General features: G+C 46.2%; 5 protein-coding genes and 1 pseudogene across 20 annotated transcripts; 2 read left to right on the plus strand and 4 right to left on the minus strand.

Moving 5' to 3' along the window:
• Positions 1 to 2,926: 2,926 nt before the first annotated feature.
• On the minus strand, positions 2,927 to 5,421 carry LOC101789355 (B-cell CLL/lymphoma 7 protein family member C-like; annotated as a pseudogene).
• Positions 5,422 to 6,094: 673 nt separating this feature from the next.
• On the plus strand, positions 6,095 to 13,492 carry Prelid3a (PRELI domain containing 3A). Of its 4 annotated transcripts, XM_005001222.4 has the most exons (7): positions 6,095 to 6,227; positions 8,846 to 9,014; positions 9,693 to 9,782; positions 10,123 to 10,193; positions 10,270 to 10,372; positions 11,081 to 11,175; positions 11,819 to 13,492. In XM_005001222.4, exons 1-6 carry the CDS (start codon positions 6,196 to 6,198, stop codon positions 11,132 to 11,134), a joined length of 519 nt encoding a protein of 172 aa, XP_005001279.1. In that variant the 5' UTR covers positions 6,095 to 6,195; the 3' UTR covers positions 11,135 to 11,175; positions 11,819 to 13,492. The 4 variants fall into 4 exon arrangements, with proteins under 4 accessions (XP_005001279.1, XP_063088078.1, XP_013002121.1 ...); XM_063232008.1 differs by having other exon boundaries at positions 11,081 to 13,492; XM_013146667.3 differs by lacking the exon at positions 11,081 to 11,175.
• Positions 13,493 to 17,138: 3,646 nt separating this feature from the next.
• Positions 17,139 to 109,487, minus strand: Spire1 (spire type actin nucleation factor 1). Of its 7 annotated transcripts, XM_005001219.4 has the most exons (18): positions 109,057 to 109,485; positions 91,690 to 91,724; positions 58,290 to 58,523; positions 56,098 to 56,223; positions 49,395 to 49,472; positions 46,550 to 46,714; positions 44,535 to 44,621; positions 43,744 to 43,873; positions 36,462 to 36,503; positions 31,291 to 31,469; positions 27,600 to 27,693; positions 25,805 to 25,947; positions 23,881 to 24,054; positions 20,739 to 20,876; positions 20,369 to 20,439; positions 19,977 to 20,004; positions 19,765 to 19,898; positions 17,139 to 18,419 (listed from the first exon to the last, which is right to left on the minus strand). In XM_005001219.4, exons 1-18 carry the CDS (start codon positions 109,292 to 109,294, stop codon positions 18,161 to 18,163), a joined length of 2,355 nt encoding a protein of 784 aa, XP_005001276.2. In that variant the 5' UTR covers positions 109,295 to 109,485; the 3' UTR covers positions 17,139 to 18,160. The 7 variants fall into 7 exon arrangements, with proteins under 7 accessions (XP_005001276.2, XP_063088075.1, XP_013002118.2 ...); XM_063232005.1 differs by lacking the exon at positions 19,977 to 20,004 and having other exon boundaries at positions 109,057 to 109,487; XM_013146664.2 differs by lacking the exon at positions 36,462 to 36,503 and having other exon boundaries at positions 109,057 to 109,484.
• Positions 109,488 to 118,687: 9,200 nt separating this feature from the next.
• Positions 118,688 to 140,134, minus strand: Cep76 (centrosomal protein 76). 2 transcript variants are annotated; one of them, XM_063232010.1, is made up of 12 exons: positions 139,906 to 140,134; positions 139,273 to 139,425; positions 137,986 to 138,061; positions 137,161 to 137,385; positions 135,724 to 135,909; positions 134,239 to 134,336; positions 131,964 to 132,092; positions 128,217 to 128,405; positions 124,267 to 124,433; positions 122,647 to 122,980; positions 120,942 to 121,159; positions 118,688 to 120,567 (listed from the first exon to the last, which is right to left on the minus strand). In XM_063232010.1, the coding sequence occupies exons 1-12, from the start codon at positions 139,966 to 139,968 to the stop codon at positions 120,429 to 120,431; spliced, it is 1,977 nt and encodes a 658-aa protein (XP_063088080.1). In that variant the 5' UTR covers positions 139,969 to 140,134; the 3' UTR covers positions 118,688 to 120,428. The 2 variants fall into 2 exon arrangements, with proteins under 2 accessions (XP_063088080.1, XP_063088081.1); XM_063232011.1 differs by lacking the exons at positions 139,273 to 139,425; positions 139,906 to 140,134 and having other exon boundaries at positions 137,161 to 137,347.
• A 115-nt stretch (positions 140,135 to 140,249) lies between these two features.
• Positions 140,250 to 152,485, plus strand: Psmg2 (proteasome assembly chaperone 2). 4 transcript variants are annotated; one of them, XR_010041561.1, is made up of 8 exons: positions 140,250 to 140,449; positions 142,610 to 142,781; positions 145,360 to 145,418; positions 148,139 to 148,257; positions 149,354 to 149,527; positions 151,026 to 151,135; positions 151,426 to 151,546; positions 152,206 to 152,242. XR_010041561.1 is itself a non-coding variant. In XM_063232015.1 (8 exons), exons 1-8 carry the CDS (start codon positions 140,393 to 140,395, stop codon positions 152,296 to 152,298), a joined length of 984 nt encoding a protein of 327 aa, XP_063088085.1. In that variant the 5' UTR covers positions 140,250 to 140,392; the 3' UTR covers positions 152,299 to 152,485. The 4 variants fall into 4 exon arrangements, 3 of the variants coding, with proteins under 3 accessions (XP_063088085.1, XP_013002116.1, XP_003464472.1); XM_063232015.1 differs by having other exon boundaries at positions 151,347 to 151,546; positions 152,206 to 152,485; XM_003464424.4 differs by lacking the exon at positions 151,026 to 151,135 and having other exon boundaries at positions 140,251 to 140,449; positions 152,206 to 152,485.
• Positions 152,486 to 157,033: 4,548 nt separating this feature from the next.
• Positions 157,034 to 235,759, minus strand: Ptpn2 (protein tyrosine phosphatase non-receptor type 2). 3 transcript variants are annotated; one of them, XM_063232013.1, is made up of 11 exons: positions 235,593 to 235,759; positions 207,284 to 207,374; positions 194,759 to 194,859; positions 189,702 to 189,800; positions 183,275 to 183,409; positions 176,587 to 176,796; positions 174,747 to 174,899; positions 165,470 to 165,651; positions 162,732 to 162,833; positions 161,776 to 161,933; positions 157,034 to 157,386 (listed from the first exon to the last, which is right to left on the minus strand). In XM_063232013.1, the coding sequence occupies exons 1-11, from the start codon at positions 235,659 to 235,661 to the stop codon at positions 157,376 to 157,378; spliced, it is 1,311 nt and encodes a 436-aa protein (XP_063088083.1). In that variant the 5' UTR covers positions 235,662 to 235,759; the 3' UTR covers positions 157,034 to 157,375. The 3 variants fall into 3 exon arrangements, with proteins under 3 accessions (XP_063088083.1, XP_063088084.1, XP_063088082.1); XM_063232014.1 differs by lacking the exon at positions 161,776 to 161,933 and having other exon boundaries at positions 235,593 to 235,758; XM_063232012.1 differs by lacking the exon at positions 157,034 to 157,386 and having other exon boundaries at positions 161,644 to 161,933.
• Between the last annotated feature and the right edge of the window lie 52,599 nt (positions 235,760 to 288,358).

Here is a 288,358-nt window from a genome sequence, read left to right on the forward strand (position 1 = left end):
AAAGCTGAAACAGACCCACACCCTAGCATAAGAAGTAGAACTATGAAACTTTGAAGAATAAAGAAATGTAAATCAGGGCTGGGGATTCAGTTCAGCGGCATAAGCACCTGCCTTGCAAGCAGGCGGTCGTGAGTTCGATCCCTGGTACCGATAAAAATGAAAAAGACCAAAAAAAAAAAAGAAATGTAAATCATGACTTTGGATTTTGCAGTGGGTTCTTAGGTATAAATAAAAAAAACACAAAATAGATAAAGCATACTTTACCACAATTTAGAACTTCTGCATATCAAAAATATTTTCAAGAAAGTGAAAAGACAATCTATACACTGGGAGAAAATATTTGCAAATTGTGCATCTGATAAAGGTTTCCTATTCAAAATAAATAAGGAATTCCTGTAACTCAGTAACAGAAGGACAATTTAATTCTTAAAGCAGGTAAAAGGCTAATAAGCATGTCTCTCGAGGGGGTGCACAAACGCCAATTAGCTGGGGCAGATGTGCAGCATCATTGGTGCCTGGGGTACTACGGTGAGATGTGACGTCACACTAACTGGAATGGCTGTCATAACTAAAAGCCAAAAAACATCAGGTAATAATGTTGTGAGGGTGTGGATAAATCGGAACCTGGATTTCTGATAGTGGAAATGTAAATGGTGCAGCTGCTTTGGCAGTTTTTTAAAAGCCGAATGCTGCGTTACCATGTGACAATATGGCACCAGTGGTTCCTCGCCTAGATGTATGTCCAAAAGAATAGGGCTTCAAACACACCTGTAGACCACCATCCATAGCAGCATTATTCATGACAGAGAGGAAGCAACCCATGCACCCTGTGATGGACAAGGAAGCACAATGTGAGACCTATAATAAAATACTACTCAGCCATAAAGAGGAGACTCCAATACACACAACAGCACAGATGAGCCTTGAAAACCTGCTGAATGAAATAAGCCAGACACAAAAAGGACCTGAGGGATGAGGCTCTGTGTTTTGGGAGCTTTGGTATACGTTACTGCGCAGCTGCATGTGTGAACTATTGATTTACATCTTCTAAATGATGAAAACCAAAGGCAATCTGATTATCCTCTTACAGCTGTATGTAAAAATGGGCAGAAGGGCTCACAGACAGGCGGCCAGGGATGGGGGTCCTGTTGCCTAAATAAGTGCAAGAAGAGATGCCAGACGCCCTTAGCCACCAGCGAAGGCAAAGCAAAAGCACAGGGATTCTATTTCACACTCCCAGTGGCTCTAATAAAAAAACATAGATAATATATACTATTGTTAGGAGTGAGAGGAAACTAGAATTCTCCTATGCAGGATAATAAAATGCTTTGGAAACCCACCCAGCAGGTTTTTGAGGAAAAAGGTTACACCTGGCTGGGCGTGGTGACTCACACCTGTAATCCCAGCACTCAGGAGGCTGAGGCAAGAGTATTGTTGTTAGTTCAAGATCAGCCTGGGCTACAAAGTGAGCTCAAGGCCAGCCTGAACTGCATAGCCAGACCCTGTTCCAAAAAGACAAAACAAACAAGTTACACCTAGATTCCCAGAGGACTGGCTTGTGGCCCAGCCTTTTCCGGCGGAGCAAGAGACTCACAGCTCGCAGCATTCCGCACAGCAATGTTTGTGATGGCCCCAGTGTGGACAGAAACAGCGTCCACCAGCTAAGGAGAGGGTGGATGATCGCTGCTGTGTCTTCACAGTGATCATCATCCCACTACAGCAGGAAAGGACTGACATACAGGCCGGCTACAAAGGCCTGTGTGACTCCACCTGCTCCACAGAGTTCACAGACAGTAGCCAGGAGCCAGAATAGCAGAGAACTGCAGGACACCAATGTCACTGCAGAGACCACAGCACACATCCCCGGGTGGCTCAGCCTGTGCCCCTGATGTTTACTTTTTAAGACCCCGTGAACACATTTCCTATTCACATGAAATTCAATAAAAACTAAAACTAGTAAAAGATGCTACTTTTCTTAGTACTGAGATTTTCACTGATGTTCACAACAAATCTGGTGCCTGTGACACACACATTTTCTAATTATCCTATAATATGTAATAGTTTTATAATTAACAAGACTCCTAAATGTTTTGTTACAGAAGAGGTTTTACAATGGAAACAGTCTCTAAGTGTCTTTCTTACTGTGTTGTGTTTACACAGTTAATGTACATTTACAAACATAGGAAATGTGTTTACCCACCTTGAACTTTCATGTAATATGTATCTCTGTGTGCTAATAATATAGTTCCCTCATTTTTTTTTGTCTTTTTCATTTTTTATCGGTACCAGGGATCGAACTCACAACTGCTTGCTTGCAAGGCAGGCGCTTATGCCACTGAGCTAAATCCCCAGCCCCTGTTCCCTCATTCTTTAATCAGCTGTGTGTTCTACTGGAAACCTCATTCAGACAGCATCCATTTATTTCCATTTCAGATGCTGCAGTGAACAGTATTCTTGTGCGTGTACATGCACGTGCCTGTATCCACTCAGAGGATTTCCTGCAGAACAGCGATTATTTACTAATCACTTTTTAGAAATAAATTTCCAAGTTTTAGGGCAAGAACTTTGTTGTTGCTTGGGTGCACTGTGGTGCACACAGACTTTCACTAGATGGCAGAAGAGGGTCATGAATGAGTGTCGTAACTTCTCTGGCTGTTTCTTTGATCAAATGATTTTGCTGTAGTTCAGAGTTCTCTAACAACCCTAACCCCTCTGTGCCTATGAGGAAAGCGATGCAGCATTTTCCAGTGGTACTCATGACCCTGCTGCCATGGCCTGCGGAAAGGCAGCTAACAAGACTCACGTGCAGCTAATGCTGTCCAGGTGATGAATCTTGATAGGGATGCCAGGTGTTAAGGTGCAGGGAACATGAACGACAGCACAGAACACTGAGAATATTTCTTGTCATCACTTTGTGAGCACTTACTTATTTTTTTTTACAAAAGGGACTTTATTTGTAAAAATCCAAAGGGGCCCCTGGAAAAACAGGACAGGCAGGCCGGCTTCTCATGGGTCAGGGGCATTTGGGCAGATGCACTTGAGTGGGGGGGGGCGCCCTCCAAGTCCTCTGTGTTACCCTGGCCGCCTCAGGGACAGGTGGCACTGGCTCAAAGACAGGGTAAGCTTCAGGAGCCTCAGCTTCTAGCAATTCTGGATGGGTTCCTCCTTGGTCAGCATTGGGGGTTCATCAGTCCCCCCTGCAGGTATGGCCGCGGGTTCTCTCTCTTGGCCCAGCAGTGGGGGCTGAGCCTCCTCAGTGACCCCTTCTGGTAGTCTAGCAGGTGACACAGGGCGGCTGTGCTGGGGGGTGCCCCCAGGACTGGGCTCAGTGCCCTTTTGCAGGGAGCCTTCGGAATGGAAACTCTGGCTGCTATTCTCATCATTGAGATCCAGCAGGATGAGAGGGCCACCTGTTCGGGGACTGGTGCCCCTGCCACGCCTCTCTTGGCCATGGGATCTTTCAGCCCTAGCACCTGCCTGCCGTGGCTCCTCCTCCTGGGAGTCCACCATGGGACTTGAAGATACGAAGATACGAAGGGAAGTGTCACTCACTGTCACCCAGCACTTCTCCCATCGCTGGACCTTCTTGATGGTTGCCATCGCCATCACCTTCTTGACGTCATCTTTGGCCTGGCTCCAGGTCTCAGCCTGCACAGTCCTGCCGGCCATGGTAGCAGCGCTGGGGCCCTGGCCGAGTCTGTGGCAGGACTGCCTCCCGTCCGTCCGCGGGATTCACATCAGACCCCGGCGCCGCTCTTGCAGCCTGATATCCCTCGAGCAAACATTTAGACCACATTGGCCACGATAGTGGACTACAGTGACCAGCGGGGTGACAGCTGCCTGTGGACAGCCCAGGGCCTGAGCCCCTTGCCTTGCATGCAACTTAACAGTTCCTTCACCTTCCCCGACTGAGTCTCCTGCCAAGGAAGGGGTGCTTGCTCTGCGTGTCAGCCTCCGTCCTCAGGTCCTCAGAGCTCAGGCCCCCGCAGGGATGAGTTTCGAGCCAGAAAGGAAGTGATTTACCAGGCATGTGCTGAAAAGCTGTGTCAGCTCTGCCCACAAGCAGACTGCAAAGCAAAAGATGTGCTTTGAAAAACCTGACTTCAGGAATTTGAGATAGGGTTTGGCAAGAGGAAATATGTGACACAATAAAAGGTCACACCAGTACCTTGTTTTTAGTGCTGTGCTAGGATATTAGAGGCTCAAGGGAGATCTCAAAATGACCTTGGATTTCAGTTTTTGCTTTTTTTTTTTTCCCAGTGCTGGGATTCAACCGCTGACGCCCCTCCCCCACGCGCTCAGTAGGGTGACATCAAACCTCAGACCAGTGGCAGGAACTCTGGTCTGCTCTGCACTATCACTGGTTGATGGCGAGGTAAATAAAGTATTTTCTCTCCCTGCCCCGGCTGATCAGTGCCTGGCTCTGCGACAGTCCCTGGGTAAGCAAGACCTGAATAGGTGAGAAGCAGCTCCCCAGCTTCCTCATACCTCAGCTTCCTCACACCTCCTCCCTGGCTGGAAGTCAATTCTCTCCCTGTTCTGTAAACACTGTTCTGCTACTACAACAATTTTAAACTCATTTTATTTTTAACAGCAGTGTCTTTTGTAAGGAATGGAATTGTGATATTTAATATAGAGACTGAACAAAATGCATTTGGGTGTAGCTCAGCACTTACCTGGCGTGTGCAAGGACTTGGGTAGGCTCCATGGCTACCGCGCGTGTGTGAACACACACATACACACACACATAGATGGAAGGCAGGAGCTCTCTGTGATCAGTAGGATCACACGGTTTCCCAGCTGGCGATTTCAGGAGTTGTGGAGTTTCTGTCACCCAGGGAAGGTGCCCTGGCCCCTGCCAGCCTCCAAACTTCCTAGGTGCCATCCTGACTTGCTGAAAGGGCAGTGTGCAAACACCTCTAGCCTCAGGACTGGCCGGAGCCTAGGGTACAGTGGAGACCACCCTCAGTGCCTGACATCGTGGACCTGAGTCTGAGTGCTGCTCTCCCAAATTGAAGGCGGTCGTGATAGCCTGGGCTTCTCGCTCCCCAGTGCAGCCGAGAACCACCCTGCACAGGTTAAAGCGGAGCCCAGAAACGGGCTTCTCAGGAAGCAGGAGTCTGGTGGGAGCAACAGGGACAGAGTCAGGGACACGCGTGGCAACAGGGGCTGCAGGCGCCACCCTGGACAGTCATAACTCTCTGGTGGGGGCCACCCTCCTGTCACCAGAAGTGGGCTCCAGGCAGGTGGGGCAGGGATGAAACTCGGCTGGGCAAGCTCTTACCTATCAGCGCTAAAGAACCTTCATCTGATCTCTTCCTTCGTGCGAGTGCCCGAGGGTGGCTCCCCCAGCATTCGGTTTGCTGGATGGCGACGCTGGCGTCTGGAGAGAGAGGACCAGCGAGTCCAGGCTTGCTCCAGACCGACACCAGGGGCAAGTGCGTCCCCAAGGACCAGAGGACAGGGGTGCTGTGGGAGCCGGCAGGAGTAGGGGTGACCCCTGCCTCGTGCATGAGAGCTTGGCGCCACTCCAGGAGGACCGCGACTCACGGAGAGGAATCTGCCTGGGAGGAAAAGGCGCGGACCCACAGTGGTGAAGCTCACCGCGGTGGACCGGGAGCAAGGCCGTTCCAGGTCTCCTGACCCAGCTGGCACCTGGCTTCCGGGCACAAAGCGGGGGCAAGCGCCTCCGCACCCCCCGAGCTGGTCGCGGTCGCGGAGTGCCAGCAGTCCCTCGGCGGGCGTCTTCCCCGCGGTATGGGGCGGTGGCATCGAGAGGGTCCCTGCTTATTCAACGGCCAGCCGCTTTCGCCCTGGCCACGTAGTGGTGCAGTCTCTGTGGGCTGGCCTGGCTCTGCGTGGCACCCCCTGGCGGCAGATGTGAAAGGGGACCTGCGAAAGATAAGCCAGTCCCGGCGTACCTGTACCCGCGTCCCTAGTCCCAGCCGGGTCCACTGCCTCGCACTTGCTGGCTCCAGCCACGTGACTGGGGCGGTAGCAGGCCCCCTGAGGTCACGTGACATGACGGTGTCCAATCGCAGCTGGTCTACGAGATGAGGGGCGGATCCTAGCTTTGTGCCCCGCCCCCGCGCCGGCGCCGCAATTTGGGGAGGGGGAGAGGAGGGGCCGCCGGGGGCGCGCACCGCGGGCTGCAGCGCCGCCGCCCGCAGCCGGACCTGCTCACCCGCGGCGGCGATGAGGATCTGGAACTCCGAGCACGTGTTCGGGTGAGCAGGCAGCGGGCGGGCGGTGCGCGCGACGTCGGTGGGGTCTCGGCCGCGGTGCGGGCGGTAGGGGTCAGGGAAGGACCGATCTCCTCACCTTCCGTCCCTCCTTTTCCCTTCTCTTCCATCCCCCTTTCCTTTCCCTTCCTCCCTTCTCTCGCTGCTACCCCTCCCTCTCCTCTCTTCTCCCTACCACCCTTACCTTCATCTGTCTTTATCGTGCGAGCGTGTCGCGAGTGGGAATCCAGCCAGGGCGTTCCCTGGGCCGCCTGGGTGACAGGCCTGCGCATGGGATCTGGGACCTGGCTCCTGGGCCCAGCGTCCAGAGTGCAGTCTCGCAGGGCCTTTTGAGGAGCTCAGATTTTCAGATTCTGGAGCCCAGCAGAGGAGGCTTGCGTCGGGAGGCTGGGGTGGGTGGGGGCTGGGAGGGATGACCTGCGTAAGATGGAGCTGGCATCCTTTGGCCTTAAAAAATCCAGAACGCTAGTCAAAGCGCATGGGCCAGCGTGGACTCTTTGGGCGCGTCCTCTGCGGGCTCCAGGCCTGTGCCCTGGCCCGGTGTCCCAAGATGTTCAGGAGAGGCCGGCTGAGGAGCGCTGCTCACCCTCTTGTCTCTGCCTTCAGTTTGTTTTTAAAGTTTTATTGAGAGTCACCGTTCATGGGACTCAACTCCCGTCCTGTAAGCACCCATTTTAAAGTGTCCATCCCAGCCCAGTGCAGGGCATTCTGGGAGGCTGAGGCTGGAAGACTAAAACTGTGCAACTTAGTCAATTAGGAGACTCTGTCTGTGAATGTTTGGGACATTGCTGGATGTGACAACCCTGGGTCGGTCCTCAGTACTGGTGCAGGTGTGGCCATAGCCCGGTTTTAGGACTTTTCCATCTCCGAGACCCTCATGCACATCTGCAGCCTCCTCCACGTTCCCCAGGCCACCATTCATGTGCCCTGGGCATAACCTGCACCTCGAAGGTGCTGGGCATCAGAAGTGTATGGCCAGCAGTGTCCCTGGGGTTCCCCAGGGCTCAGGAAGCTGGCAGGAGCAGTGAGAGGACTGGAACCAGTGGGAGGAGCTGGGTGCCCGCTCTCCCCACCCCTTTCTCCTCCTGGGGGCAGCCGAGGAGGCTGGGGATTTGCCGACCTCCTTCCCCAGGCCTGGGTGTGCAGGGCTGCTGACTGCTGCCTCTGTGCGAAGGTCCTGCACTGCTGTTGTTTCCTGGCACACGCAGCAGTGGCAGCATTGTGGACAGCCCGCCGGGCTGCTGTTCCTCCTTCTCAGTCGTACAGTTGTGGTCCAGCCCTTCTGAGATAAGTTGGTCTCAGTGCAGGTGTGGGAGGGTTGGGGACACTGCAGTGTCCCGCCTGTGCATATGCTGCAGCTGATCCTTCCTGGGACTCGGGGGACGTAAGGGTCCCTGGACACAGCACCCCCAGCAGCCAGCCCTGGTGTCTGTGGTCCACTCAGCCAAGGGCCTGTGTGGCCAGCAGCTCTCAGGCTGTTGAGGGCACTTTCCTCCCTGGGAGGATATCTGTCCTGGACTGGTTTTATCAGTGTGGGTTCTATCAGTGCCTGTGGGGTTACACATCACTGTCTCCTGTGGTTTGGCTCTTTGGTCCCCAAACCTCACACAGAGTAAGGCTTGTGGAAGGTGACTGGATCTTGAGGCACTGTGTTTGTCAGTGGAGTAACACAGATAGTAGTCCGCATTCTGGTCCTCCCATCTCTGACCAGTGCCTCCTGTCAACCTCAGCTTACAACTTTCTCAGGTTTCTGTAGCTGGTACCTCCAAACCTTTTAAAACTCATTCCCAAGAAACAGGTCAAAGGCTCCTAAACCACAAAGTCAGGTAATCATAGCAATTCCCCCACTCCTGGTACCACTGTTTGTAGTTGGTGACAATCAGAATAAATTATCGTAAGGGCCTGGTTAAACATGTTCACCCACAGGATGACCTGCTGTACCGCCATTTAGAATTATGGTTTTGAAAATACCTGCACAATGTAGGTGAGTGGCCCATCAGCTATAAAAGATGTTCAGTGAGCCCATATATTGAATATAACCTCAGTATTTTTTGCAGTGTGTGTAACGTGTTCCGTACGTGTGTTTTGTGCGCATGTGTGTACTGTGTGTGTGTATATCAGGCCTTGGGTCTAGGTGTGTTTACACGTGCTATTCATCATTGTCTGGGAGCTGTGGAGAAAGGCTGCCTTTGTGGGGAGACCTTTTTGCACAGGGGGCTCACAGGTATCCCCCAGGAACCTGCTGAGGTCCCGTGTGCCCCTGCTCATGGCCTTGCCGCCATCTGTCCTGAGGAAGTCAGGCAGGTGTTGTGAATGTGAGGGTTGTGCATGCCAAATTGTTGACAGGGCGATGTGGGAAGTGGTCTTAAGTCTTTTAAATGTTTTCTTGTATCATTATTTTTCAAAACTTGAACACTTCTTGTGATCTAAAGATGTGGCAGTTTCTAGTCACACACGTGCAGAGGTGGGAACCAAATCCAAGGTCACTCGCTCCAACAGGTCCTGTCCTGTGCCCCGCACAGGAGAAGAAGGGCAGGGGCCCAGCCTGGGTGGCGGGAAGGTGGCCACTCTTCCTCTGGCTGGTGCTGACTCACTTTCTGCAGCCACCCATGGGACACAGTGATCAAGGCGGCCATGAGGAAGTACCCGAACCCCATGAACCCCAGCGTGGTGGGCGTGGACGTCTTGGAGCGCAGCGTGGATGGCTGGGGGCGGCTGCACAGCCTGCGCCTGCTGAGCACCGAGTGGGGGCTGCCTAGCCTGGTCACTGCGGTGAGGCACTGTCCCAATGCTCTCCCTCCTGCAGGGTTTGTCCCCTGGCTCCTGCCTTGGCTGCCCTAGCAGCCCTGCCCGCTGGGCCTCTGGCTCCGTCCTCCTGGTGAGGGACCCCTTCCTCTGGGCAGAGGTGCTCTGCGAGGCTGGTTCCTGTCCCTGAGTGGCTGTGGCCTCAGCTCCAGGACACCCTCCCTGGTGACTTCCCTGGTAGGATTCAGGTCACTGGGTTACCATCTCACTTCTGTCACCTCTGGGAAGGCCAGAGTCCAGTTGGTCACATTTGCAGGCGCTTGGTGGAGGTGTTCACACAGGCGTTTGTGGGACATAGGTCCCCTGTAACAGCCTCTTCCTCAGGCTGCTGGTGAAGGACAGTGTTCCATGCCTAGTGCCCTGACCTGTATCCATCACAGGGCCCCTTGTCCTGGACCTGTGTCTTTGTGGCCAGCACTATCCAGAGTCCGGCTAGTATCTGCTGCTGCTCTACCCCACAGCCATGTGGTTTCGGTCAGAGCGTGAACTGTCACACTCAGCTCTGGACTCTGCATCTGTCACCTTCACGGGTGTCAGAAGCACCTGTTTCAGGGTTATGTCCCTGGATGTGCCAATCGTTGGGTAAGTGAATTGGGAGATGGAACTTGGAGCATGTCATTGTGCCAGTTTTGTCTATGTTTCTAGATTTTGGGAACCAGTAGGACCTTAACGTACATCAGAGAGTGCTCTGTGGTGGACCCTGCGGAGAAGAAAATGGAGCTTTGCTCCACCAATGTAAGCGGCGGCCAGGGCAGAGGGACACTGGTTCTTCTCTGGCTGCCCGGGTGTGTGTGGCTGGGGCTCTGTGGGCAGACTGAAGCCGCTTCGCAGTGTTCTGTTTACTCTAGTGCAGGAAATGCATAGGAAAATGCAAGACTCCAGCCAAAAGGAGAACCGAGTCCCATGTGCCAGTCACCTGGGGCTGCATGGATGGCTGGGTCCCCAGGGTGTCTCATGGCCTCCCCTGCCTAACACTCAGCCTTCAGCCCAGCTGAGCACTGATTTGGGGTGCAGACTCCAGGCAGGACCAGGGAGGAGGGCAGGAGGCACAGAACCTGACAATGTCTCTCTGCAGATCACTCTGCGGAACCTGGTGTCGGTGAACGAGAGACTGGTATACACCCCACACCCGGAGCACCCCGAGAAGTGAGTCCCAGCCTGGGGGTGCGCAGAGTGGCCTGGGGGCCTCGGAGTGGCCAGCCTAACTCCTGTACTCCTGTAGGACGGTGCTCACGCAAGAGGCCATCATCTCCGTGGAGGGTACAGGCCTCGGCCGCTACCTGGAGAGCTTGATGGCCAGTACCATCTCTTCCAATGCCAAGAAGGTGAGCCTGGGCCCTGCTTCCTGCTATGGTGACCGTGGCAGTGATACCATCATGGCCCCTGCGGTGCCTCCTCGGCCAGGTCTGGGGTGAGCCCATGCAATGGAGGAGGAGCAAAGGTGTCACTGTGCCTGGACGCTGGGGAGCAGAGGTGGCCAAGAGCCTGGCCTTGGTGACACTCGCTTTCGGGCTTTTCCTTGGGCCACACATCTTTGCTCTGTGCCCCCTATCTTCATGGCTCCATCTCCACCTGAGCTCCACTGGGGCTGTGCTTCCCACCCTGTTGAAGCCACTGACCAAAGTCCAGTCGGATGGCAGAGCCAGGCCATGGGTCTGAGGAAAAGCCTACAAGGAGCAGTACATGTCCCGGCTGGGTCCCCTCCTCCCATGCCTCTCAACTTGGCCAGGTGGAGCTGCAGGTTTGCTGAGAGAGCACCCTGGGAGGAAAGGAGACGAGGCTGTCACCAGTGAGGCTTCTCAAGAGGAAACCAGGGTGCCCCCGAGCTGTGGCCAGGGTGACACACTTGCCATTATCCCCGGTGATGGTGCTGGGGAGGGACAAGGATGGTAGTGTCCTGGCCTTGCTGCGTGGGCATGGCAGCTCTGGCACAGGCTTTGACACCTCAGGGTCGCACTGCGGGTCTGTGTTGGTGATGGGAAGGCCGCACGTTGGGTGCAGGGCCCAATCAGTATTGTCCTGTGTTCCTGTAGGGCTGGGCGGCTATCGAGTGGATCATTGAGCACTCTGAGAGCGCCGTGAGCTAAGGGCCACGTCTGTAACCGCTGGTACAGCCTCGGCGGGACCGGTGGGTGTGCGCTCCACTGTATTGCAGGGATGTGGCCTGCTCCATCACCTGTGTTCCCCTGCCCTGCTGCAGATGCCTAGGGCCGGGCTGCCAGATCTCCACACACTTGTGTCCAGCTTGGGAAAGACAGAGGCCCCCCCCCCCCCCCCGCAGGACAGTCTGGTCTGAGGCTGGCCCAAGGGCAGCTGTGGGTAGAATTTGCAAATTTTTACTTGGTGCTGGATGGGACCAGGACCCCAGGCGCGCTGGGCAGTGCCATCACTGACCTGTCCCCAGCCCCGCATGCACACACATCCTTGGGGAAAGTTCGTGGTTTTCAGCTGCTGGCATCACCTTCTGTGTCCCCAGCTTCTGCAGCCTGTGCTGGGCTGAGCATGTTGGCTACCCTCCCTCTGTCTATTGGTCTCTCTGGCCCTGCCCCTGTGCTACCTTGGTCTCCGTGGTCAGCTGCCTGTGGAGCTCAGGCGAGGGATGCAGCTGCTCATGTTGCCCAGCTGCTGAAGCAGTGGTTTCCAGACTCTGCCTCTACCTTGATCCCAGGCCTGCTTGGGGCTGTGCACCCATGGGGAGCTCATAGGGCTAGGGCTTGTGTGCCTGCTGTGTGCCCCTGTGAGCTGTGGGCTCTGAGCTTTTGTGTCCCCAGGAACCAGCACTAAGCTGCCTCTATCTGTAACCGGATCCTCCCTGATGGAGTCGAAAAAGGTGGGCGTGGAGAGGATGACAGCAGGCAAGGCCATGGTGCTGCCATTTGGGAGAGGAGAAGCCTGCGGACCCCAGAGACCTTGGCTTTGAGCCCCGCCCAGGCCTACGGAGCCCAGACCACCACCCTGGGTGAGGACATTGCCTTGCACCCACCCTGAGGCCTGGTGCCAGAGTCTCCTGCCAGCCCCAAGTGCCTGTCCTGCAGGACTCCACTCTCCCCTCTCCTCTGGCAGGGCACTGGGCACAGGGTGGTGGGAATACATGCACTGGGTGGTGCCAACAGCATGCCAGGCAGGTGACACCGGAAGCCCAGCACCCTCCTCTAAGGCTGTGTCAGCCCCTGGCTATTTCTTCCGTGGGGAAAACTGCGGCTCCCAGCAGTCTTTGGGGGACCTGGCCACGTGCTTGGCTTGGGGCTGGCATCACTCACAGCGTCTTGCTTGAGCTGGGGCCTTTGCAGGATTTAAAAGTGGGTGACTTTGCCTCACATGTCTGCCTCACCTTGGACAGGCACAAGCTCAGAGGGGCCTTGCTGCTGGGGTCCCCACAGAACCCCCCAAAATCACCGCTTCTGGCCTGAGCCAGTGTTCAGTTCCCAGCACAGGTAGCTGGGGGTAGGGGGAGATTGCCTTTACAGAGAGGGTGCCCTTTGCCCTTCCCAGGGCCTAGGGCACCCTTGGCTGCATAGAGCAAAGCAGATCTTTCCACAACAGCTTCCTTGCCCTTTTCTGTCAGTGCTGCCCAATTCCCAGATGCAACCTGCATCCCTGAGACCTGTCCCTATACTGGTCCCCACAATCTGGTGTCAGCCAGCGGCTTGGCCTGGTTCTATTCCCCTTAACCCCGTGCAGTGTGGGTGCTGGGCTCCCAGGGCTGGCCTTTTGTGGGCTGTGTGGTGGTACTGGGTTGACTTGGGGACGGGGTCCCACGGGATAAGAGCCTTGCTGCCCCCGTTGGGGACACTTGGCCTCAGAATGGTCCGTGGGGCCTGCAGCTGGGCATGAGGCTGCCTGCAGCCCCTCCCCAGTGTCTGCCGAGGGCTGTTGCCCACCTCCAAGCCTGGTGAACCTCCCACCTACACCTCTGTGCTGTCGCCTGCTGTGGGGCAGTGTCCCCCATTCGGAGGCCTGGGCCCCCTCCTGGCCCCTGGACATCTCCCCACAGAGTGTCCATCACTGCTTCTTTCCCTGAGATGGGTATTGTCAGGGCAACCCTCCCTCCTGTCCCCACATCGCTGTGGGGTCTCTGAGCCCAGGTGTTTGCACCTTGTCATAGACAGCCACCCAGTGGGACAGAGGCAACTGCTGAGGGTGCCCAGCTTGGCCACCGGCACTGGAAGGGCTGGGCTGCAGCTTTGCAGAGAGCCTGGCTCAGCGTGCAGCGCCCGCGGACTTAAATATGGGACATGCTCAGAGAAGGGGACCAGGCCAGGGCAGCACAACTGTGTCCTTGTAGTCCCAGCTATTCAAGAGGCTGAGGCAGGAGAATTACTTGAGCCCAGGGATTCAAAACCAGCCTGGACAGCATAGCATGAACCATGTCAAAGAAAAAAAAACTTTAAAAATTGTGTATTAATAAAAATACAGTTAGCGCAGACTGTGCAATACCATAAAAAGTTTAATTTCATGATTTTCTTACTGATTGTTGGCCAATTATCTTAATGTGGCAAATTTCAGACGGTTTTGAATTTACTGCAGTTAAAGTGCTGTGTGAGAGGCTCTGCACATGAACCCGGCTGTGCTGGCTCTTCACAGCCTTGGTGTCCAGCTACCGAGGCCTATGTGGTATGGCGCCGGCCCGGCTGGCTGAGCCACAGCGGCCCATGTCCAAGTCTTGCTCTTTGCTTTCGTTGCTGCTGTGGGGAGGAGTGGCGTCCACCTGCCTGGGAGCAGCCAGACACGGCTGGCATCCTGAGGGCTTGTCCTCATTCCGTTGGGAACCTGCTCTGGCATGGGCATCCACATGCTGTCCCTGTTCCAGTGAGTGCGGGGCTCACTGAGGGGAGGGTGTGGAGATGATGCCGGGAGGGAGCTGGACATGCCAGGCTGCTCAGCAGGTGGTGCCCCTGTTGGCTATTGGGTGCTGGTGACTGGATGTCCCCAGTCTGTCCAGCTCAGGGTCAGGCTGCTGAGGGCTGGGTGAGAAGGCAGGGTTGTGCTACATAGTGGGAGATGTCGCTTGTGAGCCAGACTCCCGAGAGCCACTTTTGTTCCCAAAAAGCGGCTCCCCTTGTCTGGCAGGTTGAGGAGCTGCCATGGCAGCCACCTGCCTCCTTCCCTCGCAGGTCAGGGAGTGCGCTCAGGACCCCGTAGGTGGACACCAGGCCCAACGGCTCTGACAGCGCGTGGCCACCCACCTTTTTTTTTTTTTTTCCTGAATATCCTTGAACTGAAAACCCACCTTTCTGAAGTTGCTGCCCTAACAGCAGCTTAGAGCTTGGTTTTCCCGCCTCGAGTTTCACGTGAGCACAGCACATGCTGTCCTTCGCTTCCCTCCACATTACGCTGTTCAGTTCGCAGTCCGCTTTGCCCCACCCGAGGACACAGTGAGGACTCAGGGTCACTCACACCCCCTCCCCATCAAGTGGCCTAGGTGTTGCCCTCACCGGGGTTGACCAGTTGCCACCAAGCATGAGCTGTGCAGTCATAGCAGCTTGAGGGTCAGGGCTGATCCTGGTGCCTGGCCAGTTGCACAGCTGTGCTTAGAGTGAAGGGGGCAGAGCTGCGTATGTGTGGGACTCGAGGGCCATTGGGCCAGGCCCTGTTCAACCCATCACTTACCAGAGCCAGGCACTGCCAGGAGGGGGGCTACACAGTGCGGTTCTGCCCCATTGGTTTCCATTCATAGGCTGAGGGCTTCCTGGGTCCCCAGGAGGTGAACACAGCCATGTCCTCCAGCCTCTGTCATACCTGGTCGTATACAGCAGGTGATGCCAAGCCACAAGTTGCCCAGCGCTTTTGATGCCCATTCTCCAGAGCAGCCAGTGGCCCCAAGTCCACCTCTAGTTGGGCTCTTGGTGGGGGATGGGCTGAGCTTCACTGGAAGGTGTCCCCTTTTCAGTGTACAGGGGTCTGCCCCCTCAACGCATCCTGGGGTACACCTTATTGTGCTGACCCTGACTCCAGGGTGGAGTCTAGTCCTCTCTGGAGTGGCTGCTGCCTCTTGGCAGGTGGCAGCCCAGGGAGACTGGTGGCTCCGCACCCTCCCTGAGGGCCCACCTGGGGTTTCTCAGCCTCTCCGCCCTTTTCCCTGAACCGGCTCCACCTCAGACTCCAGCTTATGATTCACTGCACAGTATTCTAATGAGGCAGCCGTGGATGACGCCACCCCGTAGTTGCTTGCAAATCAGGACTAGGCCTCGTGCGCCCAATTTGGCAGCAGCATCGACACTGTGCCTGTGCCACCCAGGGCCAGTGGGCACATGTGCTACAGATAGGCCAGACCTGGTGCCTGGCCTGAGACTTCTCTGTGGAGCTGCTCACTAGGGCAGTTACCACTGTGAAGCTCTTCTTCTGGGGGAGCCATGCACATGTGTGGACATGTGGGATGAGTGGACACACATGCACACACATTGATTGTGAGGCAGACACACAGGGTTGAGGGGTGGACACTCATACAGATGTTGCTAGCCACATCTCCCAGAGCATCAGTACAAGGTGCTCCTAAAGAATGTCAAGAAACAGCTGTGTAAACAATATCAAACTCAGTATCATGTAATGTTTGCGATACAGTCAATGATGGCATTCTACTTAACATAAAAACGTAAGTTCCTACACTCACGTGTATCCTTTGAGGAATGTGCTTTAAAAAGTATACTGAAAGCTGGCCATGGTGGGCTGTAGGAAGCAGAGGCAGGAGGGTCTCTGAACTCAGAAGTTTGGACCCAGCCTGGAGAAAGAGTTGGACTCCATCTCAATAAAACAAACAAAAAGAAAAGCTCATCACGTTGCATATAATAAGAGCGCAGTGCCGGGCATGGGGGTACAAGGGAGGATGAGGCAGCAGGACTGCTGCGAGCTTAAGGCCAGCCTAAGATACACAGTGAAACTCAAAAAGACAAAAAAATAAAAACAGCACAGGCTGTTCTGTCTCTCCTCTCTACCATAGCTTGAGCATTACCTAACCACTAGCGGGGTCAGAGTAGCGCTGCTCAGCGGCACCAGTCTTCGTGGCAGGCCCGCTGCCACCAAGATGGCCCTTTTGGCCGGTCACCAAGAACAGCACCAGCATGGCAGGTGCACATGCAGGAGAATGGAGACACCAATGTGTCCCTGTGCACACTGGGAAATAAAACATCTTCTCAGAGAACACAGCGACTTCACCCTGAGACCCACACCTCTACTTCCATACTTGAAGACCCCGTACCACAGCCTCGACCTCCTGCCCTTCCCAGGGCACTGCAGGAAGTCCTCATATGTATTAAGGTAGTTAGGAAAGTGAGCGCCTTAAAAACATCACCGACAATTCCCACTGCTAATCAGTGTCCTCAAAGGTAGGGGACCACCTTCTGGCTCACCAGGAAAGATGGGGTGGGAGCTCTGCACTGGTGCTTGCCCTGGGTCTCAAATGTCCTCTGCCTGCATCCTCAACACGTGATGCTGACCCTAGGTAACTCATGCAGGGGGCAGTGTCTGGCCTCCGATCTGCAGGGAGGGGGTGGGGTACAGCTAGGGCTGCGGGAACAGCCAGCAGGGGACCCCTCCGCTCAGTGGGGATGCTGCCTTCTCTTACTTGGCCTCGAGGATTTGAGGCCCAGCCCTGGTAAGAAAAGAGGCCATCGAAAGCCTGGCCCTGGCTGTGAAGGGAGCAGGCACACATGCACTGGTCGCTGCTGAGGGAGCAGAGGGGGTGCTTACTTGGCGAGGGCGGTGTCTCACACTGGAACACAGGCAGCAAATAGTCACTTCTGAAAGCACATTATCCTAGGCTTGTTTATCTTTATGGTGGTCGTTTTGTTTTTGCAAGGCTGGGGATCAAACGTAGGGCCTGACACATGTTCTACAAGTGCTCGGCATGGAGCTGCGTCCCCAGCCCTTGAGTTTTGATTTGGAGGCAGGGGCTCACTAAGCTTCCCAGCAAACCACAGGGAGGGTGTGGCAGTGTCCGCACCAGCACCCTGTATGAGGCTCACTTCAGCTCAAGCTGGGCCGGGTAGTCTCTTGCCAATACAGTTTTTAAAGCTCCAAGAGTCTTTACAATGACTGCAGCTCAGCCAGTGGGGCTCTGAATACTTCCCACACAACACAGAGGAACCACCAGCGTGCATTAGTCAAGTCATAAGGTTTATTTCATAAGTTTACGTGGTTTAAAACCATTCACCAAACTGTGAATTTCCACCCATTAAAAACAACCACTGAAGCGGCTCTGAGGTATCACTGTGCCCAGTCGGAGGGGCTTGTCTAGGGGGACAGGCAGGTCCAGTGAGGCCACAGGTGTGTCCTGCGCAACGGGAAGTGCGGTTTACAGAAGCAACACGATTCTCCCTTCAGCCCCAAGCACGCCTGGTAACAAGGCTGGCCAGGGCCTGCCCCCGTGTGCTGCTTTCACAGGATGCCCCGTCACCCGCCACGTCGCCCTCCAGGTAAAGCACAGCGTGTCTCAACATCTTGCTAGGTGCAGGGGAATTTCCTTGTACTTTTCAAAGAGCTAGGTTTTTTTTTTTTCTCTTAAAATCATTTACAAAAATAAACTTCAGGTTGAGACCTTAGGTACTAAATTGTGGCTTAGTTTAGTTGAGAAAGCTGCACTATAAAGTTATGAAAAAACCCGGCTCTTCCCTGCACCCTGGGCAGCTGTGGCGGCCTCCATCACCAGATGCTCCACCACCCATGGACCTGGCGTGTTGTCCCGAGACCGCAGAGCCTCACCTGCAGCTCAGGAAACTGTTAGTAGCGGCAATACATTCAAGGCAGGGCGCAGCCCGCACCTGTTAGGCACAGGGCTGCACAGGCATCCCTGCAAGGACCCGGAGCCAGGGACCATGTGTGGGAGAAACACTGCTGGGGCGGTGCCAATGTGACTTAACGGCCACGGTGCACTGACAGCGACACCCACAGGCTGACTTCTCACCCGAGAAGCTTTGCACCGTAGTCAGGGACACACAGGGACCACAGGGAGCCACACAGAACATCCAGCCTCCACACCTCCACGTGCCAGTCTTACCCCACTGCCCCCTCCCCCCTGCATCCCTGGAGATGACGCACGTGTGAGGTGGGGCTCAACGCAGGCTCAAGCCTCTGAACGGGGTGGCTCGCAGGTGCGGGACAGTGGCGGAAGGCACGGCTCAGATCTCACTGATGGGCCGCTCTGAGGGACAGTACTCTGCGGTGGACGGTGAGGACACATAGAAAGACTGCGTCTTGCGCTTCAAGCGCGCCCGCTTGTTGGCCAGCACCAGGCTGCGCCGACTGGAGCTGATGATCTCAGAGATGAACTTCTTGCAGTCCACGCACACCTCCATGGCGCTCCAGTCCTCTGTGAGCTCCTTGGGGAACTGCAGCTCCTCGTCCGCCTTGTCTGCAGACCTGGACCTCGTGGAGAATCTGGAAGAGAGCCCCAGAGCCCAGGTCCTCTCAGTGCTCCGCTGTGCTGCTGAGGTGTGTAAAAACAATTTGCAAGCCGGGTGTGGTGGCTCATGCCTGTAATCCCAGCACTCGGGAGGCTGAGGTGGGAGGATTGTTGCGAGTTCGAGACCAGCCTGGGCTACAAGGGCTACAAAGTGAGCTCAAGGCCATCCTGAACTGCATAGCGAGACCCCGTCTCAAAAAAGACCGAAAAAAAGAAAGAAAGAAAACAATTTGCTGCCCCAGCACTGTGGGACTAATGTGATCTAATCCCCTCAGGGAGACAAGGCTCAAAGTGACTTTTGAAAAGACACTAGGAAACACTTTTCATTAAGAAACAATCCTCTAGTGTTTTGGAAAAGAGCCTCATGTGACTGCCACACACTATGACACTGTGCAAGCATCGCTGAGAACCTACAGATGACTCAGAAGCAGCTGGGCTGTGTCCTGACAGGGGCGTGAGTCACCATGGACAGCACACTGCACTGCAGGGAGCTGAATTAAGTGAGTCACACGTCACATCCTGACATTTGCTTGTCACCTGTGTATGTATCAAGTGTGCCTCCCCGCCAGCAGTTAGTTCTGTTTGGGCCCCGGGCTGGAGGTCGAGAGTATTTTGGGATCCACTACTGGCTGACTCTCTAACCAACCCAAGCAGGAATCAAGGTGTGGATCCAGGTAAGAGGTGGCACAGGGAACAGCACAGCTGTCACTTACCACCCCAGAGCTGCAGCCCCCAGTGGTTGCCATGGCAATGGTGTCTCAGCCCCCAGAGGACAGATGACTGCGCTCTGGTCATGGGCTGGCTCACAACCAGCTCATCTCCAGTTCCCGACACCTCTACCCCACTGCGTAGGCCCGAGCTGCCTGCCGCCTCCTCCTCCGGCTACTAACCTCACCGGCACTCTATGCCTGGGGATGGACACTTGGGCAGCGTGTCCTCCCTCGAACTGCAGCTCCTGGTGGTGGCCTTAGTGCCTACCTTGCCATCATAGCATGAGTCTCAGCTGCTACGGGCTTTTGTTAATCCAGGACAAGAGAGATGGGAAGCAGGATTAGATGCTATGTGCAAATTTTCAATTCCATAGCAAACAGCTCAGTCTTAAAGGTAACTTTAGAAGCACACAGTTAGGCATCATTTCAAAACTAGAAAAAAATATAAACTGCACGTTCAAGGCACCCTCTCAGCCAGCAGCCACTGCCCTGAGAGGTCACCGCTGGATGGCTGAAGCCAGGCTGGGCCAGTGTGCCAATCTCCTCTGACCCAAAGGCTGCCTCCTGCTCCAGCCAGGATCCCAGGGGCTCTTGACCCAGCCCCACCCACCTGGCGATGCTCCGCAGTGGCCGATGGTGGCTGGCAGAGGGCTCTTCTGCCTGGGCACTGTCTCCTCTCTGCAAGGCAGATGGTCCCAAGGAGAAGATGGGGAGGGTGGAATATGGCTTGGAGGGCAGCCGCATCTGTTCACCAGAGAAGGCGGAGTATAAGCAGGCGGGGACGGCACCGGGCAGTGCCTCTACCCGCTGAACTCAGCTTACCTTCTTGCAGCACTGCGAGCACACGGGCCTGTGCAATAATCAGAAGCAGAAGTGTTAGAGGTGTGGCTGAGGGTGCACCCTGGAGACCTCAGCACAGCACTGCCAGGGCCTCCCTGCCACAGCAGGGGCACGCTGAGGGACCACACAGAGGACTGTGGCCGCCCAGGGCAGAGTCAGCTTTGCCTGGAGTGTCCCTGCTTGCCTAGCCCAGCCAAAGTGACCTTTGTGTTTCCTTTTCTGTTTGAACCTGACTCCTTGTTAGAGTCCTCTGTTCCCCTACGAGTGACACTTCAAGGTAACAGCAGCAACAGGCAGATTGGCGAAGGAACGAATGCTCCCCAGGCCAGGGACACGATGCTCCAAGCACTGACCCACCACAGACAGGGCCTCACCTCTTGCAGAACTGACAGGTGTAGGACCAGGCAAAGAAGGAGAACCTCCGGGTGCGGCAGCAGAAACAGAGCTGGAAACAGAGTTCAGAAGTAAACGGGGGAGGGGGAGGAGGGCAGCAGCCATGGCCCCTCCACCCCCACCCCGTATCACTGGCAGGAGAAGAACAGCAATGGGGTCTGCCCCCCGTGCCCCTGCTGTGGCAGGGAGGCCCCCCCCCACGCCTCTCACAACCTGACAACGGCAGGCCATGCCGCTTTCCCAGCTGTTGTGGATTCTGCATTATGGTTTCTGCTCCAAGGGCAGACAAGGTGTGTTGCGGAGGTCACCAGAGTGTGACCCCTCACCTCCAGACCCGCAGGACGGCCCTACCTTTCCCTTCTTCAGGGCGGTGTAGACGTCCTTGTACTGCTGGTACTTCTCCAGCTCTGCTTTGACCAGCACCTGCCGGATGTGCATCACTTCCTCCACGGTGAGCGCCAGGCACTCCACCGGGTAGCAGAACTCCTCCTGCAAGGCAAGGGCTGAGTCGCACGCCACCCAGCCGGCTGCAGCCTCCCGCGAACATGTGGTTAGTAGCTCAGAGAGAGAAGACAGGAGTGCGTCTGTGATCTGAGACAGAGGCGGCGCCATGGGGACCACACCACTCCGGTGACAGCAGGACGTGGGACCATGGGGCGCTGCAGCCACCTCGATGTGCAGGCCATGAAGGCGCTATGCAGGGTCAGGCTTTGCGCCTCCTGTGGTTCTACTCGATTATCAGCGTGTCCTGTGTTTGGAATTTCCAAAATAATTTTGTTGTCTTAAGCCAATTTTTGATGATTTTTTTCTACAATTTTGCAGACTGAGTGCTGGCACAAGCCTCCAACTGCACGTCTGTGACACCGGCACTGCTGCGGTGCCTGGAGCAGGGTGGTTAGTGCTAGGTTCTGACAAGCATCACAAGGGGTCAGTGACATCAGCGCGCTTCGGGAGGCCCTGGCCGGCTCCGTGGGCTGTGACTGGAGCCCTGGTGGCTTCTTCCCAGAGGCTGCTGACCCAGCTTTCAACAACACTGGGTGTGCAGTCAGCGTGGAGCGAGGTACCTGGGGATTCATGATAAATATTGGTGCCAGCTGCCACCTGTGCCCAGGCCTACAGCCAGCCGAAGGCAAAGGTGTCACTGATCCCTCAGAACAGGACCCTCGCCTGCTGCACTCCATCTGGCCAACTGGAGATTGAGGATCTAAGAGAAAGACAGAACAGTCTCGGCCTTCTGGCTGCCGGGCTTCAGGGCCCCTTGTGGGGCAGTGACTCGAGCTGAAGGTCCCAATAGACATGTTAGGATTCTCCCACACAGCACCGCCCCCTGGAAGTCGCTGCCAAGAGGCACACAGCTGTGCATGGTGCAGTGCTTATATGGTTCTGTCTTTCAATCAGAGAAAATGAAAATCCACATTGTAAACTTGACAAACATTAGCATTTACTATACCAAAAGCAGCATGAAGACCTGCTGCTTCTCACGAAGTGACAGGAAATCGGCTCTGTCCATGCTACCCACGGGGAAGTCAGATGTGCTTACAACACTTCGCAGAAAGCCCTGTGACTGGCTGCTGTCTCGAGGGGGATGGACGCTGGAGTTAGCCGACAGGCCTTGTTCACAAAGGCTGTGTCTCTCACTGCACCGTGGCATCTCCTCTGTCCTCTCTTAGAGTGACAGGATGAGAGGGCTGCCCCCCTGGAGGACAGAGGCCTTGCATAGGCACATTGCATGCCTGGGGGCAGCCCGGAGATGTTTACCTCACCGGGAATGCTTAGGAGGATGTTTCTCTGCAATGTCTTTTCTCCACACTCTACCCTAGGGCAGAGCTGCTGAGTAGGATGCAGTTAGGCCTGGGTCTTGACATCTAGTGAGGGACCAGGCAGCCAGAGGTGCCTGTGCCTCAGGGAGGGCCGAGCAGGGAGGCCCTGCACACTGGCTCTCTCCTGTGGGGAAGCTGCAGACCTCAGCTGCGTCCTCCTCAGGGGCGAGTCACACAGGCCACTTAGCAGGCCTCAAGACTTCCTGCTTGGAGACCCACTCCCCTCAGGCCAGATGCTAATGTTTTAATTCTGGAGCTCTCCTAAGGACAACCAGACTTGAATGCAACATCAAACAAAGCAGTAAGTAGTTATTGGGATAGTTTCAGTCATTTTTCAAGTGGGCAAAAAGGTCCATTCAGCATCCCTGAAACCAAAACAGATGCTCCCCAGGTTTGGGGTAGCCCAGCCCTGCCCACAGCAGCCCTGGCGCAGACCCCGTGGCTGCCACCTGGACATGCCAGGCCAGGGCTCTGCTTGCTTCTCTGTGTTTCCATGAGACTCAAATTTAGGACAGGAAGCTACATCTGAGTTTCAGGAAGTGTGCCACAGCGACTGGTATGCCCTTAGAAGGTGCCTGCATGCGTGGGTCACCAAGATGGCTGGGCATTACTTTGACCATTCGGGACGTACTCTGCATACTAGTGTTTTCCAGGTCAGCGCAAGGCAGAGAGAGCAGACTCAAGGTCCAATCACTGCACCCCAGAGGGAAACGGGGGCTGGTATCTCTTAGACAATGATCTTGGTTAGGAAATCTCCCTTGCAGAATAGGCAGACCCAAGAGTTATGTAAAACAATCCCTGCTTCTCAAGGTTCTAATAAACTCAAGGAAGGCAAATTCAAATAATAATACCAGCTGCTAAGTTGAGTTACTTTCAGCACTTCGGCTCAGAGGAACCCTCACTGGCCCAGACCAGCCTGGGGGCCATGGTGCCTGCGGCTGGGGGGCTGTATACCAAAGGCCACCCCGAACCTGGCCCTGCATTCCAGGAGACAAACAGGTGATTGTGGGACAAGCCCAGTGCTTCCCTTCTTCCTGTGGAGCCTCCTCTCTAGGCTAAGATGAACAGCAAACCCTAAGAAGAAAGCAGCTTCCAGATCCACTGGTGAGGACATACTTAGTGACACTGGCCAAAGACCTGGGCTTTGCAGTGTCCAGCACATGCAGCAGAGTGGGGCAGAACATTACCGTGTGCGGAAAAGCTCCACAAAGGTAATCAAATAACGAAATTACATAAAGAAGGAAACATTAGAGTTTCTCTTGACAGAGAAGCAAACACAGGACTATCCCAGAGCTATGTAGAGGCCAGGTCCTGAGCCTAGCAGCCGCAGATCCCACTGAGCTGTCTGTGAGGACGGTAGGGCGGGTGGACGTGGCAAAGCTGCCCCTAGACAGCAGCTCACAGAGGACAGTGTGACCCCAGGAGGGTGCCAGCCATGCGGAGACGAGTCCTCCAGGCAGGGATACCCACAGCTGCCTGTCTGATGCTGCATTCTGAGTCTATTGTCCTTTCAGTGATTTACTTCCCTCTGCAAAGAGACTGTGGCATGATCTATGCATCCCACACACAACGGGAATCATCGACCGGAAGCAGTTAATTCTCACAGAGTACGGCAGCCGTCACTGTCAGAGAGACAGTGAAAAAGGCCCCAGAGCCAGCGCAAAGAGGCCAACCTGTGCGGATCTCCACCTGCTGGCCAAAGCTCTCTCACACAGATAATACACAGCCCCTGCCACCCCAAACACAGCCGCTTCCAGAGGGTGGGAGCCGAGTAGAGAAGCTGTGTGTATGGTAGAGAAAAGTGGTCGGAAAGGCGTCCTCGGCCATACACCGGTCGTCTTTGGCACCTGAACGACAGGGAGAGAAATGGCAGGGAAAGAAAAGCAGACATTCATGCCGAGCTCAAGTGACCTGCAAACAGCAACCACAGATCATGAATGAAAAAGGCAAACAAAATGCCACCGACGGGGAGGGTCCTGGCCAATGCCAAACCAGCAGCCAAACAGTGGTTATGGCCAAGACCTTGGGGTCACATGGCCTGGGCTGTGGCCCAGGGGCTTCCGCGTGAGCCTCCTGCTGCCGGACAACATGGGCAGACACGGCCCCCATGCCACGTGCCCTGGCCCCACCCACCATCTGACCAAGTGACCAGAAAATTACATTTTGAACATCCTACAGAGCAAAAAATTATCCATGACAAAAACATTCCTGCCATTTTCAGTTGAGGGGTGACAATCACAAAAGATTCCTTGTTTTCTAAAACACAGCTGAATTTAAAACCAATTCTGGGACTTTACAAATAGTGCTGACAGAGCTGGAGGTGCCTCCAGCATAGCAGGACCTTGGGGCCCTCCGGGAAAGCTGCCGTGCAGAGGTACAGCATCCCAAGAAGGGTATGCAGTTGCCCTGCTGCCTGTACCCTCGTGGCAGAGCAGGGCGACCGGGCCAGCTCTCAAGTCTGTGCCAGTACCCGGCTCCTTGCTGTCCTCCCACCCACAAGGTGGCTCAAGCTGACTGAGTGCTCAGCCCCGGAGCAGCACAGAAGGACACAGGTTCCCGCCCATCCTCTACACTCTGTGCTCCACACTGGCGACCAGGTCTGAGTTCAGTAATGAGGACCGGGCAGGGACTGATCCACTGACCCCTGGGGAGGCTGCAGAAGGACACAGCTGTCAGCAGGAGCGCACTCACACACATTTAAGTTGTGACAGGAAACATGTGCTCTGCTTAAGCAACTGCTGACTACCCTTGGCTGAAGCCTTTGGGGTTCTGAGTTTGAGCCTATCTGGCCAGGGTCTGCTTTTCTCTGCAGGTATAGAAACTCCTCCAACAGCATGCTGTGACTGTGCAGGGGCAGGGGCCTCTCGGCAGGAGGGACAACTGACGACTGACCAGCTCCCTGCACCCGCCATGCGCCATGTTCCACCAAGGGAAGATCTGCTGCCACCTCCCTCGAGCCTGCACTGATCTATCCTGCAAATCCCTGACCCCAGGCTGTGGCCACACGAGTGAGACCCTGAAGCAGGGGTGGCTCAGGCACCTCCACCGGACCCCTGCACCCTAAGCAGGGCCTGCCCAACACTGACCAGGATAAGGGGCGCTGCTTACCCCAGCTGAGAACCCCCATCCCAAGCCTGTGTGCCGTCAGACTCCTCTACTGCAGTCGGGCTCTGCTAAGAGTCTTCGGATCTGTTTTTAACAGTTTTTAAGTGGATCAGGACCCATTTAAAGGCAAAAAGCATTTCTTTACCAATTCACTGATGGATCTGGAGAAAAAGGGCCCTAAATGAACAAAAACTGGCTGAGTTTCTGGATTGGCTCAGAGCCTGTTTTCTTTTTGGATAATAACGAGTTATTCCAAGTTTACTGTCATCCTGAGAAATTTTTTCCCCTGATCCTTTTTTCTCATCCTGGGCATTGACACCAGGGCCTCCACACCACGATGCATCCCCAGTTTCATCTTTATTTTTAGATAGAGTCTCCCTGAGTGTCCCACTGTCTCAGCCTTGGAGTACAGGATGACTGCCTGTGGCTCCGCACCTGGCTGGCTGTCTTTGTCCTTCTGAAAGCACATGGTGGCCGCCCACTGGCACTCACCAGAGAGCGGGAGCTCTGCCTGGACGGGGGCAGGAACTGCCGAACATTCGTGGGCGTCTCCTTCTCAATAGAGTGGCGCCTCTGTGGCGGCTGCCGCCTCTCAGGCTGGGGTGTGGATGATATGGGCAGGAATTTTGGAGGCTCTGAAGATTTAAACAAATAAGTGGTCGTGCTTATAAGTACATATCCGCATTCTGACATTACTAATAGAAAAGCCTTTGTCGCTGGTGATGAACACCACGCTCAAAGACAAAGTGTCCACTTCCTTGAAAAGCTGCACATAGCCCTAAGGGGACATCAGGGCCGCCATGGAAGGGCCTGAGGGACAGACTGGGCAGAACAGTGAGAGGCAGCAGTGCTGTGCACATTCCCCTCCTCAGCCAGGTCCACACAGGAAATGCCGTGTGCATATAGCTCAGCTTGGGAATCACTCAGGTCACTTCCTAGGAAACCTGGCAATCCAGGTCTAGGGTGCTACCTTAAAAACATGTAAACATACATCCAGTGTTACCTCGGCTCACAAACTTAATGCACTCCAGGGTTCCAGGGAAGTGGGCCAGTCACGTTCGGCCCTCCAATGTGGAATTCGGAAATGGAAGCAAAGCTTTTTTTGTTTTGTTTCGTTTTTGGTTTTTTTTTTTTTTTTTTTGTGGTACCAGGGATCGAAGTCAGGACCTCGCACTTGTCAGGCAGGTGCTTATGCCACTGAGCTAAATCCCCAGTGCTGAACGCAAAATTTTGCCAAACGCTTGTGCTGGTGAACTGAACTGAAGCATCTATGAAATGAGGTATTGCTGTGTTCTGCATAACCAAGACAACTTCCAGAGCACACCAAAATTCTCAACGGCACCTTTTTACAGTCTCTTTCACAAAGAAGAAACAGGAAAACTCTTCGCTTTGTATGTTTAAGACATGGTGTCCTTCCCTTTAAATTAAGCTGTCCTGGAACTGGAGAAACTTCAGCACTGACAGTGATACTCTACCACTGGTTTCTGCTTTGGGGCAATGTTTGAAAGGAGGGTCTCCAGGCTCTGAAGAATGTGGACTCACCTTTTGAAAGCACAAAAACATCAGAAATAGATGTTGCTGCCCAGCTTTCCTTGTGCTTCTTCCTACTCTACTTGCAGAGCAAGGCAGCATCACAGGGAGAGGAAAGAGCCACCACAGGGTTCGGGGACCTGTGTCCCCCAGGAGAAAACAAAACATCCTTTCCACAGTAAGAGAAGCCACAGCCGTCACCATGGAGTAACCGGGTCCCTGACGCCGAGTGGATCTGGCCAAGCACCAGCTCTCACCCGAGCACTGAAATGCTGTGCAGACGATTGGAACCACTAACCCTCCGGGGTGTGTGTGAAGTCCCGACACTGCTCTAAGAACACCTCAGTGGTTTTCATTCCTCACAATGAATGATTTTACAAGGAAAAAAGGTTACTGAAAGCCTTCAGAGACCCTCGGGTGTCAGGCATTCAGAGCTCACGGCCCACAAGGGTGTCCCCAGGGTTCACAGTCAGCGTCCACAGGTTTGGGGCTGGTATGAGCCAGTGCGCAGGGGTGGGCCCCCCCCCCACACTCATACGTGGCCGCTGGCTTTGACAGTGTCTACACTGGATGTGCTTTTCCTAGACCAAACGTGTAGCCTCAGGTGTGTGCCCAGGGCTGCCAACTGGGGACATCTGAGTCCTGCTCTTGCCTAGTGTGATGGCAGCTCGAGGTCTTCATGCCCACAGCACCACAGGACTTAAGAGTGCTGCACAAGGCGGGCCACCTGCATTCTCCGAGCGCTGTGGGTACTCACTCTTCCTCATGCATGTGGCCTCTGCGACAGAGTCCTCGAGCTGGGAGGGGGATGCACTGCTGCTGCTGCTGCTGGACTTGCGTAGAGCTTCCTCCTGGGGGGCATTAGCAACACAGTTAGCAATACTGCACCCCCAAACAGCAGAGATGCCAAGCAGTGTCTGAAGCTCAGGGCAACTGGAAGGTGCAATCCACAAATTCCAGGGAAGTTTAAATGAGAAAGAATTCATTGCAGTGCAGACACAATGCTGCCGTCATCCCTCTCAGAATCCACCCCACACTTACCATACATTCATCCCAATGTCCCCACCGCTTTCTGCAGCAGCTTTGGAGCCCTCTTTCCTGAGTGTCTTCAGTTGCGCTGTCCCGAATCTATTCAAAGTGCTTCCCTTTCATGGTCATGCTGACTTGGGAAGAGCCGGAAGGCACATGGACCAGATCCACGAGTAAGGTGGCGGGGGACACAGGGTCATGTTTTTGGTAGCCTGCCTTTTCATCAGTGGCACCTGGCAGCAGCATTCATGTATCTTTGATCCCATCTCCTGAGACACTCTGGGAAGAGGGCTCCAGAGCTGATCCTTCCCAGGCCTGTGGGAGGACACTGCCACTAGCACTGCCAGCTGGGGCCCCTTGCTCACTTCCTCTTCCGGGAAGGACACCAGGGAGGTGCAGTCCTGGCGGCTGTGACCTGGCAGCAAGCAGAGCTCACTGTGGGCCACAGGAAGGCACCAAGCCAGACTGCTCTCAGTGTCCAAGGTTCAGAACTGACCACAGTTGGTGCAGAAGTCTAATCAGCTAGGGGTTCTGCTATGAAGGGCCCAACAGGTCTTAGGACTTAGTCTCTGCCTCTGCTATGGCCGGGTTTTCTGACAGTAAAGGCGTTTTTGCCTTGTATTTCAGTGTTCTCACGTAGTGGTGCTGGGAATGCCCATGTCCACACAGCATGCAGCTGTGGAGGCAGACAAGGGCCCAGACTCAGCTGGGTCGCTCACTGACTCTTATACTCCTGCCTCTGCCTCCTCACTGCAGTACACGGTGGAAGGTTTATAGATGTGGAAAGAAATCAGGGTCCTCATTTTAAAAGTTTAAAATGTTTTTCTTCTGCGCTGAGCTGTACTCAGCCACATCCCCAGCCCTTTATGTTTTGAGACAAGGTTTCAGTAGGTTGCTCTGGTTGATCTCAGACTTTCTCCTGCCTCAGTCTCCCAGGTAGCCAACATTACAGCCAAGCCACCACCTGGCAAAAGTACCTTCCTTTACCCGAGGATCACAGTCATCTTCTGGTACCTCCGTGCAGGTGACTTAATTAACATCTAATGTCTAAATCAGAGTTAGCTCTGTAAAGAGCAGCAGCTTCAATCTCCTTCAAGAGACCGGCAATATATACCAAAAGCCATCAAAGTGTTCATCCTCGCACCTAGCGAATGCAGTTAGAGATATTCTAAGACATGACTCAGGCAAAAATATACCAGTATTCTCCACATCACTGTTACTTATGGTGGCAGGAAACTGGGAGTTTAAAAACCAGAGTATGTAACTGAAATACAGAAATCGTATGATGGAGTACTGTGCCGTACCTGCATGGTGTTGGGGAGGCTGGTGGTATTTTGTTAGTTCCAGCACAGTGGTGATGAGAGAACCTTTTCTGTACCCCAAAGAGAGGTGTAAAGGTTGAGGGTTGTGAGGAACAGAAGCGTGAACAACTCTGCATGTCCAGAGCTTCCCCACAGGGTCAGGGCCAAGTGGGCAGGGTCAGTGTAGTGGCGGCGGGCCCGCTGGACAGCCAGACGGGTGCGGCCCCACTGAGCCTGCAGGGTGTGCAGTGAGCCACTGGGAGAGGGAACAGTGTGGTGCTGCAGTCCCAGCCACTGCTTACCAAGGGCCCCATCCAAACCATCAACTTGGGCATTAAAAATTAAACAGCAAGCCAGGGATTTAGCTCAGCAGCATAAGCACATGCCTGGCAAGCTCGAAGTTGTAAGTTTGATCCCTGGTACCAAAAAAAGAAAAAAATTTTAAAAATAAAAATAAATGGCAAGTTGGTGTGTCATACTTCTTAAAGGGATTAAGAGCTCTTTTCTTTCTACATAAAGCACTTGACTTTATAACTGATACATAATTCATTACTATTCTATTTCATATGCATACCTGATCTACAGTAATGTAGGGACTGAGCACAAGGAAATTTAGAAATAAATAGGATTGTTTATTTTTCTTTTCTTTTGGTACCAGGAATCAAACTCAGGACCCTGTGCTTGCCATGCACACACTTATGCTGCTGAGCTATATCCCCAGTCCAATAGGGATTATTCAAACAGCAAACTGTTCTTTGCGGTAACTTGGACCCAAGTTTAAGACTGAAAATTAGCAATGAGTAGTAGGAAATTACTAGACAACAGTGTCACCAAATTACTCTGTATTCTACAGATGAGCACAGGTCTTATCCTGGAATGGAAGAAATTTTCTCTTGAAAGAATATAAAGTCTATGGAAGCCACACCTATAATCCCAGGATTCTGGGAGGCTGAAGCAGGAGGATCCCAAATTTGAACCCAACCTTAACAACTAAGCAACTTAGCAAGACCTTGTCTCAGAATTTAAAAAGGTGTGGAGAGGTAGCTCAGCGTGAAGGCTCTGGGTTCAGTCTCTAGTACTGCAAATATAAGGCAGGCAGGCAGGCAGGCAAGCAGGCAGGCAGCTAGCAAAGGAGATACACCGAGGCAGTGTATGCAGTCCACCATAGCACCTGGTACCAGCAGACAGAGCAGCCTGGCTTCTGGGGATGAGGTCTGCATGTGTTCACGCTGTTCCCCAGCGGTGGAAACCAAGCCCAGCTTCCATGCCCTGTGTCCTCCCTCAGGAGTGGAGCAGTGCTGGGCCAGGCTCCCACTGACCCTGGAACTCACAGCTTGGCTGTGAGGGATGGACAGTCTGGTGCTTGGAGAAAAGTCAGAAGCAGTGCTGAGACATTTAGGGGCAGAACAGGAGTGGCCACTGCCTGCTCTGAGTGGACTTTCCAAAGCCTCAGCAGATGTCTCCTGAGGTGGGAGACACCGAGGCCCACTCGGATCAGCACTGTTCCCACCAGGAAGACACAGGACCATGTCTCCAGTGTGAGCTGGGGAGCAGGGGCTGCACCAGGGCACAGATGGAGCACTGACAGGGAGGTGACCTCGGAGGCAGTGGCACAGGCTAATCTCAGTGCCCTGCGGGGGAGGCCGTGGTCTCATGGGGGCACCGTGCCCCACAGGGCCAGAACGCAGAGAAGCATGGTCTGGAGAAGCAATGTAAATGCACACGGCACGATGCGGGAAGGAGCTGGACCCGAGGGCTGCAGATAACGGGAGGGCAGTGCGGTGTACAGGACATGCTGCGCGGTGTCCAGGACACTCTGCACTTTCCTTTCCTGCAGCCTGCCTGCTGGTGTTCTCACTATGGGAAGAACAACCCTTAGAGGGAACACAGTTGCAGAAAGGCTTTGCTTGACTACTTTTTCCTTCCCAAAGCAAAGGGGGCAGGAACTCCCACCTTGGGAATTGCTGCCTTATTTTAACCCTGCTTATATTTTATGATCCCAGCAGGTCCAATTTGCACATTCACTCTACAAACCATACCCGTGTGTTGCACACCAATAGCAGGAGGCCATACCTGGCCCTCAGTGCCAATCACACTGCTGCCAAGCTGAGGCCTCACCTCAGAGTCAGAGCTGTCCAGTTCGGCCAGCGTTGGGGCCTTGAGCAATCTCTTCTGTGCCATGGGCGCCAACGCAGCAGGGCTCAATCCACTCTTTCCTGGCTGTGCAGTTGACAGCGAGCCCCCATTCGCCTGCAACGTCTCCCCGAGGCTCCAGGAAGATTCTGGTGTGGCCACATCTATGGAGAGAAAGGCAGAAGCTGGTCTCAGCTTAAGCCAGGAAAGGATGGTGTGGGGTGAACATCCCCCTCCCTGAGCGCTGCAGAGGTAGGAGGCAGAAGGTCTAGTGGTACACCCTGAAATCAGCTCCGTCAGACAGGCAGAGTCGGGCAGTGAAGGAACCTAGAATGAGTCACTTGGGCTTTACACCTGTACATCCTGCAGGTAACTGAGGCTGAGTGTGGTTTCCAAATGAGAAAATCGAGGTCCAGAGAAGCTGGCTCTCTGCTCAGCCCCAGAGGTGCAGGGGAAGTGAGCCCCTTGGGCCTTGGGGGCCATAGGACATCTACAGCCACAGGTAGGTCACATGGGGACACAGATGCACACAGAGCACACACAGGACACAGTGTCTGTGAACACAGAACACACACGTGCTCTGACACACTGGAGTCGCATGACCAAAGCGCGAGCCAGGATGGACAAGCGAGGTAGCAAGGGACAGGGAGCAGGGACACAGCTAGCTGTGGGTCACCTGACGGCACAAGCTTCTAACCTGCTCCTCCTCTGTGGGCAAAACGGGTTCAGCTACATGAAACCCTGAGCTCCAGGCAGGCTTTCGCTCCAGCTGGAGGAGCCAGGCGGTCCTGAGGCTGGTGGTCCACACCACAGCAGGGAGGACCTGACCCCAGCTAACAGCTGGCTACAGAATCAGAGCTTTCAAAGGTGAAATAAAGCTGCTCCTTACAGATGGCAGGAGAAACAACTCTAAGGGCCTGCTACTGGGGGCCACAGATACCAGGTGATCACCCTGTGGAGGAGATGGTTCTGCAGCTGAGGGGACTCAGGGTGCAAGACTGCTCTCTCCAGGAGGCTCCGCCAAAGTGAATTCCAAACCCCAGGGGAAAGGTTGAATCCAGGCAGGCAGGCATGAGCTACACTCCTGGGCAGTGCACTCCACAGCCACAGCCGCTGCTCCCTGTGGGACAGCGGCCTAGGGGACAGCCCCTTCCCAACCAGAGGACAGGTGCAAGCGAGGAAGGCAGGAAGACAGGACCCAGAACTGCCTGTCACTTACCTATCTTGTTAGGTGACATTTTTAATACAGAACAAGATAATGTATTTACTACCTTTCCAGAAATGAAGGAGCCAGAATAAAGAAACATTTGGTGTTAGGGAAGGAGTCGAAAGGGAAAAAACAAAAGGTTATATATGAAATGTAAAGGAGAAAATTATCGAAATCTTTCATAAGGGAATGGTGGGAGAAGTATTCTAAATTTTTCAGAAAGTGAAAGGAAATGAATGGGCCCATTCCTATCAAGAAAGGTAGTAGGGGTTAGCCACGATCTTCACAGAGCACCTTATCCGCACTCTGCACACCTGTTGTGGCTGTTGGCATAGGACAGAGCTTCCAGGTGCAAGCACGCGCACGTGACCTGCACATGCTTGCACTTTCCCTAGTGCATGTGTCCACTCTCCCACCACTGCAGCGTGCGGTTGTTTAGGTCGCAGACGACCTAACTTGAGGTCAGACCAAGGATTTTAATGTATCTTACTAAAGACACTTCTGAAAGTCACTGGAGGTAAATTAAGTGTTAACTAGAATGGGCAGCATTTAAGGTGGCAGACGACCAGGAGCTCAGCCTGGGGCATGTGGAGCAGTGGCACTGTGTCCTCCTCCATGCCCAGGAGGAGCCATTCTGCACAGCAAGGTGATAGCTGCTGTTCAGCTCAGGGACTGTACAGCTGCAGAGCCATGAGGAGACAGTGAGAGAATAAGCTCCAGGGCACCTTTCAGGCTGTTAGAATGGCCTCCCTGCATCTGCTTATTGATAAAGGGCTTAGGCTAGTCATAGTTTTAAGACTCACGTTTTCTGTTAAACTTAGTAAATTCTATTACTTCAATGTAATCAAATGAGGAGAATCACATGTGAATTAAACTCTGTGTTTCTTCTATATAAGACGGCATTTTGAAAAACTGGTAGTATTTATGTCTAAATGAAATGTATATGAAATATTTGGATATGGCTTTAAAAACCACATATCTTAGGGTGAGAAGGTAACATGCATATTCATATTAAACACTTCGGTAACTGTTATGGGTTAAAAACTGGTGGTCAACTTAACACCAGCTGAATTAAATCAGTGTGGTACTGAGCGTAGATGGCCACCTGAGGAGCGTTGCCAACATAGACGCAGAGAAGACGAGTGAGGTGCTGTGGGTGACTCTAAGAGGTGCTGTTTTGAGCCACTGGTTCTCCCCTTGTCATGACTACCTTCCCCAGTGTGGACCACTGAGCATGAAAGCAGCTGAGGACTTTGTTGGTGAGAGTGGCTGTGGTTCACTTTGTGGGGCTCTGGTCCTTACACTGAGCATCGCTTCCTGGCTCCGGAGGGCAAGACATGTGCCATTTAATCTCCAGGAGAAACTTGTCACACTGGCTTTCTGGCACGTACTCAACTGTTCTTATTGCGGGAGGAGCTCGGGATCTCCATGTCACTGAGGATGGCTGCGGCACTTTTCAGGGCAACCCTGGTTCTTATTTTGAGCATGACTTCTTGGGTTCAGTGTAGAACCCTCCACCTACCAGCACAGCTCCTTTACTCCCACCCCTGGCACAGAATTTCTAGCTTCCTTTTTAGCCTTCCCAGCAGAGATCCATAAAGCAGACTGGCGTGAGTCCTTGTTATGGGTTCTAGACCTCCAGTTGGACTTGTGGGAGGCACTGTCATGAGCTCTGGGTCTTCATCTGGACTCATGCAGGACATTGCTGTGGGATCCAGGCCCTTGGCTGAATATTCTGGGTCCTTGGTGTTGTGGACAGATTTCCTGCACTTTCTGTGTTTAACTCTGGGTGACCATTATAAAATGTTATAAATTCTGTGTCCTGATTCTAATTGTTCTCCTTATAACCTACAACATGTGGGTTGGAAGAAATGTGACCAGGATGTATCACGGACTTAATATTTGCACAGAAAAAAATGCCAGACTTACCTTTATGTTGACTTGATTGTTATGTTGACTATGATCGTTAGAATTTTCACTAAGAAACAATGCTTGTAAGATGCATTTAAGCAGCAGAATGTGCCTCACCACGTCACGTTCTGTGCTTAGGCTTAGAGTCATCTTCACTGCATGTTTAAAATGCTTACTCCTTGCTTTGCTCATTTTCCAACTCAGAAAATGCACTCCAACCTTCCCACCAGAAGAACGGTTAACCCTCCTCTCTCATAACTGGGGACATCTTCAGTAACATTCACAGTGCAACACAAACACAGAAAGCAGCACAATAAACCGAGAATGAAACACTTGGAAATCACAGAGTATGTCAAGGCACAAAATAAATTACAGCAAATGAGAAGCAGTGAAAACAAAGTGCTTTGGTGCCCTTTTTGTGTCAGGGTGTTAAATGGCCAGAGCCCTCGTCCCACACAGGGCCCAGCGTGTGCTCCAGAAGGCCTCCCCATCCTGGCCACTCCAGGTCACCTGCACCCCCAAGCTGGGCTGCAGGGGTTGCCTGGGGGCCACTCAGGCGCAGAGTCTGAGGACGCAGCTGCCCGCAGCATGAGGAACAGTGTGTGCCCCAGAACACTTTCCAGTTTATGTGCCAGACATTTTTTACAGGGTTTCTCTGCAAAAGGTCCATAAAATAAATAAAAATAGCCAAATATGATAAAGAAAATGGAAAAGGCTCTTCGGTGGTCAGTTAAAAATAGCAAGCAAAGACTAAAATGCCCAAGACCTACACAAATAAACATGGACTTAAAGAGTGGCTGGGAACTAGTTTTATAGTTGCGAAGACAGTAAGTAAATGTTCAATATGCAAAAATAGAACTCTCCGGGGTTTTTTGAGTAGTACTAGGGATTGAACCTAGGGTTATTCTACCACTGAGCTATACCTGCTGCTCTTTATATTTTGACTAAGATTTCACCAACTTGTCTAGGCTGGTCTGCAATTTCTCCTGCCTCAGCCTCCTGAGAAACTGGGATTAAAGATCTACATTACGTGCCAAGCCTGCTTTTGCTCTAAATTTGTATAAGGCCCTGGATGAGTTAGTGCCCAAGAGCATTTGCACAGTTAAAAACTCTGGAAGAAAATGGTACCAACAGCTCCTGTTTTTACATTTAAAGTAGTAGCTTCTGAAATTAAAAATTCTAACTTGCAAAATACTCTCTCAGAATTACATAGGCTTTGGAAGTTTGCAAATGTGGAAGCTGTTACTTTAAAGGGGTCTGGTTTAGCAGATCAAATCTAAGCAGTCACAGGTACTCTCCTCACTGTGGGTGCTGCGTGCTACACAGCAAGTGTAGATCTGGGCACGCAGCCACGCACTGCGGCCTGGCACATGGAGCATGCGACACAGCAGAGGCTGGGCCCTGGTAGAGGGGCACGCCCACGGCTCCATACTGCAAGCCACCAGGGCTTTAAGGTTAGGCCTTCAAGGGACTGCAGTTTTTAGAGGAGGAGGAGAAGGAGAACGAGGAGGAGGAGGAGGAGGAGGAGGGGGAGGGGTAGCGAAGGGAGAGGAGGGGGAGAAGGGGAAAAGGATGGAGAGGAGTGGGAGGAGGAGGAGGCAGAAGAGGTGGTGGTGGTGTCTGGCAATCTTCAGCTCCGCGCCCCACCCTTCTCTCACTGCAAAGGTGCTTGCCAGAGGCAGCCTTGCCACAGCCTGAGCACAGTTCTCGCTACCCTGCGGGAAACCAAGGTGCCTGCCTTCTCATTACTTTAAGCATACTGCATTTAAGCTGGGCCTGGTGGTATATGCCTGTCATTTTGGCACTCTGGAGGCTGAGGCAGGAAGATTGCTATGAGTTCCAGGCCAATCTGAACTATGTAGCAAGACTGTCTCCAAAAAAGCCAAAAAGAAAAAAGAAAAGCATACTGCTTTTGCCTACTGACCATGGTGAGAAGAAAGCCTTTCTATTTTCTTTCTGGCAGTCTGAGCAAGCAGATGCATGAGATGTGTGTTACAAACCACAATCACGTCAGGTGTGAAGGTGCTTTGTTTGTTACCTGACAAGTCAAAACTGTGAGACATGCTAAGTGGCCGCATTGCTGAAAGAAAGAAAACAAACAATAAAAGGAAACAGAGTTCAGCTGCTGGGCTGGCAGAGCCACCTGAGCCATGCCCACCTCTGCTCCCATGACGGCACTGAGACCTGACAGGCAAGGGAAAGGAAGAAACCTTTCTAAAATATATTGAGGTGGAAACATGATGAAGATAGAAACTTTTTTAAAACCACAGAAGAGGTTTTTTTACATAAATACTATAAAATAGGTCAAGAGAAAAATGATCAAGTTTTAAAACAGGATTTCAGGGAGCACATATGATATCTGACATCCAGAGTGCTGAGCCTCAGAGTCAGGCCAGGGTGCAGGCTGGCTCTCAGCACAGGCATGGGCAACGTCACCAGGAGATCACCTCACCCCTATCCTGGAGACCCTGGCGCTGGCCTCGCGGGCCCATCCTGAGGGGTGACTTCCCCCACAGAGGTGCCTGGTTGTGCTCGGCTCAGTACAAGGGCAGCGATAGCAGTTCTCAAGAACAAAATCATTACTTCTTTCCTGTTGAAATAACATGTTTTAAACTTTTATTCCATATAATAAAGCCCACTTAATCACAAACTTTAAATGGGTGGTTTTAGGGTATGTAAATTATATCTCAATAGTGTTTCAAAAGAGGCTGTCATAAGGCTTTGAAGTTTGGGGTTCAGGACAGTGAGCGCTCCCTGCTTTCACACCAGTGTCAAACCCTGCCAGCCTTGAGAGCCATCTTCCTGTCACAGGGACCCTGCTGTCGGGACACCCCATCTGCTGGGCCCAAGCTCCACCTCAGGGTCTCCCACCAGTCCCTCTGCTCTGACACCCTCTTCAGGCAGCCAGGGCCGGGTCATAGAGGCCATCATGAGCACGATGCTCTACCTCCCTTCCACGGAGCCCTCACTTGTGGCTTCTTCTCCATCACTGCAGTCCACCTCATCTTCCTGCCTCTGTGTCTGGGAGGGGTGGCACTGCTAGGTTCTACAGGGAGGCCAGCTGGCCAGAGTCTCGGCCAGGGGGTGCTGGCCACGGGCAGGGTGTGGCTGCCTCAGTTGACACTGTCCACAGAGGAGCACCCCCATCTTTAGCAGGTGATTTTAAGGAGAAATTTATTTTACAGCCAAAAGCTCAGTGCGTATCTCTTAAGAAAGTGACATGTGGGAAAAGGACCAACTTATGACCCTGCGCACTCAGCAGGATGCCAGAACCCTATGGGTCTACAAAGCACACAGGTCAGGGAGTGGTGTGCACTTGGGGGACACCCAGCCACGGCGACATAGAAGCCCACTCAAGCCATATTCCCTGCCTGGTGGCCAGGAAGCAGTGTCCCAGGTGCTTCCATTCCAAGGTGCATGTCTGGATGCAGCTCACCACAGGCACCGACTGGTCTCACTAAGTCTTCGAGCAAGTGGTCGGACAGTGACGGCGAACCTCTCAGAGCCTGTGGTGGCATGCGTGCCATGGGCTGCCACCGCTGGTTAGGATCTTGAAAATGTCAAGGATGAACTTCCATTGTATTAAAGATGCCCTCCACGTGTCTAAGCATGCACAGCAAACAGAACAGCATGTAGCCTCAAAGCACTCTGCAGCCTCCCTCACATCTTACTCTGCTCTCCTCTGGAACAGGAAAGGGAGGCATTGCTGTTAGGTGATGAGGTCCCTATGCTTTCATCCAGAAGGCTGCGCCAGTGTCACAGCAACCAAGAGGCCCAAAAGAGTGATCAGAGATGAACAGAGGTCAGGGTACAATCACAGGGCTTTCTGCCTCCTAGGGGAACAGTGGATGGCCTGCGAAATGGGGAGAAGCAGGCAACTATAACACAAGGCAGCCGCCTCGGGAAACCACGGCTTGCACACCATGCTGAGGTGCCGGCGCCGCACTCGGGCTTCTGACTGTGTGCGCAGCCCTCAGGTGGATGTGTGCGTGTGTGCCTGGATGTAGAAGTAATGGTTATGCACTCCGAACGTCCAGTTCCCCGTCACTGAGTTTCTACTTAAATCGCGCCGAGGGAAAATGTTACCAAAATAGTTAGGGAAATGTTTCTTCCAGATAACTGTTAACCTTCTCCCAGCCAAATTCTCCGGAGCACAATTTTCATAGCAAAAACCAACGTAGATTTTCAAGATTAGTGCACTCCAATTCCTGACTTTCCATTTAAGTTTTAGATCAGCTTGAACTCAGGGTTACAGAATCAAAAGTCCACAAGACAATCGCTTTCCTTAACAGCTCAACCCTGGCTGTTGTCACACATCAACGCTCCAGTTAAAACAAAAGACACATTCAGTATAATGCTGGCATTTATTCTACAGCAGGGCTCCCGTCCCCTCAGCACACACACATCGTGCTGTAAACGTGCAACTGAAAACCCTGAGACGGGGCAGGCTCTGTAATCAAAGGCTCCCGACAAAAGAAGCCTGGGCCACGCAGCGCGCAGAGCAGAGTGTGTGCCACCTCTCAAACTCTTCCCCAGTGCTGAGGACAAAACCAGCATCCCTGCGGAATACAGACGAACAGTCTTCAAGAGAATATAAGCAAACACCATCCTGAGCAGACGGCCATCTGGGAGTCAAGGGTGGCTTGCCATGTGGAAGTCAATTCATGCCAAGAGATTCAAGGACACACAGCATCACTTCACAGATACAAGATCAGCACCTGCCAAAGTTCCATCCTCTTTCATGATAGAACTCTAAACAAACTGGGACCAGGAGGACATTTCCCCAACAGAATAAAGGCCTTGGATGAAACACCTGCACTTACCACTATACCCCACGGTGACAAAGTTTTCTCCTAACACCAGAATAAGGCAGAAATGGCCTTGTCCACATGGGACACAGTCCTGGGTGTCCCAGCAGAAACAAAGAAAAAAAGGAAGGACAGGGAGGGAGAGAGACAGGGAAGATAGAGCACCCATACTAGAAAGGAAGTAAAGTGCCCGCCTGTAGGAAACACCATGTTATATACAGGAAACCCTGAAGATGGCATTAAAAAATTGATAAACTGTTAAGTTCAGTAAAGTGGCAGGATTCAAAATCAACATACAAAATCGATTGCATTCCAGCAAACAAGCTATGAATGGAAACCAGAAAAACAATTCCACTTATGATACTACTAAAAAGAATGGAATACTTATGTATGCCAGACACTACACAATACAAACACATCCTGTGTTTAGATCGGAAGGATTCCTACTTCTAAACTATCTACACTGCCTAAAGCTATATACAGGCTCACTGTAATCTCCATAAAAATCAAATAGTGGTTTTTACGGAAATAGAAAAATCAATCCTAAAATTCATGTGGAAATATAGAAGACCAGCAACCCATCGATCCTGGAAAAGAACCAAGGTTAAAATATTTTAAGAAGTCACAGTTATCACTGGATACAGACAGACACATATAGTTCAAGGTCAGAACAGATAGCCAGAAAGAAACCCAGGTATGCATGATCAGCTGATCTCTGACAAAAATTGCCCAGAACACACAATAGAGAAAGTGTTCAGGTCTCTTCAACAAATGGGGCTGAGAAAACTGAAGAATCACATGCAAAAGGGTGAAACTGGAGGCCTACTTTGACACAGTGGCCAGAGATCAAGTCAAAAAGGACCAAAGACTTAAACCTAAAATCTGAAACTGTAAAACTCCTATAGAAAATGGGAAAGATCTTCAGGAAAGATATGAAGATATTTCATAACTTTCTTCTTTTCTAATAAATGTACTTGGTATTAAAACAAGAAAAGAAAAGAGGAAAGTTCCACATTGGTCTTGGTAGTGACTTCATTGGAAATGACACCAAAAACACAGGCAGCAAAGGAAGCAAAACCAAACAAAAATAAACAAACCGAACTGCAGCAAGAATGAGCACAGTGAGAAAGACCCCACGGAGAGGGTGTGTGCAATCGCTCACTCATTGGGAGTTGCATCTGAAACACACAGCAAACTCCTGCGACTCAATGGTAAGACACCAGAGAAGCTGACTGAAAAGCGAACAGACATTTCTCCGAGAAGGTGCACTCATGGAGCAGGTGCACTCAGTCATCAAGCAACTCTGATCACAGCAAACCCACACAGAGCACTGGGCACAGGCAAGGCAGCTGTTCTGAGGCACAGAGACACCACAGGTCACACAGCGTGCAAACACTACCGTGCAGCTACCGTGGAAATGCCGAGACCCTAAGAGAAAACAACACAGTGATCCTGACTAGCAACCCCACTTCCGAGGAAAGCCCTGAAAAGTTGAAATCAGAAATTCAAAGGGAGATTTGAGCCCCCATGTCCACTGGAGCACTGTTCACATGAGCCAGTCATGGAAACAAGCTGTCCATTTGTAGACAGATGATAAAGAAAATGTGGCATGTATGAGCAACAGAACACCACTCGGCCACCAGGTGTGGGGGCACACACTTGTAATCCCAGCACTAGGGAGGCTGAGACATCAAGACTGCTGGGAGTCTGAGGCCAGCCTGGGTGCACACTGCATGCAGGACCAGCCTGAACTACATAGCAAGACCCAGCCTCATAAAAACCTTAAATAACCAAATATTAATAAACATAAAGAACACTGAGCCTCTGAAACAAGTTGGACAAAACGTGAAATGAGCCCAACAAACCCTGTGTGAATGAGCTTCACAGGGCACTGAGTCACCCACGCCATGGACACAACAAATGCAACGGTGCATGGGAAAGAGCCAGGGAGATTCAGAACCACAGCTTAGGACCAGTCAAGTGAGATGGACGAGCTCGACGCCTTCCCACTTAGACACCTGTCCAGAGGAGCCCTTTGGCAGCACTTATCAGTCAGAGAAACTGTCTGAGCATACCCAGGTGCTCCTCAGGATTCCTGATCCCTCCTTTAGAAGTCACATTTAAAGCTATATGGTATGATCAGAATATATGCTGGATATTTACATTCTATAAATGTGGCACAGGAACAGACTTGCCACGAATCCTCTAACTCTCCCTCTCTCTTCGAGCACCTACCCTAACATTCTTATTAGCACTTTATGTAGCAGCTCCAGAGTCCTCCACGGCTAGACAAGAGGCTTCATGCAGTGCAATCCAACAGAAAGGCAGCTATGTCCCGCCGCCTTCTCCTCCGGATTGGGCACGATGTCCAATGGCTCTTCCCCACAGTCGGACTGACCACACAGCATTTTGAATGGGTTCAGGACACTGGCGGTACTAAGACACTCAGGAAAGAGGATCCAAACCGCTTCAGACAAGGCCAGGACAATGGGACAAGTGTGTCAGAAGTGAGGGGAGGGCTTTGAGCGAGATGAATGACAGTGTGTCTTTCACTGTAATAATTTTTTGAGGGGTATGGGGAATCGAACTCAGGACCTTGTGCTTGCCAGGTGGGCACTCTGCTGATGAGCTATAGCCCTGCCCAACTGGAATAATTCTTGAAGGTGAAGGACCACTGTATCTTCCGATCACACCAGGCACATGAGCTGTATGCTGCAAATGCCCCTGCATGCATCTGTTGCCTAGAAGTTGCTGGAAAAAGACTGATGCACTAAAAGCTTACAAAAAACTGTTGGAAAAATTAAGGGACCAGATGTCCAATACCCACTGGCATCGCCACCCACAGGGCGCTGGTCTTGCTCCTCACATTAGGGTGATGCCCTGACACCTGTCCTGAGCCCAGTCCACTTCCCTTCACACTGCACTCTTGTGCACGGCATGTGAGCTCACAGAAATGCACTCCTCTCCGGGTCTGGCTGAGGTCTCTTCTGTTTCTCGCACTCTTCCTTCTCCAGGTACAGTGCTGGAACCATCATCTTCAATAGCACTTCCCGACTTCTCTGGGGTGGGTCTCACGCATGAGGAAGGCCATGCACTCTGTCGCTGGAAGAACTGCCATGCGCTGTGTATACCTCAGGGGTTCCAGCAGGACTTCAGAAAAGAGCCTGTGAGTCTGGGCTCACACTCAGATCACTGCCATACAGAGCTGGTGCGGGTGGGATGTTGTGGAGAAACTTGTGGCCTAGAGCGCAGAGGGACAGGCAGCTTTGTGACCCCCCCCCCTCCAGATGCTCTTATTGTTTTAATACCTGCAGGACAGCTCTGTCCAGCCAGTGCTGTGCTAGGGGGCAAGGACAAGACCAGCAAGACCCCCCCTAGCCTGGAGGTCCCAGGTCCCAGGAGGGTCAGACACAGGACCTGAGGTGTCCAGAAGGGGGAGTGCCACTGGGGCCACAGTGACAGGAAGGGGTGGCCTGGGCAGGGACAGACCAGGGCCCACCAGGAAGCCAATGCACAGGCCTGGCTGCCAGGTGATGAGAAACACGATGGAGAGAGGGCCAGCAGGGCCTGGGGAACATGCGCTCCACTCTACACACCCCTGGCATGTGTGCAGGTTGGTGCATTCACAAAACTGCTGCAGCTCGAAGCTGCGCCGGGGAGGACACAGTTGCTCAGAAAAGACTGGACAGACTCCTTCTGCTGTCTGCTTCCAGATGATGCTTCTCTGACTTCTTGCAGCATTTTAATCTTAAAAATTGGTAGAGTGGAAAAACAAATGCCTCACAATACAGCCTTGTTATAAATCAAAACTGATGTGTTTACAGCATTCATTATGGTATTAAAAACAGCATAAGGCCAGGTGGGATGGCACACACCTATAATCCCAGCACCTGGGAGGCTGAAGCAGGAAGACTGCTGGGAGTTCAAGGCCAGCTTGGGCTACACAGTGAAACTTTGTCTCAAAAAAAGGCCTAGGTAGCTGGGTATGTAACTCTGTGTGAGGCCTTCGTTCTAATACCACCAAATGGCAGCCTAAAGGAAAGAGCTGTTAGTTCCCATGTGATGCCCACCACTAAGATAACGAGTGAGAGTGGACACTACTTCCACCACCTGCACTTAATTGCAACACCTGACCTCTGCACACGCATCCCAGTGCAGGAAATGTGGCTCCACGACCCTGTCCACTTCTACAGAGTGGAGGTGAGGGGGATTCCTAGCCTCTCCCACTGGGGTGCATAGGCAGATACCGCCTAAGCCTGTCTAGAATCTGTAGAGTTGACTGTGGAGCCACAGCGTGCTCACTTGTCGGCATCAAACAGGAGAGGGTTTCCTGTCCTGGGAACTCAAACACAAGTTTCAAGTACGTGGAAAGTGGGTGTAGGTGTAGGAGACAGCGGGTAGAGGAGGGGAGAGAGGAGGGGGAGGAGGGAGAGGGGCACTCAGTCCTGGGCTGTGCCCTCACGCCCCTCCCCAGAGTGCACCTGCCAAGCACGCAGGTCTCCGTAGACTCACCAAGCCGGCTGCGGCGGATCTCCTCGGGTGAGACAGGCCGCAGCTTCCTTTCTGCCTTGATCTCCTCTAAGATTCTCTCGTGGAGGCTTCGTGGCCGGGGAGGGGTGGGCTTCAGCTTCCTGGCGGAGACCTTGACAGGAGACAGTGGCTGGGATGTGAGCATCTACTCTGAACAGACCACGCTGGGAGTCACTGGCTGTCGCTCCCTAGCTGCTGACCTTAAGGTTTTTGACCGAACAGTGTAGCTTGCCAGTGGGCTCCACAGTGCTTAGAATACCAGGCTCAACGGAAAGGAAGCACTGAACTAAGCTGTGATGCTGAAACATCATGTCAACTTGAGAAGTCCAGAAGCTTCACTAAGTAACTCAGCAGTTTACATCCTGGGGTGCACAGGACTTGCCCTTCCTGCTCTAACAGGACTTGAGAAGTTTAGAGGCTTAACTAGTGACTCAGCAGGGGGCCAGGGCCCTCACTTTGGAAACATCCTCTTCCCATGTAAGAGGAGGGCACCGCGATTATGTGTGCTGCACCCACCCGAGGGTGAGCAGCCCTCTTACAGTACAAAGGAGAAGGCTCGCTCTCCCTACTTTTGCTCTTGTTGCTTTTGCTGTCTTCCACCACCTTGAGCTGGTGCCCCAGTGCCAGGCCACCTTGCCTTGGAGCCAGCTGGTTACAGACTGAAACCTCCACAAACTGAGAGCTAAATAAACCCTCCTTCCTTAACTTTGAGTGTCAGATATTTTGTCCTAGCAATGAGAGAAAAGTAAGACACGTCACATTGCGTGGCATACCGGATTAAGAGGTGGTCGGGACCGGATGAAGTCAAGGATGATCTCGTGGGCGCTCTTCTTCAGCCTCGGAGGAATGTCCCCGTTCACCTAGCAGACAGAAGCACAAGAGTCGTGTAACTGTGGCAGGAAACACAGCTGTGCTTCTTAGCAGCTACCTCGCGAGGGCAGCATCATGGGATCCCCCAAGGAAGTGGTCAAGAACCATGAAAACAGCTGTGGGCCTGAGTTCAGTGTGGTGTCATTTGGGGAATCAGACACGAGACACAGTCTTTCAAATAAAAAATCCTGAAACTAAAAATGGGAATGCACCCTTCACCTCAGAGCAGTAGGGTGAGGTCCACGTGTGTCTATGTGCCTGTCCACCAGGACCAGGTCCAGGTCCCCAGCAGATGTGGGTGTAGGTGCAGGATGGTGTGTGGGGGCCACCAGCCAGCTGGCGAGGTGCTGCATTTCCTGTGTTTACCAAGCGCCGCCCAGTGTAAAAAGCCTTATGTGCTTTTCATCCTTGTGAGCAGAAGGTGCAGGTGACCAGGGGCTGGCAGGACATCGGTGGCCGCAAGGGCAGTGATGCTGCAGCTGCCCCTGCTCTACTTCTACTGATGTCCTCCCCTTTGAAGGCCACATGCTAACGGGTTTTTTTTTAGAAATATAAAAAATGCCTAAATCAAAAAAATTTTTTAAAATCCCTAGAAAGCCACAAAGTCTCTGCCTCCACCCATCGGCTGCCGCCCAACAGGCACAGCTGTGCCGCTGTGACAGATTTGCCTCCCAGTCTGGTCTGAGCAAAACAGAGGCAGAGCTGCCACTGCAGCTGGTTCCCTGCCCTTTGAGAGATGCCACGTCTGAGCCAGCACCTGAGTGACATCTAGGTCTGTCGTGGCCGAGCCAGGATGACTCAGAGCCGAGGTCAAAGATGGCACTGCCCACCTGTGGAGCCCAAGGTGGGAAACTAAAAATCCTCTGTATACAGCATACAGTCAGCCTTCCCTGCCAACCTGTGCAGAATACACCTCTCACCAGCTGCCCACGCATGTGTCTATTCTGACACCCTTCACCTCAGAGCAGTAGGGTGAGGTCCACGTGTGTCTATGTGCCTGTCCACCAGGACCAGGTCCAGGTCCCCAGCAGATGTGGGTGTAGGTGCAGGATGGTGTGTGGGGGCCACCAGCCAGCCAGCAAGGTGCTGTCATCCCAGCCATCGTCCTCCCTCTGCTGGGGTCACAGAAGGCTCCATGTTGCTGCCGAGGTACGAAGATCCACCTTCTAAGATGGTGACACTCGGACATGTGCATCCTCATGTATTTTTGTGAAACCTGTCTTCTTGTATGTGTGTGGGTGTGGGTGTAGTGTGTACACTGGTTGTGTGCATGCACCCGTGTGTATATATACATGATGGGGCCAGGGATGGAATCCAGGCCCTTGTTTGTACTGGGTGAGCACTCATGGAAAGCTGGGCTCTGTAAGGCCTGGACAGCTGCAACAAAAGCAGAGCGGGCAGCCATATGTCACTGTCCAGGAGTTGACATTGGCAGTGGCTGGCTCACTCTGCTGTGCACGCCTGTACAGGAGGAGGTGGCCGGGGATGGCAGGGCTCCATTGGGCTTGGGTGGGAGCCCTGAGAGGCAGGCTCTGCCTCCATGATCTTAATCCCAGGCCTGCACGTGGCTGCACAGACCTGCCGCTGAGGCACAGGTGCAGAGGGAGCTGCCAATGAGTGTGGCAGAGCCATAAGCAAGAAAAGACCCTAACCCTAACCCTTTAAAGCGAGGTTGACTATAGCAGCATGGAAAAAAAAATTCACAATGTGTTCAATACTATGAAGTGGGCTGGAGGAGCCAAGCGGGAGGGAGTGACTGGTTACAAACAGTATTAGCCCATGTTTTATCCAAATTAAACACACAGCATAAACGACTGAGAGTCAGACCCCAGACCCTCACGGACCTCTCTGCAGGGGTGGAGGTGCGTGTCTGTGCCCTGGTCTCTAACCCCAGTGTGTGATCAGTTGGCCCGCTCACCATCACCCTGCGCAGGGTGTAGCGCCGGCCGCGGATATCCTCCATCAGCATCTCGTAGGGTGTGAGCTGGAACTCAATGGGCAGCGGGTCGTATCTCCGCTCCTGTACCTTCTTCAGCTTCACTCCGTTGCGCAAGTCCCTCATCACCTGGACCCAGAAGCGCGCCTGGAGGAGCCAATCGGGAGGGTCGTGACTAACCTGACTGTGGGCCCTATACCCCTGCACTGCCAAGAAGAGGGGCTGGGGTGGGTGTGGTGAGCACTGGAGCCCTAGTTCAAAGTACCAGATCCGTACAAAGGTCAGCAGAGAATGTATGGTCTCTGCAGTGGCAGTGTCCCAGGACACACTGCCTGTGCCCTGCCTGCTCCATTTAGTTCTTACCCTGATTCAGGGTTTGGGCTGCAGCAGCTGTGCCAGGACCACCGGCTTCAAAAGCACAGGCACACGGGTCTGGCTCTGCCCTGAACCCAGGAATGGGGCTGGCCTCACTCAGGGAGTATGGGCCCCGTGGGATGGGGGTGCTGTGCTGGTGCTCTGGGATCCTGCAGTACTGTGGGCGCAACTGCCAGGTGACTGACTAGCTGTGATCTGGCACTAGCTGCTACACCCTATCTGATCCCTTCTCACCAGAAAAGGAAAATGGAACTTTACAACTTGAGAAAATCGGTGATGTAGTGCTCTGCACACAAAAATGCTCAAAAATGATAATTTTTATGGCATCTTTGCATACATTTTAGTATGGGAAAGCACTTCCTGTGCACACTACTGTTCTCTCAGCCTCCGTTCCACTGCCTCCACTTCAGTGAAGTCACCAACACCACGCTCACAGAAGCGCTCCCCACTCAGCTCAGTGCATTTACTATAAACCCAAGAGCCAGAGAAGCATATACTGCACCAAGTGGGCTGGCACTGCGAGGCCTGGGTCTGATCTCAGGATCAGAAAGTAGCTTTTGTACATAAAATACATGGTTAAGTTTCTCAAAAATGTCCTTATGATAATTGAGATTTCAGAAACAGATAATACACCTCTCATTCTCTCTTTCTAGAAGGACGGGAGCTGCTTAGTACTGGGTTCATCCACTGAGCACCTTCTAAAATCCTCACACTTCTAGAGGTCCTTGGGCTCTGCCAGGATGGTATTCCAGGATAAAAACGCAGGACATCCGCACTTTTCTCTTCAGGGTGCCCTTGCCCCAGCTCTCAGTCCTCAAGATCGAGGTCAAACACCATCTTGCCTTTTAGATACACCTCTGCTTTCCTCAGGCTTTAGGAAACCCACACACAAACCCTAACCTCAGCTCCTCACACAGAGTCCAGGCTGCTAGGATGCTGACGCAGAGCCTCATGCATGCTGAGTGTACTCAGCCCTACTACTGCAACCCACAAAAGCATCCAGATGGGACTTTAACCCAGCACTGTCTGTCCAGCACTGTTTGGCAAAGTCTTACCATTTTTCAGAGATTAAGGTCAAGATTATTACATAAAGGGCCACATGGTGCCATCACAGGAGACTTCACCATTTAGCCTTGGTTCCTGAGGAGGCTGGAGTGCCCGGGGCCTAACTGCCCCTTCCTCCTCCTCCCTGTCTCCCCAGGGCTGCTCTGTGCATCCTCACAGAGAGAGGAGGCAGAGGGGATCACCCTCTGGAGCACCCATGCCCTCCTTGGGGAATCAGCACAGTGCAGATGACACAGCAGGGAATTCCACTTTCACTACTTGAGCTGTTCGCTAACTTTTGAACACCTGCATCACTTTTCTGGCTTCAGTGACTAGGAAGAGTGAATGCTATTAGCTAAGATAAATACACCTTGAGCAACATTACTACAGTATTCCATACAAAAGGCAACCAATAATCAACATTACCCTGAGATGACAACACTATCTGCTAATTCAATACAACTTGTTTCTTAATGTTGCTCTTAGGAGCTCCCATTGACATCAACATATCTCAGTAAATACATCAACCAATAAATACTGCACACAGGAAACAAGTGATATCACTATCAATAGAGGGAAGGATGGATAAATTGTATATCCATTTGTGCATGTGTGTGTGTGCTTGTGTACACACCCAGGTATCAAAATTTATCAGATGGCAAATGTGTCTTTTCTCTGTCATACTGGGGGTTGGACCCAAGGGCCTTCTACATCAAACTACATTTTAACACAAATGGCTTCTCACACTTGCACTGGCTCTCAAAGAGATGAGAAAAGAACACGGCAAACAATCAAAGCCTAACGTGGACCAAAGTGACCTGGCTGTACCCTCAAGCCTCTTCCTGCTTCTCTCAGCTCATGACATCATTCCAGATCCTGTACCCTGGGCCCAGGAAGCCAAAATCCTCCCATGTACCTCCCCGATGCCTGGACAACCCCATCTAACACTTCACCACAGCCATTGCCCTGTTCCCAAGGCTCTCATAGAACCAGCTCTGGGCTTTTATGAGGACAGGACCTCTTGGCATCCCTGGGACCTATTTTCACAGAGGAAACAGTGTCACCTGCCCCCACAGCATCTCCTCTGCGACCCTGCAGCCTGCAGTAGATTCTGCACTTCCACCCCAAGCCCCAGTCCTGATACAGCTCTTAGCCCTTGGGCAGATGATCGTACCACACTGGTCTTTACTCATTCAGAAAAATGGCTTCACCTTGAGCAAGGTATGAAAACGATTACACATGCAAATAAGATATCAAAATTCCCAGAGACATCGGATGGGTCTAAAAAAATAAGAAAGTTCTACAAGCGGGGCAGGATATTCTTTGCATCTAAGGCTAAGCACCCAAATTCCTCTGTCTTCTCCTCGGGAACAGCACTTGTGAGGCTGGTAGGACCCTGGCATCTCACCCAGTCCGAGTTCTTCAGTTCCTCCAGGTCGGTGCGGGATTCGTCACCCTGGTCCATTTCCTGGATCTTCTTAAGGTTCTGCCAGGAGAAACGAAACCATGAATGAAAGCAGTTTGACTTGAAATACAAGCTGGAGTGCAAACTCTCAGCAGGTATCTCCAGGTAACATGGAACACATGCAGACACACTGCAACGGCAAGCGGAAACACTGAAACAACACCCAGGATCTGGAGGCAGACTTATTCATGTTGACGGGCACTGGTCAGGATCACTCCCAGAATATCAGACCCCGATCTCTGGTGGTCTAGGGCTTACATGAGAACATGCAGGAAGTACAGAGGCAGAACGGCTTGTCCATTGGGAACTGGTTTATGCAATGTGCATCACAGTGCCCAGCTATGCATTCCAGTGCCCATTTCTAAGACACAGGAGCAACTGGAACTGGAACAGGAACTGTTACCTGGGCAACCAGGAAACTGAAGAATACCAGCGGGGGGGCATGTTGTCACAGTGTCACCGAAGGAGACACTGCTGATTTCTACAGCTGGTTCCTATGGGTATCTTTGGGGATGTCAGCTCCAAACCGCCTCCAGCCCTGTGTCCTGCACAGGGCTTTTCTACCTTCACCCCTCAGGCTGACAGAACTCCCTAGCTCCTGTCCTCCCAGAGTGGGCCTCTCCTTTGGCCTCCTCACCACAGTGGGTTCCTCGATGCCACATCCTCTCCAGGCTCCATCACATCTCCAGGAGCAACCACAGCTTTGCCACTTTTTGGTTTCAAGTTAGTGAACATGTTTTAATTGATAAAACACATTTTTTCCTATTTCCCAAGTTTACTTTTGTTATACAAAATAGGTCATCTTGCAAAACAAAAAGCAGTATGTACTGTAAACATATGTCACATTTTTCTTCCTACTGTTTTAGCTCACCTCCCCTACCAAAAGAGCCCCCCAAAAGTCCTACCACAGCAAGAATGACTGCCTGACTGAAGGACGTGCTAAGAAACAGAAGGGGCTGTCACATGCATGGTCCTCTCCAGGGTGGGGACCACACGAGTGACCCCTGAGCCTGCTGTCCCAGGGGCCTCCTCTGTTCTCCCCAGAGCTGGTGAACAGAGAAGTGGAACTTCTCCAGTCATATTTTTCTTTTTTTGTGTGTGTACCAGGGATTGAACTCACAACCTTGCGCTTAGCAGGCAAGTGCTCAAGCTGCTGAGCTAACCCCGCCCCCTGCCTTTTTTTTTTTTTTTTTTTTTTTTTTTGTATTTTTCTTTAAATAAGCACCACCAAAGCAACAGCCCTGCTTGGACTCGGATGGAATTAATCAGCACTCCATGAAATCTAGCTTGTTTTACGTAAGGATTCGAGTGAACTATTTCTGCCATTTATTTTTAGCTTCTCAACATTTCCTATTAGCTATCTGTACAGTGAGGATAATGCTACCTGCTTTTTTGTTCTTCATAATGTAAAGAAATGCTAATATGAAAAAATGGAATTACTCTGAATACTTGAGAAAACTACAGTCTAAATAATGTACTATTTCTTTTCTTACTGGAGATGCTGTTTTGAAAGAGAAAGTCCAGTCCCCGCTGCGGACAGTGTGCCCGGGTCTGCAGCCTTGTCCGGGGCCGCTGTCCACCATTGGTCAATGATCCCTCTGTATCACTGTGCTGAGAGGCCGAGGGAGAACTCCATGACTTGGACCCTGTCATGTGCGCCCAGTTGGCACACGAGTGGCCCCAGGAGGGTGCAAGGTCGTTGGCAGTCGGCTGTCATCTACACTCAGCACCCTGTGTGGACGGAAGCTGCAGGCCCAGGCCCCCTACCCATCAGAGCCACACTCCAAATGCCCGACTTTGTCCAATCCACTGTTGGCACTGGGCAGCAGTGGCCTTCACTGGGCTAAGCACCACCATTTACCCGTCGGGAGCTGCAGCTCAAAAGGCTGCTCAGCACCACTGGCCTCACTGCAGGTGAGGGGAGCGGGCAGAAGACGAGGACACCTGACTCAGACGGGCAGGGACGGAAGGCACGGGGGACCGATGGGAGGGGCTTGCCTGCCCCAGGCCCTGGTCATTCCTGGAACAGCTGGGCAGTCTACTTCATGCCTCTAAGGGGCTCTCACAGGATCGATGATGGAGCTCATTGTGGACGGGGAATACCAACCCTGGAACCCGAAGTTCTCCACTTTCTACCGGTCAGACCCACACTCAATCTATAATGTTCAAGATGTGGATCAGCTGCCTGTAAACTCTGGGACTTGTAGCTTTCTTCTTCTGTCCACAATCTGCACCAAGTGTCCGAACCAGAGCTGTGTGGGGACTGCGTCCCAGGACAGATACGTTTGTATTCTCCTCTAGGGATGTGACCTACACTCCATCAGAAAGAGCCAGGGCCTGGAGGATCCATTCTATGGAGGGAAGAATCCACTAGTGTTGGGAGACAGGGATTTGAGGAGACCTCAGGTACCACCAAGCTAATGCCAAACATACTTCCACAGAGAGGCCTACCTGACCACACATCACCTTCCACCACCTCACTCACCCTCATGTGCACAGCTGTACCCCAACAGGAGCCCTCTGTGCTCACTTCCCCAGCAGACATCCGGGTGTCTAGGATGGGCCTCCTGGTGACCGCACCTGGTCAGTCAGCAAACAGAGACATGTTTGACCACAAGTGTCTAATGCTTGAGTCCTCTAAGCAGAGCTCTACTAAAAGAAGCACAGGAGAGGAAAAGATTCATTCCGGAGGAAACTGGCACCTTCTCCTCTCTATTCCAAATCCTGTGGCAGCTAGGGAGAGCCTGCTTCTGTGCTGGGTGACATACACTCCAGGCAGGAAAACACCTAGCCCACTCAGCCTTAGGCCACGCACCTGGGGCACAACCGCCCCCAGTGGATGGTACCATTACTACCAATTTGACTAAGAGGGAGATGCAATGCTTTCCCAACACCCCAGGGGAGCAGTGAAGTCACCAGAGAACCGGACAAGTCAACCGGCTGGGCTGCATCATATGCTGTGTGGTAGCCATGGGTGGCCACTGCCAGCTCCCCATGCACCAGGGCCACGTGCCACCTACTCCATACCCATCACCCCACAGCTGCTCTACAGGTTCCAGACCACCAGGAAAGAAGACAGTGACAAGGGCTGGAAATACATCCCTCTTTGTAAGTTTATAATGTTCAGAATAATTCCAATGGCCTCTGGGAGCCCTGTGGACTCGGGGTCAGCCACTCTGGCCTACGAACTGCCCGTATCTGTGACACAGACATGTGTTCTCACAGTAACACACCCCAGGGGCTCAGGTACCTGCCCTGGCTCCCCAGGGTGAGGATGTGGCCAGCTCGACTCCCACCCCCAAGACACAAACTGCAGCAGAGACTTCCAGTGGAGCTATAGGCTGGGGGCTGTCCTCCAGGGGCAGCTGTGCCCTGATGTCCCAGTCATAGGAGCCACCCCCACCCCCCACCCCCGCATTGCCCCTGCCAGGTTTCTCTGAGTGAGATTTCGTCATTTGCAACCCAGAGCTATAGTTTAATTTATCGGCATAAGCTCAGAAATATGTGTTCACACTTCCCCTCGCACGTCTCAGGGTCCTCTGGTGGGGCAGCATGAAAAGCATCACAAAGATTCAATCCAGACTCTCTGGTTTCCAGGCTGGCACCAGGGCCTCTTCTCCACTGGACCACCCAGGTCTGTGTTTACCAAATGATGCCTCTTTCTAGTTTCATCATGAAATCAAATCCTACCTCAGCAACAGATCAGTATAGAATAGTTGACAATCTGTAAATATAAGAACTAAACAAGCTTGGTCAAATACGTGACCAGAAAGCTTAGTGGTTTTTGTTAACAGAAAAAGCAAATGAGTTATTTGAAAGTAAATCACAGATTTCTCTGGTTTTGGAGACAAATTCAATTCTATTTCAGTGTCTGCGTGAAGCTTTTTCTTTGCCTGCATAAATGTCATTACAGATGCCAGCCGGGCCTGCAGCAGGGCAGGAGGTTGGTTCTGCATCCCACAGCCATCCTCCAGCCAGTGCCGAGGTCTGTGCAACACCCGCAGTTCCAGTTCTGCCCTCTTGAGAAACAAATCCAGTCTCCTCCCTCAACTGCACAGCAGATGCTCAGAGAATCGTTAAATTCCCACAAGTGGGCTGTTTTTCTCGGAGTCTCCTTTGTGTTTTAGGAAACTGGTTCCTGTCTGGGAAGAGCCTTTCTACAGCCTTTCTGCAAAACGCTCTTGGGGAACCTGCAACAGGGACTGGGGCAGGAAGGGCAGCAAAAACCTAGGAACAGAGCTGTGTGATTTTGCCCATGAGCAAGCATTCTACATACATACTGCAGTCACAACAAAGACAAAGACCAAACAGAAAAGGCAGGCAGGAGTGAGATTAAGAAAGCTCTGGCTGAGGGATGATCTCATTAGGAGCCCAGACTTCTGGTTCTTTCTGTCACCACTTGGGGGTACAAACCCAACGCAGATCTAAAGCAATTTCCAGGCTCCTTCACGCTACAGTTGGCCTGGGTTCTGCCGTTCACCTTCCTGCTGGAGACTCACACACAGATGAGGAATCAGGGAGCGTGGGTGAGACAGCCCAGGCCAGACGGCTTCCCTCCACCCGTCTCCCAGACAGGGCCGCCCGTGCTCTCCACCTCCCTTGCCCACCGCCTTCAGGGCCCACGGTGGCCGATCCCACTGGCCCGTCTGGACCTGTGCCAGCCCAGTCTCCAGAGCTCCGACGAGACCTTGCAGAAGGTGACTGGCACGGCTCCACCTCCACTGGTGGAGAGGTGGACGGACCCTAACTGACATTGCTGGGAGGTGACGGCAATGCAGGGGCAGGCGCAGTGAGGGGAGAGGAGACACCCAGTCCTGCCCTTCCTCCACTCCTGCTTCCTGGTGGTTTCAGCAGTCCGCACCAGCCCCACACACAGCACCACCTGCCCCAGCATGGGTCCTGGGCACGACGCCCCATCTCCATGCTGCTACCCCCACCCGAGGCCTTCACACGGCTTCCACTAGGTCACGTCTGGTCACAGGGATCCCCTGACTGGGTGAGGTGCCCAGCTGGCCCACAGCACCTGTGGAGGTCCTGATTGCCACCAACCGGCCAGACTCTGCCACTGGCTGCCCTTCGGAGCAGCATGCCACTCAGGGACTGCTGTGAGGAAGACACACAGCATCGAGGTGTACGATGGCCAGAAGAGAGGGCAGTATGACTCATGTGGAGTAGATGGCGGGGCCTGGGTCCAGCATCTTCGTGCCGGGCTGCATTCCCTGCCTTTTCATTTTGAAACAGTGTCTCATGGAGCCACTCAGTTGCCTGGGCTGCCTTTTTTTTTCCTTTTCCTTTTCCCTTTCCTTCCTGTCTCTGTCTCTCTCTCTACCTCTCTCCTTCTCTTTGTCTCCCTGTCCCTACCCCTGCCCCCTCCCTTTCCCTGTCTCTCTGTTACCAGAAGTCAAACTCAGGACCCCTGTGTACCAGGCCAGCCCCACCCCTGAGCTTGGAACAGTTGTCTTCAGCCCAACGCTGTGGCCACTGACCGCAGTGTCACTGTCAGCAGCCGCGTTAGGTCTCCGTATGTGAGCAAACCCATTCTGCCACGGTTCTGCCCTGCTGAGCAGCCTCCTCACGCCCTGCACCCAGCATCCAAAACCCAAGCCTGCATCCCACCATATCCTCCCTGGGGCCTGGCGCTCACTCCAGCTCCTTGTATGTTGCCGACTATCTCAAAAAGTTGGAGAGTGGAGCCTGGCTCCTCCTAGCACACTGATGTTCAGTTTGCTCCAGTTTGCTCTGGTTTTCCTAAAAAACATGGCAGGAGGCAGAGCTAGCCCTGAAGGAGGGGGGCAGCCTGACACTGTCAGGCTCAGAACTCAGCCTCTTGTCTGGCAGGGAGCCTCCCAGAGCACCAGGCCTTGGGCTGACAAGGGGATGCAAGATGGTGCAGAGCCAGGGGCAGGGCAGAAGGCCGGGGGAGCTGGTCTAGGGCAGCTGGGAGCCTCATTCAGCCACCTGGCCCCACACAGCCCAGAGGCTGCCACCAAGGGTCAGACACCAACAGGACGCCCTGCCAACAGTGGCCAGAAGACAGGCAATGGTGCTGGGACAAGAGAGGACGCCTGCAAACAACCGTCAGAGTGTGGCCTCGAAGTGCAGGGGACAAAGTCTGGAAGGGGAAGTTAAGATGTCAGCAATAGCAGGTGCAGTGTGTGCGCTGCTCACCCGTTATATGGGAGGGTGAGGCAGGACGGTGCCTAGTTTAGGACCAGCCCAGGAGACCTAGCAATACTCCATCTCAAAGTAAAACAAGGACGGACGAGGGATGTAGCTCAGCACTTCCCGGGTTCAATCCCCACCACCATAAAGAAAAAATACCTAAATAAAAGGAAGCCACAGCCCACAGGAGGCGTGCAGAGACTGCACCATCAGGAAATCAAAATGACCTGCCAAGCCAGGTGGGAAAGGAAACCTGAATGGCTGAGCGAGCAAGGGCGGGAGGCAGGCACCTCGGCAAACAGCGCCCCCAACTGTGGGTGTCCACGTCCTGTGTGGAATGAAACTTCATGAAAATTCCAGCTTTATAAAGTAGACACAATGTCATTTTCCCTAGGTGGCTTTCCTCAGTGACCCCACACCAGTCAGAACCCACGCTGGCGGAGCCCGATGCCCGACGTGAGCGGCACTGAGCGGCTGCACCCACCTCTTTCGCATTCTTGATCTTGGTCAGGAATGTGTGGAGCTCCATGGTCTCCGCGAACAGGGCACGGCACACGGCCTGATAATGATTCGCCGCCTCTGCCTCCGCGGGAAGGTGAGCAGCGCACATCTGCCAAACAGGAGAATGAAATACAGGAAAAGGTTATTATTTGGAATTTAAGGTGTCTTGATCTGTTCCATGATCTTTGGGTCTGATTTTTTGCCACTACCACTCTGTTTTTATCACAGTAGCTTTACAGGATAATTTCAAGTCAGGGATTGTGATGCCCCATCTTGTCTTTGTTGCTCAGGACTACCTTTGCTGTTCTAGGGCTCTCCTGGTTCCTGATGAATTTTAGGATTGTTTTCTCTAATTCTGTGAGATATATTATTGGAATTTTGATTGGGATTGCATTAAATCTGTGTAATGGTGTTGAAAGTATGGCCGTTTTCACTATACTGGTTCTTCCTACCTAAGAGCACGGATTTCTCTCCATTTCCTAACATTCTCTTCAGTTTCCTTTTTCAGAGTAGTTAGCTTTCAGTGTAGAGGTCTTTTACATCATGTGTTAGGTTGATTCCTAGGTCTTTCATTTATTTGGATAATATTGTGAAGAATGTTGTTTCTCTGATTTCTGAGTTTGTTATTTGTGTGCAAGAAGCCTACTGAATTTTGAGTGTTGACTTTGTATCCAGCTACAAATACTTAAGTTTTCAACCCAGTAACCAAACCACAAGTGTGTATGCATCTCTCTGCCGTGAGTAATGGGTTTACATTTTCTAAAGACCCAGTCTTGCTCTGCAGTTCAGACTGGCTTTGAACTTGGTTATGCACCCCAGGCTGGCCTTGAACTCATGGTGACCCTTCTGCTTCAGCCTCCCAAGTGCTTGGATTATAGGTGTGCGCCATCATGCCCAGTAGCTTTTATGTTTTAAAATTTCAGTGTGATTGTTAAATGTCTCAGTAGTTATCTCCCCTGTCATTTACCTAAAAGGAACATTCAGAACATACTGTCATAGATGTGGGAATTTTATAGGCCAGTTCTGATTAGCATAGGAAGCAAGAAGTAAGAGGTGAGGCTACGATAAATGAGGTCAAATAAAATTGCTAAGAATGGAGTTAAGCTACAGATTTCCTCCACCTGTAAGGTCTGTCTTTGAAGTACCTTGGCACCTTTTTAATGTATTTTCCATATGATGAAACATAACAGCTCAAATATAACAATGACTGAAGCTGTTTGGTCAGACTGTCGCTGGCCCATGGGTTTCCCGGAGGCTGCAGAGTGAGGCTTTGGAGATGCCCATCCAACAGACCTGGGGGCGACAGCGTGCGGAAACCTGGTTCCCTCTGTCACACAGCAGGGTGGTCTGGGTGCCTACACTTTACTTCTGTTTATTCTTTAAAAACTGCCACACCTACTCCTGCTACACACTTACCAGACTGGCACATACACACAGGGTTCGGTTTGTGCTACCCACCTTGGCCCCAGGCCCCCAGGGGCTTCCTGTCCCGGGAGGGAGCAGGTAGGGCTCACCCCGGAGTTGGGCTTACTCCATCTAACACAATGTTCCCCATGTATATTTTTAAAAATTAAAACGTTACATCTGCCTTGCAAGCGCGAGGTCATGAGTTTGATCCCTAGTACCAAAAAAAAAAAAAAAACCCCAAAAACGAAAAAAAAAACTTTACATCAAGAACATGTAACATGAAGAGTCTGAAGTTTCACTCTACGTGTGTGGGACATTTTACTTACGTGAGTTAGTGACTTAATACCAGGACCTAAGACCTAAATTCTCTGACTCAGTACTGGCAGGTCCCAGCACCCTAAATGGTCACCCTAAGAGGAATTCCCAGCCCAGGCCAGGTTTCTCAGCTACACTTGAACTCTGGGGTGGTCAGGAGAGGCCTGTGTGACCCGCAGCCCCCTGCTGCCACCCCACAGGATGGAGGTGAATGCAGGTGGGTGTGCCGGCCCAGGGTACAGCTGCAAAGGCCTAGCAGGCTGCACCAAATGCTGACCTGACATCTCACTTCACTCATTCCTGGGTATTTGTTTTGTTTTTCGGTGCTGGGGACTAAGCTCAGGGCCTGTGCAATGAGCTATGCCCCATTCCTTTTCAGTTCCAGGACTGGACTCTAACTTGCCACCCTCCTGCCTTAGCTTCCCAAGTGCTGTGATTAGACTCCATTTGTACCTTCATGACATCTCGGTAGGTGCAGACAGCCCCAGGTCGCTGCTGGCCCTCTTTCTCATCCTCGGCACCCTCGTCTGCAGCCCCATAGCCCTCGTCATGGCTGCTGTCGGCCTCGGTGGTGTTGGCCATGCGGTCAATGAGCTGCTCCAGCGGCGGGCTTAGCTCGCGCTCCTCGTTCTCCTTCAGGCCATAGTCCAGGGCCTTGTAGATGATGATGCCCAGGGACTCAATCATCTGCCACACAGAGCACCAGTGCTGGATGGCTCAAGGGGCCCGCGTGTCCTGGCACCAAGACCACCTGTGTGCAGGAGGAGTTCCGCAGCCCCCACTCCCTGAAACACCTCCGACAGCACGTTCTGCGGTTTCCTCAAAGTGACACCAGCTCAACCTGCAAGCCCTTTCATATTTTCTTAAATTTATACAAGATGTTAACATCAATCTTCTCTCCGATGGGTGTGGGGTGCACCCTGGCACCCCTCCCATCACGGCAGGAAGCTGCACAGGGAAGCCCAGTCTTGACGACTGAGTGAGACGCTGTCTCTGAAGGTGAGAAGAGCAGGTCAGAGCTGTGTAGGGTGCTGGTTTCACCCTCAGTCCCGGAAGGAAAAGCAGTATTCTCCATTATATGAAACACTAATGAGTCTGATTCCCCAAATTTCCCCAAAATATTCTGAGGCTAGACAGGGCTGAGGAAGGGGCTCAGGGGAGCATGTGGGTCTGCAGGGTACACCAGGGTTCCTTCCTCGCACCTCAAAACAAAACGGATCAATACCGAGTGCCTGTGGGCCATCAAACAGCCGAAACCATTAACACCTGCCCTGCACATCGTGTTCCCTCCCAGGATGGACAGAGGGGTCTTTCTCAGCCCAGCCTGCGGGCATGCAGAGGCCCAAGCCCACCCAGCGGTGAGTGCGGCCGCTTCCTCAGCACCACCCTCCTCTGCTCAGTAGGACCACCACACAGCCGTGCAGCTTTGCTCACAGCCCACGGCTCAGCCCACTTTACCCTGGCCTTTCCTCTTCCCTCGCTTCCTTCCAATGGATGAAACAGGAAACATGAAGACAGAAGAGCACGGTAAGCAGAAACAGAAAGTTCAAGAAAGAGCCTAAAAGACTCGGAAAGGTCAGACACTGTAACCGAAATTTAGGAGCCTCTTGATGGGCCCGCTTGGGAAGGAAGTGGCGGGGGAACACCCGGTGTCTCCTTGGGATGGTCTACAACTGAAAAGCAAACCCAAGAGAGACTGGAGACACAGGGAGAGTCCTGCAAACAGAACAGCACATCCCATCTGAGGTGTGGACGACTCTGCCACCAAAGGAGCAGGCTCGAGGACCTTGGAGCTCTGAAAGGCTGCCAGCCCTGCCACCCCACTACCTGTGTGAGAACAGTGTGCACAGCTCCCCACTTTCAAGCACAACTTGGAGCCCTGCTCCCAAGAACCCTGGAGGCCTGGAGCTCAAGAGCACCAGGTGCAGCACACTGGCTTGGTCACTGGTGCGTAGGCAGCAGAGTTAGGGGGCCACATGGCAGAGTCCCTCACGCAGCCTGCGACAGCCAGGCAGGTGGAGGGGGCGGCCATGAGCAATACTGTCCCAGAGGGCTGAGGGCAAGGCCTGTGTGCCAGGGCCGGCTCAGTGTCCCCAGGCTGGGTTCCGTGCTGCCCTGATGGCTCTCAGTCACTCTGCCCCATCCCTCCCTCCAGTGCTCTGTGCCCTGCCCTTGGGATGGAGTTACAGCTGTGTCTAGATGCCCCTCAAAGCCTCATGTAGTCACAGATGGGGCTTTTTCTGGAAGTTGCTGGATCTGGAGTACTTGATTGATTCATGGTGCAATGCTGGGATTAAGGGTAGGTGATTAAGTCAGTTACTGGTCAGTTTGCCACTGCCCTAATCCTAGGAGTCTGGATACAATGTAAGGGACAGAGAGAGGCTTGTCTTCTCCCTCCCTTGTTTCTTTCACTACTTTGTGAGCACTAGGAATTATTCTCCTCTGCGAAGCCACCCTGCCTTGGAGCCAGCTGAGTATGGACTGAAACCTCTACAAACTGTGAGCCAAGTAAACCTCCTCTTTAACTTTAAAGTGTTGGAAATTTTTCTTGGCAACAAGAAAAGTAATCAAGAAATATGGGCTGTTCCTCAGCCCTGTCTGGCACTGCACCCCAGAAGTGTGTGACCAGGGCCTGGATCTTTACGGGGCTCACAGCTGACTGGCCTCAAGGGCGGGCACCAGGCTGGGGAGCAGAGCATGTGCTTAGCAAGCATGCTGTCACAAGTTTGACCCTAACCACGCCAAAGGTAAAGTGCCTGCAGTTGCGGAGGAGAGTTTGGACTTGTGCTGTTTTTAGGTTTTCTTTTGGTTTTTTGAGATGACTCACTACGTAGTCCAGGATGACCTTGAATTCACTATGAAGTCCACGCTGGCCTTGAACTCATGGTGATCTTCCTTGCTTCAGCCTCCCAGTGCTGGCCTAGAGACTGCATCACTACACTTGGCTGAACTTGGACTCCTGAGCAATGCTGGGACAGTAGGGCTCTAGGGACCTGGAGACAGGATAACGTACTCTGCATTGTGAGACAGCTGCAGGCCTTCAGGGGCTGGAAGTTGGATGCTACTGCATGGACCTTAAATATCCCCAATGGTCCACAACAAGGCTCTGTCCTCAGCCAGGTGCTGCCAGGAGGTGGTAAAATTTTAAGGGCTATGACTTTGGGGCAGTCTACAGAGACCAGGAGTCTGCCATGCCCATAGGGCGAGCAGATCTGTTACAGCCTGCTGCCAAGCTGGGCATCCAATCTTTGCCAGAGGCCCTCCAGGGCTTCCTGACCAGGGACTGGGACCTCGGGGCCAAGGACCCCTTGCATCTGTCTCCTCTCAGTGGGTTCATTACCTCAGGTGTTATGACACCAAGCTGATTAACACACGTTAGCAAAGGAGAAAGATACAAAAATCAACAATCTAAATTTCTACCTTAGGAAGTCAGGAGAGAAAAAGCAAATTAAAACGAAAGTAAGAAGAAGATAAGAAAATAGTAAAGAAAGCAGAGATTAATAAAATTGAAACAAGAAATTAACAGAAAAAAATCAAGGAAATCAAAAGTTGGTTCACTAAAACAATCAATAGTTAGCAAAACTCAGAAAAACCAGAGGCACAGATGACCAGCAACAGAAACAAAGGAAAGGAAGTCACCACTCCAGGCACCTTGGGCACCATGCCCACAACTGGGACCACCGGGGAGACAGGCCCGGCCAGCCCTCGCCCCAGAGGAAACAGACAGGCCTCAAGAGTCAACAACCCTCCGCAGCAGGAGTGGATCCAGAGGAGTCTGGCAATAAAACCCTGAAGACAGCAATTTGCCACTCTGCAACCCTGCTACGAACGGAGAAGCGGAAGGCTGCTTCTAACTCGTTCCGAGGCCAGGAATACACTAAAGCAAGGACACTGAGGGAAACTGAAGTTCTGCCATGAGCATCCACAGGAAACGCTCTACAACAAACCAGCAAATCAAAGCCAGCAGTGTACAACACAAGTCCTGCACCACGACCACATGGGATTTATCCCAGGCAAGCAAGAAATAACAACTGTCCACAAAACTTGACTGTCTACACAGACAATCTAAATCAACAAAAAACCCTTAGAATGGGGAATTACAACAAGGTATAAGACACAAGGTTAAACCCAAAGCAAGGAAAAGGGAACCTGAAAGTACACACACAGTGCTGTTGCATTAGCTCTCCCAACCCTGACATGCTGAGGTAGCAACATAACAAGACATACACCAGGCCTGCACCAGGAGTTCTACAAAACCCGGACAAACAAGGTCAAAGAATGGAGCAGGAGAGTCCCCGGCCACAGACAGGAACACTTACTGCCAGCAAGAGGCCCACATCCCCAGCCTCAACTATGGGGCTAGCGCAGTCCTGCTCAAGATCCAGCCGTCACTTCTCCAGATACCCACAACCCTAATCCTAACCCAGCCGTCACTTCTGCAGATACCCATAACCCGAACCCTAAGCTGCTGTCCAATGGAGAGGCGAAGACTCTGAACAGTCAGCCTGGCCCCACTCTAGTGCTGGGCCCCAATGACAGCTGGTGTCCGGAGACCCCAGCAGCCCCCGCCAGAAGCCTATAGCAGGTGACCCAAGAGTGGGTTCTGGGCCAGGGGATGGGGACTTAGGAGCTGCTGCCTCGGCAGGGATTGGCACTGTCCTTCGGGGCCTAGGGGAGCTTCCCTGAAAGCACTGGCATCCTGCCTAGCACCCAACCACTCCCTCTGCATGTGCCCACGTCTGGGATGCCACCTGCCCACAGGCTCTGGCCATAGTGGGCAGAGACCTGCACCTCACTCTGGGCCCCAGAACTTGGAGTTAAATAAGCTTCCCGGACCCCAGGTATTTTGTTATAGTCATGGGACAGGGAACAACGCAGATCATAAGCAGGAAACACCAAGCACCCCATGGGGAAGCACTGGGTCAGCTGGAACTGTTGGCCGTGCCCCAGGTCCCTTTTTAAAGGAACCCAGCCCCTATATTCTGTGGGCTTGAGGTCGTCAACAGCTCCAGTGTGCGAGCTGATTATGGGGTTGTGACTTTATTTTTGTGATTCACGTTAAGCTTTTGTTTACTTAAGCTACAACGTTTCTGTGTATGCAGATCAAGAAGAAACTGAGCAGGTTTCTTATTCTCCAAGAGTCAGACTACTCCCACCGCTGTTCTCACACCGCTGCTCCTGGGGTACCATGCCACCTTGCCTCTGGCAGCTCAGTGCCACCCTTTGCTGCCCCTGCTGCCCTAAGACCGGTTATTCCTATTGTGGCCAGGTTCACTGTGTCTGGTGTCTGCACCAGAGCCATCATAGGACTTTGAGATGTGGGCTCTGACAAATCTGCTTCCCAAGTCATGGTGACACGTGCCTGCTACACTTCCCAGGCTGACTGGCAAATCCCCGGGTGGAGGACAAGCCTGTGCCACCTCTACCTCCCGTCGTCCCGCACAGCTCCCCCACCACTCCATGCATTCCTCCATCCCAGAGGCTGCTGGGGTGCTCAGCTCCTCTCCATGTGGCCTCTCAGCACAGCACGGCTTCCTCAGCTACACCAGCCCCCAACAACCCTTTCCCAGGGGCTGTGGAGCAACTGAGACTGAACTCTGCACCAAGTCCTGGGCCAAGGACAAGGAGTGACCTCCAGAAAAACTACCAAGGCACTGGAGAATCTGGACAGACCGGCTCTTAGATACTCTCACTAATTTCAGGAGCCCATTCATTGTCCAAAACATGTGGGAAGCATTAAGAAAACTCAAGAGAAACATGGTATCAGATCCAAACTGTTTCTCTGAATTAGCAGTCTTGGGACAGCTGGAAAATCATTGCTGCCATCCCAGGAATGGGTGCCAGGTTCTCCAGGACTCTCCAAAGCCCCTGACATGCATGCCATGAACACAAGCCCTCGTGTCAGGTCTTGGAGCCTCCAGAGCGAGTGTGGTGGTGTGGACATCAGTCTCTGGGCCTGACCAGGTGACAGGTGGAAAAGGAGACACCGACCAGTGCCATTTAGTCCCTGCCCTCCAGCCACCATGCAGTCAGTCACCACAAGGAGCACAATGCCCGACCAGGTCACACTGGGTGACAGCACACCTGCAAGAACATGGCCACACCATGTCTTCCAGATCCTTGGTCACTGCTGCCGTCTGTCCTCCCCACACTGACCACTCCCAGAAGGCCTGCATTCACACTTCTCTCCCAGCTGAAAGGGAAAGTGTTCAGGGCAGGGTCCACCTCACGCCACTAGTGCTCTGCTGCATGTGGAGCAGAGGCACTGAGTCTGCAAAGCACAAGTCGCCGTGACGACCCCACCAGACACAGGCTGCCAACACAGTGCGGCCCGTCACATCCGAGATTGCAGCCATTCCTGCCTCTGCCTGCAAGCCCTCACCAGGCTGAAGGTTCAGCAACAGCAAAAGCAGCCAGCAAGCTTCGGAGGTGTTCCCCTTACGCAGCACAACAGCCCTAGGGGTGGGGAGTCGTCCACACAGGAAGGCAGATGCCAGGCGCAACGCACAAACGGCAAGCTCCGCCACTGTGGAGGCCAAGGCAGGAGCAGCCCCTGAGCCCAACACGAGATCCCACCTGGAAGGAAAGAAGGAAGAAAGGAAGGGAGAGAGAAAGACAGAAAGGAAGAGCACTAAGCTCGAAAGCAAGCCACCAAATCACACACGTTGGGCAGCTAATGTGGGGCTCACATGTACTTCACACAGCTAACCCTAACCCAGAGCTGCACCCCTGATCCGTACTTGGCTGCCCACATTGGTGGCACCAGCAGAACTTCCATTTTAGTTTTCAAGACTACAATGTTTCATGTGTTTACACAGTGATCATGTAGAGGAAAGACTTGAAGACAACAGAACAAGGAGGGTCAGAATTATTGACAGAACAATTATTGCCTGGCTTTAATAAAGTAGATCCCTCAAGGAGGTCAGTGATTTCTTAAAAAAAAAAATCCCTCTAATTTTTTGTCTCTCTCTTTTTTTCTCCTTGTAGTGCTGGCTCCGACCTCAAGCCCCCTGCTTGCAACATGGTGGACATGCTCTGCCATGGACACCATTCACCAAGGACATCTTACATGGGTGCAGCACAGACTCCCGTAGCCGGCGCTGGCTCTGCCGCAGCTTTTGTCCGCCTGGCCCGGGTGCTGCACCCACCCTGCACTTCCCTCTGAGCACTAGGCTTCCACCTGGCCTCTTCTCTGAGCTGTGTCTCAATCCTGCCACCCCCACCACTCCTGCCACCGTGTGACTTAGCTCCCCAGACTTCAGAGCAGCCAAACATCAAGAATCCTGCGTTGCATCCAACACAACCCTCAAAGATTCCAGGCCTGAAATGCGAAGATGTTTGCCAGGATGCAAGGAAATCAGAAATGAGCAAATGTTTTGAAGTAGTGAAGAATCACACAGCTACAGAACCTTGGGCCAGAGACTCAGAGGGAAATTAAAAAATAGTTTGTAACATGTAATGATGTTATTAACAAGAACTATGTAACAGACTTCCGGGAGAACATGGCGGACAGATAACAGCAACTACCGGAGGCTCTCTGAAAAACTAGGCTCAGAAGCCAGATATGGTGCAGACTAAAGAGACATAAGCAGGTGGAGTTATGCTCTGCTGACTCAGGAACGAATTGGGCTGAGAGAAACCAACTTGGAATGCAGTCCTGGTGCTAAAACAGGAACAGAAAAGTCTCGCTGCTGAGGCTGGACCCTGTGCCATTGGAAGCCGCGATTTGGGTTTCCCGCCACGCAGTGGCTGGCTGCCTCTACATCGGCTCGGCAAGGAGAGAGACGCGCGGAAACTCTGAGAACGGGAGTCTGTGAACGGAGTCGAAAACAGGACGGGCAGGGAGGCATGTTCTGACTTGTGGCAAGGTGAGTGAGAGAAACTGACACTCCACCACAGTTTGACTCCAGCGGACTTTCTGGGCCCGAGCAGTCCTGCGGGAGCAGGGCGCAGTGGAGACTCCAGCCACACATTCCCCTCTCGGGCGGGATTGGTGAAAAGTGCCTGGCCTGCGTGACGCTGCCGGCAGACCCAGTAGGCTGGCCCAAACCAGATCCCAGAGCCTGACGGAGGCCGGGAGGGGCAGGCCCCCGCGTAGGCTGCCTGGTGCACAGCGGTGAGTGGGAACACCTAACCGGGGCAATTCGATCAGGCTGTGGCTGACAGGGAGAGAAGCTGGGCCTCTCATATAAGCTTGCATACATAAGGAACAGAGAATATGGGAAGAGGCAGCAACAAGAAAGGCTCCTCGGCCCCCAATTCTGAGAAACAGGCAATAGCAGACACTGCACCATTACACATAAGGCGCCATATAGAGAGCCTCATAGACCAATTCAGGAATGAAGTTATCAACGACCTGAAGCTAGAAGTATGCAAAATAGTTAGAGAAATGCTAAGCCCCACCCAAGAAAAAACAGATGGTGGAATGGAAGAACAGAAAAAGAGGGGAGAATTGTTTGATGGAGAAAACAGGGAAAGCATAGAATACGTGAAGCAGGTTCAAAGGGACTACCAAGAAACTAAGAAGTCTATCGAAGACTGGCATAACAGCTTGAAAGAAACTAATGACAGACTATCTGAACTGGAGGGCAGAATTGTAATATGGGAGAATGAAATGAAAAACTTCTTAAAAATAACAAAGAAACAAACAGCAATAATACAAAGACAAGAAGATGATAAGAGGATCCATAACTTAAGGATTAAGAACATAAAAGAAGAAGTAGGGACACAAACAAGTGAACTACAAAAGCTACTCACAGAAATAATCCAGGAGAATTTTCCTAATTTAGCAAAAGGTAAAGATACTCAGATGTATGAGGCATACAGGACCCCAGCTACCTACAACCCTAACAGAGCAACACCCAGGCATATCATAATAAAAATTCCAGAAATTCAATACAAGAACAGAATATTAAAAGCTGTCAGAGACAAGAAACAGATCACTTACAAGGGAACACCCATCAGAATTACAGCAGATTTCTCTGCACAAACCATCAAATCACGAAGAGCGTGGGGGGAAATAATTCAAGCTTTGAAAGATAATAATCTCCAGCCAAGATTGAGATATCCTGCACAACTGTCCCTGGAAATTGATGGAAAAACAAGGTGCTTCCAGGATAAAGAGGAACTGGGGGAATTTGCAACCACCAGTTCAACTCTACAGAGAGTATTGCAGGATATTTTAAAAAAAGAAAAATACAAAGAATCCAGAAATAGTGGAGGCCACAACTAATGGAGCAGAGAACAAAGTGAAGACAAACTGACAGCTACTGACAGAATAAGAGCTCAACAGAAATGAGGCAGAGAAGATTGGATGATAGGAACAGCTATTTTGGAGAAAATGACATCTTAATAGGTAATACTGATTTAGATCATCTAGTTTTGAAGTCTCATCTAGCTTTTGTCCTTCTGTCTCCAATGGTCTAAATAGGTTGTATCTTACTGGATTTTATTATGTACGATAGTATAAGCAAAAACCTTTTAAAGACAAGGAGATTATACAGAAACCATTATTCATTTTCTGTTAGTCGATTCTAAATACTCTGTAATGCTGTCATTCTCTTAAATGGTTTTACATTGTTTTGATATACTTAATGCTACAGTATACGAAGTTGTACTCAAGGATTTCAAGGAAAGAGACAATATGGTAACTACTTTTAGGTCAGGATTATCTGGTGGTGAAACACTATTCTGCTTAAATGGTTATGTTTTGATCTGTGCTGTTTCGTTGTTATGCCCTCTTTTATCTCAATCTCCACTCCATTATTTACTTTTTTAATACTTTTTTAAAAAATTTTTATCCTTTTAATTAAAGGAAAAAAAATAGCAGGATATATTATAGTAACCCACTTTGACTTTCCATTACCTCGATTTAAAGCCCTGTATTACTCTCACCATCTTGTTTTTGACTGAGGTTCCTCTATTCTGTTTTGCTGGATAGTATCAGGTTCGAAAATTTAGGCATCAGCTGTGAAGATAATGAGATTCATTATAACGCCCATTCTCGTTGACTTTTATCTACTTTTGAAGACCTACAATGTCTCCAACGGTTTGGCTTTGTGGGTTTTGTTCTTTACTGTTTTGTTCAATTGTATTATAACTAATGGTATAGGCAATTCTATTAGAGATAGCGGGAGGCATTATGGTAACCATTGTTGATCACCTTGTATTATGTTTTCACATTATCTATTATGTCCACCCTTTTGACTGGACCGATTCTGTTCTGTTATGTCTCATTTGGTTTTACTCTCTTCCAAAAAAGCAATAAGAACCGTGGGAGCAATGAAACCCAAAATGTGTAATAGTCATTGTACAAAGGAGAGGAAAAGAAAGTGCTCTAAACTATATAACTGCATGTATATTTAAGTGTATAAGATAGAATATGATATCACAGAGTTTTATTGGATCATTGAACAGAACTGTTTGCAGTATCATTGATGGAATGTCCACTTTACAAGCTTTAATTTTGTGACTTGAACAATTATTTCTAAGATGACAATATGTAATCCATTAACTAGTAATTTCCTACTGTTCATTTTTTTCTGCAAATCTGTATAACTTGTACCCTTTCTCTGCTTTTTTTTTCTTTTCTCCTTAAATAAAATTTAAAAAAAAATTTAAAAAAAAGAAAAAAAAAAAAAGAACTATGTAACAATGTATAAAATCCCAGATTCACTAAGAACTCCTTAAGAAATGTTTACACCTTCAGATGAGTGGACAAATTTCCTGAAAAACACAACTTAGCCAAAGCTGGAAGATCCCAGTATTGACAGTGATAAACATCAGCCACAAGTGAAGTGCCACCAGTGCCATCCCATGTGCCACACAGGCACAAAACCCTGCTAAGCCTCAGCTGCCCACAAACAGATCACTTCTCAGCCATGGACACGCAGTGGGTGTGGAGCAGCAAGCCAACCATGGAGGAGTGCAAGCCATGTCAGATGCTCACAGTTTCATCTGACCGCACTGTCTCCTCCTGCTCAGCTGTTCACCATCACCTGCAACATCACGACTCATATCAGTAAATGCCATGTGTTGGGTGTGCAGTCTTGTGGGCCTTGGTGACCAGTAGGTGGTCTGTGATGATACATACTTACTAGACTCATACAAACCGGGAGATAGCATGACAGCAGTTATCTCCCATGAGGACAGACACTGGGATAGACAGATATTTCTTACATAAAACACAGGCTCAAAAGTGAATCACAGGAATCAGAACTCACCAACATTAAAACCTGGGCTTCAGCAGGGCATGGTGGTACACACCTGTAATGCCAGTACTTGGGAGGCTGAGGCAGAAGGATTACTGGGAGTTAGAGGCCAGCCTGGGCTACACAGTGAGTACAAGGCCAGCCTGAGCTGCATAGTGAGACCCTGTCTCAAAGCAACGACAACAACAAACATGTGCTTTAAAACATGTGCTTTAAAAGACAACAATAAAGTGAGAAAGCAAATCACATGCCGGGCATGATGTGTATTTTAAACCTAACAGAACTTCCAGTGAAATATGATTTTTAAAACTTACAACTCAATGAGCTAAATAATCCAATAAAAATAGACAAAACTTAAACACACTTCACAAAAGACACATGCAGTATGTCATCACCTGAGTGCACCCTGTGACCCGTCATCAGGGAAATGCACCACAGTGAAGAGCACTGCATTGGCCCCCTGTTCTGGTGAGAGTGCATCACACCCAGAGCTGTCACTGGCTGGGCTGAATGCAGAAGAATGTGACCATTGTTATCCCTGGCAGGATCTCTTTTTTTAAAAAACAGGGTCTCCGTATGTAGTTCAGGCTGGCCTTGAACTCATTTCTGTGGCTGGTCTCCACCTCACAGTGATCCTTCTGCCTCAGCCTCCTAAGTGTGGGGATTACACACCATGTCCAGTTGACGGTTTCTTTTTTTTTTTTTTTTTGGTCTTTTTCGTTTTTTCGGTACCGGGGATCAAACTCACGACTGCCTGCTTGCAAGGCAGCTGCTTATGCCGCTGAGCTAAATCCCCAGCCCCGAGTTGACAGTTTCTTATGAAGCCAGACATACTTTTGCCTTGTGACCTACAACTATATTCTTACTTACCCCATAAAAATGGACCCTAGGTGTCCATAAAAGGACTCACATAAAAATGTTCTCAGCAGCTTTTCTGCAACAGCCCCGAAACAACCCGCCCATCCAACAGCACACAGATGAGCTACTCGGGACTGACCCAGGAACACAAGCCAGAATCAAAGGGGAGCACGTTACGGTGTACAGGGCAACGTGGGTAAACTGCACAGGAGGGGTGGGCACACACCTGACTACACCATGTGAAGCTGGCAGTGGGCAGGGGCTGATTGCTTTCCGGAACCACAGCACGACGTGTGCATGTGTCAGAACTCAACCCAACTGATACTGGGGTGATGCTGAGGGTTTAACCCAGGGCCTTCACACGTGAGGCAAGCATTCGACACTGTGTGACGTCCCCACCCTTTTTTATTTTTTGAGATGAGGTCTCTCCAAATGGTCCAGGACTTGAATTTGAAATCCTGGTTCAGTCTCCTGACAGCTGGAATTACAGGCATAAGCCACAATGCTGCACTCTAAACATCTAAGTTACTGGCATTTTGTTGTATTTGAATTATAACTTAAGGTTGTTTGTTTTTAATACTGAGCAACTTCTTTCCACTGTGCAGAGACCACTGAACCAGCCACACCGAGATGGGGCACCCCATACTTTTCAGGCTGTGACCTCGGGCCAGGCACAGCAACTAGGAAACATAGAACCAGGACACCACAAGAAAGCACGAGTCCTGCAAGGGTGCAGCTCTGCACCGGGGAGGATACCCAGAGGGCTGGCAGGAAACTGGGGCGTGGAATAAGCAGGGCTTGAGCTCACAGTGCCTGGGGAGCAGCAGGAGAGGCCTCCGCATGGCAGGTTCCTGAGGAGAACCTGCCTGGCCTGCTCGGGAGGACGTTTAATTTTGGAACTGGTTCTCCTTGAATTAAAAAAAAAAAAAAAATCAGGCCTCAAAGACTTTCAGAGGAAGGAAAAAAACCACATCAAAGACAATCAAACCTGAACAAAGGTGCAGACAGGTCAGGGATTTTCCACCGGAGAGGGAAAAGTTGGCGCATACACTGCCAGCTGGTGATAGCCTGGCTGAGATGCGACTGGGCCACACCCGACTTTAAAGGATGAGATGCTGTTACTTAAAAACCTACATGTGAAAGCATCATACACGAGAACCAACCACAGCAGCCTCTGCCTCCTGAGGCAGCACTGAGGGGCAATTGGAGCTCCTTTCACACAGAGGGCAGTGGCCAGGAATAGGCAGGGGCTGCCTGGTCACACACAACGCCACCTTGACAAGCGCCCACTTCACTGCAGTGAAAAAACCAGGGCCTTGCAATGTCCGAGGCACTGTCATGGCCTGGCCACATTCAGCCAGGTTGGGTCCTTCCTGTGCAGGGTCACTGAAGTTTCCAGGAAAATACAAGCCCGGCCTCTGCTCTTCCCATGCTGTACCATTGACCCTGCTCTGCAGAGCCCAGGGCACTGTCCCGCCCAGCCCGCCTGACCCAGCCTCTCAATCACCTGTCACAGCTCCTGCCCAGCCGCATCGACTCAGAATCCCTCAGAACCCTCTTCTCAATCCCACCCCTTCCTCCTGGCTCAAGGACAAGGTCCACGGAGCACGCCCTGTGGATACAGAGGGGGACACATGGAGCCAGACCCAGGATGTGGACACAGCCGGCCTGGCGGGAAGGTGCAGGCGGAGGGGGACATGAGAAAGAGAAGTGGCCAAGGGGAGGAGTGGGACAGTAAGCAGAGCCCGAAGGCCGGACCGGGGGCCGTGAAGGGGTATCCGTATTCTCACGCCGCTGGAGGAGATATAGCGCAGCTATGTCTGTGGAAAGGAGCAGGCCACTGCTGCCACCCTTTGGCCCCAGGACAGCGGCCACTGACACTCTAGGTAAAGGCACAGGCACAGGCACCACACCGGCCCGTGCTGTGCGTCTGATGACCAGCAGGAGAAAGGAGGGCTCAGGGGTGCGGGCCACATTAGGCACCCAAGTTCCGTGGGCGAGTACGGTGACAGCACTCAGAGGCCCCGGGAGGGAGGTCCACAAGGAGAATTCTGCCTGTATTTTCACAGTAAAGCCCACTTACAACTAGAATGAGTATGTTTATCTTCACTGTAATGCAGTCGTTCCCTGAGCTCCTTACGTAACTGACCTTGTTCAGAGGAGCACTGCACGGTACAGCAGCAGCAGCAACAACACAGCGCAGAGTGGGACAGAGCAGAAGTAGAGGCCCGAGGTGCTGCTCCCTGCCGTGTCCAGAAGTCCCCCTGCACACGGCAGGGAGCAGCGGCAGCAGTGGATGGCAGACCTTGAAGAGAACTATCTTGAAGCCTGGGTCTCCAGCTCCAAATGGCACCCTAGCTGGCATCTGCTGGGGACCACACCTCTGCTCCTTTGAGGACCCTAACCTACAGGGGCTCGCTCTGACCCTGAGGGAAACACGTTGAGTGATGCCAGGTGGCTTGAGCAGAGCCGCACAGCCCTGCAGGACAGTGAGTGTGTGCTGAGCACTGGCATAGAACAGGCAACCCTCGGGCAAGGAAGCTGAGCAACACAGTCCTCAGTACAAAGCCCTGCTGGTGCCTCGATCTGAGGAAAGAGTGTTTTAGGACACAGATGGCAGGGTGGACCCCAGCAGGGTCAAGAAAGGCTGTCCTGGCCTCATTTGCTGTTGGAAAAAAAGCATGCAAACAGTTCCACGATAAAGTAATAAAACGTCTTTATAGAAAGTCATGCAGCAGTGGCTCAAATCAATCCATTGATGGGTGATGAACAGTCGGGCACCCACGTGCAGGACACCACTGGCCCATAAAACAAGGGCAGAGCCAGCACAAGCCACAGGATGTGTGAATTGAGCCAAGGACCCACTTGCAAAGGATAGAATGCCACAATTCTTTCTACAAAATGCCTCACCTGGCCAAGCCACAGACAGGACCAATGCGTTAGCTGCCTAAACCTGGAGTGCAGGCCACGGCCACAGGGCATGGCTGCTGAGTTGGGACCCTCTGGGGTGAAGAGAAAGATCTCAGGCTAACTCTGATGGCATCTTGGCCACCGTATGAAGGTGCTAAGAGCCATGAAGGTACAGTTTTAAAGGGAAACTGTGTGCCACATGAAGACACAAAACAAAACCGTCTTGAGGATTATGTGTTCCCCAGCAGCCCCACCGCCCAGCATGGCTTTAGTGCCTCAGAACAGTGTGACACCGCACACCACAGGAGTGGCATCCATGCACATCTCAGCTCAGCAAGATGACTACTGTCAGGATGCAGTGTGGAAATACTCTTAAAAGAGAGATAGGTGGGGCTGGGGATTTAGCTCAGCAGCATAAGCGCCTGCCTTGCAAGTGTGCAGTCGTGAGTTCGATCCCTGGTACTGATAAAAAAGAAAAAGGCAAAAAAAAAAGAGAGATAGGAAGTGGTCAAGAACCATAGCATGGTACATCTAGAACTGCAGCTGGATGTCCAGATGAGACGAGCAGAACCCATCTGTTTTGTTTTTTGGGGTACCAGGTATCAAACTTGAAACTTAGGCTTGCCAGGCAAGTGCTTGTGCCGCTGAACTAAACCCCCAGCCCTCCAGATCCCATGTGAATGAGTGCACATCAGTATAAACAGACACCATGCTGTATTCTAAACTTCAATGGGAGGGACGAAAAGAGACGAATAAATAGTCAGGATGTGTCGAGAACATGCACCAACCCCTCACAAGGAACACAACCACCATGCAGCACAGACATGCACTAATGAAGAGCAAAAACTGAAAACACATGAATAAACCACAGTGCAGTCTGTTAGGTTTTTCAGCACAGTTGAAAGACAAAGGGGGAGAGAGAGAGAGAGAAAGAGGCCTTTACTGCAGGCACAGGAAGGCTGCAGAAGAGTACAAGTCCCTCAGAAAGGGGGATCCAGGGAACGGCCTTTATAGAGTTGGGCTGGGGTGGGGTGCTTGGGCAGTTGTGGAGTCAGGATTGGAGAGGGCTCAGCACATGTGCAGAAAGGAAGCAGGAGGTTTATTTCTGGAACTAGAAGAACACAGAAGTTACTTTTGAAGAGATTGTTGCTTTTCAGGGCCCCTGCCCAGCTGGGCAGGCATCATCTTAGACACAGCAAAGCCCGAGGCTGGCAGAACCCATCACTGTGTAACGGAGCTTCTGGGGACATATTCCATGTTTACATTGTGTAATGCTGAATCCACCACTCAAAATGGCTCCTCAACGCCTGAAATGTAACCAGTACAACTAAAAAATGGAACATTTTGGTCCTTTTTTTGAGACTGAGCTTCATTATGCAGTTCAGGCTCAGCTGAGTGCTGGGATTACAGGCCTGTGTCACCATGCACAGCTTAGAAACTGTAACACAGATTGTGATTAATTTTAATTTTAAAAGGCATGCGTGGAAAGTGGCTACCATACTGTACAGGATGATCTGGGGCTTCCAGAAGCGTCTTTGACAGGTTACAGGCCATAGAGGGGCTTTGGACAGCTGAGCTGGGACATGCGGCTGGGGTCACAGCAGAGCAGCGGCGGCAGCAGACAGCACTGAAGGTGCTGAAACTGCCATCACCACCGGCATGACACCTGGCAGAGGCCCCACCTGTGAGCACCAGCTGCAATTTTTATGGAGCACTCTACAAGGTCGATCAAAGTACATGGTGAATACTTACTTCTATTTATTTATTAACTTATTTATTTATTTTGGTGCCGGGGATCAAACTCACAAGCACACATGCGCAAGGCAGGCCCTTATGCTGCTAAGCTAAATCCCCGGCCTGCTTCTATTTATTTTTTTAATTACAGTATAACAGACTACTGTGAATCTCCCTCAAAATACAATGCTTCGCTTTGAGCACACTCATCCCTCTGTCTTGCCACTTTCTACAGCAGCTCTGGTGTCCTCTTTCCTGAGTGTCTTTAGCTGTGCTGCCCTGGTGGCCTCCCTGTCCTGAACAAATTCAAAATGTTGACCTTTCCTGGTCATTTGGACTGTAGGGGACAGCCAGCAGTTTCATGGTGCTGCTCCCATGATAAGGTTGGTGAGGACACGGATCCATGTTTTTACAAACCCGCCTCTCCATTGGATGGCGCTCAGCAGCAGCATTCACTGCATTCTTGATCACATCTTGTTGAAGCGAGGGGGAGGACTTTTTTTGTTTGTTTGTTTGTTTTTCTTTTTCTTTTTTATCGGTACCGGGAGGACTTTGAGGGGGGATTAACGGCAATATAATAGGTTTCCACAATTTAAATATCTGCCATATTTTTCAAGCACACCTTGCATAAATGCACAATGACATCATTCTTAGGGGACAAAGTGGTGGCCACGGAGCAGGGGAGTAGGTGGATGTTTCCTGAAAGTCTGCCCTCCTATCATCTCACAGGTGACCCCTCTCCAGTCCCTAGCCTGACCCCCACAGCCAGGCCCTGACACCAAAGAGCACGGGGTGACCTAGACGGAGGTCCACACCCAGGGCACTCAGGGCGCCCCAGCACCTCCCTGTCCTCTGCACGGGTAGCACTCCTCCAAGCTGTCAGTGCTGCCTAGCAACCATCCACACAGGTCCCCCTTGGTACACAGTGTAATTTCCACTTTGCAAATGGGAAAACAAAGGCACTAAGAGGTAAACAATGGTACCACAATTAAAAGAGGGAATGTAAAAAGTAAACAAGACATGCCATTTTCACTTCAGTCTAACTAAATCCAAGCACATCACCCTACTCCTATGTTTTCTCCCCAAGCCGAACTGGCCACATGCACCAGAGGGAAGGCCCAGCCCAGGCAGGCTCAGCAGCCACTGCCACCACACAGGTCGCTGCCCACTGCACACCAACACACTTCCCCTATCCACTCCACATACTGGACTCTCTAAACTGTCCAAGTCTATCTAACAGGGAAGAAAGATGTGTTTTGCTTTCAGCTTTTTCCAGCTGTTCCACCTGTTTGCTGAAGTGAATCTCTTACTGCAATATCCAAAATTGCCAGCTGCAGCCAGTTTTCTCCTGCTGCTCACTGACAATGAAACAGATGCCCGGAACCAATGTGGCTGTCACTGAACGCTGGGGCAGAGCTGCCCTGTTTCCTTTGCATGAGAAACCCTGATGGCCCTCGAGGCTCCCTGACTCTGGTGTGAAAACCACCTATCACTCCACAGCTCACAACAGCTCTCCTGTCTCGCTGTTTTCTGGGCAGTCCGGGTGGCCCAGCGTCCTCCACAAACCTCATATGCTCCCTCCTTCCATCCCTCCCTCCTCGAGGCCAGACAGAAACCCTGCCAGCCTGGGCAAGCACTACCACACAAGGCTCTGGAAAACTACAGATGCTGCTCATTACTTCAAACTTCAGAGCTCTTGCGTGAAGCTTTTCATCCAGACCCTGACCTCTATGTCACTTCTATCCTTTCCACTTAGAACCACTGGGTTTTCCTCTAGTGACAATCAGGCCTCTAGGCATAGCTGTCCTTCCGCAGGACGGAATGTGGTCAGGCCAGGCCGTCCCAGCCATTCACGTGCCCCACTGTTCAGAGAGGTGAGTGACTGCACACACGTGTGTGTGCGTGTATGAAGAGCAAGGGAAAAACACAGCTCAAGTGAGATTTTCCCGGGCTGCACTCCCACATCTGCACACACGGTCCCATGCCCACTGTGCTCTCATGGCAGGGCATCAGCCGGGGATGGGGTCTGAGCACAGCCACCATGCTGTAGACACCCTTGGACTACGGCCAAGCAGGGTAATCAGGGATTCGTGAGCAGCAGCACCAGTGACTATGCCCAGGGCTGCCTGCAGCTCTGGACCCAACCAGCTGTGTGTCCCACTCACACCCAGGGGAGGCGGGGACACACTGACCTTGGGTCACACGACCTGGACCACACAGTCAGGTGCCAAGGGAGGAGGTGCTGGCAGCCTGCCCTCAGAGGCACCCCGGGAATAGGCACACACCCTCTGTGACCTTCATACACAGACAGTGGCAGGACAAAGGGCACGGATGCCTGATGTACTGCCCTCCACCCTGTGCTTTCAGGTGAAACACCATCGTGAGCTCGTCGGTTCTGAAGAAAGCTTCCATGCAGAGCTGAGAAACAGGCAAGCAAAAAGCCCAGCCTGTGAAGAGTTGGAAAGGACAGGCTGAGCCATCTCAGCTCCTGTTACTGCTGGGAGGTGGGGTCAGAGGTCACCACGAGCCACCTTCGCTGCACACAGTGTCACCTAACCCAGCAGCCCCCATGGCCTGCCACGTGCAGCTCAGCACACCAAGCACACTGCACTGCAGGGATAGAGGCTCTGCCTATGAAGATTCAGTCTCTGACTCCAGGTTCTCAGCACTGCCAGGATTCGGTCTTGCCTCTTCAGCCACACTTCTGAGTGTAAGAGTTATGGCTCACCCTACTCCTGACTACGGGCAAGGTGCTCCAAGGCCTCCCCTTGCATTTTGCAGATGAAAAACTAATATCCCCACAAAGGTATGAGACCTTCCAACAGCAGGTCACAACAGACCAACCCAAACCCAGGGCCGGACAACCATGCCAGGGCAATGCTGGCACAGGGTCCCCAGAGGAGAGGACCCTAACACTCTAGCTTGCATCCACAGTGACACAAGGCCACTCAGTCCTCGTCCTTTCACAGCAAAAGAGGCACCTGAGGCTGACATTATCTGCTGCCTCCCAGAGCCTGGGACAAACAGTGACTGAGGGAGCCGGAAGTCATTGGTGCCTCTGGAGAAAAAGGTGGACAAGGACGCAGCGTTATGTTTTTAGGAGCTGTCTTTCCACTGGGTGGCACTTGGCAGCACCAATCACTGTATGTCTGATCACCCCCATAAAGACACTCATGAAAGAAGACTCCAGAACTGCTTTGGAAAGTGGCAAGAAAACAGAATCAGTGTGTTCACAGTGGGAGGTGTATGGGAGTATTTTCACAAGGTTTCATGGCAATGTCTTTTACTTTAATAATTTTTAAAATGTAAATATTCACTGTGTATTCTGATCCTACACACACTTCAACAAAAAGGCTGCAAATATCTGCTAACAGATTCTAAGGACTCTGTCCTCACCAGGCACAGAAAACATGGACAAGATGGGCAGGGGACATCAGGGTTCCACGCTGCCCTAACAAGGCCAGTGACTGGGGCTCCAGTGTCAGGGCAGAAGTGCAGGCTGCATCACTGAGCTGTGCATTCTCACGAAGACTCAGCACTGTGAGGCTGGACGAGGTCGGCACCCCATTTCAGCTGGGGGTTGGAGGGAATTCACCAGGAATGTCTGTCTTCTCTCTGATAAGAAGCAGGGTCAGTGGCTGGATGCCCTGGGCTAAAGACACTGTGGAGGGGCTCTGCACATGTGTAAGCATACGAGACAAATGCCATGAGAAATCAGGGTGGAATCATCACGTGCTGGACAAAGCTCATCAGCACAATTCCATATCTTTAAAAATAAGGTTCTCTTTCTATGAGCACCAGAAGAACCAGAAAAAATGACTCCCACAACTGAGTTTGTAGACCATCTACTCCACCAGTCTGTCTTACAGGAAAAGGATGGCCGAGGCCCTCCCTGCACAGGTGAGGCAGTTGGCAGCCCCACACAGCTGGCTCACTCCTGGCTCCGGCTCCTTCTCCTGCATGGTGGTGGCTCCCGGCCTGGTCTAAGCACCCACTTCCTATGTACAGTCCCCACACATGGCGACAACTGTGACTGAGGGAGAGGCCAGCATCTCCGAGGCTGCGGTACCCGACCCCGCTGAGTGTCATGTCCACATCCAGGGAAAAAGAGGTCAGTTGTCACTTAGTAACCACACAGACACACCTTGACTTAGCCCATCACCCCAGCTCCACCACTCACACTGCTGGGGTCCACAACTCCCCTCATGATCTGCAGGGAGACACTGCATCTCAGGAACCAGCACACTAAAGGGGTTGGCCCAGGAAGAGGTCAAAATGCCAAATCCAAAGCATAGTTTCCGAGTGCCTGGTGGCAGAAGGCCTCTTGGGGAGGAGCCGTGGCCTGGCCTCATCTTCCCAGGCTGGCCCCACTCCAGCCTGCCCACAGCTCTGCTGCAAACTTCTTGGACCAGTCCAGAGCTCAGCTGCCATGAGCATACACAAAACATGCTATGGTTTCGGGTCGATTCAGAGCACAGTTTTAAAAAATCAGCAGAATTAATGCTTATTGATTAGATAAGACAGGCATAAAATAAAATCAAAAATATAAAAAAGCAAATTCTGTTTAAAAATTTAAGACTACAATGAATGAGATTTACCAATGTTCAATAAAGATTAAAGCATTGGGGCTAGGGATTTAGCTCAGCGGCATAAGTTGTGAGTTCGATCCCTGGTACCGATAAAAAAAAAAAAAGATTAAAGCATTAAGGAATTGAAATACCATGTCAGTTTATTTGGTAATGCAAGACAAACTTACTACAAACTAAAGCTTGCCAATATAAAATAGTTTTGAAAACATATTTAACATATAAATCACCTTATAAAAATTGTTCTTATACTTATCTCATAAAAACTTTTAGATTTTTTAGAGTTCACTGCTCAGTGATACCTCAGAGAAGGCAGAGCACTATGTGCATATATTTGTCCACTCACAAACACACAGCATTCGGGGTGCAGCTTGGGGCAGAGCTTGTCCAACAAGTGGGAACTCCAGGCCACACTCCAAGGCCCAGTGCTCAGCTGGACGGGAACTGATAGTGTACTTCCTGTGGGGCACAGTGCTGCCTGGGCACACGGTAGAGGTGCCGGAGCCCACTTGCAGAGGTGCTCAGAGCAGGAGTCTCTGTCTGAACCCCAGCAGCAAGTGCATGTCAGCTGGGCAAGAGGCCGGGGCTAGCACGTGGGCAGAGTGACAGAACCGGCCTGCTGTGTCTGGGAGAAAAACGAACATGGGGCTTCCCAACTGTAGGGGATGTCTCTGAGTCCAACAGTCCTCAGGTGAGCACCTGGGACCTTCCTGCTTCAGCATCCCTAATATGGAAGTCTGAATTGGAGCAGTGCTGAATTTCAAAGCTCCATAGCTATCAGATTCTTGGATCAGGGATGCTCAGCCTGTAGCACCAGGTAAAGGACTGGAGGGGAAGGGAGGGAGCCAACAAGGTGCACAGAAGTAAATAGCCTCACGGGGAGCTGCAGACACCTGGGTAAATGAGTTATACCTGTCCACACAGCAGAGTGCTGCAGGGTCACAAAGCTGCTGCATCCCTGCGCCAACTCCCCACGGGGAGCGTACTCATCCTGTACTGCAAACACGATTAAATAGGAAAAAAGTGCACAACACTTGACCACGTGGGAAGTGCTCACTGAAATGAGTCCTTCCTAAGCATCTACCCCTGCTCTGTACCATGCGTGGAGAAGCGAGGTCCCATGCCAGGATGCTGACACCTGAGACAATTCCCGTCACTCGTGTCTGCGAGGAGGCAGCCCTGAAGCCCTGACAGCTGCCAGAGTGGCATGGGCCTCAGTGCTGCCCTGCCCCTTGTCCGGGAAGTCAGTGTGCACATGCCACACATGACCACCCTCCCTCGGGCCAGGAGCCATCTCGAAAACCACACCCCACATCACTGGCCACCCAGAGGTGTGAGCTGGATAGCCACCCCCCTTGGGCCTCTCTGGTCACCACAGGAGTTGAAACAGGATACCTTGCCAGCAGCTTGTTCTTGTCCTCCTCTCGGGGAGAGGACAAAAGTGCCGCTTCACGAAGCGCTTCAGGAGGTCCCCAGGGATGGTACACACTGCACTCCCCAGCTCCACAGGGGACCCTGGCACCCCATCCCTGACCTCAGTGTCAGCCCTGCACCCTTTGTGTCCTCACCGGCCTTGCCATGACCTGTCTACCTTGTGGCTGGCTGGGGGCTGGCGACACCTTGGCAAGGACTCCAGCAAGGCCACAATGAAGCATTGAGGCCGCGCCACAGCGCACAAGGGGCCCATTGTGGGGGCGCAGAGGCAGCCAGGGACACTGCTGCTCCGCCCCCGCTGCCCGCCACCCCCACAGTGTTCAGGGAGCCAAGGAGAGGAGGCCGCTGCACCCTCCACCAGGGCAAAGGGAGGGACAGGGCCCAAGGGAGGAGCCAGGCCGACCACGCCTTACTCCCCCCAACACCTGCTTTCAGGGTGGCCTTCTGTCCTCTTCAGTCTCAGGCACTGAAGCACCACATCCTTCACCATGGGTGAAGCATGGGTGTGAGCACATACGCACTGCACTGGGGTCAAACCCAGGCACCACCACCCCCACCACCCCCACCACCCCCCTCCCATCACTGCGCTATATCCACAGCCCTTTTCCATTCTTTATTTGGGGACAAAAATCTCACTAACTTGCCCAGGCTGGGCTCACACTTGTGATCTTCCTGCCTCAGTCTCGCCAGGTGCTGGGCTTACACAGGTGTAAGCAGTCATACCCAGCTCTGTTTTTCTTTTAAATACAACAGGAATACTCATATTTATACGAGGTCACTAAGTATTTAAATCAGGAAAAATACATTCTATCCAAAAAGTTAACAGAGGGAGAAGAACCATGCTGACAGCAGAGCCCCCATAAATCTCTGCAATTCGGGTCACTGAGTCACTGCAGGAGGGAGCTCATCTACAATTCTATGCACTGTAGGGACCCTGCTCCACCTTGACAGAGCAAGACCACAGCCTGGGCCCCACCCAGCTCTCAGCACCACCCCCTTCCTCCACAGGCGTGTTCTTTCTCTCTCCTCTCTCCTCCTCTTCCTCCTTCTACTTCTCTCTCTCTCTCTCTCTCTCTCTCTCTCACACACACACACACACACACACACACGCACGCGGGTACAGAGCTTCGCAGCCAAAGGCCGGGCCTGGACCCTGGATGTCCTGGACCTTGGACATCCTGGACCTTTGACACCTTCACCCAAGCTTTCCCTTCCTTTCAAAAAGCACGGAGTGTGGTGGGACAAGCCTGTACCCCAGCACTCTAGGAGGCTGAGGCAAGAGGATCACAAGCTCAAGCCCAGCCTAGGCACTTAGGGACTTTGGGAGACCCTGTCTCAAAAACTAAAAAGGGTTGGACATGTCGCTCAGTGTGAAGGCCCTGGGCTCGAGCCCCAGCGCCATGAAACAGTAAAGCAGACGCGCTTCCACTGGCATGGAGCCGCCATGCTGCACAGCTGTCCTGCTTCTCTGCTGCACTTCCGGTACAAGGAGCTGCACAGCTGTAGGGGTGCAGCACAACAGCCGCACCCCTGCCCAGATGGTGCCCCGCTCACCCATGCCGGCACCGGGCTGGACAGCTGGGGCAGCCAGGCTGGGCACAGAGGCGGCAGCCGGGCACCACCTGCCTGGGATTCCCACATGCACAGCAGCTGAGTCATGGGCTCAAGGTAAACAATCTCTGTATCCGACCTGCGACCTGCAAGTCACAGCTGTATCCTGACATCTGCCTCTCACTCATCTGAAATGTGATCATTTTCAAGCTAAACTAGAATCACCTAATGATTATCAGGTGTCTGAGCTAACGTTCATTCTGAGTCAGGTGGGAAGTAGTGACCCCTAAGACCATCCAAGCTCTGCTCCTTTTCCTTGCACCTGGGCTCTCTGAGGGACAGGAGACTCAGGTCACATTTTAGTGACCAGAGGACACGAGGCAGGGTGCCAATCGCACAGGCCCTGCCCACATTCACCCGATGGTCCTCAGCAGACTTTGGCTGCTGAGAAAGACAAGATCTCACCAGCCAGACCAATGACCAGTGCAATGGTGCCATGTGTTCTGGGGATGCCTCTGGATCTTCCTGAGACTAGACTGTAAGTTTTAAGTCTTTCTAAGCACAGACGCAATGCCTATGGCTGACGCTCTATATCTCCTCTTCTTCCCCAGGCGTGCACAAGGGCCACAGAACACTCACCCCTGACTTCCCATCCCACTGGCTCCATGCCATTGGCTCCACCAGCGCTGGTCACACAGTTCCTGAGTTTGCCCCCAGTGCTTGAGAGCCTGGGTTCAGCCTTCCAGCCACCATCAACAATTAAATACACCTCAGTCTAAGGAAGGGCTTTAAAGAAAAAAATATCCAGAGGCGAGCTCTGAGCTGAGAGGGAACAGCCTGGAGCAGAGGATAAACAGCAACGACTCAGGAGGGGCCACAATCACCCTCAGATGACACCCTGGGGGCCACAGCTCCTGCTTGCCCTTCTGTCCTTCTAAAATCCTGAATTGAGAGCCCAGTGGACTTGCAGCCTCTCTTCTCCCAGCTTCCAGTGCGGTGATGCTCCGCCCCTGCCACACCACTTCACCCAGGTACCTGGCTCAGCACCCTACTTCACAGGCATTGGTTTGTGTGCTGCTAAAAGAGCAGGTGTAAACTCTGCAAACAGGTCAGTTTTGCTCAGGGCATACCCGAAATGCCTAGGGCAGAGTGAAGTACAAAGCAGAAAGGAAAAAAAAAAGGCCAGGAAGAAGAAAGAGACAAAGAGGGAGGAGAAAAGAGGAGGGCAGGAGGAGATGAAGGAAAAGAGAGGGGAGGGCCAGGAGGAGGAGGAGAGAAGTGGGGAGAGGAAGAGCAGAAGGGAAGAGGAAGTGGGGGAAAGGGAAGGAGAGGGGAAGTGGAGAGGGGAAGTGGAGTGGGATGGGGGGCGGGAAGGGGAGGCAGAGGGGGGGTTCCACCTCTCCCGGATCAGCTATCTTGGGCACCTTCTGCTAAGCCTGGCTCCAGGACTGCTCACCTCCTGAAACCAGGGAGCTGTTTTCTCCCTTTAATCACCTGACTTTCATAATTAACAATGCTAATGTTCCCTTTCATTAGTACCATACACATAATTAAAAAGATAACTTACTCCCACTCCCGTTGCACAATAGAAGAAAAGTTAATTTCGTGAGGACCTGAAACCAGTTTCTTGCTTAGCTCAAGGTCAACAAATTTTGGAAAATACCCAGATGTCTGGGAGGACCGCTGGTGGCTGCACTGCAGAGCTCCTCAGCTCTGGCTCTGGCTCCTCCCAGCCACAGTCCTGGGCACAAAGCACTAGACTTGTGCCCATCAAGGGCCCTCACTCATGCACCAGCTTCTGGACGAATGGCTCAGCCTGGCCAAAGGCTCAAACTGACCTCCCCTCCACCCAGTGTGGGGTCTTCAGAGTTTCCTGCCTCTCAGAGCCAGGGGGATTTCCTCTCCCAGCTGACAATCACCGTGACCCTGCTGTACACTAGCAAAGAGCTTCATTATGTTTAAATGACCAAAGTACCTGTAAGGCTGCCACACTGTTCTGTATGCATTTTTTTTCTCTAGGTGACCCAATTGATATGTTAATCAATGCTCCCCTCTATAAAGAATTGTAAATCCCTAAAAATCTAACCTAATTGATATGTTAACTATTGTTGCACCCTACAAATAACAGATGTTGTGCTAAAATAAGCTAACAAAGGATTGTTAATTACTGCTAGACTACTCTGTCCTCCGCTAAGGAAAATATTTCCTTAGCAGATTGCCTGATTCATGCCCATAACCTCTTACTTTGTAAACTGTGATATGTACATAAAGGCTGCAAGCTTTGAGGGAGACACACAGCTTTTACAAACTCCAACTGCACTGTGTCGCTGGGCCCAGGATAAAATAAATCAGCGCTGCTTTTTAAAATATGTTTTTGCCCCATTTTTTTGAACTTGAGTTTGGGGGCTCGTTTGTGGATTACAAGAACCCACAAAGCACTCAACTTCATGTAAAAACGAAACTGAAGTTCTTGGGACTTCAGGGAGTTGGGTGGGTTCCTGCCTCCCCGCCCTCCCATGGACCCTTCCCTGCTACACTGCAGAATGGTTTTCTTACCAACAGCACTAAAAACGAAAACCATCTTGCTAATGTTTTGCACATATTCATTGTTATTTTCCTTGGAAGAGAAATTCCAGAAGCAAAATTACTAGATTATACCACATTCAAGTGATGTGTATTTCCTAACTGCAGGCCAAAAAGTCAACTGAGATCACTGCACTGGCCTTTGTGTAGTAGGGGATGCCCTTGGTGGGTGGCTTTCTTTCTCAGAGGGGTACCCTTTGGTAAGATGAGTTCCTTTCACAGTAGAGGGTACTCTTTGGTAGGTAGCGTTCTTTCACAGCAGGGGTACCCTTCAGTAAAATGAGTTCCTTTCGAGCCAGCGTCTTCCATGCCATGTTGGAACTTAGTGAGCTGGGAAACAAAGCAACCTGCTCGCCTCCCTGGTAAGCAGCCATGAGCCTATGGGCACTTGGGCTGAGAATCAAACATCCCATCACCCTACCCCATTAGCAAATGGGAGCCAGAAGTCTGAGCATCTCTTGGGAGGTTGACCATAAGCAATATATCAAACATGGAAGACTTCCTTCTACCATCTCTTTAAAGGCAAATATTGTTATCACTGTTCTGCTTTGTCCTGATTAGTTGTATTTCTCTATTCAATATTCTGTTTTGATAAGTTCTATAATGTTCTATATTCGGTTTGATTTTGCCATATCTGATTGAAAGGACAACTATTGTGAAGGTAACGAGATATACTGTGATACCTATTACTGTTACCCTGGTATCCTGCTGTGAAGTTCTGTACCAATTTTACTGCATTGTCTCAATTGGCTTTGTTCTGTTGTATTTTACTACCTTCAAAATAATAATAATAATAATAGTAATAATAATAATAATAATAATAATAATAATAATAGGTGAGTTCCTTTCGTAGTAGGGGAACCCTTTGGTAAGATGGTTCCTTTCATAATAGACGTACACTTTGGTAAGATGAGTTCCTTTCATAGCAGGGGTACCCTTTGGTAGGTGAGTTCCTTTTGTAGTAGAGGATACCCTGTGGTAGGTGAGTTCCTTTCGTAGTACAGAATACCCTTTGGTATGGGAATTCCTTCCTAACAAAATTTTAATTTAACACAATGACAACAATGAGGAAAAAGGGTTCTGCCAGAACGGTTCTGCCTAATCTGTTATCCTGACAACAGCCCTGGAGCAGGCAGGAATCTCTGCAGTGCAGCCTGGTCATGAGGGGTAAATACCCAAAACTCAGGTGGGGTCAGTGTTCCAGCCTGCCCACCTCTAAGTAGGGCAGAGCTGTCAGAGCCGAGCATGGCTCTCAGTATGCCAGGGGCTGGGCAGCTACAGCCAACCTTCTGGCACACAGAACTCTCCTGAGAGAGGGCTGTGGGGAGCTCAGGCGCCCAGGCCTGCTTGTCTAGCTGCACTTCTGGTCACTTCCTCCCGTTGCCCTGGCAAAAAGGGCTGACTCAGCACCTCTACCCCTAAAACAGCCATGTGCTGGCAGAGGAGGGAGGCCTGTCCTTTTCTGGTGACCTGGGATCCACCTCTGGGAACACCCACCAGTGGTATCCAAGGCAGCCCCCTGTACCTTAGCACCCCAGCCATCCCCAAGTCACCACAGGGCACTGGGACCAGCCCTCTCCACCCAAGGCCCTTCCCTGGGCACAGATCAGCACAGAAGCCTGGCCCGCTGCCCTCCCATCTCCCTCACAGCCCCAAAAGCCCCACTTACCTTCGCTCAACCTGAGCAAGTCCAGCTCCCCAGGGGCTTGGCCCCAACTCCCAGAGGGTGACACCCCTGGCCCTGGCCCCACTCATGGCCTGGCCCCACTCCTATCTCAATGAGTTCATCCTCTGATCCTCGTGATCTTAACACACAGCTGCACAAGCCCACACCCCACCGGGCCTCCCACCTGCTCATCTCATGTCCACCCAGCAGCCCTAGCCTGCCACCCACCCCCACCCAGGGTCCCTCTATCCTCTCGGGCCCACTCCAGTGCCCTCCTGGCCCACTCCCTCTAACATCCGACAGGAACTCTCCCCAGCCCAGACCCTGCAGTGGTAGTGGCCAGCAGCACACTGTGACAAAGTGGCCATGCCAGCGGACACTGCCCAAAGCAGGCAAATGAGTGCCCAGGGTGATCACGACAAGCAGGGTGCACCAACTGCACTTCCTGCCTGAGTGTCCCTAAGCTTCACAGGAACTTGCCTCCCCAGCCCTCTCAGTGGCACAGAGGAACCACTGATTCCTAGGCCCTCCCGCTTCAGGCTCAGTCCCAGACATCAGGAAAGGGGGAGCCCTGTCCTGCTCCCACTCACCTTCTCAAGTGGGTTTGGCACCAGGGCCACACACAACCACCTGTCCCTGTCCCTGCATGCGTCAGAGCCACCCTCACTGCCCCATGCCACTGCTGTGCCAGTCATATGGGCCAACTGTGCCTTGGGCTCATCTAAGCTCGTAGACACATGACCACAGATCCTTGGCATCACCTGCATCAATGCAGCCCTGTCCCTCACACACCTGGCTAAAGACACTGCGGGACCAGAACAGACATCCCCTCTCCACCACCTTCTGTGGGCCATGTGATCCCAATCACCTCCAGGTCCTCCTATCCTTTCTCCTGTCCATGTGTGAGATGCCACCAAGGGGACACCCAGGGACCCTGAGTGGCCTCAGCTGGGGCTGTACTCCCAGGGCCCTAGGAGCTGCAGTTTCTCCCAGACCCACATGCATGGCTGCACCATGTGGTGCCAGCTACTAACCAAATACACACAGGAAACACGACCAGTCGCTGGCCCTACATGGAGCACACATATGCCCACGCATGCACACACATGTACATGTGCACATACACACACACACACACACACACCACAATGGAGGCGGACCCCCGGGGGAAATGCTGCTGCTCCCTGAAGACATGCATGTCCCAAGACCTGGTTCCCCAGTCCCCAACTACCCTCTCCCCACAGCTGGGCATCCTGGGATGTCAGCACCGTCTTTCCTTGGGGAGTCCCACCTCCTCCTCTCTGCCAGCCATGTCATTAGGCCAAGTCTGTCTTCCATGGCAAACATATGTCCCCAGGTGAGTTCCCAGCACAAGCTGGGCTTGCCATGTCACACTGTGTGTGCATGTGTGTGCACCTGCCTGCATGCACACCTGGACAAGGCTCTAGAATACTTCACACAGCCACCACAGCAGGGGCTGGGACTAGAGGGGTGTGCACCCCTCTCTCCTACCATGCTGTGACATTTCAGCTTTGCCATAAATACACATCATCTTCTATGCTCTTCCCGCACAGACCCTGCAGCAGTGTGCTGTGTGCTGTCGAACCCCAATGTTTCACATTATGAAAACAGACAAGTCTTCACCAGGACAGAGTGCTATGGTCCCAACAAGGGAAATGATTAAATTTGGAGGGTTTTTTTTGTTTGTTTATTTTGCTGCTGTTCTTGTATAGTCCTGGTAAACCTTGGATTTTCTAAGCAGCTCAGGCTGGTGCCAGACCCACAACCTTCCTGCCTCTGCCTCCCAAGGGCTGGGACCCAGGGATCGCCATGCGTTGGGCAGAACACAGTTAAGATGATATTCTGGGGGCTGGGGATTTAGCTCAGTGACATAAGCACCTGCCTTGTAAGCAGGCAGTCGTGAGTTCGATCCCTGGTACCGGTAAAAATGAAAAAGACAAAAAAAAAAAAAAAAAAAAAAAAAAAAAGATGATATTCTGTTTTATCATCTGCGCACCAGAGGTCTGCACTACCTAGAGGGCTATACATCGTTACTCACAGATGAATGCTTCTGGTGCTGAGACCCTTTGCTAAACTCAGTTATCATTTCCCTTTCAGGACAGTAAAAACCATGCAAAGAAATGCCATGGTATAATCTCTGTATCCTATCGTCATATCCTGTCCCTACTCAGACGTCACCTAGGGCTAGGGTGTCAGGAAGGCCCTTCAGCAACAAGCGCTCCCTGGTGAGGAGAGGATAAACCAGAGGGAACTTGCATCATGCCCAGGTCACATCTACAGTGTGTCAACCCTAAATGAAGACACTCACTTAGCACTCATCCTCTGCCAAGCTCACTTAAAACTGACACTCAAGTCTGGTGTAGCGGGCACATCTGTATCCCAGCTATATAGGAGGTGGGTGGGAGGACTGTAAGTTCAAGATGGTCCAGACAAGAGTGGATCCGGTCTTTAAAAAAATTTTTTTTAAAAAAATGACACCCAGAAGTAGCAACTCACCACACACAATTTTCCCTGAGAACACTCAAAAACAATTTTCAGATCATATACATCAATTGAACACTATAGAAGTGACCCATCTGGAGTCTTCAACCCAAGGAGAGGGATGCGTGGACAGGAACTGGGCCCTTCTGGCATCATTAATTAAGAAGATGAGCATGCGGACAGGACTTTCCTTCTTGTACCTGCAAGTGAGAGACTGGGCCACCTGTCTGCCTGCAGCGAGCAGAGCCCATTCTCTTAACCTTTCCAGATAACACACACTTTACCCAGACGCTGTTCATAAACTCCGAAAGCTCAAGACCAAAGCCTCTGCTGAGAGCAGATCAGACCACAACACTCCTGTTTCTGTAAGTCTTCCTGGGCTAATTCATTTGGCACTATCTGCCATTTCCACAGATATGAACAGCCCGGGTCATGTAGCTCAAACTGTGCCCAGGCAGGCATTTCCCAAACAAGACCACAGGCCTCAGGCAGACCCTCGTACAGCTTTGTTCAGGGTCTACAAGAAGAGGGGCAGCACACTCTCACGTGAGCCGAGGGAGCTAGTGAGAAACAGATCCAGCTGGAGACAACATGGGCCTCCCACTGCTGACTGCATTGAAGCAGGTCACCCCATGGACGATGCCAGCAGTGATGCACTCAGCAAACCCAATACATGTTTGAGCAGGTCATGGGTCAAAAACTTGGTAACCATAAACCCAAGATCCATACTCTAATGCTTTTCCTGGCTCATTCCCAAGGTCTCTGGGAAACGATTCCCAGTGTAGACTGATTCCAGGTCTGACTTCCCAGGAGCAATTCCCAAGTCACAGGCCCTGCATGGACCCAGCCAGTGGGGCCGGGGTTCATGGCTGTCTGCACCCGTCCAGCAGGTTCAGTCCGCTATCTGGGCCTGAACCCAAGAGCTGGTGAAGACATCTGCAGGACTACAGCACACGTGGCTGTTTCACTGCTCTGAGGGGCACTCTGTGAATCCCAGCACTGTGCAGATGCCTAGGCTGCAGAGCCCCACTGTCCCTATGAGGACCCAGAAGCCCGTCTCCCTGGCCTCTGCCAAAGGTTCTGGGCCCTGGCCTCGGGCCCTTTACCTCTCCACCTTCTCAAGGACCACACACCCACTGCAGGCCACTGACATGGCTGTGGCACCAACAGGAATGGGGTGAGATGTCAGAGCGGGAACTCCAGGACACCTACTGGTGAATCTATAGCATGTGACCTAAGCAACAACATGAAGAACTGCATTGTGTCCATGGGAGCGGGCAGCCTGAGGGTTGCCCAGCCCCACAGGTGCCAGCAGAGTCAAGAGGCACCTAGGAAACAGTGCAGCCCAGTAGCACCCTTCCCTCTCACCAGACATCGGAACATGCAGTCTCACTTTCTTTAAAAACGCAGGCGCTCTAGATAAGCAACCACCAGGACCACAGCCTCCTCTGCAGAGGTTAACTGCTACCTCAGCCAGTAGTATCCACACCTGAACCTTTTTTAAATTTTAATTTTATTTCAAGACTGGGTCTCCTTAAATTGCTGTTACACTGGCTAAGCTTGAACTTATGATCTTTCTGCCTCAGTCTCCCAGAGTTACAAGTATAAACCAGTCCAGAATCCAATTTTTTTAAGATAGGGTCTCACTATGTAGTGCAAGCTGGCTTTGAACTCGTTTATGTATAGCCCAGGCTTACCTCAAACTCAGGGTGCTTCTCCTGTCTTAGCCTCCTGAGCACTGAGATTACAGATGTATGCCATCATGCCCAACCTGAATTCATCTTTTAAAGCAACTGTAAGATTGAACTTTGTTTTCTTGTGATTTTCCTTCTTCTAGGGTTCTGCTTAGTTAGATTCCAGTTCTCCTGGCAGCCCACATCGTTGCATCAGTGAGGATACTACTGGCTGGGTGCTCAGGCACGAAGCTGGCGAAAGTCGGGAAAGTAAAAGGCACACAGTAGTGCTCACCATAATCCCAGCACTAGGGAGGCTGAGGCAAGATGAATGCATGAGTTCAAGGCCACCATGGGATACACAGTGAGATCCTGCCCCAAAAAAGTTTAAAAAAAAAAAACTGCACAGCTAGAAAACTGTACAGTTGGACATCACAGGATGAAAGGTGAATCTTCCCACTCAAACTAAAGCCCACACCTTCATATCATGCCCAAGAGTCCACCAAAATCCCCAGCAATAGTATTAAGTTCCTACTTCTAGAACTAACTTGAGAAAAAGTATCTCTATTTTCTAAGTTGAATAGAAAGTACAAAACAACAAAATGATTGCAACAAAGGATAGGTTATTTTTGCTTTCTTTCTATATAGTATAATCCCTCAGAAAAGTTGCAATTAAAGAACAATTAAAATTTACTAAAATCAACATCAGTCTGCAGCTGCACTGTGAAGCCACAAATGCCTCATTCAGGCTACACTGAGCGGGGTCTCTGCCACCAACCCAAGGGGACATCACCTCACGCACACCAGAGGTGCCCACCACCATACAGCCGAATTCCAAGTGCAGTTCTCCTGAAATGACTAAGGTACTCATTACTGTACATGCAAGCTTTCTGCCCACCACAGCCTCCACCCTCTACTGTGTCCAGGACGCATGCATGCACAGGACAGGACAATGAAATGCTGGACTCAAACTCATCCTCCCTCAGGGCGCTGGGTCCTAATCCGCTGAGTCCCATACAGGAGCTGGCAGAAAGGGTCCCAGCTGTGCAGGATTTCAGTGACACACCTGACTGAGGCCCCCACCACCATACACAGGACACCAGGACTCAGGGACGGGGCCCAGGAGGGCAGGGAACGGTCTCTTACCTCGGCTTCAGAGCATCGTGAGCTTCCCACTTTACCTGTAAGAAAAGCACAGAAAGTTACTTCTGAAGGCGTGCAGCGCTTTGGCTCACAGTTCCCTCTCCGCATTGCTGTGGCCAAGCTGGGGAGCCCTAAGGGACAGCGTATCTGAGAGGAGTGGCGTTTAGAGCCCAGAGGGAAACAGCGAAGAGGAACACAGAAGATCACAACTTGCTGTGCTAAGATAAAAATATACACAGATTTAATACATGCACGTACCAATTCATCTAAGGAAAAACACTTCTAAGTCTTGCTTCCTATTTTAAACAGCTTCACAATACTTACAGCAGTTTAAATATATCTTTTTTTAAAAAAGCAAAACAGAAAAAAGGGTAGAAATGGTACAGAATTTCAAAAAAAACAGTAAGAAGTCATTACTAGTTAATATATTACACGTTTTCTTAGTTGTTCAAGTTACAAAATCAAAGCATAAAAAATGAAAAGACAAACAATGGCAGTACAAATCATTTTCTTTGATGAACCAACAAAAAATGAGTATGGTTATCTATCTTAAGTTGTTCTTCCCTTTGGAGCACTTTCTTTCCCTCTCATTATTACATCGTATTGTCTCTCTAGTTTAAAAAACAAATAGTAAGAAGAAAAAGTTTAAATGTGTCTTAAGAAACCTTAAAGATTCAGGCTTTGCCCCAAATCAATTTCCACTTTAAAGGCAAGTGATCATTTCAGTGCAATCAGAAGTGCTCAGCACCGTAAAACCATGTAATTTGGTAATTTTCCCAGTAAAGGGCTCCCTACAGACAGCTGGAACAGAACAACACCTGGCAGCACATAGAGCACCCCAACACCAGGTCCAAGCAGTGCATGGGCCTCTACTTCTCTCCATGTGGTGACTGAAACACCCTGAGATGAAGGTGCTGTCTGAGAGGAGAATCATTTACTCAGCAGTAGCTTCCATGAAAACACAGATGAGGCCTTACATTGGGCTCCAGGACATGGGGCTCCCAGTCCAGCACTGCCCATGCGGCCCACGCTACCATGCCAGGCCCAGGCTTTTTCCTTCAGTGCCCAAAGTCTGCACGACACCAGCAAAGACAAGCACAGGGGACGCTGCTTGTGTGTCACCCCTTCTTAGAAAGAAAATAAAACTGAAACCCACAGTTTCTCATCACCTAATGAACAGTCCCTACACACAACACTGGCTGAAACCAAGGTCGGAAAACAGAGAGCCCTGGGTGGTGAGAATTGTGGGAGACAATGTGAGTGGTTCCCCTAGAATGCAGAACAAATGCTGTGACTTTGATTATATCAGTGCTTATTTCCTTGCACTGATATGCACAGAGCTGACTACAGTATTTCCTCCTCTCTTCAATTAGCTCTAAGCATTGCAAATAAAGCCAGCTGAGGTACTGGTATGCAGTCTCTAAAGCCATCAGACAGTCTCCTGTTTCCTCCCTCTAAAAGATGAGCACAGCAGGATGGCAGAGACAGTCAGCTCCAGGAATGTCAACTGGTCTGAGCCTCCAGGTAAAGTGGTTATGAGTCCCCAGGACACAAAAGTTTACATATCAGAAACCGGAAGAAACAGCCTCCAAAAACAACTCAGCTGCCACCATAATTGAATTATACAAATTAATCCTTCTGCACATTGTTAACCCTGCATTTTGCAAAGGTGCTTTTCTCCCTACTTGGCTAGCCAGCTCAGGTTACTCATGTATTCTGCCATCATCACTGGCACTCATCCTTGAGCCACTCCCTTCTTCACACGATAATAAATTCTGGGAGAGGCCTTGGATCAGGGCCTTTGCCCACACATCCTCACTTGGATGGGGCTTAGGACCCCTTGGATGCCCTTAACTTTGAATATGTCTTAGTGTCTTTACTCTCATTGTGGGTTGCACTGGAGGTGGTAGATTGGAATTAACTTGCCAAGATTCCAATAATATCTCAATGGGATTACAAATAACAACTTTTTGGATTGTGAGGACCACTGGAAAAGGGATTACAATCTTTGGATTACCAATATTCAATATTTGGGATTACAATAGAAAATTAAAAAGGTCACATAAACTGGGCATGGTGGGACATGCCTGAAATCCTAGCACCTTGGAGGCAGAGGCAGGAGTAATCCATGAGTTTGAGGCCAGGCTAGGCTCCATGGTGAGTTCAAGGCTAGCCTGAACTGTATGGTGAGGTCCTGTTTCACACACACACACAGTCACATAGGCAATAAATAGTAACGACCATGTGACCACAAATACAGGGTGAGCAAATACAGGTGATGCAAAGGGTGTTAGAGTGGGGTGTGCCAAGCAGACATGAATTACCCACATGACACAGCACACACACTCACGTGATGGCTCTGACACTCACGTCCTGGCAGGTGACAATCAGCATACAACCGGAGGTTCTGTGGGGCAAGACAAGGCTCCCTGGCCACCTCCTGGGTGTCCCCCTGCCACCTGGGGCAGTGGACCCTGAAGGGGACCTGAGGGGGGTGAGGGGAGCTCCACAGCGTGCTATGCTGAGCAGCTCAGAACAGGGACAGATGGCCCTGGGGCTCCCCAGCCTCTAAGGCTGCCTGCTTCCTGGCTCTGCCAGCCCAGAACAGCCCACAACACTGTGAGAGAAGGACCCCGGTCGTGGCCAGCCAGGCAAAGGACGGGGCCAGGGCACAGCTTGAAGCCTCTTGGTACTGGCAACTACTCAGGTGCTCAGGAAAGAAGAAGGGCCACTGCAGCCTGTGAAGCAGGGTCCTCCAGGGCGACGCTTACCAAACTGGAAACACTGCCCTGCAGAAATCACACACAGCTGGCAGATCTGGCACTGCCCTCAGCCGTCACCAGCACTGCACTTGAGTGCCCACGCCATTCTATACCCACACCACCCTACACTGCCCTCGGGTCCAGGAACCCCCACCCTGTGACCTCAGAGCTCAGACACGAAGGATCCTGCCCTCCCACCCATCCTGCAAGCAGTGACTCACAGAGTGGCAGGGCTACTGCGGTGACCAGCCTCCAACAGTGCAGGGGAAGGGGTCACAAGAGCTCTGACATGTCCTCCAGGGCTGGCACTGCTCCACAGAACCAGCCCAGAGCCCTGGACCTAGAAACTTTGAGACCACCATGCAAGCCCCATCGAGCCTTCAAGCCTTTGCCGACAACCACACAGAAGGACACTGAACCAGGCAAAACAAAATACCTGAAATAGTATTTAAACATTAAGTTTTCAAAACATTTCAAAATTCTCAGTGTCTGTAAGTCTGGTGTGGTGACACATACCTGTAATGCCAGCATTTGGGAGGCTGAGGCAGGGAAATTCATGGCTAACCTCAACCTGGCTGTTCATAGTGAGAACCTGTCTCAAGAAAACAGAAAAAAAACAAACAAAAAAACCCCCAAAGAGCTCACACTAGGAAGAGATGACTTGCACAGGCAGCCAGAAGCTCCAGGCAGGGTTTCCCAGAAGGACTGAGCAGTTCACTGCGCTGAAGAATCAAGGCCCACGCTACTCAGGAGGCTGAGGCAAGATAGCAAGTTCCAGGTCAGCTAGGCAATTTAGCAAGACTCTACCTCAAAATAAAAACTAAGGGGTAGGGTGCAGCTCAGTGGTTGTGTCTTGCAAGCACACGCAAGGCCTGGGTTCAATCCCCGGCACAGCAATGAGCACAAACCTTTGCGTCTTCTTAACTCATTTTGAAGGTTCTGATTGCTCTGAGGAGGGGAAGGGAGTGATGCTTTCCTGCAGCTGACGGGGCAGCTGTCACCATGAGTGCTCCAGGGTCCTTAGCTTCCCCAGACCCCAGGGTCCCCACAAGAGAAAGGTGGCAACACAAGAGGCGGGGCAGGGACAATGGAAGCAGGACAGTGCACAGGGGCATTGGGGCTAAGGACCTGAAAGGGCAAGTCTGGCAGCACCACAGGCCTGCTCAGCCTCAGACCTGCTCCCACACTCCTACAGGACCCTAGAGCGGCCACAGAACACGACCCATCACCTCCCCACAGGCCCTTGGTGTGTGTGCACTGTCAGACTCAGGAAGGGTGCGGGCCTATGTCCTGAGTGGCTGCCTGAGCATGAGGTGGGGTAAGGGCTGCATCTCTGGTGGGTCATAGTGAGCACCAGAGGTGACAACCCCGCAGATAGGAGGCACTTGGCAAGTGTGGGTGCCCTTTCCACTGACACCATGCACTGCTCTCCTAGGAGGTGCGGGATCTTCCACACCCAGGGGTGTCAGTACACAGGGCGCTGGACCTCACCCAGACCGGCAATACACAAAGCCCCACTCCTTAGAGTGTCTGGGAGCCCTGCAGCTGAATTGGGGTCATGGAGTTGCCAGGCTGTCCAAAAACTGCAGGGGGGCTCGGGGCCGCACCTCCCACTCTGGCTGCCCCTGCCACCTTCCCAGCAGCCTAGGGTCCAGCACAGCTCCTCCACACCAGGCTTCATCAGCTCTCTTGGGCAGCTCCATGAACAACTCCAGCTGGAGACTTCCTTAGACCTCTGATGATTTCTACAAAGATCCCAGCGGAGCGGAACAGCCAGCAGCAAGAGAGCTCTCCTGAGCAGCCCTACCAGAATGTATTCTAAAAGGCAGAAGGCTAGCTGGGCACAATGCCGCAGGCTCATCATCCTCAAACTCTAGGAGGCTGAGGCAAGAAGGTCCTGAGCTTGAGCCTAACCCAAGCAACGCAGCAACACCTGTCTCAAGACAGACAGACAGAGGTGAGATGTAGCTCAGTGAAGGCCCTAGGCTTGGTCCCTAGTACTGCCAGAAAAGAAAATAAAGGGGTAACAGGCATCCATCCAATCTTCTCTAGGTCTTTCTAAAACTATTTGCCATTCTTAGCTAAGCCATGGTGCCTATCAAAGTCTAACTACATTATCAGTGAAACCGCTCCGTACTTAATGTTAATCCATACTTGGTTTATAGGGACCCAAATGTGCTGCATGCTGGTGGGAAGCCCTGGCCTGAGACCCCCAGGGCAAAGACCTCATTTTTGCAGCACTGGCTCAAATCCAGAAGGAAAAGAGTCCATGAAGGCCAAAGAACTGTGACAGTCGCCCAGGCCGCCAACCCAACCCAGCTGTTGGTTCTCCTTGCTCAGGAAGGTGGGACAGGAAGTAGCAGAACCCAGAGCAGACTAGGGCCAGGCTGGGGAACTGGGACAGGAGAGCATACTGCACCATGCACCCTCCTGAAGCTCACAGCTGGAGGATGAGGCGAAGAAAAACCTTTCCACCAGGAGAAAGGTCCAGGGGAACCCAGAGCACCCAGTGTGTACAGTGCTTTCAGTCACATTTGCTAGGAGCCACATACATTCTACCTGTGCAGTGCAACTCCCAAGGGAATTGACTTTGGCCCCAAAGGCCTCTGACATCTAGCACCTTACTTGGGGAAGGCACCCACCCACCACCTACTCAGAACTCACCTCCCCACTCTGCACCAGTGGACCCTGCCTGCAGACTGCCTCACACAAAGGGCACAGGTGACAGCCTCAGGGACTCAGGACTGCACCTCCCACCATTCCTGCGGCCTCCTCCTGGGATGGGCCCAGACCCTGACCAAAGCTCATCCTGGGGCCCTGACTGAGTCCCCCCAAATATAGTCACAACTTCTGGAGCTCTGGGGCATGGCACAGAAGATCAGGCTCTCAGATGCGTCCTTCTCGTCACAACTTTTACATGATCCCACCAAACAAACGTCATTAAATGTCACCCATTTCCTCAAAGATACTCACTTGGGTATCTGCTTGGGCTCATGTGAGTCTGTAGGGCTGCATGTCTGTAACTCATCACCTTGTAACTGTGTGTGTGTGACAAGTGGCCACACAGCCCAGCAGGTCTGCTCCCCGAGGCCATATGCCGTGGTTGGCAGTGACTCTTCGGACAGGTGACCGGTCACCCACACCAGTCACAGGACACAGCGCCGTCTGGCCCTGGCAGATAAGGCTCTTATCAGGGCCCCTTTTTGTAAGCTATGTGGATTTGGGTCACATCTTCCCCTAGTCACTCCAGCACGGCTTCAGTTTCATGAAACTCAAAAACACACCGAGCTCACAGCCCTGCGGCAGGAACAGGAAGATCACAGGCCCATGAGTTGGGGGAGGAGCCCACTGCCCAGGGCCCCGCTGGAGCCCTCTCCATGGCCGTGGCCAGCAGCAGCCAGGTCCTCGCCTCCAGGCACACCATGGCCCTGAAATCCACCACCACTGCCTTGCCAGCTCGTCCTCCCTGAGTTAGACCAGAGACCCTTCCACACAGATGCCTGGGAGTGCAGCACAGAGGCAAAGACACGCCACTCAGCACCACAGACAAACGGCACACAAAGCAGAGAAATGGTGGCAGGCACTTTACTCTGAGCATTTGTGAAAGGTCACTCTGTAACTAACTTCATAAAAAACACCTTTTACTATACTAAGGAGTAAGAATTAATTCTGCATGCACATACACTAGGGGTTGAATGCAGGGCCTTCAGAACACGTGCCTTACTATACCCCCAGCCCTCTAAATTTTCAAAACACAGAGAATGAAATGATCAACAAACTAAAAAACATCAGAGTTTGAGGACCACTATCATTAAAGAATCTAGCACATTTCAGCTCAACATGGTGGTAATCCTAGCACTCTGAGAGACTGAGGCAGAAAGAGCACAAGTTTTAGCCCAGACTAAGCAACTAAATGATGTAGTGCAATCCTGCCTCAAAATAAAAATAGTCAAGAAAAGTAGTAAAGAAGGAAAAACTAATCAAGAAATAGCTCAGTGGCATAAGTACCTGCCTAGCAAACGAAAGGTCGTGAGTTCAATACTCAGTACTTAAAATAAATAAAAACAAAAAATACACACATGGGACTCATGGAACTATAAACAGTGGCCAAACACTACCAACCTTCTGACTTTCCACAGGAAACTCTGTGGCATGCTGACCCCTCCCAAAAGCCTACGGAGCGGTAAGGACCATGAATTGCACACTGCAGGCTCCTTCAGCCTGCAGGGCCTTGTGTGGGCCTCCAACGTGTATTTTGTATGGTGCAGAACTATTCACTAGCCTACACTGAAGCAGCCCCAAAATCTCATCTTCTCACAAGTGCGGCCTTGGTCAGGAACAGCATCACACAAACCCCCCACCCCCGCTCTCCTGTCTGAGGAAAAGCTCCACTCAGCACCCAGTACCAGGCAGAGCTACAACCACATCTGTGGCAATGCTCAGTCCTTGAGGTTCCCGTGTACCCCTGGACAGCTGACACATGGCAAGGAGGGCCAGGGCCAGCAGGGCTCGGGTGCCATGTGGAGGAGTCCCCTGCCAGCGTGGTCCCTGCCCTCCAGCCACCTCCAAAGCTGTCCTTCTGCTTGCTCACTCAGGGCCTGGATCCCTTTTCTCTGGACATCTGAGCTGGCTTGGCAGCTTGGCTGGAGATCCTTGAGTAACAGGTCTTCACCCACTCATCCTCCTACCAGCATCTGCGCCTCCCTCACTGCCCAGTGGCTCTCAACAGGGGCGTGGGCACACACACGAGTGTGAGTGCACACACAGCCCAGGTAAAGGCTGCAGAGCCAGCAGTGAGCAGGGGGGCAGCCCCAGGTCTCAAGCACATCCCCCAGACGCTGCCGGAGGCCACCAAGTGCCACAATGGGCTCTGGAGGCCCGCTCACCCTCCTCGCCTCATTCTGCACAGCAGGGCAACTCACACAGGTGTTTCTCCCCCTCTATCTGCAGATACAAGTTCGAGGCCTCCAACTGGTATTTTCACTAAACCCCCAGGAAACTATGGCTGTGACTGGAACAAGGGTTGCAGTGAGTTGAGAACGGCTTTTCTTTTTCTCTCTCTCTCCCCTCTCTCTCTCCTCTCTCTCTCTCTCTTTCGGAAATACAAGCCACTGTGTTGGCTGGCTGTGGTGGCACACCGGTCATGCCAGCTCTCTGGAGGCTGAGGCAGGAGAATCACAGACTGGAATCCAGCCAAGGCAACTCAGTGACTCAGTGACACCCCATCTCAAAAAATAATTAAAGGGCTGGAGACACTACTTGGCACACAGGCCCTGGGCTCAATCCCAGGACTGAGAGGACAGAAGGAAGGAAGGAAAGAAAAGAGAGAGGCTGGGGCTGGGGATTTAGCTCAGCGGCATAAGCGCCTGCCTTGCAAGCAGGCAGACGTGAGTTCGATCCCCAGTACCGATAAAAAGGAAAAAGACAAAAAAAAAAAAAAAAAGAGAGAGAGAGAGGCTAAGAAAAGGAATGAGTGAAAAGGAGACAAGACACTAAGGATGGATATTAGACAGAAATGTGGCCTCCCATTATGTCCGGGTGGGAGAGAAAAGGGAATTGCAGGAGGAAAAGCTAACAGCCCTAGTTTTTAAGAAATATATTAACACGAGTAGTAAACAAAGACTGACGAGTCACAGCTTCAGAACCTGAAACAGGGCCTGGTTTCTTATTTTTTATTAGGAATATAATCCCTGCATACATCTCACACCGGTCCAATTTTTTAGGTTTAGTGTAAACTGACAAATAATGATGAACACATTTATGGGATATAAAGTGAAACTGCAGTACACACATAACTGTGGAAGGATCAAATCAAGGAGACGAGCATATCCATGACCTCGAACGTTTATTACTTCTTTATTGTAAGAACTTTCAAAGCCTTTGCTTTGGGCTACTTTGAAACACACAGTACAGGGCTGGGGGCTCAGGGTAGAGTATGCCTCACATGTGTCAGGCCCTGGGTTCCACTCCCAGCTCAGCACAAAGAAACACACACAGGCTATAATCATTTAAGACTGTACTGATGCCTGGGTTTTAGCTTCAAAGTCTATGAAACACAATAACTCTGGAAAACTCTCAGCAAAAACAGAGCTCTACTTAACACAACGCACAGCACAAATCACCAAGCAGGAACACACTCAACGCAAATGCTTCTATTCACCAAGAGCCTTGTTCAGCAGTGTCCGAGGCAGCGGATCTGATGAGACCCAAACAGCAGGTCTGAACCCCATAGTCATGGAAAGCATGGCGGGGGCACCTGCATAGTGGTGGCAGGTGGAGGCCAGCAGCAAACCGGATGCAGGCTGCTCCAGCCCTCGAAGCTCGGGGAGGCAGCACCACTCCGTGTGGAGCCTCTCGAAAGCCCAACAGCAGGCAGCCCTCATGGTGAAAGAATTCCAGCAATCAGGTGTCAGTGATCATGCAGGTGCTTTGTTGCGCCTTACATTTCCATTGTAAGTGTGCCTTTTTTTTTTTTTTTTTTTTCTGTTCTTTTGAGACCAGGGTTTTGCTATGCTGCTCAGGGTGGCCTTGAACTCACTTTGTAGCCCCGGCTGGCCTTGAACTCACAAGTGATCCTCCTGCCACAGCCTCCCCAGTGCTGGAATTACAGACATGCACCGCCACACTTGGATTAAAGTCTGTTTTAAAATGAGGACAAAGCAGACCTTTTGGATTAGTAACAACTGAGCACATCTGTCAGAGGCGCAGTTGCACTGAGGTGCTGAGGGTTCCCTGCCACAGCAGGGAAGACCGCAGGCCAGGCAGATGTGGCATGGCCAGCCTTGACGTCCAGGCCCAGGCCTGGGGCTCAGCTGGCCATGGCAGAGCCCCGAACCCACCTATACAGGCACACGAGGTTCTCCTCATTCCCCAAACACTGAAGTGCACTTGTGCTGTCTGGGGGCTCCAAGGAGTTTGGGTAAAATGAGGCATACAGGAAGATATATACCCCAGGCATGTGTAGTCACTGTGCTGGATGTGAGGCCCAAGCACCTAGACTGAGGCATCGGGTCTGTAACCAACCTGACACCAAGGAAGACCGCCATCCTTTCTGTGAAGAGTCCTGAACTTGCAGATCCCAAACAGATCAGAACAACTGTGTGTGGACGCGACACACACTGAATTGTGTAATACATCGTGCTGTGGCGTTTTCAGGCTGAGAACTGAGATCCAGGTCAGCAATCACATAAGCCGGAGAGATACAGGGAACTGCAGTATGGAGGGAGGCCTCCAGCTGCACAGCAGCACAGTCTCGATTTGTACCTTGTGAGATACCACTGAGAAAGGAAAACACAGGAACTCTGCAATGCAGGAGAGAAAATGAGGAGACTGGAAGCACAGAGTGAGACGGGAGGCTTTTAAAACCCAAGCATCTAGCCAGGCGTGGTGGCTCATGCCTGTAATCCCAGCACTCGGGAGGCTGAGGCAGGAGGATCATTGTGAGTTCGAGACCAGCCTGAGCTACAAAGTGAGCTCAAGGCCAACCTGAAATGCATAGTGAGACCCTGCTTCAAAAAGATTAAAAAAAAAAAACAAAAAAACAAGCATCTATAGTTATGCAAATGAATTCCAATTTCAATTAAAGATTCCTTTTGCCTTTCAAGTCAGTTTTTTAAATTCCAGTTCATAGAGAATTCAGAGTAGAACAAAGAGCAAAGAGCAAAGTGGCAGAATTGCAGGCTGGTTTTACTTTAAATTCACAGCTGAGGTAGAAACAGCTGAATGAATAAAAACTAAAGAGACCATGAGTCATTATGATTTTCCTTTTTTTTTTTTTTAATACACAATTGTATTCTGAAATGTGTAACAGACTCCAGACAACACTTCATTCTAGGTACAGGCAGCAAAAGATGCTATGGCAGGGAATCCAGATACATGGACAGGAATGGACTCGAGGGTCACCACCGTCTGAGGCACAAGAACAGTTTGGTTTTTGCCAGATTTCATACCTCTACCCTTTCACATCTTTACCTTTAGCTCCTGGAATTTCCCCTGCCCCCTCCCTCCCTTCCCCATCCATCTTCCTGCCTTCCTGGGCCATCTCCTTCCCAGCCAGCACAACGCCTGCAAACCTCCTAGACAGGATTCTGGACCCAGCAAGGTACTTGCTGGCACACACCCTGTTAAAGACTTTGTATTGGATAAAAAATGAATCCAAGCTATGTCCTGCTGGTAAGCAACATTCTTAAGTGTGAGAATTCAGAAAAAAACAAAGTACAATTACAGAAAGGAGTAAAACATACAAACATTAAAGAAAAATAGGTACTAACTATTCACACAACCATAGCTATGCTGCTCAAAGTGCCAATGCACCAGAAGCTACAACTCTGCCCATGTGTGCATCTCACAGCGCTGTCCAGCCCCCAGATGCAGCAAAAACTGGCAGGACCCCCACCACCCACAGGCCAACAAAGAAGTTATGGTGAAAACTACAAAGACACCTAAACTCAATAACAAAATGTGATGAATCTGTACTACGAAGGCAGGGGAGGAGGGAATGAAGTGGCTGCGTGGGGTGATGAATATTTCTAACTAGACACAGCAGCAATGATTGTGAGTGTAATTAACACCAGTAAATTAAGTGGTTAAAGTTGATACTTTAATATGTGTACAATGAACTTGGACAAAAAGAGACATCTATGTATGGAGGTATTACAGTTTGTGTCCAGATGCCCCCCAAAGCCTCATGCAATCACAGGGGTAGGGGGACTGAATCTAGAGCATGTTATTGGTTTGGGGTGCAGAGCTGGGATTAAGGTGGGTGACTGCTGGATCATCCATGGATTAGATGAGCACTACCCTGATCCTGGTGGCCTGTGCCCAATGTAAGGGACAGAAGGAGGCCTCCCCATCTGCCCTCTTGTAGCTTTGACTGTTTCCCACCAATACAAATGGTAGCTCTGCCCTGTGACACCTGCCCTGGAGCCAGCCAATGTGGATGGAAACCTCCACAAACTGTGTGCACTGGGCGTCTAGTATTTGTTCTCACCAACAAGAAAGATAACTAAGACAGGAGGAGATTGGAAAAAGCCTAAGAAAACAGCTCTGAGTAAGAAATGTAAAAGAAATTAGATTTTGTTTTTAAACCAGAAGGAAAGTAGCCTATCAATTATCCTCAAATGCACACTAAGAAGGGATTTCTACTGTGTCATCAGCCTGCCGTGCTCCAGCTTCGAGCCCTGCTCTCTGTCCCTTCTGCTCTCTATGGCCCCCTCTCCCTCACGTGACTCCTGGTACTCAGCAACATCTGAGAGATGCTAAAAGCCAAGCTCAGCCAGGGACCTTCCAGATGGCACAAAGCTTGGGGGCAAAAAGTAACCAAACTCTTCCAAAATCCAAACACAACAACGCATGCTGGCACCCAGATTTTGCGGTCTTAATACCACTCTCCAACTCGAGGAACCTTGGGGACGTGGCAACACACAGGCTGGAGCAGGAAATGAGCCGCACGGCACTAGTGGCAGGCAGTGTGTGCCACACCCGGACCAATGCTCCAAAATCCAGAGTAACAGAATGACGAGAGCGGTAATAACCGAGGTACAGAAAGGCACGGGTCACCAGACCGATAGCAGGAAACGGCTGAGTAAATGGTAGGGGAGAAGAGACCAGTGTCCCAACAGAAGGGTAGTTCAGCAGTCCGGCCATCCCAGAGTACAAGCCGGACTCTGTGACTCACTTCTCAGCATGAACACAGAAAAGGCAGAATCATGGCTCTCAGAGGACAGCCCTGCCTGCCCACATCTCAAGCCTGCCATAACCACTGATGCCCGCACAAGCCATGCATCCACCGTGTGCCGAGAAGAGCCACCTCATCTCTGGGCTCTCCCTCAGATACTAGGGGACCCATGCAGAGACACATGGTCTGGGGCACCGTACAGGTCCTCCTGAGCACCCAGGGGCACCAGACAAAAGGCTCGGGCAGTGGAAACAGGAGCCACAAGCAGAGCCCGATGTGTGGTCACCCCACCAGGCACACAGCAGGGCACCCGCTGCAGCCTCGCTCTCACATATGCACGCAGTAATGGGGAGCAGACGTGGCATTCTCAGATGAGCTCCATGATTCTCTGGCAACACAAAGCCAACTCAAAGCTGACGTTCAATAATAACGAAAATGGGTATTTTATTTAAAAGACAATGTCTTATTAAAACACAGTATACTGCACCGAACAACAGGTAGCTGCTCCCTCACCATTTATAAACCCCAGGTCAGGCTTTCCTTTGTGCTGTCTGGAGCCAATGGAGGAGGCCAGAACCACAATTGGGGAGGCGACCAGGATCCCACAGAGGCGCAGACAGGGTGACCTTGCCTGCGGAGAGCAAGATCCCTTTTCTCTGAGGTTTAGTCAAAACCCTCAGCAAGGCCAGCGGCTTCCAGGGGAGTCCTGACCTAAGTGCCAAAGCGGAGTGAGACCACTGGGTCTCTGGCCCAGGGCAGAGGCAGACGAAAGCCAAAATACCCAGGCGTGGCAGCCTGCATAGGGTGCTGCACTGATGGCAGCTCTTCCCACATGAGCAAAGGAACCTCTGCACCAGTCCAGCCTTCTAAGGATGCGCAGGAGCCTGGGGAGCCTAAAGGTCACACCCCACTAGCTGCCTAGCACCCCTGGCACTGTGCAGGTGTCTCACTTTCTGTCTTTTTCCCTCCTAGGTTACTGAATGCTGGGCCCTCTACTACTGAGCTACACCCCAGCGTTTTTTATTTTTTGAGACGAGGTCTCACTAAAATTTCCCAAGCTGGAAGCTTCCTACCTCAGCTCCTAAGAAGCTGGGATCACAGGTGACAGCCATAAGGCCTTGCTAGTTTCATTCACAACAAAATTGATTCATATTTGAATCACAAGAAAACCAGACTGCTGCTCACACACAGTAGGGACACAAAGCGTCTGCTGCCCAGAACTGACCTGATACAGATGAACGCAGATGCCTCCTCCCCAACAGGCAGGATGCCCTGCCCCACCCCACCACTAGTCCCTCTGTTCCCCGCCTCACATGACCCTTCCATTTAGTCACCAGGAAGCAAGGGCTCAGAGACACTGCATGTGTGGGCAAGAGTCACATTTCTCTACGCATGGTCTCATTACCTCACGTCTCTCCTGCGACTCGCAGGACTCTGTCTCTGCATGGACAATATCTCCTTAGAACCACAGAAAATGTCCTCCCACCAACCAGCTCAAACCCTCTGCAGGTCTGGCCTGGCCACACCTGAAGCTCCACACCCAGCAGGTCTTCTCCAGGCTCCAGGAAGCCATCCCCAACGCTAGGGTTATTTACAGTCAAGATTTGGCCCTACGTGACAAATGTTCTCTATATGGCTAACACTAACGGTGCATCAAAAAATGTGACAAAATGTGAAATGAATGACTGTTATCATGAGTATCCAAGGCCTTGGATGAGATGAGAAATGATTCTAATGCTCTGCTATCACTGATTCCTCTAAAATCCCAGGTTTCCAATCTGCAGATTCAGCTGCCTACAGGTTAAAGCATGGGGGATAAACATGCTCATGTGCTGAGCACACGCAGACCATACCTCACTGCTGCTTCCACCTGGCACGGCCTTTACCTGCTTTGCAGAGCCATGAGTGACCAGGAGGGGAGGTGGGCGCTGCACTGGGGTGGTACAGACTATGTTGAGCTGCACACACCAGTGAGGGCAACAAAAGGCAGCTCAGTGGTGAGTGCTTGCCAGGCACACGGAGGCCTACAACACATGCATACACACACATAGACAGCAACCAAAATCAGTTATTCCACATCCAGCCCCAACCAGTTTGAACGCACATGACTGGTGGCAGGGGCCTGTGGGTACTGGTTGACACCCCTCTCCCCAGTCCCTGGCTCCAAGCCCTCGGCTAGACCACACCTCCCTGGGCTCCACCCTTAGAACAGGACTTTTTATTGTCACCCAGGGGGTGGCATCCAGTGGCAGGACAGCCTCAAAAACAAAGGCTCATTCAGCCAAAATGTCAGTGGCACAGAGGTAGGAAGCCTGACCCAGACATCTGTCCTCGCCTGAGGAAGGCACTAACCTGAGCTTCCGATTCCACAGCAGGCTGAGAGAAGAAGGCTGAGCAGCCTTGTCCAAGGTCAGCCTTCTTCCAGGGATCAAACCCAGTGTGTCCTTCCACAAGGCTACCCACCTAAGGCAAAGCCCTGGATTGGATTCCAGTCACCAGCAGACTCTGAGCCAATCACCAGCCTGCTTCATGCCCCTGCCCAGAGATGCAGAACTACATCCTCACATAACGGGAAAGTGGGAATGCCGCCCCCTCCCACGCCACTCCCACTGGCCTCTGAATAAATGGAAGAGGAGGAAGTGCCTCTGGAAACACATGCTCAGGATCGCAGCCTTTCCTTAGAAACAGCAGTTACCCATCATGAGCCACACCAAACCCATCACCCATCTAGGATCCAGGTCAAACATCTCACACATCCACCAGCTCCTCTCAGTTCCTAAGAAGCATGCTACAGTGCTCTGCTTGTCAGCCAGGCCCTGGTGGTCAAGCTGGCACTCACGCCCCATGAGTCCACACTCAATCCATAAGCTGCAGGGCCACACAGGACGGTTCCACACCAACACCGCTTCTGGAAACTGACAGCTCCCTGTGCTCTCCCCGGCCTCACACTGATCACATCAGCACTTCCAAGGACACAGGCACTCACACTGCCCAACATCAGCTCTGAGCACACCACAGCAGGACACACCCCGAAGAACCTCAGTCCGGACGCCACACTCCACCTCGCGCCTTGGGCCCACAGAACTGTTGGCCACGCAGGGTTCTCTCCACATATCACCACTGTCAACATGGCTTCCAAAAGCAGCTCGCACACAACCAGAGAGGCAGAGTGTCACTGTGTTTTAAAAATGCACCTTTTCATACTCTCTTACTGCACAGTAATTAAGGAATATAACAATAGCAACTATTTTCTATCATTAACAAGTCCAACTCTAAAAGAAATACATCAAATACTTTTTTAAATGACTGGAAATAAATGTAATTTCAGTGGATGTGGTGACAGATGTAAGTCCAGCACTCAGGGAAGCAAAGGTGGGAGCACAGGCAAGCTAGCAACTTGATGAAACCCTTTCCCAAGCCAAAAAGATTCAGAGTGTGGGAGATGTGGCACATCCAAAGGTCCTGGATTCAATCCCTAGTACCGGAAACATTCAGGGGAATATTAAAAAGCTGGATTTCTTTAAAACAATCTATTCCTGTACTGAAACACTAAATGGTATCCCATAACCATTGACAACTTTTAGGTTTTCTACATTTTTCTGGTAGAAAAAAACTGATAACTATAATCTTGAATGTTTTCATCAATTTAGAAAAGGATTTCCATGTCACTTTACTGAATTACATCTTTCAACTTAGCATTTTGACATTTCCATCAACTTTTTAAGTGTGAGGGTGGATTGTTTTTCTATGTTTTCAATAGACTTGCCTCTCAAAAGGTTGAATTAGGTAAAAAATGGTAGGCAAAGCCTATTACCAACCTTTATCACCAATACAGCGCTGTGAGCACCTTAACTACAATGATGGTGTAGGAGACCAGTCCTGAAGAATGCCCATGAGATGACATAAAACTAAAGCCATTTTCATTTATCTCAACATTCTGTCAACAAGTCCATTTTCCATCACAACCAATTTTAATACTCACGTTAGAAATACCTACTTTTGGGGCCTGGGGATTTAGCTCAGCGGCATAAGCACCTGCCTTGCAAGCAGGCAGTCGAGAGTTCAATCCCCAGTACTGATAAAAAAGGAAAAAGACAAAAAAAAAAAAAAAAAAAGAAATACCTACTTTCTAACTTCCATGCCACCAAAATCATTATTTAGACTATTTTTCCATTTTTCCTCTAGGCTAAGCAACTTTCTCCATGTTCCCAAGTCAAACCAAACACTGTCAAAGCCAGTGCCCTCAGAGCTGGCAACTGGCTGGGAAAAGTACAGCCCTCCTGGCACAGGTGCAGAGGGCGCAAGCCCTCTGTAAAGTGCTACAGCACCCCAGGGTAACACTGACACGGCCCAGGGATGAACATGGCACAGGTGAACACACACACAGGTGAACACACACACAGGCGAACACGCTCACTGCTCCAGAGCCCCAATGGGTGAACACACACAGACCCACAGCTTATGGGTCCACAGCCCACAGGTAACACATACAACTCCTGCACCCGAAGGTGAGCGGCTGCGGGCCAGCACCTATCTGCAAGCTGAGGCCTGGGCAGGGCAGCGCCTGGCAGAGACTAATAGCCAGGCCAGGCCACCAGCCCACTGCCACCTCAGGGGCTGACCTGGGTGGGCATTATGTGGCTCCAGTCCAGGCCCTTCTCCCCCGCGGTCCCCTGAGGATGGGGATGGGGTGCAGGGTGAGGGCCGGGTAAGGTCCCCAGGTGAGGACAAGGCGGAGCCGGCCACGGCCACGCCACGGGCAGGGATGGGAATGCAGGATGGGAACGAGGTGGGGATCGGTGAGTCCCGGAACGCGGTGCTGGTGGGGATGAGGGGGATGGGGTGGGAAGGGACTGGGTGCGGAACCCAGCGGTGGGGAGGGCGGGGGTCAGGCCGGGTCGGGGGGTGCGGGGGACGGGATGCGGCGCTCACCCGCGGCCGGCGGTCCCTCCTCCTCCGCGCGCTCCGCGGCGCCCACGACGACCCCGCCGTCGCTGCAGACGCGCAGCTGGGCGGCCGAGCGAAGGCGGCGCGGCGGGCGGGAGGCGCGCAGCGCGGCGCAGCCCTGGAAGCACACGGCCCACGCCTGCTCCTCGTTGATGGGCTGGCCGTACAGCCGCAGGATCTCCTCTAGGCTGAGCGCTTCGCGCCCGCCCGCCGCCTGCGCCATCGCCTCAGCGCCGCTGCATCGCCCCGCCAGCCCGGCCGCCGCCGTCCCGGTCCCAGTCCCGGTCCCCGTCCCGCGGGCGTGCGCACCCGGGGGGGTGGGGGAGGGGCGGGGACGCGCGGAGATCCGCGGGGCCGCGCCCGGACCGCCCGCGACCGGTGACGCACGGAGTCCGTGTCTCGCCCACCCGCCCGAGCGCGCGGCTGTCGTCATGCCTGAGGGCGGTGCCTGGAGTCGGAGGGGCGTGGTCTTGAACGGGGAGGGCGGGGCCCGGGGGCGGGACTCGGCGCGGGGCGGGGCGAGAAGACGGCGTTGCCCGGGCAGCTGTTCGGCGTTCTGGAGCAGCTGACCGCTCAGATCTGGGCCCAGCATGTGACCTCCTTGCAGAAAGCTGGTTAGGGACTTGGCCGCGGTCGGCAGGGATCACAGGGAAATGGGGGCTAGCTGCCCCGCGCCCCATTTGAGGCCTTGCGAGGACCACCTGCAACAGCCTGCTCCTCCGATTTTAGTGCTTAATTGCTTGCTTGCTTTTTCTTTCCTTTTCTTTCTCTCTCCTTTTTTCTTTCTTTCTCTCCCTCCTCCCCCCTCCCTCCTTCCCCCTTTCCGCCCTCTGTCCCTCCCTCTCTCTCCTCTCTCTCTTCTCTCTCTCTCTCTCTCTCTCTCTCTCTCTCTCTCTCTCTTTTTCTGCCTATACTTTGTATTGAAGCCGAGGTCTGGCAGACACTGAGCTACATCCCCAGCCCTTTTCGCGAGGAAGGCGCTTATGCCGCTGAGCTACATCCCCAGCCTCCAGCCCTTTTTGCGACAGGGTTTCGCTAAATTGCCCAAGCTGGCCTAGAACTCGCAGTCCTCCTGCCTCAGCCTCGGAGGGGTTGGGTCTTTTCTCGACCTGCTGGGTTCTAGTGTGGTTTGCACCCTCACCTCTGAGCCAGCTGAGAACACTGAGCCGCCCACCTAAAGCCCGGAGCTCAGTCGTAGCGCGAGCCAGCTAACGACCGACTGTGGAGCGGGACCCAAGGCCGTGGTCCGCAGGTTCAGAAGGGCCCCAAAGGACTGAGGCCTCGCAGGAGGGCGAGGAGTGGTGAGGGAGCGAGCTCTGCGTGGGGCGGTCGCGGCAGAGAGGCGTAGTTAGATTCATGATCTCACCGGTAAATGTTTATGTGCGCCAAGCCTGGACACGTCGGGCTCTCTTAATGAAGTCATAAACAGACGTTCTCAAATTTTGCTATTTTAAAAGTTTAAATTCCGCGTGCATTTCGGAAATGGGGAAGCATTTAAAACCGTTTGAACAATGCAGTAACAGTCCACATTTTCGCGAGCCACTGCGCCACCTGCTGGCGCCACGCGGTGCTGCCCGGGTGCGGGTGGACAGCTCATGCGGGGAAACGGTGTTCCTAGGCCTGGGAAAGGCGGTCAGGGAGCTCGTGAGCCACTCACTGCTGGCACAGGCCAAGATACAGCAATACCCAGGGCACGATGGCCATGTAGGGAGAACAAAGGGAGTAGAAGGTTAGAAAAAGACAATTGCGAACTTTACCTTAAAAACAATTTGTACTAGGACTTTTTCCTTTCCTAGGTGATAGTTAAAAAAAATACATAAGCACATTTTGAAAGGGAAACCTTGATGGCCCAGAGTCACAGGAAGGTTATGTGCTATGAAAGGCATTTGTTTGGTGAAGTGCAGATTCATGGCCATGATGTGAGATAGTAAATCTTTTCCCTTGGGACTTTCTGGGCAAAGATGGTATAATTCTAACTTTTATGTAGTTTTCTTTCGTACTCTGTGAAACTCTGTAACCCTCACCTCACCATGGTAGTGCCGATCTGATCTTAAGTGTCCTGCAAGATTCTGTGCTGCAGGTGCGGTCCCCAGCTGTAGGTACTGTTGCTGGGTGCTGAAGCTGGAGAAGGAAGCAGGTCACAGGCACATACCCATGGAGGGGATGCTGGGCCCCCTTCCTCCGTCTTCTTCCCAGCGACCCTGAGATGGACAGGGCTGATCCTGATGTCCTAGGCCATGGACTGAAGCCCATGAAACTGTGAGGCAAGAAAAGTCTACATCACTTTGCTCCAGTATTTTCTCAGATCAAGGGAGAGTGAGCACATCTGCACCCTGTCATTGTGAGACCCTGCACTTGTCCACACACCACCCCAGGGCTTCTGGAGGAGCTAAGGAATTCTGTGGAAAGTTCAGATGCCTTCCTGTTTTCAGTTCACAGTTTCAGATGTCTTTATCATTCCACACCTTTTGTTACAACTGCTACCACTGATTTTATTTTTACTACAATTTTTTAAAAATTGCTCTATGTAATTAAAATGTTTAACAATTCAGCATCTCTTTCAAGTGTTGAGAGATCTGTGAAAAATGATGGCATGGGTTTCTCAAAATATTTTCATTTTCATTGATTTGCTGTGTTTATTTAAAAATGGAATGTTGGAATTTTTCCTTATATTTACTTTAGATTTTTGTAAAACATGCTCTGTGCCATGCACCTGCTGTGCTGCTCTGGCCTCAGGGATCATGCCACTCATCCCAGCTGCTCACAGACAACTGCTCCTAGAAGGCATATTCACCTGGGAGAGGACAGCAAAGAGGGGAAAAAATAGAACAGCATTTTTTTTAGCTATGACCTAAATCTTCAGTGACCATAATTATAATACCTTGTACATTTATAGCACTGTTTTAGTAATTTCAAAGTAAGGCATATTCATCACTGCCTTACAGACTAGAAAATTCCATTCAGGATGATAGGTGAGGCTTAAAGAGGTGAGCATGAAACCTTAGCCTTCCTCTGGGCAGCCCAGCTTTGTCTGCTACTTGCAGAGTGAGGGGAAAGTTCCCACACTCACCACCTTCCAGCCAACAGAGCAAAAAACACAGGCGTTGCATTAACATTTGTACATACCCATTGCTTGTTCAGACTGGTGACTTCTAGAACACTGTACCTGAAACCCTGCATGGTGCCAGTGGTGTTCATGAATTCTCTGGCATTCAGGTTCTCCATGGAAGCTTGAACCCATGCCATCGCTTGAACCCAACCCGCGCCGGGACCTGGGTGCTTCCAGCCCCATCAAAGAGTTGCCAGGGATCACTCCGTGAAGGCCAAATGCTATTAAGGATTCAAGTGCACTGTGAAACTAGAGTGGACATGAGGTGATAACGTTTAAATCAGTCATAATGGGCTCGTGTGCAGCTCAGTCTAGGGCATTTGCCTAGCACAGGCAAGATTCTAGGTTCCATCCTTACCCCACAAGCAAAGTGAAAAATCAGCCATAAAAACTAGCCTGTGACCTTCCGGTCAGAGCTAGAAGTACACAGATCAGGTAAGCACAACAACATTGGCTTCCTCTGGTCTAAATTTAGAAAGAACTTTTTCTTTCATATGGAAAAAGTATGTGTTTGTTGAAAAATACCCATTAATGTCCTATGCAGGGCCCAAAGCCTCAACTCTGCTAGCTACACTTCTGCTTCTCTCGGCACAGAGCCAGGTGTTACCTAGGGAGTAAACATAGCAAAAGCCCCACAGTGGCACAGTATTACTTGATTTTAAGGTAAATTAAATAAAAAAGGAAAAAAATTAAATCAATCATATTAACAGAAGTAAAATTCTTTCAGACCACCTGAAAATTGTGTAAGGTAGCTAAGAGGAAGAGTACAAAGTAATCGACAAAAATCTGCCACCTGTTAAAAGATTTCCAGTTGGGCTGGGGATTTAGCTCAGCAGCATAAGCACATGCCTTGCAAGCAGGCAGCCAGGAATTCGATCCCCAGTATAGGAAAAAAAACAAATCTCTAGCAATGATCCAGCTGTAGTCATCACTCCGACATCGGTTCCCTGAAGCTCAGGTGTAGGATGTGTGCCTCGGCCCCACTGAACCAGCCGAGCCCCCAGCGACCTGCGCTTGCATTCACCATGCAGTTCACAACACAAACACAGAGCTTCCTGAGAGGAAGCCACGGCCCAAATGACTGCACTCTGCATGGTGCACAGTTTAGAAGCAAAGTGTAGCCCTTAAAGACCTTTCACAACACTTTAATGCTGAAAAGATCCTTTAACAAGAACCTGATAGTGCCAGGGAAGATTACAATGAAATTAATTTTTTTCTTATACAGTACAAGCTATTTAGCTAATCCTTATATGCAGGTTTATCAAAAACTGAAACTTCTAGGCCCGAGGGTTTAGGTCAGCAGCATAAGTGCCTGCATGGCAAACATGAGGTCGTGAGTTCAATCCCCAGTACCAAAAAAAAAAAAAAAAAAAAACCAAAAACAAAAACAAAACCCTGAAACTTCTAACATTTCTAACTAGTCCAAAGCTAGCAGCTTTCATAACATACTGCATTAAAAGGTGATCAGGGCTTGTACAGAACATCAGGACTTAGCCATGGTAGTGGTGCATAGTGACTAGCATCCCAGAGGACGGAGGGGAACTGAGGTGTGAGCGCCTGGCCTGGCTTAGTGACTAGTGAGACCCTGTGTCAAAATGAAAAGGTAGGGATGTGACTTGGGGCAAAGGCCTGGGGTTTAATACCTAGTCCTTTAAAGATAAGAAAATTACATGATTAGTTTTTAAAATATGGATTTCGTGTATCCCTGGAATTAAGCTAGTTTAAATCCAAAGGTGATTCTGATAAAATATATATGGAAAACCTGAGAGCACCCCCCACGTCTAAAACAGGGATAAAATCAGAGTGAAATGCATATGAGAGAAGAGCCACGTGACATGAAATGAGGCGGTTAAGGGAAAAATACAGACACAGCACGGCCTGAGACCAAGTAAAATAAGAGTCCTGAATCCAGCTATACCAGTAGAGCCTTGAATGTGAGTGGATTTGGGGGAGAAGGGGTTTGGGGTGAGCCTGGGCCTCCCACATCAGAAACACAACTCACCAGAGCCATACTTCTAACCTGAACGTCAGTGGTTTCAACAGTGTTGTCAACCAGCAGATCCCGTTAGACTCAGAAGCCAAAAAAAAAAAAAAAAAAAAAAAACACACAGAAAAAGATGCCACATCATTTAGAGAAGACACACTCAGATCCAAAGAGGAGAACAACTGGAAGCTAAAGGTTGGGAAACATACAACCTAGAGCAGGAATGTTACATGCGGAGTACAGCATCAATCCAGATAGGCACAGCAGTCTCCCAGAACAGAGCACCCAGATGCACGAAGCACAGACTGGGAGGTGCAGGCAGCCCAGCCTTGACTGTGATGGCAAGTGTACAATGAGTGCTGGAAGGAACCGGAGACCACACTAACTCTAACCCTGGCTCAGCCGGCCTCCCAGTGACCAGCAGGACACTGTGCTCTACAACAGAGTGCACGTGGGAATGCATTCCAAGACAGTAAGGTGGGCCTTAAAATCCGCCTCACCTTCTAAATAAATAGAAATAAAACAATGTATGTTGCACGTTCCCTGACCACCATGGCAGGGAGAGGTTAGTAACACTCCTGCATGACTAACAGATTGAAGAAGAAAATTGAGAGAGAGATCAGGAAGTACTGTAAGACGAACGGAAATGAACAACATAGTGAGACTCACAACAAGACTTACGAGATGCACGTGCGGCGTGCCCGGGGAAAGGGCTAGTGCAACTGAAGAAACAGGAAAGGCTTCCAGTCAGTAACCGTGCAGACAAAGGTGTTATCAAGCTCCATGAAATGTACAAAAAAATTAGAAAAAAGAGAATTTGCTTCCCCTGCAAGTGAAGAAATAACAGGAAACAAATGAGATAGCAAGTGGAATTAGTGAAATTAGCCCCAGAGAGCAAGCTTTGCAAACTGATGGTCTCTGGATTTCAAAACAGGGCAGAAAACAAAAACTCTGTTATGGGCAAATGCTGGAATTGCATTTAGCAAATTCAGCCTCTAGAGTTGTGCTTTTGTTTTTTCTTTCTAAATCACAGGTTCCAAACAGGCTGTGTTAGCTGAGGCAAGCAATTTCAATAAGGATGTTTGCCTCAGGTCCTGCTTCATGGCATTACGCAGCATCACAGGTGTATCAGTTTTACTGATGTCACTCAGACATTTTCTAGTTTGAATACCAATAAGAAAAAAGTTTGCAAAAACAGGTGCTGTTACAACCAGGTATGCATGTACAAAAGATTGTGGACTCTTACCTCACACCATATATAAAAGTTAATTGAAAATGGATGGAAGACTGAAGTGTGAGAGGTAAAACTACAACTTTCAGGAGAAAACAGGTAAATCTTTGTAACTTTGCATTTGGCAATGAATTCTTAATATGATGCCAAAATCATAAACCATGAAAAAAATATATTTGACTTTTTCAAAATTAAAAACCTTTGCCAGGCATGGTGAAGCACACCTGTAACCCCAGCACTTGGGAGGCTGAGGCAGGAGGACTACTGCAGTTTGAGGCCAGCATGGGTCACAGCGAGACTTTGTCTCAAAAACAAACCACAACAAAAATTTTTTTTGAAAACGTTTGTACTTCAAAGGACATCATCAAGAAAACAAAGAGATGATCCACAGAATGGAGTATTTACAAATCATACTTGAAAAGCGGCTTGTATTTACATTACATAAAGAACCAACTCAGTGGGGCTGGGGATTTAGCTCAGCGGCATAAGCGCCTGCCTTGCAAGCAGGCAGTCGTGAGTTCGATCCCTGGTACCGATAAAAAGGAAAAAAGACAAAAAAAAAAAAAAAAATCAACTCAGTAAAGAGAAGTAACCCAAGTGAAAATAGACAGAATCTGAAGAGACATCGCTCCAAAATACACAAAGCCAAAAGGGACTTTTTGGGAAAGATGCTCAGTGTCACTGGGGTTCAGGGAATGCTAATCAAAATCACAGGACCTCCTAAGGAGGACTGGAATGAAGTCAGGGGACAGCTGACGAGGATGCAGAGAACTCAGAGTCCCTACTCACTGCTGGCAGGAGGATAAAGCACTGCGGCCGTTGGAAAAACTGCTATCACTGAAGCTTACAATTTAGCCAGTCCCCAACTAGACTCGTGTCCTCCCAGTGAAAGCAGGCATTCACACTGGAAGTTGGACGCATGTTTACAGCACAGCTGCTTATAATGGCCAGAGGTGGAAGGAACTAAAATGTCTGTTAACTGACAAATGGGTCAAGAACATAGGATACCATGCCACAGAACAGCAGTCACTGCTAAAAAGGAATGAAGCAGTGACACATGCCCTACATGGGCCACATTTAAAAGCATTATTCCATGGGAAAGATGCCAGCATCAAGATGTGTACAGTTTAATTCCACTCACTAGGAAATCTAGAGATAGAAAGTAGGGCTTGGGGTGAGATGTGCAGATAGGGGGCAATAGCCAAGGTACAGATGAAGAAAATCGTTCTAAAATTAGTGACATTTGCAAATACCAGTGTTCTACGTACCACTGTAAATTTTAATTGCATAATGTGTAACTTACACCTTGAGACAGTAAAGTCTTTTTTTTTGAACTTTTTGGTTTTTATTGGCACCAGGGATCGAACTCATGGCTGCCTGCTTGCAAGGCAGGTGCTTATGCCGCTGAGCTAAATTCCCAGCCCCGACAGTAGTCTTTAAGTTGCTAATGAAATTCCTTACCTTCTGACTTCTGAGAAGCATCCTTGAGCCATCCCTTCCCCACCACATACACAGAGGATCTCATGCAAGTCAACACCTAACATGCAAATGGTTTTCATTGTCCGAGCACAAACTGCGAGGACAAACACTTCCTGAAGTGAGTGTGTGTACAGCCTCAGGATCTGACCCCCTCCAACTTTGTCAGGTACCCACATGCGCTTGAGCTAAGTGGCCACTTGCCGGAATCTCAGACTGTTACTGTCCCTCCGCAGCCTCAGCATCCTGAACCCTCTTCTCTGGCCAGTGACTTCGCATCCATCATCGCTGTGACTCTTGACAGGTGCCGTAAGGACAGATGATTTCCATATTTCCACCTCACGGGTAGCAACAATAAAATGGAAGACAGCTCAGATGGTGGCCCGACAGACAGTGACTTGGTCACAACTATGCCATCTCTGCACAGGGGAAACTCACATTTGTGCAGTGATAAAAAGTCAGAACTGTAATCCTAGACCCCTCACTAGAGATACATAGGCATCTTTGGGCAGGAAACTTCTGGACCTCCAACTCATTAATATATAAATTAAGCCGAAGCCCTGTGATTCCATTTAAATCCAAAATTCTGTAATTCTAGGTCAAAAGATAGTCAATGACATCTGAAAATACAGAACATAAACTCTAGTTTTGATCAAATTTGACCTATAATTAAAAGGCCTCAAATGCTACTATCCACTTTCAAAAACACTAGATGACATGTTCAGGTGTCGTAGTACAAATCTAAATTCAGTAGAATCAGAAATTTTTCATTTCGTAAAAAACGTATGTGAACAGCACTCAAGCAGTCCCTCCCCTTCCCTTCTAAAATCACCATTCCACATCCTATCCCGTGGCTAAGGTAATGAACAATTAAGTCAAGTGTAACTATACACAGGAAGCCACTCATCTCAGGAGAAAATATTAAACCCGTATTTAAATGCACTAGTGGTTGTGAGTAAACTTGTGCTTTAAGCAATCCAGGCCATAAAGAGTATGTTAAGGTTCTTCAAAATAGGGTCCTGTCTTCTAGCTAGCTATCTGTTTGGTTATTTTAAGATTTCACTTCTACAGTATAGCCTTTGGCTAATTTCACATAGCTCCTTAAATGCCAACTGCTGCAAAGAAACACTACTTTCACTGCTACAAAAGTTAAGTCCACATTTAAAACACACCATCTAATTTCCGTTATCTCCTTGAATAAAAAGCATGAAATTGTTACAATGCAATCAATGAACAATGATCGAATTGTAAACTATAGTACTGTAAGACCTTGTTTTCGGGGGAGGCTTAGTAGGGCATAAAATCAAATGAGTACTTAAAAAAATGGATGATTCATAACTACCATCTGATCATCAGCTACTTAGGATAGAAAATTACTTTTATGAGCTATTTTCTCTTCAAATATGCAGCCTGTACTTTGGTTCAGGCTTGTTGCTAGGCAGTAGAAAAATGGGTTTCAAATGTCTGTGCTTTCCATCACTGCCGTGTGACTCTGCAGATCATGTGTACCTAGCTCGATACTAGAAAAAGTCTGAAGGCACTTTTAAGTGTCCAGTTGGTTGGAATTGAACTTGTTTTATCCAGTAGGTTCATGCTTGAGTAATGTAAGACTCAGTGTCTGATATCTTCTATAACTGAAACTGTGTTTATTTTGTTGGTGCTAGGAATTGAACCCAGGGCCTTGCTTGTGCTGTGCAAGCACATTACCTCGCAGCCAATGCTCACTGATGTTCTTTTACTGAATCAATACATATACACAAAATACGTAGCAGAGGACTGTCTACAAATTGTCAAAAACAAGAACACATTAGAGACATTATATAAAAATGTTTACATTTTAATAGAAAAATAACTATGACAGCTAAATATACATGGTAAATTTCTTAAAAAAAAAATCTTTAGTGGAATTCTAGTGATCACTCATGAAGCATGAAGTAAGCCAGCTGAGAGGAGAACAGTGATGCAAGACTACAAAAGTGTACAGGAAGCAAATTTATTTTAACATTCAGACCAGAAGCAGGTTTGTAATACACACGTGCCACTGAGCAGCAAGGCAGGAGGGCAGCGGGGCCTCCACTGCCTGCCTCAGCATGTGCCTTGCGCTCTGTATAGGCTGCAGGTACAAGCTTTATGTTCAATTCTGACAACAGATAAAACGTCTTCATCCTCATTTATGAATTCTCTAAAGTCCTATCTGGCTACAAGAAATACCTGGTTACCACTTTCAAGGAAAACTGATATGCACAATGTTTTCAAACTTTTAGAACAAGCTAAATCATATTCATTTATATGTAAAAAATAAAAAGCATATTGTAAGATATTTTTAATTTTTAGAAACCAAATCAGTCTTTGCAGTAGTGAACAGAATAAAAAGGCACGTCTTAGCCAGCCGGTACACATGCACATCCTCAGAAGACTGTGTCAAACCTGCACAGCCTGGGTGCACTTGGCAGCCCTAGCCTTGCCCGGCCTGGCTGCAGTCCCAGCGACAGACAGCAAATGCGGCCCAGAAACTAGAATGATGCAAGGGAACAGGAAGGTCTGTTACCTATGCTGCAGCCACACTGGGACTCGTTTCCATGCTCAGTTGTGCTCAGACACTTGCTCAACTGTCAGGTAAGTGTGGAACCACAAACATACTTCTTCCAGCAGCCTCACATGGTGGCTCTCTCATTCAGTCCCCCAACAAAAAAGGTGAAAACTGGCTTCAAAAGATGGACTCCAGAGAAATTCATCTCCCGATCACTGAAGGTAGGGACAGACCACCAGTGGCAACTGCAGAAAACATTCATAACAGAGGGAGAGGGCAGGACCCACTGTTCCTAAACACTCATTTTCATCATAGATATTTGTAAGTTATCCATGTCTTTTCATGTGAGCTTGTTATTCACACTTACGCTGTTCTAGTATTTTTTCCTGTTCTTACTTCAAAGTCTCGGACATTTCTGGAAAATCTCAAATATCTAGCGTCACAGATGGTCAGCAAAAGTGACAAGTCAACAAACTGTATTTTTAATTTCTAATTTGTGTAAATTCTCATTCATCTATGAAAAATAATCATGTTGATCTTAATAGACAACTGCTTTTCTGATTACTTATTAGTGTTAAAAAATTGAGCACATCTTTTTACTTTTGGTCTTTTTGAGAAAAGCTCTCAGCTATACAGTTCAGGCTGGCCTTGAACTCACTTTGTAGCTTAGGCTGGCCTTGAACTTGCAGCCATTCTCCTGCCTCAGCCTCCCAAGTGCTGGGATTACAGGTGTGCTCCACCACGTCCCGCTATAAATTTTTTATTCATACTTAAAACTACTAGATATTTACAGACAAAGCAGCATTTATTAAAATAGAATATACACTTCATTCATACCAAGCTCAACTAAGATTTACACACATTTTTATTTTTAAATACACACATGATTGTTTTAAAGCATCTATACAAAACTGAAACATGACACCGAAGCTAGATTGTGATTTTAAAGTAATTTCCAACTGCTAGTAATGTGCAATGTGGAAAATGCCAGTGAAATGCAGGTATAATTTTGGTGGCAATGTTAGTCCTATAACACAGAGCGATATTTACAAGCAAACATGATCCAGACAGCGCAGGCCGATTCAGGGTAAGTGAACACTCGGACGCGTACTGCCAGCCGCACTTGGTCTCCACGGCAGCAGATTATCTCTTCACAGAAAGGGGAGCTGCACGGGAAAGAAAATGTACTCAATGGAGGAGTAACAATGGGGCTTACTTTACTATTTCCAACTAAGTATTTACGTAAGTCCTGAAATACTTTGAAATCCTGTGTCTGCTATCAATGGCTCAGTAATATTGGTGGAGGTATTCATTACTTCCACACAGCCTACAAATTTAAAAACTCCCACTAGACAAGCTCAGAGATCCTCAACTGCTTGGAGTCATTGGGAAAACTCTACCCACCAAGTGGGGCTCTGGGGCTGCACTACAGAGCCACAGCTTCAGCGAGCAGGGGAGCCACTGCAAAGCACCCCATGGTCTCGCTGCCTGCCAAGACTCCCAAGCCCACGCACTCAGGCTTCTGGCTGTTACCGCTTACCGAAGACAGGTGGCAAAGGCACGCTGTGCATTCCTGTACACGAAGTGGATTGGGAAACCCTTGAAGGTATGCCCGTCGGGCACAGCCCTCCGGATGGCATCCTGAAACTCCTCGTTGCCTGCAGATACGCTCGTGGTGCGTTCAAATTCATAGGAGGCCAGGGCTGGTGACAGAAGGTAGGAAAGCTGGTCTTCCCATACAGTGGTGAGGCCCAGATCCTGCAGCAGTCAGAGAAGGCAAAGAGAAACAAATAAATACAAGTTCTGACTATTTTAATGGACGTCAAGATTTTTAGGTACTATTATAATTTAACCTTCCAACTACACAGTCACAATCACTAAAAATGTCTCAGAATCTTTACAATTCTCATCATAACACATCTGCCCGGTTTTAGCAGGTCACAAGCAATCTCAAAGGTCCATATCAGCTTGGTATACTCTGCCTGTGGTAAAATGTGAATTCCACATGTTGGGTGCAGGTTCTACTAACTGACATCTATTTCAACTAGATGGTTAGGTGGAAATGATACCCTCATCCTGGCTTTAATTTGCATTTCCCAACTACTAGAAGAACCAAGCCTCTTGTCTATTAGCCATGCACGGTAGATTATTCACAATGGAAGCGACCCTGCTCTCATTTGCAGCAGAACCTTAGAAAACAAAGACAACTGGCAACACTAGTGAGTGTAGCGATGCACTCATTTCTGGCAGGTTAATGAACTAGGTCCCAAACCAATGCCCTTGCTGGGAAATTACTACAAATGCTGTATTTCCCAAAGCTGCTGTTTACGTGCTTTACTAGTTGGCAAATGAGTAAAGAATATGTTAGAGGCCAAAGCTAAGAATACATGGAACTCAGAGCGCACACTGTATCTGCATGTCTTTGCCAGTTTCAAGGCAAACAGAAAAGAGGGCTCACCCAAGCAGAGCAGTCTAACAGTGAACACCAAGGTGCATCCAAAATAAATCTTCCATAGGAATTTTAGGTACTAGTCCTTTGCGGGTTATGTTTGTTGCCATATAACTTACCCTACCTACCTCAAGGTTTTAGTCTCTTGACGATTTCTCCTGTTGATTTTTGGGTTTTGTCTTGTATTGTAGATCTACTGCAAGACTTAGCATGTGCTAGACACGTGCTCTAAGACTGGGCTGCACCCCAGGCAACATAAGTTCCTAAAATATATTCATCTCTTCCTTTTTGGTGATCTCTTTATGTCTTCCTAAAGGTTCTTTATAAAGAAATCTACATGACTAACAAAGATGTATGATCCTGCCAGCAATCAGGAAATGACAGCCAGAATGAAGACATCATTTTACACTCACCTACTTGTTCCATTAGTTGTAATGTGAAAACAAAATTAACTGCAACAAACCAGGAGGAAAGAAAATGAAAACAATGTAACCTTGTATTTCTAATGGTGTAGTTATCTGACTAAGGTATTTTGGAAAGAGGAAGTCCAAATGTGAACAAATCCATTATTCTTCATTTCTAGGAGAAAGTAATAACTCTAGAACAGCAAACTTGGAAAATTTTCAGTCTCAGAACTTAACTCTCATAGCTTTCAAAACCGTAAGCTTCAAAAGGCAGGGACTGGACTCACTGTGTTTAGGCTAGAGTACTGCCTGGAATGACCACGCCCACTGAACAAAAGCATAAATGAACACAGGAAAGCACATATGAAGCTGCAATGGCTTCCAGGGCTCACCTTCCTATGCTCAGACACCAGGAGCCTCAGCTGCATTTCGATTTCGTTACTGGTCACTGACGCATCCACTGTGGATGCGCACAGTGGCGGGAAGGGCGGGAGGGAGGTTGTAGCTCCGGGAGCACATACGGATTTAATCGCTTCTTCGCTCATTGGCTTCCACTTGGATTCATCATTCAAATCAAATATACAGGTTTCAACAGCATCAGAGGGCTGGCAATTTCCCAAGAACATCTGATGATTGAAAACACAGCCCACCGTTCGGTACGGGTGCAGCGGTTTGGGCTGCTCAGTAAGCGGAGGCTCGTCAGGAGTGGCAGGCTTGTGGATGTACCTGCAGAGTCAAGACGTTTCACTGGATGAGCATTTGAAAGTCATAAGCCCACACTGAGCCACATGTAAGAAGTTACAGCTAAGAAACTACTTCCCAGGTCTTGAGTTTAATACTTGTTTTCTTTGTCTCCACAGTGTGATTACTCTGTTCATTGCATGGTACATCTTGTAATATAGAAACCAATTTTACTCCTTTGACTACAGGATATATTCTATGTCTACTACCAAGGTATTATAAATTGGGCATGACGGTGAATGGCTAAAATCCCAGCACTCTGGAGACTGAGGCAGGACGATCGCCTCAAGTTCAAAGCCTGGTCTACATAGCAAGACCATGTCTCAACCAATGACAACAGAATTTACTCTGGATAATACTAGATAATTGAGCTACATATTAGCAGGCAACATGACCAGTATGTTCATTAGTCAGGCAGAACGAGGACCCAGGGAAAGAAGTAGAAGGCTCAGAGCTGCACTACCATAGCACCCAGCATTTAAAACAAGATTTCGCACATAAGGCATAAATTATTGTAACTCCTAATAACCTGTTTTGAAACTCTGTCTTATTGTTATTTACTTTTCTCTTTAAAACAAAAAACCAGGCCAGGGATTTAGCTCAGCAGCACAAGCCCCTGCCAGGCAAGCGTGAGGTTGAGTTTGATCCTCGGTACCAAAAACAAACAAACAAACAAACAAACAAACAAACAAAAAAACCCACCAAGAGAAAGGAAACAACCAGCCACTAGATAGAACAGAAACTCCTAGTGGCACACGTGAAGGAGCGCTTTCAGATAGCGCCCACATTACTTTTCAAAGAGAAACTGTGATTTACAACTTGAGCTCTGTTGCAAGCTTAAGGATAACCACCAGAAGAAAAGCATGAAATCACAAATTTTTCTTAAATCGATATCATGTGGTAATGACTATTTTAAGGGTGCAAATATTTTTAGAGCTTGTTTACTTTTAGCAGCCACACCTGAGTTTTCTTTATTTTCTAACCCTCCTGAGTAGTACCTAGATTACAGGCATATTCCACCACACCCGGCAACTGCAAGTAACTTCTAATGTGTGCTCTAGAAAGGCTATAAGCACGTTATACACATGCACCTGTAGGTATCACCAAATAAACACTGGACAATTCTAAATATTTAGGGCTGGGGTGTAGCCAAGAGGTAAAGTGCCTGCCCAGCATGCATGAAGCCCTGGTTTGAGTCCCAGCACTGGAACCCTAACTAACCAAAGATGTTCTCTCCGTGTCTTGCTACTCTTGGCACTCAAGTGACTCACCTGTGTCCTGTCAAACTCTCCCAGAAGGTGATGGTGCCATCGGTCCCGCAGGTCATGACCCAGGCATGCGGCACCCCTTTGGCCTTAGTCCCCACACAAACGAACGCTTCCAGGCCATAGCCGAGGAGAAGGCTGCACAGGAGGTTAGCGTGGTCTTCACAGTCGCCCTGGAGGATAAAATGAACCAAAATGAGCATTTCTTTCTTCACGTGGTTCCCTTCCTCAGTCAAGATTTTAAATGCAAAATTGCAATGAATATTAATAAATTTTAGACCTTGCATCATTAGTCCAATATTAGGCTGAATCAAGTAGGAAAACAGATAAACTAATTTTAGAAGAGCCTTAAGTTATTTTATGTAGTGCTCACAAATCCAACAGTTATAACAACGTATTTTGATTAAAAACTTTATAAAGAACTCATGTAACATCAAAAGAAAAACAGATATATTCAATTATACTATGCTTGCTGATATAGATAATTCTATTGAAGATAACAAGCAAATTCATAGTAATCATTGTAGATCACCTTGTATTGCAGTTTTATATGACTTTTTTGTTTCATGTTTTTCTAGGAATTCGTTTTGTTTTGCCTTGCTGTTTTGTTTTTCCCTCTAATACAGAAAGGACAGAAATACATGTAGAGAGTCATGCATGCATAGAACTTCTAAACAGTTTATGAGAATCAACTATATAATGCACAATGAAATGAACAACTACTTTGAAGAAAGAGACACTACAGTACCCAGTGCTGACTCCATAGGGTCATGATGTGAAACCCAACAATACTATTATTCTTTGTTCAGAGTGATTTTAGTCTGTTTTGTTTTGTTTAATTTCAACATATGTGAAGGTATGGACAACTATTTTGAAGAGAATGAGACACACTATGACAGCCACTGTTGACTTTCCTATTGCCTGGTCTTGAAGACCTAAAACGTCTTCAAATTCCTGTTTGAATCAGTTTTATACTATGTTGTTTTGTATGAATTCACTGTATGTGAAGACAGGGACACCTATTTGGAAGAAAACAAGAGTCAATATGATAGATAGTGAAGATCTCTGGGTGTCTTGCTTTGAAATTTGTGTCTCTTATGTTGCTTTCTTATGTTCTGTTTTGGTTGTGTTTAATTTTACCCTCTTGAAAATAAAAAAGAAAAGCAGAACAGCTGAATAAGAAACACATAAGCTGATAAATCATCCTGTAGGAAACGAAAATAAACACTCAGGTTAAACCAAACAGTTGTACTGTCTATCTATGATAACTTAAGGACACACACACAGAAAAATGACTGAGAGAAAAAACCAATAAAATGACAACAATAGGGTAGAGTAGGTTATATGTAATTTCCTATTTTCCAAATTCTCTTTGACATAGACTACTTTCACAACTTAAAAACAATTGCAAAGACTGCAAATAAGCAATATCTGAGACAGATGGCTGTAACTATGTGAGAATAGCAATAATAACTACTGAGTGGATGAAAACTTTTTCTTCCAAAAAGTGTGCATTAATGGCTCTTTTTAAATTAACTGAACGACACAATGTTTTATTCTTATAAAGCTGACTTTACAAAAAAGTTTGAGGCTCAACACTTTCTATCCTGAGATTATTGTCATAGAAACAAAATTCAAGAGAAAAATAAAGATACTCAATGCAAAAATTCATTTATGATAATATCAAAAGACAAGGAGCAACTGTGTGTTGACCAAAAGAAACATTCCTGAAATAAGGGAAGATCTTGTACATCAATTCAAGAAAACTTTGTCATTGAGACGGAAATCACAAAGAAAGCAACAGCACAGAAAAATGCTCACAGCATGTTAAATTACAAAGGAGGACATGAAATATCATTTATTCCTTACTTATAATTATGGAAAAATGACACAGATACTAAAAATAACAAAAATATAAAAGTTGATAAATTCAGGAATAGGTGAAGTTTCAGTTTACTATTATGCTATTGTCTGTACAACAAAACTGTTTTAAATACTCAATTTTCAAGCTCTACTTTAAAAAGTGCTTTCTCTTTAAAAATACAACACTGAACCAAGAGGGTGACTGGTTGATTTATAACACATTTACATAACAATTTCAAATATGTTATTATCTCTACTCTATGTGGAATTTTAAGAACTTGCATAACAACACAACTTTCTTGAACTATAGCTCAGTAAGTCCGGTTTAGTTGCTTTCCAATTCAGACACCTTCCCAAAGGACAAGCCCAGGCTGGGAGTTTAGCTCAGCAGTATAAGTGCCTGCTTGACAAGCATGGGGTTGTAAATTCGATCCCCAGTACCAAAAAAAGATTGACAAACAAACCAAAGGACAAACCAATCTCTCACCCAAGTGTTTCTTGCACCCATGAGCTTTACTTTGTAAATGCCGAGCTACTCATCTGCCCTCAGACCAAACAAAACTACTGCAAAACAACAGATTTCTCTTCTCTTTGTTCCAACCAGACGAAAAGTTAAAGGCAGCCTTACTCATTACTTTTAGAATTTAGATTAATATAGTCAGTTTACTGAAATTGAAGCCTTAGAAAACTCAATATTAGGGCTGGGGATTTAGCTCAGTGGCATAAGCACCTGCCTTACAAGCAGGCAGTTGTGAGTTCAATCCCTGGTACCGCTAAAAAAAGAAAAAGACAAAAAATAAAAAAATACAAAAAAAGAAAACTCAATATTAAGCAGGGCATGGTGGCACACACTTGAAATCCCAGCTCTTTGGGACACCGAGGTAGCACGATCACAAATTCAAATCTGGCCTGAGCAACTCAGCAATTTATCGAGTTAAATTTAAATTTAAATAAAAAAAAAATACCAGGGATAAAGCTGGGTGTGGTAGTGCATGCCTGTAATCCCAGCACTTGGGAGGCTGATGCAGGAAGATTGCTGTGAGTTTGAGGCTAGACTGCACTGCATAGCAAGACCTTGCTTCAAAGAATTAATCAGAAAAATAAAGTAGTGGGGATTAGCTTAGTGAAAAGAACCTGGGTTTAGCCCCAGCACTGCAAAACAAATGAAAAAAAGAGTTTAACATCAATAAATTTATACAAGTTCTTAAATAGGTACTTGTGTTTATAACTGAGCAAACTGCCATGCAAGGCAGGACAGTTCTCCATAAGCATCTATATTCACTGTGTACCATTTTCTCTTTAAAAGAATGTATGTGGGGGCTGGGGAGTTAGCTCAGCAGCATAAGCGCCTGCCTTGCAAGTGTGTGGTCGTGATTTCAATCCCCTGTGCCGATAAAAAGAAAAAAAAAAAGAACATATGCATGACCTCAGCAAATTTCTTTCTTTCTTTTTTTGTCTTTTTCCTTTTTATCCGTACTGGGGATCGAACTCATGACTGCCTGCTTGCAAGGCAGGCGCTTATGCCGCTGAGCTAAATCCCCAGCCCCCTACCTCAGCAAATTTCTATGCATAAATTATACCAACAGACCATGGTTTGGTCATATGCTGTCTTTAAGTTGTTCTTTACCTGTTTTTGACAACTGTTTAAGTATCCCTACCTTGAAGAAACCACACTGAGTTTAATAAGAAACTACAAGAAAAAATAAAGATGACAAGTTTTATGTGCTAACATGCTAACATTCTGAAAAAGGGTGAAAGCCCAGTTTAGCTTGCAAGCTTATGATAGGTTCACTTTCTTTTTTCTACCTCTCTCCTCATTCTCTCCGTACGTCTCAGGAATAAGGACTGAACTCAAGGCCTTCACACCGAGCACATCCCCAATCCTTTTGATTATTTCTTTGAGATAAGGTCTTGCCATGTAGTCCAGGCTGCCCTTCACAATCCTTCCTCCCTGGTGGCTGGGATGGTGGGATCACGGGCATATGGCCCTGTGCCCTGCTTGGTAATCACAGATTGCCCTGAGGTCATCTACACGCACACTATAAAGGCAATGACTACAGTGCAGTGATGGCGTTGCAGGGTGTGTGTGGTACCTTGTTCCTACAGAGAAAGGCCAGCAGAGTGCACCACTGCTCCTGTTTACCTCCTCCTCCAATCACCGGGGCCCGCTCATACCCCAGCACATTCACGAATCTTGCTGCCTGCCGCGGGGTGTCCAGCAGCCGTCCAGCACGAAGTGGTCTCACGTAGGAACACACTGGCCTGTTTATGCCATTCTCATCCTGGAGGGAAGGGGAGAAATTATCTGGAGTGACGGATTAGTCATCCCCAACTGTAACAGCTGCTGCTGTTTTTCTTTTTTTCCAGTGTCCTAATCGAGAAAATGCAAAGTGGGGGAGAAACTGGCTCTGCAGAGCAATCTTGGGCTGAGTGAAGAGAAAAGGTCATAAAAGCAAAGATGAACGAACATGCTGCAGCTGGGAAACACAGAAAATTACGACAGCCCAGCTTCTAATAACTCTCTAAGTGCTCACCTTACACCTAGCACTAGCTTCTTAAATGCTGTGCATGTAACCTCCTTTAATGCAAGTAACATCCTCGTTATTTTCATTCCATAGGTGAGGAAATGGAAGCTACAGTTACAGTGCTAAGAAAGCCACTAACCACATGTGGTGATTTAAATCTTTCCTTTTAAAATTTATTGCTTTTTTAGGGGTTGGGGATTTAGCTCTGTGGTATAAGCACCTGCCTGACAAGTATGAGATTGTTTGATCCTGAGTATAAAAAAAAAATTGATTTCTAAAACACTTTAACCAATACACAGAAATTGCACATATTTATGAGGTACCATGCATTTCAACTCATGCATTCATTCTGAAATATTCAAATCAGGGCAGACATGGCTCCCTTCCCCAACATCTCCCACATCGAAACCTTTTCCTCTAGCTCTTTAAGAATATGTAATATAGGGGCTGGGTATTTAGCTTAGCGGCATAGTACACGGTTGACAGTTCGATCCCCAGTAATGGGGCGGGGGGAGAGAATACATGTAGTGCAGTGCTGTCACCTGTAGCCACCCTGCTGTGACTACAGTCACAGTGTGTGTCTTAGCAGTGTGATACCTCGTCTGTAGTGGTGGAGTGGAACCAGGCCCTCACACACCCTCAGAATCTTCCCCTTCGCTTTCATTTGCCATTTGTCTGCCTCCCCGCCCCCACCTGGCCCCATCTCCAACTAGATGGACAGTAGGCCTCGGTGCTGGCGATGCTACCTCACTTGCCTGGCCTTTCAGTGCACAGAGACCACTGCTGGAAGGTCAGAGGCTACTTTTCTCTTTCCCAGCATGAGCCAGCAGAGACCTCACCTCCAAGCTCCCCATCTAGAAACAGAACCACATTTCATCTGTCCTCAACCTAGGAAGAATGGCGGGGTAAAGCCAGATGACTAAAATGTGTTACATCATTTACTACATTACACTTACACAAAGGTGTCTATGTGGTGGTGAAGATATAGAAACATATTAATGACTCCTCAAAAATTACAAAAAGTAGCCAGGCGTGGTGGCTCATGCCTGTAATCCCAGCACTCAGGAGGCTGAGGCAGGAGGATGGTTGCGAGTTCGAGACCAGCCTGGGCTACAAAGTGAGCTCAAGGCCAGCCTGAACTGCACAGTGAGACCCTGTCTCTAAAAGACAAAAAAAAAAAAAATTACAAAAAGAATATGGAACAATTATTTTGTTACTCTATTAAAGATAAAATGTGGCTAGGAATCAGAAAAAATACCAGCAGAGATAATACATATAGCTCCATACTCACGAGGGTGTGACAATGTCTCAGCTTGTAATACTGTGAAAGTTCTGTGCCTTTGTGTGTTCTCATCTCAGTGAGCACATACAGAATGTTGGGATTCCAACGCCGGGCAGCTACAGCTTCCAGCCTCATCATCACAGCAACTCCCCTTCTTCAGTGTGCTGCGCTGCTGAGCTACTCCACACACTACATCAGGTGCATTGATGCACTTCAACTTTCAATAGGTTCCCCAGGTACAGCACCCTCACTAAGCTAAGGCCTGCTGGTCCTGCAATTAAAACTATTGCTCCCTGGCTTAGAGCTCGTGGTTACACATAATTATTCCATGTAATACTGGTCTTCTATTTGTTTTGAAACAGGGTCTTACTATGCAGTTCAGGCTGGCCTTGAACTCACGCAGTAGGCTTGGTCTTGGACTCATAGCAATCCTGCCTCAACTTCCTGACCACTAGGACTACAGGTTTGCACCACCACACCCGCCAATATGTCTTTCCAAAAACCTAACAAAAAGAAGGTTTCAACAGCACTGGCCATTCAAGAGATGCAAATTAAAACAACACTGAGACTTCACCTCACACCAGACAGAATGGCTAGTATTAAGAAATCAACCAATAACAAATGCTGGGGGGGGGGGAGCGGCTGTGGGGATAAAGGAACCCTTCTCCACTGTTGGTGGGAATGTAGATTGGTGCAACCACTGTGGACATCAGTGTAGAGATTCCTCAAGAAACTAAGATTGGAGGGCCCATTCAACCAAGCTATTCCCCTTCTGGATATCTTTTTTCAAGAATTAAAAAAAAAATCATACCACAGCAATATATGTGCACTGATATTTATAGCAGCACAGTTTATAACAGCCAGATCTTGGAAACAACCTAAATGCCCACTGACTGAGGAATGAATAAAAAAGATATGGTACTTTTTTTTTTTTTTTTTGGTCTTTTATCGGTACCAGGGATCAAACTCACGACTGCCTGCTTGCAAGGCAGGCGCTTATGCCACTGAGCGAAATCCCCAGCTCCTAGACATGGTATTTCTATGTAATGGAGTACTATTCAGCCATAAAAACTGATAAACTGGACATTTAGGTAAATGCATGTGCCTTGAAAACATACTTAATAGTGAAATAAATATGTCACTCATGCATAATCATTCCATTGTTTCATTAGTATGATAAGGAAAAAACATGCATTTTGTCCAAGAGTGAATGACTTCAGCCAAGCAACAACTCAGGCCACACTTGCCTTCACTTTAACCCACTGTGAGCCATTTTAAGTTGATTTTTGGACGTTTTAAGAAATTTTTGATGTGCTGTACGTTTTGGGTTTTTTGCATGTGGACATCCAGTTGTTCTAGTATTTTTACTGAGGGTTCAATCCTTTCTTCACTTAATTGCTTTTGCATCTTTGCCAGATGTCGCTATTTTGGGACTTCATATTGGTACTTGGTGGTTTGTCTATGTTGATATCAATGTCATTTTGCCATGATTGGTGTAACTTTGTGATAAGCCGTGGGATTGTGGAGGGTTGGAGCTCTAATTTTGTCCCTTTATCAAAGTTGTTTATAGACTACTCCGTCTTTTTTATTTTTACAGAAATGTAAGAATCAAAATGCTAATTTATATGAAAAATGATGTTGACAGTTGGACAAAGGATTGTGTTTTCTGATCTTTATTATTTTCTTCTATTCGTTTTTGGTTTCATTCTTTTATTTTTAATAATAAAGAAAGAACACATATAGTTCCTGTTCTGCACACAAGAACTGAATTTATACACACATCACAGTGTCTAAGTGTCATGGGGGATAGTTAAACAAATTAGATCTTTATCTACTTTAAACCAAGTCTACTCAGAAAGAATTTTAAAGTCTAATGATCAAAATTGAAAGCAAAATAAAGTTTGTATTATACCATTTATACTCAATGAGTATTATAAAATTACTATTCTATTTTACAAATAAACTTTTCTTAGTTAGGAATAAACATATTTTATAAATATAGTTAAATAAGATCTGTAACATAATTTACAAACCTGTGCAAAAATCTTGACTAGTCGTGAGTTGTGTGAGGGTCGAATCTGCAAATACTCTCTCCACCACTGCTTAGCATACACAAGAAACAACCGTTCTTTCTCTGCAGTCTTCTGGCGCTCCAAAGCAAGCTGGGAATTTGAAAACACATTTTTCATCCTCTTGATGGCCACAGCAATTTAACTACCAGTGCCCAATGGCCTGTGAGCCCCAGTGGCCACCTGGACCAGCCCCAGCCCTCACGCAGACCTATGCATCCCACCCAGCAGGCCAAGTGACCTGGCACTCCCAGGACAAGAAGGTGCTCAGGAAACCCTGTTGTCACCCCTCACTGGCGAGCTTATGTGGCCTGGCTGCTCCTCCTCTCCCTACCGCGTACGGCACACTTGGCCTAAGTGTATTCGGCTCTTCTATGTGTGAGGGGACCTTCCCGACCGCAATCCCTCAGCCTGGGCAGTGCTAATCACGCCCCACGTAATGCTCTCCACCACGTGGTACTCTGCTTACTGATTTATGTTTATGATCTTCTCACCAGAATCACACTGTACTCATCTGCACTGCTGGGGACTGAACCCAGTGCTTTCTACACTGAGCGGCATGCCCAGCCTATTTTGCCTTTTCATTTTTATTTTGAGAAAGGGTCTCACCACTTCACCAAACTGCTAGCCAGGGCTCAAGGTGCAATCCTGCTACTCAGTCTGGAATCCAGGCCTGAGAGATGCTGCCTGCCTCAGGCACAGCTATCGCCTGGGTTTCAAGGACAGTGCCTCATGTCTTTCAACATCTGTTTCAGAGCAGTGAGTCTTTTTGACTTAAAAACTTTAAACCAAGTGTGGTGGCACACACCGGTAAGCCCAGCTCTCTGGGAGGCTGAGGCAGGTTGACTCTCAGCTAGGCAACAGAGATTTTGTCTCAAAATTAATAAAGATTAGAATGGGGTCTGGGGATGCAGCTCAGGCCTTGCCCAATCCCCGGCACTGGTAAAAACATCAATAATGGTGTAACTAGAAATGCCTTGAAATTAGACACCATTTATATATTAGAAACAGCAGAATAAACATATGCTTCACTCTTTAGTAAATTGGACAGCAGAAACCTGAGAAATTTTTCTTTTTCTTTTTGTCTTTTTCCTTTTTTATAGGTACTGGGGATCAAACTCATGACTGCCTGCTTGCAGGGCAGGTGCTTATGCCGCTGAGCTAAATCCCCAGCCCCCTGAGAAAATGTTTATGAAACAATGTCAAGGTTAGCAACTCGGGACTGGGGATGCAGCTCAGGGTAGGGTAAGCACACTGCGCATGCAAGGCATTTGGTTCCATTCCCAGCATCGAGAAAAAGCAGAAGTCATTTATTCATCAATATGCTCAATAAAAAAATTTATCAAAAAAGTAGAACCCAAATATTTACTCTATATATCACGTGTTTATAATGTAATTAAAACGCCCAGGTACACATCCATGTGCACATAACAGCTGAGTAACATTGGAGTGGCTTCCACTCTGTGGCCTCAGGTGTTCACAGGCTACCATGCATCTCAGATGCCAGAGATTAAGGGAGATGGGAGACTGCCACAGGGAGAAGCCATTTCAAGAAAATAGAGCAGCACACTGTGTGCCGGAGATAGCAAGGCTGGCAACCCGAACTCAAAAGACAAAAGGCTGAGGTGTGCAAGGACCTGAGCTGTCACTCCAGGGCAGAGCATGTGCCGAGCACTACAAGGCCCTGGGTCCACCCCATGGGGAAGGTGGGGTAATGGCAGCTTTGGACTGAGGAATGCAGCCAAGAAGTAGCATTTGGTGAGCCCCAAACAAGGCACAGGGCACAGGGCAGGGCAGAGTTCAACACTGCGCCCAGACACAATCCACAGGAACACACACACACTGGCCCTGAGCCAGGCCATACTCTACTCTTCTTTCCTCATCAGGTCTGGAACACTTTCTGACCTATCCTGATGGTGTGCAAATATTCATGACTTTCCCAAACAAGACTACAAATTCCTTGTGAAAAACTTTTTTTGAGATAGGGTCTCACTATGCAGTCCAGGCTGGCCTTGAACACCTAGTGATCCTCCTGCCTCAGCCTGTCCAGTGCCTAGATTACAGGTATGCACCACCACAGTTGGCTGAAAAATAACCTTCATAAAATAACTATTTCTTTTCTTTCTCATCCCTTTTTTGTTAGCCCATGAATGCTAATCTAAATCAATGATAATTATTTGAAAAGAATACTTTCTAGGATCAATGAAGACAAATACAATCAAAACTCAAAATCACTTACCTGGGTGTTTACTACTTCTTGAGATAGTGTTTGATTGAGTGGTGGGTACATTTCGAATTTTATATTTAAAATTCCCACAGAAACTTTTGATTCTGTACCTATAAATATAAATTTTAGAATTTTAAAGGTTTCAATACTATATTTAATCAACTAAGGTCTAACAAAAATAACTGAGACATAGTACATGGAGTAGATAATACTTGACATTACATTTAATATTAAAAATAAACTAACAAATTAGTTTTTAGCTTTCACAAAGGCATCTAGTATAAGGAGATTAACTATTAACTTTCTAGCCATATTTTAAGGAACTCTTCTGGTATGATTTGGGTTTAATTTTTATCTTCAGTCAATGTAACACCAATCAGACTTACACTAAATCTGAAGCCAAAGCAACAGTTAACGTTTCATTTTATGTTCATAAAAACAGGTCAGAAAGCATTTATACTGTCATATAGAGTAGCCCCCACTTACTTTCTTATTAACACATTACACATGAGTACAAATTTTCAGTCGATGCCTGGACTTAAAGAACTAGAAAACACTGTATATGAGAACTTTTTAGTACTTCCTCACTAAATCGGTATATGTTTATTTCTTGGCCATTCATAATTACTATGTTAGGCCTAGTTTTGAAAACAACTGGGAATCTGGTAGGTTTTTTGCTTTTTGAGGCAGGGCCTGCTATACAGTTCAGACTGGCCTTAAACTCACTCTGTGGCCCAGGCTGGCCTCAAACTTGCAGCGACCCTTCTGCCTCAGCCTCCTGAATGCTGAGATCACAGGCATACACCACTACACCTGGCTGGGAATCTGTTTTGAAACTAAACCTCCTGGATAAGTAAAAATTATTTCTCTTAAAAAAAAAATGTTTCTCTACTTTCTATGTAAGGAGAAATTCTGGATCTGACTTAAAATCTTGAAGGCTATACAATTTACTAATGTTTAAGTAATGAGTAAGTGTCACAACTAATGTAGTTCTATTAAAAAATAACTGTACAATAGCAAAGTAATTGTGTGTGTCATGAATAAATGATTGGCTGTCTTGGCTTCTCCATCAGCAAACGCACACTGCTGAGCAGTGAGTCTGCAAGACAGACAGTGGCACCAGACTGCAGAGCGCGGAGAGGCCCAGACTGATGCCAGAGCACTCAGGTCCCTGGGCTGACAAGAGACATGCTAGGCTCCAGAGTGGGCATTGTTTATTTGTGTGTACCACACTCTTTTTCTTTATAGCCTTGTATTTACTCCAAAAAATAAAAATAAATTGAAAACCTTCAAAGTTTCTATATTAACTTTTCAGAAAATAATTTTCCTTAAAAACGCAGACTGCCTGTGAAGTACTGCACTGGGGTCACTCTTTAAGGTTTCTCTCAAGGCCACAAGCAGAACTGTGAGGAAATCCTGGTTTCCCGCTTGGCCGGGTGTATAAGCCGGCGTGCAGAGGTATTGTTACTGAGAGATAACAAACAGCAATCGCCATACCTACACCCATAAGTTCCACCGTCAGACTGGCCACTCCATTTTCTGAGCCCAAAACTGATCGCCACTCCAGAAAATATGATGCCACTAAGGCGGTTTCACCAAAAACATCTGTTTTGATTAGCACCATATGAATTGGATCACTTATTGATAACATTGTTGTTGAATCAGCCATTCTAGTTCCATCACCTAGCAACAAAAACCAAAAAAATAAGTAAATAAACAAAACTGTATTAGGCCAATGCAAAACAATAATTGTACTGAAAAGTATGTGAAAAAATAAGTTTATATGAAACCAAACAGAATAATTTGGTAGTGTCATAGAAAGCATGCCACTCTACAAACAGAGGCACTTCCTGTTTTTATCACTAACTTCTGAAGCAATTGACAGAACTGTATCAGGCTATCTAGTTACTTCCAGCATCAGAGTTTTCTGACAAAAAATCTGTTCTGTAAAAATAATTATCTAGGGGCTGGGGATTTAGCTCAGCGGCCTCAGCATCTGCCTTGTAAGCAGGCAGTCATGGGTTCGATCCCGGGTACCGATAAAAAGGAAAAAAAAAATTATCTAAAACATATACTACTACAGTAATAAAAAAGTCAAATATGTCAATGTTCATGTTCAAACTATTTCAATTCTTCAAGATCTAGAAATAATCTATGCAAAACTGGAAGATCCAGCACTTTGGGTACAGCAATTTACCATGTGAACAACCTGATTACTCTTTCTTGGTATTGGGGATTGAACGCTGGGCCTTGCTCATGCTAGTGGCACTCAATCACTGAGCTATATCTCCTGCCCTTTTAAAATTCTAAGACAGGTTCCCCTTAAGTTGCTCGGTCTGGCCACCAACTTGTGATTCCTCCTGCCTCAGCTTTCCAAGTAGCTGGGGTTACAGGCATATACTACCACACCCAACTAACAAAAATTTAATAGAGAAAAACACAGTAAGCTTTACAAGTGAATGATATCACCTTACAATCTAAAACTATGAAGGTTTAATTCTGTACCTTTGCTCTGTATTGACAATTAAAATGTACAAAATGCCCTTATACACGTTTAAGAGTTACAGAGTATCACAAACTTAGCCATCCTTCACCAGTTACAAGAATCCTATCTCATTCTCCACTATGTCACCATCAATTGCTTAGCATGGGGTAATATACACATTGTAGACATTTAAGTATTTCCTACTAAAGATCCAGTAATTAAGACAGTAAGAAAATAATCTTCAGGGAAAATTAATTAGCAAAACACAGCATAATGCAGGAAAGTGGGTAGAAATTGTTTTAAGTCAAAAATATCAATGGCAGAGCGAAAAACTAGAGAGATTTATCCATTACAAATCTCTACCTAGAACAAAAATTGTACTTTTTCCACCATAGAGCCTAAAAAAAAAAAAAAAATCTACTCAATTAAATGATCATCTTGTTCCTTACCTAAGTTTTCTCTGTGTACTTCAAGTAAAAAACCATCATGAAAATCTGGTTCACAGGCACATGGAACAGGTTTAGAACGAAAACGCTGATTCCGATAATGTAAACATAAAGTAAAAGTTGAACAAACTTGTCCTGGTAAAGGCTCAGGTTCTTGAAGATGTTCCAAGAAAGCTTTTCCACCCAAAACCTGAAGGTAAAGATACCTCCGTGTTGGATCAATATTAGCTGTAAAGTGTAGCAATATATATGAGGAAACTGCCAAATAATTTCACAAATGTGATCAAGACATTAGGAAACAATAATTTGACATAAATAAAAGTAAAGACTAAAAAAAAAGTAACATATTTACTACATAGCAGGATCAGTTGCACTCTGGAAAGAAAAGATATGCTATTCTGAGTTTTCATCCTAGCTGCTTTCTCCCAGCCAGAAAGGAGTCAAAACACCAAGGTCTAGGTTTGGTTTTTAGCAGTGCATAAAACATTTTTTTACTTCAAAAAGGCAAGTCAGACAATTACCAACTTAGTAGCAACTGTATCAGTTAGATTACTACATTATTATTAAAAAAGCAAAGCTGTACAGTGTTCATAATATACTAAAACAAGAGACCAATGTTCTTATTTTTTGTATCTACTGTGCTATGAGCTTTTCTTCTACACTTCATGCAAAATAGAATTTAAGTTTTAAGTTAACCACACATTGAAAAGTAAGGACTTCATTTTGGAAAACAAAAATTAAAAAGTTTCCTGGCAAATATCAAAAACTAAATTTATCAATATGTATAAGTAACCACCACTAAATTAATGTTAAAAAATACATACATACTTTTTTTTAAGGTTGACTGCTTATCAAAACCAACAGACTGTTTTGGAGAAGCAGAAAGTTCTTGCTCAACACTGTCCTAGAAAGGTAACAAGAAAAAACAAATTAGGAAACAAAATTTCAGTTAGGTAAAAACCTCCACTTGAACTAAGCACAGAAGGCCCTTTCCAAGACCCCTTATTTTCCCAAAATAAGTAATGAAAATAAATGCCTCCATAGAAAGTGGTACAAGTGGTCATTCCTATGATCTAACACTAGGAACTAAACTGTCTTCAAGCCTTGCATCCACAGAACACTCAAAACAAATTCTTAATGCTTTAAACAAGATTAAACTTTCCCTAAATCTTATATAACACTTGAATTAACATTCTACCATGAATTGATTTAATTAAGTGACAGCCACACAGCAAAGACTAATACTAGGTCAATTTTTATAGCAAAATAGCTCCAAAGGAGCAAATCCTGTATGCAAATACTTATTCCCTAGTGTACCAAAGTCCACCCTATTTTTACCTGACACTACCAGGTATTGAGGTCACAGTTTTCATTATTGCCTCATTTCAAAGGAGGGCCTACTTACTGTGCACTGAGACACCATCATCCCACCACTGACCTAGTTTTATGAAAAGATTTGAGGGGTCTTAAGCAGCCTGTTATTTTCTTAGGGAATTTAATAAGTGTAACTTAGGAAAAACAATCCTTAAAGTAAAAAAACAATTATATAATAATCTTGGTGAAAAAGAAGTTTGTTAAACAGTGTTAAAACTTGGCTAAAGCACATGTATTTTTAAAAACTGTAGCCTGCCTGGTAAGCATAAGGCCCTAATTTTGATTCCCAGTACCAAATAAATACATAAATAACGGTAATTCTAGACAGGTGTGGTGTTGCAAATCTTTAATCCCAGCATTCAGGAGGCTGAGGCAGGGGATTAAGGTGAGTTTGAAGCCAGCATAGACTACACAGTGAGTTCAAAGCCAACCTGAACTACACAGCAAGACCTTGTCTCAAAAGGACAAAAAAATTAACAAATAGGTAAGTAAAATTGTAGTCCTAGAGTACAAGAAGAAAAAATTCTGTCATTGCAGAAACAGAAGTATGTTATTATAACTCAAATTTCAGCGATACAATATTAATTTCCATACTCAGGACAGAATTAACCCAAAACAAGGACATTATTAGGTAGAATGACCCTTTTCATACTAAGAGAATAACATCAAATATAGATCCTACAAACAGCATCTGCATGAGCGAACACGTATACTCTGACTTTCCCCTAAAACATTACTCACAGTAACAAAATTTAGTTCTTTCATCACATCATCAATGATTCCTCGACGTCTAAGAGCTTTGATCAAATCTTCTGTTGACAGGTGTTGGTCTGGCGCCAACTCTTCCCGGATGGTCTCCGCCAGGATCTCCCTTATCCTACCGTGGACATCCATCTATGCACAGAAGGCCCGTTTACAATGTACAACATGATAGGGCATTCGGTACCACTCCTCAAATTGTGGGCTTTTACTCAGATAGTCCCCACCATCGTTGAATGAGAAAGAGATCAACTTTTAAAAGATGAAAACGTTTGGGTAAACATTTCAAAGATACTTTCTCCCGGTTATCTACCACCCCTGCTGCCAACACTTGGTCAAAGTGAATCTCGGGCACAGGGAGCAGCAAGATCCCGAGCGCAGTCGGGCAACGCAGCAGGTCCGCGGGACTAACCCATTTAGGACTCAGTCTTCTCGTCCGAAGGCCGAAAGCGAGACGCACGGAGCTCTGGACAGAGCTAGGAGGACGAGCGCTAGGTGGACACTGTCACCGGGGCCCGACTCGACCACTTCCAGCAGGCCCCAGCCTCCCGGCCCCCAGCCGCCCTGGTCCCTCCAAAAGCCAGTCCCCCGACGCCATAGGCCCCGGCCCCCCACCTTGCTCAGCTGCTGCTGGATGAGCTGTTTCAGCTCGGAGGCTTTCTCTGGAGGCAGCGACATGCCGGCGGCCGCCCTAGCACGCTCTCGCCTCCAGGTGCCCCGGCACCGCCACAGCTTCTGTGGTACACAGGGTAGCTCACGAGGGCTGACGCCGCGTCAGCCCGGCTGGGCGAGAACGGGGCGCGGCGGCGCCAACTGTTTTTAAACGGGCCGATGCGGAGGCCCCGGGCTGCCCCTGTGCCGCCTGACCGTTCCCCTGGCTGCCGGAGCCCTGCACAACTTCTTCCTGCCCGGCAGGCTCTGAGTCAACCTTAGAGCGGCGCCGAGGGAATGGAAGGACCCCGAGCCGCGCGGGATTGTGGGACGCGGTGCGCGCGCCCAAAAACTAGCGGGCGGCTGGCTGGGGACTGCATGTTGGATTCTGGTGTCATCCTCAAGATCTTGCCTTCCTCAAGCCAGGGCTGCGCTCCTCCGCGCCGAGACCATGTTCGTGCCCTGCGGGGAGTCGGACCCCGACTTCTCGGGCTGCACTCTGGTGCTGGTGAGTCGGCTCGAACCTGCGCTGCCGGATTCTCGCGGGGCCTGCGGGGCCGTCGGAAAAACGGAGGGAAGTTGTCTCTCGAGGCGGCGGTCCAGTTAGAACCTTGGTCCACGCTGTAAATAAACGTCTACACATTGTAGTTTGTGCCTGCAAAACAGCATGTTTGATACAGGCACCTCATACGGGGCATCCCGATGTTATCCTTGAAAGTTTATTTTCAGGTAGTTTTAGAGTCATCCCTAAACTAGCATGTCATTGTCATTACGGAATATACAAGTCACTTTTGACTGCAGCTCACGCAGCGCTGTTGCAGTTGCACATATTGAGTCGTTTCAGTGAACACTGAGATTGTGAGAAGATTAGTCGCTTTTCTTGAAAGACTTTGCAGTCCTATTGGAAACGCATATAATCAGTAGGACCAGTAATACTAACAGAAGAGGATATAGAAAGGCCCCCAGTTATTTAGGGAAGTGGACTTAGAGGACGATGGATGGCGAAAGCAGAGACACAAAAGCCGGGGCACCTGGAGACTGCAGAGTTTGGAATGACACATTGAGGCAGAGCGGACTCACCCTAACATCGCAGTACGCACTGTGTGGAGTGATGTAAGACCAGAGAGAGATAGGACTATCGTCTTATTCATTAAATGTCAAACAGATAGGAGGGTGTCTGTTTGGATTTAGTGAGGTGTAGGATAGCAGTATCACCTGGGCAAAATTACCAGTGGAGTATGGAGGAAGAAGCCATATTGGAGTGAACTGAGTGAGAGAAGAGGAGGGAAGGAAGAGGGGAAGGAGAGGGAATTTATGAGTAAAATTCCTGTTTCTACTTTAGTAGACAACTGTTGGAGAGTTTTGCCTGCATAAGAGAATGACAGATGAGGTGGCATTTAAGGGAGTCAAGGGAAGATTGTTTTATTTTTTTTGAGGAAGGATCTCACGATGAAGTTCAGGCTGGTCTTGAACCGACTGTGGCCTGAAACAGTGATACTCCTGCCTCAGCCTTCTAAGTGCTGAGATTACAGATGTGTGTCACCGCATCTACCAAGGGAAGATTTTTTTGATTGAAAGATGGAAAGACATCTTTATGTGCTAATGAGAATAATCTAGTAGAAAAAGATGATACGGATCAGTCTAACCAAAGTAGCAAATCCGTGAGGAGGGAATTACAGCAGGTAACCAGGGGTTTAGTAGATGACAACAGTGAAAAATGAGAGTGTGCTCTAGAAACAGTTGAAGGCCAAAATATGGCAGTTGCTGGAAGAATGCAGAGAAGCTTATTAAAGAGATACTTTGGAGATAAGTTAGTAAAAGTCATAATCAGATATAGTTGGTAAAAGAAAAGGAATAAATTTAGATAGTAACCAAATAAATAATGATTCTCTTCTGTGAACTCTAAATGGAAAACAAGTTTGGGAAAAGTTTAGTTTTGTACCTGTTGAATGTGAATGGCCTGTGACCTATATCCATATATGTGTATATTCTCTGGAGCTCAGAGAATTGTTGTGGGATATAGATAGGTATTTGGCATTTGGGGCATAGGGAGAGAGTGAGTGTGTGTGTGTGTGTGTGTGTGTGTGTGTGTGTGTGTGTGTATGTGTATGTATGTGAGTTTTAATATGAAAAGAAAGCCACTCTAGCCTCTGAGAGTGGGGAGAGAGACATTTTATAAAGCAGATGGAAGACCAGGAATGCTTTTTGCTAATGCCTCACAGCCTTTGTGCTGGCTTTCCCACTTCTGGAGTATTCAGAGTTCTCTCTGATTCTTCTTCATCTTCAGGTCTGTAGTTCTGACTTGAAGTAAGCTTTCCTGAATTACCCTATATACAGGGAACCACATACACACGTGCTCACAGTCACTGTATTTCTTTTCATAGCACTACCACTGTATACTTTACTGTTGATTTTATTCCAGTTAAACTCTCTCATTAGGTTGGAAACTCCACCAGGGCAGGAATTTTTGTCAGTTTGCTTTATTGCATGAAAGTGTTGATATCTAGCTATGTACCTGGACATAGGCATTCAGTACTCTTGTTGTAATCATTGCCTAATGTCTGAATTTTTTGATTATTGTTTACCTTTTGATTATTTTCATCAGTGTAAACTTGTTAAATGACCACTAATTTGCTGCCTCAAGGAATGTATCTTTTGTATATTTCAGCCAGCAGTATCTGTTGGAAATGTTGGCCAACTTGCAATAGATCTGATTATTTCTACATTGAACATGTCTAAGATCGGTTACTTCTATACTGATTGTCTGGTGCCAATGGTTGGAAATAATCCATATGCAACAGCAGAAGAAAATTCAACTGAACTCAGTATAAATACGGAAGGTATGTTTCTAGCAAGTTTCGTTCTACTACAAAGTAGAGTTCTTGTAAATTAGAAATAGTCTCTAAGCCAGGCACATTGATGCACACCTGTAGTTCCAGCAGAAGGAGGATGAAGCAGAAGAATCACTTGACCCTATGGTAGGAGTTGAAGGCCTGCGTGAGCAATACAGGAGTCCTTGTTCCCAAAACAAAGAAGGAAGGAAACCCACAAGTGCTATTTTGTTGTAAAATTAGTGCCAGCTATGTGTAGAGTTCACAACCTGTTACATTGTCCTTTTTATATCCATGAGTCAGTTTTTATGATCCTCTCATGGTAGCTAGAGGGTTTGCACTTGTGTCTGGATAGAATTCAAATTTGAAATTTTAAAACAAGCATCCCCCCTTTTTTTCCTTTTTTTCTCAGTTTCATTTTCTGTTCTTACTGGCATGTATAACCATCACTGGTACTACAGATAAAGGAAAGGAAGATTCCACTAGGCTCAGGTCCTGTATTTTAACATGTGCTACTTCATCTAAGCCACTTAGATGTGCTGTCATGTTATTACAGACTCCATAACAATACAATAAAGAAGTCTCAGAGAGACTGAGTTGCTTGGTCCCACTAGTTGGTGTAAGCTTTTCCTACACGAGCCCTCCTTGGACTGTCAGTCTTGGTTAATTGGTGTGCACAGCTGTGTTGCACTGACCTCTGTCAGGTTATAAGTGGAATGATCTCAAAGGAGTAGGGAAAAGCTCCTGCTGATGGAAGCCCAGGCACATCCTGTAGCTTACTTCGGTGGCTTATTGCTGTGTTGGCCTTGGTCTTTCAATTATTTCTTTACCATCCTAAGATCAAATCCAGATCTTATAAAAGAGCATAGAAGGCCATTGGTGGATGGATGACAAACTTAAGCATTGTAGTCTGTCAGTTTTATGAGCCATGCCATTATTCTTAGGTTGCATAATGAATGTGCTTTTTGGGTTTTTTTTTTTTTTTTTTTTTTGTCTTTTTGAGACAGAGTTTCACTATGTAGTTTCAGGCTGGCCTTGTAGCCCAAGCTGGCCTGGAACTCACAGCAATCTTCTTGCCTCAGCCTCCCGAGTATGGGGATTACAGGTGTGCATGAATGTGCTTTTGAGGGATAACTTTATTATTGAAATTCCTGAAATAAAGATGGCTTTGTTATTGTAAGACTAGTCTTAAAAGCCCACAAATGGTCGAGCAAGAATACATACTTATTCCTCTAATGATAAAAACTATCACTTGGTATTTACTATGGGCTGAATGTTATATTCTTTTATGTATTCTAGTGCATAGAATTATTAAACCTCACAATTATTCTATAAGGTAAATGGGTTTTCCTCCCATTGCTGGGGATTGGACCCAAGACTTCACGCATGGTAGGCAAGTGCCCTGCCACTGAGCTGCATCTTTATCAGTGAAGGACCATGGCACAGAGAAGTTCAGCTGTTCAAGGTCATGTGACTGACTGGTGTGATGCTGGTGAAGGCAATCTAGCCCAGAGACCTGCCTGTTTGCACCTTACTCAAGAAGACCACAGTTGCGCATGGTGGTGCACACCTGTAATGGTGGCACTTGGGAGGATGAGCCAGGAAAATCACAAGGTCAAGCCTGTCTCAAAATTTTGAAGAAGGGCTGGGGATTTAGCTCATTGTGAAGGCCCTTGGTTCAGCCTCCAGTAACGTACACATACAGATCCTTTGGCTTTCCTTTCACAAACTGGCAGTGGGTCAAAAGTTTGGATGCAGTTTAACCCACTTCATTTCCCTAGACTAGGTGACTTGTAATCTGTGTATAGTAACCAAGGCTTGCCCCTCACACAGTGGCTTGTCTGGTCCTGTGTCCTTCGGTAACTATCCTGCCTTTGGCCAACACAAGAGCTTCTCATTCATAAAGGAGAAGTTTGGCCCCGGAGCCCTACACAGCTCAAAGTGTGCCCCTAGTGGAATCTGGTGGAAGTGTGAACCCTTTCCCTGAAAACTACATGCATCTTAACTCACAGAACATTTTACAGTATTTCAGGTCTTTCAGAAACTCCTAGAAACACAGATGTACCTAGTCCAGGGAGTTTCTTACATGGCTGACATTGTCCTATACTTAAGTGTATTCTGTTAATTCTAGTGAGTGTTGCTGGTCTCAGAAGAGAAGAGGGATGAATACCAAAAACTGAGAAGTTTCACTTTAAGAATGATTTCATTTGCTATAACACCGTTTCCAAGGGAATATTTCTCTAGTTTTACAATGAAATTTTTAAAAACCTAGGAGAGGTATCTTGTGGTGTTGCCCAGTAGTTCTCTTGCCTTGGCCTCTGCACACCACCATGACTAGCAAAAAATAGTTTTGAGTGTTTTCTTACAGTTAGCATTTCAAAAACAAATATATTCAGCAGAACAAACCCACTGCCATGTTTTGTTTCTCATTTTATCATAAGCAGTTAATATCATACTTACATTCTGTACTTTAATGATTGAAAATATTTAGATGCAAAAGATTTTAATTTATATTTTTGTTGTAAAATTTAGCTTGAAAAAGTCATTTTAACTGCCCTATGACTTCGTTTTCTTTTTGTCTTCGTAGTATATTCATTGCCTTCAAGGAAGTTAGTGGCTCTTCAGTTAAGATCTATTTTTATTAAGGTTAGTATATTTATCTTTTCGAGATTCTTTTTTTTTTTTCCTTTTTGAGATTCTTGAAGTATAATATCAGGAGGAAAACTAAGTACCATGAGATTTAAAATTGTGCTTTGCTGTTTGTCAGTTAAGAAAGCTGTAATTCAGTAGAAAATAATCTTATTTCAGATGTGTTACCATGATTTTTGTGGCACTATATAAAGAATTGGGACTTGCAAGTCAAGTCTGATGTATTCTTGATTTAGGTTATATTGGTGAAAAATAAACAGGCATGTAAGTATCATAGATTAATTGCATTTGTATTAGGTTTCAGCTGGCGGATCTACGTATCAGTTAGTGTCTGTCAGGATTGATTCTGAATCTGCCTTTCTTCCTGTTCCCCACCACATTCGTAGGAGCAACTCAGCTCAAAGCCCTCTGCGCACAAGCTCCTGTCCTAACTCTTGCTTCACCTCTCAGTGATCCCTTAAGTGGAGTTCAGTCACATGACTGCCGTCTTTGAAAGCCCGCACAGCTCCTGGCTCCCGGAGCCCATGGCCCACAGCCTAGCCCTGCACCAGGGCTACGAGGCTGCGTATCTGTGCTGTCCAGTGGGGCTTCTGGGCCCAGTCACTGATGTTTGTGACACTGGGGATTAAACCCAGGGACTCACACAGGTTGCTCTACTGCTGAGCTGTATCCCTGGCCCTGTTTGTTTATTTATTTACTTTGAGGACTTGCTGAGTTGTCTAGGCTAGGCCGGAACTTGGAACCCTTCTGCCTTAGCCTTTAGTAGTTGGTGTCACAGGCACGTGCCAGTGTACCCCCACCCTCTCTCTCATGCTCACACTCTCTCAGTGTATTTATGTGTGTGTATATATATATATATATATGTATGTATTTATTTTTATTTTGGGGGTGGTACTGAGGTTGGAACCCAGAACCTGGAGCATGCGAGACAAGTGCTCCTCTTGTAGCTATTTAAACTTTAATGCATTAATTTAAAATAAGTAAAAAATCATTGGATATTTTTTCCCAGATTGAGCCTGTCATGAATGGTGCTGCCATCAGCACTTTTCGCTTTTGTCCGGAGTCCCTCCTGTAGTTATAGGGTGTCATGGACCCACACCCTGCACGGTGTGTGTGTCTGGAGCCCCTCCTGTGGTTAATGGTGTTGTGTACCCGCGCTCTGCACTGAGACGTGCTACTCTTCTCATGCTGTGCCATGTGCTTTTTAGACAGGCAAGACACGTCCTTCCAGATTGGGTTTTGGTAGATGAAATAATGATTTAAAACATTGCCAAGATTTATTGAGCTTTGGTTATTCACACAAATGTTATTGTAAGCACTTCATGTATATTACTCTACTTGCTCCCTGCAGCAACTCATTTTTCAAGTGAGAAAATTGGGACCCAGAAACCCAGAAAGCCAGACAGTTTGCTGGAGATGTTCAGTAGGCTCGTAGGCAGCGGGGCCTCGTGATCTCTGGACTGTGCTGCTCTCATTTTTAGAAGGTTGCCATTTTTACCTGCACTTTAAATGTCAATGAATATTATGTTTTAACTGTCAGGGAAAAATTTTAAGTGGGTATTCCCCACAAGTTTTAAGATCCACACCCCAGATTCACCAGCTATTGACACTGTTGAACATACGTGACCTCTCTCTGTGTGCGTACACAGTTTCCTTCTGCTAAGTGTGAGACGAGGCTCCCAGTCTGACACTTCGTCCCCCAGGGCTTCAGCCGCAGCCTCTGAGAACAGGGTTGGGTGAGCCTGGTGGGGCGCACAAGCCCCACACTGCCAAAGCAGATGAAAAGCACTGTCGGGATCAAGACTTTTTCCTTCACAACTGCAGCATCCTTGCCATTCCCCAGGGAGCCAGCCTTTGCTGATCATTCTGAGGTTCCCTCCGTAGACTGAACGTCCAGCTTAGCCATACTGTGCCCTTCAGTACTGGACCAGGCAAGGTCCGTGGGTTGTGTCTGGCCAGTGCGTCTTTGTCATTGGTGTCCTATGGTGTGTTCTAGCCCTGGGCCCCTTTCTGCTCCTCACGGTCCTGCTGCCTTTGCCGAGGGGAGGCCAGAACGTTCAGCACCTGCCTTCTTTCCTCACGGTCTGAGTCCAGTCCGCAGTTTCTGATGAATGCATCACTAATGGCCTGTGCAGTTTCCCCAGGATGAGGGGTGGAACCCGAGCCTTGGGCATGACAGGCAAGCACTCCAGAGTGGGCCGGGTCCCTCCCCTGTTTCATTTTTACTTTGGCACAGGGTCTCACTAAGCTGTCTCCAGCCTTCACTCGGGCTCTTCCTGCCTCAGCCTCCCATGAGGTGGGAGCACGGGCTTGTGCACCATGCCAGCTCCTTGTGGTGGTGAATCATAGAGCTATGAGATTGTGGCTGGGTGTGCAGCTCAGTGACTGTCACTCTCAGTGGCCTGGATTCAGTCCTTGGCACTGCACACAGAATTAAATAATGGTAAATTACTTAGAAAAGTGAGTTTTCTTAGACTGTTCTGACATGTGGATCCCTCATGGGTAATTCATCGCATCACTGTAAATAAAGGTGCACTAAATGACTGCTCTTCGTCTGTCTTCCAGAGTAGTTGGTGGGTCTAACAGTACAGTGTGAATACATTAATGTCTGCAGGGTGCACAGCATCGCCACATAAAGTTTGTAAAATACTGTCCAGACTGTTACACCCTAAAGTCTCACTTTTACATGTGCTTTTTATTCTCCATGGCATACAAAGTATAAATCCAACTCATTCTGTGAAAAACTCCTGTCCTGGGTGAAAAGTAGCAGCTTCACTAGAGTTATCGTTCTTTCCAGCAGTCACTCCTACCAACGGAACGACCTACAGCTTCGCAGGTATGCATCTGCCTTACTTAGGGCTCATGCTGACAGATAGCTGTATCCTAAAGGTTACATTTTTTTTTTTTTTTTTTTTTTTTTGGTCTTTTTCGTTTTTATCAGTACCAGGGGTCGAACTCATGACTGCCTGCTTGCAAGGCAGGTGCTTATGCCGCTGAGCTAAATCCCCAGCCCCCCTAAAGGTTACATTTTAAAAGTCACAGGTGTGCTTACCTCGCCAACTGGAAAGAGTAAGGTCAGAAAAAGAAGTAAAAGGGACACAGATCCTCTGAATTCCTGTGACATTAGTACAGCTAGGCACAAAGATTTTGGGTCAGGAGAATGGGTTTGGGAATTGTGCTTTCAGGGCTTTCTGTCCTGTGTGGCCAGCAGCACAGCGCTCAGCTGGTTAAGGGAGAGGAGAAGGCAAGAAGAGCCAAGTGACCACTGATAACGCTTGTGTTCCTGTGCAGCTGGGGATCAGAGCGGGCCTTGTGCCTGCTGGGCGGGTGCTGTACTGCTGCGTGCACACCTGGCCCCATCAGCTGGCAGCTTTGAAAGATTAAATTGGTCCTGGATCTTTGTTTCCAGATATGCAATCATTTGTATTTCTGGGAACCCAGTTTCAAGTAAGCGCACTAGCATGTTGTGGTGAATTCTTAAATAAAAGACAAGAGTGTCTCCAAAATGGAAATACAAACTTACATTTTATTATACATGAAATTGATAAAATACTCTGTGGAATACAGCTCTGCTGCCTTTTAGTTCATTTAGATGGTCACTTACCCACCTGTCACATTGATGGAAACCCCAGTCAGCTCATGGTTGCCTTTGAGGCTGAGCTGATAGGGCAGTGCCTTGGTGGGGCCTCAGGGCACCCACCGTGGGGCAGAGCTGTGGGGCCCAGCCCTTCTTGCATTGGTCCCTGCCTGCTTTCTGTCTCCTGGCTGCGCTGTTCTGAGCGTTTAAGCAGTAGACCAGTGTGATATGTGCTGCATGTTATTCTCTCAAGTCTTCTGAAACTGGCAGTTTTGCAGATTATATGGAGACTTGATTGTTTCCTTAGTGTTTATATTTGTAAGTTTTGGAAGCATAACTATATGATTGTTCCTAGCACTCCTTTTCGGTACCTGCTTACACCTTGTATGCAAAAGAGTGTTGAGAATAAAATAAAGAGCCTTAACTGGCAAGAAATGGAAAAAACTCCATGCATTCCAGAAATGAGTGACTCTGATTACTGTGTCCGGATTCCAGGAGGAGGGATCACAAGAGCATTGTATGAAGAGGGGTGAGTTTACCTCCTTGTCTATTTCCTACGTAGGTTTACCTTTAGAGGTAAAGCCTGACCCAGGTGAGGCGGTGCACACTGGTAATCCCAGCACTGGAGAGGCTGAGCAGAAGGATAACTAAGAGTTTAGGCCACTTTGAACTACACAGCGAGACCCTGTCTTAACAACAACAACAACAAAATTATAAAAAGGGGCTGCAGATAAGGCTTAGTGTAAAGATCCTGGATTCAATCCTCAGTACCACAAAAATAAGTAAACTTTGGAAAATTAAATTGTGGGCAAAGTGTCTCCTGCCATAGTCTGGCACTCAGGAGGGTGAGCCAGGTGGGTCACTCGAACTCAGGAGTTTAAGGCCAGCCTAGGGAACACAGGGTTGGTTGCCACAACTTTGTCATCATCATAAGTAGAAATTTGTACTCATTAAATAATTATACTAGGGGCTGGGGATTTAGTTCAGCGGCATAAGTGCCTGCCTCGCAAGCAGGCAGTCGTGAGTTTGATCCCCGGTACCGATAAAAAGGAAAAAGACCAAAAAAAAAAAAAAAAATTATACTAGTAATATTCCCACTTCCATTTCTGACTTTACTAATTTGAGTCTTTCAGTCTCTCCTGTTCCCTTTCTTACCTGCATTCTACCCTCCTGTTACTCTTTTCTTTCCCCCAGCTTCAGGTTTGCGTTGCTGTTTGTGCGCTAAGGTACACTGGGCTGTAACCTGGAGCCCCGGGAATGACACAGAACTAGGCGCCTGGCCACCGCACAGGCACTGAGGAGCCAGACTTCCGGGCTCTGGGACATGAGTGCACTGTGGGCCAGCGTGAGGGGTGCCAGCAGCTTCAGCTGTCTCAGCCTTGAGTACTGGGACCCGGTGGCAGAGGAGCCCGGGCCCTGCTCAGGCTTCTGAGCCACACCTGCCTGTGTGAGCCCTGCTGGACCCCAGCCCACCTTCTTGGAGCATGGGACACCCACTTGTGCTTGGCTTACGTTTCCTCATGGTTCTCGGTCATAGGGTGTTAGGAATTAGGTTTGCTTCGTTGGCAAATAAGATACCCTCAGCATTGGTATGTCACTGCCTCGCCACTGGCTTGAGGCGGACGTGGGTGGTAAGGAGCAGTCAGGCTCCGTAGGCCTGCTCCTCGCCCATCCAGGGTGTGGGCTCTCTGATCGAGATGGGCTGACTGGCAGATTCACTTCTCTGCCTTCACCACCTCCCTCCAGCCTGCGCTGAGCCTCTGTCCTGCTTTACGCACCAGGGACCTGGAGCCCTGAAAAGTCCTCACAGGCCCACCCGCAGGTCGGAGAGCTAGAGTTGGAATCCTGGCCTTCTGCCCATGTTTCACTGTTCCACACAGATTTCTTCATCACATGGAAAGTATGACAGTTTACTGAAGGGTTGTTGTAAGAAAATTGTCCAATTTGCCAGCAGTGCTTAGCACATGGCAAGGGGTATCTGTAAGAAATTAGTTTCCTTTCCTCGTAACTGTTTCATTCTCTTCCAGATTTCCTTTCCTGCTTTTTTTTCATGAGACAGGATCTCCCAGAGTCACTCAGGCCAGCACCTTGAACCCCAGCAGTCTTCCTGCCCCAGCCTCCAAGTGCTGGGATTCTGGTGTGTGCCACTGTGCCCGGCTTGCTTTGCTGCTTTAGATTGTTAATAACAAAGCACTTGTCCCCTCCAGTCACTTCACTGTGTCGCTTCTGAAAATTACTCTGTCTTCTAAGCTAGGCTTTGGGAGGGATCTGGGACCATATCTGGCTCTGTTAGTTTTCATGTGGCTGAGGTGAGGTATGGACCTCCTGGTCCCGTCCCTCCTGCCCAGGAGGAGTGCAACACGGAAGCCAGCACGCTGGGCTCAGTGTGTCCCTTGGTGAAGAACTTGAGCGTCCTGTTGCTTGCAGCTGTTCTAAAGAAATCTACATGGCGGTTCTGCTGAAGTTCGTTTCCGAAGGGGACAATGTTCCGGATGCGCTGGGTCTTGCCGAGTACCTGAACGAGTGGCTGCAGCTCATCAAGCCACAGGTAAGTGTCACACAGTGTACCCTGCTGCGTGGATGCGCTTGTGGGGAGGTTCTTGTTAAGTACAAACGCCTTTACAAAAAACACAGTTCAAGCTGAACTTCGGACAGCAAGAGACAGTTCCCTAGTCTGTTTTTTACAGCTGTTTCACTAAGGCTGATTTTCCAGAAAGGAAAATCCTGTTCCTTTGTTGAATTCATCATGCCAGATGGTGTACTAGAATAAACAAGTCTTCTGCAGAAATCAGGGACGACGCAGAGAAGTGAGGCCTGCTGCCATCTGTGAAGTCCTGGGGTTGGGGGCATCTGGAGTCCGAGCACTTTCTGTGCTGGGCAGTGAGCAGCCACACGGGCGGACAAGCTTGTCCTCAGTGGAGCAGCAGCACCTCTAGGCTGCTTTAGGGGGCGGGCTCTGTCTTTTTATTCCTGCTTTTGCCAAAGCAGGACTGGGTTTGATTTTACTTGCAGAGGCCATCTGCATCCGTTCTGGTGTATCTTTGTGATTTTAACTTAAAAGAAATTGATCTGTATTTCACATGAAGATACAGAAATGTATTTTCCCTAACGGAAAACCTAGCTTCAAATGTCAGAACTGAAGGGAACCCAAGGAGAGATGTGATGATAAATAGAAAGGTTAATTAATGTTCTGTGCTTTGGTTGCAGAGTAAAGACCCCGCACCGCCCACCTTGCCTTGGAAAATACCAAGTTCCTGGAAACTACTCTTTGGCAGTGGTCTTCCCCCTGCACTTTTCTGATCTGCTTTCAGCTCTATTGTAGTGTCCTGAGACACTACAAACACAACTGTTAAATATTCTATATAAAGCAGATTAGGACATGGATACTCTTCACAGAATATTTCAAAGAAAAATGGGTTAACCAAAGGCCTTTCATCATCTGCAACAGGTGTAAAATTTGTACAATAAAACTTTATTTCCTAAGTAATTTTGTTTGAAATTTATCTTTAAAACTCAGACTTTATTAACTTCCAATTTCTGCTGGAATAAATTACCACAAATTTAGCAGCATGAAAGAACACGGATTAACTTTTCCCAGCGGTTATAGAGCTCAGAAGTCCAGATGGTCTTGGGCTACGAGGGGGTGGATGCTGTGCCCCTGCGGCATGCCTGGTTCTGGCCCCCCAGCAGCAGCGCTTGTACCCCCTGCACTCATAAGGGCCTTTGTGCTCACCCTGGCCCACCCCCAGGGCCAAGGGGGCCCAGGGTAACTACCGGCCACGAAATGCAGCGTGAAGACCTTGGGCACATGACCCCCCACACACACTCAGTGGCCGCCATTCACGCTTCGCGCACCTGTGGGTTCATGAGGGTGGGCTGTACTGGTGGCCTGCCTGCCTGCCATAGCAAGGCATGCCTTGCAGCACAGTGCTTGGTGGAATGCTTTGTGAGCTGGCCACATGCTGTAGTCTGTTCAGCCCTCAGCGTTAAAGGATCAGGTGGGAGCTGATGTCAGCAGGAAGGCAGCTGCTCGGGAAGGTGCAGCCTCACCACCTGGCCAGAACACCAGCCCCAGTAAGGTTTCAGCACCCAGGCTCGCTGTGTACTCCACCCCCCACGCTGGGGTGCAGAGGGAGTGGGTGAGTCTATACTTGAAGGAGATAGCCTGGCACGGCAGCAGGAGGAGACGGCCACTTGGATCCCAGGGACGGAGAGCCAGGTGGCACTGGCGTCACATATACTCACATGCAAGGAGCTTACCAAGCTCAAGCTTTTCAGAAATGCCCACTCATCAGTGGGTGCCTGCAGAAGAAACTGCTTGTATTTAACCCAAGGTCTTATTATCTACACACTTTTTACTGTTTTCGACCTCCAAGAAATCCAGATACATAGAAAACCAGTTGTAATCCACTGTCAGTCACTTTGGTGATGACAGTAATTAGTGGATTTGGTATATGCTGTCACCTGGCTATCAAGGCCCTAGGCACCACAGTGAACAAGCAGCTGGTGTTAGTGTAGACAGGTGAGGTGCTCATACCAGCCTCTGGCACTCTAGCTTGCCAGGTGTGAGCAGCAGTGCCAGCCTCAATTCTGCCTTCTTAGCACCAGCTGCCCTGGGTGGGTCTGCCAAGCCTACCCAGCACCAGCTGGCCCACTAACTCGGTCCAATCCCGGGCCTCCCAGGCTAGAAGAGCCTGCCTCAGGGCTCCCCTTTCCAAGCCCGTTCCCAAGGCCATCCCAGCAGTCTCTGCCAGGTGACATGCCTGTCCTGAAGCAAAGCTGTCTCTCAGTGGTGGCTGTTAGTGCGGTGGCCCTGTGCTGTGGACACCCCAGGAGCAGGGGCTTTGGCTGGGGTGGGGCACTCTGTCAGTTGATTCTGGGGTTTGCAGGTGCATACGTCTTTAAAAACAAGATTAATGTCATGTAATTTTGGATCTTAAAAAACTTTATAATGAATACCACCATTATTTTAAAAAACAAGCTCGGAGGTAAAATGCTCCCCACTGCTTCTCTGCATGTGGTGACCCTGCTTGCGCACCCAGGTTGGGGAGATGCCCTCCATGGAAGCTTCCAGAAGGAGATGCCTGGCCCCTTGCTCCTCCGATGTGCCAGTTTATTTATACATGCAAAAATCTGTGGTTGTCATTCACAGTGTGAAAGGCAGATCAATTTATAAATCTAACTCTACCCAATACATTTATTTAGGCTTGTTTTAGGCTTGAACCGTGGGCTTCATGCATGCTAAGCATACACTTAAGCTACTGAGCTACATCCCCAGCACACAAAATGAACATTGTAAATTTTTTCATCTTTCAACTTTGTCTTTTTCCTTTTTATCGGTACCGGGGATCGAACCCGCGACTGCCTGCTTGCAAGGCAGGTGCTTATGCCGCTGAGCTAAATCCCCAGTCCCATCTTTCAACTTTTTGTAGTTGGTTTTTGTTTTCTTTAACTTTGAGGTCATATGGTTTGTACGTTTTATGGGCGAAAAATAATTGCTGCTGCTGCTGGCAGAAATGCAGTATTTTTCCCTTTTGAGAAGAAGATAAATTACTAGAAGTGAGGATAGAAGTTTTATCTCAATGGGCAGTAATTCCACCTAAAATTCCACTTAAAACTGAACATTAAAGCTGTACTAAAGTTAACAATTTTGAAGTTTCTTTGAACAAACTATTGACATTTAGATACCTCAAAAAATGTTTTTGTCCAAAATAAACTCTGACTTTTGAGTAGTTCCACTGTTACACATTTTGAGAAAATTTTTGAGACGGATCTCAATGCTTCTTGGATTGACCCCAAACTTCTGGACTCAAACGATCCTCTTGCCTCAGCCTCCTTTGTAGTTGGGCCTCACACATGGACCACTGTGCCGGCATCACTGTTTTAAGAAATTTTACAGCAGTTCCCAAGTCAGAACTTCCAGGCTGTGCTAGTGTCCTCACAGCTGTAACCAACCTGCACACAGACTGCTCTGAAGCGTGTGGTTCCCCACGTGCCCACGTTACGAGAACTTTCTCAACCACCGACACTTTGTGCTTACACCAGAGGAAACCTAAGGTGATGGATTCTTGGAAATGACCTCTTATCAGTGACCATGCTGTTGGAAGTCCAGGAGAAGCAGCTGTGCACTGCTACTCAGTGGTCAGTGTCTGCCGGAGAGCAAGCTGAGCATGCAGTGCTGTGTGCATGAGAAATGTGCAATGGTGACATGCACGAGGAGACTGCCCCTCACTACCTGAGTCCCTGGGTCCATCTGCTCCTTGGTCAGTCCTGTCTGTTATGCTGTGCTAAACAGCAGGCACACCTGTTCACCAAGGTACCACTGAGGGAGGGGTTGGCTCAAGGAGCCTCTCCCTCTCACAGAAGCAGGCGTCCCAAGCTGGGTCTCTCAAAGTGTGTGTGTGTGTGTACAAGAATTTTAGACAAGCTATTACTTACAATGAAAAACTGCCAAGCATGGTAGCACACACCTGTGATCCCACACGCTGAGTCAAGATGACCACTGTGGGTTCCAGGCCAGCCAGGATGACATAATGAGCCTGTCTCAAAAACCAAAAAAAAAAAAGAAAGTATGGAAAGACTGAAATGAATCACAGCTGAAGACTGGTGAGTGACCCTAGTGTCTCTATAAGGTTAATACAGGGCCAGTAGTATAGCTCAGCGGCACCGCACCTGCCTGGCATGTGTGAGGTCATAAATTTGATTCCCAGGACCAAGAAAAAAAAAAGGAGTTAACATGGTACACTGACCTACATGGAAACTGCATGGACTCTATTGGGCACCACAGAGGTACAAAGTTAATGTCTTTTAGAAAATATACACATTAGCAGGAATGATTACGGAAAAATATTTAATGACTTGCAGTGTTTAACCACATGGTTAGAGATGACTTTCAAAACAGAATTTACACTATGATTTCAATTGGGGGCTATACACGCAAAGCAAAAAGCTGTGACAGTAGTTTACCAAATGCCAGCAGTGTTTACAGGTGACTTTAAACTGCTTACCCGGCTAGGCATGATAATCTCAAAACCCACGAGGCTGGGCCATGAGGATTACTCTGAGGATCCTCAGAACTCTAAAGCCCTGGCTTTAGAGGCCAGCCTGTACTACACAGCAAGACTTTTGTCTCAAAAACAAAAAAAGGATTGGGGTTATAACATGGCAGCACAGTGCCTGCCTGGCAGTGCAAGGTCCTGAGTTCAATTCCCACGGCCAAAAAAATCCCAAAAACCCAACTTGCTTTATCTGTGACATTTAGATCTTCTGCAGCTCACACACTGTTCTTCTGAAATAAAAGGGAAATGCTGGCTCCCGTCATACCTTGCTCAGTGTGACTCTGTGCCTCTCTGGTCGAGTTCTCACATCACATCCCCCTTCCCCAGTGATGGACCAAGATGCCTCTCCAGATGGGAACACAGGCCAGCAGCTGATTGCCATGTCTCTCCAGGGAAGGGGAGTGTCAGCACTCTGCTGCTGCTTTTGCCCTAACCTGTAACGCTGTCATGTCAGAAGAGCTACAATAGGCAAAGCGGAAGACCGCAAAGAGCCCGTACCTAGTGGGCATGGTGGCACACGTGGGGCTGAGCAGGAAGATCCCAAGTTCTGGTGCAACACAGTACATGCCCATCCCAGACTTCAAGGTGACCCACGCTAGGTGTGGCTCAGTGGTGCAGGCCTGGCCTACCACATGGGAGGCCCAGGTCCCATCCCTAGTACTGAGAGGAGAAAACAAGGCAAGCCAGGTGAGGAAGTGACCCATTTCTGAACAATTTCAATGTACACGTCAGCTGCAATTGACCAGCGGCTGAGCATAAACTCTTTAAGAAAACACCATGTGAATCAGGCACAGGGGTGCATACGTAGAATTCCAGTACTCTGGAGGCTGAGGCAGGAGGATCACTGAGCATCTGAGGCCAGCCTGGCCCACAGAGTGAGTTCAAAGCCAGCCTGGACTATCAAGCAAGACCCTACCTCAGAAAAAAAAATACTGTATGAAGCAGAGCTGTCCTAAGATAAAGCACACAAACAAGAATTTAATAAAAATATTTAATGCTGCCAAAAAGTATAAAAATACAGTAGGAATGGCAGTACAATACAAAGTAGTCTGTCATTTCTTTCTTAGATGTCTTTCTACTTGTCACACACGCACCAAAAAGCGTGCAGCGATGCAGCAAAGTCGAGGTTCTGCACATCTTCTGCTGGTGGCCCCTCGTCCCTGATGTGGAGTTTACTCTGTAAACAGACAACCGTGAAGCGATCGAGGGCTATGCGCCTCACGTCAGCTCCGGAGTGGGCTTCGGTCTTGCTCTGCACATCAATGATTCAAAATTTATAGCTGCAGAATATTCGCAAGTCATGAACATTTAGGTGTCTGTCAATCTTGGCCTAAAACATAAAATAAGAAGTCATCTGTTCAATTCGCAGTTACCAAAGACACAGAGTACACAGAGCAGACGTGACAGGACTAAGGACTTGCTCTCTATGCAGGCCACTGGGAGCCACACCCAGGTGCACAGGCCACACAAGCTCTGCTCCCCAATTCTCAGTCAAATCGTAGTGGTGAGATCTGTCACTGGCTTCTTTAAGAACTGGTAACTGAATTCTTTAGGTCATCCTGTTTGTTCCAGAAATGACCTTCATATAATGTTCTGACAGGTGGCTTCAGAACCAAGGTGGCACAAGAACTCAGTGCTGCCACCTGGCTGTGTTGGCCTTGTCTGCACTGGGGAAGATGGACAGGGGCTCCCCAGGGTCTGGACACCACAGTGGCATCTGCCACAGACACTAGGCTGCGGGCACCTGTGTCTGATCTGAGGACGGCACTTCTGAGCACAGCTGCAGAGCCAAGGCCCGGGGAAGCAAACACATGGACAGTGATCGACAGACTCGATTTTAATGCCACAAAGTGACATCATGAGCTAAGCCAGCGACAAAGGGAGGGAACGACCACTGCAAGGAGCAGGAAAGTGTGTAATGCTATTTCACAATTCTCTGGGAGTAACCTGACTTTGGGGGAGGCAATGCTATTTCTGTTCCTCTATACACACACACCCCAAATCTAAACATGTGTCAGTCCTGTATCTCCACATGCATAAACAGAAAATGTAAACCAGAGTCACACAATTTGGCCAAAAAAAAAAAAAACAAAAAAAACATCAAAAGTCATGTTGCCAATAGCTCCCCTCTCTGGGAAGCCACCTACATGCAAGCCCTCTGCAGAACCAGGCCCACTCCTGCAGTGTGGCGGACAGGGGCCCGGCACCAGGTGGTGGCAGGCATGTGGTCCCAGAGCCAAAGGGGCCACCTGGGACCCAAGCCCTGGTTGGAGCTGCCCTCCCTTGTCCCCACACTGCTGTCCACGCGAGTCAGGGACACGGCCTGCTTCAGATGCTCCAAGATGCTCTCTTCCTACAGCAGCTCAAACTATTTCACAGTTGTTTTTGTGGCTTTTTGTTTGTTCTGCTTAAAGAGGGTGACTGTGGACTTTCACAGGTGACAGCGGTTGTCTGTTATCTTTCCACTTAAATACTTGGCTCAGTGTTCCAGAGGTGCCGAGACACAAGGAGAAAGCAGGAGGCTTGGCATCACCGAGAAATCTATGGCCTGCAGTTGGCGTCCCAGCTCTGCCATGTGCCCTCGGAGTGCCTTGGCTCAATCTTCCCATCTGAAAGCAGGGTGCGTGCACCTGGGCCGGCCGGCAGGACCTTAAGCATCCGGCCACACCATTGTGCTTCCTGCTTGGTTGCGAAAGAGACACTTGCTGAGAATGAATTGCTCATTTTAACAACTCAGACTGATTTTTAAAAACTGGCTCATTATTCTGGAGGAAGAAAATGTAATGTAATCACTCAGAGGCCCAACTGTTCCAGAAGACTTATGTGCAAGACTGAGAAGGCAAGCATGTGACATTCCGGAACATTCCCTGTGCTCACTGCCACTTTACATACGGCAAAGTGGGTTCAAATGCACCAAGCGGCCATGAGCAAGGCTGGGCGCCCTGAGAAGCGGCCCCATGGTGCCATCCCCACATGGGGCACAGTGCGGCGAGCTCAGCGACCAGCTCCATCACACTGGTCCATATGCAGCGGCTTGCTGTGTCTTCTCATGAATCTGTCAAGACTCAAAATGTTTGAGGATAGGGACTGGGGATTTAGCTCAGCGGCATAAGAGCCTGCCTTGCAAGCAGGCAGTTGTGAGTTCGATCCGCGGTCCCAGTAAAAAGGAAAAAGACAAAAAAAAAAAAAAAAAAAAGTTTGAGGTTTTAGAAAATTAGTACTTAAAATATTACCAGTGTCATATGCCTGAAAGACTGACGCCAAATTAGAGCAACAGAAAATGGGTCTCTGTAAAGACAGCAGTCCCCACAGCAGCAGCACCAGGCAACACATGCAGATGGTGCCTCAAGCGGTGACATCTTTGTGGCTGGGGCTTCCGCATCCACTCAGAGTCCCAAAAGCAGCACAGATAGCTCCACAGGCAGAGCCTGTAACCTCCCACGGCTGAGACAGGCAGGGCTCCGCAGAGGCCGTCACCGCCCGCCAATGCTGATCTCGTGCTTGGCGGGAGAATATGGCCACCAGGCCCACAAGTATTGAACAGGCCGAGGCTGGGTCCTCTGTGTGTAGCCCAAGGAGGTTGGCTACACACACAGCACCCTAGGAGTGAGGAAAAGCAAAATCCACCGAAACCTCAGACAGGTCAGCGCCACAGTACACTACCCTGGCAGTAACCAAGGCCAGACTCTCGTCATGACTGTTTTTGGCTCTTCAGTTTTATTTATCAGAATCGCCATCTAAAGTCACCTGAAGCCAAAAGTACAAGTGAATTCCCCAGCTGCTGCAGAGTGAGCCCTCAGCCTCGAGCTGAGGCAGGCACAAGGCTGCCAGACAAGGGTGGCCCTGAACATTGACTACAAAAGCAAGAGACTGCACCGTGGGCCACACTCACCAAGAACTGAAACCCTGGTTCCTGGTGGCAATGAATGGACACACCCATAGTATCCAGCTCAAGATGACTTCAACTTCCCCTTTTAATTCTGCAGCTGAAGGTGAAAACCAAGCAGACTGCACTGCTGCCACAAGCGAACCACCGCCAGGCAGCCAACTCAAACGCAGGCACTCAGTCACGTATGCAACGTCAACAGAAAAATTCGCTTCCAGTCTCCAGTTACACAGAATGTAGTCAGTCAGGGAAACTCTTCTAAGAGGAAAATGAGCTGCAGTTGGGCCAGGGACATAGCTCAGCGGCACAAGTGCCTGCCTGGCAAGCACAAGGTCGTGATTTTGATCCCTGGTACCAAAGATAAGAAAATAGATGATCTCAGTCCTTGGAATTTCCAATTCCAGAATGCACTACGCATAGACTGCAATAACAGGAGCAGAAATGTCAATACTCAGTCACACGGGCAAGATGGGCACAGCAATGCCTGAGGGGTCAACTTTGGGCTGCATGCCAGGAGCCACAAACTGTGCAGTCTGGACGGAGCCGCAACACCCACAGCTAGAGTGACCAGCAAGGGACATTCAGTGTTGCTCTCTCTGCTGCTCCACCCAAAGCAGGAGCAACCACACAGGTCCGCACACGCATATGTTACTTTTCAAAGACTCTCGTTGCAGCGTACAGAAAATGGGTATTGTTTTCATTTTATACATGCTGAAATGAGACACGGACGATTGTATTTTGATGCTTTCCTTATGTGGAAAGGCAGCTGTAGTCAGGCCTTTCAGAGACCCTTTTCCTGGGACGACAAACCAGCAGGGGTGGGAGACCACATGTGTCCCTCACTGGGTTGTACAGGGCTGGGCCGATGACCACGAGCACTGCCACCCACTGTTGTGTCCTGTTCGTAACTCACACCCAGAGCCCACAAGGATCACCTGTGCCAGCAAAGCCCAGCACTATGGGAGCTCCTGCAGTCCACACCCCCAAGGGGCAGTGCACCAGGCAGTTGGGCCACAGCCTTGCTGGGAGCTGCTTCCTGTAAGAAGCCCCTGCTGTTCTGTTCAAAACATGGCTTTTCAGTGGGAATTTAGCAAGACCTGCCTGTCTGAGAAGCAGAGAACACAAAGACACAGCTAGGCAAACTGTAGAGAAAGATTTTCCACTAGGAATGTCTGAAAGCCTGAGGCCCTTGTGCCAGCACAAGGAGGATACAGGACAGGTCCCTCTCACCTCCTCTCCAAGTACAGTCTAAGGACATGGCTGCCTCGGTGACCCCCCATTAGTACACACTGCCACCCACACCATATTTCCCTTCCAGGGTCAGATACTGCAGCCCGGAAGCTGCTCGGGTCAGCTCGGGGCCTACACTCAGGGTTTTCAAATGGAACCTGCCTCCTTTTATGTACTACAGCCTTACCAGCACCCTGCATGGTACAAGACAGACGCAGCAGACATGCTGTGGTCGAAGCAAGGCTGGCGGTTTGGGCCCTTTCTGGCCCCTCCTGCAACTCCAATGCATGGAGTCTGGAAATCAGTGAAGTAACACTCACTCTATGGCTCCCAGCAAGTCAGTTCACGCCAGCTACTGAAGTGACACCGAAAGGAGTGCTAAGATTTAAAAGCCAGCAGTCAAGACATCAGTTCAATTCGTGAGACAACATGCTTCATAAAAATAATCGTCAAGAAGTTAGAGGGACAATGTAAAGTTCGCACATCATCATACTATTTATTGAAGTAGAAAGAACTTAAGTTTTTCACTTCAAAACTCCAGCCTGGCGAGCTGAAATCATAGACCCTAAAATGCTGCCTTTCACTCCCTAAACCATGACTTACCCAGTACATGAGGGTAATTACATGAAAACGTTCTCCAAAAATGAACACAGTAGTCATGTGCTTTACAGAGACCAATCTCAAAGTCTTCACTAACTGTTCCTATCTCAGCGAAGAATTTTCTTTCAAAGATATTTTTAGGAAAAATGTGTTTCTTTTTCCTTTAAAAATAGAGAAAATTGTCAAACATACAGGAAATCCAAATATGTAGTAGAAATTGCTTATTCAGAGTTATAACTGCTTGTAACAATCTTCTCTAGGAAAAGGGAAAATGTGACTGGTACAATTGGATCAACAAACAATTTATTTTCTTATGGTAACATATTTTCAAATTGAGCTTTTAAAAAGTACATTTAGCTACAAAAGTAAGATTAAATAGGTTCTTATAAAATATATTTACCCTGAAATGGTTATGTATATAAAGTGTTGATGCCCACGTCGACAGCACATTATACATTAAACACATTATTTAACGGTCGTTTTCTTTCCATTAGTAACATAGGTGAAACCACAATATTTATTGCTCATATCGAATGCAGGTTAAGATCCAAACAGCCTTCAAAGGCTTCGTATCCTTGCAACCAAGGATTTCTCAGTGTTGGTCAGGTGACACACCTCTTGGGACCAGCGTGCACAGTGGCACCGCGTACCAGTTTTTAACCACATGAGTGTCTTTATGTGAGACAGCGATTTACAGCTTGGCTTTGAAAGGAACCTGCGGCGGCGAGTCCTGAGGTGCTGGGCTGTCTGGTGAGGTCAAGCCGGCCGCACTGTGCGGGGCTGGGGTCAGAAGAACCCTGTGATTAGAGCGGCCAGCCGGCTGCAGTGCAGAAGCCGCGGCCGCAAGGCCGACTTACTGGATGTACTGCTGAAGGAACAGCATCCAGCTAAGCAAAGCACCAACCAAAAGGACCGACACAACCCCGATCTTAGTGAGAATAGGCTGCCAGTATAACCACCTTTTTCTTTTTCGTTCAGCCTCATTTAGCTTCTGTTTCATCTGCTGCACCTTCTGAGCCGTGGTCGCCTTTCTGTCCTCTCGAATGCGTTTCCGCAGAATGCTGTGAACAGAGAAAAATACGTGAAAGGACTGGATCTGTGGGCAGAGCCATGCCACACTGCCCCTCGGTCCCATCCTTGCCATGCCACATAAAGCCGGATTCAGCACACACAGAAACATACACATCCAAACAAAAATCTGTTTAAATGCTTATATCTACTACTTGTACAAGGAGAGTTCCTATTTTTCTCTTTAAAAATGTTTTGATGACGTGGTGGCACATACTTGTAATCCCAGCACTCAGAAGGCTGAGGCAGGAGAATTACTGCGAGTTCAAGGCCAGCCTGGGCTATACAGAGAGCTCAAGGTCAGCCTAAACTACATAGCGAGACCCTGTCTTAAAAAAAAAAAAAAGCTCTGATCACTCAATAAACACGTTATTAAGAGCTGGAGTATGATACTGGACCTTCAATTTGAGAAACTGCTTTGCGGGGTATTTGATTATGAAAATGCAGAAAAGAAAACACTGTGTTCGATTTCTTTGAAAGCTGAGATTCAGTTGATAGGATCTGCCTTTCATTAGGATCTCTAATAGTGGGTCTGAGCAGTACAGCTTTCCAGACCGACATGTATCTCCAGTTCTTGCTGCTGCTGCCCTTTCTGTGCCTGTCTTCTGGGTCTCTCCCCCAGCCTGCTCTTAGCCTCCTTACTCATGTACTCTTCTGCTTTCAAACATGCACCACCCTCTGTCTCAAGGGAAAAAGGAGAAAACCGCCACCTGTGAGCTGACAGGTACCAACACACACTCCAGAGAAGCTGCTGGGCCTGGTTTGCTAATCCTTTGCACTCTAAAGCACAGACAGGAGAGGGCAGCACAGTGGGACAAAAACCCTGCCTGACAGACACACTAAGGACCTTATGATGGTTGTGTCTCAACATCCCTCAGAGCTCCATACGGTCACAGGTGGGCTTTTTTCAGAGGTGGCTGGATCCAGAGTGTAGACTGGGATGGATTCATGGTACAATGCTGGGATCAAGGGCTCTAGGGTTAAGGGTGCGAGTGCTGCCCGTTCTGAGTAGCTGGGAAACAGTAAAAGGGACAGAAAGAGCTGTGGTCGGCCTCTTGTTGCTTTGCTACCTTCTGCCTGCCATGAACTGTTTCTCCTCTGTGAAGCCACCATGCCTCGGAGCAAGCTAAGCACGGACTGAAACCTCCACAAACTGAGAGAAATAAACCTTTCCTCTTTAACTTTGGACATCAGAGATTTGTCTCAGCAATGAGACAAAAGTAACTAAAACAGTCCCCAAGTCAGCTGTCAGCTTTTTCGTCTTGATTCTGTACTAGTCAAAGGCATCTAAAACCCCAACAGCACCAGGAATATGGAGCTCTTATTGAAAAAGGCAATTTAAAACACTTCCCTGCTGATTTTAAGTACACTTACGGTGAAACAAGGAAAAAAGTCAAGTTTATTTTTCACTTGCAGTCTAGAACTACTAAAGCCACAAATAAGGAATAATATTGCCGAGTCATATTAAATTATTCAAATGCAAAAACATGTACAGGACACAAAGACATCAGCTTTCATCTGGGGCAGAGCCGGAGCCAAGCACAGACTGCACTGATGGCACCCAGCCCGCACACAGGATCACTATGCCAGGAGAGAATAGTGAGGGGACCCTACACAGAGAGGGGACCCTCAATGTCTCAAGGCACCCAAGATCCCAGTCTACCCAATACTACTCACATAAACTCACAGTGAAATGGTGCACGTCATGAAAGAGAAAGCCATCTTTTCAGGGACATAGAGCGGGCAAGAACTCCCTCTGCTGAGGGGGTCACACCTCAGTACCCAGTATCTGCTCCCAGGGTGTGTGAGGCACTCAGAACCCAGACTCATTTTTTTTAACTTGAAAGTTTAAATAGTTTACACACTCATAAGAATTTAAAAATCAAAAAGTATAAAAGGAGATTTTATGCAATTTTGAGGAAGATTTTTTTTTTTGGTCTTTTTGAGACAGGGTCTTGCTACATAGTTCAGGTTAGCCTTGATCTCACTTTGTCACCCAGGCTGGTCTCGAACTTTCAACAATTCTCCTGCCTCAGCTTCCCAAGTGCTGGGATTACAGGTGTCTGCCCCTGCTCCTGGATCTGAGGAAGATTTTCTTCCTTTGATAATGGAATTCTATATACTATTTATAATTTTATTATTAACAGCACATTGTCAACTAGCACAAACAATATTTATACAAATCACAAGTATTCATACCATTTGTTTCCTGCGTGACACTAGTAGTTTAGCACCTCACCTTATAAACTCCTCCACTCAAGCAGTACAATTTCCTTAACTGGTTCCTAAGTACACCCCACCCAGTACTGGGAACTGAACCCTGGGCCTTTGTACTGAGCTATATCTGCAGACCTTTTTTCAGACAGGGTGTGACCAAGTTGCCCAGGCTGGCCTTGAATTTGTGATCATCCTGCCTCAGCCTTCCAAGTGGCTGCAATTACAGTTGTGCACAACCATGCCCAGCAGTACTGGCTTTTTAACAGGATTGACAGCTTGTTGAGAGTAATAATGTCATCATCTACTGTGTGAAAACTCCTATGTAATAAACAAATGGATTGCATGCTGGCTCAATGAACAAAGGGTGCATACTACTCACACCCTGGATGCTTGTCAGCGCACAGCTACTCACCTCTCGCTGCTCTCCTCCGCAGGGTCCTGAGTCCTGGAGGCCAGCCCTGGGCACCGATCTCCAGGCAGCTTCTCCTCCTCAGGACCTATTCTGTTTCCATTGCATTTCTCAGTCATGACTCTGTTTGGTGAATGATCCAAAGCAGGAGACAAATCTTCCTTAGAAAGCTCTTTCCACCGTTTCTAGGTAGGGAAGACAAATTAGAAACAGATGCAAACACTAAAAATTCAATAAATAAAAATAATTTATGAACTGAAAGTACTCAAGTGAAAAAAACATCATGACAGTGACAAATCAATAGAAGATGTCTTACTATTCCGCAGCACTGTTAAAATATGCTTATTTGAAGCTCAAGTTTTTAAAAGAACAGTATTATAAAGCTGTGTGTATCACCATGTAGCTGAATACAACTACCTTAATAAAATGTAGTGGATCCACCTATTTGAGACACACTATACCAGAATCTCACTAAAACATTAGTTCCAGTTAAGGTTTTGGTTAAACCCAGGTCGTTTGCATTCTCATCCATCCCTCACACACAGATGTGGCAGAAAGCTGGCACGGGGAATGAGCCAACCGTGAGTATGCTCTGGAGCCCTGAAGCTCTGGAGCCATCTGGGTCCCTGCCAGCACCAAGTCTCAGCAAGAACCAACCAGCATCTGCAAGCAGTGCTTCAGAATGTCAGAAAGCAGCTCCCAGCAGCCAACCTATCACTGCGCCAGAGACAGCTCAGCAAGGTTGAAGACTCAGACTGAAGGGGGTGCTGTTTCTGTCTCTTCCTTCTGGCAACTACAGATTGCTGTGGGATCGATGAGGCAGCCTATTAAATGCCTGGTGTCAAATTGGCGAGTGTTAAGTTTCCTGAACTGTCACGCCGAGGTTCCTGGGACAAGGTCAGAGCAGAGAGTGCAGGGTTCCCCTGGGTCTCTGTCCTGGTCTGAGGAGGAATGTCCCAAGAATGAAGCATGGGCTCTCAGGGCCATCCAGGACTAAGAATGCAGCCACCATCTGTCTCAGCCAGCAGTGGCAGCAAGGGCCACTGCCCTCCCTCTCCAGGGCCTCAGACACTGGCCTCAAATGAACGGCAGGGTGGGCTGAACTTATGCAGAAGTCAGGAGCCTGGTGTCTAATTTAAAAGGAATGCTCCATGTACTGCCCGAAGAGCTAACATCCAGTGTTTGCTTCCAGGAACTGGCAGGATATTCACTCCCTGGAGTTACTTCTGCACAAAAGGATCCCCCCTCCAAGCCCTTGTACATTTAGATTTTTTTAAATCCCTGGGAAATCCCATCAGACACTAGATACACTTGTTTCTCACTCGTCATCATGCATCACAGGATCTAAAAAGAAAAGGCATCTCATTACATGCCACCTTTACCAGAAACAGCTGCTTTCGCTGCTACAGAATTCACGTGTCTTTTGTCTGGTGACATTGACTTACAGAAGGCCCTGGATGTGACAGTACACAACCTGCTGTGTCTGGAACATAGGGAGCCACACACTTGGGGCCTGATATCAGGGACAGGTGACCCAGGAGGGCCAAGAAGCAGAGGTGACAGAGAGCAATCCAGTACCAGCCTGGGCCCAAGCCAGCCCAAGAGAGCACAGTGCTGCCTAGAAAGACCTGCCTGGATGGTGGCTTCTAAGAGGAGGGCCTTTTGCTTTTGGTGTGGTGGGGGAAGGGGATGTCTTTCTTCCCTTGTTTGACAAGTTTGCTGCATTGCACACAGCACTGCTGATGGTAAAGAAGACGCTCACCAAGCACCTGCTGCACCCTCACTGGGCTCTAACCCTTGGCACTTCCCACAGCCTCAAGAGGCAGACCCTGCTGTCACCTCCTCTTGCAGACGAAGGTAGATGGAACCCAGATGATCTGCCCAGCAGGGCACAGCCTGAAAGACCACCCTGCAGTTCTCATGACAACCTGACTCACAGAGGTCACCAATCTCAGTCACTGGCCAGTGCAGGGGTCACAATGTCCCCAGACTGAAGCCTCTGGTCCCCGGAGACCCAGGCACAATGATCTGGCCTCACTCTTGCACAACTTTCAACTAGGCCAATAAATGAGGCAACGCTAAACCCATGCCCTGCTGGACCCCTTCCAGAATATGCTACTGATGCAGGGTCTGCCAGGCAGGGAAGGACTTGGCAAAGGAGCGGGGCAAAACCAATGAATTAAAAACAAACACCAGCCACGACACCCTGCCCATCACTGAACAGCAAGCCCATTCACAATGGACCCTCACTAGTGGAGCCATGCAAGCAGGCATGCCAAGGTCACCTGCCACACAGTGACACCACTCACTGTAACTCACAGGGACGCCACCTCAGCCGCATCCACATGCAGCCACAAGCTGTGGCCCCTTCTCCTCTAGCCTGGAGCCCTAAGCCCAGCCATTTCTCTCACCCAGAAAGCAGTTAAACCTGGAATTTCAAAGTAGCATATGTCACTTATACTTTAGCATATGGAACTGCAGCTGCCAACCTCACCACATCAGTTCTCCATTGCCAAACCAGACGATCACTCTAGAGGTTCGCTGTCAATACTGGGGTCTTGCTCAAAAACACGGCAACACTAGCAATGACTGTCTGTACTCACGCCTGGTCTTGTGCACAGAGAGGACACTTATCTAGGCTGGTCAAAGTCACTGGAGTTTTCTGTAAATGAGTACGTGCTACACAGTCATACATTTGTATTTACTGATGTAAGATATGATTATTTTAGACGTGTCATAACAGCTTTCCTTTGTCTCCACAGACTCAAATCATTTCATATTCACACATGTAGGTATCTTTAATGAAAAACCAACAAAACTATGCTAACACATTAGATTAATTTTAAACAGAGTAGACTTCAAACAAGTTACCAAGGAAAAGGGGGCATTCTCCAGTGAGAAAGGGGTCAGTGGCTAGGGATTTAGCTCAGCGGCATAAGTGCCTGCCTTGCAAGTATGTGATTGTGAGTTCGATTCCTGGCATCAATAAAAAAGAAAAAGACAAAAAGAAAGGGGTCTATTCTACAAAAAGTTACAGAAGTCCTTACTGTGTACCCAACTCTTTGCAGAGCATCAACTATCAGGTGCAAAAACTAAGAACTCCAAGGAGAAACAGATACAAATGTTTGGACCATCCAGATGCTGGAATATAGCATCTTGAAGAAGACAAAAAGGAAGGAAGGCACCCAGAACCCAGGAAGAATCTGAAGGTATGAATTAAAGCCCACAAAGAGAGTAAAAAGAAAAACTTCAGTGAAGAAGGTGGTGCCTTCACTTGGAGCCAGACTCACTGCATGAGAGGAGCTGCTGGAACTTGGGGACACATGGTCACAATGATGATGGCGGCTGGTAACCCCAGAGGCCCCTGCAGAGAGACGTGGCAGACATGGACGACTGTACTGGCTGGCAAGGCAAGGGATATAGAAGACTCAGTCTTCCTGTGGCACACAGCTATTGGCACATTATGGAGTTGGACTGGATGAGCCTGGAACCAGAACAGCTGCTGGCTTCCTCCAGCAGCTCCTAGGTGGGTGCAGAGCCATGGAAACCGCTTGGATTGCATCGAGCCCAATGCGTCAGGTATTGGGGCAGACCTGCTGACATTATCTACTACTCCACCATAAAGCAACTGGGGGCTTGCTGGGACAGAGCGGGACAATTCAGGACTGTCTCCACAGGCTGTCTACTATAACCCAGAGAGAATCCTGCAAGTAGACTACGTGTTTGTCTTGTTTTATTTTGTTTTTTATTTCTCCTTAATTTTTTTAAATCTGAGAGTGGTTCCTAACCTCTTTGTGGGTATGGTTCTGTTGTGTTCTTCCTTTATCTCTTCCAACACCTCTCTTCTTTCAATCTTCTGCACCAGTTTCCCCAAGTTGGTGGGATCCATCTTTGTCCTTCAAGCCTATAATCTCTTTCTCTTTTTCCATTTCTCTATTTTCTCAATTCATTTTTAAATTTTAACACAGAGGGCAAAACTGACACATTAAGAATTTACATATTGCTTATAATTATCTGATTTATTTTACATTGTTTTACATTTATATAAATAATCGCAAATGTAGTTCATCTGGTTAAAAGTTGCAAATTAAGGGTTAGCTCAGTTTGTTGTTTTTTAGGCTGTGTTTGATGCTATTGGTACCACTACAGCCAAAACTGACATAATTGTTCTAAACAGCTACTGACCCTGATAATCCATGAGATTAACTAAGGGTCACAGAAAATATGGTGATATAGTGCCAAAGAACCAAGGACTACACCAAACAAGCAACAACTTCTCATCTCCAACAAACTAAAAAGATATGATCTTCCAACAGACTCAAAACTGAAAAACCACCTATACCTGGAAGATACCTCAGAAAAGTAACCATCACCTAAGTGTCTAAATATCACCAATAAAGCAACCCACCACAGGCAAGTACAAGCATCACCCCAGGAATTAAACTAAAAAAAGAAAAGAAATGAGAAGACACTTAAACAAGATGCATCTTGTTTAAGATATCCAGTTCACCAAAGGCAAACCCAGGGGACAATGAGGTGGGACAATCCGAAAGCGCCCTACCAAGTCTCTCCTAAGTAGTGACAACAAAGCAATTGAATGAGGCTCTAGACAAAATGAAATCAGAAATAATCTCTCAAATAAATACGGAGATTACCAAAATATACACCAGGCTTAGTGATATTAGAGTAGACAGGGACAAAAAAATAGATGAGCTTAAGCAAATTATGGAAGCGTAGCATAGGAAACATAAAGCAGATTCAGGCAGATATCCAAGAAAATAAAAACTCCACTGAAAATATTTGAAGCAGATTAGGCCAATGTGAGGACAGGATCTCAGACACTGAAGGCAGGCTTGCAGTTAGTGACCAGGAAGAGAAACATTTCTCAAAACCAGCAAGGGACCATGAGATATCAACCAGCAGCTGCAAAGAGTAATTTAAGATTAATTGGAGTCAATGAACAAGCAGGAAATACCACAAATGACATTAAAAACATGTTCACAGACATCATGACAGAAAACTTTCTCAGTAGAGAAAAAAGAAATGAATGTTTGTAAGCAGATTTCAACACCCCAGTACCAGAACTGGATGAACCCAGCTGGACAGTGGCCATTTAGGACAGGAGAAAGCCTACATAATCATTATACAAGCAACACCTCTGAAACCCTTCCCCCACCGAAGCAGAACACACAGCAGCTTCCAGCTTCAACAGAACATCCCAGGGCAGAGACTATGTTCTGGTCATAAAACACAGCTCAACATACTTAAAAGCACAAAAATTACATGACAGCTCCTCTCGGGCCACAGTGGAGCAAGACTAAAAACATAAGATAGGGACTGGGGATTTAGCTCAGCGGCATAAGCGCCTGCCTTGCAAGCAGGCAGTCGTGAGGTCAATCGCTGGTACCGATAAAAACGAAAAAGACAAAAAAAAAAAAAAAAAACCACCATAAGATAAATCCCCAACCACACAGAAATGTAAACAATACACCTCTAAATAATACGGACTAAAACTCAAGAGAAACTAAAAGGGATTTTGAGCTCAGACAGGAGGATTGCAAATTTAAGGCCAGCATGGACTTCAGAGTGAGACCTTGTCTCAAAGCAAAGCAAAAGAAAAAAATTGAACTAAACAAAAACCTGGGATACAGCAAAAAGCAGGGATGAGTGCAAAGTTTATAGAAAAAAAAGACCCAAAATCAATAAACTCAGTGTCCACTTTAGGAAAAAAAAAAAAAACAAATTAAATCCAAAGTAAACAGAAGAAAAGAAATAGAGCAGAAATCAATGAAATGGAAAACAGGTTATCAACAGAAAAAAACCCAGGAGAACCAAAAGCTACTTATTTGAAAAAGATTAATAAAACCAATGTGCCACTAGCCAGGTAAGAAGAGGACACAAATGAGCAGTACCAGAAATGGAGGAGAGGACATTACCATTTTTACTAGAAAAACACCAGACCCAAGTCAGTTCATTGGTGAATTTGATCCAAACGTGAGAACTACCCTGCAGTTCTCTGCCACCTCTTTCAGAGGCCAGAGGCCAAGGGGACAAGATCCCAGTCACTGCAAGACAAGCACCATCCTCCTTCCCAACCAGACATCCCAGAAACAGCACCAGAGACATGCAAACTAAGCATTCCTCCCTTATGCCCCCCGCACACTTTGGGTGAGGAAAGAAGCTTCCTTCTGTCACACACACACATGACTTTTTTTCTTTTCTTTTCTTTTTTTTTTTAAGAGTAGTCAAGTGCAGTAGTGAGAAGGGGGGAAAGAGTAGAACAAGGAGTTCAATCTGTACTGACTGTGAACAATCAATTGAGATAACTCACTACCTTCGGACCAGCCAACTTTTTCTAAAGCAGACAAAGACAAAGAGGCAGATGTGTGGAGGGGAAGCAGCAGCTCATAGACCAGGCTTGCATCCTTGAATGCCAGAGGGGGCAGGGCCATGGACAATAAATATATTCATTACATTTTTAGGTTTTCACATTAACCAAGTAACTTTAGGTCTCTGTTGTACATATCAAAGTTTTATGATTTAGGGTTTTAAGGAACTTCTAATTTGTCTTATTCTAAGGCTCAAGCACAGAACTGTTTCATGAAATGTGACACAAACCATACCTTTCAGTAGTGGTATTAGGAAGATGAACTTTAATAACGTTTTACTTACTCAAGGTATTAGAAATACTACCATCTGAATATATTATCACTGAGATACTTCACACTTTCCTTGCCTTCTGAATCTACTGTGCATTTCAAACTTCAAGCAAGGTTAAGTCAAACGAGCCAACTCCCAGCTCAGGGCCCTAGCATGGCATGGCACCGCACAGCAGACAGCACCGTGCCAGGAGAAAGCAGGGTTGCATCCTCACAGTGAGTGTGCTATGGCACGTATGTGCTGTTTGGAGGGGTTAAAAAAAAAATCACATTTTCCTGCAAAATACAAACTCCTGCAGAACATACACCATGGCATCCTTGGACACCTGAACCCCCTAACACACACACACTGTACAGTGGGGGTGTGACAGGTGGGGGCTTGGGAGGTCCATGTGAGAGAACCTCCCTCACAGGTGCCGATCGTGCCAAAACAAGGTGGCTGCCAAGAATAGTAAGCCCTCCAGACCCACTGAATCTCCTGCCAGGGTCCAGACTGCAGCAACACATCTCTGTGGTTCACAAATTACACTACTCAGCTGAAGGTATTTTTGTTTTGTTTTCTGAAACAGTCTCATGCCGTAGTTCAGGCTGGCCTTGAACTTGCTATGTAGCCCAAGCTGGCTTGAATGTGTGGTGATTCTTCTGCCTTAGCCTCCTGACAACTGAGATTACAGGTACACACTTGGCAGTTGAAGGAATTTTTGTCAGAGCAGCAGAAATGGGCTGCTCAAACAGTGGAGTGAGGGAGCTAAAGAGAAATTCTTCCTCGTGGATGATCCACTTCCACATTTTCTGAATTGTCTCATAGTACCCAGTTGTTACTCACCCAACAAAAACAATTTCATAGCACCATGCATATCACTGTAGTATGGCTAAGAACACTTCTGTAGACATCAATGCCTTGGGACAGTCACAAGCTTGTCAAATTCCGAGTAACAGAAATATGCAGAGACACTTTAGACATCTTATCTGGAGCTAGAGCAGAGAATGCCTTAAACACAGTCTGGCGACTACACACCAAATCGACCGATTTATACACCAGATGGACTACATGAAAAGAGTTGTCCTGGCTACAAACTGCATGATCTACACAGGCAACATAGAAAACCAGGTCCAAGCTATATCTCTGTGAAGCAAAGATTCCCCAAAATACATACTCATATACTTTATAAACTACAGAAACACAACTGCATGAGTGTCTAACTGTGGAAGGAAGTTACATTCCAGATTTAACTTGGTTAAAGCTTCTAAAGAGAAATTTTTCTACCCAAATGCTGGAGGTGAGATTTATTTCACCTGAATCAATTGCTCGCCGTCAAAGCAACCCCAGCCAGTCTCAAAACACCCCCACACCACCTGGCTTCTGACATAGGCCCATTTCATGAGTTTCAACTTTGCATACTGAGTATTTTGAGAAACTGAGAAACTAACATTTCTCCATTAAAATTTCTCTGATGTTATTTAAAAGCCAGGACAAAATCCTTTAAACAAAACCTTTAAAACATTACTAATAAAGTTTGATTTGTTAAAGTAACACTGACCAGCACAACAGATGATAAATGAATCACCTAAGAGTATTTTTAGGGTGTCTTTGAAGTTTATACAACACTCACTTACAGGACACTGATGGTCAAAGGTATAAAGGAAGCTACTCAGAGTATTTCTCTACTGGCTAGTAATCACAGAAATTCACAACTGGACATATCCACAGAAGGGAAGCATAGCGAGGAGAGCCGCCCTCCTCTCACCATTTGTTGACCAACAGGAGAAGCTGAGTGTCCCTCATCCAAAATGCAGGGAACCAGAAGTCACTCAGATTTCAGGAAAATGCACAGGCTTTACAGCCTGAGTATCCCTAATCCAAAACTCATGAATCTGAAATCCCAAACGTTTGAGGATCTCATAGATGCTCAAAAAGCTCCAGATTTTCGATTTTTCAGATTCCAGATGTCCAGCCTATACCTACTTATCTCCAATATTCTGTAAAGAGACCAGAGAGAAAATGGGGGTTGTCTTACTTCTATTGATATTTTGCCATAGGGTAACACAGATTTTTTATAGCCTGTGACCTTACCTTCTATAAATGCGTCATAAAAATACCCTCATGAGAATAAAGCACCCTTCAGAAAAATGTAATTTTACTAGCACTGCACTCATTATGTTTGTCATAAGCACAGAAAGTGTTAAAGATGTTAACAAAGTTAAACATCATATAAAATAAACATACTATATTCTCAGGTCACGTTTTAAATAGGGCAAAAAGTACTTACGTTTTCTGATTTCAGTAATTAAGTGGTCAAAGCCCTTTTTGTTCAAAATTTGCTATTTTAGAGAAATCGGATCCCACAAAGACTTCTGGGGATGGAACCCAGAGCCTTGCTCATGCTAGCAAGCACTCTGCCTCTGAAATCCACTCCAGCCTCCAACCAGCACTTTTGCACGATCTAACGTGAGGCTGAGTGAGCACACAGGAGGACGTAAGCTCATGACAGCCAACTAAGTCTACATGTTAAGTCAAACACACCTCTAGTACGACACAAGATCAAGGACTGGGGGAAGACAGCTATTTGATGCTAGCTATATTTAACTAGTATTTTTTTTTTTTTTTAAGAAAAGTTTACCTGGATATTCGAATCTCCCTTTATACATTTTGCTCCTTCTATTATGGCCATGTAAGAGAATCTGAGTTGATCTGGAGTCTGAATCAGTCCCATTCGATACTTTCGCATATTCAGTAACACTTGTTTAATGTTAATATCATCTCCTTTTTCCATCTGCAAGAAAGGCAAAAAGAAGTGAAGCCTTTCACTGTTAAAGTCCAGAGAACAAAGAGTCCAAGTTCAGTGCTTGGGCTCTGTGGAGGATGTGTATCTCCGTAAGCGTGAGCATGGGTCAGCCCATGTCCCCATGTACCAGCTTCCTCACACCGCAACTGTCCAAATGGAGATAGTGTAACTCTCAATTAGCCATTGCACTCATCACTGGTCCACACCAACTGTAGTTATCTCATGCATTTTGGCCAACAACTGGACAAAGGAAGTACTTGTGACCAGTTCTGGGTAGCACAAGAGTGAATCCACAATGACTATTTTTTTGTTTTGGTTTTTTTGGGCTTTTTAGTTTTTCTGAGACATAGTCTCACTATACAGTTCAGGCTGGCCTTGAGCTCACTTTCTAGCCCAGGCTGATCTCAAATTTGCAAGGATTCATCTGCCGCAGTCTCCAAAGTGCTGCGGATTATAGGAGTGTGCCTACCAAGCCAGACTCAGTGATTGGTTTTTTTAAAAGGTCCTGGAAGGAGTAACCCTTCCAGTCCATTACCTTGCTGTTTGCACTGCAGGCATAGTGTCAGAATGTAGAATGGTCATCTGAAGATGATGGAAAAGGAGACCAAAAAAATCCCCCATCCAGGAGAGCATTGCTGAGATATTGCACCAGTTCTCAACTACTAATCTAGTTTTAGAAACCACTTCCTAATTGAAAAGGCAAAGAATGTATCAGGGAACAGGCTTAGACACATGATCCAGTCTTAATATCTGCGATTAACAAAATAAAACATGATAAAGTTTACTGTAATCAATTTTGGGCTGAAACATACTATACACAGGCAGAGCGGCAAGATAATCCAGTCAAGACTCGACAGTTCCTGACCCCTAGCTTTCATGCGCTGTGACCCCAGACACTTCTGATCAGAAGTGAGCTCACCAGAAAACCTACTTGGGGCTAGAGGCCAGGGAAATGAGGCTCTGATAGCTGCACACAGGGCCTTCAAGTCAATGTTAGTGACGAAGGTCCAGTAAACTGCCCACTTCGCTGACTATATTAAACTACACAGAATACTAAGGAGTAGATGCCTCAGAAGTCAGGGCACAAAGTGTTCACTGGTGAGTTTAATTCTATATGAAAGGAGGGAGAAAGAAGGCAGAAATTGAGCAGGACAGCAGAGAAACCAGAAGACCCCTATGTTGAATGTCCAAAAGAGAAAAAAAGGCACTGAACCCAGGCTACTGCTGGGCATGGTTGGTGGAAAAAGAATATAACCCTGGTGGCACATACAAACATTATAGGGGAATAATACCATGCTAACATTCCTGGGGTATTCAGGAACTACCGTCAACCCATGATAGCGATCCTGAGGAAGTACATACTGCCCTTATCTCTCATTTTTAACTAAAGAAAAAAATATGACATGTTTGTGTGAGGAGGGACTCAATACGAATTAGTATGTGAAAGGGGGAGACAGTCTCTGCTGTCCTGGGGAGTCTCTGGAGTTAACCTTGGCTGTATCACCACAAGTTGTAAGATGCAGCTGAAATGCAGAAATGAAAGTTTTAGGTTTTTCCAAAAGAAGTATACATTTAACCTTTAAAAGACTAGTTCCGGTTGATGACATCAGGACCTTTCCTAACAGTCAAAACAAACACAACAAGACCAGCAGGACTGCACACAAGCAGCACTCACCAGAACGAGACAGGTGTCCACCAGAGAGAAGGTGCCAGAGCGCCCAATGCCTGCGCTGCAGTGGACGACCGTAGGCCCATGGTCAGGGTCCAAGGAGCCAGATTCTCTCACTTTAAACAAGAAATTGAGAAATGAAGCTGGTGATTCAGGGACTCCAAAATCTGGCCAGGTAGTATAATGAAAGTGAGATATTGTTCTGGTTTCATCACTCTAAAAAGTGAAAATCAAGGAAGGAGAAATTAGTTCTAATGTTTCCTTTAAAGATCATGCGAACTACCTAGTGGTTTTAATTCTATGGGCTGTTTGTATTATGCTTTTTCCATTTTGGTTTTGATAACTGCACATACAGATTAGGGAATATATATCCTTTACAAGAATCTGGAATATTTGATAATAACTGATACAAGCAGGACTGGTGACTCATCTCTGCAATGCCAGCACTCAGGAGGCTGAAGCAGGATTACTGCAAGTTCGAGACCAGCCAGGGCTACAAAGTGAGCTCAAGGCCAGACTTAACTACATAGCAAGACCCTGTTTCAAAAAGACCAAAAAAAAAAAAAAAAAAAAAAAAGTTGATACATGTGACACATTATTTTAGAGGCCTGTTTATAACACTTACCCTAACAATCCCATTGAAACCCATTTTCAGATGAGAAAACTGAGGTACAGTTACGGTCACGGAGTTAAAAGACAAAGTCAGGATGTGAAGCAGCACTGCAGGGATACATCTAGGGTTTCAACTACTAAACTCGTACTAGTCACCTGCCAGTATTCTCTCTAGTGCAAACGCCACGGTGAGTGCATTCCTTCTGTCTATTCTGATGCTTCCACTATCATTTCACATTCCTTAATATTTTGTTTTGGAAGAATTACAAGTTATGTTAGGCATGATGGCGCAAGCCTATAATTCCAGCACTTGGGAGACTGAAGCAAGAGAACTGTCACGAGTTGAGGGCAGTTTGGGCTACATGGTAAGTTCAACATCGGCCCAAACTATATATTGAGACTATTTCCAAAAAAAGATTTACAACTTTTATTCTGTAAATATAATCACTTCATAAGATGTACTTTTATATATGCTGCACAGGCACAGAGGAACAACTTAAGAATTACAGGAATAATCTGCACATTTTAATTGAAATTGCCATTCTAATCACTTCCTTTCCCCAGAGTAACAATTTCTGATCCCGAAGCTGTGTATAAGCCTTTGGCGATATGCTACATGGTTTACTGACGTGCTGTTTCCTGCCTCTTCATTCTGCCTGGACATTCCTGATGATCTCTGTGTCTACTGACTCATGGAAATGCTCCCCAGCTGTCTATCAACTGCCTTTTGCCCAGAGGAGCAAGTTTCTAGCTCACACTCGCCATTTCTGGAACCAAAGCAATGACATTCTATAGGTCTTTGCAGTATTCTTTACTTTTACTGCAGGGCATTTCTGGAGGGAAAAGGAATAGAAGTACTATTTTAAAACGCTGATATTATGGAGTATCTTAACACTTGCTCCCAACAAAAAATTTCATAAACAGAAGTTAGCTTTCTTTTTAAAAAAAATAACTTCTCCTAGATTGAGACATATAAGATACAGGAAAAAAAGAGAAGATATTTTAAAAACATCTGCACTCTCTTAGTGATCTTATTTTTAATATACAGCTTTAAAAATTCTAAATACACTGAGCCATAGGTTCTTAATATACTGAAGGCATTAATAGGACTTCACAACTAATTAAAATGATACCATAATTTCTAGATTTCAAAACACTTTTATTTCTTTTTGTTGGAGACTGGGCCCAGGGCTTCCTGCATGCTAAGCACATGCCCTCCTACTGAAGTACAGCCCTAGGACCCCAAATACTTTCATTTTTTAAAAACTGCTTTCCTGCATTACTTTCAGAGTACACACATATTAGCTCCCCTTGCCTCAACCTCCCAAGTAGCTGGGATTATGGGCAACTGCCATGTCACCCAACATTCCTTTTGAATTCTAAATTAAGTATGCCGAGTGAAAGAAGCCAGACTCTAAGGGCTATATGATACAATGATTAATGCTATTAATGCAATTAATGATTCCATTAATAAGACACTTTGCAAGAGGCAAAATTATATGAGTGGAAACCAAACTAGTGGTTGCCAGGGAGTAGAAGTAAAAAATAGGATTTACTGTACGTAAGCAGTACAAAAAAACTGGGAGTAGTGGGGCATACAGCAATTATTTTAGCTGGGTGTGGTGGTAAAGTCCTGTAACCCTAACATTCTGGGAGGCTGAGTTTAGAGGATAGCAAGTTTGAGCCCAGCCTGGGCAACTTAACAAGATCCCCTTGTTGTAAAATAAACAAAAAAAGGCCTAGAGATGTAGTTCAAAGAGAAGGCCCCAGGTTCAATCCCCAGTAACACAACACACAAAAAGAATCACTTTTATTATGGACCTGGTCACACAACTGGATGCATTGTTCAAAGCAGCACACTCCAAAACGAGCCAATCTCCAGTGAGTAAATAGTGAATAAAAATGAAAGTTCAATGCATTCCAGTGCAGCCTGAATTTTGCCTCTTTTCACAAAGCTGTTCACAGACAGTTAACAGCAGGACTTGCACAGGCATGGGTGGAAGAGGCTACCTTGGATCATTCAGTCTGCCTGTTATACGAGGTGTAAGATTCCATGGATTTCTAATCCCATTTTTCCCCTCACTGGTGACTGCCTTCCTCTGACAGCCAACCACCACATGCAGCACTGGTCCACAGAGGCCTGATGGGGACCCCTGGACCCTGCCAGCTGTGCCTTGTGTGCCGATTTGCAATCTGCAGCCAGTGCATACTTGCTCTTTGCTTATGTAAGTCTGGCTCAACACTAGCGATAATCTCTTGATATTTTTCATATTCAGGTCACACTGTCCAGGATACCTGAAGCCAGTTTCCAGAAGTGCTCATGATTATTTGTGTAACAGTCTTTCCTGCTAACAGATTTTTGAAAATCAGTGCTTTTCTTGTCCAACAGAACCAAACTGAAGGACTTTTCTGAGAGTTTGTGATTACTTTTACTGAAACAAGGTTTAAAAAAAAATACAGCCCAAAAAACCCTGTAACTCAGAGTTACACAAAGGATGGAAATGCAAGTATGTGCTGCTCCAGCATGGAGATGCTGATCTGCACACCTGGACCCTTTGCATGCTTGACAGCAGTAAGAGGGAATACAGGGTGTCCGAGTCAGAGCTGAAAGGAATTCCACTTATTCTGACCAAATCACCTATGGAGCCCTCACAATGTATGAGCAGCAGCTAGTGTGGCTGCTCTGGAAGCATCCTGTCCTCCTTCTCTCCATTGCTGAGGCCCGCTGCATACTGCTTTGGAAGTCTTCCCACTGTCCACCCCACCAGGGCTCCACCTAAGCCTGGGCACACCTGGCTTCATCCACAGCAACAAAGATCCCAGTGGCCCCTTGTTAAAGATCACATTCAGAATTGCACTTCAACAATGTAAATGGAATTTTGCATTTTTTGGTAACATGTGGTATACACACTGCAGTTTGATAAGGAAAACATGACAGGCATATGTGGATGGGCTACAGGTGGGGCCACCGGAGTAACTAAAACTTTGTTATGGAGTCAAAATATATATATGTGATACAAGTATCTAACAAGTCAGTGAACTGCTGAAGTTTAAATCTTAGTAAGACCCAGGCCGCTGAGGACTCTTGGGGTAGACAGGAAGTAAGGAGGACAGAGCCATATTCTAGGGGGCCAAATATTTAAAATAGTTTGAATCAATCCCAGCTGTCCATCCAAAGAGTCAAACACATTCTGCTTGGGGGAAACTCATAGGGACAAGGAAACAGAAAACAGCATCATAACAGCATTCCTGGAACCTGATGGTGGTAAAAGCTGGCCAACATTACCTAAAAAAGTAAAGGGCAATTAGAAAGAAAAACCTAAAAGACAAATACATACATTGACCTCACATTTACAAGGATCCCCAAACTACTGCCACAGCATAAGCCTCAGGTCACTCAAAGCAAAGACAGAATCTCTCCCTCCATGTGAGCGTTTGGCAAGACCCAGTGGGGGGTCCTCGTAGCTCTGCCGCTCCTGTAGCCTGTGGGTACTGGAATGAGCAATCTGGGCCTCCATACAGGGCACGGGGAGCCTTTAGAGAGGTCTGAGGCAAGGCGGACTCTTGGGCCTCCCTCTGTCATCACTGTGGTCAGGCTCCCACCGTCCTTCCCAGCTCACAACTGCACCAAAGGAAACACAGACTTGACAATAGCCTGCAGCTGTGGCGCCCTAGGTCTTCAGCACAGCCACATGTCACCCAGCTCAGCTCTGCAGCAACTATGTAGGTGGGCAGATTACTACCCTCACCTAAAAGATGACAGTACAGGCACAGAACGAGGTAATGTGACTCAAGCTCAAGGACTGCAGGCAAGGCTGAAACTCAGGTGGTCTAGCTTCACTCACCTAACACCGTTAGCTCCCTGTCAAAACTATACAGCACAACCAAACTCCTCAAGAGCAAGCTCCACCAGAATTCACAAGAGTGGCCTGCTCATGTGGCAACCTCAACTTCTGAAAAAAGCTTGGGAAGCAATTTTCCCTTGCAAGAACTGGTTTTTTAGCGTGCAATTGAATCTAGGGCCTTCACACTAAGCTACATTGTCCAGCCCTTTTTTAAAATTTTGAGACAGGGTTGCTAAGTTGCAAAACTGCCCAGGCTTCATACCTTGTGATTTTTCTGCTGCAGTCTCCAAAACTGCTAGGATTACAGGTGTGTACAACCATGCCTAGCTAAGAACTAGCATGTTTTTAAAAAAATGTCCTTATGTCGTAAGTTAGGGACCGACATCTGAGTTTGGTCTGCCACTTATTAGGTAACTACAGAGGGGAAAAAACTCTACAACCTAATGTTATTTTACACTTTTTAAAAAATGATATACAAAGATAAATAAGAGTATTTACCTATCCACAGTGCTGGGTGTCAAATTTTACAAATATATACACATACATAAACGCCTATGTTTAAAGTGTTTTATAACCCAACAAAATATAAAAATCTATTCTATTATTGAAGGTATAATCAATTCCCAATTAAGGCTGTTTCATTTTTCTTTAAGTACTGCAAATTGAACTCAGGGCCTGGCACTTGCCAGGCAGGTGCTTATGCCATATCCCCGGCCTGTATGGCTGCGTTAGAAATGAGCAAGTACATCTATCCCCGTCACTTTATAATCAAGTTTAGTGTCTTTTATGAGCAAATAGGGTCCCTGGGGTAAATACCAAAATAAAATGACTCCAAGTGCCATAAAAATCTTGTCTTTTTCTGGAATATGTACAGTACCATCCTGTATCATGGATACTGATGTATCTCAATGCAGCTTAAGACACAGTAAGTACTTGGTATAAAATAAATACAGTAATAGGAATGTGACCTAATTACTGTAATTCTTGAGTCTTTTAGGTTAGCCGGAAAAGTCACACCACATGCTCACTCCTGGTCCAACTCGAAGCAGGCAGAGGAAATGGCGCAGGCCGTCAGCACACAGCAGCACCTGTGTTCACGCTGCCAGGGAGCCCTAGGGGCCTGCGCTGCACAGCAGCTTAAACTGTCACTCTTATCTTCCAGAAAAACTCTGAGTTGTCCTGACTACGTGCTGAGCACTGCATGTTCAATTACTTCAGTGTTTCACTTACCTTGACCAGATAGATATGCTCTGTCATGCTGGATAACAGTTACATTATCAGCATCTCAGAACTGACCCTTTGCTGTTGTCTAGCTTACTCTAGTTACAGCACAGAGAGAAAGGGAAGAAAATGGACCAAGGAAGAGGTGGAGTGACCCCAGCTTGACTCACAACTTCACAGGTATATGTGTCTCCACCAAGGAACACTTCGTTTATTTCTGGGGAAAAAAAACCCAAGCACATTCTTTTTTTTTTTTTTTTTTTTTTTGTCTTTTTTGAGACAGAGTCTCATTATGCAGTTCAGGCTAGCCTTGAGCTCACTTTGTAGCCTAGGCTGGTCTCAAACTTGCAACAATCCTCCCACCTCAGCCTCCTGAGTGCTGGGATTACAGGCATGGGCCACCATGCCCAGCTCCAAGCACATTCTTGACATCATATATGCTACATGTACTTCATCATTTTTCCCGCTTTATAAGGACACCTTTCTGTGGGAATCAGTCATGTCTGGCTTGTTCTGCTAACCCTAACTGGAACAAGCACAGGAGCTGGTCTGCTGGGCTTCTGCAGAAAGTGTGGGGCATGCACATCTCTGATCTCCATGCCCGGCGAGAGGCACAGGTCAGGCAGGCAAGGGGGTGTCTCCAAATAGCTGGGATTAAAGGACTGGCTCCCACACCTAACACAAGCCCCTTCTTAGCCACCAACCCCTTCTGGGGATTCAACCCAGGGTCTCCAGCACGTTAGGAAAATGCCCTACCACCAAGTTACGACTCCAGCCCAAAGTATTTTTAATAAACAATGTGCCATTCTCAGATATCAACCTGAGCTTTGAAACTCGTGGTTTTTAGACTGTCTTGAGAGTCCTTAGAGAACTAACCCATAGAAACAAAATCTAAAAACAAATAATCATCAGTGGATACCATCACAGATATTTAAATGTATGTAGCACATCAAGCTCTAAATCTAAGTCTTCAAATATTGTATAAACCCCAAACTCCTAGGCAAGAAAAGTCTTACATTGATATTTTCTAATTGTAGTAGATGTACTGTATAATATGACTTCACGTCTTCTGACAAGAGCTTTACTCTGAATCCCGTTTCTTTAAACACCATCTCCTGGTCATCTGTTGGCCAGTACTGTGCACACTTAACCTGTATTTAAAAAGAGAAGACATTATGAAACCATAAAAGAAAAAAACCTCACATATGTATTAACACCTTTTTGAGCAGTCACACCTAAGAACAGTCACCAGCATATTTGATTTATTAAGACTGGTATTTTATAAAGCAGCTTTGTAAAATCAAATGTCACTATATAACTGTTAAACTAAGAAAGTCACAAACATACCATCCTCACAAAATAAAAATGAAAGTAGTCATTTGTAAAATGTGATGTCTTATGATTTTAAAAAGTTTTTTTCTCAAATTTTTGACACAAGGTCTCACTTTGTCGTTCAGGTTGGCCTCAAACTTGTGACAATCCTCTTGCCTTGGCCTTTGGAGGAAGGGATTACCGGCATGTACCACCATGTCCAGGGTGTCTTAGTTTTAACATCATATGATATTCGACTTCCGGGAGAACATGGCGGACAGATAACAGCAACTGCCGGAGGCTCTCTGAAAAACTAGGCTCAGAAGCCAGGTATGGTGCGGACTAAAGAGACATAAGCTGGTGGATTTATGCTCTGCTGACTCAGGAACGAACTCGGCTGAGAGAAACCAACTTGGAATGCAGTCCTGGTGCTAAAACAGGAACAGAAAAGCCTTGCTCCGAGGCTGGACCCCGCGCCATTGGAAGCCGCGATTTGGGTTTCCCGCTGCGCGGTGGCTGGCTGCCTCTACATCGGCTCAGCAAGGAGAGAGACGCGCGGAAACTCTGGGAGCGGGAGTCTGTGAACGGAGTCGAAAACAGGACGGGCAGGGAGGCATGTTCTGACTTGTGGCGAGGTGAGTGAGGGAGACTGACATTCCACCACAGTTTGAGCCACAGTTTGACTCCAGCGGACTTCCTGGGCCCCAGCAGTCCTGCGGGAGCAGGGCGCGGTGGCGACTCCCGCCACACATTCCCCTCTTGGGCGGGATTGGTGAAAAGTGCCTGGCCTGCGTGACGCTGCTGGCGGATCCCGTAGGCTGTCCCAACCCAGATCCCAGAGCCTGACGGTGGCCGGGAGGGGAGACGCGTAGGCTGCCTGGTCCGTAACTCCCTGGTGCGCAGCGGTGAGCGGGAACACCTAACTGGCGCAATTCGATCAGGCTGTGGCTGACTGGGAGAGAAGCTGGGCCTCTTATATAAGCTTGCATATATAAGGAACAGAGAAGAAGAGGCAGCATGGGAAGAGGCAGCAACAAGAAAGGCTCCTCGGCCCCCAATTCTGAGAATCAGGCAATAGCAGACACCGCACCAATACACATAAGGCGCCATATAGAGAGCCTCATAGACCAATTCAGGAATGAAGTTATCAACGACCTGAAGCTAGAAGTAGGCAGAATAGTTAGAGAAATGCTAAGTACCACCCAAGAAAAAACAGGTGGTGGAATGGAAGAACAGAAAAAAAGGGGAGAATTGTTTGATGGAGAAAACAGAGAAAGCACAGAATACGTGAAGCAGGTTCAAAGGGACTACCAAGATACTAAGAAGTCTATCGAAGACTGGCATAACAGCTTGAAAGAAACTAAGGACAGACTATCTGAACTGGAGGGCAGACTTGTAATATGGGAGAATGAAATGAAAAACTTCTTAAAAATAACAAAGAAACAAACAGCAATAATACAAAAACAAGAAGATGATAAGAGGATCCATAACTTAAGGATTAAGAACATAAAAGAAGAAGTAGGGACACAAACAAGTGAACTACAAAAGCTACTCACAGAAATAATCCAGGAGAATTTTCCTAATTTAGCAAAAGGTAAAGATACTCAGATGTATGAGGCATACAGGACCCCAGCCACCTACAACCCAAACAGAACTACACCCAGGCATATAATAATAAAAATTCCAGAAATTCAATACAAGAACAGAATATTAAAAGCTGTCAGAGACAAGAAACAGACCACTTACAAGGGAACACCCATCAGAATTACAGCAGATTTCTCTGCACAAACCATCAAATCACGAAGAGCGTGGGGGGAAATAATTCAAGCTTTGAAAGATAATAATCTCCAGCCAAGATTGAGATATCCTGCACAACTGTCCCTGGAAATTGATGGAAAAACAAGGTGCTTCCAGGATAAAGAGGAACTGGGGGAATTTGCAACCACCAATTCAACTCTACAGAGAGTATTGCAGGATATTCTAAAAAAACAAAAATACAAAGAATTCAGAAATAGTGGAGGCCACAACGAATGGAGCAGAGAACAAAGTGAAGAAGACAAACTGACAGCTACTGACAGAATAAGAGCTCAACAGAAATGAGACAGAGAAGATTGGATGATCGGAACAGCTATTTTGGAGAAAATGACATCTTAATAGGTAATACTGATTTAGTATCATCTTGTTTTGAAGTCTCATCTAGCTTTTGTCCTTCTGTCTCCAATGGTCTAAATAGGTTGTATCTTACTGGATTTTATTATGTACGATAGTATAAGCAAAAACCTTTTAAAGTCAAGGAGATTATACAGAAACCATTGTTCATTTTCTGTTAGTCGATTCGAAATACTCTGTAATACTGTCATTCTCTTAAATGGTTCTACATTGTTTTGATATACTTAATGCTACAGTATACGAAGTTGTACTCAAGGATTTCAAGGAAAGAGACAATATGGTAACTACTTTTAGGTCAGGATTATCTGGTGGTGAAACACTATTCTGCTTAAATGGTTATGTTTTGATCTGTGCTGTTTCGTTGTTATGCCTTCTTTTATCTCAATCTCCACTCCATTATTTACTTTTTTATTTTTATCCTTTTAATTAAAGGAAAAAAAATAGCAGGATATATTATAGTAACCCACTTTGACTTTCCATTACCTCGATTTAAAGCCCTGTATTACTCTCACCATCTGGTTTTTAACTGATGTTCCCCTATTCTGTTTTGCTGGATAGTATCAGGTTCGAAAGTTTAGGCATCAGCTGTGAAGATAATGAGATTCATTATAACGCCCATTCTCGTTGACTTTTATCTACTTTTGAAGACCTACAATGTCTCCAATGTTTTGGTTTTGTCGCTTTTATTCTTTACTGTTTTGTTCAATTGTATTATAACTAACGATACAGGCAATTCTATTAGAGATAGTGGGAGGCATTATGGTAACCATTGTTGATCACCTTGTATTATGTTTTCACATTATCTATTATGTCCACCCTTTTGACTTGACCGATTCTGTTCTGTTATGTCACATTTGGTTTTACTCTCTTCCAAAAAAGTAATAAGAACCGTGGAAGCAATGAAACCCAAAATGTGTAATAGTCATTGTACAAAAGAGAGGAAAAGAAAGTGCTCTAAACTATATAACTGCATGTATATTTAAGTGTATAAGATAAAAAATGATATCACAGAGTTTTATTGGATCATTGAACAGAACTGTTTGCAGTATCATTGATGGAATGTCCACTCTACAAGCTTTAATTTTGTGACTTGAACAATTATTTCTAAGATGACAATATGTAATCCATTAACTAGTGATTTCCTACTGTTCATTTTTTTTTCTGCAAATCTGTATAACTTGTACCCTTTCTGTTTTTTTTTCTTTTCTCCTTAAATAAAAAAAAAAAAAAAAAAAAAAAAACATCATATGATATTCATTTATGCTTCTGAAAGTATCAAATTCCTACAAAGATCCTATCTTAAAATAGTTTTGAAAAGGTTTTTTTTATTTATAACTACTTGCCACAGTTACCTATCAATTTGCTATTAGGTATCTACAAGTATCATATATTTACTTAATGAAATTCAAATTAGTAATTTACTCAAGTTAAATTAAGGAAAAGAATCACAAGATTCAAAGTCTTTTACCTAGAGTTTTAACGGGAAATGTCATTTGACATTTGACTCTGACAAGTTATTTGCAATGTCAGAAGGAAATGATGTAATATATTTAAGGTGGGAAATAATATATTTTATGTTGTTCAAAGAAGAGCAAATGTGAGTCAAGAGATTTTACACTCTTCTATACTGACTTGTATGAATTAAAACACCGGTAAATTGTCACTGACAAGAGATCAAAGACTGCAATGTCCTGAGGCCTTCCTTAAAAGACACTAGATAATAAGCTTCTCAACAACTGGAGAGAAAAGTGCAGAGGCTGTGATAACTATGAAATGCCTATAGTTGGCCCTCCCTATTCATGTGTTCTACATCTGCAAATTTAACCAATTTTGATTTTTTTTTTTTTTTTGTCTTTTTCATTTTTATCGGTACCGGGGATTGAACTCACAACGGCCTGCTTGCAAGGCAGGTGCTTATGCCGCTGAGCTAAATCCCCAGCCCTCAATTTTGTTTTTTAAAAATTCAGGAAAACTGGGTGTGATGATGTACACCTGTAAACCCACTGCTCTGAGAGGCTGAAGCAGGAGGTCCCCAAGTTTGAGACCAGCTGGGCATTTTAGCAAAACCCTGTCCCAAAATAAAACTTTTTTATAACAAGGCTGTAAATGTAGTTCAGTGTCAAGGTTCTGGGTTCAATTCCCTACCTAAAAAATAAATTTTAAAAAAAAAGAAGAAAAGGGAAAAAACCCTGCATCAGTACTGAACACACTGGCCTTGTTCTTGTCATTCTTCCCTAAAGACTACAATGTGGCAGCTATTTCCATGGCATTTATACTGCAGCAGGTATTACAAGCAATCTGGAGAAGAACAAGGGAGAATAAGCATAACTTACATGCGAATACTATACCATACTTCATAGAGGGGCTTGATACCCACAGATTTTCATAATGCTAGAGGGTCCCACAGTCCCTTTCCCATGGAGATGAGGGTACTGAACAGAATGCTGGAAAAAGGATGTGGGAGACTGTAGTATAAGGACAACTAAAAAACGAAAAGCCAGGAAGAGAGTGGAAAAGTTGTGAAAAACATTAGTTTTGAAACGTATTTTGGTGACAAAACAGGTATTTCTAGGACTCTGTTGTCTATGTGGTACAGGATGAAGGAAACGATTATAAATCATTCTATATCTCAGATGTCTTTGAAAACCACAATTTTTGGTATAAAGAAAAGAAAGCAGACAGAAGGCAAAGTTTCTTTTTTTCTTCTTTTCTTCCTTCTCTTTTTGCAGTACTAGGGATTGAACCTAGAGCCATGCACATGCTAGGCAAGTGCTCTAGCACTAAGCTATATCACCAGCAGCCCCAGGCTTCTTATAGAAACAGCGAGAATCTTCCCCCAAGTAATTAAACTTGAATCTTAAGTATCCAGATCCAGCCACCATAATGATGATTTCTAAATTCTAGTGGTACTATTATCCTAACAGTAATTGTACTCCAACTCTGTGAGGGATGAAATTTACAAACTATCTAGTTTGCAACACTGTTCAAAATGACAAATAATTTCTGAATGAGTTTAGAGACCATGAAAACCACTATAAATGACTATGCTGACCCCAGAACTTCTTGAATGTCAATGTCACTTCAGTTGCAACATCACTGAAAATCAGCAACCACAAATTTTGAAAGAGTGACACATTTTTTTAAAAAAATTCTTTAGATGGTACTGGAGATTGAACTCAGGGCATTTTCACTGAACTACATCTCCAGTCCTTTTTTATTTTGAGACACGGTCTTGCTAAACCACTAAATTGCCCAGTTTTGGCTTGAATTTGGGATTCTCTTGCCTCAGCCTCCCAGAGTCTGGGATTACAAGGGAACCCTGTGCTATTACATCCCCAACAGTACATGATCTTAAAGCTGGAAGAGAATTTAATGACAAGACTTTGCAATTTGCACAGGTCAGAAATAAAATCTAAAGCTACAAATGCAAAAACATCTTAAATTTACACTACTAATAGGCACTGTACTTACTACTTTTTTTCTTTTTGTACTGGGGATTGAACTCATGACCTTGTGCTTGCCAGGTATGTGCTTATACTACTGAGCTAAATCCCCAGCCCTATAATTTTAACTTTCCATAAATTTATACTTATTACCACATAACCTAAGAGCCAACTATAATTTATAAAGAAAAAAGCATCATTTTAATCTTACTGGTAATTTGCAAAATTTTAGCAATAATATAGAGTCTAATGAAGTCTAAGGATTCCAAAGACTTCTATTTCACTATTAGTCAGTAACTGTATCATTATATTTATATCTCATAGGTTAGTGGTATTATTACATAAATATTAGTTAAGAAAAGACACATCAGTCCTGGTTAGAAGCATTCTGATTACTACCCTTGAGCAATTAAAGGTCCAAGTTAAGGAATAAATCCTCCTGCAAGACACACACATGAAAACCTTTGTAACTAAAGAGCATATGTAGTACACTAAATTGTAAGTGATAAACATTACTCACCGATTCTTTTTCCACAACTCGATTTAGCATGACAACTGCTTTGGACTTTTGCTGCCAAACCATGAGCCAGAAATGGCAGCAGGTATTAGGAAGGGGACCCTGTAAGGCAAAGGGAGTGCAGGTCAAGGAAGGTTGAAGAGCAGGGCCTGAGATGAGAACCTTCTGGATGTTTTAGATCTGCGCTTAACATGGCTGCCAGTGTACAAGGTCAAAATAAGAAAACCAAGCTGATACCACTTCAATTCAAACACTAGCACAAGGCTGTACTACTTAGGATTTTAGTTCCAAGTGATAAAAACTTACTAAGAAAGGGGATTTCTTAGGTTATCAGTGACTTTCAGAATTGTGAGCTGGAGATGGAGGCTCAGTTAGCCTAGGAGTCAAAGCACAGGCAAATTCTGCCCCAAGAAGCCAGGGAAGAACACTGCTCCTGACCCTGCCAGCAACCCTCACCTGGCACTGCACTACTGGCGGTGACCTACAGACAAACCCAAATCAAAAGCACACTAGGGGCATCTTACTGGTCACTTTCTAGCTACAAAGTTGCAGGCAAAGACAAGTTTCTGTTCCTCTCAGCTTCTGCAGCAGAAAGAAGTCTTGTCTCATGCAGATATCCAGGGCAAAAAGGAAGTCTGTGCTATTACTGTAGTTACATGCTTTTTGCTTTGTTTTGTTAGTAGGGATGGAACTCCCGACCTCACGCCTGTCAGGTAGGCACTTAGGCTACCCCACAGTTTGTGTTTAAATATCCCAATGCTTAACAGTCTAGCATTTGTGACTGGATCATTGTCTGGTGCTGGGAATCCTAGTGTGAGTACTGCACCGCCCAGGGGCGGAGCCGGCATCCTATGTAAGGGAAGAAAGGCTGCCTGCTCCTCCTTTTCACTCTCACCACTTTAGCAATCTGTTGCAGCCACAAGAATGCGCACTCCTCTGCCTTGCCACCCTTGGAACCAGCTGAGTATGGGCTGGAACCTCCAAAAGCTGTGAACTAAGTAAATCTTTTCCTCCTTCATTGTGGGAATCACATATTTTATCTCAGCAAGAGAAAAGAAACCAAGACACACTGGCCAGTCAACAAGCCCAACTCAACTAACAAAAGGATTTCCAGAAAGAGAGTCATGAACGTCTGTGAACTACTGGCAGTCATCAGTCCACAATCAAGCACCATCCATGTACCGCCTCCGGGGATAGTGTGGCCAACTTAAAGGGGCAGCAGTCCACATTACAACCCATATCTCTCACCAGCCACTAAACTAAAACAGAAATGAACCGAAGATCTAAAGCAGAAACACAAAATCTGCTCTTAGGTAGATTTTTATGAACAAAACCCTGATGGCACAAGAACTATCACAAAAAATCAACAACTGGGATCTCATCTTATTAAAAAGCTTTTGCACAGCAAGAGAAACCACCAACAGAGTGAAGAGACAACCCACAATGTGGGAAAAAATGTTTGCCAGCTGTTCCTCAAAGGACTTCTATCTAGAATATATAAAGAAATCTATCTATCTTACCTATCTCAGGTTCCCAGGTTTAAAGACCCAACCCAAAAATGGGCATTGAGATGAATACACACTTCTCAGATGAAGAAGTAGAAACAGCAAAGAAGTATATGAAAAAATGTCCACCATCACTGTTCGTTTGAGAGATACAAATTAAAACAATGCTGAGACTTCATCTCACTCCAGAAAAAATTGGCCAAGAAATCAACGAACAACAAATGCTAACAGAGTTGTGGGGGAAAAGGAACGCTTCTCCACTTTTGGTGCAACCAATGTGGAACTCAGTGTGGAGCTTCCTCAAAACCTAAAACTAAAGGTCCCATTTGACCCAGCTATTTTTCTTGGTATCTTCCCAAAAGAATTAAAAGCATCACACCAAAGCAATACATGCATACTCATGCTGTAACTGCCATATATGTGAAAAGTTTGTAACAGCTGTATCTTGAAAACAGTCCAAATGCCCATCAACTGATGAATGCATAAAGACGTGAGATTTTAAAAATATGATGGAGTACTACTCTGCCATAAAGAAGGACAAGCTTGAGACATTTTTAAGTAAATGAATGTACCTGGATACCATATTTTTAAATGAAATAAACTAGACACTCATGTATAAATATTGCATTTGTCTCCCTGGAGAAACCAAAAGTTTAAGTTTAAACAGGAAACAAATGTTCAAATGGGAAGGGGAAGAAGGAGGGAGAGGACAAGAAAAAACAATAGAAGGAAAAAGTAGAAAAGGTTTTTGCGGGGGCTGGGGATTTAGCTCAGTGGCATAAGTGCCTGCCTTGTATGCAGGCAGTCATGAGTTCGAGCCCCGGTACTGATAAAAAGGAAAAAGACAAAAAAAAAAAAAAAAAGAAAAGAAAAGGTTTTTGCAAGTAAAGAAGAGAAGAGGGGATGAAGGGTAGGGAGGAGAATGGAAAAAAGAAGCAAGATATTTCACACACAGGTACAAACTCCCTATGATGACTGTTACCATTTTATGTGTATCTAAAGTGCACCAACAACATCAAAAGTTTAAAAAAAAATCCATATTACAAGAGATGCCGTGGGGCCATGGGGGAGGGGACTCCCAAATTGTATGTGCTTCCAACTACCATAATGTTTTTACTTAAAGATTTGAGATAAAAAGGCCATGCTCAATTTATAACTTGTATTTTTTCAGGGCTGGGGAGCAAACTAAGGCCTCCTGTGTGGTAAGTAAATGTTCTATCACTGAGCTGCACACCAGTTAACGAACACTGAATCAGTAAGGCTCAATGGATGAAGTTTTTCTGTACCCAAAGGAACTCTGAACATGCAGTCAGCTCACAGTGTTTGTAGAGGCGGTGAAGGGCCAGGCAGTCAGGATACTGCCCAGAGCTGCAGCCCCAAGTACCAAGTACCAAGCAAGGGGTTCAAGTGGTTCCACACTGAAAGCATCACTAGGACAGGCACACTCGTTGGTGAATAGTAGATGCTCAATAAATACTGCTAACATAAATCAAATCTGAGACAAGCTATTGACACTTCTAAGAGAATGTGTAGAATGAGACACAGGTACTAACAACCCAGTAAAGCTCTAGAAAATATAGGACGTAAGTCAGGCGAAGGAAAACAGGGACAGGTTTTGGGTTTTCACACTCTGAGGTGGGTACAGGAGGGACACATGAGTAACAGTTTAACAGGGATGAGAACGTAAGGGTAACTACACATTGTCATAACTGGAGTTTTAGAGACTTTATAAAAGGTCACTACCAATACTACTGTAATGAACAAGGCCGCAACAAATACCACACAGAGTGCTCACCATTATCACTAAGGGAGTTCCACAATGGCAGAGCCAGCCAGCCAGCCACAGGTAACACAGATCTAACAGCTGTGCGAGGCAGTGCCCAGCTGCAGAGTGGAGCCACTGACAGCCAAAAGACAGCCTGTGTGGCACGGCCACAAAGTCTGGCTGCTTCCTACTTTCCTGAAGCTTAAATTACACAAATCAGATAAAATAGGGAACAGCACTGTGAACATAGTTTAACTGTTCATTCACTTCCCACCAGAATGCCAACCTCCTACTGGCGGGGTTTTTACTAAACTGTTCAACTGGGACAGTGACCGCCACAGACTGTCTCTTCACAGAACCTCAAGGAATAAGCAACTAACGAAGCACTGGCCCTGAGCTGAGCAGAGCTGCTTAACCTGGGTCTTGAAGTTGAAAACCAATGTCTCAATATACAAAGTGGAGCCAAGGAAAGAAGTTAAATTAGAACTGGGGGAAAGACATATGTTTAAGGATTCAAAAGAGAAAAAAGAACCAATAAATACTGAGGAAGAAACAATGGAGAACAAAAGGCTGTGGTTAGAGTCCTGGATAACCTTCCTTCTCTTTATTTTCACATCACAGTGGCAACAAAAAGTGAACTTTTGTTGCCACTAAATAGTTTTATTAAGAAATATCACCAATGCACATAAAATACTTTCACTATTACACAAAGGCCAAACATGGCAAATCATTCTGCACTCCCAGTGTCCAGAAACCACCATCACTCATGGTGTGTGCGTGCAGCTGCCCAGCCCATGTCAGCCACACTCTGGGAGGTCAGGCTGCAGCTGTGTGGAGCCTTCACACCCCACAAGCACTTGGTGTGCACTCCCAGGCATACCGGAGTCTCAGGTTGTGATTCCAGGCCAAGATTCACCTTCCCTAATATTTGTCTTCCCTAAAGACAAATGGGTGTCAACCATTTTTAGGTCAGCCGTCTACCTTTATTTTGCTCTTTGAACTGTAAGTTTGTCTTTTGCCACCCATTCCCCAGATTCTTTTTTTTTTTTTAATTTTTTTTTCTGGATTTGTTGTATCTTAAGTAAAATAATCTTACAGCTTCCTGTGCATTAGAATTAGTTGTATACTCAGTTACATTAATTTGAATATATGTTTAATGTACCAAATGTTTTAATCTTTCAAATAACAGGTCATTTGATCCAAATTAAGTTTTTAAAAATCTCAGATATTACGGCTTATCTTTTATTTAAAAATCTTTAACTGGGAGAAGTAATAGTGCTATAAATTAAGTCTCCATTATTTGCCAAATAAAGAGGAGCTGGTGTGGGTGAGCACAATTGCTCCTATTATCTTAAAATGGAAGAAGAGTGGTGCCTGCACATGGACACCACCAAGCAAACCACAGAAAGTAGGCAGATGGCCCACGCTGCCCAGCAGCAGCTCTGCCTTGTGCTCCTGGGCACAAGGGCCCCAGGACCAGACACCATCTGAGCACCAGCAGGGTAGAGTGGAGCCCTCAGGGCCTCTGATGACCCTCATGGCCAGGAGAAGAGGACAGAAAGACATCTGCCCTAAGGAACTGCCTTGCCATTCAGTAACGACTTTCATCAAAGGCTCATATTAACATTAAAAATTATTTTTATCTTAAATAGTCAAAGCTTCAAAATTTTATAATGTGTGCAATTCATCATCAGAAAAAACAAATAGCATTTCATTTACAAGACAAGATACACCTTTTGTTATGTTTAAAAACTGCATTTTCAGTCATCTTCTCAATGCCACATACTTGCCTGTGTTAAGACATAACTCCTTTGTGCCTCTTCCACATCAACCAAGCTGGCATTAATATAATCATTCTCAGTATTCTGCAGTTTAACACGGCTGTGGTCATCTGAAAAGAGAACGATAAACCATAACTCATTTCAGGCTTGTCGTTCCTTTTCTTGTCAATAATAATGTTCTAAGAAAGGAATGTTCTAAGAAACAAAAATAAAACAATAAGTTAGCATCATAGAAGCATCAGAATAAGAGGAAAATCTTCTTTCCGTAAGTTACAAAATATAATCTTGTTTGTCACTGTGGCAATGAAAAGGAAGTGCAATTGTACTAACAATCCTAACCTGAGACTGACCTTTTACAGACAGGCACTCAATCACATTTAGGTAATCAGTGGTGCTTAACTATGTTTAGCTTAACAATATTTAAATACAATACAATTGGAGTATTCCAATTGAGCTTTTGAAGAGCCCACTGCATCAGTTAAGACTGTTAAGAGTAAGTATAAGTAAAAATCTCGCAGATTTAGAACTTATGCTAATTTAGATATCTGAAACACAAAATTTGACCTTGCATCTGGTAAATGAGAAAGAGAAGCATGACAGGAGAAACAGCAAACACCAACAGGATGAACTTTAACCCAGCACCCTCAGCACTGACGTCAGAAGCACAGTGCAGAGTCACTGACTGATGAACGCGGTGGGAGTACACTACACAAACTGTCTCCCTCAGAGAGACCCAGAAGCATCGACACCCTCCCACCTTCAACCCAGAAAGGCTTGATATTACCTTCAGATGACAGAGAAAGTTAAATGGCTTGACTTTCACACATCAATTTATCTGAGATGTTTCTGTTGGACTGAACCCAAGACCTCTGTAAATTTTACATGTCATTTGCCAACAGGAAAAACTAACATCTTGTTATAGTAAATCACATACACCAGTGTTCTCGGAAAGATGACGTCAGCAAGCACTTTTTTTAACAGTTTAATCACTCTTTAACTGTTACATTATACAAGATGGTAAATGGATCAACCACTTAATTAACAAAATGCACACACTACATCTCTAGGCTGCATACCAACAAAATGTATGCCTTTTAAAAAGCTACACAATGCCTAAAATTCAAATTCCACTAATTTATCTTGCCAAAGACTCTCATTTCCTCACACGATGGTGTTGCAATCACAAGGAGAAGGTTATTCATCTCCACTGCCCAACTAAAAATAGTTGGCCATCTGTGACTGGAAGGCTCCCCTCTCAGGGCTGGAAATGGGGATCCCTCCACTGCCTGGTGGCCTAGGGAGAGGCAGAGCCTAGGGAGAGCCCTCTGGTTCCCAATAGACACCTAATATCCTACTTTTCTTTTCCCTCAGTCTTTAACATCAACAATTGGGGGGGGGGATTTAGCTCAGCGGCATAAGCACCTGCCTTGCAAGCAGGCAGTGGTGAGTTCGATCCCCGGTACCGATAAAAAGGAAAAAGACTAAAAAAAAAACAAAAAAACAATTCGGTGGGGAGCACAGCACCATCTCCTAAACCGGCTGGGTATGGGGAGCTCCTCAGAAGCCATTTGGGGGTTCTTCCAGGCCTGACCCAAAGGCCTTCTGTCTGTTTTACATTCATTCACCAGCTCAACAGAAGCAAAGGAACACTAAATTCTCTCAGGAAAAAAAGTTCAATTCTGTTGGTAGGTGACATTTTTAAAAAAATCCTTGGGGGGGGTCCTTGGGAAAACTATAATCCTTCAGAACTGGCTACAAATGGAGCTGACCCTGCACTGTTTTGTCAGGACTGATTACAACAAACTCTTGTAAAGTATAGTCACACCATTAATCCTACCATTCCGGAGGCTGAGGCAGAAGGATCTCCAATTAGAGGACAGCCTATTGGTAAGTTTTAGGCCTGTCTGAACTATATAAAGATTCTGTCTCAAAACAAAACAAAACAAAACAAAACAAAACAAAAACAAACCTCTCAAATACACCGATATCACCACTAATTTTGGCTGTATTCGAAAGAGCAATTCAAATGTCAAAAATATATATAACTTTGATCCAAAAGAGACTCTGAAGAACAAAAACCACAGGCATTGCTGTTAACTAAAGCACAGCACCTTAAAGATTGTAAATACAAACAACTCAGGATATGAAACTGTCAGTCTTTTTAGAAGAAACTTTAACTTTATCTTTATCAAAGCATATTCTTTAGTAGAATTAAAGCAGGATGCTGCCCCTTCCACAACCAAGAATCACTCACTGCCTGGCTTCACTGGGGGGAGGTAGGGATGGCACTGTCATGTGCAGCCCCCTGCAGCCAGTCCCTTCCTCCCTCGAGTCGTCAGTCCACTGTCAGCTTTCACACCAAGCCACATTTCTGACTTCTGGATCAGGAAAAGTGGGAAGCTGGGTGTTCTCTCTTCTTCCCTAGTTATGCTGCTCAGGAAGCTCTAGAATGAAAGGCTCTACAGAACCATGCCCCAAGGCCCTCAATGCTTTTCTATGTAATTCTATGGTTATTTCTCTTTCCTATCTTTGAAAGGATCCAATAAAGCAAGAAAAATAAAGACTATACCAAGTATATTGCATGAAATACCACAAAGGCAACCAAATCACATCTCCACAGGAAATCTGATTTCTCAACATCCAGTAACACCAGCGGCAGGACTGCCCGGAATATACTCTTTTTTTACAGGGCACTATCTGCCCGCCCCTAGTCACTGTCACCGGGTGAATGGAGGAATTCCACACCCAACAGAGCTGTGGTCTGTAAGATGAATAAAGATTAAGCCAACTTCTGATGCAGAGCTCCACCTCCCACTTGCAAGCAGTATGTTTTCTGAGAAATGGCTTCATCTCTCAAGTAATGACTTCTCCAGCTATGGCCTAAGAGGACACACAGTAGCCTCCTCCTTTACCACTGTCATAATAAGCTTTTAAAAAAATGCCATGGGCTTCATCTAATTATCATTGTTAAAGCACCTCCTTTTGGAAAAATTTTCAGGTCTAACAGGAAAGGGAGGATTCACAATAATGACAACAGAGATCATGGATACTTAACTTTTAAATCAGGTAAGAAGACCAATTCTAGGACAGCATTAACAGCTGACTTCTCCACTTAGATCCTCCAGTTCACAACAGGAATAAACAGTAAGCTTCCAGACAGGGATGTGCACACCTAGGCAGTATTTCCCTGCCAGGAACCCAATGTATTTACAGAAATGGCAACCCTGTTCAACTCCAAAAGTGAGCAGCTGAGGAGTATTTTCTTTTCTAAACTGAGTAATGAGCCAAATGCAAAGCTACAGCTAAAATCCATGTCACCAGGAACACTGGCACACTAACACAGGAAAAGCGCAGCCCTTAGCACACAGAACATGGACACCATGAGGACTTGCCGTGCGGGCAGTGACCTCCACAGAGCAAGACATTTAGTGCCCACATGTTGCCAGCCACTGCTCACACATCTCACTGGGCCACCGCTTGGTCCTCACCCCACATACAGTGGGCATCATCGCATCATTTACTGACATTCAGGGCAGCTGGTCACCAGTCTCAGCACTCAAAAAGAGCAGAGTCTGGGGTCTGGGGCCTGGGCTGCAGAGGCATGCGAGACTGCATGCTCCCTAGTGACACTGCTTACTCAGGGAACCAGGTGGTCTTTGCCACCTCCTATACTTCTCAAATGCTGCCTGGCACCCAGACATAACTTCTACCTCATCTCCATCAAGATCCAGCCTCAACTCATCTTCTCCCCAAAGCCTCAGATGGACTCCTCCATGACACTTTCAGCTCTAATGTACAGTTACAAACAAGTGGCCAGTATGTAAAGACATCTAAATAAACTAAGGGGCTTTAAAAGAACAAAGTTCTACTAGGTAGTGAGTACTGTACTTCACTCCACTGACAATTGCCTGTGCCACTGACAACAGGCTTTGTGATGCAGGCAGGGACAGGGACCAGAGGGAATGGCATACCCTGAACAGATGGCAGTGGCAAGGCAGACAAGGGGCCCCAAAACACATGGAGGGTAAGCTCAGAGGGGCCTGTGGGCTGCAGTATAGCACAGGCCACAGTAACGAGAGGAACTGCTTGTCATGTAGCACAGAAAAGGCCACCCTGCCACGTGGGAAGACTGCTGGTGCCCAAGATGCTCAGATACGGAACCCTGGGACAACAGCCAAGCCACCAGTGCTTCAGGCCTGACTTCTTTTCATCCCAGTACCTTGGGGACCCACAGAGTCAATGAGAAAGATTCATAAGGCAGACCACTGACCTCCAATGACTGTGTCTGCCCTGGCCACACCTACCTACAGAGGAGGAAGGCCCTGGAGAAGAGGGCACGTGGATCACGTTCAGCCAAGGCTCTGATGCAGCGCACTGATTGTGGGGTGGCTGCTTGCCTCACACAGTGGGGAGGGAACCAGGCACTCAACCTAGGGCCCAGATGTTCATGGGCCTGAGTTTTGCCCTTTTTAAGAATAGAGTCCTGGATCCTCTCATTATCTACAGTTATTATAGTAACTATTCCCCATCCACTGCCTTATATTTAAGTGTTTAGTTGAAGGATAATTTTACTGTGTAAATATTTTTGCTGCTAGCCAAAATTTCACCAAGTTTTACCATTCTTTTTAACATTTATTAATTGGCATCTCATATGAAGCTAAAAACTTAATTCTGTACTTACTTGGATTTACCATTGGGGAACTGAGTTTAGGTAAATCTTAGCAGAATGTGCATTCTCTAGTTGTTGGCTACAGGGTTCTATAAATTTTTCTTACTATATTAAGCTTAACCACACCCAAACTTTCTATGTATTTATAAATATTTTGTCTTAAGTTCATGCAGATAGCTTCGTCAATTTCTTCCAACAAATCTGTTCATTCTCACTTACTGTATCCTGAAGCTAATTACTAGTTGCATACACACCTATGACTCCATAATAACAACTGCATTCCAGCAGCTATGAAAGCAGTCTGTCTGCTGAGATCATCTGTGTGTGTACATATAACAAGAAGCTTGTAAGTTTTTTTCAATTCTTCCAGAACTCATAAGAAAAGTGTGTTTACTGAGAATCTTGTTTTATAGCAGAAATGAACTGTGGGTTACATGATCTGTCAATCTAAAATCAGAGTTCTGTGTCAATCCTCTTTACAGTTTGTTCCACATGGAAGAACCTTGAGGACAATACGTCAACTGAAATAAGCCAACCACCAAAAAAAAAAAAAAAAAAAAATGTATGATCCCACTTCTTTTAGTATCTAAAGTAATTAAGCTCACAGAAACAGAAAGTAGAATGGTGGTTGCCAGGGCCTGAAGAAGACAATGAAGAGCAGCTCTCCAATAGATACAGTTTCAGTTATACAAGACTGGAAAGTTCTAGAAATCTGCTGCATAACAGTATGCATGCACTTAACAATACATACATCTAATGTACACCTAAAACTGCTAAGAGACTAAGTTCATTGTGTTTTTCACTACATATCACCTATGTGTGCACACACTCACAAATTCATCACCAGGGAAAAGACAGTTCATTGAATGAGCACTGTACTTCCTTCTAGACCAAAGAGTAAAGGGGGATTTTGACCAGTAAGCACACAGTACGAAAACACTTCCAAATCTGGCACTGGTCTCTAATAGTATAAAGACAGTTCCAAAGGAACCATCAGGATCAGTTCTTGTTCCTCAGCCAACCAATTCTTGCCCATCTGCTCATGTCTCGCTAGTAAACTGAAACACCTGTGGCATTTGGGAATCATGGCTAAATAAAAAATGCAGACTTCAAATGCTACTTCAAAATTCCCCTTTCCCATTATTATTATTATTATTATTATTTATTTATTTAGACTCCAAATAGCTTATAAAGGACAGTCTCAGCAATCATCCCAATGAAAATCAAATCAGTTAATGTTTTAAAAACACATACTTCCAAGTCTACTCAACCCAAATCTAGAAGAGACAAACCTGCGATGCTGAATTTTTCCCCAGAATTATTCTATTCTTATTTATCTACTTATCTGGCCCTATGCATTCTTTTAAAGGCAGCTCTGGCTTGTGACAGAACCCGAGGGATCTCCCAGGTCCAGGCACTGCCACTTTGCACGCTGTTTGACACACACTCCAGCCAGCTGGACTGTGAGCTGTTAGGAGGAGATGCACAGAGACCATAGTGTTTTCCACACAGCACACCGCCAGGGATGCAGCTGATTTCCAACAAATGTTTTCTGAACCAACAACTGTCAAGCCCTTCTACCAGTGGAAACACCACCACCTCTCCCACGACCTCCTCTGCTGAATGATGTGGTCACAACAGAGCTGCTGGGCTGACTCTACAGGAAGAGGACTATAAGGGAAGAAGTCAGAGAGAGGAGAAAAAAATTTCTGAAAAGGGAACGACATATTCGAAGACACGGAAGTATTAAAAACCAGTCATGATGGAAGACAGCCAAATAATTCAATTTTATTTAAATAAATAATTTGCAAGAAAGTATATATAAAGTACTACATAAAGGGTCAATCCTCAAAAGGCATACAATGACACTGCTAAAGAACTTTAATGTTAGCCAGGGTAGTGACACACATTGGTCATTCCAGCACTTGAGAGGATGAGGCAGAACTGCTGTAAGTTCAAGGCGAGCCTGGGCTACCTAGTTGAGAGTGAGCTTTCTCTAAAAGTTGTACAGCACTTGTCGGAGAGCAGAGCAGCAAACAGACTTGCATTCCATGGAAGTCACACTGGGTACTGCAGCATGGACTCGAGGGAACGGAATGGAGATAAGGAACCTTGGAAGGCCCTGTGATGACCCAGAAACAACTAGAAGGGCTAATGGCAGAACATACAGAGAAGAAGACTTAAAGCACACTATGGAAGTGGAAATTCAAAGTACTCAGCACTCATGGGGTGTGGGAGCTGAACAAGAGGAGTCTGTTTCTAGCCTGGTGTTTCAGCACCTGTGTGAAGGGAATATCATTAACATGCAGGGGAACGGGAGAAGAGGCTTAGGGCCACCTACAGGCAGTGCTGGCAGATATGGGTGTGGCCTCTAAGGTGGACAAAGGACATGAGAGAGCAACCACATGTGACATGCACAAATGTGGCAGTAACAAAGGATGTCCCAGCTGAGGGGACAATGGCACTGTGACCTCTGAAGAGAAAGAAGGTCACTCACTCTGGCACTCAAGGAAGAGAGGGAGGGAGGCAGGAAAAGCCCTGAAGAAGTAAGGGCAGTTGAAGGAAAGCCCTAAAAACATGAAAGGAGCCTCATAAAGAACTATGATGTTAGGACAGAAAGGCCTGGGGATGATGTCACAAGTCACGGAGGGAAGAAGAGAAAACTGACTGGGAAAATTGGTGCATGTGAAAGCCAGAAAGCCAACAGTTCATCAGTTTCAGGGGACGTCAAGGAGGCGGGAGCTACCAGATAGGAAAGCAGCAGCGGGCTGTGCTCCGCATGCACACCTATGTGAAGGGATGTGGGCAGGGCATTCCAGAAGCCAAGGTGAAAGCAACTGGAAAGAATGGCGAGGGGCTGGTGATGGCAAGGGAGGGAAGGGCCAGAGAAGAACAAGGGACAAAGGGTTTGCTAGACAGCAGGAAAAAAGGGTTTGCTAGACTACAGGAAGCAAACATGAGGTTCCAGGGGACTGAAGAGTTCTTTCCTGATTTTTAGCACTCCTGAGAGAAAGGGGTAGGTGACCAGACTGATGGCAGTGTAATCCACCAGGGCATGCATGCCCCCAGCAAGGCCACACCAGGCCAGTCACTGGAGCAGTCCCACACACAACTGCAGCTCAAGGATGGAGAAGACCAAGCACAGAGTCTCCAGGTAGGTTGGACTAGAGAGTCAGAGATGCCCTCTCAATTAAAGCAACAAGAGGTTGGGACAGGAAGTCAGGCGCTCTGAGGCCACCATTCTACGATGCTTGCCAGAGTACAGGTCACCCAGGATAAAGAAAGTACCATGAGAAGAGGAGGGTAACAAGGAGGATAGCAGCTCTGAGGTCAGGAGAAGAGTCCCAGCAGGTGAGCTTCATGGCAGGCTGCAGAGCACTGGCTTAGACCAAGAAACCCTGTGGTGACACTGGCAAGAATGAGCAGCCTCTTTAGGGAGGTGGCAGAGGGTAGTGGCCCTACCTGGTCCTCACTTGGACAGACAACACCAATGCCCAAGGGAAGGGCCTGCCGGGAACGGATCCAGGACCTGGATTCCAGCCCCTGACATGCACATTTTCCACAGATGTCATCTTGCAGCCTTCTGGGACAGGTGACCAACAGTTGGTTGGGAGAAAATTCACAAGGGCGTCATATACCTGCCTACTTGAGAAACTGTTTTGAGGTGGGGCAGTTTGAGGTCGGGTCTCACTATGTAGCTCAGGTTGACTCTAAGCTCTTTACATAGCACAGGCTAGCTTTAAACTCCCTTGGTGAGCCCTCCTGCCTCAGCCTCCAGAGTACTGAGTACAGGCATGTGCCACCATGCTCAGCTGAGAGAGATTTAAATAATAAATATCTGACAAAAAAGGTCTCAGGTCTAATTCACAAATTTTTCTTCATTGAGACCAATTTGCTAGAGCTAATGAAAGAAGTCAAAATGTAACTGAGCATACACAACTGCAATTAAAATTTATACATAAAACTGAAGGCAACCCTGGGGTCAAGGAAGGCTATAAGATGTCAACAAATGACCCTGTATTGGACCATCTGCTGGCCTGTGTTCAGCTTATGATCCTGAGACCACAGTCTGCACACAGCCAGCCTGCACAGGCCCAAACATATCCACAAATGATGCCCTAGACTAGGAAAGGAGCCAGCTGGACTGCATCAACCAAGGTCAGCCTCCCAGAAATAACACCGCACTGTGTCATACAAGATATGACCACAGAGGATACTGGCTGGATCACTCTTATTACTTACAGTTGCAGGCAAGCCCAAGATTACTAAAAAAGAAAAAAAAAAAGTTTTTAAAAAATTCAAGGTAACAAAGCAAAGTTTACACCTGAAAAATACTCTCTTCAAAATCTGTTTATAACACTGCCTAAGAAACTAGTCTCAGAGCTCAGTGACTCACAGCCACAGATCTGGAGGGGCAGGGAATGGCTAAGTGTCAGACCAGTGGCGCGCACCCCATGCTCAGAACACACATAGCTCCAGGACTGTCCTGCACTAGGAGCCACAGATTCCACAGGACAACTGTCCTGTCCCACGGGTACAGCACCCAACAGAAGAGGAAAGCACTTTTCCAACAGCCTATGTTTACAAATACTTCTTACTGCTGGAGGGAAAAGGAATCTAAGGGAAGGAAATACAGTATTTTGTAAGAAATTTATTACACACATTCACTGTTTTAAGAGATAGCTTCTCATTTGATTTTTATAAAATTTGCCAATACATTCTTCATAGAACATACCTTGTCAATGTAAAAACACTCTGTTCACATAAAAATATATTTCAGGTGCACGCCCGCAATCCCAGCACTCAGATCACTGCGAGTTCAAGATCAGCCTGGGTATACAGTGAGACCTTGTCTCAAAAACAAACAAACACACCTTTCATTATGTAGCCAGCCCTAAATACCTTGCTTGCAACCAAAAAATACAATGCTTAGACAGGGATACGATCTGTAGTATTAAACAGTTATCCAGCCTGTACCAGAGGAAAGCTCGGCACACATGGAACAGCCCAGTCAATGAAACGCAGAAACGCAGAAAAACGCAGAAACCAGAAAGCTACCGATTCAGCTTATTTTGTGTAAGGTCTTATGACACTTAGCCCTAGAGAAAACCTATGGTTGGCTCACTAAAATTAAATATGATAAAACGAGGCAGCCTACTGAATTAGCTACACAACCTACTGAATTAGCTACACAAAAATATAATCACCAACTGTTAAGAAACATTTAAAAACTCTAGGATTGTAACTGTTTACAAAACCATGTGCATACTTCATAGTCTAATATCTACCCATGAGGATTGTTATATGAAGCAAAGGTTTAAGCAAAATCACTGTCAAAGTCATGAAAAAAATTGTTTATAATAGGAAAATGTTGATGATATATTGCTAGGTAGGAAATCAGAGTTTGTAAGATTCTCATTTTGCACACTACAAAATCAACAGCATTTAGGTATATCAATGATGAACACACCAACAGGTAAATCAGGAAACAATTCCACTTCCAACAGCTTAAAAAAAAAAAAAAATCAGACAACTAGGAATCAACCCAACCAAGGTAGTGAAAGATCTCCACAGTGGAAATTACAAAACTCTGAAGAAAGAAGTTGAAAAGTAGATTAAAAATGGAAAGACGGGGCTGGGGATTTAGCTCAGCGGCATAAGTGCCGGCCTTCCAAGCAGGCGGTCGTGAGTTCGATCCCTGGTATCGATAAAAAGGAAAAAGACAAAATAAATAAATAAATAAAAAATAAAAATGGAAGGACATTTCTTGTTCTTGGATCAGCAAATTAATATTGTTACAATGGCCATGTTACCAGAAGTAATCTACAGATTTAATGCAATCCTATTAAAAATACCAATGGTCTTTGCAGAACTACAAAAAGAATCCTAAAATTTATATGCAATCAGAAAAGACTCAGAATAGCCAAAGTAATCCTGGATCCCACCCCTGAAAAAAGTAAGAGGTATCAATATACTGGATTTAAATATTATGTAACACTGCTACAGTAACAGAAAACAGAAACAACAGGTACTGACATAAAAGCACACACGCAGAACAACAGAAAAGAACAGGAGACACAGAAACAATCCCATGCACCCACACACATCTAAGTGCTGACAAAGGTGCCCTAAAAAATAACACTGGAGAAAGACAGTCTCTTTAACAGTGCAGGAAAAACTAGAGATCTGATTGCAGAGAAGACTGAAAGTAGGTCCCGTCACCCTGAACTAAAGTAGAAAAAAATTCGATCAAAGACCTAGATATAAAACAGAAGCTTTGCAACTGCAGGAAGATAACACAAGCAAAGCCATAGCACAAGCAAAGGCTTCATGAATCAAGCTTTAATAGCACAAGAAATAATATCAAGAGTCAACAAATGGGATTACCATCAAATTAAAAGGCTTTTACACAACAAAGAAAACAATCAACAAAGTAAACATCTCTTATGGTAGAAAATTAATATTTACAATACTTAATATCTAGAATATGTAAAGAACTAATGTCTGGAATATATAACCCATCCAAAACAAATGATGCAATCAAAAAAATGGGTAAATGCACTGCACAACACTTCTCAAAAGAAGTACACAGGCTCAGTAAGTATACAAACAACTGTTGATTATCATTAGCCATTAGAGAAATACATATTGTAACAACTCTGAAAGTCCATCTTATCTCAGTCAGAATGGCTATCATGAAGAATATAAAAACTAACAGGGGCAAGGGCTAGGGTCGGGGGTGATATGACTCCTCCTACATCACTGGAAGAAATGTAGACTAGTATAACCACTATGAAAATCAGTATGGAGATTCCTCCAAACACCAAAACCAGAAATACCATCCAACCAGCTATAACTGTCCTAGATATATTCCTAAAAGAATTAAAACCATGACTCTGTAGTGGTAATGTGCATTTCCATCTTTATAGCAATTCAATTCATAATAGCTAAGCTTTGGAAACATAGCCATCAACAGATAAACAGAGAGAAAAATATGGTGCATATATACACGATGGAATATTACAAAGAAAATATTCACGAAGAAAAAGGAAATTGTCATTTGCAAGAAAATGGATGGAAATTAAGACCATGATGGTAAGTGAAACAAGCCAGATTCACAAAGTTGCATGTTTCTCTTTTCATAAAACTAAAAAATAAATATCAAAAAATAGAAGGAAACTATCAGACAGGAAGGGAAATAAAGAGAAGAAAAAGGCTAGAGGAAAAGAGATTGAAAATAATAAGGACGTACCTATTCTCCAAAACAAATATCATTATTTTGTACTATAAACATGCAATAATTTTAACAAAAAGATTCCAATTTTGAATGGAAGAGAACATGTGTTTATTCAGGAAAAAAAACCTCAAGATTATAAACCCAAAAGGCACTGTTTTTAAATAATATTTTTCTTTACTTTCTATATTTCACAAGTGTTCTAGAGTGAGTACACACTACTTTTGTAACTGAGGAATGGGGTGGGGAACTAAAGTATACTAGTAAATACTTTAATACTTAAAGGCCATGAAATCATGTGCAAATGATATACATGGCTCTCATGTACACACATATAACAATGATAATAATTATTTGAAAGACAGAAAAATCATGCACGTAAAAAGAAAAAAAAAATCAGTGGGAACCATATCAAACAAAATAATGGCAGCAGCATTTGAAAGGTGAAATAATTATAGGCAATTATTTTTCCTTGTACTGTATTATTCCGTGAAGCTTTTAAGACTATGTATTATATAAACTGAAAAGAATCACCACACTTGTTCCCCTAACCCACAGCCTCCTTCTTTGTCCCTGTCCTGCTCTCTAAACAAACCGACATATACATGCACATGAACCCACAAGTACTTACATGGGCTCACATCTCTGTATCTGTTTCGATTTCTGTTTTCCGGAAACTTGGCCACTCTATGAGGATAGTCATGGGACTCATTCCGAATTTCCTTAAAATAACAAAAATATATTTTAATATCTCTCTTAAGTTTTATTTAGCAAAACGCATCTTCCCAGCCAGTGTAGAATAGCATCTATTAAGCACTTCTGACACGCTGAGTGGCACGTAAAGCATACAGACTATGTCACTGCTCATTTAATCCAAACAACACAAACAGAAACACTACTTTTCCCCACTTCACACATGAGGGATGCCAAGCTTTGAGAACTTAAACAATCTGCCAAAGATCAAATAGGTGGCAAGTGGCAGTGCCAGGACTGAAGCCAGGACCTTCGGACACAGGAAGTCTGTGCAGTTTATCTACTGACTGCCTAGTCTAGGCCCTGCTCAGCACCTCTCAGCAATAAGACAGAATTAGCACAACAGAGGCATGAGCCACATCACACTGACTCTCTCATCACACTAACCTAACTACCACAACTCCTCTATCTTTACATTCTTACCTATGTCTTCACTTTCATGTGACATAATTGTTACTTTGACAGCAGAAAGGCATAAAATTTATTTCTAGAGCCACAGATGATTAATAATAACAGATAAGCTTGAGGTTTGTTTCAAGATCGCTTAGGTTTGTGTGTGTCCCACACGAGGGAATCTTATAAACTATATACACTAAGCACCCAGCCACCTTGTGTGTCCTGTAGAGCCAGCTTTTATCTCCCAACTGAAATATTATTTCAAGGCTTCATCAGGCGACGGGTGAAAGGTCAGACTATGGCAGCAGGTCTGGCTGGGGCAAGCGGGAGCAGGGTGCCCGTGCACACCTGTGGGGAAGCGGTAGCACTGGCATGCCCTCTTTGCAGATTCAGGGCTGCACTTATCTGTCACTCCCTCAACTCCAGACCCCAGGCGATGAGGCCACCTTAGTTGAATGACCTGAGCCAAGCTCATGGAGAGCTCACAGCAGCAAGGACAATGCTGAGCAGAAACTGAAAGGTACAGGAATCGAGCTCAGAGATGTACCACCACACAGTTAAAGAGGTTAGCCCTGGTTACCTTTCTACTCAGCTAATGTGTTGGAGCTGGGCGAGCTAGCAAAGCTTGCCTATTTCAGCAATACCGCTGCAGGTGAAGTATGCTGCAGGGTGGACCATGCAAAGAACGGAAGAGACTTTCCATCATGACACTAGGATGCCTGGCACTTACCTAAGGCCAGGCACAGGAACTGAAATGTTAAATCATGTCTTAGACACCGACTGGTAAGAACTCCTACCTGCACATCCAGATCAGTCATGAGTCAACAACTGACTCTACAGGAAGTCTGGCTTTGAGACTAAGACAAAGAACTACCATATACTATGTGCTTCAAAAAAACCTCTAAGTCTCCTCTGGTTAGAATGCAGAGATGCAACAGACAGATCACCCAGCAAATCACCAATGAACTTTCTGGCACTTGCCTGTCATCAGATGGAGAGGCCCACTGTCCCCAGCCCGCTCTGCTAAGCTTTCCCTCCTTATTCTCTTGCTCTTGGTTCTTTCCACCCTCCCTCACCAAAGTTTTAATAATTTCAAGGACTTTTAGAAATAATCAAGTTTGGACTGTTTTAGTTCTCTCGTTTTTGTGAGGTGGTTTAATTGGGAAAATCTGCTTACTTTCATAGCTTATTAGCTATGTGTAACCTGGAAATTCGGGTATCAAATGATTTCAAATTATTTAGCTTTTTAAAAAATGTCCTGCTTTCACGCTGAAGAGCAGAACCTACAAATATTACTTATTTTAAAAGACAAAAAGAAGCAACAGCAGTATTGTTTCCTCTGACTCACAGACAAAGCTGGCATGTTCGTGGTGCTCTGGGCTTTGAAGACTAACTGTGGGACTCCTAGACATCACTTGTGCTCCAGCCTGAGTCCTCCCGAGACTCTCAGGAGATGGACCACTGTTGCCATTGTGAGAGCACAAATTTTTTAAATATTCTAGCTAGCAATAATAGCCTTTAACTGACGTAAAGAGGTTATTGTGATTTTGTTTTTTTCTTGTCCTTTTTTCCCCCAGTAAGTCCAAAATACCATAGTTAGTCTAACTTTAAAAAATAGAATTGATCACATGCCTGTAATTCTAGCACTCAGGAGGCTGAGGCAGGAAGATCATTGTGAGTTCAAGACCAGCTTGGGCTACAAAGTGTCTCAAAAAAACCAAAAAATTTTAGAATTGATATCCTTATAAGTTAACACCACTAAATAAACCTGAAGGAGGTGTTTGTTTCTTGAACATATTTTAAAATACCCAAAAGGAAAGTTTAGATGGACTTGTAGTACAATAAATGTGTTTAGCATCAACTAATACAGGCTGTTAAAAATGTTGCCAGTGAGTGTTTGATTATATAGGAAAGAAGATCTAGACAGTACTTTTTTATGGTACTCTTTATCTGTTGGAGAATATCCCAAATTTGCTCAAGTTCAGTGTCTACAATACTGTATTTCAGCATTTGGGGTAAGAGGAATTACTGACACAAATTATTTCTATTCTTGGAAATGCAGAAGCACAAAGTGTTAACAATATAAATGTCACTGTGACTTCCTCTACTGGTTTGACGCTAGAGCATCAGCTGGTAAGCAGGGAGTGGGTCTGATAGGTCAGTAACTTTTTATAAGATGAGACATCAGAATTACTAATGTTTTCCTCCTACTGTCCAATACCCAATATTTGCAATTTTCTAGACTGTCACTGTTGGTGGCTAAGAAACGTCTTGGTACACATGAAAGCAATGCACAAAGCTTGAGTTTTCTGTCACCTGACTTTAAAAGGAAGTTTGGTTTTTATTTATCCTCATATGCAAAAGTCTTCATTTCCAAACAAGTTACATGGCAAAATTACTTTATAGAATGTTTATACATATTTTATACTCTTGAGTTTTCAATGAGAAACGCGGAAGTTCAAAGTAAAATACACCTCAGCTGTCTTGAATGAGAAGAAGAAATTTTAAAGGAAGATGAGTGATGAATGAGTCTATAGCGTTTGAATACTGTTGAAAATGTAGGAAGACCATGTTGGTTACTTTGATACCAGTTTTTTAATCTAAATCTAGGCTTAGAAGAAGTATTTAACATTAAGCACCTAGAACTAGAGATAATGTTCAGTGGTACAGTGCAAGGTCGTAGCAAGCACAAGGTCCTAAGTTTGATTCTAAGCACCAAAATTAAAAAAAAAAAAAAGGTTAACATTAAACACCTTCACCTTTATGGGTTTTAGCTTGCTCTTGTATAGAGTACTTGAGTTTCAGAAGGCATAATTAGCATGAAGACTGCAGCCTTTTGGAAATTTCCAGATATCAAAATAGATTTTTATATACAAATGAATTTTTGAGACAACACTGAAAATAACTTTTTCTTTAACTATTTCACCTGGACTATCTAAGCAGTCCTATGAATGCATCCCTAAATGTGGTTATTGAAAACCAAACAGCTGTCTTATAATTAAGTATGTGTTATTTGAAGACAGAAGAAAAATAAAAGTTTGAATTGAGTACGTAGTGTTTGGCAGGAATAACTTTAAAGAGATTTAAAGGATTTGGTACAGTTAAAAATTAAACTTTTCAGTTTTAACATTGTTCTAATATCTAAAATAAACTTACATGATGTTCTAGTTAAAAAGAAAAGAAAAGAGGACTTCCGGGAGAACATGGCGGACAGATAACAGCAACTACCGGAGGCTCTCTGAAAGGCTCGGCTCAGAAGTCAGAAATGATGCAGACTAAGAAGACATGAGCCAATAGAGATATGCTCTGCTGACTCAGGAACGAACTGGGCTGAGAGAAACCAACTTGGAATGCAGTCCTGGCGCTAAAATAGGAACAGAAAAGACTCGGTGTGGAGGCTGGACCCCGTGCCATTGGAAACCGCGATTTGGGGGGCTGCCGCCACAGCGGCTCAGCAAGGAGAGACGCGCAGAAGCTCTGGGAACGGGAGTCTGCGAACAGAGTCGAAAACAGGACGGACAAGGAGGCGTACACTGACTTGTGGCGAGGTGAGTGAGAGAAACTGACACTCTACCACAGTTTGACTCCAGCAGAGGACTTTCTGGGCTCGGGCAGTCCTGTAAGAGCAGGGCGCGGTGGCGACTCCAGCCACACATTCCCCTCTCGGACAGGATTGGTGAAAAGTGCCTGGCCTGCATGACGCTGCGGGCGGACTTGGTAGGCTGGCCTAACCCAGATCCCAGAGCCTGACGGTGGCCCGGAGGGGCGACTGACTCCCGCGTAGGCTGCCTAGTCCATAACTCCCTGGTGCGCAGCGGTGGGCGGGTACACCTAGCCAGCGCAATTTGATCAGGCTGTGGCTGACAGGCAGGGAAGCTGGGCCTCCTATATAAGCTTGCATATATATAAGGAACAGAGAATATGGGGAAGGGAAGCAACAAGAAAGGCTCCTTGGCCAATTCTGAGAAACAGGCAATAGCGGACACCGCACCAATAGACATTAAGCGCCATATAGAGAGCCTCATAGACCAATTCAGGAATGAAGTTATCAACGACCTGAAGCTAGAAGTATGCAGAATAGTTAGAGAAATGCTAAGCACCACCCAGGAAAAAACAGATGGTGGAATGGAAGAACAGAAAAAGAGGGGAGAATTGTTTGATGGAGAGAACAGAGAAAGCATAGAGTACGTGAAACAGGTTCAAAGGGACTATCAAGAAATTAAGAAGTCTATCCAAGACTGGCATAACAGCTTGAAAGAAACTAAGGACAGACTATCTGAACTGGAGAGCAGACTTGTAATATGGGACAATGAAATGAAAAACTTCTTAAAAATAACAAAGAAACAAACAGCAATAATACAAAGACAAGAAGATGATAAGAGGAGCCATAACTTAAGGATTAAGAACATAAAAGAAGAAGTAGGGACACAAACAAGTGAACTACAAAAGCTACTCACAGAAATAATCCAGGAGAATTTTCCTAATTTAGCAAAAGGTAAAGATACTCAGATGTATGAGGCATACAGGACCCCAGCTACCTACAACCCTAACAGAGAAACACCCAGGCATATAATAATAAAAATTCCAGAAATCCAGTACAAGAACAGAATATTAAAAGCTGTCAGAGACAAGAAACAGACCACTTACAAGGGAACACCCATCAGAATTACAGCAGATTTCTCTGCACAAACCATCAAATCACGAAGAGCTTGAGGGGAAATAATTCAAGCTTTGAAAGATAATAATCTCCAGCCAAGATTGAGATATCCTGCACAACTGTCCCTGGAAATTGATGGAAAAACAAGGTGCTTCCAGGATAAAGAGGAACTGGGGGAATTTGCAACCACCAATTCAACCCTACAGAAAGTATTGCAGGATATTCTAAAAAAAGAAAAATACAAAGAACCCAGAAATAGTGGCGGGGAGGCCACAACGAATGGAGCAGAGAACAAAATGAAGAAGACAAACTGACAGCTACTGACAGAAAAAGAGCTCAACAGAAATGAGACAGAGAAGATTGGATGATAGGAACAGCTATTTTGGAGAAAATGACATCTTAATAGGTAATACTGATTTAGTATCATCTTGTTTTGAAGTCTCATGTAGCTTTTGTTCTTCTGTCTCCAATGGTCTAAACAGGTTGTATCTTATTGGATTTTATTATGTATGATAGTATAAGCAAAAACCTTTTAAAGACAAGGAGATTATACAGAAACCATTGTTCATTTTCTGTTAGTCGATTCTAAATACTCTGTAATGCTATCATTCTCTTAAATGGTTTTACATTGTTTCGATATACTTAATGCTACAGTATACGAAGTTGTACTCAAGGACTTCAAGGAAAGAGTCAATATGGTAACTACTTTTGGGTCGGAATTATCTGGTGGTGAAACACTATTCTGCTTAAATGGTTATGTTTTGATCTGCGCTGTTCCGCTGTTATGCCCTCTTTTTTCTCAATCTCCACTCCATTATTTACTTTTTTATTTTTATCCGTTTAATTAAAGGGAAAAAATAGCAGGATATAATATAGTAACCCACTTTGACTTTCTATTATCTCGATTTGAAGCCCTGTATTACTCTCACCATCTTGTTTTTGACTGATGTTCCCCTATTCTGTTTTGCTGGATAGTATCAGGTTCGAAAGATTAGGCATCAGCTGTGAAGATAATGAGATTCATTATAACGCCCATTCTCGTTGACTTTTATCTACTTTTGAAGACCTACAATGTCTCCAATGTTTTGGTTTTGTTCGTTTTGTTCTTTACTGTTTTGTTTAATTGTATTATAACTAATGATACAGGCAATTCTATTAAAGATAGCGGGAGGCATTATGGTAACCATTGTTGATCACCTTGTATTATGTTTTTATATTATCTATTATGTCCACCCTTTTGACTTGACCGATTCTGTTCTGTTATGTCTCATTTGGTTTTACTCTCTTCCAAAAAAGCAGTAAGAACCGTGGGAGCAATGAAACCCAAAATGTGAAATAGTCATTGTACAAAAGAGAGGAAAAGAAAGTGCTCTAAACTATATAACTGCATGTATATTTAAGTGTATAAGATAGAAAATGATATCACAGAGTTTTATTGGATCATTGAACAGAACTGTTTACAGTATCATTGTTGGAATGTCCACTCTACAAGCTTTAATTTTGTGACTTGAACAATTATTTCTAAGATGGCAATATGTAATCCATTAACTAATGATTTCCTACTGTTCATTTTTTTCTTCTGTAAATCTGTATAACTTGTACCCTTTCACTGTTTTTTTTTTCTTTTCTCCTTAAATTAAAAAAAAAAAAGAAAAGAAAAGAAAAAAGAATTCATCAGGTAAAAATAGAAACATACCAGCCTTCTCGCCCCCAAATAAAAGTGTACTTTATCAGTAAATGTTACACTGGGCTTTTGCTTTTGCTTCTGCATTGAAGACAAAGCATTTTAAAAGGTTACTAGAGTTTTATATGTTAAAGAATCCCTCTCTTCATGAAGCTCTTAGTGAGGGCTTCTAATTTTCCTGCTACTGAAAATGGGGCTTATAAAAACTTAATACTGGCCAGTGCTAGTGTAAAGAGACGCCTAGAAAGACCTTAATGGTGCATACTATAACTAAATTACTGATGCTTCAAAAATAAAAAGGGGAGGGTCCCAGTCAGGAAGAGATTTAAAATCTGAAAAACATAATGGAACAAACAGCCAAATCTTGTTCCAAGTCTTCAGCTTAAGAAACACAATACTATTACAACATGAATACTGTTTGCTCTCCATACCTTTCCTTAACTTCAGTGACTTTAGGAAGGAAGAAAGCTCAATGTCCTGAAAAGCAGCTCCCGGAGATACCAATTTCACTCTCCATGCTTCCTCACTGAAGGTTTTTCATTTGATTTTCTGACTCAGAACAAGCCCAACTGATGTTCACATTTCCCCAGCCTCACTCATAGCTAAGAACTGTCCCAGGACACACTGCAGCCAATGGACCTGGGCAGGATCACCAAGTTGGACTGCAGGAAACAGCTCGGAGAACTGATGCCACCAGCGCAGTGCACACCAAAGTCCTGGCTATTCAGGAGGCAGAGGTCAGAGATCACACGTACCCACAAGTTCAAGACTATCCTGGCAACACAGCAAGAATCACTTCAAAAAAACAAACCCCCTTGGGGCTGGGGATTTAGCTCAGCAGCATAAGCATCTACCTTGCAAGCACATGGTTGAGAGTTCAATCTCTGGTACCAATATTAAAAACAAAACAAAACAAAAAAACCACTCCAACAATAAAAACAAAACACACGGGCTCCGCAGACCCTCGTCCTCATTTGGATCTGCCTGGAATACAGGTGAAATAAGCAGGAGACATCTTGAAGAACACAAGGTAAAAACCACGTTCTAAGAAACCTGCACAAAAGCTGAGGGCCAGGTCAGCAGGGAGGTCACAGGGTCAGGAGCAGCCCGGATTGCCACCCACCAGAATCCATATCACCTGAAAAACACAAACTGGCCCTGTTGGGTCAGTTCCTATTGTCTTTCCACACTGCCAAGCACATCCCCAAGTAACACACAGCATCACCAAATCTCAACAGTAACTGCATCTGACACTGATGAGGCATTTTCAACAATATCCAAGATGCAAGCACTTTTACATGAGCAGTAAAGGACATGATGTTTCTTAATGAGACTAGGGAAGCAGAGGGCTTACACTATGGCCCTAGGTCTACCATACACAGTACTACAAAACCAGCTCTAATGGTATTCTGGTGCTAGAACTTTTCCCTTCTATGGCAGACAGAGCCTAAAACAGCGCTCCTAAACACTACGCTGAGAATATCTGCTCTGTTAACAGTAAAACTTGCTAATCCAAGGTATCTCAATCTTGGCACCCTTTTCAGGAGAGACAATCCTTTGCTCTGGAGGCTGTGCCATCTTCTGCACTGCCCAATGTCTAACAGCATCATCCCTGTCCTCTAGCCAGGAGTGGGCAGTGTGTCCCTCTCTATAACTCTGACAGCCAAAAATCTCTCCTGAATGGCAAGATCCACCACAAACATAACTCCAACAGCAGCCAGGTAAAAGCCACTGATCTAGTATAATAGCAAGCCACATTTTTAATTAAAACTAACTTTGAATGACCAAAGGTCAGGTGTAGTAGTCCACACATATAATCCCAGCATTCTGGTGGGCTGAGACAAGAGGATTACAAATTTGAGTCCATCTTGGGCAATTTGGCCAGACCCTATTCAAAACAAAAAATAAAAGACATAGGGATGTAGCTCAACGTAAAGGCCCCAGGTTCAACCAGTACTGCGTGTGTGTGTGTGTGTGTGTGTGTGTGTGTGTGTAAGTACATACTTGTACTGAAGTATAATTTAACCAAAACTTTAAGCCTAGTTTCTTTTTAAAATGATTTTTGCTCAACAAAAAGTAAAGAATAATTCAGTGGTTAGGTTTTTTGTTGTGCAGTACCAATGATCCAAAATACAGCCATCTGATCTGCCATAAAGTTATTTTTCACAGAATTATTTACGATATTTAAAAGCTAGAAATAAGCTAAATGTCTAATGGCAGAGAAAAAAATGGGTTAAATAAAATCATGGCATCTTCAAAATGAGTATTATGAAGCCATTCAAAAAACAGGCTCTCATGTCAGTGGTAGCAAACACTTGTATAATCTCTTGGGAAGATATTATATGACATACAAAGGAATAACGTACCAGTAAACGGAACTGAACCATTATTTGCTCTTTGGTTAAAAAAAAAAATCCACTTAGGTCATCAGCTGTATTTGAAATTTATATTTACACAAGAATTGCCTAGGTTAAGAAAGTCTACCACCTTCTTTCCAAAGGTGTTTTAAAAATTAGGCTCCTTTGGAAAGCCTAATTGAAACAATCTAATCCAACCAATGGCCTTGCAGCTGATTTCTAGGCCAGGTGGTGGAAAAAAACCTATCACATGTGTGCCACAGCAGACTCCTTACGTCATTGAAAGTTCTAAAAGATTCACTGGGCCAGGGATGCCTCCCTGGAAAGTGTGAGGTCATGAGTTTGATCCCAGGTACCAAAAGAAGAAGAAAGAAGGAAGAAGGAAGAAGGAAGAAGGAAGAAGGAAGAAGGAAGAAGGAAGAAGAAGAAGAAGAAGAAGAGGAAGAAGAGGAGGAGGAAGAGGAGGAAGAGGAAGAGGAAGAGGAGGAAGAAGAGGAAGAAGGAAAAAAAAGGAGAAGGAGGAAGAGGAGGAGGAAGAAAAGTAGATGAAGATTCACTATCACTGCTCTAGGCTAAAGATGCTTTAATTACTGAGCATATATCTACATACAATACATTCTTCTATTACTTTACCTCTTAGACATTTTTTTGCTACTATCTGTCCACTCTTCATTTTATATGCACTAACTATACCAAAATGATGCTAAGAATTTACAGATTCTCAAAAATCTCAGGCTTATAGTTTTAAAAACTTCAAAAGAAATTTATGATGTAAAGTCATCATCATACAATGGTACCCAAGTTCATGAACTTAACTCTCTCCACAATTCTGGTCGCAAACTGAAGTGAACGAGAAATGAACCAATTCAATGGTTGGGTTCGATGTTGACCTTCTGGGGCAGTTTAATTCAGTTCTCATCCAGTTCAGTTTGTGACCAGAATTGTGGAAAGAATTAAGTTCACGAACAGAGGTGCTACTCTACTTTCAGCTTTTCACTGTAACAAAACCTCAGTGAGAGTTCTTGTGAGGGTCACAGAACTGAGGCCTTCTGTAAGTAGACAACTGCAGAACCCTCTAGACAACTTGGTGTTTAAGGGATAGTCTTTAAGAAACAGACCCAGCATATCTGGCTTGGACTGTGGCTTTTTTTCTCATCAGGAGACTCAAGCATTAATAACAGCCATGCTCCATACTAAAGCTAAACATGTCTGACCAATGACCAAAATTACACTCCTGAGTATTTCCAAGGAAGTGCACACATCCACCAAAACGCATTTGGTGATAGATTTATTCCCAAAACTAGTGTCTGAAGAAAAAAAAATCCTAATGTGCATTAACACAAACTGCACAGAAGTCACACAATTAAAAAACAATTCCACTGTTACCTGTGGCAGTAGGGGTGAATTTCAGACACTATGGAACAAAAGAATCCATACACAGGAAAGCTCGTTCAAGTCCCTAATACAGGAACAAGCTGCAAGACCACTCAGGTGAAAGAAGTTAAAATAGCTGCTCCAGTGATGAAAGAGCACAAGACAGCCTTCATGCTGCCCTATTAAGTTTGGGTGACCACAGGGGTATACATGGTGTACAAGTTCACCGAGCTGTCATCCTAGTGTCTGTGCACTTTACTCATATTACTCCAAAAACAAAATAAGCTAGGTGGATGGTGCACACACTTGAAGCAGGAATACTGCCAGGGCTTCAAGGTCAGCCTGCCTGAACTACATAATGAGACTGCATCTCAAAATACAAGCCAAAAAAAAAAAAAAAGTTAAATTGGTACAGGCACTTGGGAAAACAGAGTCACCTTATTAAGAATAAGCAATTAAAAAAATTAAGCAATTCTATTCCAAGGCACATAATCAATGAAAAGAAATAATCAGAGCAAGGAGTGCTGTATATGATGCCAGCACTATAGAGGCTAAAGCAGGAAGACTGAGAGTTTGACACCAGCCTGTGCTACAGAGCGAGACCCTGACTCTAAAAAAAAAGTGTAGACAAAAGCATGTGCCCAAGACTTTCACAGCCGCAGCATTCCTCACAGTCACAGAAAGTAAAACCCCTCAACGTCCATCACCGATGAGCAAGTGAGAGGGACAGACATCTACACAACAGAGTCCAGTTATCTTTAAGAATGAATGAAGTGATAACACATGCAGCAACACAGAGCAATCCTCAAAGTACTACTCCAGTGAAAGAAGTCAGACTCAGGAGCAAGCAAACCCAGAGACACAAAGTGATTACAGTGGCTTATGGGGACTTGGGTGGAGGTAGAAATAGGGATCACAATCAGTGTGTACGTGGTCTCTTTGGGGTTGCTGACAGCATTCTCAAACTTTAGTTGCAGAGCTGTAAAATATACTAACCCCAAGGGCACTAAACTGTACTGAGATGGGAAAATTTTAGGGTCTGTGAAATGCATCTCAGTAATGCTGACAGTATGGGCAGAAATGGGTGCTTTATTAAAAAACCTGATATCTTTGCTTTTAGGATGTTTTCTAGCCTACAGTTCAATTTTTAAAAAAGTAACATTTAAAAAGAAGAAAACACAAGTCATGACCCTATTGGCTAACTAAGACGACGACTGTCCTGTGTTACCACACCACAGCTCACTCGGCTTCTTCGCAAGGTGGACTTCGAAACTTCAAAACTACACCAACATGGCCTCAACACAATCGATTTCTGTCATGGTTTATGTCTGTGGCCCCCAGGCCTCTTGAATTTGCATTGTGCATTTGTGATTGGTTCATTGTCTAGTGCTTGGATTGATGGTGTCAGTGCTATACCCACATAGGGGTGGAACCAGGATGTAATATAATGGCAGGAAGAAGGTGTGTCTTGCTCTTTTGCCAGTTCTGGCCTTGCTGTTTGCAGCTCCCATGAACTGCAGCCAACTGAGTGTGGACTGAAACCTCCAAAAATTGTAAGAAATAAACCTTTCCTTTCCCAACTTTGAGCTTCAGGTATTTTGTCTCAGCGACCAGTAAAAAGTAACTAAGACAATTTCCCATACCCAATTCTGGATGCACCCTTGACACAATTTGAAGGGCAACTATTTTTAGACATAAACCCTTCCATTGTGGATGAAATGTTGATGCTCCTGGATACAAAATGGCAACATATATAAGACAAAGAAGGAAAAAATATTTTTAAAACTATACATTTTGTACAATTAAGGAACTAAGAAACCCTTCCAGGTAAGACCAATCAGTGTCTTACTCTTGTATATGTATCTTCGGGAGAATAATTTGAACTAAATGAAGTCTGGTCTGCAGTTCAAACTCTTGTGGCACACACCTGTAATTGCATCACTCTGAGAGGCTCAGACAGGCAAACCCACATGTGAGCCCAACCTGCATAAATACCAACTTAGTAAAACCCTATCTCAACAAAGTTTTAAGTAGCCAGGCATAAATCGTGCACCTCCATAACCCCAGGAACTGGGAGGCTGAGGCAGGAGTATCGCCATGCGTTTAAGTTCAGCATGGGCTACAAGTGAGTTCAAGGGCAACCTTAACAACACAGCAAGATCCTGTCTCAAAAACCAAAACAGGATACAAATACGGTTCCTTGTGAATGCCCCGAGTTCAATCCCCAGTAACTAACACAAACAAATACTTTACTAGATATCTTTATGAATAGTTTGTTACGTATTCTGAAACATTTTATTTTCAAATAAAATGAATATTCCTATAAAAATCTTAATTCAACAGCCAGACCCCAGCCTTTTCCTGTGAGTCAGCACCATTTATGGACTGCAGGGGAAGAGAACCAGAATTCACCAAGAAGTAAGCCCTCCCTGTGAATCAGCGCCATGTGCAGGCCACCGCTGACAGCAGGACAACCAGACCCCAGCCCCTTCTGGCACATGGGCTGTGAAATAAGAAGAGCCAACTCCTCACCACCCTGTAAGTGACCAACTGATCTGGAGAAACACAGGCTGCGATTGACAGCCATTCAGTGGAAATGCAGCCAGATGCTTCACTGACTGCAGGTCTAGGGCATGTGGTCTGACCGTCTATAATGAAGACAACAGTAAGCAGTGTGGCATCTATTGGGAATCCTTCTGAAGGTGGTAGCCATTTGTTAATTCCCCGTTATCTTGGGTTGAAGTCCTATATCATCTTCATTGGTTTGCTGGGGTGGGTTTTATTCCGTTTTGTTTGATTTTGTTATATTTGATGGCATGGGCAGCTATTTTTCAAAGACAGCAAGACATATTATGACAGTCATTTTGGATTTACTACTGTCTTGTTCTGAAGTCCTTTACTGCATTTGTTTTGTTTTTATTGGTTCTATTCTGTTCTGTTTGATTTTTACTATGTCTAATGGTATCTGCAGCTATTTTGAAGACAAGAGGCTTTATGGTACTCAGTGTTGATTTTGTACTGTTCTGAAGTCCTGTGTCACACTGGTTTATTTTGATTGGCTTTATTCTCTTTTATTTTGCTTGGTTTTATTCTCTTTAAAATAAAATAAAGAAAAATCTTAAGTCTTTTAACTGGTAGAACACTTCATCTAAAATTTTATTAACTCAGACTAAGATTTAACTCATCCATCCACATTAATAGGTATTCTTTTCTAACTAAAATTTCCTGATAAGAAATACAGTACTTTTTAAAGTGAAAAATATTTAAATTTTAGAAATACTTCTGAAATCCATTAGTGGGGGCTGGAGATGCAGTTCTGCGGTAGAACATTTGCGTATCCTGCACCAGGGCCTGAACTAAATTACCAGCACCACCAAAAATAAAAATTAAAAATTATTTTAAAAACCACAAAGCCAGGTTCTATCTGAAGAAGCAGGGGTGAGTGTGGCAGCTGTTCCTTCTAGTCCTGCCCCTGCGCCACCACTGTTGTCTCTGGTGGGAAAAGGGGTCAGAAGCCGTGCCACAGCATGACTTTTAAAGATGCTGGGAAGTCACCATGGAACCAGAGACAGCAATCAACCACCAAGAAGCCCCACCAGCCACAGCACCAGTCCCCAGGCCCTGAGATGTATGATTTTGCTATTCTAAGTCTCTGCTGGTTCCAAATGAATCTTATTTTCCCTAATTCTGTGAGATATGCTGTTGGAATTCGGTAAGAATTGCATTAAAGCAGCATTAACAGTTTTACAAGTATGACCATTTTCACTATATTGGTTCTTCCTACCCAAGAGCAAAGGGCGTCTTTCCATTTTCTGATATTCTCTTTAATCTCCTTTTTCAAGGCAAGAGCTTTCGCTCAGCAGTATAAGCGCCTGCCTGGCAAGAGTAAGGTCTTAAATTTAATCCTCAGTACCAAAAAAAAAAGTTTTAGTTTAGCTGGGCATCATGGCACATTCCTGTAATCCCAGCACTCACGAGGATGAGGCAGGAGGCTCTCTTCGAGTTTGAAGCCAGCCGGAACTGCACAGTGAAACTGTCTCAAAAGACCAAAAAATAAAACAAAACAAAAAAACCTCTTTTTCCAGAGTACTATAGTTTGCAGAGTACTACAATTTGCAGAATACTATAGTTTTCAGGTCTTTCACATCTTTCATTAGATTACTAGGTATTTTATTTTATTTTTTTAGATGCTATTGTGCAAGGTCTAATGACCCTAATTTCTCTCAGGGAACTTGTTATTCATAGATAGGTAGTCTTTTGATTTTTGAGTGTGCCCAGCTGCCCTACTGAATTTGCTTTTTAAATCTACCAGTTTTAAGTGTGTAGGACTGATAACCATATTACTAAGTTTTTGTTAGAACATTGAGCAGAACTGTTGGCAGTGTCACTATTTGAATGTCATTTTACATACTTTAATTTTGTAACCTGAACAGCTATTTCTAAGACGACAATGTGTAACTTATCAACTGGCGATTTCTTACCATTTATTTTTCTGTAATTCTGTATTATTTCTACCCTTTTTTATCTCCATGTATTTTTTTATTTCTTTCTCTTTAAATAATAATAAAAAAAATCTACCAGTTTTTTAGTGGAGTTCTGGCATCTTCTATATAAAGTATCGTGTCATCTACAAATACCAATAATTTAACTTCTTCCATTCCTATCCTTATTCCTTTTATTTCTCTCTTGTTGAATTGCTCTGGCTAAAGTTTCCAGGACTATGCTGAGAAAGAATGGAGACAATGGAAATGCTTTGTCTTTCGGTTTTGTTAAGATGAAGTTGGCTGGCTGGCTGGCTGGCTGTCATAGATGGCTTTTATCAGATTGAGACAAAGATCATCTTTTCCAATTTTCTATAGGATTTTTATCATGAATCGGTGCCAGACTTTCTGAAAAGCTTTTTCTGCATCTGTTGAGATGATCATAGGATTTTTGTCCTTGGCTCTGTTAAATGGATTTATATATATTAAACCATCCCTGAATCCCTAGGATGAATTTCAGCTGATCATGGTATATAATCTTCTTGATGATTTGCTACAGTCTGTTTGCCAGTATCTTATTGAGAATTTTTGCATCCATGTTCATTAGGGAAATTGCCCTGTAATTCTTTCTTAGTTGGGTCCTTCTCTGGTTTTGTTGTCAGGGTCATGCTTGCTTCCAGGAATGAATTTGGAAGTATTGCTTCCCTTCTAATTTCATTAAGGAGTTTGAGAAGTAGTGGTAATAGGTCTTCTCTAAATTTCTTGTAGAATTCAGCAGTGAATCTGTCAGGACCTGGAATTTTCTTTGTTGGTAGGTTTTAAATTATATCTTCAATTTCACTGATTGATACTGGTTTCTTTAGAATTTTTATATTTTCTCGAGTCAGCTTTGGTAATTCGTATGTACTTAGGAATCTGTCCATTTCTTCTGCATTTTGCATCTTCTTAGAATACAAGTTTTCAAAGTAGGTATAGATGATCATCTAGATTTCTGCAGGGTCTGTTGTGATTTCATCCTTTCATTCCTAATTGCATGGATTTGAGTCTTTCCTTTTAAAATATGGTTGGATAAGGGTTTGTTGATTTTACTTAATCTTTCCAAGAACCAACTCTGCTTCACTGCTTCTTTATATTGTTTTCTTAGTCTTCAATGTGTTAACTTCTGCTCTGATCTTTATAGTTTCTTCCTTGGTAGGAGCTTTTGGCTTAGCCTGCTCTTTTTTTTCTAGACTCTTGAAGTTCACCATCAAGCTATTTATTTGTACTTGCTGTTTTTCTGAAATGGGTATTCATTGCTATATATTTCCCTCTTAAGACTGTTTTCATTGTGTCCATAAGTTCCAGTATGTTGTACTGTCATTATGATTTAATTGTAGAAACTGTCTAATTTCTTCAATTTCATCTGTGACCCACTGGCTGTTCAGGAGGGTGCTATTTAATTTCTATGTGTTTATGAAGGTCTTGTGGTTTCTTTAGTCATAGATTACCAATTTCATTGCACTGTGTTCTGATAGTAAACATGGGGCAATTTCAATTCCTTTGTATTTCCTTAAATATGTTCTATGAGCTAATATGTGGTCTATTCTGGAGAATGTCCTATGTACAGCTGAGAAGAATGTGTATGCTGATGCTGTGGGAGTAGAATATTCTGTAGACATTTACTAAGTCCATTTGTTCAAAAGTTTGGTTTAGTTTTAATATTTGTTGATTTGTCTTCGTGATCTATCTTTTTGTGGTAAGGCACATTGAGACCCCTGAATACAACTGTATTAGTGCTTATTTGATTTTTCATATCCATTGATATCTGTTTTACATCATTATTACACTGGTATTTGTTGCATAAATGATTGTTATCCCTTCTTCTTGGACTGTTGCCTTTACAAGAATGTAGTCACTTCTTCATTGCTGTCTTGGCTTGAAATTCACTTAGTCTTCAAACAGAATAGCTATTCCTGCTATTTTCTGGGTTCCTGTCACATGGAGTATTATTTTTTCTCTTCAATTCAATTTATGAATTTCTTTTTGAATTAAATGTGTTTCTTGTATGCAACATATTGTTGGATCTCGCTTCGTGATCCATTCTGCCAGTGTGTCTTTTGACTGGTGAATTGAGACCATTAATACTGATGGTTATTACTGATATGTACTAACATATCTTTGTCATGTTATTTTCCTGTTGCTGGCTCTCCTCTTTTTTTCCCCTCCCTCTTGTTTGTCTTGTCTGAAAGATTCCTTCTTTTAAGGTTCATGGAGTTGTAATTGTTATTATCTTTCTAGACTATCCTTCAAAACATTGGTGGAGTGCTGGCTTGGTGGTCATTAAGTTCCTCAATGTTCTTTGTCATGAAAGTATTTTATTTCTCCATCAGTTTTGAAAGATAGTCTTGTGGGATACATCAATCTGAGCTGAAAGCTGTTTTCCTATGGACCTTGAAATACTTCACTCCAAACTGTCCTTGATGGTTTGTGCTGATGTCAGCTGTGATTCCGATGGGTCTTCCTCTGTAGGTGATTTGTTTCTTTTCTCTAACAGATTCTATTAGCATGTTGAATTTCTGTAATCTTGACTATGATATGCCTGAGCTTATCTGTATATCAAATTCTTTTTCTCTACCAGAAGTTTTCTGCCATACCTGTAAATATATATATATAATTTGTGCTATCTCCTGAATTTTTATTGACTTCAATCAATCTTACGTGCCTCATCAAGCAACTGTTGGATTGATTTCTCATGGTCTCTTGCTATTTTTAAGATTTTTTTTAAATGATCGCTAAATACAAGTTTGTCTTCTGTATCTAAGATCCCGTTCCAACAGTGGCTTAATCTGCTGCAGACACTTGGATATCTACTTGAACCTGCTTTATGGATTCTATTTCCTTCCTATGTTGAGCATTCATGGTTTCCATGCTTTTCTTAACCTCCTCTATTTGTGTGTGTATTTGATCGAGAGTCACACAGCATGATTTTCTGCAGTTATCTGAAAAATTATTTCTGATTTGATTTTTTCCAGAGCCTCACACAATTGATTTGTTGTTACCACTTCCGAAAGGCCAGGTGGGTGGCTTTCAGACTGTCCTACCTCACTGCCCTCTGGGTTTGCCTTTGGTGAATTGGATGTCTGGGGCTTTTCTTTTTTTAGTTTAATTCCTGGGGTAATGCTTATAAAATGCCTATGATGGGTTGGTTTATTGTTAGTTTTTAGAAAATGACTACTTCTCTGAAGAATCTTATAGGTGCAACTAATTTTTGGGCTTTGAGTCTGTTGCAAGATTCTACCTGTGCAATTTCCTACCTGTCTGGCCCAGCCCCTGATTCTTTGGCACTGTATCACAGTATTTTCTATGATCCTTAGTCAATCTCAGTCTTGGAATATCAGGAAGAGTAGCTTGAACTCACAGCAATCTTCCTGCCTCAGGTTCCTGAGTGCTAGGATTACAGGCATGTGCCACCATGTCCAGCACATAAACTTTTCTTTGGCCTGCAAACTGTAACTACGTATCAATTTAAAGAAAGCTAGTATATCTGCAATACCTACTCTTTCCATCAGGAACTGGGATTTGTTTCTCTATTAATACAGCTTTACTTTTTAAAAAAATAATAAATTGAATAATAAATTGAATGCTTTCTTATCTCAGTACTAGGCAAGGCGCCCACCGCTGTTATCCCTAGTAGGGAGCAAGTGGTCAGAAGATGACACAGCATGGTTTTTAAAGGCACCAGGGCCTTTGCACTGAGCTGCATGCTCAGCCCTATATTTACTTTTTAAAATTAAAGACAGGCTCTAAGTCACTAAATTGTCCAGGCTATGCTTGACTTTGTGATTCCATGCCCTCAGCCTCCCAGAGTTCTGGGATTATAGGGATGTGCCATGACCCAATGCAGCTTCTGAGGTTCTTGGGGTGAAGGACTGTGACAGGATAAGAAAACACAAAGCAGGAGTCAGTTGGAGCCTTATCCACCTAATGGGAGGAAAGGAACTGCTCAACCACTGCAGCATGCTTATTTATATACTATGAAAGATGATGTCAATGTCAGCCCCTCTGCCTAGCAACTCACTGTGTGGATTGTCTAGGAGCTTGGTGTTTTCCAGGGCTGTAGCAACTTCTTCACCTGGCTGACCAGGGCGATCTTTGTTGTCTGGTAGGGTCACGTCTGGGTCATGCCCTAGGTCAATTTCCAGCTTCAATGGCTCCCTACAGGGGTATAACACTGAGCCCTGCTCAGCACATTCTTACTAAGCTTATTCTTTTTTTTTTTTTTTTGGTACCAGGGATTAAGCTCATGAGGTAGCACTTGCCAGGCAGGCACTTATGCAGCTGAGCTAAATCCATGGCCCCACTAAGCTTATTCTTACCTTTTTTTTTTTTTGGTGGTACCAGGAATCAAGCTCAGGACTTCATGCTTGTAGGCAGGCACTGTGCTGCTGAGCTATGTTCGCTGGCCCTCTTTGGCTATTTCAATATCGATTATTATATGCTTTTCTCCTTCAATGAATGACAGTAAAGTATAGTATCATATTGTCTTAAATTGACCATCTTTCTATTCACAGAATTAACTTGAGAATATTTCGTTTTATATTTATTTTGAGTTACATCTGTTGACAGTACATTAGATTTCTGAGATTATCAGCAGTAAAGGATGCTTTGTTTTACATTGTATTTCTAAAATGACATCTGCTGATATTATATTAGAATTTTAGGGCTAACATCAAAAGTAAAATGGACATGTTTATTTCGAGGGTGGAAAGCAACAGCTAATTAATTTATTTCTGCCTTTTGTTTTTATCCATTGCTTGTTTCTAAAGCCTTGTTTCATTCTGTTGTTCTTCTTTCCTCCTTAATGATTAATTTAGTAATATTCTTTTTATCTCTCTCTTGCTTTAACCAAAGGTTTTGGCTAAATTTTAAAGTCTGTTATAGTCATCTTGGCTTTTTCTCTACCCCAAAGTGGTTAAAAAGTGCTGTATTGGGGCTTCAACTCAGCGGCATAAGTGCCTGCCTTGCAAGCGCATGGTCATGAGTTCGATCACCAGTACCGATTTAAAAAAAAAAAAAAAAAAAAAAAGTGCTGTTTTGTATATGTTGTTTTCTTTTTCCATGTCCTTTGCTATAATAATCAATTTGTCCTTATTCCACTTGATTAACTTAGAAATTAAAATACCACTTCTATTTTACTGATCGGTCTTAAGTATTTTATTATTTACTTATTGGTATGTTGAGGGTCATCTTGCTTTATCAGCCTTAAGTATTTTAAAAAGCATGTTTGGACATGTACTCTTCTAATATAAAAGCATGTATTAATAAGGCTCTATTAATAAAACCTATGTCGCCGAGCGTGGTGGCTCACGCCTGTAATCCCAGCACTCGGGAGGCTGAGGCAGGAGGATCGTTGCGAGTTCGAGCCGAGCCTGGGCTACAAAGTGAGCTCAAGGCCAGCCTGAACTGCACAGCGAGACTCTGTCTCAAAAAGACAAAAAAATAAAAAAAAATAAAACCCATATCAATTATGCTCTTCCTACAGCCCAATGTCCCTGATTTTCTTCAAATAATCTAGCACTTGGATCCATGGTAGTTTTTATGTTTTCCAGTTATTCAAAAAATATTTGTTACTTGAAATAAAGTTCACAATTACAATCTAATTATTTGGTGGTAATTCTAGATTGATTTCACTACGTTCTATACCTAGTTACTTCTAGATTAATTTCAGTTGGCTTTACTATACAAACCAACTTTCTGTAACTGTTTCACTTCCATCAGTGCTTTGGCTGACATTTCTCTAGTATTCTTAGTGTGAGAGAAGATAAACCTGATGATAATCTGATTTTTTTTTTCCATAAAGACAACTCGTTTTTCATCCTTGCAAGATTTTTCCTGTATCTTGAATATTTATGAAATTCATAAAGGTACATCTAGGTTTCTAAGTTTTGTAGAAACACAATTCTCTAGTAAGTCACCTTTGTTCCTGGGATACAAGGTCACAGCCCCAAGAAATCCTCCACTGTTCTACTGGTGAGTCCCTCCCTTCAGCCTCCTGCACCTTCAAAACTCCAACATGCAGGCTGAGGGCTTTCATGTGTTCTAAGGATTCTCTCCTAACACCTTTTTCTGGGGGGTGGTACACCATTCCAACTAATAACAGAAAAGTTTAGTATTCTAATTAGAACAGTATTCAGTCAGAATTTCTAGTCTCTAAAATTGCCTGCTGAATTGTGTATTTCTTCCTCAGTTGTCAACTGCTATTTTTTAAATTGTATATGCTAAACTGATTTAATATATGGCTAACTGCTACTAGTTGCTAGTTGACTTTAGTATCTGATCCACACTTTTCAAAAAGGAAGAATGGCTCGAGTGGGGCATTTAGTGGAACTACCATGCAGGAGTCAGGTAATGTAAGAATCTCTAAGAGAAATAAACCACACATCTATCTGAGAGAGTACATCTGTACTGATGGTAATTCACATTTAGACCTCATCTGTCTGTACCTCTGGTTTGCCTAGGCTATGCTGAGAGCCCAGGAGAGGACTTAGAAAGAATGAGCAGGCTGCTAGAGCTGCAAGGGCTCAGGAACTCTGGATAGCACATTTCAAAGGCCAAAAAGGATAAAACTAGAAAAGCCAAGAGCAAATGCAACCACCTGGATTGCATAATGAGAGGTACCAGTGATACGGAGAACATATGTCTAAGGCAAAACATGATCTAGGTGCATTCCCTACTTGGCCACCAATGCCCGGGCTGTTTTCCCTTTGCGTTGTGCTACAGATCCACGAAAAACAAAACAAAACAAAAAAATCCCTTTCAAGACTAAGCCATGGAACCCAGATACTGTTATTGTGTTGCTATTTTGGGTTGTTGCTGTTCTTTGCAGGGCTAGTGATCAAACTCAGGGCCTCATGAGTGAAGTGTGTGCTACACACTTTACCTGAGTCACATGTCCAGTCCTCTTTACATTTTGAGACAGTCCCACTAATTTAGCCAAGACTTACTATCTTCCTGTCTCAGCCTTCCAAGCAGCTGGGGATACAGGCAGGTGTGCACAGCCATGCCCAGCCCAGATACCACTGCAAAGGCCTCAAGTTCCAAAATGACCCTATTGATTATAAACACATCTATTCCCTCCTAGCCACCAAAAATTTAAAACACTCAGTGCTATCTATCTCCAGTGGGTGATAAGAAAAAAAAATAATACAGTCACACTGGCAAATCAGGGCAGTGTTAAACAGAATCATCTGGGCTTAAAGCTCAGCAGCACAAGCACCTGCCTGGCAAGCACAAGGTCTTCAAGTTTGATTCCTGGTACAAAAAAAAAAAAAAAAGACTTCTAAACTGAGAATCAGGACTAGTTTTGGGTCCCTGTTGTGTCAGCTAAAGATACTGTAACGTTATGGAATCACAGCCTTGTATTGGACAGTATTTGTACAGCAGTGACAGAGGGGTTTGTATAAAGAGGTGGGAGCTCTGCCTGTGTCGAGTGAGTACTTACTGAGGATCTGTTTTAGATTCCACAGGTAGGTGGTGGGTACACAAGGAAAAACAAGGCCATCCTCAAGGCTCTGGGCAGACAAGCAGACTGTTTTCACTCAAAGGAGAAACCTGTCACTTGACCTAGAAAGCCCAGTGTCTAAAGGAAATCGTCTCCCAGATAGGTAAGGGAGGAACAGTGTATACCCAACACATGCAGACTCCAAGATAAAAAAGCAGCCTATTTCCCAGGGAACTTGAGTCTATGCGACCAAATAACAACAGGGATGATTAAGATTAAGTGACAAGTAGAAGAACATGTAATAGTAGGCAAGGGGAGTGTTTTAGAATAAGATAGGTTTGATTCACCTCCCAAATTTGCTGAGCCATGTAAATGCAGACTGTACTTTATCCAAAATATTTGGGATCTGAAGTTTCAGATTTAGGAAATTTCTGGATTGTAGAATATTTGTATACACATATGATCTCAGAGGGCAGGACCCAAGGCTAAACATAATTTCACTTATGCTTCATATATACCTTATACACACATCTGAAACTATTTTTACCCAATATTTTTAGGCTACCTGGCTTTCGACCACAACCTACCACAATACATTAGGTGTGGAATTTACAACCTGTGGCATCGGTTTCAGACTTCGGAGCATTTTAGATTTTTGGGTGAGGAATGCTCAACCTGTACTAGAAAAACAGCATGTATGTGTTTATCCCCCTTGTAAAATTTGCCAAAGGCCAGACATGGAAGCGCATACCTGTAATCTCAGAACTCGGGAGGACGAGGCACAAAGATCGCTGCCAGTTCAAGGCCAGCCTAGGTTACAAAGTGGGTTCAAGGCCAGCCTGAACTGCATAGTGAAACTCTGTCTTATAAAAGACCAAAAAAAAAAAAGAAACCGACTCACAAATGGTAAAAATGCGTTCTCAAAAATAAATAACTAAATGTGTTCTCATATTTACAACACTTAAATCATAAATTTGAGGCTCCTGCCTCAGCTTCCCCAGTGCTAGGATTATAGGCATGTGCCATCATGCCCAGCTGAAGCACAAATTAATAATAATAATAATACTTAAGAGTTCCATGGTTCATACACCCTGGCTAATCAACCAAAACCACCATTTACTAACTGGCTTTTCCCTAAAATTTTATTCCCTTCTCTGACAGATTTACAAAGCTCCATTTCTTTCCTCTTTCCTCTTACTCCCCAGCCTAACTCAGACAGCAATCAGCAGTGACTCAAGGAAAGTAAAAAACGGATCTAAACACTGCCTCAAAAGCAAGAATTAACCTAGATTACATCAATGTTACCGGTTTGTCAATCAGATCAAATCAAACTTTTCCAGAAATTTCACTCCTGCCAACTGTGTCCGCTGGGCCCCACTGGCTCCCACCTTCTTAAGTCTGTCTGGCTTCAACAATCACTCTTTCTCTTACACTTCGGGCCTCACCAAAAGGACAATGCCACAGACATCAATATTTCAAGTTGCTCTTTCCTCCTAAGAAGTCATTGATTGAGCCAATATTTCCAAGTTCTAAGTGCCTGGTTCTGTGCAAAGCACTGGTGCTGCTGACCTGAAGCTCTAAAGAGTAGTGGAACACTAAGCTTGCTCTAGCAGAGTCTGTTCTGCTCCAAGTCAAGAATTTACTCCTAGGAAACCACCTACAACTAAGCTACAGCTAGAGCCAACTACAGGTGCTCCTTGTTTAAAGAACTACCTCATTAACAACATCCATGCTTACAATTAAGGAGGTATGTTTGGACTTGCAGCTCATCTTTTTTTGGGTACAATTCTGTACTTCTTTTCATAGAGCCTCAATGTCTTTTTTCGTGTGCAGTACACTTTGTGTATGCAGTACTGTAATTTTTGATGATTGTATAGTATTGTAGTTTTATGTTGTTTACTGCATGTCAGGTTATGCAAACAAAAGCAAAGTCATCAAATTGGGAGTTTTCTTTGATCATTTCTTTGTTCTGAGTGTATGTTGTCTGTTGTCTTTGTTTTGTTTTTAAGACAGGATCTCAATTTGTAGCCCAGATTGCCTTGAATTCTCAGCGACCATTCTGCCTCAGCCTCCTGAGTGCTGAGATGCCAGTGGATGACAGGTGTGCACCACACCCAGATTCTTTGTTTTGAATATTGTAATGTATAGATTCCATACAGTTACTCATTTAGTGACCAATTTATTTAAGGGCCTAATAAAAGGACCATAGCTGGGTCCTTAAAGAAAAAATGTCTGTATTCCTGAAGGTCAAAGAGTAAGATTCAAAATATTAAAATTCATTTCTCTTGCAAGAATTGTGATTATGAGGTGCAAAGTAAAAATTCTCATAGTACCAAGGCCAGTTTTTAGTTATTTCTAGATTTCGCTCACAAACAAACCCTTTCTTTTCATAGCTCTATTAGCACTGCCAAAAATGCACAACTCAGAATAAGCACTGTTTCAAGTATCACCCACTACGATAAGCAAAGCAGAAAGTCCCCTTTGCCACTTTTTTCCTGTTCAAACAGTGCCACTTTCAAAAGTGGTTTGCTTACTGCAAATTGTGTTCCCAAAATCTCGGATATGCTGCTGTGCAGTATCCAACTCAGCACTGTGAAAGGGGAAGTCATGGATGCTACACAAGGTTGTAAAGGGCCTCACACCCAGCAATGGAGGGGTCTGGAGGGGTCCCCAAGGAAGTGAGACTTCAGGGATGAGTAGGAGCTATTAAGCAATAAGGGAAAGGGGAGAAAGTTGTACCAAGGCAAAGAGAATTCATTTACAGACAGGAGAATGAACATGCGTTTCTAGGAACAGAACACAGCAGGCAAGAGGGAGGAAAATGAAAGGGGAAACAAGCCAGAGACAGGACATGTGGCCCTGGGGCTGGCAGAAGGCAGGGATTTCACACTATGAGCTCGGGAAAACCACTCAGGGTTCAGTAGAGAAACTAAATAACCCTGTTTCATCTCAGCTACCTCTCCTCATTTCTCTCAAGCTAGGCTTCTTAAAAAGAAACTGTACAGTGCAGACTGCTCATCTGTCTTCTTCCCACCTTCTCCACTCTGGGCATTGGTAATACACTGAAAGCTGCTCTCTGTGAGGTTTTTAATCTGTTAATCTTCTGGCTGCTCAACTCAATGGGCCCTTTCAGCCTTGCCCTTATTTTGTCCGCTCTGCAGGATGTGGCCTGGTGGGCTGGTAATACTCCTCCACAGTTCCACCACTGTGCTCCCCTCTTCCCTGGCTGTTCCTCTCCAGCCCTCACTGCAGGCTCCTCTCTGCTCCCTCTTAAATGCCCGGTCAGTCAAGATTCTGTCCTTGGCCTTCAGCACTGCCAAACCCTGACTTCCCTGGGTGATCTCAAGCCTCAAATACCACATAGGTGTTCATGTTTTCCAAAGCTGTATTCACAGCTCTTCCAAACTCAAAACTTACACAATTAGTTGTGTTTCAATGTCTCACAGGTACCTCAAACAAAAAAAAGTTTCTAAATCAAGTATATCACTTTAACATTTCAAATCTGTACTTTCTCTTCATCCCTCCTGCCATGGCCTAGACTGAGTAGCTCAACATTTCTTTCGTTACACTCCAACATCTGCCCGTTCCCAGCCCCATCCAACCAATACTTGCTAGAATGATCTTGCCAAAAAGCAGGTATGACCGAGTCCCTATCAACCAGCTTTTGATCTGACCCACAAGAACCTTCTAGCCCCAGCCTCACTCTCCAGCACTGCAACCTCGTACCAGACTACAAGGCTGGTGGTTTTGTCAACACTGCAGTCTCTGGACCTGCACACACTTCTCCTGGAATGCTAATTCTCCCCTTCTGCCTTCTCTTCTGCAACAGGCCAACCTGTCCTTTAAGACTGAGGTGAGGCTGCCCTCCTCCAGGAACTCTCAAGAACTCCCAGAAGCACTTGGGGACTGCTGAATGTGCTCTCCACAGCATGCTGTAATGTAGTGAATCTTGGGCACGTTTCCACCTGCTTCCCTACTGACTACTTCGGAGCCGGGAGGCAAGAGAGCAGGAGCTGGGCTTTTAGAGGTACCAAACCCTGGCAAATAACAGGAAACACAGACTTGCACAAGTCTAGAGCCATAGTGCTGGAGTTAGGAGCTCCTCAGTGGTATTCTCTGGGAACAGGCAGAGGCCCAAGGCAAAAGCTGGCAGAAGGGTGGAAGCCAGAACATATTTGTGGAATGGCTGAGTAGATGTTCTAGAGTCACAGAAAACAGCAAACTCTTCCTGGTTTTAGCAGTCTGTGACCTACTTTTACTGTAACAGTGTGCATGGCAAAATTCCTACCGACCAAAGTGATGCTGGTTCTTCCACTAGGAAAAAAACAATAAAACAAGTCTCAACCAACCAGGTACACTACAGGACTCTACACAGCAGCCCATGGAAAGGTTTCCTAAACTTGAAATTGGATGTCAGTTTTCGCGGGTAGGAGGTACAGTATATGCATTGTGGCCAGAAAAACCACAGGTTTCCACGAATCTCAAAGATGTGAGCCACCCGGTGTGGTGGCTCATACCTGTAATCCCACCACTACAGAGGCTGAGGCAGGAGGATCACTGCAAATTCGAGACTAGCTTGGGCTATAAAGATAACTCAAGGCCAGCCTAAACTACAGAGACCTTGTCTCAAAAAGACAAGAAAAAAAAAAAAAAAAGTTAATGATACTCCCTCCCACTGCTTAAACCACATTGCTTTTAAAATGTTAAACTGAATTAAACTGTAGTGCTCAACCTTCCCTTTCAATTTGTATTTGGACATATCAGTCATACCTTAGAGACAGCAGTCCACTTACATGTAAATGGAGAAGCTCGCCTGAAGATTCTCACTAGATCTCACATTTAAGATTTTCTATATTTGGAAGAGTCTTTATCAGCATTTTTTAAGAGCCAAAAAGCCCAGGCAAGCGTGCAGATAGATGTACTGGACAGGAAAAAATTAACACTGGACCATCACAGTGAAGCAAACGCTTTTTATGGTCATCTAATTAAATGGAACGGGTAACACCCAAGATCATCCAGATTTACAGGAAAGCTTTTTATCTCGGTAAAATGTTAATGATTAAACAGTGGGGAATAAACAGTTTAAATCACCTTTAAAGAGATAAGGACACCAGGTGTAATGCTAACACTCAGGAGGCTGAAGCGAGAGGATCGCCACGAGTTGGAGGCCAGCGCAGGTTACACTGTTACTTCTAGAGTTAGGGTTAGCCTGAACTACACAGTGAGACCCTATCTCGAAAAAAACATAAGGAAGCAAACCAAAAAGAAACTAAAACTGTCTCGAGCGTCGGGCTCGACCGCATCTGCATAGGACAAGCGGGCGAGACCGCGGTAGGTTCCGGGACCCGCGCGACCGGGCACCTTAGGGAGCCAGGCGAGCCGGCGGGTCCGAGGCTCGCGGGGCAGCAGCCGGGGGAAGGGGCGACGCCAGCGTAAGCGCGCCTAGCGGGGCCACAGGCCTCCGCGGGCACCAGAACACCGCGGACGCTGGTCCTGGGACGCCGGCGGGGGCCCTCACGAGTGCCCTAGTCCTCCCGCGCCCCACACCGTCACTTCGCCGCGTCGCACTGCGGGGACACCCCGGCTGCGCCTGCGCGAGGAGGACGCCCGCCTCAGCCCCCGGCCGGGCCGCAGCCCGTCCCGGCCCGCGCGCGCCTCCGACAGCCGCACGCCACTTCCGTCCGCGCGGGAGGCGCAGACGCGGCGGGCGCGAGCCGGGTCCTCATACGAGGGCAGCCGCCGCGGGCTCGCGACTCACCAGATACAGCGGCTGCCAGCGACACTGTGCATCCAGCTCCTCGAACTCCCGCTCAACGGTGGCGGGCATGGCGCCTGAGGCGCCGGCGGGAGCACAGCAGGCGCAGCAGACGGGCTTGGGCCCCGCGCGAACAGCGAGCTGGCGCAGCGGCGCATGCGCGCCCCGTGACCGCCCCACCCCGCCCCTGTCGAACCGCGGCCCGGGGAAAGTACCTGAAGCGTCGCACGTCAGCGCGCAGCCTGGGCGCCAGAGCAAGCCGCACAGCGGGGGGGGGGGGGACGGGGGAGGGGGGAACGTAGGAAGCAATATCGAATTTGGGGGCGGGGCATAGGCACCAGGTGGGATGGGCGGGGCCTTGTGCCCCGCTCTCCTCCAGGCCCCGCCCACTGATCTTTTCTTCCTTCTCAGTCCAACACTGGAACTTTTTTTGCTACCCGTGTCAGTCCCTAGGGGAATAGCCAACCAGTGTGACTTACGAAAAAACAAGACTCTCTCACCTTGCTCAGGTCTTAGGATGGCGCACTGCTAGTGAACTCACATTCAGGTGAAAAGAAGAATCATCCCAGCACTCTGGGAGGCTGAGGCAGAAAGATAATTTTGAGAGGAGCCTAGACAATATGGCAACTTAATGAGACACAGTTTCAAGACTTTAAAATAAAAAGTATGGAAATGGCAGGGGTTGTAGATCCACAGGGAGGCCCTGGGGTCCTACTCAGAATTTAGTTTCTCTGCCCACCAAACACATGTCATATGTCACACACTCACTCACAGTTGACCAGAGCACCCATTGCCCAAGGAATTGCTGCTGGGGCATTGAGGTCCTCGGGGCAGAAGAGTGTCCTCGAGCAGGTAAAGCAGTGACAATGCTGACCAAGAATTCAGGGGCTTGGGAGCGAGAAGATATTGGTAGCTGAGATGGACAGTCAGCAGATTCTTTGCACCAGTGGTAGTGATAACGTCCGTGGCCACTCGCAAAGACGTTTAGCACACATCAACGCTCACCACTAACACTTATCCCTCGCTGTCCTGGCTTTGGAAATTCTGTCGGTGAATGTGGTTGCTTAGATTTGAAGGCATAGTTTTTCTGATATCACCCTGAGAGGTCAAATTGAGGCCACTGTGGGAACCGGCAAACGGAGTTGAGAGTGGGACTAGCAGGGAGCCCTGCATCAACCTGTAGTGAGTGAGCAGAACAGGGACCCTTCCATAGAGTAGGATGCTTCAGCAAAGGACATACTGGGACCAGGCAGACTTGCCGGAACAGGACACTGCAGTGACTTTAGTCGCATATTCCCCTCTCAAGCGGGATTGGTGGGGAGTGCCTGGCCTGGATGACATAAAAGCTAGTGCTGATTTAATATCATCTTGTTTTGAAGTCCCATCAAGCTTTTATTCTTCTGTCTCCATCAGTCTTAACAGGTTGTATCTTATTGGATTTTACTATATGTGATAATATAAGCAAAAACTTTTATTCCCTATGTGTTCCTATGTGTATGTGCATGTATGCCCCTGTGTGCATTGCCCATGTGTACATGCATGTGTGTATGTGCATGCAAGTGTGTCCTGGTATGAGTGTATGCATGCACAAGCATGTGTGTCTGTCGTGAGTGTCTAGAGCACTCTGAACTCCGGGCAAGGTAAACACGCACGCCTTGTCGGGACACGGGGGGTACAGCGCTTGGAAAAGAAAGACAGGAGAGACACCTTTGCTGTCTGCACCGCGTTACACTGCACTGCACTGCACTGTACGCACAATCTTTATTTTAGGATTCATATATAGTAAACCCGATCAATTCACAGAGCCCAGATAATTAAGTAGTGAAAAGGCATTCTTTGTGGCAAGCTACAACGTGACAGACTACAATGTTTATTCTAAAACTATCTAAGTGAAGTAAATAATCACAACCAGTTCTCACAACTTCTCTAGCCCAGGAAGAAATTCATTAGCTCAAGAATGTTGTTAATTTGTCTGCTGTTAGTGTCACAAAGGGTGGCCAGCCACTTCCTCAAGACTTCTGCAAAACAAAGCCAGCTCACAGTATGGATTCCAGAGGGTGAGGGCTCACTGAGAACGGGCATTCCCGTTCTACCTCCTTCTCGCATACCAGGGCGGCTATTGTAAATTGCAGGTTAGAGGGGGTTGGGCCTACAAAGTGACACCTCATCCCCCACACTTCCTTCCTTTTTATTTTTTAACAACAATTTCCATAAGATCAGGTTATTAATAGCATTTCGTCTTATGCAGTAAAAATACACAAGAACTATGGCAATGAGAACTATAATTAAACTAAGTCCCATGCCACTAAAAGTGTGGGTAATGCTCTGCCAGATTCCTTTGGAATCTAATCCTTTCAAAGATTGAGCAAGCAATTGCGCGAATTGTGCTAGAGATTCATCATCATTTTGCTTTGCAAAATCCTTGTCAATTTGATTATGCAAAGATTCTATTTCCTCCTGGGCAGAGGTGTTTCCATTTAAATACATTCTAATCATTTCCCATTCATGTTCTGTCTGATTATAAGGTCGTTGGGTTATACAGAAAGTAGTTGAATTCCAATCACATTTTAAAAACACTTGATGCTGAAGAGCCAATATTTTTCTACCCATCCATTCAACTGTTTGTTTAAGGAGGTCTATTTGTTGTTGTAGTCTGGCGTTTATCTGCCACTGAGTTAACCAAAGTTCATGAGAATTCTCATGCCATAATTCGACAACATGTTTTTCTTGCAAAGAGGTTTGTAAAGCTACTCCTGAGACTGCTGCTAGAGAGGCTACAGTTATCAGACTTAACAGTACAGCAACCACTATTCCAATAAATCTTTTTGTACGTTTTAACAGATGTTTAAAAAATTCAGTAGTAACAGAAATTACCGGGTCTTGAGACCAAGGTCGAGTTAAATTTACAGGCAACCAAATATGAGTTTTTTGTTGTAACAGCATAACTGTATAAGGCTTAGTGAAATTTAGTGTGTTATTTAAGCATGTAAACAATTGACAATTTAAACAAGTACAAGAAAAATGTGTAAAATTAAAAGTTCCCACTAAAAAGACATAAGGCAGAGGTGCACAAACAGTAATATTATACATTTTAAACCTAGTAAAATTATAAGTAGTAGATACAGATCGACTAGTCCCTGAATATGAAACATTGTACAAGGTTACAGGTTGCATAGCGGCTGGGATCTTCCAAATATGATTTTGAAGGTGATGAGGGTATTCTTCGGCTGCAACAGCAGGGTTAGCGATTCCACCATCTCCCCACCACAAGAGAGCCGTCTTTTGTTGAAATATAGGAGCTCCGTCAGTTATTTTCTTTGGATCTGGAAGACTATACACAACAGAGAGATTACATCTTGTCTCATTCCATTCAGCACATCCATTAACGAATTTTCCAAATGGTCCCCAAATAATATACCCATCAATATTTTTAGCAAATTTTCCCATACATAGTTGCCAAATTATGGGATTATAAGAAATATTTTTATAAGTGAATTCAGGGCATACAGGAAATGTATTTGTATCAGGTGCTGTTAAATTTCTCCAGGTAACATTAAAGGTTTGAGCAGCCAAGGCTTGAAGCCTTGTCCTTTTGTTGCCTGCTTTTATTCCATGTTGAATCCAATACTGCCATCCCAGAGGGATGCAAGGCGGTTCCCCAATGCAAATAGGCCTTTGATTACCATAATAAGTAAAATTGAATAGTGTCCCATCATCTTGATTGTGGGGGGTTAAATCAGCCCACGGTGCTGACAAAATTTCTCTAGGTGTGGTATAAAGTAAAATATCACTAGTTCCCCATTTTACAGGTTCTAATAAAGGGGGGTTTGGAATATATGCCCAGTACGAATGCGGAGGTACCTCATTCCCCGATGCAACGGTGAGCAAGGCACATAAAGCTAAAAACAAGTTTTCAGGGTTTAAAGGCTTTCCTGCTTGAAGGACAAGCCGTTGCCCTTCTATGGTCAATTTCTTTAATTGTCCCCATGTAGGGAGGGGATTTAAATTTGGTCGCTGTGAGCGGCGGGATTTTCTTAGCTGTAATCTGGCCATGGCTGCGATAGGAACAAACTCAGCATCCTCAGCTTCTAGCTGGTTTCGCGCTCGCTTCTGAAGGCACGGTTCCGGTTCCTTGGGGAGTTGTCTCCGGGGCTGGTGAACAGGATCTGGAGACGCGGGTCCTGATCCATCGTCCAGGGACCCACTGCTGAATTCCATTTTCTGTGGAGATATAACCAAAACCTTTCCCCCTATAGAGCAATGTGCCCCTCTCCCATTCAGCCTCTGGAGCTGTTTTAGTCCAAATAGGTTCATTAATCACAAAAGGCTGTTGTTGCTGTTCAAAATGTTTTTCAGCTCTTGTTAATATTTCACCTTGTGGTAAATTGAGAAAATTTAAAATAAACAATGCTTGATGCAGTAATGTTTTTGGACTGTTTTGCAATTTAAACAGTATTGGTATCTGAATATCCTCCTGACTCCTCCTTTTTAATTTTTTAATTTGCAACTTAAGAGTGCCATGTGCTCTTTCAACAATAGCTTGACCCTGGGGGTTATATTCAATCCCTGTAATATGAATAATATTATGGAGATCACAAAATTGTTTAAATGTTCTGCTAGTATAAGCAGGTCCATTATCTGTTTTGATTTTAGAAGGAATTCCCATAACTGCAAAAGTCTCCAATAAATGTACAATAACATTTTTAGTGGATTCTCCCTGTTGAGCAGTAGCCCATAGAAATGAAGAATAGGTATCAATAACTACATGTACATAAGAAAGCCGACCAAAAGAAGGTACATGTGTAATATCCATTTGCCATAATTCATTAGGTTGAGTTCCTCGAGGGTTGACACCTGCGGGAATAATTCTTAAATGTAATGGTCTACAAATAGGGCAGGCTTTTACAATTTGTTTAGCTTTTGTAAAAGGTATCTTATATTTAAGATGCAAATGTCCTGCATTTGCATGATTAAATTGATGTTCTTCAACGGGTGTGGTGAACATAACTAAGGAATCCACTGCATTGTTACCTGATACTAATGGTCCGGGTAACTGAGAATGAGAACGTAAATGAGTAATAAAATAAGAATGATTTCTTTTTTGAACATGTATTTGTAAATTTTGAAATAAAGACAATAAAGCAGGCTTATTAGAATATAACACAGCTGAATAGATATTTGTCACTACTCCAACAGAATAGGCCGAATCGGCTATAATATTAATAGGTTGGTTATGAAAATCTAAAAACACTTGTAATATAGCAAAAAGTTCATTTTGTTGTACAGAGTTAAAATTTGTCTGACGTACCCAGTAAGATTTTTGAGTCCAATATGCAGCTTTATTTTTAGATCCATCTGTAAATATAGTCAAAGCTTGTGGAATTGGCTGTACAGCTAATAAGGTATTAACCACAAATTGTTGACGTCTAAAAAAATCCCATAATTTACTTTTAGGAAAATGATATGAAAAAGTTCCCATGAAATCTGCTAAAGCAATTTGTAAGGTTTCAGTAATTGACAACAAATATTCCCATTGTTCCTTAGTTAAAGGGATAACTATATTGTTTATATCTTCTCCTATCAAAGTTATAGAACGAGCTCTACCATTCATAATTAAAGCTGCAACCATGTCAATATAAGGCATAACATTTTTAGATTGCTTAGTTTTAGTGAATACCCATTCTACTGGCATAGCATTTTGACCTAAAACTGCAGAGGGATATTGAAAAGTATTAATAATATATAAAGTTAGAGGCAATTTAGGATCAATCCTAATTAAAAATGCATCCTTAATTCGTTGTTCTACAAACTGTAATTCTTGCTCGGCTTTTGTTGTTAAAGAACGAGGGCTGGATGGATCTGAAGAGCCCTGTAGAGTAGCAAACAAATGTTGTAATGCATGGGTAGGAATACCTAGTGTGGGACGAAGCCAATTAATATCCCCTAATAATTTTTGAAAATCATTTAAAGTGGATAACTTATCTCTCCTAATAGACATTTTTTGTGGAATCACCTTTTGTCTAGTAAGAATATATCCCAAATAATGACTAACTTCTTCCTTTTGAATTTTATCCTGTGCTATTACAAGTCCAAACGGAGAAAAATATTGAGGTAAAGTTTTTAAAATATCTTCTAAAACATTTCTATCACTATATGAGAATAAAATATCATCCATGAAATGAGCCGTATAAACCTGAGGCCATCGTGCACGCACTGGTTTTAATGCTGCATCAACATAAATTTGACATATAGTTGGGGAATTTTTCATTCCTTGGGGTAAAGTCCTCCATTGATATCTTTGATAAGGTCTTTGATAATTTGTTTGAGGAATTGAAAAAGCAAACCGTTTTCTATCTTCTGGATGTAATGGGATGTTAAAAAAACAATCTTGCAAATCTATAACATATACAAACCAACCAGCAGGGAGCGCTGAGGGTAAAGGAATACCGGGCTGAAGGGCTCCCATTTGAATTAAGGATGAATTTACAGCACGTAAGTCCGTTAAAAGTCTCCACTTGCCTGATTTCTTTTTTATCACAAATATTGGAGAATTCCAAGGAGATGTGGATGGTTCTATGTGATGTAGAAAAAGCTGTTGATCAATCAATTCCTGCGCTGCCTGTAACTTTTGAGTAGTCATAGGCCACTGATCTATCCAAATTGGGTCATCATTTTTCCAATTAAGCTTTAAAGGATTCATTTCCCTAGGCTGTAGAAACATGCAAAATATTAAAAATGTATATAAGCTCCCCATTGTTCTAATACATCTCTTCCTAAAATAGAAACTGGTACCTCTAAGATATAAGGTTTAATAACAGCAACTTGACCCTCTTCATTTTTTATATGTATATGCATTGTGGCTTGTCCAATTGTATTTACTGGAGTTTTACTTACTCCTTTTATATTACATGGAATAATAGTATAAGTAATATGAGAAGGCCAATCAGTAGGTTTAACAATAGTAATATCCGAGCCTGTATCTATAAGAGCCTGAATTTTCTTATGCTCAATAAAAATATTAATAAGAGGTTGTTGTTGAGATAATTTAGCTGTCCACATTACATTAATAGGGTTAGTGCTGCCGAACCCTCCTGTTCGCTGAACAACAGAGGATCCTATTGGGATATAAGGCAGTAAAATGAGTTGAGCTATACGTTCTCCCTTTAATAATTTATAATCTGTAAGTGAGGACATCAGAATCTGAATTTCTCCAGTATAATCTGCATCTATAATTCCTAAGTGAACAGTAATGCCTTTTTGATTTAAACTAGATCTACCCGTGAGCAAGCCAAAAGTTCCCGCAGGCAGAGGACCAAAAATTCCTGTAGGAATTCTCACGGGAGATTGTCCTCCTCTTAATTCTACATCTTTTAAGGCTGGTATGTCCACTGCGGCACTGTGTTGGGTGGCTGGCTGTAGGGAGAATACGGTAGAGTTACCCCATTGATTTGTCCGGGGCCCGGGGTAGGGCCCGTTCTCCCGTTTCCCTTTTGTTCAGCTGAATTAACTTGTTTACTCCTGCATTCACGAGCCCAATGATTTCCCTTCTTGCATTTTGGACATAAGCCAGGAGCTCTAGATCTCTTTTTTTGATCATTGCCTACAAGTTTTGGACAGGCCCTCTTTACATGTCCTATCTGACCACAATTAAAACATTTTAAAGACTGTTCCTTTTTAGATTGCCAATTAGTCCACGTGGTTGCCATGGTCTCAGCAAACAGTTGCATTTTCCTAGATTCTGAATTTAAATCTTTACATTGTTTTATAAAATTGTCAATCGTTCCAGTATCTTTTATTGGAATTAAAGCCCTTTTGCATTCATCATTAGCATTTTCAAAAGCTAACATTTTTAAGAGATGCTCTTGTAAGTCTTGTCCCACTACTGTTTTTTCTATAACATTTTGAAGTCTTGCAACGAACTCAACATACGGTTCATTGGCTCCTTGCAGAACTTTAGCCCAAGATCCATATTCTGATCCTTTAGGCCGTATTTTATCCCAAGCTTTTAAAGCAATATCTTTTAATTGAGCATGAATCTCTCTTGGAGCTCCTGCCTGATGCTCAACAGTATCAAAGAAACCTGTACCAGAGAGCATGGGATAAGAAAGGAGTCTAATATTCGGATCTCGATCGTCAGCATTTTGTCTTGCCTTTTCCGCACAACCTTCCATAAACCACATGTGCCACTGTAAATATTCTGGCTCCTTTAAAAGAATTTTGGCCAAGGCTTTCCAATCATAAGGAGCAAGATTACCATAGTGATCTGCTACCGATGTTATTAATTCTCTAGTGTAATGAGCCTGAGGGCCATAAAGGGTTACAGCCTTTTTTAATTTTGCTAAATCATCCATATTAAATGCTTCCCATCTAGGGGGAACTGCCTCTCCATCTATTGGCTGAGGCCTGATTACAGGGAAAGCAAAGGCAGGCTTTTCCTCATCAGAATCCCCTAATTTTGGTAAATCAGCCAAAGCTAGCTTGGCTTTACTCCAATTAGGGTTAGATGGAGGAGGTGCAGAGGGAACTACAGGCGGGTTCTGCTTAACGGAGAGTTGTTTCACCTCTTGTGTTAAATGCTGTATAGCCTGTAAAATTGGGCGATTGTCATAATTTGATATTGCTGCGGCAGCTAAAGCTGAGTCGGCTGTAGCGGATTTTACTTTTGGTTTGGACGCCTTTTCACTACTTAAAGCGATAGCGTCATTTTGAACTACATTCTGCTCCTCCTCTGTGAGGGGCAATTCCTGAATAACTGGCTTAATTTCTAGTTGAAGATTTTCTACAATATGTTCATCTTCCATAGCTTTTAATAAAGAGTACACAACCGACCAAATAGCCCAAAAACGTAAAGGAATCTTTTCCTCCTGTTGCATAGCCCTTTCTATACTAACCCTTGCCTTCCTCCATACTTCTACATCCAAAGTTCCTTCATCTGGAAACCAAGGATTATATTCTTTAATTGTATCAATACACATATCCAAGTCAGCTGACCTGAGCGATATGCCATATATAGATAATAAATGTTTAAGAATTTTTAAGAAAGGAGAGGAAGCAGATTGTCCCATTTCCCCGTAATAAAATTATACTTACCTTCCTAAGCGACCTTCGGAGTCCCTGAATTCGGGCGCCACTTGTCGTGAGTGTCTAGAGCACTCTGAACTCCGGGCAAGGTAAACACGCACGCCTTGTCGGGACACGGGGGGTACAGCGCTTGGAAAAGAAAGACAGGAGAGACACCTTTGCTGTCTGCACCGCGTTACACTGCACTGCACTGCACTGTACGCACAATCTTTATTTTAGGATTCATATATAGTAAACCCGATCAATTCACAGAGCCCAGATAATTAAGTAGTGAAAAGGCATTCTTTGTGGCAAGCTACAACGTGACAGACTACAATGTTTATTCTAAAACTATCTAAGTGAAGTAAATAATCACAACCAGTTCTCACAACTTCTCTAGCCCAGGAAGAAATTCATTAGCTCAAGAATGTTGTTAATTTGTCTGCTGTTAGTGTCACAAAGGGTGGCCAGCCACTTCCTCAAGACTTCTGCAAAACAAAGCCAGCTCACAGTATGGATTCCAGAGGGTGAGGGCTCACTGAGAACGGGCATTCCCGTTCTACCTCCTTCTCGCATACCAGGGCGGCTATTGTAAATTGCAGGTTAGAGGGGGTTGGGCCTACAAAGTGACACCTCATCCCCCACATGTGTCCATGTGTGTCCATGTGTTTGTTCATGTCTCGTGTGTGCGTGCAGTTGTGTACATGTATGTGCACAAGGAGATTATACAGAAACCATTGTTCATTTTCTGATAGTTGGTTCTAAATACCCTGTAATACTGTCATTCTCTTGAATGGTTTTACCTTGTCTTGATATGTTTGGTGCTACAGTATACGAAGTTATACTCAAAGATTTCAAGGAAAGAGACACTGTGGTAACTACTTTTATGTCAGGATATCTTGTGGTGAAACACTATTTTGCTTAAATGTTTATGCCCTGACCTGTGCTGTTTTGTTGTTATGCCCTCTTTTATCTCAATCTCCTTTTTTTAATTATTTGCTTTTTTATTTTTATCTTTTTAATTAAGGGAAAAATAAAAAATAGCAGGATACATTATAGTAACCCACTTTGATTTCCTATTAACTTGATTTGAAACCCTGTATAGCCCTCACCATCTTGTTTTGAATGATTTTCCCCTATTCTGCTTTGCTTGGTAGTACCAAGTTCGAAAGTATAGGCAACAACTGTGAAGACATTGTGACAACTGACAACAACTGTGAAGATTCATTATGACGCCCATTCTGGTTGACTATTATCTTCTTTTAAAGTCCTGTAATGTCTCCAATGTTTTGGTTTTATTGTTTACTGTTTTGTTCAATTTTACTATAACTGATGATATAGGCAATTCTTTTTAAGATGGCAAGAGGAAGTATGGTAACCATTGTTGATCACCTGGTATTTTGTTTTTACATTATCTCTTATGTCCACCCTTTTGATTTGACTGACTCTGTTCTGTTATGTCACATTTGGTTTTACTCTCTTCAAAAAAAGTAATAATTGTGGGAGTAATAAAACCCAAAATGTGTAATTGTCATTGTACAAAAGAGAGGAAAAGAAAGTGCTCTAAAGGATATAACTGCATATATATTTAAGTGTATAAGATAGATAACCATATTACTGAGTTTTGTTGGAACATTGGACAAAACTGTTTGCAGTCTCACTGTTTGAAACTCCACTTTATATGCTTTAATTTTGTAACTTGAACAACTAATTTTAAGATAACAATATGTAATCTATTCACTAGTGATTCCCTACTGTTTATTCGTTCTGAAATTCTGTATAACTTGTACCCTTTTTTTGTTTTTTTTCTTTTTCTCCTTAAATAAAATTTTTTAAAAAATTGAGGCCACTGTGTGTATGTGTGTTCCTATGTGTATGTGCATGTATGCCCCTGTGTGCATTGCCCATGTGTACATGCATGTGTGCATGTGCATGCAAGTGTGTCCTGGTATGAGTGTATGCATGCACAAGCATGTGTGTCCATGTGTGTCCATGTGTTTGTTCATGTCTTGTGTGTGCGTGCAGTTGTGTACATGTATGTGCATGTATGTGCACACATGTATGTGCATGTGTTGCACATATACACATGTGTGAATGGTGAATACTATTGTATTTATGCTTTATGACATTTATGACAAATGACATAAGGATTTGAAAGATGAAACTATGCTATTACTATGTTAGTACATTGGACACTTAGAAAATCCAAAGTAATCTCCAGGCAAAATATTATCTTCATAAGTGAATTTAGCAACATCACTGAATACAAAGCAAATTTAGCAGCAACAAATAGAGAATTTTTAAAAATTTAAGTAATTGTGGTGTGGTGGGCGCAGGCACTCAACATACCGTACCCCAGCCGGGACTAAGGACCACGCCAGCTTCCGCAATGCGCTACGTCCCTCTTTAAATTAGCCAACCCGTGCGCACCCCGCGCTCACTCCGTACTCTGTGGCAACTCCTGATTGGCCACAGCTGGATATAGTAGCCAGAGCCTACATCCTATTCCCGCCCTGCTTCCTTGTGGCAGCCTGTGATTGGTCACGGCCAAATATATAAACCAGAGCCCGCGTAAATAAACTAGCAGTTAACTGTCGCCCACAAAAGCGTCTCCTGTCTCTTGTTTCATTGGGGAGCTGCGCCGGTCAGTGGTGGTCCCCCACTTCCTGAGGTATGAAGGAGCCAGAGAAAATAATTTGGAAAGGAAAAAAATTATTAAAGCGCAGGCCTGGCGACGCAGCCTCCCGCAGCCAATATGGAAGACTATGCGCCTAACAGCTAAAGGGCGGGGTTTTTATCCTGTAAAACTGCAAACAGCTGCTGGTCTTCACAATGCAGGGGGAACAGAAGTTCCTACAGAACAGGAACGCGGTGGTTACATTTCTTGGGAAGAACAAGGTTCAGGTGGGCTAACAAGCAAGTTTAGATTAGGCAAACATCTGCTCTTGGAGTTACCTTTGATAGGTTACAGCAGTAATAAGGAAATTTTTTGACAAATGATTACAAGACCTCTAGGCCGAAAACCACAAACTATTACTGAGAGAACCTAAAGAACAGATAAATGGAAATGATGTAGGATGTTAATGACTGGAAACATAAATTGTAAAATTACCAATACTTCTTCAAATCACCTATGCAGTTTCAATCAAAAGCCCCCAGGCTGTATGTGTGTGTAAATCCAAAAATTGAATTGATATTTATATAAAAACACAAAATGAGCCAGGCCTGTGGTACATATATCTGTAATCCCAGCACTGGAGAGGGTAAGGCAGGAGGATCACTGCTAGTTTCAGGCTAGCCTTGGCTATATAGTGAGTTCAAGCCCAGCCCAGACTACATAGCAAGGCCCTGTCTCAAAACAAACAAACAAACAAAAATGAAAACAAAAACCAAGAGGAGCCAAGATAATGTTGAAAAGTCGAGATTTTACTCAGATATTAAGGCTTATTTCAAAGAGACAATAATTCAAACAGTGTGTTATTAGCACAAAGACTGCAAAACAGAAAGATGGAACAAGGGGTCAAGAGCCAGGTGTGGTAGCACACTCATATAATCCCAGGCCTCAAGGGGCCTAGGCAGTAGGATCACCAAGAGTTTGAGGCCAGTCTGGGCTACTTTGTAAACTCAAGGCCAGCCAGAATACATGGCCAAAAAAGAAAAGAAAAGAAAAAACTGTCTCAAGAAAAAAATAAAAAGAATCAAACCCAGAGACCACGACTAGCTCCGGAACACAGCATCTCTCCAGGCAGCAGGGCCAGAGAGCAGAACTGGACTGACAGAAGCACAGACAAGCCAATGAGCAGAGCTGCATGGGTGGAATGTCCTGTAGGGACAGGAATGGGACCACATCACCATGCCCTTATGCATTTTGCATAAGCCCACATGGACCACAGGGAAATGGTGGCATCTTCCAGAACAGTGCTGGACCCAAGGAGCCTTTCTGTGTGCTTCCATCCATGGGAAGTTTTGTAACCAGCAATGGGGCAGTACTTCACCCTTGGCAAGTGCAAGAGGTTGAGGAAGTGTAGAAAGGGCCTTCGGGGCCCTGGGCATGGCTGTGTCCCCCAGTAGGTGATATGCCTGCTGTGGGCTGTGCATGCAATCAGAGAGCTGCACATTACAGGTCTCAAACCTCATGTATGCTAAGCACAACAAAAACTATAAAATGTACATAAATCAAAGCAAATGGTGCTGTTTCCTTTAGAAAAGAAAACCACACACAGTGTCTCAGATGGTACTTACAGACTAATGCCACAGAGAATATAACAAGAGTGTATATACATAAATTTTGGGGTTCTTTTTGGTAGTATTTAAGATTGAATCCAGGCCCTTTGCACTGATTTACATCCCCAATCCCACCTTTTTTTTTTTTTTGACAGCATCTCACTAATTTCCCAGGCTGGTTTTCCTGCTTTAGTCTCTTTTGCTGCTGCAATTACAGGCATACTCCACCATATACAGCACCTAGAGTCTCTAAAATTGTCCCATCTCCAAAGTATACATATAAAGCACATGGGCTTTAAAAAGGGATTTAGCCAGACATAAGGGTGCAGGCCTATATTCCCAGCACTAAGGAGGCTAAGGCAGAATGGTTGCTATGAGTTGAAGGTCAAGCTGGGCTACAAAGTGAATTCAAGGCCTGACTGAACTACATAGCAAGACACTGCCAAAGAGGGGAAAAAAGGATGAGAATTCATTTGCTCCAATTTTGGAATCATAAAATACACATTCTGCTTAGGTTTTATCAAATGCAATTAATAATATCAAATGCAACTAATATTAGCTAGGTATCTTAGTTACTTTTTACTTGTTGCTGAGACAAAATACCTGAAGCCCAAGTTGGGAAAGGAAAGGTTTATTTCTTACAGTTTTTGGAGGTTTCAGTCCACACTCAGTTGGCTCCAAGACAGGCAGGCATGGCTGGGCTGCAGTTCATGGCGGCCACAAACAGCAAGCTTGAACCAGCAAAGAGCAAGACACACCTTCCTCCTGCCATTACATCACATCCTGGCTCCACCCCTATGTGGGTGGAGCACTGACACCATCAATTCAAGCACTAGACAATGAACCATCACATATGAACAACACAAACTCATGAGGCCTGGGGGACACAGACATAAACCATGAAATTCCACCCCTGGCCCCCAGGACTCATGTACATCTTTTATACAAAAGACATTTAGTCTGCCTCCAAAAGTTGCCAAAGTCTTAACAGGTTCAGCATGGCTAAAAAGTCCAAGTCCCAAATCTCTTCTAAGATCTGAAGGTAAACTCTTAACTGTAAGCCCCTGTACAAATCAAACAAGGTTAAACATTTCTGAAATGCAAAGACACAAGATAGACATTACCATTTCAAAAGTTACAAACAGGAGAATAGAAAGCATTGGAAACAAAGCAAGTCCAATATCCAGCAGGACGAACATTAAGTCCTAGAGTTTTATGCTCAGCATCAGAAGCAATCTGGATGCAAGCTCCAAAAGCCTTGGGTGATTCCACCCCCAGGGCACTTCTGGTGATTTCAGCTCCCACAGCTTTTCTCTTAAATCTTCTCTGCTCGATTTTTGCAGCTTCCCTTGGATCATCCACATTCCTGACTTTTCCAAACTTCTGGGGTCTCCACTGTACCTTTGGCTTCACACTTACATATTTACAAATTGCCCTCTCAGGGGCACACTGCTTGGCCAGCCAGGCCCCTTGAAATTGAGGTGGAAGCCATCTTACCCTCAGAATTCGTGCATTTTTCTTGCACCTAAAATCAGCACCTTGTAGATGCTGCCAAGGTCTGCTGCCAGCTGAAGCAGTAGCTAGGCTTTTCTCTCTCTTGGCTGTAGGGGTCAGTTGCCTGGATCGCAGGGCTCTGTTTGCCTGATTGTGAGGAAAAGCTTCTCTATGTTGCCGCCATTCTGCAACCTCATGTGGCTGCTGTCGCCATTCTGGAACATGGCGCTCTGCAGCTTTTCCCTCTGAGCAAATTTTTTCACCTTTGCTGTGAGGCTGCACAGGGTGGGGACCCACTTCCTGGGATGCCCCAGGGCCATCTTTCTTATCTCTCTTATCTCTGGTTTCTCCTCAGGAATCAAAATCTCAACTCTGTCTTTATAATCCACAGCCTTCCTGGAATTTTCCTTCGGGCCAAACTCACAGCATTGTACATTATCCTGCAGGGTTCTGTGCTCCAGGTTTGAAACATAAAGCTGGCTGAAAGCCCTCAGCCATGCCACAGCCTCAATGTTTGATTGGTTCTTAATTTCTTTTTCAAGGTTAATCAGTCCATTGCCCTTTGTCTCAGTCTCAGGCAAAGTCTCTGGGCAGGAGCAAAATGCAGATAAACTTTCTGCCAAGCCATAACGCACATCATGTGGAGTCCAATGACCAATCCAGTCCTTCTTCCCAGCAGAAACCTCCCAAGCCTGGTCTTTACCATCTGGCTTTCTATCAGCCTTCTGGTCTCTGGAGCTCTGACCAGAAGAATCTCCTCTACAGAACAGCCTAAGCTGCTCCAGCTCTATGTATCCAGGCGACATGTCCAACATGTCCATTTCTAAACTCTGCCCCAAGCCATTTCTAAAGCCTCTCAAAAAACATGGTCAGGAATAGTCACAGCAAAGGACCCCACTCCTCGGTACCAAATTCTGTCTGTTACTTTTTACTCGTTGCTGAGACAAAATACCTGAAGCCCAAGTTGGGAAAGGAAAGGTTTATTTCTTACAGTTTTTGGAGGTTTCAGTCCACACTCAGTTGGCCCCAAGACAGGCGGGCATGGCTGGGCTGCAGTTCATGGCGGCCACAAACAGCAAGCTCGAACCAGCAAAGAGCAAGACACACCTTCTTCCTGCCATTACATCACATCCTGGCTCCACCCCTATGTGGGTGGAGCACTGACACCATCAATTCAAGCACTAGACAATGAACCAATCACAAATACACAATGCAAACTCATGAGGCCTGGGAGACACAGACATAAACCATGACACTAGGTGTTATGGTTTGAGAACTGGCGGTCAATTTAACGCCAGCTGGATTACATCAGCATGCATTGAGAGAAGATGCTCCACCTGAGGAGGGTTGCCAGGATAAATAGGTGAAGAAGAAGAAGAGAGGTGTTGAGAGGGTTAAGGCATTAAGGAGGCATTGTGGATTCTCCTATGAGTTGCTGTCTGAGCTGTTGGTTCTCCTGGAGAAGCTCTGGTCCTCACATTGAGCATTGCTTCCTGGCTCTGAAGGGGAAGACATGTGCTGCTTGGTCTCCAGGATGAACTTGTCATGCTGCTTCCTGGCATGTACCCGATGGTGCTTGTCGGAGGAGAAGCTCGGGGCCTCCGTGTTGCTGAGGACAGCTGTGGTGCCTTTCAGGATAGCCCCCCTCTTTGTTGTGAGTGTGACTTCTTGGCTCCAGCATAGAACCCTCATCCCACTAGCACAGCTCCTTCATCCTGCTGGCATAGACTTTCTGGCTTCCACCGCTGACCCTTGGGTCTTCCCTGCATGGATCCATAAAAGAGACTGACGTGAGTCCTTCTTGTGGGCTCTGGACTTCCAGTTGGACTCATGGAAGCGTTGTCCTGATTCATGTGGGACATTGCCGTGGGGTTTAGGCTCTTGACTAAATAATCTATGTCTTTGGTGTTGCGGATAGATTTCCTGCATTTTCTTGTGTTAACTTCCGGTGACCATTATAAAAATATTATAAACTCCATGTCCTAATCCTAGTTGTTCTCTGTGTACAAGCCCTGACTACAACACTAGGCATAGTGGTGCATACCTGTGACTGTAGTATACTGGGAGGCTGAGGCAGGAGGATCACAAGTTCAACCTGAAGCCTACCCTGGGAAACTTTGAAACTTAGTGATGTCTAAAAATAAAAAGGCTGAGAATGTAGCTCACTGCAAAGGCCTTCAGTTTAAACCCCAGTGATACATGCCAAAAAAAGTTAATATTTAACTTCACATACAGCCTCGGTAAATGGCTTAATATAGGTCAAATGAAGCTTTGAACAGTAACTGTCTTGCCCAACTACAGCACTTGTGTGGCAAGTTTGCAAACAAACTACCCTGACCTGAGTGTGCTGCTTATCTATTGATCGCGTCCAAACTCCAAAGTCTTTGTCCCTTCCCTCACCATGAGAGTGAAGCTGGGCCTTTGCCTATGTGTGCGACATTAGCAGTGGGGATGCTGGGACACTTCTAGGAGGTCCTTGGATGGAGGTTCTGCAGCAGGCTCCAGAGAGCAGGGTGATCAGGGAGGTGGCGTGCACACTGTGTCCACTGGACATGGGACCTGCGGACATAGCCTGTAGGGAAGGGCATTTGCAAGTGGAATTAAGATGAGATCACAGGGACCATCGGGTGGGCCTTGAACCCAGTGATGAGGATCCTGAGGAGGCAGAGGGAAGAGGCTGCTCGCTGCAGACCACAGGTGCTGCAGGAGAGAGAGGCCTCCAAGGCACAGGTGGCTGCTGCCAGGGTCACTGCCTGCTGGGATGTGCTTCATGGCAGCTGCACATGGCTTCCACTGGGTCCACAGTGTGGGGTCCAGGGCACAGCCCTTGGGGGTGCCCTTTGTCTCCAGCAGAGGGGCTACATCCCCTAGGGTTCTCTGAACTTTCTACAGCACTAGGAATTCCTTGTCATTTCAGCCCACCAGTTAATGCTTTGTATTATATTTTCTCTTGGTCCAAATTAATGTGTGGTTTTCCTCTTTTAATTAGACTCAGATTGATTCTCTGTAAAATGGGAATGCTTGAAAAAATTCCAATTCTGAATTTCATTTCATGCATGGAGAAAAAGAGTCTTTTCTTCTGGATATTTTGGTGTAAATATTCCATGACTGAAGTTGAGAAAGGGACTCAGGCCTGGACCTGCCTAGCCTGCTCCCTGAACCCCACCCTGCTAAATCTCCAACTGCAGGAGGGCAAGGGGCACAAATCCACTGGATCCCAGTGTGGGGAAAAAAGGACTGTGTCCCTGTGCCCTGTTCACATGGACTGTTCTAGGGGCAATGAGACTTCTAGAAAAGGCATAGAGGAGCATTTTCAGGAGGGTTTTTGCACTGAGAAAGGAGCCAGCACCTCAGGTGTGTGAGGCAAGTGCTGAGCCATAGCCTTAGGCCAGCACGGCATTTCTCAGGGGCTACAGAAAGCACTGAATGTGAGGAATGAGCTACAAACTGCATCTCTCTCTCTCTCTCTCTCTCTCTCTCTCTCTCTCTCTGTCTGTCTCTCTGTCTCTGTCTCTCTGTCTCTGTCTCTCTGTCTCTGTGTGTGTGTGTGTGTGTGTGTGTGTGTGTGTGTGTGTGTGTGTGTTTTGAGACAGGGTCTCGTTGCGTAGTCCAAGCTGGCCTCAAACTCACTGTGTAGCTCAGGTTATCCTTGAACTCATAGTAATCCTCCTGCCTCTGTCTCTGGAGTACTGGGATTATAGGCATTCTGGGCAAAGAAGGAGCAGATGAAAGAGAAGGCTCAAGCTTAGGCACCTGCCCTCATCCCAACAGGAGAGCAGGTGAAGGTGTGTCCCAGCAACCTGCTCTGCCCCCGAGGTACCTAGAGCAGGACTGCTGTGCACTGAGCCTCTGGAGAGACTCTCAGTGGTATGCTCCTCAGAGTCATGCTTTGCCCCAGGGCTGCAAATGCCAGCCTTCCAAGTGGGTACACGCTTGTTCTGGGGAGCAGCACTTTCCTTCACACCCAAGCTGGTGGGGTGGGCAGCGTTTGCCACTGAAACCCAGTCCCACATGGGCTTGGACACATTCCTCAGGTGTCACCCTATCCTGCAGCTCATGGTGCAGTAGCCTAGTGACCACTCCTAGGGCTGTGGATGAACAAGGGAGCCACCCAGCCGGCAGTCTCACCTGCATCTGCCTGACCCAGATGAGGGTGAGTGCACGATCCAGAGCCTACTGCAGGCTGTTGTCCTGGTTATGGCCAAAGCAGTTGGGAGTTGAGTGGAAGGGCCACATGGCCTGAGGCATGGCAGGATGGATTAGGCAGCTGGTGCCAGAGCAGACCTGCCAGGAAGAGGTGTTGTGGGTGTTCCTCTCACTCAGGCATGCTTGTAAAATCAGATTGCTGAGAAACGAGGATTCACAAACATGGAAAAGCAGCTGCGGGCATGGAAGTCTGGGTGAGTATCTCAGCTCTGTCTTAGATGAGATATGGAAACTTTCCATTCTTGCCTCAGAGGGAGCTCAGATCCTAGCAGCCTGCTCACATGATGGCTGACAGAATCAAGTGCATTGCTAATGTGCTTTGTTTTGCTCTGCCTCTTGCATGCCCTGGGAGCAAGCGTGGATTGCAGGGGAGTTGCAGGGACCTGTACCTCACTCTGCCGAGCCCAGCCCAGCCCACGGAAACGCCTTGCCCATACTCTGAATAGATGTAAAACAGTGAGTTTTAAATTCTAACTACACATAACTCAACGAGGTTACCTTTTTTATTTTTTAGTTTTTTCCTAAAGGAAATAGCAAGCCACAGAACCAAAGTTTGCAATGGGCACACCCAACGAAGGGTCCAGGCCCTGATGCATGAAGGGTATACACAGTGGGGCATGAAGAAGTTCGAAGGAAATGGGGAGAGATGTGAGCAGGAATGTACAGAGGCCATCCACACGCCGGTGTGCACAGGACCTTGCCCTCCTTAGGCAGGAGAGAATGCGAATTAGAACCTCGGTGGCCCTGTGTAGTGGCAGACACAGGTGATCTCAGCACTGGGAGGCTGAAGCAGGAGGATCACAAGTCCAAGCCCGGCTGGGGAACTTGGCAGTTTAGCAAGACCCTGTGTAATGGTTGATGCATTGTGTCAACTTCAGAAGTTTAGAGGTTTAACTAAATAACTCCACAGGAAAGGAGAGTCCTCACTTTGTAAACATTCTCAGCCTGTGCAGCAGGAAGACGCAGAGCCTTGTGAGTGTTATCCTCAGCCTGGGGGTGGGATGGCCTGCTTACAGTATAAGAGAGGCAAAGAGGCTTGCTCTCTCCCCTTTTGCTCTTGCTGCTTTTGCTGTCTTCTGATGCCTTGAACTGTTGTCCCTATGCCATGCCACTTTTCCCTCGGAGTCAGCAGATTACATACTGAAACTTCCACAAACTATGAGCTAAATAAACCTTTCCTTTCTTAATTTGGAGTGTCAGATATTTTGCTCAAGAAACAAGAGAAAAGTAACTAAGACACTGTGTTTCAAAAAATTTAAAGGTACTGAGATGGAGCTCAGTGTGAAGGTATTGGGTTCAGTCCCAAGCCCAGTATAAAAACAAAACAAAACAAAAGCAACCGTAATGAGGTCACACCTCACCCACCCCAGAGTGGCCAGAATGTGGAACAGCAGAGATGAGCCACTCACAGGGTTTCCTTGGGCTCACGGTTTTGGATCCAGGGTCACTGAGCCCATTGCTAGGGGCCTGTAGCAGTGTTTTGGGGCCTGGAGGTGTGCAGAACATGACCTCACCTCATGGCCAGAAAGCAAAGGATTGAGGACAGGAGGGTCTGAGTCCTCACTGTCCCCTTCAAGGGCCTTGGCCCTGTGACCTTGAGACCTCAATGAGGTCCCACCTTTTTAGGGGGTACTGGGCTTTGAACCCAGGGACTTTACATTGAACTACAGGCCCATGGAGTCTCCCTAAACTGCCCAGGCTGGACCTAAGCTCTCCAGCCTACTACCTCGGCCTCCCAGAGTACTGGGATTACAGGTGTGCCGCATCCAGGTAGTTTCTCCCACCCCTAAGGCTCACCACCTCCAGTAGCGTCAAGCCTCCTCCTGCTGCTGTAACAAAATGCTAAAACAGCACAGGCTGAACACTTTACCACTCTAGAGGTCAGAAGTCTGAAAAGAGACCTTCTGGGCTACAATCAAGGTATCCATAGGGCCACGATCCTTCTGGAGGCTCTGGGAGAAACTGGTCCTCCCCTTTCCCAGCTTGCAGAGGTTGCCTGCATCTGTTGCTTGTAGAGTTTAAAGATTCCCCCAAAAGCCCACTGCTGACTGTGTGTTCCTTAGCCTGCTTGACCACTGGTGAAGCTAGAGGGGCAGGGTCCTGGTGGCAGGAAGTGATGTCGCTGGGGTATAGCTTTGAAGGGGCTTTCAGGACCTGCCCCTCCCTCTCTCTCCTTTGGCCTTCTGCTCACTAGGGGTTGAACAGGCTTTCTCTGCCACACCCACCCACCATGATGTACGATGCCACCCTGGCAACAGCACCAAGTGACCATGGACTAGGGTCTCTGAAATCTTCACAGTTGATCATCTGGTATTTTGTCACAATGACAGGAAGCTGACTGATATAGGTCCTTTCCAGATATTGCATCTGACCTCTATCATAGCCCCATTTTAACTCTGACCTTTTGCCCCCTCTCCATCTTTTAAGGACTCTTGGGGTTACACTTAGATTATCTCCCCATTTCAAAACCTCTAGTTCACATCAGTCAAGTCTCTTTTGGCAGGTCAAGAAACACTTTGAGGCTCTTCCTCCAATCTTGTTTAGGGTTGGTTTCTAGACTTTCCCACCTCAGAGGACACTCAGAGCAGCCACTGTGGGTTGATTTCTTGGGAGGCAGCAGCAGAGCCTCCAGGTGGATCATTCTGGCTACACAAGCTCATTCAGTTCCTTCCTGTTTAAGCCTGTTTTTATTCAGGCTTTCTATCATGTGCTGACCGAAGCATGCTGAATGATATTGTCCCAAACCCTGGATACATCTCTAATCATACAATGGAGAGGAGATCCACAGGTCTTGGACACAATGGGGCCCAGGCTTCTCCAAACAACTCTCAAGGGATTCTGTACAGGGCTGAAGCAGGACAGACGTGCTCTGGACCTTGAGGGTGTTTGCACTATGATTTTTTCTCTGCCTATGTCATCCATTTCCATGGGATTTCCAGTAGGAGAAATAGTCAAGGCAGCAGCAAATCATGTATCTGTGGCAGAGCCACCAACTTCTGTCCCAAGAGGAGACAGTTGCCACCAACGTATCAAGGCCCAGATCCTCCAACCTCTTAGGATTGTCCACATGTGACTGCCGTGGAACTCGAAGTTCTGGGGGCCTTCAGGGGTAGGTGAGAACTAGGTCACAGGGAAAAACAAACACAAGAAGTATGGTGGTGAGAGGGGTGCAGATGGGAAAGAGGGCTGGCTTCTGTGACTTGGAAGCGAGAGGAAGAAGCTAAGTCCACAGAGGACACCCTGCGATATTTCCAGACTGTGTAAACTCCTGACAGGAATGTCAAGGCACGTCTGGGCTATAGGGACAGCTCAATGGGGGCTCTGCACAGTACACCCAAGCCCCTGAGTTTTATCCCTGGAACCTCAAGAAAGAAATCCTATAAGAAAGGGAAGTGTTCTTTAAGGCTTCTGCAGGAGACTTTTGCTTCCTTTTGAATGCAGCTTTCCCCAGGAACCTGGCTTTTGTGAAGGAGTACAAGAGTCATCAAAGTTACACAACACGGAGCCCATCTATTAGAGCTTCTCAAATTCCATGCATACAAATCTGGATTCAAGACCTTGTATCCAAAAGCTGCTGCTTCTGCTGAGTTCTCAAATGCAGCCAAGGCATCGCTTGCTCCCCCGGCTACAGCCTGGGATGATCCCTTCACTCCCCACTGCCCTCTATCTCCTGTATATGAAGGTCCTGGGCTGGCTTTTGCCTCCTAAGGATTCTCACTCTATGCTGTGAAAGGATTTTGCCTTAGATAAGATATTTCGGCAGTGGGAGGCAGAACCAAGAGATGTTTACCTTGAGGTCACTTCCTCTTTCCCCTGTGACAACTTTCTTTTCCTTTACCAGTGTCGAGAAGAAAATCCCAATCAGCTGCTCACACATCACCAATGCCCACCCTAAGTGCAATCCCCGGTCAGAGGTTTTATACATACATACATACATACATACATACATACATACATACATATCCCAAAGCCCACATCCCGCTCAGAAGAGGCCTGGCTCTCTTTGGTCATTGGATTCTTCTCCATGTCCTTGAGATAAAGGCTACTGTTTCTTTAATTTTTTTCTCTTTCCTCGTGCCAAAAACCCTATCATTTGGTTCCCAGGAAGGCAGCATGAGTGACTCCTGGGGTCCTCCCAGTTTGAGTCCCCCTGCTAATTCAAGGTCTGGACTGTATCTTGGATTAATTTCTCATTTTTCAACACTCGGGAGCTGTTCAGCTTGTCACCACCAGCCTGCAAACAACACCGGCCTATCTCGTTTACCACAGGTGAGCCAATTTCCATCCAGAATTTTCTGTTAGCATGGGCCGGGTCCATGCGGGATTACCCATTCCGTCCTGGACTAAGGCAGCAGTTCTCACGTTCCTTGGACAGTCTAAGGCGGAGCCGTTACTCTGGTACTCTGGGATCCCGACCTAGTGCCTTTTAGTGACAACCAATAGGTTTGGGTTGGAGCTGTTTTAATCACGCTTCCAAAATAGATGACAATCTCTCTTGTTAAGTTTGATCTGGGACAATTTTTATGTTCCTTGGGGGAGAGCCAGAGCTCTCACAGCTTGAGGCAAATTGTCCTTTGGCTCACTCTTAATTCAGTCATGGGAAATACTATTTCCTGTCCCTCCAAAAAACACTTCTGGGGTGCCTGGTTCGGAACCTTGGTACCCTTGGGCTAAGAAAACTGTAAGAGTTAAACAATTAATCTTTTACTGCCAGGAGGCTTGGCTGACCTGTGAGTTTAACAGCAGCCCATGGCCTAAAAAAGGGACATTTGACCCCTGTATTCTCAAAAATTTGTATGGCTTTTGTTACACTGGTGACAAGTTAGCAGAAATTCTGTATGTACAGGCCTTCCTTACCCTAAGGACGTGCTCTTCTCTCATTAAATCATGTATGGCAGCTCAAATCTTTTTAGCTAACTGTACTGAACCAGAAACTCTCCCCTCCTGCCTTCTTCCCCTCCTCCCCGCAAGACCACTTAGATGATGTGCCCTCATCTTTACTCCTCCCCGTCCCCAAGATCAAACCCCGCAGAGGTTTCTGTATCCCCTGCATGGCCCTCTCCTCCTCCCTCACCCACAGCAGCCTCTACTCCTTCCCTTAGTGTCTCTCCCCAGCCTCCAGCTTCTCAATCCCCACAACCCGAGCCATCTGTTCCATCTGAGGGTTCTTTGTCCCCTTCCCCTGCATTGCTATTTTCTCTACCGGCTCACCATACTCAGTCTTGGACATTCCAGCTTTCTGGCAGGCCACATGATTGCCAGCAGCCATGTTGCTGCAGGTTACATGGAGGACAGCTGCCATGTTGAGGCCCTCCACCACGTGATAGGGCACTGCCATCTTGCGATGGGTTTCAGGGTCAATGGCCACCCCCTTGTGGCTCCTTGTGTGATCAACAGCAGGCATCCTTCTGTGTGTCACATGATGACCAGCCATCATCTTGCACTGACTCATTGTGCTGCTGGCAGCAGCCTGCATTTCCTTGCCACATGGTGACAAGGGGCCATTATGTAGCCAGTCATTGGGTAATCCCACACACACCTGCTAGATGGTTGGCTGCTTGGTGGCCATCTACTCCATAGCCTTCTCAGCCTCAATATCTACTACTGATTCAAGAACAGCCTGGCTCCAAGGGACTAGGTAATATACATGTACCTTTCTCCCTTTCTGACCTATCTCAGATTCTCCACAAATTAGATTGCTTCTCTGTTGACCCACAGAATTATATTGGAGAATTTGAATTTACAACTAATTGTTATGATTTACATTTCAAGGATATTTATGTGATTCTGAACTCTACCCTCAGCTCACAAGAGCAAACTCAGCTGTGGCAAGCAGCTCGAGAAGAAGCCAATCATAGACATAAGGCAAATACTGCTGAAAATGACCCTGGGCCTACTGCAGTGCCAGAACAGGATCCTAACTGGAATTACCAAAATGGAGAAGGTTCTTATAAAATACATAAGATGATTGAATGTCTAATTGTGGGCCTTAATGAAATTGCTCACAAACATACTAACTACAACATACAAACTTTTAGAACAGGTCCAGGAGGCTAATGAAAATCCAGCTGTGTTCTTGAATCAGCTTAGGGACACCTCAATTAAGTTTGCTAATGTAAACTCAGACTCTCATGAAGGGATGATTGTTGTTAACTCCTAGTTTATTTCTCAGTCTGCTCTTGATATTCATGCAAAGTTACAAAAGGCTGACCATGGCCCTCAAACCCCAAAAGGAGATTTTCTTAATATAGCTTTCTGTGTTTCAACAACAGAGAAGACTCAAAAGAAGAGAAACAGGCACACACAAAAAGAAATTTTCTAAATATCAATCTGATCTCTTAGCAGTGGCACTTGGGGCTCCCAAGACAGGAAAGCCAAAACAAGGTGGAGCTGCCCAAGCCCCTACCAGTCCATGCTTCAAGTGCAACAAAGGACACTGGTCAAGACAGTACCCAAATCTTGGCATTCCTTTGGGGCTTTGCCCCATTGCAATCTCAAGGGTCACTGGAAGAGTGACTGTCCCAGCCACCAGAGTGGGTAAGACATCCTCTAACTCCTTGCCCTCACAGGAGATTCCATCACTGCCAGATTCATCACTGACTGATCTACTCCAACTTGCTGCTGAAGTTTGACAGGGTTTGGGGCCCACAGCCCCCATTAAGGTATCTGACTTGAAGCCCTGAGTCTCACTGGAGGTCTCAGGTAAGACATTATCTGCACTTGTAGACATGGGGATAACTTATGGTGTAATTCCTGATTTTCAGGCTCTTGTATTAAGACCTCAATCTCTGTAGTGGGTGTTGATGGCCAGCCTACGAAGCCTTTGCAGACTGGGCCTATTCCATGTAGGTTCTAAACTTGCTTCTTTACCCTTAGCTTCCTAGTAATTCCAACATGTCCCACACCCCTTTTAGGTAGAGATCTCCTTCAAAAGCTTAACTTCTCCTTACCTTCTCTCTCTCCACAGCTCTAGTCCTCTAAACACCCTCACAGTGCAGTGCAAAGTCATCCCCTCCCCTTCTTTCTTCTCTGGTTGATTCCATAGTTTGGGATACTTCCAATCCCACCCACACTACCCATGCCATGCCTATTTTAATTTGTCTCAGGGATCCTTCAATTTTTCCTGGCATTCCCCAATATCCCATAGCTCCCAAACATTTACAGGGACTTAAACCTATAATTAAGCACCTTTTAGACAATGGATTTCTTGAACCTACCCATTCACCCTATAATACTCCCATTCTCTCAGTACTCAAGCCTGATGGGTCTTAATTGCCTAGTTCAGGACCTTAGGGTAACCAATAGTGCTATTACCCCAATCCACCCAGTGATGCCAAACCCTTATTCCATGCTCTCTCATATCCCTACCTCCACCACTCACTTTATAGTTGTAGATTTTAAAGACCCCTTTTTTTAACCATCCCCTATACCCTGATTGTCAGGATCTCTTTGCATTTACGTAGAGTGATCCAGACACACTCAGGTCTCAACAATTTACTTGGGCAGTGCTCCCCCAAGGGCTCAGGGATAGTCCTCAGTTCTTTAGCCAAGCTCTTGCTGCTGACCTTGCAGAACTTGACCTCAAATCTAGCGCTCTCCTTCAATACATAGATGACCTTCTCTTACGTTCTCTATCCCATATTTTAGCCATAGAGCATTCAGCTAGTCTCCTTAATTTTCTTGCCAGTTGTGGATACAAGGTCTCTCCTGTTAAAGCTCAAATAACTTCCCCAAAAGTCAGATATCTAGGTCTCTCTCTCACCCCCACCACTCATTCCATCACTACAGATCGTAAGGTAATTCTTTGAAATCTCCAGGTGCCCACAACTAAACAACAGGTTACGTCTTTCCTAGGTTTAGCTAATTTCTTTTGTCTCTGGATTCCTAACTTTGCAGCTGTAGCTCTACCCCTCTACAAGGCTTCTATTGGGGCCCTTATCAGACCCCCTAGACCCCACTATGCTCATACATGCCTCCTTTCATAAATTGAAAAAGGCACTCCCAAGGGCTCCAGCTCTTTCCCTTCCTGACCCCACCCAACCTTTCACTCTATACACTACCTCTCAGGGCCACAATGCTGTAGGTGTACTAGGACACAAGAAGGGACCTTCTTTTCAAGTAGTAGCCTACTTATCAAAGCAGTTAAGACAGCACAGTAAAGGGATGGGCTCCTTGTCTCCAAGCCCTTGTGGCTGCAGCCCAACTGACACAGGAAGCTAAGAAGTTTATATTAGGGCAGTCTATTACAGTATACTCACCTCATTACCTAAATGAACTCATCCCACACAAGGCACTCCCTGCTCTGATGATCCCTTCTCGCCTCCAACAGGTACATCTAGCCCTCTCTCAGGACCCTTGTATCTCTATTGCAACTAGTGGTCCTCTTAATGTGGGAACTTTACTTTCCACCTCAGAGGGCCACACTCTACATGACTGTATTGAGGTCTTACAGATAACTCCCATCCCTTTCCCTCACATTAGTAGCACACCTCTCTCTTTAGCCTTTGACACATGGTTCATAGATGGCAGGTCAACAAACACAGACAGCCAAAAGAAAGCAGGATGTGCAATAGTTAACAAGTCAAAAGTTACAGAGGCAAATCCACTGCCACCTGGGACCTCTTCCCAGAGGGCAGAACTTATTGCCGTTCCAAGGGCTCTTACATTAGCAAAGGACAAAGTCATAAATATATACACTAACTCAAGTATATATTTAGCATTTTACACTCCCATGCCTCTACCTGGCAAGAACGGGGCTTTATTAACTCTCAGGGAACCCCTGTCATTAATGTACCTCTTATCCTTAAACTCCTAGAGGCAGCACTACTCCCAAAGCAGGCAGCAGTTATTCATTATAGGGGACACCAGAATTCTGCAGATCCCATTGCTCAAGGCAATGCCTTTGCAGATCCACAAGCCAAGTTAGCTGCACAAAGGCCTTACCCTTCTCATCCTCTCCTGTTAGTCCCAAACAGTCTGCCTCAAGCCTAATTATTCACCAGAGCAGCTACAGCTACTTCATAAACCAAGTTACACACAAAACACTCAGGGATGGATTTTCCAGGGATCAAAACTTGTTCTCCCAGATCAGCAGGCCTTCGACATCATCACTGACTTACATAACTGTTTCCTGTAGGATCACAGGGCCTATACAGACTCTTAGCCCCAGTAGTCACACATCCTTCTCTAAAGGCTATCATTCTTTAGATTACTCACACCTATCATCTCTGTGCTAGGACCTCTCCTCAGGGACATACATCACCCCCTTCCTTTCCTACTCATCAGTTCCTCGGACACACTCCTGGTCAGGACTGGCAGATAGATTTTACCCACATGCTCCACCACAAAACTCTCAAATATCTTCTCATCTTTGTTTGTACTTTTTCAGGATGGATAGAAGCCTTTCCCACAACTAGGGAGACCACTGATGTACTTACTAAAGTCCTATTACAGGAAATCATTCCCAGGTTTGGTCTACCTCAGAGTATTCAGTCAGATAACGGTCCCACCTTTATTTCTCAGATCACTCAACAGGTATCCTCAAGCTTGCACATCACCTGGCGCCTACACATTCCATACCATCTGAGTAATACTCAGAAAAGTAGAAAAGGCAAATGGCCTGATATAAACACACCTTACGAAGCTCATTTTAGAACTACACTAACCTTAGTCTCAACTTCTGCCCTTAGCTTTAGCCAAGCTCAGGGCACTTCCCCGGCTCCTACATTTTTAAGCCCTTTTGAACTTATGTATGGCAGGCCATTCTTACTCCACAATCTTCCTATGCCCCAAAGTCTCCCTCCTCTCGCTGACTGCATCCCAGTCCTCTCCTTCCTCTTACACTTGTTATGACAACATGCTGATCTCTGCCTTCCTCAGCCCTCTGAAGGGACCAAACCAGATCCTCCCATATCCCCAGGAGATCTAATTTGTCTCAAATGTTCTAAATCCACAGGACTACAATCAAGGTGGAGTGGCCCCTACCTGGTATTCTTGGCAAACCTCAACAGTGGTCAGAGTTGCTGGACTGCCATCCTGGTTCCACATCACTCAAGCTAAGCAGTGCCCTCCCAGCCCTAAATCTAACCATCCCGAGTGGTCATCTCATCTTCTACCACCTCTATCACCCACCTGTCTCCGTCTCACCAAGGCATCACAGCCACAACTCTCAAGCTAAGTCATGTTTTGTTATCTAATTTGGTTCCTAATTCCTTACATTCAGTTAATTATGTTTTTTACAGCAGGACTTACGACAGTCTTGCTTAAAGAGTTTCACATCATGTGTAAGATCATCTTCATGTTGTTCTATGTGACAACTGTCTTAGTTTTCTGTACCCTCAGCTGTTTAATCAAACATGAGATCTCTGAACACCTCAGCTCTTATCTCCCTTATAGTGACCCAGCCACCGCCCTCCCCACCCCTCTTATTTTTTATAGATGCTTTTAACTTTTACCCTTTAGGATAAAAAAAATCACCTCTCATAACTTCACTCTTCCTAACCCCACACTTATTTTTCAGAATTCTACCTCACCATGGTAATGATTCTGCCTCACCGTGGTCCTAATGGAATAGTATATTTAAATCAAAGGCACCTTTCTTCTACCTCCCCTGGGTCCTTAAATATGATAGTGGCCTACCTCCTCATAGCACCTTGTCTCTTTGTTTTTCCAGTCTAATGTGTGGTCATTCACCAATGATGAAGTTGTCCTGGCTAAAACACCTGACACCAGCTTCTGCATAGGCATCAACCATCATCCTGTCCACCTTCCTAAACCCCAATATGGTGCCCTTTTCAGCAGGAAATAGTAAGAGAGAGACTTTGTCCTTTTTCCTAACAATAAAAAGACAGGAATGAAAGGATTTTGCCCTAGATACAATATATGGCAGTTGTTGTACTCTAAGAAAGTAGCTTCATCATTTTGTGTATTATAGCAAACCTGTACTGTGGCTTACTAAATGTATTTTTTTTATCCTTTTTCCCTAACTGATATGTTAAGTGACCTAATTGATATGTTGAGCAATACTCTCCTCTGTAAAGAATTGCAAGAATTTCACTTAATTGAGATGTTAACCAGAGCGGCCCTCTACAAACAAGAAGAGTGGTGCTAAAACAAGCTAACAAGGGCTGTTAATCACTGTTAGGCGCCTCTATTCTTCACTAAAGAGCTAAAGAAGACTAGGAGGCCCACTAATTTACACTTGTTTGAAGTAACTTGTTTATATGCAGGGAGATTTAAACTTTTTACCTAACCTTAGTTCCCTTTCCTACAAAATAGATACCCGTTTTCCTGTTCTGTAGCACGCCTTATTGCCTCCCCCCACCCACCTATCTGGGCCATAAAGAATTTGGGTTTCTGGTGACCTCTTCCCGACCCGGTGATGACCTGTCATAAAATGAGCCTGTCCCAATTTTAAGAACTGCTTAGCTTCAAAGAAATTACCGGGTAATACTATGGCCCAAACCCCGATCGGTGCTTTCCTTTTGTTCTGTATGTATCAAATGAGTTAGATATCAGATCTTTGTAAAACTTAAGTTCCAGCGTCTCATAACTTGTGACCCCTTTACACGCACTAGCGAAGACGAGCTGTCCTGAGATAATTAACTCTCCACTTTCTTCTCCAAATATTGCTGCAGATGTGCCACTCTGAGATAATGTCAGTCTGCAGGATGGGAGTAATTTGAGCAACACCAGGAACTCCCGAGATTGTCAGAGCTAAGTGGACAGCAATACAGTTTCCAGATGCAGGTCAACAGGTTTAATAGCCTTACAGGTTTCCCCCCACTTTCCCTTACTTTTAAAAACCCCTTTCCCCATTCTTGGGCGCGCAGTCTTTGGGTCGATCCGGGAGAGACTGTGCCGCCAGGACTGGCTCAATAAAGCCTTTGCTACTTAAATTTTTGGACTCTTGTTTCCTTGGGTTTTATACCGGGGCCCGAGTTATAACAGCAGTGAGAGGCGAAACCAAGGGATTTTTACCTTGAGGTCACTTCCTCCTTCCCCTATGACAACTTTCTTTTCCTTTACCAGTGGTGTGAAGAAAGTCCCAATCAGCTGCTCACAGGTCACCAATGCCCACCCTAGTGCAACCCCCGGTCAGAGATTATATATATATATATATATATATATATATATATATATATATATATCATACTCCATGTCCCAATCAGAAGAGGCCTGGTCGTCTTTGGTTGTTGGACTCTTCGTGTCCTTGGAATAAAGAATACTGTTTCATTATATTTTTTTCTTTCCTCACGCTGAAAAGCCTATCATGCTGCCCACTCTGTCTCCCCCTGATGTGGCCTTGGTTCACATTTTGTCTTCTGCTTCCTGTCCCAAGTGCCAGCAGTGGTCAAAATACACAGTCAATGTCGAGCCAGGTGATTGAATGAGACTCAGGGGATGTTTCTTGGACATCTAAATGGTTACCAACTTTCCTGTTTCAGGAAAGCATAATGTCTTTTCTTATCTGTAACTTCTTTCTAAGGGTGCTTTTCTTTGGATAAACACCAGAAGTGGCATAATTGGTAAAAAGATTTCACTGTCACCTCCATTCAGGTTTTCTAGGAAGCAAACTGACAGAGATTTGAGCACAGGGTTCTGTGTGGGAGATGAGGCCAGGAACCTTGGAAGGGAAAAGGAGGAAGATATGCACGGCAGCAGCCAATGCAGGTCCTTGGCCCCTGGGAACCCAGGGGGCTAAGTTTTCCAAACCAACTAAAATGTTCTCTGGCATTCCTCGAGCTGTGTCCATAGCCAGGAAATAAATTAAATAGCAAATAACCTCCAAGAACAGAGGTGAATACAAAGGAGACATGGAAAAGGCTCTGAGATATTTTACAACTTTTGGTATCCAGTGCTCAATCACTTTGTGGAAGAGCAGAACCAATGTGTCCTAGAGGCAGCAGCATGTTCGACCACGCCCCTACACCCTTCGCAGTCATGATTCTTGATAACACATAAGATATTCGAATGTGTCCCACCGTCTTCCTCAGGCCTTTGTGATATCCACAGCACCCCTCCCTTTTTACTGTTTCATCCACGTGTGCACATTGGGCTGCCTCTCATCAGAAGCATGACTGTGCCTGTTTAAAAACACAAAAGGGTCAACATTGCTACAAAACACAACATTGCTGCAAAACATATCTTGATGATATGCTACTAAATGTATTTGGGAGCAAATATAACTTGAATGCAGACTACTAATCTCTGTCAGCTCATCAATGAACGGTTTTTGCTTTCACCATTTGATAATTTTTTCACATATATGTCATAATCTCAGCAACTACTTTGAAGATATATTAACCATTGTTAATCTCCTACTAGCTTGTTTTGAAATTCTGTATTATCATTTTTATTCTTTTTTCATTTTAAAATAATAAGTAAATATCCTCCCACAAAACTCCCCCCAAAACCACAACTTCTCCAGGCAGAACAGAGACAGCACCCCAGGACACTAGGGCAGGAGGATTATCATGAGTTCAAGGCCAGACCCGGCTACATAAGCGAGCTTGAAGCTGATGTACACTGAGGCCCTGTCTCAAGAAAAAAAAAGAGAGAGATGAAGACTCCACAGTTTTGATTAATATTTTACTAGAAAAACACTGCATGAAGTACATGCCTGTTCTGGAAGATACTCTGCAAAACTCAGAACCCTGGCTAAGCCCTAGCTTGATAGGTGTGTGCTGCTGGGCACCTCCATCTGCCACACCCTGGCACATGTGCAGGGAGGGTGGCACCTAAGGGCCACATCCTCTCCCAGGCACATCATCCAGGATGTGCTCTGCAGGGCTCCTCCAGAAATTGAACAGAATGGAGGACAGGGTGGAACAGGACAGCAGCAGCAGGAAGCTCTCTGCCCTTCCTCCAAGGCAAGGGGTATCTCCTGCTGCCATCCCCGGCCTTCAGACTCCAGGTTCTTTAGCCTTTGTCTTCTGGGACTTGCACTGGGGACAACCCAGGCACTTGGCCGCGGTATTTGGCCTGTGGGTGCTACCTTCGGGTTCCTGGGCCTGCAGCTTTCTGCTTCTTGGACTGGGCCACTGCCAGCTGCTATGGTGCTCAGTGTGCAGACAGATGATGGGGGCGCGATAGGAGAAAATGGCGGCGTGCTAGGGGATCGAGCGAAGAATCTCTCCAGAGAATTCAAACTCAAAGCTAAAAAAAAAAAAAAAAAAAAAAAGACAGCATGGAGAGGACCAGACAAATCCATAGCGATTCTTATCAACCAAGACAGTACAGCTGGAGGATTTAAAGTCGTGCTGAGACCGGAGGCTGCAAATCCCGCGCCCTTAAATCAACGAACAGACTCGTGGACCCAACACGAAAAGCTGAGTTGCTTTTGGGGACTGCGGAAACTGAGACCCAGATCGAGACTCCAGGCGGCAGCCAGTTCTGCACCGCTGCACCAGAGCAGATATACAGAGCTCTGGCGTTTCGAATCTAAATGGTGCACAGAAATCTGACCAGTCAGCGCTGAGCCGCGAGGTGGGGAAAAGTGGACGGCTTGGTGTGTGGCGGTCCCGGAGCGGGGACTTGCACCGGACTCTGGTGAGTATAGGAAACCCCGCGGCGGCTGGGTTTGGCCAGAGAACAGCTGGCCCGCCACCACGGGGAAATCAATAACACAGAATCTGGTGCAGACATATTAGCCTGGCGGCAGAAATCGCAGCTTGGTGACATCACCAGGACCCCCTGTAGGGAGGGCTGGTGGGAGACATCTTGAGTCCTGGCAGAGTCTGATTGCTTGCTGGCTTCAGCTCCGCATGGAGAACTTAGTGGGAGCCATCTTGGTTTTGGGCAGATCTGCTTTTCTAGAGCTCCTATCACAGAGAGGTTTGGAAGAGAATGGCTGGGACCTGGGCAGAATCCTGTGCCATTACCCAGCTGCTTCTGATTCAGGGAGAACTGGCAGGAGCTGTTGGGGCTAGATCAGGCCTCTGCTTGGGGCCCAATGGGCGGATGCAGAATGGTCACAACTCAGTGACAACCAGAAAGTACAGCCTAATTTATGAACTAACTGACACAGAGGCTAGAGACTAGACTGTACCGCCCCTGCATCCCAGCCTACCCCAGATAACAGCAAATTGGGGAGGACAGCAAAAACTCAAGCCGGCACGCTTCTGAAAGGCCCTAAGCAATTCAGAGAGGGCCAGAGAACTCCAGGACAGTCTGAAAGAAACCAGAAACATGACAAGAGATAAAAATAAAAAAAAATCTCCAGCTGTTCAACAGGAGAAATTAAACCCAAGAGAACTAAACACTGAAGAGAACAAGCACAGTAACCATCCATTGCTCGACTCAGCATCAGCCGAAATTAAAAAGTATTTACATGATCTCATAGAGGAATTTAAAGATGTACTCCTGATCCAAGTGAGGCAAGATATAAAGAGATTAATTAAAGAAATGACAAGCCCTGCCCAAGAGAACACAGATGGAAGAACTGAGGAAATCAGAAAAGAAAGAGAAGCATCTGAAGAATTTAAGCATAACTTAGAATACATGAAACAGATCCAAAGAGAAAATCAGGAAATTAAAAACTCCATTGAATATTGGCAAAATGCCTTGACAGAAACTAAAGACAACCTTCTGAAACTTGAAGAGAGATTTAGGGCTTATGAACGTGAAAGAAAAAGCCTCTTAAAAATAACAAGGAACCAGAAAGAAGCAATTCTAAAACTGGAAGATGATAAAAAGATGCATAACCTAAGAATAAAGAATGTGAGTGAGGAAGCAGGAACATCCAAAAATGAAATACAAAAAATATTCACAGAGATATTAAAGCAAAATTTCCCATGTATAGCAAAAAGAAATGATATCTAGATAAAAGAAGCATACAGAACGCCAGCTACCTACAACCAAAACAGATCTACGCCTAGGCATATAATAATCGAGATCCCAGAAATCCACCAAAAAAACAGAATATTAAAAGTAGCCAGAGAAAAGATGCAGGTTACCTATAACGGGAAATCTATCAAAATAACGGCAGACTTATCAACACAAACTCTTAAGTCAAGAAGGGAGTGGGGAGAAATATTCCAAGTCCTGAAGGAAAAAAATATGCAACCTAAGCTCATATATCCATCAAAACTCTCTCTAAAAATTAATGAAGAAATAAGATACTTTCAAGACAAGGAGGAACTGTGGGAGTTCGTGGCCACCAATCCAACCCTACAGAGAGCGCTGAAGGACATTACAGAGAAAGAGAGGAAGAAATATCAGGATTACAGCTACAGTGGCAGAGAGGCCTCAGTGTACGGGGCAGACCATGGAATGAGGGAATAAAGTGGACAAATTATAGCAGAAAAGTGGAGTAGCAGACATGAGGCAGAGACGGTAAGCTAGTCTTTGGTAGAGACAGCTCTGAAACTATATTTAAAAAAAAAAAAAAGCAGAGGTCATTGCTAATGGTGTATAACAATTTAAAAGACACAGTAGTCCTAGTGCCATATTTAGATTGAATTAAATTTGTTCTGGTCTGTCCACTCATATCAGATTTGAAGACACAGACCTCTAGAACCAAAAATAGCAGGTTATACCATGGTAACCATCCTTACTTTCCTATTGACTTAAGCTGAAACCCTGTATTACTTACATTGTCTTACTATGACTGATCTTAATTGTATCTGAATCATAAGACTATTGGTTGGCCTTGACTGATCCTATTTGAAATCCGTATGCGTGTTAGAATCAACCCTAAAAGTAGAGGAAACTACTCTGAGCATGACAGGATGTAAAGGATATCCATACTGGTATGAATCAGTAACAGCTCTCAAATACTACAATGCAGTCAAAGATAAGTTTTTATAAAAATAGGTGATAGTATATTTAACTATAATAAGCCAGTGTTGTCGACAAATCTATTGAAAATAACAAGAGAAAACATAGTAGCTACGGAAGATCATTTATATTATAGTTTTGTAAGTCTTATCCATTGCATGTTTATCTAGGAAATTGTTTCGCTGTCTTGTTATGAATTGGTTTTCCCTATAATACAGAGAGGATAGGAACAAATACTCTGAGGAAGAGACCTGAAAAACCCGAGGCTTATTTTGTAGCATTATAATATAAATTCTAGCAATCTATTGCTTGCTGATTAAAATGACTCTGGACTGGTTTCTTCAGCTCAACTTCAGCATATGCAGAGATGGGGACGGCTATCACAAAGAGAATGAGAGATGCGATAGTAGTTGGAAATGTCTTCCCTAATTTGGAACTTGAGGACCTAAAAAGACTCCATCATCCTGTAATGATTTGATTAGTTCTATAATATGCAATAAGTATAGAAAGTGGGTGAAGTTAGGGACAACTATCTGTAAGAAGCTAGAGACAGTTAGATAAGGTAGATCTCCAGTGGACTTGCTTTGAAATCTGTATTTCTTTAAATAGTTTTTTATTTTTTTTTTAAATGTTCTGTTCTGTTTTGATATGGTTAACCTTATCCTCTTAGAGATGTAAAACAAATAGGTGGGACTGATAATCATATTACGGAGCTTTTGTTCGGCCATAGAGCAGAATGGTTTGTAGGGTCACTTTTTTGAATGTCATTCTAAATACTTTAATTCTATAACCTAAACAGCCATTTCGAAGAAGACAATTTGTAACTTATCAACTGGCAATTTATTACCTTTTGTTTGTCTGTAATTTAGTATTATTTTTCTACCCTTTTATTCTTTAATCTCCATGTATTTTTTTTTTCGTTTCCTTTTCTTTAAATTAAAAAAAAAAAAAAAAAGATGATGGGGGCGCTTTAGCTTCCGACCCTGTGAGCAGGTCTGGTGAATCCACAAGATCCACATGAGGAGCCCTGACCACACAGAGCCCTGACACCGCTTCTCCTCCCTGCTCGTCTTCTCCTTTACCCCACCAGCCTGGGCCCCACTTCCAGTGCTCAGGAACTCAAGGCCTTGAAATAGACCTCAGAGTGAGGTTTGGAATAGGGCCACAGGGAGGACATTGTTTCAGGAGCTGAGAGCCCAACTGCAGAGGACACCTCACCCTTGGTGGCTTGGATAGGGCACAGCAGGAGGTCAGGCCTGGGGCTGTGTGTCAAAGAATAATGAGAGCAGACATAACAGCTGTCACCAGGAGGCATCGAGGTGGTTGGCCTGAGCAATGGTGTAGATGTGGACCAATTGAGACTTGGCGCCTGCAGACACTGTGGCCTCCCTGCCAGCAGGTGCAAACCGAGGACACCCCTGCCTGGCACACAGAAGCCCTCACCTGAGAAGGTATCTCAAGGGCGCTGTACTCTAGACCAAGAGTCAAGATCCACTCTCAGCACACTTGAGTGGGGGTGCTGGGAACAATCTTTTTTTTTTTTTTTTTTTTTTAATTTTAACTGGGAACAGTCTTACCACCAGGAAGAAAGCTTAGTACTCAGAACAATAGTAAAAACTGGGTTGTGTGAACCAATGGGAAGCAGGGGAAACGTGCAATTGCAGACCCCAGGATGGCAGATCAGGGAAAAGGCACATGTAAGGATGGGAAGAAGGGAACTGATTGATACAAGAGGCCCCCCTCCCCACTGAATGGGAGTCCCCCACTTGGCATTGTGATAACTCGGACCCCGGTATAAAATCCAAGAAAGCAAGAAATTAAAATTTGAGAAGCAAAGGCTTTATTAGGTAAAATCCAGGCCTGGTGACCTCTGGGAGCCAATTTGGAGACTGCGCACCTCACAGCTAAAAGTCAGGACTTTTTATCTTGTAAATCCACAAACAGCTGTTGGTCACACAATGTAAGGAGGGGGATGGGGGTGTGACGCACTACAAAGCAGATTTCAAGTCTCCCTGCATACTAGCAAGTTTAGATAAGAAGAAATCTTGTTTTCCTTAGCAAAGAATAGAGAGGTCTAACAGCAATTAACAACCTTAGTTACCTTACTTTAGCACCACAACTGTTCTATTTGTAGAGGGCAACAATGGTTAACATATCAATTAGGTAAGATTTTACAATTCTTTACAGCGGAGAGCATTGATTAACATATCAATCCTTTGCCCAGAGGGAAAGGAAAACACACATTTACAGTAAGGCCAAGTTACAGTTATTGTTACGATATAAACGAAGCTATTTTAGTGAAGAATGCACAATCTAATATAATCTAATGTAATTAACACAACTTGTGACGGGCTACCGGGTCTTTTTGGGTAGGGAAGACCAGGGTTGTCAGGAGCTATTACCTCAGGCCTTTGTTTTATGGCCTTTAGGAAGTTAAAACTTAACCTAGTTAAATTTGAAGGGAGAAGGGGAGGGGAAGCAGCAGGTGGGCTTATACCTTAGAACAGACCTTAGGATAGCTAGGGGGGCTTAGGTTATAACAGCATCTAAACCCACCTCTCACTCATGCTCAGACAGGCGGGGTGCCTCCAGGGAAGAAGTGGAAATACTTAAATTTCCTTGGCAGAGAACTGGAAAAGCCAGGCAGGGTAGGAGTCAGGATGGACTTCTAGTGAAAGATCGCTCACTGTGTTCCTTGGAGGACTCAGAGGAGACTTGCTACATGAAGCATGAAGGTCATGCTGGCACAAGAGGCGTGAGCATCTTGGAAGAGTCTTTTAGGAAGCATTTGTTATGGTTTGTGTCTGGGAGGTGCAGTCAGGGAGGTGGGCTTCTAGAGTTTGTGAATGACGCATGGTCCATGCTGGGATTATGGGTATGAGTGTCGAATCCAAGGCATCAGCCTTCTCTTCTGGATGTTTAACAACTGAGGTACGGAGACAAGAAACTAGAAAGATAGATGGGCTAAGAAGATAGCCAATATTTTGGCCTGGGCAATGGTATGGATGTGGACCATCTGAGGCTCGGCACCTGCAGACGCTATGGCCTCCCAGGCCAGCAGTGCAAACCCAGGTCACTCCCTGCTGGGCACATAGAAGCCCTCACTTGAGAAGGTATCTCAAGGGAGCTGTAGCAGCAGAGGTCAATAAGGACACAGTACATGAAGGAAGATTTTCAGCAACATCCTGCAACTCTGGTGAGTGCTACAAATTCCGGATAAAGGAGATTTAGGACCACAGGGGATAAAGATCTGTGGGGTACAGTGTACCTAAGGAAAGTCACCAGGAGAGAAAAATTTTCCATTATGGTATTGCTTTATACCTCTTGTACCATGCAAATCTGTAAGGTGTTCAAGACCAAGTTAAGGCAAGACCTGTATTAATTACAACCAATCTTTTGTTGTCTATCAAGGTCAGTTAAGTCATGTCAGGAATTACCTTGGAAGCATGCACAGTGCCTCTTTGTACTTCTGTTTCAATCAGCTGAGTTAGTTAGAAATATTATAGGCAGTCAGACAGGGCTGGGTCCTCGATGGAGCCAGTTCAGATACCTTGCAATTGTTGGGGAGACAGATACCTCTTGCTGTGGGCCAGGCCTCAACACAAAGGATCAAACAAATGCATCCATACCCTAAGGACTGATATTCTAACTAGTTCCCTATTGATAGAGTTATTTCCAAAAGATGAAAAATATTAACAAAAGATGAGAAATATAAAATAAAAAGCGGCCTTTATTCTGAGAACACGGAGAGAGATGACTGGCACCCCACCGCTGGCGTCCGGCGATCTCTCCGGCGGACACGCGGCGTGGGGGCCTGTAAATAGCCTCGGTTTGGGGTGGAACCTAAGGCGGGCATTAGGGATACACAGGTAGCCCATTGGTCCTAGGTTTGGCGCCATATGTAAATTCCCAGGGGTGGGAAGATGGCGTCACAGGTAACTTCCTAGGGGCAGGGCAAGATGGGGCTTCCTGCTTCCGGTTGTGGCTTTCCTGGCTACAGTGTCCTGTCTGGGCCAAACCTTTCACCTATCACCTGAAGATGCCTAGCATGCCATTCCATTCCCCAAGGGAAGAGTCACCCGCTTCCTATGTGACTGACTTGCTTTCCCATTTGTCCCCAATTTAATCAATTTTACCTGAACTACTAATCTTATTGGCTAACTACAATTATGCCCCACCTTATGCCCATCTGCTTTGTGAGTTCCCAGTCTTCCCCCACCTTGAACCCATCTCGCCCCATGATTTTGCTCTACAAAAGTCCCTGGAAAAGACAGAGTCCTTGGCAACCTGCTCAGGACCCCTTTTGTCTCTCTTCAGACAGAAGCTTTCTTTTTCTCAATAAATATATTCTAATCTTCACCTCTGTTGTTCCTAAAATTCATTCTTCAATTTTAGAGAACATGAACTTGCAGACATAGTAGGTCGGGAGTTTCATTCCCCTGTATCACTTCTGTCAGTGTCAGGCCTCTAGATGGCCATTGCTTAACCACGTTGCTCTCTGTGAAAACTTGCGAAAATTTTCTCTCCTGTTGACATAGCATTTTGTAATCAGAGCAGTTAGCTTGATATTACTATTTTATCTGAGTATCAAGCAGCTTAGAGGATAAAATAGAACCATTATTTTCTAACAACCATGGATGTTCTAAAAATTGAATCTCTGTAAAATGCTAAAAGGATATGATTATACACCTTTACACAGAAAATTTAAAATCCAAACTGTACATAACATTGTGGCATGACAATCATGACGACATTTTTATGATATACTTAAATTTCCATTTTGACATAGTATAGCTCTTTCAGTCAATCATCTCTATCTCATACATAAGAAACTTTTACTTAACTCATTGACCTTTAATGGGATGTCACAGAAGAAATTCGTGACATTGTCTGGACTGCTTAATGTGGAGACATCTTTAGATATAGTGATGCACTTACAGTATATACATCGTGTAAGGTTTTCTTATTATTGCTAACTGGTGACCTCATTTTGGCTTGACATGAACCTACTATCACAATTAATTGCAGCACAAAAGAAAGGTAAATGTCTGAAGCTGAAAAAAGATATCTATTACCATCAACAATTTTATATTTGGAAGACCTTTGCATTGAGAGGCATGAATAAATGTGATACACCATGAGGTTAATAAAAATCAATTGTCATAGCCCTATGAAAACCTTTGTATCAGAGCATGTTTAAGTAAAAAAAGAACTTTGTAGCCTAGAAAATTTAATCTTTTGATAATGACCAATGTGTACATATTACAATAATATATTTTAATTACAATTATTGGGGTATTTCCCATAAGGCTATGGACATTTCTGGGACCTCCCATTAATGAACAAAAAGACTGGTTAATGTTACCAGGCAGCTGCTTTCTTATTCATCAGTTGGTGTCCTTTATAATAATCTCCTACCCTAAGGGGTTTTTAAATTACTTAGCTTCTTATGACTTATGACGACTACTCATAACACTTAACACTTTTTTATTTTTGGTACTGGGGACTGAACTCATGGCCTTGCACTTGCCAGGTAGGCACTAATGCTGCTGGGCTAAATCCCTAGCCCTTAACACATTATTTTTTAACAATGAGAGACTCTCGAGTCGTAATAAACAACAATACATATTACATTTAAATAACCAATTTTAGCATCATTTTGACCAGTTCATAACCCAGGTGGAAGCATGTTTTTTAAATCTATTACCCAAACAAACTTTGATCAAATGATCCAAAAAATGCCAAAGGGAAAAATTGTTCAGTTCAAGCTAAATAAATAAATAAACTGACAGGACAAATGAACAAACAACATATTTGGAAAATCTATTTATATATACAAGTGCACTCAAATATATTTTTGGTCAAATTACATTATAATAACTCTTTTATATTTTTATAAGTTCATAATTTTATGTATATACTCGACAGAATTTTTCTAAGTCAATTAACAGAGATCTCTAACAAGAAAATTTGGAAGGACCAAAACTTTTTATCTATAAATGACATATAATTTTGTACCTTAGTTTGTCCTAAGAACACTGGCAATTTTCACATCACTTGCTTTTATATAACCTCCAACTTGGTTGTCTGCATACACTTTTTCACATACTCAGATCTTCTTTTCTCATTTACCATGTCTTGGACATCCTGGGTCTTTAATTGATCCCAGGTCTGGTCTTGCCCTATCTTTGTCTATCAGCTGTGGGGCCATCTCTGAGGTATCACTGCCACAGGACTGAGTATCAGCTTCTTGAGAGGTGGAACCTACTCCTTCTCTGGGTCTGTATTCATTTTACAGCAGACAGTACACTCTGGAACACAAATAGGCTGTTTAGAACTTTCTGGCAAGACACAAGCATATCCTCAGCCCCAAATTAGCAGTGGGCTAGATCCCTTCCAGTATGAACATCTTTCTAAAGGACCCTTCCTAATTTGTTTTCCTTTACCTGATTGAACTGTCTTTCTGCTGCTGTAGTTCCATCCCTAGTGGGATTTAAAGTTAATAGTGTGTACTGCCAAGTGCAGTCTATTATGAGCTATGAATTTCCATAGGGAAGAATGCCCCTTCTTGTTTTTGTATTTGAATTTTGAGTGTACACAGAGTAGGTTCAACAATTCCCTGTTCTGGAGAGTTATAAGGAATTCCTGTGATAAAGGAAATGTGGAAAGTTTTATAAAATGTTTGGAAGGCAGTACTTGTATAAGCTGGGCCATTGTCAGTCTTACATGCTCACGGACATCCAAGGGTACTAAAGGCTTCTAAGCAATGAGCTGTAACTGTTTAATCACTTCCCGAGTGCAGGCAGAAGCAGAAAAAAAAATCCTGAGGAAGTATTCACTGAAACATGGACCCAGCATAGAGAGCCAAACTCAGGAATATGAGTGATGTCCATTTGCCAGAGATGATTAGGATACAATCCTCAGGGATTAACCTCCACAGGGAGTGAAGGAAGATGTATTACATATAAATAAATAAGCACTGTCTGAATAAAGGTTAATTGGAGTGGATGAATGATCTTGTAAGGTCCATATAACAAAATTCAGTCTTTTGCACAGACAAAAAAACCTATATCCTGTATTCAAGAAGAGAAGGCTGTAACATAACCTCCTCTGCCCAAAGAGAAGCCATCTATGAAAACAGAGACACCTCCTTCTATGGGAATCAAGCTTATTTTTGATGGAAAGACAAAGGGCACGAAGGAAGTAAATTGAATTGATTTGTCTGAAGTATAATGACAATCAATAACTCAGGGAAGTTGGCTACTGGGATTTGCCAAGAGAACAAGAATTAGTACAACCAGAGTTGAACAGAAGAAAAGGAAACAATGACATTAGCATGTGTTCACCCATGTGTGATCAGTCCTGCCACAACATAAAAAGGAGTAATGAATTTAGGTGGAACATGTGTAGCCATTGCAGAGGGCCCTAAGACTGTCAAAGACTCCAGTAGGCATGTGTTGAGTTGGGAAAATAATTAAAAGTATTGGCAAAGATGGATCAGCTCTAGAGAAGTGAGCATTAGAGAGAGCCAGATTTAACTTTGTCCAAGGCAGCTCTAGCTTCTGACACAAGTGCTCTTGGAGAGGTGGGGGCTGGGTACCCTTTGAGAATGTCAAAGAGAGGGGCTAAATCCTGAGTTGTTAGCTTAAGACCTGGCCAGAGCTAATCAATATTACCAAGTACAGTCTGAAAATCAGTTAGTGTTGCAAGATGATTAGCCTGGATCAGAACAGTTTGGGGCACAATATGTCTCTATTGGATAAGGTGACCCAAATGTGGAAAATGGTGCCACTTTTTCAAATTTGCAGTTTTTTAGGGGCCACCACTAGGCCTGCTTCATGAAGGGCATCACCCAATTTGAGAAGTATCTGGTGCAAGGTGGGTGAGTATTCATGTACTAGAAAAATACCATCCAGGTAATGCATAAGATAAGCAGATGGATGAGCCTGACAGACCGATAAAATGGCTGAGGCCACAAACTCTTGGTATGGGGCTGGATTATGTGCCATTCCTTATGATAGACAGCACTACTGCAAATGGCATATAGGGGCCTGCTGGTTAATGGAACACAAACTAAAGGCAAAACGTTTTTTATCTTGAGGGATTTGTGGAGAGGGATTGTTAAAAAGCAGTCTTTTAAATCAATCACCATGAGGGAAAAATGCAAAGAAATAGCTAAAGGTCTAGGTGATCCTGATTGAAGAGCTCCCATAGGCTCCATTGTTCAATTAACAGCTCGCAAATCCTATAGTAATCTCCACCTTCTTGGCTTTTTTATTATAAAAATTAGTACTCCAAGGGCCATTGGAGGATTCTAGGTGCCCTGCCATCATCTGTTCATTAACCAGTATATGAGCTGCTGTAAGCTTCTCCTGAGTGAAGGGCCATTGATCAACCCAAACAGGGTCATTGGATATCCAAGTCACCTTGGGTGCTGTCTGTGGGGTCAGAGAAGAGATCAAGGCCCCTTCTGAAATGTCAAGGTGTGTAGCCTATACCATAGTGGTCCTTTTCAGGAATAACTGGAAATGGTTTTTTCCTTCCCTGATTATTTTTACCACACCCTTGAGTGGGAAGGAAACCTTGTAACATCTGATGAGTCACCAGAGTTAGAACTTGCAAAATATGCCCCCATATCCTGTGGTACATCATGACCCCATGGATTGGTACATAGGTGTTATAACTCGGGCCCCGGTATAAAATCCAAGGAAGCAAGAGACCGAAAATTTAGGTAGCAAAGGCTTTATTTCCAGGCCTGGCGACAAGTCTCCGGGAGCCAATTTGGAGACTGCCTGCTAGAGACTGAAGGGAGGACTTTAAAAAGAGGCTGGAGGTAAAGGGGCGGGGGGAGAAACAAAGAAACCTGCAGAGCCATCAAACTTGTTGACCCGAATCTGGAAACTGTATAGCTGTCCACTTAGTTCTGACAACCTTGGGAGTTCCTGGTGTTTTTCAAATTACTCCCATCCTACAGACTGACATTATCTCAGAGTGGCACATCTGCAGCAGTATTTGGAGAAGAAAGTGGAGAGTTAATTATCCCAGGACAGCTCATTTTCGCTAGTGGGTGTGAAGGGGTCAAGAGTTACAAGAAGCTGAAACTTAAGTTTTATAAAGATCTGATATCTAACTCATTTGATGTATACAGAACAAAAGGAAAGCACCGATTGGGGTTTGGGCCATAGTATTTCCCGGTAATTTCTTTGAAGCTAAACAGTTCTTAAAATTGGGGCAGGCTCATTTTATGACGGATCATCACCGGGTCGGGAAGAGGTCACCAGAAACCCAAATTCTTTATGGCCTAGATAGATAGGTGAGGGGAGACGGAGGCAATAAGGCGCCATACAGAACAGAAAACGGCAGTTATGTTTTTCTTTCTTTCTGGGGAGGGGGATCAAGGTCAGGTAAAGGGTTATGATAATAAGCAAATCTCCCTGCACACAAGCAAGTTACTTCAAGCAAGTGTAAATTAGTGGGCCATCCTAGTTTTCTTTAGCTCTTTAGCGGAGAATAGAGGTGCCTAACAGTGATTAACAACCCTTGTTAGCTTGTTTTAGCACAACCTCTGTAGTTTGTAAAGGGCAACAATGGTTAACATATCAATTAGGTGAGATTCTTGCAATTCTTTACAGAGGAGAGTATTGCTCAACATATCTTTTAGGTCACTTAACATATCAGTTAGGGAAAAAGGATAAAAAAAACACATTTAGTAAGTCACGTTGCAGGTTTGCTATAATACACATATAAGGAAGCTATTTTCTTAGAGTACAACAATAGGGAAGGACATAAGGTGAAAAATGTCCAGAATGATCCACTGCATCACTCTAAGTAAACAGTTTAGCACTTCTACTAAGGTAAGAAATACTGCCCATCCCCTGTAGATCTGTAGTTGCTATATCCAGGGGCCATGTTGTAGGTCAATGGTCTTGGGCAATCAATTGAAACATCTGCACCTGGGTCTAAAAGCCTTTTAAATGTTTCCCTTCATGGCTTCTGGGAGAACATGGCGGACAAATAGCAGCAGCTACTGAGGCTCTCTGAAAGACTCAGCTTAGAATTCAGGAAAGGTGCGGAGTAAGGAATCATAAGCAAGTGGAGATATGCCCTGCTGACCTAAGAACGAACTGGGCTGAGAGAAACCAACTTGGAATGCAATCCTGGTGCTATAACAGGAACAGAAAAGCCTCAGTGTGGAAGCTGGAGCCCGCGCCATTGGAAGCCATGATTTGGGTTTCCTGCTGCACTGCGGCTGCGTCTACATCGGCTCGGCAGGGAGAGAGACACGCGGAAGCTCTGAGAACAGGAATCGGCGAACGGAGTTGAAAACAGGACGGGTGGGGAGCTGTGCATTGACTTGTGATGAGGTGAGTGAGAGAAACTGACACTCTTCCACAGTTTAGGAGACTCCAGTGGAGGACATTCTGGGACTGGGCAGACTTGCGGGAGCGAGGCGCTGCAGCGACTTCAGCCACGTATCCCCCTCTCAAGCGGGATTGGTGAGAAGTGCCTAGCCTACGTGACGCTGCTGGCTGAGACCCAGTAGGCTAGCACAACCCAGATCCCAAAGCCTGAGGTTGGCCTGGAGGGGCAGGCCCCGCGTAGGCTGCCTGGTCTGCAACTTCCTGGTGTGCTGCGGTGGGCGGGAACACCTAGCTGGCGCAATTCGATCAGGCTGTGGCTGACAGGGAAGGAAGCTGGGCCTCCTATATACAGTTGCATATATAAGGAACAAAGAATATGGGAAGAGGGAACAACAAGAAAGGCCCTTCGGCCCCCAATCCTGAGAAACAGGCAATAGCGGTCACTGCACCAATAGACATAAAGCGCCATCTAGAGAGCCTCATAGATGAGTTCAGGAATGAAGTTATTAATGACCTGAAGCTAGAAATAAGCAGAATAGTTAGAGAAATGCTAAGCACCACCCAAGAAAAAACAGATGGTGGAATGGAAGAACAGAAAAAGAGGGGAGAATTGTTTGATGGAGAAAATAGAGAAAGCATAGAATACATGAAGCAGGTTCAAAGAGACTACCAGGAAACTAAAAAGTCTATTGAAAACTGGCATAACAGCTTGAAAGAAACTAAGGACAGACTTTCTGAACTGGAGGGCAGACTTGTAATATGGGAGAATGAAATGAAAAACTTCATAAAAGTAACAAAGAAACAAACAGCAATAATACAAAGACTAGAAGATGATAAGAGGATCCATAACTTAAGAATTAAGAACATAAAAGAAGAAGTAGGGACACAAACAAATGAACTACAAAAGCTACTCACAGAAATAATCCAGGAGAATTTTCCTAATTTAGCAAAAGGTAAAGATACTCAGATGTATGAAGCATACAGGACCCCAGATACCTACAACCCTAACAGAGAAACACCCAGGCGTATAATAATAAAAATTCCAGAAATTCAATACAAGAACAGAATATTAAAAGCTGTGAGAGACAAGAAACAGACCACTTACAAGGGAACACCCATCAGAATTACAGCAGATTTCTCTGCACAAACCATCAAATCACGAAGAGCGTGGGGGGAAATAATTCAAGCTTTGAAAGATAATAATCTCCAGCCAAGATTGATATATCCTGCACAACTATCCCTGGAAATTGATGGAAAAACAAGGTGCTTCCAGGATAAAGAGGAACTAGGGGAATATGCAACCACTAATTCAAATCTACAGAGAATACTGCAGGATATTCTAAAAAAGAAAAATACAAAGAATCCAGAAATAGTGGCACAGAGGCCACAATGAATGGAGCAGAAAACAAAATGAAGAAGACACCTAATGACAGAAAAAGAGCTCAACAGAAATGAGGCAGAGAAGATTGGATGATAGGAACAGCTATTTTGGAGAAAATGACGTTTTAATAGGTAATGCTGATTTAGTATCATTGTGTTTTGAAGTCTCATCAAGCTTTTGTTCTGTCTCCATTGGTCTAAACAGGTTGTATCTTATTGGATTTTATTATGTATGATAGTATAAGCAAAAACTTTTAAAGACAAGGAGATTATACAGAAACCATTGTTCGTTTTCTGTTGGTTGATTCTAAATACCCTGTAATGCTGTCATTCTCTTAAATGGTTTTACATTGTTTTGATATATTTGATGCTACAGTATACGAAGTTATACTCAAAGATTTCAAGGAAAGAGACAATATGGTAACTACTTTTATGTCAGGATTATCGTGTGGTGAAACACTATTCTGCTTAAATGGTTATGTTTTGATCTGCGCTGTTTTGCTGTTATGCCCTCTTTTATCTCAATCTCCACTTCATTATTTACTTTTTTATTTTTATCCTTTTAATTAAGGGAAAAATAAATAAAAAATAGCAGGATATATTATAGTAACCCACTTTGACTTTCCATTATCTTGATTTAAAGCCCTGTATTGCTCTCACCATCTTGTTTTGACTGATGTCCCCCTATTCTGTTTTGCTTGATAGTACCAGGTTTGAAAGTTTAGGCAACAGCTGTGAAGATAGTGAGATTCATTATGACACCCATTCTCGTTGACTATTATCTACTTTTGAAGACCTATAACGTCTCCAATGTTTTGGTTTTGTCGGTTTTGTTCTTTACTGTTTTGTTCAATTTTATTATAACTGATGATATAGGCAATTCTATTAGAGATAGCGGGAGGCATCATGGTAACCATTGTTGATCATCTTGTATTATGCTTTTACATTATCTATTATGTCCAACCTTTTGATTTGATTGACTCTGTTCTGTCACATTTGGTTCTGTTCACATTTGGTTCAAATGTCACATTTGGTTCAAATGTCACATTTGGTTCTACTCTCTTCCAAAAAAGTAATAAGAACCGTGGGAGCAACAAAACCTAAAATGTGTAATTGTCATTGTACAAAAGAGAGGAAAAGAAAGTGCTCTAAACTATATAACTGCATGTATATTTAAGTGTATAAGATAGAAAATGATATCACAGAGTTTTGTTGGATCATTGAACAGAACTATTTGCAGTCTCACTGTTGGAATGTCCACTTTACAAGCTTTAATTTTGTGACTTGAACAATTATTTCTAAGATGACAATATGTAATCCATTAACTAGTGATTTCCTACTGTTTATTTTTTTCTGTAAATCTGTATAACTTGTACCCTTTCTCTGCTTTTTTTTCTCCTTAAATAAAATTAAAAAAAAATAAATGTTTCCCTTCAATAATCTATTCCATTTTGGAATGATCTTGTTTAATCTGTAGAACCCAATAGGCATCCAAAGACCTGAAATCCTTGGATCCTCTTTCCTTATTTATAGATTTTCCAGTGTTTGTCAAAGAAACAATGGCCAATTGAGCAATACCAGAGACTGGAGTGATTTGAACAGTGTTTTGAATAGTTTGATCCCTAACCTGATTTCCCTTGTATAATCAGCATCAATGACACCAGGAAACTCCTGGAGACCTTTTAAATTGAGATTGCTGTGGTCTAACAGGAGTCCCACTGTTCCCTTAAGCAAAGGTTCACAGACTCCAGTAGGTGACCGGCGCAGCTCCAATGAAACAGGAGACAGGAGACGCTTTTGTGGACGACAGTTAACTGCTAGTTTATTTATGCGGGCTCTGGTTTATATATTTGGCCATGACCAATCACAGGCTGCCACAAGGAAGCAGGGCGGGAATGGGATGCAGGCTCTGGCTACTATATCCAGCTGTGGCCAATCAGGAGTTGCCACAGAGTACTGAGTGAGCGCGGGGTGCGCACGGGTTGGCTAATTTAAAGAGGAACGTAGCGCATTGCGGAAGCTGGCGTGGTCCTTAGTCCCGGCTGGGGTACGGTATGTTGAGCGCCTGCGCCCAACATCTCCCTCTTTCTTTATAACTGACGCAGGGTCTCCAGAGGTCGGTACCCCTCGTGAGGCGTCATGCTGCGCAGTCATGACAATGCCTCACTACTCGTTGGTGCTCTTTTGGAGGGGGCGGGAGTATTGTTTTATGAGCCCAACCCGCTTGCTCACCAACATGGGGACCGGGGTGTCTCCTGGCCAGGGATGACACCCCCTGTGATGCTTTGCTCCACACCTGTGTCACAGCATGGTGAGCCATGCTGCCGGGCTTTGACCAGATTTTATGATCAGCAATGTTTGTTTGGTACTTTGTCTCTATTTCTTTGTCTGTGAATCTGACAGAGCAGAAGTAGACTGCCGAATGCGGCAAGTGTAGTCATGGTAGCCAGAGCCCCTATTCCTGCCCATTCCTTTATGAAAGCCAATTGGAGAGTTGGCCCGAGCTGGATCACAGGAAACTCGTCTGAGACCGCCATAACTGGAACCGGTGCGAACTGGAGTACCTGTATAACAACAGCTGAAAGTGTACTGTTATCCCAACATTATAACATATAACAGGTTGCGGTGGAGCAATTTAGAAAAGTCATTGGCTGCAAGGACCGTACGAGATGCAAGAAGGAAGGGAAAAGGAGGCTACTAACCAGGGGAGTTGGCCAAGGTGCCATGGTTAATCGGAGTTGTGGGTGTACTTGCTTGGTCTGGCTTGTGAGGCTCCTGTTGGTTCCCCTGTTCTGTGGTTGACGTTTCCTCTGGGTCGGGGTCTGGTGGTTTGCAGGGACGTATCAGGCATTCCGGGACCCAGACAGGTTTGCTGCCTTCTTCCTGCGGGAAGACACAGACCGCCCCTCTCGCCCAACTAAGTACTGGGCTGGGGCCTCTCCACACCCCATGCAGGAGGTCTTTCCAGCGTACCCAACCATGTTTGGGTGTGACAGGGTTGGCATGTAGCTGTGCTGGCGTGGATCCTTGTGGGTTGATGTTTATAAAATTGTAAGCGAAGAGGGCAAGATTTAGTCTGGCCCTAGGTGTCATGCCCTGGGCAATACCCTCCTTTTGTTTAAACAGAATAGACTTGAGGGTTTGATATGGCCTAACTTTAATTGCTCTTGAATAAGTTTGGATGTGGCTTTTGTTTTGTCTTGTGGTAGGGGCCGTCAACAATGGCAAGCCCCGACTCTTGCCGAGTTAACGAACTATATTTGGTGCCGACTCAGAGCAGCTGTGAGCTGTTTAATGAGCGGCATGGCTGTCTTTGTGTCTCTAAAAACTCTCTCTGTCGCCTCTATCATGTGGGCCACAAAATCTGAAAAAGGCTCGCTCGGGCCCTTTAAAATTTTTGTCAAGTGGCCTGGGACTTCTCCCCTAGCCGAGACCCGTTTTTATGTTTGTATGGCTATTTTATTTATCTGTGTATAGACCTCTTGTGGAAATATCAGCTGGTTATTGAGATATTGTCCTTGTCCTAATAACATATCCGCGTTTTAGGTGGCCTGATTGTTTTGGGCATTAGCTTGGGCCTGTTTTGTGGCAAGTTTAACATTTTAAGCTTTTTAATCAAGATATTGGCCTGGGCTGAGCACTGCCTTGCACAAACTGGCCCAATCAGCAGGTGTCATGGCGTTTTTTGCCATGGCTTTTACTAGGGACAGAGTATATGCCCCGTTAACACCGTATATGGTGTTGGCCTCTTTAAGATGTTTTATCGCCTTTATATCTATAGGCAGATGGGCTCTGTTTTTCTGAGCATCTATAGCAACCAGAAAAGCCTGGAGAAAACGGCCCAGGCCTCTTGGGTCCTCTCTTTTGACTTGATGTCAAAGGTCTTTTTGGAATGTCCCAGGGGACGTCTGCACCCGTTGTGGACAGCTACATAGCTGATGGCAGGGTCTCTGGTGGGCATGATAATCTGGCGGGTCGGGAGGTAGGGCCGTAGGTCTTATATGGGGTGGCCCTGGGATCCCGTACTCGCTTTTATTGACCCATTTACTCTGAGAAATCTTGTGTTGCAGCTCATTTATGGCCTCAGAGTAGGGCCCTCTCGACTGCGTGTGTGTGACTTCCCCTCTTTTGGTGGTGTCTGCATCTGCCATTTTGTATACTTTTCCTTTCTCCCCCTCATTATCTGACGAGTCTGGGTTGGGTGGGGTCACCTCGCCTGTGGCACTGGACTCGCGAGATTGCTCGTGGGAGGATTCTGCCTGATGGTAATCAAGCGCCATGGCGCCAGCCCTTATATGGTCACGACAAGAGGTGTCTGCGAGGCAGCTTCTCACTACGGCCCAAAGGGGTCTGACTCCTGGCTCTTGGAGGCCATTTTCTGCTGCAAAGTCAAGATCTCTCCCTAATTTATCCCAGCTGGGGATGGTAACGGACCCCGTGGGACCAAACCAAGGTGCTACCTTATCGACCTGATTGAGGAAGTTTTGAATTTGTTCTCTTTCATTTGTAATCCCTTTTCTCTCAGTAAGTCGCTTAAGGCGACTGACAGTGGCTGAGTAGCCGTGTTACCCATGTTAACCGGAATTTTAAGAGTTTTTTTTTATTTTATATTTTTCTTTTTTCTTTTCTTTTTTTTTTTTTTTTTGTAACAGGGACAGCTTAGTCCCCGCGCCCCTTTACGGCGCCCCCCAAACCTGCCTCTTTACGGCACCAGGAACTCTCTTTACGAGTTCCTGACCCTTGCGACGCGTCCACCCAAGGTTGCCCGATAGCCCCTGCCATCCGGCCCTGTTGCGTAGCACCCGCTACCAACGTTGAGCAGTTTAACCTGTCAGCCCTTGCCCGCCAAGTAGCCCCCGCTATTGGCGCTTGACGATTTTACCTGTTGACGTCTCTGTTCTGTCGGAGAGAGAGGTTCGTTCCCGTACTGTTGGAGAGAGAGGGTCTCAGCGTTCTGGGCTCCCCGTACTGTTGGAGAGAGAGTCTCAGCGTTCCGGGCTCCCCGTACGGGCCACCAGTTGACCGGCGCAGCTCCCATGAAACAGGAGACAGGAGACGCTTTTGTGGACGACAGTTAACTGCTAGTTTATTTATGCGGGCTCTGGTTTATATATTTGGCCGTGACCAATCACAGGCTGCCACAAGGAAGCAGGGCGGGAATGGGATGTAGGCTCTGGCTACTATATCCAGCTGTGGCCAATCAGGAGTTGCCACAGAGTACGGAGTGAGCGCGGGGTGTGCACGGGTTGGCTAATTTAAAGAGGA

This window comes from Cavia porcellus, unplaced genomic scaffold (assembly GCF_034190915.1).
Source record: "Cavia porcellus strain 051 isolate PalLab524CR breed Dunkin Hartley unplaced genomic scaffold, mCavPor4.1 scaffold_20, whole genome shotgun sequence".
Taxonomy (NCBI): domain Eukaryota; kingdom Metazoa; phylum Chordata; class Mammalia; order Rodentia; family Caviidae; genus Cavia; species Cavia porcellus.

Bases quoted from the DNA above. Each gene is read 5' to 3' on its own strand.
- Spire1 (XM_005001219.4), bottom strand. From the start codon at position 109,294: ATGGCGCAGGCGGCGGGCGGGCGCGAAGCGCTCAGCCTAGAGGAGATC. The intron at 20,877-23,880 runs GTTGGCCTCTTT...CTTGCCTTGCAG, and splicing joins GCAGGTGGAGATCCGCACAG to GAGGAGTTCTGCTACCCGGT. The intron at 19,899-19,976 runs GTAAGCTGAGTT...TCTGGTGAACAG, and splicing joins GCTCGCAGTGCTGCAAGAAG to ATGCGGCTGCCCTCCAAGCC.
- Cep76 (XM_063232010.1), bottom strand. From the start codon at position 139,968: ATGTCGCTGCCTCCAGAGAAAGCCTCCGAGCTGAAACAGCTCATCCAG. The intron at 134,337-135,723 runs GTATGGCGATTG...TTATATTTATAG, and splicing joins GGTGGAACTTATGGGTGTAG to GTACAGAATCAAAAGTTTCT. The intron at 132,093-134,238 runs GTAAGTGATTTT...TCAAATTCCCAG, and splicing joins AAGAAGTAGTAAACACCCAG to CTTGCTTTGGAGCGCCAGAA.
- Ptpn2 (XM_063232012.1), bottom strand. From the start codon at position 235,661: ATGCCCGCCACCGTTGAGCGGGAGTTCGAGGAGCTGGATGCACAGTGT. The intron at 183,410-189,701 runs GTGAGTAATGTT...TTTTAAATACAG, and splicing joins GAGTTGTGGAAAAAGAATCG to GTTAAGTGTGCACAGTACTG. The intron at 174,900-176,586 runs GTGAGTGCTGCT...CCTTTCTTGCAG, and splicing joins TGGACACCTGTCTCGTTCTG to ATGGAAAAAGGAGATGATAT.
- Prelid3a (XM_063232008.1), top strand. From the start codon at position 6,196: ATGAGGATCTGGAACTCCGAGCACGTGTTCGG. The intron at 9,015-9,692 runs GTGAGGCACTGT...CTATGTTTCTAG, and splicing joins TGCCTAGCCTGGTCACTGCG to ATTTTGGGAACCAGTAGGAC. The intron at 10,194-10,269 runs GTGAGTCCCAGC...GTACTCCTGTAG, and splicing joins CACCCGGAGCACCCCGAGAA to GACGGTGCTCACGCAAGAGG.
- Psmg2 (XM_063232015.1), top strand. From the start codon at position 140,393: ATGTTCGTGCCCTGCGGGGAGTCGGACCCCGACTTCTCGGGCTGCACT. The intron at 145,419-148,138 runs GTTAGTATATTT...TGGCATACAAAG, and splicing joins TAAGATCTATTTTTATTAAG to TATAAATCCAACTCATTCTG. The intron at 149,528-151,025 runs GTGAGTTTACCT...ATTCTCTTCCAG, and splicing joins AGAGCATTGTATGAAGAGGG to ATTTCCTTTCCTGCTTTTTT.